This window comes from Leptosomus discolor, chromosome 6 (genome assembly GCF_034619465.1).
Source record: "Leptosomus discolor isolate bLepDis1 chromosome 6, bLepDis1.hap2, whole genome shotgun sequence".
NCBI classification, from domain to species: domain Eukaryota; kingdom Metazoa; phylum Chordata; class Aves; order Leptosomiformes; family Leptosomidae; genus Leptosomus; species Leptosomus discolor.
This window is the reverse complement of record NC_141396.1, coordinates 67024370-67301806: the sequence shown is the minus strand read 5'-3', so window position 1 is coordinate 67301806 and position 277437 is coordinate 67024370. Positions and strand designations below refer to the sequence as shown.

Below are 277437 nucleotides of genomic sequence, written 5' to 3'. Positions count from 1 at the left end.
TGGAGCGGGTACAGGGCAGCTGCCCGGCTCCTGCCCCCCTCTACCGCTGCGAGGGGGTGCTGGGGTGCCTGGGTGGTGCCGCACATGGGGTGCTGGGGGGACACGTTGCCCCTCCAGGAGCTTCCCCCCAGGCCCTTCCCAGATGGAGCGTGGCGCAGGGGCTGGTTCCCTTCTCCCAGCCCTGCCCAGGGTGCAGCCTGGCCTCCCTGGGGGGGCAGCCAGTGGAACCCCCCGCCCCGGACCTCTGACAGGGGGTTGTTCTGGCTTGGGACCAAACATGGGACGTGGACAGGGCAGCCCGTAGGTCAGAGCCGGCACAAGGATGTGGCGCTTGTGGCCTACCGGTCCCCGGCTTCGCTGCCGGGCTGACAGCGGAGGGTGCCGGGGCTCCTCAGCCAGCCCGAACCGTGCCGGGTGCCCGCAGAGCCGGAGCGAGTGACCCCGGCCGAGTCCCCGACGCTCCCTGGAGCAGCCAGGCGGGATGGGGCTCCCCACGCAGGGACGGGGGTGCTGGGGGTGGCGGGGAGGAGGGAAGAGGGGCGAGCGCGGGGGGCGGCTCGTGTCGGGCTGGATCCGGCAGCCGGAGCGCGGGGCGGCTGCTGCAGCGCACGGGGACCTCATCACCACACACGGACGTACTCCCGTGGTGTACGTGTGCACGTGTACGTGTGTACATGTGTGTGTACGCTTGTGTGTGGATACGTGCGGGGCCGGCAGCCCAGAGCGCAGGCACACAGCACGCACAGCACCAGGGCCGCATCCTGATCCCGCTCCGGCTGGTCACAGTGAAAATCCACTCGTGCGACACACGCGACACCCCGACATCCAGCTCTCCGCATGTCTGCGTGGGTCCCTCCAGCAGCCGGGCTCAGGCACTCCCTCTGCCCAGTAGGCGCCCCTGGATCCCAGTCTCCCCAGTTGCACCAGGACATACAAGCCCTGGGTGGTGACCCCCGCCCTGTCCCGGAGCTGCTCCCGGTGTCCCCTCCCAGAGGGGGTCACCCCTGGCTGGGGGCAGCAGCTCCCCGGGACAGCCCAGGAGGGGCCTGGACAAGGGGGTCCCTCCTTCGGGTCCCTGTGTGCCATCACACCCCTGTGCCCCCCTGGGTGGGTGGCAATGGGTGCTGTACCCCCCCCCAAGCGTGGGTGCCGGCGGGCAGCCCACACTCCTCGCCCTGGCATCGCGGCGGTGGCAGGGTGCGGCCCCGTCCCCCTCGTTCCCTTCCTTTTTCCGCAAACCAAAGGGTTTCCTGCCCTTCCCCGTGTTCAGTGTCACCGACTTCCCCCCATTGTCACCCCGTGCCGGGGGTCCCCGAGGTCAGGACGGGGAGCGAGGCCGCGTGCTGGGGGGCTGCTGCCGCGCACAGGGCCCTGCCGGGGCTGAGTGTGGGCAGGCGGCTGCACCGGGGCGGGAGGGGACAGGGTGGGATGGGAATGGGGTTGGAATGGGAATGGGATGGGACAGGGTAGATGGGAGTGGGATGGGGTGGGACAGGATGGGATGGGATGGGACAAGGTAAGATGTGGTGGGATGGAGAAGGTGGGACATGACAAGACTGGACGGGACACAACAGGATGGAAGGGAATGGGGTGGGATGCGAGGGGACGTGTTGGGACAGGGTGGGATGGGGATGGCACAGGACAGACTAGGATGGGATGGGATGGGATGGGATAAGCCAGCCAGGGTGGGGTGGGACACAGCAGTGACACGGCAGGATGGGTGGGATTGGGGTGGGGATGGGGTTGGAGTGGGGATGGGATGGGACAGGGGGCAATGGGACGGGGTGGATGGGATGGGACAGGATGCGGTGGGATGGACAGGGTGGGACAGGGCGGGACATGACGGGACCGGACAGGACACAACAGGATGGAAGGGGACACGACAGGGTGGGATGAGGTGGGACAGGGTGGGGACGGGACGGGGATGGGACGGAACAGACTGGGACGGGACGGGGCAGCGACGGGGCAGGACGGGAGGGGACAGGCGGGGTCAGGGCCGCCCCCGTGGAGCCCCGACAGCCCCCGGGAGCCGCGGGGGGGGGGGGCGGGGAAGAGGGGGGGGGGGGTTGGTGGGGGGGGGCGGTCTGTTTCCATGGCGACGCCGACCTCGGCCGCCATTTCGCAGGCCCGCGGGGCGCGAGGCCGCAGGGCGGGCGGGGGCGCAGGGGCCGCCAGGGGGCGCTGCCGCCAGCCCCGCCCCCGGCCATGGCGGCGCCCGACGGTGCGGGCCGCGGCGGGGGGAGCGGCCCCCGGTGCCCCCCCTGGAGCCCCCCCCCGGTCCCTGTCAGGGCCCCTCTGCTCCGCCGGGTCGCTCCCAGCACCGCCCCAGCTCCCTCCAGTCCCTCCCATTTCCCCCTCGCTCCCCTGCAGTCGGCCCAGTCCCCTGCGACCGCCCAGCGCCCCGCGTTACCCCCGGTCACCGACCCCCAGTTCCCCCAGGGCCTTCCCAGTTCCCCCTCAACCCAGTTTCCTCAGCCCCTCGTCAGTCCTCCCCAGTTCCCCCCCCAGTCCGTCCCCAGCCACCCCCAGTCCTCCCCGTCAGCCCAGTTAACCCGGGAACAGCCCCAGCCCACCCCCAGTTACCCGCAGCCCCTGCCCCGTTACTCCCAGCCCTCCCCGTCAGCCCAGTTACCCCTGGAGCTGCTCTAGTTATTCCCAGGCCCTCACCAGTTACCCCAGTTCCTTCCCAGTTGCTGCCAGCACCTCCTCAGTTATCCCCAGTCCTTCCTGTTCCCCCAGCCTCTCCAGTCCCTCCCCAGCTCCCCCAGCCCCTCCAGTTCCCCCCAGTCTCTCCCCAGTGGCCCCCAGCCCATCCCTAGTGGCCCGAAGCCCCTCCCCAGTTTCCTCCAGTCCTTTCCCAGTTCCTCCAGCCCCTCCAGTTCCCCCCAGCGCCTTCAGTTCCCCCAGCCCCTCCCTAGTCGCCCCCAGTCCTTCCCCAGTTCCCCCCCAGTGCTCCCCAATTCCCCCCCAGCCCCTTCCCGCTCCCCAACCCTTCCTCCGCGCCACCCCCCCCCTCGCCCAGTTTCTCCCTGTCCCGTCCCCGCCCCCCCATCCCACGGGCCCGATCCCGGGGCACCCCCCGCCCCCCCCCCCCAGGGCCGCCCCGGTCGGTTCCCCGCGCGGCGGGGGCGGGGGCGGGGCCGGGCCGGGCCGGGCGGTGCCGGCGGGGGGGCCCCGACGGTGCGCGGCGGCGGCGGCGGCGGCGGTGATGCCGTCGGTGCGGCAGGGGGCGCTGCGGGGACCGCGGGCTCCCCGCTCCGCCCCGCCCGGCGCGGCCCCCGGCGCGGCCCGCGCGCGGCGGCGACGGCCCGCCCGCCCCCTGCCGGCTCGGCGGGGCAGCGGCGGGGCCGGAGCGCCCAGCGCGGAGCGGCGGAGCCGGGACCCGGAGCCGCGCTCGGTCTCACGCCGCCGCCCCTCCCCCCCCTCCCCCTCCCCCCCCTACCGCCTTCCCCCGGTCGGGTCGGGCCGGGCCGCGCCCCGCCCCGCCGCGCCGCCCCGCCGCGCCCCCGCCCCGCCGCGCCGCCCCGCCGCGCCGTCCCGGGCCCAGCCCGATGCCCGGCGGCGGGCGGAGGTGAAGGAGCGAGCGGGCGCTGGATCCTCCCGGCCGCGGCCCCCGGGGCCCCGGGCAGGGAACAAAGGGCCATGGCCGAGGGGGCTCCCGCTCAGGTAAGGGCGCCCGCCGCTCCCCGCCCGCCCGCCCGCCCGCCCGCTCGCCCGCCGCGGGTCGCGGCCCGGCCCAACGCCGCTCGCCCGGCGCCCGCGGGCCGCACGTCGGGGCGGGCCGCGCCGTCGGGGCCGCGGAGGGAGGCGGGCGGCGCGGCGGGAGGGAGGCAGACCGGCGGGGGCTGTCAGAGCGCGGGGCCGCGGCCGCCCCCCCGGGGGGACGGGCAGGGCCGGGCAGGGCCGCCAGCGGCGCGGGCAGCCCCGGGGGGACGGCGCGGCCGGGCCGCGCCGGGCCTGGCCTCCGCGGACGGCGGCGCCCGAGCTGCCGTCGGGGCTCGGGCCTGCCCGTTCCGCCGCTTCCCCCCCCCCCCCCCCCCGCCGCCCCGGCGGCCGGGCCCTGCGGGTCGGGGAGCGCCCCCCCACCGTGACAGACCCGCCGCCACCTGGTGACAGGCCGCCCCCCCCCCCCTCCTCTCCGGGTGTCACCGGCCCGTCCCCATGGCGACGGGGCGCCCTGACAGCGCCCGTCAGCCCCCCGGGGTGTCCCCTCGCCGTGCCCATGGCAACTGGGCTCGGTAGTCCTGTGTCACCTCCCCCCCCCCCCCCCCATCACTGTCACCTCCTGTCCCCTAGGTGTCGGGGCTCCCCCCGGCCCCGACCTCCCCGGCGGCGGGTCCTGCCCGTCCTGTGGGACCCACACGGGGCCGTCGCCATAAGCAGCTTAGCGAGGTCAGCGCCCTGCGGGGACACGGGGACGTCCCCGCCATCCTGGGGAGCGGCTGGGCTCTGCGGCAGCCCTCCCGCCACCCCACCCCCGGGGGTCCCCAGCACCGTGGGGGTGTCCCTATCTCCCGCCCCCCGCCATGACCCCCCGCACCCGTCTGCCCGCAGGAGCCGCTGCTGCAGCCGCGCTGCCCCTCGCCCCTCCGGCCGCCGGCCGGCCCCGAGCGCACCTCGGAGCGGGAGACGCAGACGGCCGAGCTGTCGCTGACGGTGGTGGCGGCCGTGCAGGCGGTGGAGAGGAAGGTGGACTCCCATTCCACCCGCCTGCTCGACCTCGAGGGTCGGACGGGGATGGCGGAGAAGAAGCTGATCGACTGTGAGAAGACGGCGGCGGAGCTGGGGAACCAGCTGGAGAGCAAGTGCGCGGCGCTGGGCACCCTCATCCAGGAGTACGGGCTGCTCCAACGGCGCCTGGAGAACATGGAGAACCTGCTGAAGAACAGGAACTTCTGGATCCTGCGGCTGCCCCCTGGCAGGAAGGGGGAAGTCCCCAAGGTAACGGTGTCCTGGGGTGCGGGAGCCCGGCTCTGCGCCCGAAACGCTCCCAAAACGCTCATGGAGGGCAGGACGGGGGGGGAGGCAAGGTGGGTGAGTGGGAACAGCCCCGGTGCAGGTGAGTCACCGTCAGGACGTGGAGGCAGCGGACCTGCCCCTCACAGGTTCCCGGTGGCTCCCGGGATGCTGGGACCCGCCTGCGGTGGGAGATGGACCCGGGAGGGATCGTCCCCCCACGCTCAGGCCGGAGGTTTCAGTTCCGCTTCACCGCGCTGTGCAGCCCGGGAGCAATTTACTCTTTTGTTTTGGTTTGGTTTTTGATCTTTTTTTTTAACCACCATTTCTTTTACCACCTTGGTGCTGCGGTGGGGGTCTTCCGGGCCGGGGAAGGAGCAAGCGGGAGCTGCTGCTGCTGCTGCTGCTGCTGCTGCTGCTGCTGCTGTGGGGAAGGGGGAACCTCTGGGATTCGGGGGAAGGTGCTCGCGGTTGGGCTTCACCGAGTTCAGAAGGAGCTCACCGTCAATATTCAGTTCCTACTTCGATTTCACGACCCTCTCACTGAAAGTTTGCAGATGGGATCGTGTGGGACATGGCAAAGTGAACGTCGCCGCTTCGCCAGAGAGAGCGGAGGGGGTCTGGAAGAGGGGGGGTTCACACCCTGGTACCCCGTTAGCACGGTCAGGGAGCAGAAGCCAAACACAGCCTGGCTCACGCATCCCGAGTTTATCCTTAGAAATTATTACTCGGCTTGAAAGCCGCGGTCTGCTCCCGGCCCATAACTGGCGATAACCGGGAGCCCTTCAGGCCCGGGCAGTTTTCCCTCGAGTTCTGGGGTAATTGAATCTGGGGTTTTACGTCAGCTCATCAATAGAGATGAAGTCCAGCCCTAGCACACGATTTTTATCTCCTTTATGCTCCGTCCAGGCGGGCACAAGCCCGGTCACCTCTGGAGAGTCGTCCCTGCCGGTGCGGGGACCGAGAGGAGGAGGTTGGTGTCGTTCGGGGAAATCACAGTCTGGGGTCATCGCCGGGAGCCGGGTGTTTGCCCGAGAGCTTTAATCTCATAGAAATACGTGTCCAGGAGTCGTTTTAAATATAAAAATCCGACTTGGTGGTGGCCATGAAGTAGCTGGAGCCTGGCTGTGTCCAAGCGGGAGTGAGCAGCCACCGGCGCCGGCTGAGGTAACGCGCCGGGCTGCTGGGGAGCGAGGCGGCCGCTTGAACCCGTGCTGCTCGTGATTGCAGGTGCCGGTGACGTTTGACGACGTGTCCGTCTATTTCAACAACAAGGAATGGGAGAAGCTGGAGGAGTGGCAGAAGGAGCTGTACAAGAACGTGATGAAGGGCAACTATGAGTCGCTGATCTCCCTGGGTAAATACGGGGTGTCCTCGCCCTGGCCAAGGCAGGTTCTCCGGGGCGCCTTGTTGCCCACGGGCCTGGGCATCTTCTGCCTCCTCAAAGGTCCCCTCGGATCCTCTTGAGACCCAAATGTCTCATTTTAAAAGGAGGCTTAAAAACACGGGAGGGTGTTTCTAGTCTGGGCAAGGGCATCCCTCCGGCAATGGCCAGGTTCGTTCCCAGCTCGGGGCGCGCTGCTGTCCCGGCTGGGTTAGGGCAGGTGGGCTGGAGACCTCCCGAGGCCCCTTCCAGCCAGAGTCACTCGGTGAAAAAGCAGCACCTTCCCCGTGGCTGTTAAAAGGGTTTCCTTCATCTTCTGGGTACCAGCCCACGCACCCCTTTAGAGGAGGCTTTTGCAGAGGGAAAAAATTGGCTGATGCGGTCTTGGCTGTGCTGCTTTGGGGCATTTCCTGCTGCAGCTGCGGGAGAAATCCCGGCTCTGCTGGGGCCAGAGGTGAAATGCTCTTGGCTTCAGGAGAGCCAGGACTTTGCCTGGGAAGTTCTAAAACCCCTCCAGAAAAACGTACAGCTTGGGTTTCTCCTCGAAGGTAGTTCCTGGGTGTGTGGCAGCTCAGCTCCTGCCTCTGTGACTCCCTCCTGCCCATCTGGGGAGCCCGGCCTGCCTGCAGCACTGGGCTTTTCTGCCTGCAGAGCCTTTCTGGATGTTCCTGAGCGTCTTCACGTGTCCCCCTGGGCGCTGGGGAGAGGTGGAAGCCACTATTTGGATTCCCTGTGCAGTAATCCCTCTCTCCATCCCTCTGTCTCTCAACAGACTATGCAATTTCCAAACCTGGTATTTTGTCTCAGATCGAGCAAGGAGAGGAACCGGTCAGGAACGAGCAGGACTTGGAGGAGAGCGAGATCATTACCGATGCCACCGCAGGTGAGACGGCAGCTGAGCACAAGGGGGGCCATAGGTTGCGTTCAGGGGAGCTGCTCACCCCGAGGCTAAAGCAGGTGCTGCTGAGGGCTGTGCCCCGGGAGCTTATCGGGAGGAACCTCCTGAGTTTGGGTGACGGGAGGTTGGATGTCCAGGTACAGCTCAACGTACAAACCAGGGCAAGCGGAGCCTGGAGAGTTGGGCACTAGGAGCCGTCAGCAAGGGAAGCATCTGCAACCAGACCGGGTCCTCAGGGAGGCGGTGTGCCCGGCGAGAAAGCAGAGTTGGGTCCCACTGGGAAAACCCATGCCCCCCCAAAATCCTCTCTGGTTGTGTGGAGGGTGCCTGGGTTTATCCTTGGAGCATCCCTCTGGGGCAGGGCAGCCTGCTCCCACCCTGCGTGCCGAGACCCGGGGTGCTGAGGGGATTCTCCAAGGGCAGGGCTGGGCTGGGAGCGGGGCACCCAGGACCCCAAGTCCCGGAGCGACTCCTGCTCTGAGATAAGGGGGGCTGATGAGGACGTTAGGAGGTGTCCTAGAAGAGATGGTGTCAGCTCCGCTGCTGGTCCCTGGCTCTGAGCTGAGGTCGTGGGGTCGCTCCGACCCCCTGCCCGTGCTCTTGGTCACAAGGAAGTTAAATTGAGGCCAAGGGGAAGAGGAAAAAAAATCCTCTTCAGCCCATGGGGAGCTGCTGGCCCAGTGCTGCGGCCGGGGGCTGCGGGGTGGCGGAGGGGCGCTGAGCTGCAAGCGCCGAGTCCCCGGGCTGGGCAGAACAAGTCCCCTGTGCCTGCGGAGGATCCCCGGCGAGAGGCAGGAGCGTGGCAGGGCTGGCTGAGGGGCAGGAGAGCAGAAGCGGCCGAGCAAACGAAACCCCGCTGCGGGATCAGGGCCGGCGGGGGTTGTTGCGAGCGGTTTCTTCGTCCTGGCTCCCGGGAATGATGGCGGGCGGGAATCTCTCTTGGCTGCAGCTGGCATAAGGGTTGTGATCAAAACGGAGGAGCTCCTTCCTGAAGACAGCCCCGAAAACCCCGAGCTGCACGGGATGTCGGGGCAGTCGGAGGGGAGCTTCCAGAGTCCGGACGAGGAGGCAGCCTGCGAGAGCCCCTACGGCTCCGTCTCCCCTCCGAGGGACCTCCCGGGAACCAGCCTGGGTGACTCGTCCGAGTACGTAGCTGACTTCAACGAGATCCAGAGAGTCATCGTTCACCACGGGAGCTGCACAGGTGAGACGCTCGGTGTGTCGGGGGGACAGGAGGCCCAGGAGGGGTTGTGGTGGGTCAGGCAAAGGTGGGGAACGGGTTGGATGAAAGAGAAGGGTAAAATCCCACCAGCACCGGCACCAGAAGGAGAGTTTCTGGCTGCAGCAGCCTCAAGAGCAGCTGCGGTCAGACCTCAGGCCGGGAGGAGGAGGAGGAGGCAGCACATGCATGGTGGCCATCAGAGCGTGGTCTCTGAGGGCACCTGACTTGCTCCGGAGTGGAGCGAGCAGTGGCTCCATCCTCTGCAGGTGGGAAAAGCCCTTGTTACACACAGAGACAGAGGGAAGACGTTTCTCAGGCAGCGTTTTATGGGAGCCCCAGTGAGCTCCGCTGCCAAGATCCCACCGATGCAGAGGTGAGGACGTCAGTTGAGGACTGCAGAGGAACGGTGGAAGCTGCTCAGATGCTTACCACCAGAGACTGCTGGAGGAACGTGGGGGGTGCTGCACATCGACCAGCGTGGGGGGCGCTTGGGGCAGGTCAGGAGGGTGGCTGGAGGTCCATGGCACGCGAGCTGCCGGGAGGGAAGGGGAAAGGTGAGGTTACAGAGTGGAGAGATGAGGAGGTGGCAGCGGGCGCTTCGTGTGTGGAAGTCTGCCAGTTGGGTGGCAGATACGGGCCAGGTCCTACAGACGTGCTTTGAGGGTGGAGGTGGGAAAGCGGGGAGATGGGCTGTTGGGAAGGGCGGGTTCCTGCCTCCCGACGGCTTTGCGAGGGCGTAAGGCAAACCAAGAGAGCTGGAGTTGGGCCCTGGAGGTCCTCCTCAGCTCCGTCTCGTGGATCTTGTGGTCTCCTCACCGTTTTCTAAAGGAAACCAGCCAAGCCACCAGTGGGGCTGGAGCCGATCCTCATCCGAGAGCCAGCGCCTCTGCCAGCATGCGGGGCCCTGGCTGGTGGGGCTGAGCTGCGGCAACGCTCTGACTGGGCTGCGGGCGCTGGCAGCCGGCGCTGAGCGGCGATAGCCCCTGGGGCCGCACGGGGGAAGCTCCTTGCCGCGAGGAGGCGGGGAGGAGGACCTGGGAGCGGGGGTTTTCCCCTCTGACCCCTCCATGGGAGGGGAGAGGGCTCTGATACAGCCCGCTGCTGTCGGCTGCCTCTTCTCGGGAAAGCGTGGCGGCTCTTCCTAGAAAAGTACGTCGGCCTGGCTCCAAGTCCAGCGCAGGGATCCACCATGGGCCTTTCCTCGGGGCTGCGAGTCCCGCTGCACGTGTCCCCAGTAGGACAAACCAAAACACCGGGTCACCTCTGGCATCGGCGACAGGAGGGGGGAGCCTGGTGTGCGGCCATCCATCCCACCGCCGTGTGCCTCTGGGGAGGAGGGGGTCTCTCCCGTGCCCTGTCGCAGCGAGGCTAAAGGAAGGGGACAGTCCCAGGCTGGGTGGGTTGTCTCGGGAGCGGAGCTGGAGGCCGGCAGCCCTGTGCTGTGTTTCCGTCGAGCGGTGCCGCGCCGGGTGTGGGCAGCATTGTTGTTGTAGCCCAGCGAAACGGCAGCAGATGGAGCTGCTCCGAAATCGCTCAGCTGCCCGAGTCCTCGCGGATCGATGGCACTTCCATCCCCCAGCTCGTAGCATCGTGAAATTGGAAAACCTTCTGACAGGCAGGGTCTCAAAGGAGCCTGTGCGGGCGGCGGTTTGTCCGTCCTCCCTGTCGGGAGGCTCGCCTTGCCGCCACGAGAGGACGTGCCCCGTGCCAGGGCTCCGGGCCGCAGCCGGCTTGCGTCCGGGTGGTCGGGCAGAGCAGGCGGGCAGGCGCAGACGGCCGCAGGAGCCCGTGCAGATGTTTCTGTAGCAACCCCCGGGTGTGTGCAAGGCCACCCCGTCCCACCCGATGACCCTAACGCTGTTGCCGTTTCCCCTCTCAGAGGACGGGATCGTGATCAAGACGGAGGAGGAGGAGGAGGACGACCCCGACACCCTGGAGCCGTGCACCATGTTCTCGGGCAGGACCGAGCCGCCCGCGTTCCCCAGCCACGAGGCCGGGCTGGGCTGCGAGGCGCAGTGCAGCTCCAAAACGCAGCCCAGGAGCCTGGCGGCCGCCCGCGTCAGAAAGCCCCCCGCCTGCGAGAGGGACTCCGGGGAGATGAAGCCGGCCACGGCCCAGCAGCGGAACCGGACGAGGGAGAGACCCTACATCTGCCCCGAGTGCGGGAAGAGCTTCATGCTCAAGATCAACTTCATGATCCACCAGCGCAACCACCTCAAGGAAGGGCCCTACGAGTGCCACGACTGCGACCTCAGCTTCCGCAACAAGCAGCAGTTCCTGCTGCACCAGCGCAGCCACACGCGCCGGGGCGTGGGGGTCCCCCGGCGCCCCGAGCACGGCCTCAAGCCCCAGGCCCGTCCCCCGCCTCCGGGGAAGCCCTACAAGTGCTCCGAGTGCGAGAGCAGCTTCAGCCACAAGTCGAGCCTCAGCAAACACCAGATCACCCACGTCGGGGAGCGGCCCTTCACCTGCGGCGAGTGCCGGAGGAGCTTCCGCTTGCAGATCAGCCTCATCATGCACCAGAGGATCCACGCCGGCAAGAACGAGATGGCCTTCCTCTGCCCCCAGTGCGGGAAGAACTTCACCCGGCCCTCCCACCTCCTGCGGCACCAGCGGACTCACACCGGCGAGCGGCCCTACCAGTGCAGCCAGTGCGAGAAGACCTTCAGCGAGAAGTCCAAGCTCACCAACCATTACCGCATCCACACCCGGGAGCGCCCGCACGCCTGCACCGTCTGCGGGAAGGGTTTCATCCGCAAGCACCACCTCCTGGAGCACCAACGCATCCACACGGGCGAGCGGCCCTACCACTGCACCGAGTGCGGCAAGAACTTCACCCAGAAGCACCACCTCCTGGAGCACCAGCGGGCGCACACCGGCGAGCGGCCCTACCCCTGCACCGAGTGCACCAAGTGCTTCCGCTACAAGCAGTCCCTCAAGTACCACCTGAGGACGCACATGGGAGAGTGAGGGGCTGCCCGACGGCTTCCTCTCCCTCCCTCCCCTCCCTCCATCCATCCCTCCAGCCCTCCTCCTCCTCCTCCTCCTCCGCTCATCTCTCCCACCCTCCCTCCATCCCCACCCCACCACCCCCGGCTCAGGGCACGGACATCAAGGAAGCTTTGTGTGGTAGCGCCGCTGGTCTGGTGGAGACGGCTAGGCTGATTGGAAATAAATTAATTAATTAAAGCAAGCAACGCGCGGCAAAATTAAAAGATTATCTATATATAAAATTAACAGAAGCAGCTGATTTAGGGGGAATCCTCACCGTCAGAAAAAAAAAGCAAACAAACCACCAACAAAAGAAACCTGTACAGGGTGTTTGGCCAGAGTAGGACTCTTAACTGCTTTTTAAATCTACTGTTTGGTTTTTTAATAAATGTGGAGGAACTTTTTATTTGATAAGCAAACTTAGGGATCGCCAAGATTTTTTTTTTTTTTTTTTTTTTTTTTTTTTTTTTTTTAAAAAAAAAAAACCGCTCTGTAGCTGATTCTGGCACAGTCGCTTTTGTCCAGGAGCTCTGCAGGGGCACTGCCTCGCCCCAGCTTCCCAGGCTGGACGCGACAGCCGCTCGGCGGGCTGCGGTGACCAGGAGCTCCCGGCCAGGGGGAGGTGAGTAATAACTAGATCCAGATGACGAGGAAGTTCTCCGTGTGTCTAGATGTGAAGCGCTGGTAGGTGCCTGCCCGGCTCGCGGGGCTGTGATGCACTCATGAATTATACCATAGAATAAAATACTAGTTGCAGTAAAAGAACCTTTTCCTGGTAGGACCCCATCAGCAAGGCTCCTCCAAACGCTCCTTTCTAGCGCTTAATCCTTCCGCAGCGGCAGACGCCTCTCCGACGAGCGGCGGCGCCCGGCCCTCCCGCCGCCCCCGGAGCTGCACCGAAGACATCGCCGGACGCGGGAAGCGGTTTGTAGACGCGGGTCTGGCCGCGGGGTCGTGATGTACCTGTGCGCAGGGCCTCGAGTGTTTAACTGCTCTTCCGCTCGCTCCGAAGCGCCCTGCGGCCAGCGGTGGCATCGGCCGCGCGCTCCCCAGCGGCAGGAGCAGCCGGACTCCTGTCCCAGACGGAGGAGCGGGTCCCGGGCTGGCTCCCAGAAAAGCCTCGGCCAGCTCGGGGCTGCCTGCGGGAGACCTCCCGGCTCACGGGCCCCCGCTGCCGGGGTCCCTCGCCACACGGCGGTGGCTGTTGTTGCGGTGGGTGGGACACGGGCCGGTCTCCCTCGCTGTCGGTTTGAGCTCCCATTTCCAGCGGTTCGGTTCTCCACGGCTCGTTCTCGTCGCGGCTCCCATCGTTGGGCTGCGGCTGGGGGAGATGCACCCGAAGGGCCGGGCCGTGGCCAGAGCGGCGACGCCGGCTCCCCGGTGCACGCCGGGCTCCTGGCCGACGGCTGCCGTGGGGAAGGCGGTGTCAGATCTCGTGTTGGACAGTGGCATCAATAAACAGAGCGATGATGGGATGAGTTGTCAGGACCCGTTAATGCTTTTGCAGAACCAAAGTCCTCGCTCCGGGACTTGCCGTGTGTACGAAACCCCTCCCGAATTTGTCGTTTCCAGCTTTTTCCGTGCTAGAAAGGGGGGTCACCGCCGTGGAGAGGAGCATTTCGGGGCTGCCAGGGCAGGCGCCAGCCGCCGTTCCTGTGTTTCAGGCAGTGCCTGGAACTTCCCCGGGAGCAGTTTGGGGTTTCGGGTCGCGGCGTGCAGCCCGCCGTGGGTTGACCGTGCGGGGCCGATGTCCCGGGAGGGAGGTGCCGGTGCGGGACAGAAGGGCCTGGCTGCAGCCCCCAGCCCGGCCGGCTGCCCCCTGCCCCTGGGCAGCCTCCCCGCGCCCCCCTCGGCAGGACTGAAGGCAATGGGGGGAATGAAGAAATCGAAAGCGGAGCTGGCTCCGGTTCTCGGCAGCGGGCGTTGGTCACGCCGGCAGTGCCACGGACGGGCAACGTCCTCTCCTCCTCCCTGTTACGGACGGGGTCAGCTCTGCGGGGCAAAGCGGGTGCCGGACCAGCCAAGGGAGCCGGGGCCCCGCCGCGGTGCCGGGAACGGGCAGCCCCCTCCCCGCCCTCGCTCTGCGCGGTGCCGCGGGGCCCCGTGCAGCCGCTGCTGCCCCTCGCCCTCTTGCACGCACGTGTGCACACGCCAACGCAAAGGCACGCGCGTGCACAGCAGCACACAAGCCCGCTTGCACACCCACACCCCCGTGAAGGCCCACTTGCACACACACGCACACACACGCATGCACACGGCTGCACACACACACACGCCCACACTGTCCCACTCGCACACGTGTGTGCGCGTGCCAGCACACTTGCACACGCCCGCACATACATGTGCATGGCCGTGCCTGCACACACACAGAGGCACACACACGCACTCACACAGTCACACACATACTCTCACACACACTCACATACTCTCATACACTCACACACTCACATACTCTCACTCACACACTCTCACACACACTCATGCACTCACACTCACTCACACTCTCACACACACTCTCACATGTACACTCACACACACACTCTCACACACACACATACTCACACACACTCACACTCTCACACACACTCATGCACTCACACTCTCACACACACTCTCACATGTACACTCACACACACACTCTCACACAGTCACACACATACTCTCACACACACTCACACACTCTCATTCACACACACAGACTCACACACACTCACACTCTCACACACACACTCTCACACAGTCACACACATACTCTCACACACACACACTCACACACTCTCATTCACGCACACAGACTCACACACACTCACACTCTCACACTCATGCACTCACTCTCTCACACACACTCTCACATGTACACTCACACATACACTCTCACACTCACACACACACACACTCACTCTCATACACACTCACACACCCCCCACGCTCACTCTCACTCACTCACACTCTCACACTCACACACACCACACACACTCACTCACTCTCATACTCACACCCCACACTCACACCCACACTCTCACACTCACAAACTCACACCCACACCCACTCCCACCCCCACCCCCCCCCCATACACACCCTCCCCCTCCCTCTCCCCCTCCCTCGCCCCGCCCGTTCCGGGCCCTCCCCGCGGGTCCGGCCCGGCAGCGGGATGGCGCGGGCCGTGCTGGACCTGGGCGACCGCCTGGAGGCCGAGGCCACCTGCCCCGTCTGCCTGGAGCTCTTCCGCCAGCCCGTCCTCACCGAGTGCGGCCACAGCTTCTGCGCCGCCTGCCTGGCGGCCCTGCTGGGCGCCCCGCCGCGCCCCGCCGCCTGCCCGCAGTGCCGCGCCACCGTGGCCCCGGGCTCGCTGCGGCCCAACCGCCCGCTGGGCGCCGTGGCGGAGCTGGCGGGCGCCCTGGGCGACGAGGCGCGGCGGCCCCGCTGCCAGGCCCACGGCGAGGCCCTGGCGCTCTTCTGCGAGAGCTGCCGCCTCCCGCTCTGCCCGCTCTGCCGAGAGGAGCCCCCGCACCGCCAGCACCGCGCCCGCCCCGCCGAGGAGGCCGCCCGGCAGCTCCGGGTACGGGGGAGACGGCGCGGGGGGGGGGGGGGGGACACGACGCTGTGGGCAGGGGCTGGGGGGAACCTTCCAGGAGCAGGTTGGGGTCCCCTCCATGCGTAGGCTGGGGTCCCCTGGGGCACGGGTCGGGGTTCCCTCCAGGAAGAGGGCAGCGTTCCTTCCGGGCAGGGCCTGGGGTCCCTTCGGGGGTGCGAGGGGGCCCTTCCCTGATAGGGGCTGGGGTCCCCTCTGGGCAGGGGCTGGGGACCCTTGGAGGGGTGCGAGGGGGCCATTCCCTGGTATGGGCTGGGGTCCCCCTGGGGCACAGGTTGGGGTCCCCTCTGGGCACAGATTGGTGTTCCCTCCGGGTATGGGTTGGGGTCCACTTTGGGCACAGCTCTGGGGGTCCCCTTGACACAGGCTGGGGTTTCCTCTGGGCATGGGCTGGGGTCCCTTCCAGGCACTGCTTGGGGTCCCCTCTGCACGTGGGCTGGGGTCCCCTCCCGGCACAGGTCAGGGTCCCTGTCCACCCACGGATTTGGGTCCTCATCCAGCTGCTGGCTGGGGTCCCCATCCGGGTATGGGTTTGAAGTCCCTGCCTGGGTGCAGGTTAGGGTCCCCATCTGGCCGTGGCTTGGGGTCCCCGTCTGGCTACGGGCTGGGGTCCCGAATCCCCGCCACCCTGCTGGGGCTGCTGGTTCTCTCGTGGCTCTCGCTGCCCATTGCCTCCCCCCAGCCCTTCTAGGAGCGCGGGTCCCTCTCGCTGCTCACCCCGCTGTGGCCACTGCAAGGTCCCTGGTGCCCCCTGCACCCCCAGTCTCTCCCCCACCCGTATGGGGGCTGGGGTCCCCCGCGCCAGCAGCTCGCTGTGCCACAGGGCATGGCTTGGAGGAGCGCGAGGGTTTTTTTAATATTCCAGCGAATTTATGGAGTGTGCCTGAGACACAGTGCTGCTGTCACTGCCAGCCTCTTCCCACAAATCCCACTTCCAACACCAAAAGTTGTTTTTCCTAATTAAAAAAAAAAAAACAAACCAAAAACAAAACCCCAACAAACCCAAACCACAAACTTCAAGGTTTCCACATGAAGCTATTCCAGAAATGTTTCCGGCCAAACCAGCTGGGCGGCTGTAGGGCCTGCCTGGGGAGAGGTGGGTGCTGCCTCCCAGCTCTTCCCTTCCCCGCAGAGCTGAGCTCAAAACCCACCCCCGGTGACCCTGCAGAGCCGTGCTGTCCCCACAGTGTGACATCATCTCACTCCTGCAAATGTAACACCAAAATCACCAAATACGCTGCTTTTTTTCACCCCCCCCGCCTCCTCTCCAGGAGACGCTCCAGAGCAACCTGGTTTTTCTGCAGAAAGAGAAAGAAGAATTCAAGCCCAAAGGAGAAAAGAAAAGCGATGGCCTGCTGGTACGCGTTTCTCTCTCCATGGGCACGCCGAGCCCCTCTGCCTGCTTGCCCACCCATCTTCACCGGCACGTCCCACCTTTCCCCCTCCCCACTCTCTCCCCCTCTGTCCCGCCCGTCTATCCTTCTTCCCTGCCGCTGTCATTCAGACTCCGCTGTCATCTTGGGTCCATCAACACCCAAGACTTTCTGCCCCTCTCCCCCCTCCACTCCTCCAGCTCTTCCTCCCCCAAAACTCTTCTCCTTTTCCCCCCAACCCTCGCCCCCCTCTTGGCAGCCCCAGGTCCTTGTGCGGGAGCAGCCGGAGGACGGGATGGCTCAGGGGCCTCCGTGCCGGTGCCTTGCAGGGGCAGGTGGCCTCGGAGCGGCAGAGGCTGCGGGACACCTTCGAGCAGCTGCAGCAGTTCCTGCGGGAGCAGGAGGGCGTCCTGCTGGCCCAGCTCGACCGGGCGCACGGGGAGCTCACCGAGGAGCGCCGCCGATACGTCTCCGATGTTTCGGAGAGGAAATCGCTGCTGGACACGCTGATAGTGGAGATAGAGAAGAAGCGTGACCAGCCGGAGGTCGAATTCCTCATGGTGAGGCCGCGTCACCCACCCGGGCGCTGTGACCCCCCGCCGTGAGGCTGCGTCACCCACCCGGCACCCTCTGTGGCCCCGGTGCCCGTCCGGCCCAGAGCCTGGCAGCGAAGGGCGGCCCGGTGCCAGCCGGTGTGCCAGTGACCGGGCTGTGAGAGCGCGGCGCGTGGCGTGGCTGGTGTGAGGCTGGGCCTGCAGCGTGAGCTGAGGGAAGGCGAGGAGGTGGGCGAGCGAGTCACTGGAGAGTCTCCAGGAGAGACCCCCCCCTCCCCAGTCCCCATCGCCCTGCTTCAGGCAGACGGGAGCGACCGTAACTCACTGCCCCGGGGACCGTGGCCCTTCTCGGCGGTGCCAGAGCTGACCTGGTGTTTTCTCTCTTCCAGGATGTCGGCAAAACCCTGAGCAGGTACGACAGGGGCTCAGCGTCGCTCTCCCCCCGCCGGCTCTTTGGGGCAGAGGTCTGGGAGCGCTGCAGGCGCCGAGCAGCGGCAGCTGGGAGGGAGGTGGCTTTGCCCTGCTGAGCATTTGGGATTGAATTGGGTGTTCTCTGGAACCAGAGGTCCTTGCACCCCTGTTAAAGGCGGGGTTCCCGTGCCAACAGCTGGGACACAGCTCCCCTGAGTTCTGTCTCTCTAGGGGATTTTCTCCCCCGCCCCGTTTCCGTCCTGGCCCTGGGTGCAAGCTGGCTGCTGGGGTCACAGCTCCTCTCCGTCTTGTTTCCCCCTGCAGCTGCGAGGCGGTGAAGGCCCCAATCCCAGAGCCGGTTTCCCTGGAGCTGCAGAGGACCGTGGAGAGCCTCTCTGAGACGAGCCAGCTGGTCGTGGGTGCGGTGGCCGAATTCAAAGGTAAAGCGGAGAAGCGGTGAGCGATGCCTCGCTGTGCAGCCAGGCCCCAGGCGGGCGTGCTGCTGCCCCGGAGCACCAGGCACTGCTGTCTCCGTGCTCTGCTCCCCCTGGGCTCAGCTGCAGCGGGAGACCCTCACTGCCTGGTGCCTCTGCCCGGGGGTTTGAGAGCAAAACACGCCCGCTCCCGACGGGACCCGTCTCCGAGGTGGGATTTGCTGGAGCCTGGGGCTGTGGGAGCTGGGGAGCGAGCTCCACGCCTGGCTTGCTGTCCTGGTGCAGGGCGGGAAAGATGCCACAAGAGGCGAGAGACTCATGCGCCTTCCTTTCCTTTCCTTCCTCTAGCGAACCTGCTGAGCAAGATGGACAGAGAAAGGGGTAAGTTTCTGGAGCTGTTGGGCACAAACGAGGGAGAAATGCCTTCCAGAGTGACTTTCTTTACGTCCTTGGGGCAGAGATGGGCTCACACCGCAGCATCTAAATCCAGGGTCCGTCTAAACCCCGGTCCCTTCCTTCTGACTAGGCCCGCTGTAAAAATCCAGGGCTGTCCCCATGCCAGGCAGTGCCCGGCCACGCTGTCCTCTAACGCCAAACGAGGGCCAGGGCACCCCAAGGCCCCCGGCTTCCCTGTCTCTGCGGACTTTTTTCTCACGCCACGACGCGTGAGGCTGTGACTGGCTGAGCAGAGCGGCCGTAAGCGTTTTGGGCTGGCTTTTGGGCACAGGTCAGAAATGCTTTTGCTGGTGCTCGGGGTCCTGGCAGCGTCGCAGGGCTTGGGTCTGCCTAGTGCCGTTGTCCCTCTCAGTTTTCGGGGTGAGGGACCCGCACAGGACAGGCGTGCCTCAGTTTCCTCCACGCTGCGGTCCCCGCCGTGCGCCGGGGCTGCAAAGGAGTGGGTTTAGCAGCGGGCCTGGGGTGGGTGGCACTGCGGGGTGACACGCCTGTGGCCTTGTGGGACGGCCACGGGATGGCAGCAGAACATCCCACATGAACGGGTGGCTCTGGCTCTGCAGAGAGATGGCCTGGGCAGTCGGCAGAGCGGGGTTAGGAGCTGGTTTACCCTCTGGGAAGCATTTGTCCCCCTTGTCACGGGAGCAGGGACTGGCGTGGCACCACTGCTGCCTTGCAGGTGATGTTCCCTCACCCCCACGGGGATATATGGCTCCCCCACACCCAGCCTGGCTGCAGCCCCGTCACGCTGAGACCCAGCAATACCCCAGGATGAGCAGAGCAGGTTTAGCCAAGTCCATCGCTGCCTGGCTCAGTGCTCCTTCAGGGAGCATCCCTTCACCCGTGGGTCCTGGCGGGGAGGGCAGCGAGCTCCCCGTGCCCCATGCTGCCCGAGGGGGCTGCGGGTGTGCGCTCGCGGGGCACGAGTGCCCGCTGTGCTCACAGGACGTGTCCCAGCCCCGCGGAAGAGGAGGGAGAGGTGCTGGGTCACTCCTCGGTGGGCAGCGGAGTGACGTTTCTCTCTGTCTCGTGCCTTAGTGAAGGTGACGCTGGACCCAGAGACAGCAAGCCCCTACCTGATCCTCTCGAAGGACTGCAAAACCGTGCGGCTGGGAGACGGACACCAAAACCTCCCCAACACCCCGAAGAGATTCACAGGCAGCCCCAGCGTCCTGGGCTCCCAGGGGTTCACAGCTGGGAGGCATTACTGGGAGCTGGAGGTAGGGGATGGGGACAGCTGGGCCGTGGGGGTGGCTGTGGAGTCCGTGCAGAGGAAGGACCCACTCACCATGGCCATGAGGAAGATCTGGGCGCTGCGGCTGGACTGGGACGGCCAGTACACGGCGCTCCACGTGGCCCCTGCCTCGCTGGCGCTGAAGGAAGGGCCTCGGAGAATCAGGGTCCACGTGGACTACGAAGCGGGCCAGGTGACCTTCTACAACGCAGAGACCATGGTGCAGATCTTGCAGTTCAAGGCCTCCTTCACCGAGAAGGTCTTCCCGTACTTTTGGCTCTGGTCACAAGAAACCTCCATCCAGCTGTGTGCCTGATGGGGTCAGATGCGTCCCGGCCCGCTGCCCGTGCCCTTGGCTAGCTGAGCAGGCAAGAGGCGCGGGAATGACACGGCGTCGCTTTGCAAACTGCCTGCAGCTCTTCCCGGTCTGGGTCCCCTCTGCACGTTGCTGCATGTCCTCCTGCTGAGGCCTTTGGAGCATTAAAGATGTGTTGTCCTGCCTGGGGGGTGTCTGCATGCTGGTATCCTGGCCGCATCTCCCAGTGACGATGTCCCAGCTGTCCCTGCGGGCACTGAGGACCTGCATAACTGGGCAGGAGAGAGGCAGGGAAGATGCTGTGATCGCCCGTGCCGGCGTTTGGCAGCGCTGCATGGCTCGCTTTGGCTCGGTGTGGTGTGCTGCGTTGTGGGCAGTGTGGGGATGCAGCCACGCCGCACCCAGGAACTCGGGGTGGGGGCACGGAGCTGGTAATAGTGGTGGTAACTGCTCGTGTCAAACTGTAAAAACTTGCTTGAAAGGAAAATGTTCAGGGAGGGGACAGGGCCGACCAGAGAGCTGGAGTGAGGGCACAGCCCGAGCCTCGCCAGGCTGGAGGAGCGGCAGCAGTGGGGGTGTGATGGGGATCCGTGAGATCGTGAGTGGTCAGAGAGGGAGCAGATGCCATGTTGTCCAATCCAGGAACCAGGAGAATGGTGCGGGTGGCGGGGGCCAGGCGGAAGGACACGGGTCGTGTCCTGGAGGTGTGGGATCCCCTGTCAAGGCCTTTACATCTCTGCGTCAGGCTGAGCGTGGGACCCGACGTGATCAGCCCTGCAGCTGGAGACGGCGGCTTCCAAAACCACCACGGGGGGATCCGGCAGAGCGCATCTGCCAGGGACGCGGCTCGACAGCAGAGATCTGCAAACCCTTCCGTGAGGAGACGACACGCGCGACCTGCTGGAGCCACGGTGCATGTCCAGAGCGCTTCGCTGTATCGCCCTGTTTCTCCGCCTGTAAAATGGGACCGTGGGTTTCGGAGCTGGGACTGCTCCCCCCACACCTGCAGGGTCCACAGCCGCACAGGCCTGAGGGACGACCCACGCAAGGAGACCCCTCCATTCCACAGCACAACCATCGCTGCCTCCATCTTGCTCTGTGGGCAGGGAAAAGGCGAGGCAGGGCAGCGGGTCTTCTGAAAAGCTGACTGTGTGTCCATTTTTGAGGCAAATAGCAGTGCCTGGGTAAATACCACAGTCTCTTGAAGGCAGAGGGTGCCCACAGCGAGGTTATTTGGAGCGGCCCAGTTGTGCCTGCTTTCTGCACCTCGTGCATTCAAGTCTCATCTCCCATTTCCCAAGGGCCATCGCCCCCGCGAGCCCCATCGCAGGGCTGCGCGCTGGCTGCTGCTTTCCACGCCTCGCAAAAGCTGCTTCCCTGGGGATGCTGTGTGTTTATTGTTCTCACAAAGATCTCGTTTGAGGAGAAAGGATGCGGGGAGGCTTCCTGGGCTCACCGAGGCCCGGTTACCTGCTGAGTTTATGCCGCTTTTTTCCCTCGTCTTCCCCAGTTTTACGCGTTTCCCCTCAGGCCCAAGGCGGGTAAGGGAGAGAGGCGGAAAGATGGCGGCGAAGTTGAGGCGGGGACTACATTTCCCAGCGTGCAGCGCGGAGGAGGGAAACGCGTGTTACGCGTTGACCTCCGCCGTGCTGCACGCTGGGAAATGTAGTCCCCGGCACGTATCCGTGCTACTTCAGGCTCCCCATTGGCTGGCTTCTCCATTGGGCAGGAGCGACGTCAAGCACGAGCTGGAGGCGGGGAGTGAGGCGCCCGCCGCCGTTTTTACTGGTCGGGGCGCGCGCTGTGGGCGGGAGGATTTAAGCAAAAACACCCGCCCCCCTCCCAACGTCGGTTGTGATTGGTGGAGGGGGAGTTTGGCGCCAGCTTCGGAGCGGCCGACGGGTAGCGGCGGGGGTCAAAGCGGTGCGGGCCGTGCTGACAGGAGGACGGCTCGGCTCGGCTCCGCTCGGCTCCATGGATCCCGCAACGGGCGGTTCTTACCGCCGCCGCCTCCTGCTTCTCTCCCCGGCTTCTCCCGCCGTGGTCAAGTCTCTCTTTCCCGCCGATCTCTCGCCGGTCTCCGACCTCCGCCTCACCATGGAGCAGCTGGGACGCGGGTCAGTCAAAGTGGGCATTCCCCCCCCCCCCCCCTCCCCCGCCTTCCCCAACTGAGGGCCTCTGCTATCCTCCCTGCCCCCCAAAAGCCAGGCCTCGAGGGGCTTGCCCCCCCCCCCCCCCCCCCCCGCTTCTTCCCTCCCGGACCCGAAGCGAGGCCTAAGGGAGGCCCCCCGCCGCCATGCGGGGCATCGAGAGCCTCTTCTCCCCCACCCCGCGCCCGAAGCGAGGCCTGGGGGAGCTCTTCTCCCCCCATTTAAAAAAAAAAACCAACCCAAAAACCAAAACACCAACAATATATAAAGCAAGGCCTCGAGGAGTTGTTCTTCTCCTTCCTTTCTACCGCCCGCCCCCCCCCCTTCCTGCTTGTGGCCTTGTGGAACTTTTCTCCTAACACCCCCCCCCCCCAAAAAAAAAAAAAAAAACAACCAAAAAAACCCCCAACAGCAAAACACAAGGCCCCAGGGAGCTCGTCTGCTACACCACCCCCTCCCCAACTGCAAGGCCTCCAGAACTCTTCTCCTTCTTTGCCCCCCTCTTTCAGAAGCAAGGCCTCGGGGACCTCATCTACCCCCCCCCCCCAAAAAAAAAAAAGTGAGCCCTTGAGGATCTCTTAATCTCCTTCTCCCCCCCCCCCCCAGAAGTGAGGCCTTGAGGACCTCATCCCGCGTTCTCCGCTTCCGAACACCCCCCGCCCTTAAAACTGAGGCCTCTTCTCCTAACCCTCCGCCAAAAAGCGAGGCCTTGAGGGGCTCTTTCTCCCCGCCCCAAATGAGGCCTCGAGGAGTTCTTCCTATCCCCCCCCCGCCCTTGCAAACCCGAGGCCTCCACCCCTGCAGAGCTCCCCCCCCGCCCCGCTGCTCGCCGCCATCCCCCTTTCTCCGCTGCCCCTTCCTCCCTAGGGAGCCCCGAGGTTGCCCCCCGCTCCCCCCAGCCCACCGGCGGCCCTGGCTCCAGCGCTGCGGGCCATCTTCCCCCACGTGCCACCATCTTCCCCCCGGTTCTGCTCTGGGCATCCTCCTCCCTCCTGGGCCCGGCCCCAGGACTGGGCGCTTTCCCCTCTCCCACGAATGAATGCTGGTACCTTTGTGTCCCCTGCTGCGCCCCCTCAGCTGCGTTATCCCGGCTCTGTTCCTCATTCCCCGCTGCCACCCTTTGCCTGCCTCCCGTGACCCAGCTCCTCGCGCCCTGCTCCTGCACACCCCTCCTCTCTTTACTGTTTCACAGATGAAAAATGCTGCAGTCCTGGGCTCTGCCGCTCCTCTCCCCCCATAACTCCAGCCATGCTCACTCCAACCTTGCTGTGACTCATCTCCAACTCCTTTAACCTCAATATTCCTGCAGTAACCTCTGCCGTTTGCCTCTTGCGTTTTTGCCCTGGCCCACTCTGCTCCTGGTGGCCCTCCTGGTATTTGTCCTTTGTTTGCTGGTTTTATATCATTCTCACTTCTGTAATCACCTCCTTGCTTTATCATCTTTCTCGCCTGCAGATTTCAGGAATTCCTGTAAACTATTCGCACCAGTCCCCTCCCTGTTCATTCTTCTGTCCTTTGGGTTTGCAGCCCTAGCTTGTGCCCTGGTGCTTTTTTTTTTTTAATTAACCCATGTGATGGAGGAGCCACACTCGAGTGGCTTTTCATTTAAGTTCGTGTAGAGTAAGGCCACATACGAGATGTATATCTCTCTGTATTGAAGCTGCTGTGACCCCTGCCCACGCTTGAAACATGCGTGTGGCTGAGCAGTCGGGCAGGAGAGCTTGCCTTGAGGTCCCTGCCTGGGGCTGGTGTCGCTCAGGCTCTGGGTACCTCGAGCCCTTCCACCTATGGAATGGTTTAGACTGGTCTGGTGGTTATGTGAGCAGAGAACAACTTGCTTAGTTGATAAGATAAAATTTGAGAGCTCCCTACTTGTAAAAATGAGTTTGAGTGAGAAGTTTGGTAATTTTTCTCTGCAAAACAATAATTGGGTGGCTGCCAACGAGAGGGTTGTGGTCCCGAGAAGGACAGTAGGGAGGTGCTAATGTGATTCCAGGCACCAGTAACCTATTGCACACTTAATTTGGTTTTGCTCCTGAAGTTTTATGGCAAGGTCTGTCGCTTTGTTGTGTTAGAACCTTTGTTTGTGAGGGCATAAGCTCAGGACAGGCTCTAAAACACAGGTTTCAAAAAAACCCCTGGCAGTTACTGTGCCAAAAGCTTGGTAGCTTGGTGCGAGGTGACCAGAAAGGGAACAAGGATAGTTATTGTCTTCAATGACACCCTCCCTGCCTCTGTTTTGGGAGCCCAACTTCTGATGTTACCAGCACTGCGTGCGCAGGTTTAACAGCCCAAACCCCAAACTCAAGCCCCTGTAGGTGTTGGACCTGGGTGTATTTCTCAGCGTGGTGATCTGGCGGGGGCATTGCCCGGGGGCTCAGCAGCTCACGGAGCTCAGGAGGCTGCAGGACGGCCCAGCAGGGACCCTTTCGCTCGGCTGACGATGAAGGTTTCGGGTTGTGATTGCCTGTGCTGTAGGTCCACGTCCAGGCACTCCTGGGTTGTCTCTCTCTCCTCAGTGAGCGTTTCAAACAAATACCTGTCTGCCTTTACAGCCAGCGTGAGGACGCTGAGCAAGACCTGGGAAACAAGAGCGCTAACGGTTTGCAAAGAACAGTGTCGTCGGAATCCACGGACTCAGGTACGGCGCTTGCAATTAATAAATAACGCGTAAGGAATGAAAAGCACCGTCTCTACGTGGCTTCCAGGGTCTGGGGAGAGAACTCGTGCTGCCTGCCTGCGATCCCTGCAGCCGCTTCTCATCCTTGCCCTCCTGAAAGGAGGGAGGCAGGCAAACATCAAGCTTCTGCAGCTCGGGGTTTGGGTGGTGGGTGGGGTTTTTCTTGCTTTGGTTGTCCTGCAGTGTGTTAGCAGCAGAGTTAGGGGGGAGGAAAAACTGGTTCTGCCCCCCCAGGGGGACTCTGGTAGGGATGGCTTTTTCCTGAGGAAGGCTGTTGGGACGTGGCTGCTGTCCTGTCGCGCTCTGTGCTCCAGCACGCTGTTTATCACTGCTGCTTTCTGATTGCCTTGACGCTCTGCTCTGTACGTGGCAGTGGGTCAACACCTTACCGTCAGCCTGTCGGCCTGCCTTGCAGCAGGGACGGCTGGAGATGAAGGCTCCTACAGATAGCCCGAGATAGGCTTCACCGGTGAATTGGGCTCCCGCCGTTCTCTAGTCTGGGGTGTCTTGCAGATACTGGTTTGTGAGGGTTTAGAGTGGCGTGTTGGGGCTGTGGGCTGGAAAGCGGGGAGATAGCGTGTCACCCCTCACTGTCAGCATGCGGGGCCCGTTCGAGCTTCTGCCCCTCGGAGGGTGATGACTCCTGGTGGCAGCGAGTCGTCGCCGTGTGGTTTCTCTCTCTGAACCCCAGCTGTGCTAACCTGCTCCGCACGCTCGAGGCGAGGCCATGCAGCAGGGCTGGGCTCGTGGTTTGGGGTTTTTTTTTGTGGCTTTCTGTTAACACGAGGTGATTGTTTATCTGAAACCTGGGGAGCGGCATCTCGGTAGCAGTGCTTGCCTAGAAGTGCTTTATCAGTGAGGATGAAATAAGCTGTTACCTCGTAACTTGGGAGACTCAGGGAAGCTTCTGATACTTCATTGGTCCAGCCCAGCGATGGAAATCAGTGTCTCCACCTGAATTTACACACCAGTCTGACTGTGCGTGGTATTTTCAGCCTTCAAAGGAACTCTATGGACTGCTAAAACACGAGTGTAGCTCACAGAGCGGGCTGGAATAACCAAGCCTGCTAAATCTTCACTTTCTTCTTGGCTTTTTTCCCGATTTCTTGCCGCCAAAGCAGCTCTTAAGTGCTTACACAACACCCCTGGCAGAGGTTTCTGCTGGGCCAGGGCCACTACCTGTCGTGTTGGTTCAAGTCAGTTCTTTGTAGTTGTTTTGGGCCGCAGCCGCCGAGGCAGCCGGGATGGTACAGAGCGCGTGGCGGCGAGCTGCGGGCCGGCTGCGGGTGCTGCTGTGGTGCCGCAGCTCCCGGGGGACCCGTGCTTAGGCAGGCTGCGTGTCACGCTTGAACGTGGCTTAAAACCCCTGCAGGGCTGAGCTGCTTGTTTGTAAGGTGTGAGGGAAGCAGCGCGGAGCCTGCCGTGCTGGGTGGCAGCACCGTTGTGTGACGTTCTAGGGGCGCTCTTTGGGATTACTCCTGGTTTTCCCCGAGCGCTAACAACGGCCTGGAGTGTCTGTAGCTGCCGTTCGCTTCCACGCAGAGGTGGGGACTTTCTGCGTTGGCTTCCTGAGCTCAGGCTCTTCCGGAGGAGATCTGGCAGCGTCCAGTACTCCGCGTTTCCCAGATACCGCTCAGGAGCAAACCCGTCTCTCCTCTGCAGGTTGTGCTCTGGATTCGCCCGGTCCCGCGACCTCGGACGATATCATGGAGGAAACGTACGTAACCGCGGGCGAAGCCGGACTCCCGGCGTTCCCCCTTGCGCCGTTAACGGGCGTGGGCTGACGAGAGGCTGGACGTGGCTTTTCCTTCCCTGGCCTGTGCGCAGCGGCTCTTCTCTCGGCCTTGCAGAGCCGCGTGCTGCGGTGCCCTGTGTCTGTCCCGGCCCTGTGTCTGTCCCGTTGTGTCCCGAGTCCTCAACCAGCCTCGGGGCCGAGTTAAGGGCTGACGCCCGCCGGGGGCCTGAGGCTGCAGCGCGGCGTGTGCAAGCTGCGGTTTTCACTCAACGCTTACACTGGGATTTCTGCTTGTGTGTGCCTTAACTGGGACCGGGCAGTTGCCCTGAGCTTTGAAGGTGCCTTTTGATTATTTTTTTCCCCCTAATCTTCCATCCCCGGGGATGGGGGATGGATGCCCTTGGTCCCTGATGCACTGAGCTTTTCTTCCTTCCACCTAGCTGCCTGCCTAAACAATGCTGGGAAGAATTTGGGGGCAGGAGGGGGAGAAGGAGTCTGGCCTAGTGTTTCAGAAACCAGTGGCAGGGGGGATAAGCTGACTATAAATAGCTTTTAAGAAAGACAAAGTGTCGCCAAGAAGCGTGTTGGCTTCTGCTTGGTGTAACGCTCCGTGACTTAAATACAGGATCGAGGTTTGGTGTCTTGTCCTTCGGTGCTCACTGGGGGGGGTCTCGCTTGCTTTTAGGTTTGAGAAGGCAATTCTCGAATCCAGCCGGCTGAGGTGAGTGTGTTTCTGTTTGAACTGCTTTGTCAGTCACTGTTGTGGGTTCTGGAGTTTCGTTGGGGGCGGGAAGTGAGTTCTGCTCATGTTACTGTCTTTTAAAACAACCTGTTGAAATAAATCTCCGTTCTCTTTCGTTGTAGCTTTCGGATGCCTTTCAGAAGAATACATTCCCTGCCAGTAAGTGAGGGTGGTATTGATATCGTGTAAATGTTAAAGGATTTAGCCTGTGACGTGTTTTTAGTTGGATCCATTCCATAACTTGTTAGTTTTCTGGCTTCGAGCACAGCTGCTGCAGTACTTAATGAAAACTGTTGAAATTCAGCTTGTAAACTTGAAATCTCCTCAAGTTGGCCTGAAACTTCGGCGGTGTGCCACTTTGGTACCTGTGCCGAGATGTCGGCATAAGAGACTCCTGTACCTCTGTTGCACCACTTGGTAGTCAGAGACCTCACAGTCCTTGTTAACCCGTTTTGCTTAAAGTAGAGTTGTGCGAAGGCTGTCTCGCGCAGTCTTGCACCATTCTGAACCGGCGCTTCGGTGTCACCGTTGTAGCAAAGCCTCCTGGGGTCCAGTCCTGCTCTGAAGAGAAACAATTCCGATTCTCTGGAGGGTGATGCTTTCCAGCCCTTGGAACAAGATGAAAACAAGGAGAACGTAAGTGTTGCTTTCCGTTGCCGGCGCTGGTGCGGCGTGAGGGGCGGCCCCGAGGGAGCTGCCCGAGCGCAGCCCGTAGCGGTGGACGCGGTGGAAGGGGCTGCTGCTGCGCCCAGGCAGGCTGTCGCTCGGACAGAACAACGTTGTGTGTAGCTTATCCCGGGGGGGAACTCGCAGGGAAGGGCGACGGCACCGGTGGCAGTGACTGCGAGCTGATTGCGGGTTAATAAATCCTTGGGAGGCTGCTCAGTCCGGCCTCCGCGCTGCCGAGCTGGGCTCCATCCCGGCCGTGGCGGGGGACAACGTGTTCGTGCTGCTGGTGGTGGGTAGCTGCGGGGGGGCCCCCGGGAAGCTGTTCAGGTAGATCAGCTCAGCGCTTTCCACTGCTGGCGTGGGGAGCCCTGGTTCCTCACAGCCCAAACGGCCCTTTGGCTGCGTGGTCTGAAAGGCCTCGCGGCTGGAATCCCGCCGGTGGGACTCAGCCGGCTCTCTACCGAAGAGCACGTGTCGGGAGGCGGCCTTGGCCGCCTCTGGAAATGATTTGTTTTGCAGAGGAGTTGGCTGACAAAAGAAATAGAAAAGCCCTAAGCCCGTAGGTGATATCAAGAGGATAAGAGCTTGATGATGTTAAATGAATCACTCTTGTAACGACTCTAATTCGAAAACATTCGCCTTCAGACTATTCCTGTGGGCAGCAGGGAACCCGAATCCAAAGCATCAGGTCGTTTTTTAAAAAAGCCTGAAAGGTTGCAGCGATCCTCGCAGCTCGCGCAGCCTGTGGCGCTGGTGAAGCGATCGCTTTGCTCCTTTTTAATCCAGGAATCCTTTGAGTTTAAGAAGCCCACGAAGCCAGCCTCTCGTTTCTCTGTGCCCGGCCGCTCCCGTGATGGAAAAGGGGTTCCTGGACCGAAGCAGAATTCATCCCCAGCTCAGGCAGTGAGTACTACCCTGTTCTTCACAAGTCAGTCTCTTCACAAATACTTCTCACCTAAGCCTCTGCTGGCTGGGAGGAAGAAAAATTGCATCAAGGTTCAAAGACAATGCTGTTAATGACCCCTATTCACACAGCAAATAGGAGATCTTATCTGGCTGCCAGATAAGAAAACTCTTCTCACATTTGGCTCCTGAGGTGGTCAGAAGTTTGAGGCCTGGATTGTTCCGTGGTCTGTGAAAGCCGAGTCACTCCAGAGCCGAGGTTATGCTGCAGCAAGCTGAGGGAGTGTGGGCATCGGTGTGGAGGAGAGGAGTTTGGGTTGTGAGGGTTTCCACTGTCACTAGAGCAGATGCTGGTATGGAGGCAGGCATGGGCGGGACGATGGGGCGCCCAGAAGGGCTGGGGCTCGGTTTGGGGTTTGCCCAAGGCAGGGAACAGCCGCCCTGGTCTCTGCGGCGCAGCGGCAGGCGTGGCGTCGCCTCTGCTCGCGGCACCCTGCAGTGACGGGGGGGCTGTCCTTAGGACTGACTGTCTCGTCTCAGATTCCCACGGGCGAACAGGAAAACTCCAGGCCAGCTTTCCTGCAGCAGCCTTCTCTGGCTTCCTCCGAAAGCGAAGATGACGATGGATTCCTGGAGCTGCTGGATGAGCAAGAGTGGAAGGTACGTGCGAAGGCAGCAGGACAGACGCTGCGCGGCCGGCTCTGGCGTTAGCGGGCTGGCAACACGCGTGTCTGTGGCGCACGTATGATGGAGCCTTGAGCAGCCTGCCCTGGTGGGAGGTGTCCCTGCCATGGGGCCATTGGAACTGGATGGTCTTTGAGGTCCCAACCCGATTCTGTGGCTCTGTGACTCCGTGAGGGCGAGGTATCTTTTCCAGCCCTTGCATCGCAGCGTCTCTGTCTTCTGCGTGCTCTTTCCTAGCACAGGCAGGGCTTTCCCTGGTGCATGAACAGCGGTAGCTCGAGAATTGCTGCTGTTCCTACGGCAGATGAGCTGCAGCACTAGCGAGAACGATCTGAACAGTTGGCATTTTTCTTTAGAAACTCGCTGAAAGAGCGAGAGGTGATATTTGCTTTCCAGCCGCTTAAATAGAAGGCTGTTTGTAACTGAATTGGAAACGCTTAGAGCTTCGGAGGAACGTCGTTGCTAATCAATCAGTGACTTGGTGTGACTTACCTTCTCCTTGGATCCATTATTTCACTGAGCATTGGATGAGTAATTGAGTTAAATTCCTAAAACCGCGCTGACAGCTGAATTCAACTGGAACGTCTGCCCGAGCTGTGCGGAGCCCGTATTCACCGTCTCTGCCCACCGTGAAGGGGATGAGAATGAACTCCCTTTTTTTTTTTTTTTTCTCTTTTTTTTCTCTTTTTTCCCTCCTCAGAACGATGAGGAGATGCCACCCGATGTGGCGAGCCTCTGGACCGCCCCGCTGGTCATGAGGAAAACGGACAGTCGGGTGAGTGTGCTGCGAGGGCGCGACAGAACAGAGACGGGGACTTTGGTCTGGCGGCCGTTAAGTGATCCCACCCGGGCCAAGTGATCCCACCCGGGCCAAGTGATCCCACCCTCTCTGAGCCTCTGTCCCCAACGGGAGCAGCGGAACAAGACAGGGCACACGCCCCCTTGGGGTTCTGTTGTCTCTGAAGCCTGTTTCCCTGGAAGACTTCGTCAGTGGATCCAGGCATTCGCTTCCTTCTCACAAACCCACTTCACAAATGCCAGATGCTCTGGACTTCCCTTATCAGATGCTTGTTGGCCCTCCCGAGCCCGTTCTGCCCAGACCTGCCTGGAACACCTCTAGCCTGATCTGATAAGGGACTGCAGAGGGGGTTTAGGCTCTTTAGTCTGCTGGTTGGCTGCTAATTGGTACAGAGCACTCTGCTGGCTCATCCTGTTGCTTGTGGTGCCCCAAGCTCACCCAGTCCCCGCAGCAAGCAACAAGTGTTGCTGGAAACGTAGGCTCCGGGTTCAGCCGGCTCCGTTCACGTCCCGCTGTGCAGCGGGGAGGCCTCGTGTGAGGCAAAGCTCGTGGTAGTCCGAGGCTGGCTTAAATTCTGATCTAGATCTTTGCTAGACAGCTCCTAACTCCTCTCCTTCCTCGTAGGCCAAACGATGCCGGTTGTTTGGCTCCTCATCTCTGCCCAGTCGTGTAGGAAGAACCACCCAGAAAAGGACGGAGAGATCCCAGGAAGAGAATTCTCCCGAGAAAAGCAAGAAGAGGAAAAGCCTGCCTGGAACACCTTCCGAGGACTCAACGGTGGGTGGCTTGGCGTCCAGCTTTGTAACAAGAGTTGCTGAGGAGAGGATCTGATATGGGTGTCTGGTTTCTGAAGGTTAACGAGAGCGTTTCCGGGTGAATTGCTGACCGAGCAGGACTGCGTGCTCTGCGGAGGGCGGGGGTTTGGGGGAGCTGGCGTGGCAGTTGCCCGCTGGGAGAGCCTTGCCTGAATCCAAAGGGGAGGCTGAGGAGTTGTTCAGGGCTTCGAAGTGAACGCTGAGTTTTCTGTCACGTTGTGGGAAAAGGATCTCGCTGCTGCCGGTGCTCGGCGTTGATCCCCAACCCGTGTTCCCCCAGAGTCTGAAAATGGTAAAGACGCAGTCCTCCGCGGCCGAGATCGAAAGCATTTTGGACAACGACCAGAGGGACCTTATTGGGGACTTCTCAAAGGTAATTCGAGTGTTACTTCCAGTGTTTTAACAGCCTCCCTTGGTAGAGATGCCTCGAACCAGCCCAAGTAAAGCACTTCCCCCCCTTTAGCAGTACGTACGTCACTGGGAACGGCTGTCAGGGATAAGAGTCTTCATCGGTGAAACACAGCGATTCCTTTGTGCCTGTACAAAAAGAGCTGCACAATCCCTTCAGTAGGAGCCAGAAATAAAACTCTATCCCTGAATTTGAGAGTTCTTAGTTTTAGCTCTTGAGCTTCACTGAAGAGATTCTTGTCAACAAAATATCTGTGTTACAGAAGGAACTGCTGGGCACTGGCCTGCGTTTTCTCAGTGCAGTGCTCTCTGTCTTGTAGGGTTATTTGTTCCACACTGTCGATGGGAAACATCAAGATTTAAAATACATCGACTCGGAAATGGTATGTGCTGCAGGGCCAAAAAGAAAAAAATCTTTGGGGGGGGTGTGGGGGTGCGGAAACAACATAAAACCACCTTGAAACAACTGAACTCTGGGGGTTTGGGGTGGGTGGTTGTTTGGTTTTTTTTTTCCAGATTGTGTCTGTGCTGACTGGGAAGTTTGCGAGCTTCATCAAGGAGTGCGTGATAATTGATTGTAGATACCCATACGAGTACGAAGGAGGACACATCAAGGTACGTTGACCCTCTAAAAGCACCTCAGGGGTGTCTGGAGTTGCAGACTGGGGGCCCTTGGTGGCGTGTGGGGCCGCTCTTTGCTAGCAGGATCCGAGGCCGTGCGGGTACGTTAGAGCCCAGGGCCCCACGGGGTCTGCCATCCCCTTACACCTACGTGCTGCGCGGGTCTCGGGGCGCTGAGCTCACACTTGGCTCATAAAGTGGCTTTTCCCTCCGAGGAGGGACGTTCCGCTCTCCTTAAGCAGAGGAGGCCGGCGGGGAGGCGGTTCTGGAGGAGGATGTAAGGCACTTGGTGTGCAGCATCCTGACACCTGGGGAAGCTGAAATGGGAATATTAAACTCCACTGAAGCCCCAGACCTCAGAGAACAAGTGGCTGTGCAGAACAAAGTCGATCTGGAGGTTTGCTGCTTGAGCAGGCTGGCCGGCCCGCTCGGGTGCCGTGAGGTGGGAAGGGAAATCCCCCGAGCCACAGCCCACGGCTGTTGAAAGGCCCGTGTGAAACAGGACCAGGTCACCCGGCGTCAGCCTTAGGCTCTCTGTGCCGTTCTGTTCGGGGTTGAAGCTGTTCCCAGTGGCTGGGGAGGGTTTGCCAGGGCTCCCCCAGGAAACCGGGACGAGGAACCAGCTTGCAAGGACGTGGGCTTGGTTCGTCACTGCCCTCCTCCGCTCGCTGCCTGGGCTCAGGCGTGACTCTGCCTTTACAGGGTGCCGTAAACCTCCACATGGAAGAGGATGTGGAGGACTACTTGCTGAAGAAGCCCATCCAGCCCTCGGAGAACAAGCGAGTGATTGTGGTGTTCCACTGCGAGTTTTCTTCAGAGCGGGGCCCTCGAATGTGAGTTACCCCACGCTCCCCTAGACCAGAGCTCGCTGTGGTCGAGAGCAAAGCTTCCAGGGTGGCACCGTTACCGTGCCGGCCGCCTCCTCGTGCGCCGTGTGTCACGGGTGGATGTTGGGTGTCGCCACTGGCAGGGATGTGACACAGCCCGTGACGTGAACGGCCCCGCCGGAGTGGGGCTGGGGTGCTTGGAGACGGGAAGGGAAAACCAGTTGGCCGCGGCTTTGCGGCCAGCGTGGCTGGTCGGCCGCTTCCCACGCCCTGTTTTCCTGTGTTATTTGGTGAACGCGGGGTTTTTGTCCTGCTGCAGGTGTCGGTTTGTGAGAGAGCGGGACAGGCTGGGCAACGAGTACCCCAACCTCCACTACCCCGAGCTTTATGTCCTCAAGGGGGGCTACAAGGACTTCTTCTCCAGGTGCCGGGTAAGTGCTGGTCTCTTAAATTCATTTTCCCCCCTCAGAAACGATAGCTGAATAGTGCTGATGCAGTCACACTCCATCAGGCTTCTCTCCGGGGCAGCCTGTCGTTCGCTGGGTGGCTGTGGTGGCTGGCAGCGGCGGCGAGGCGCTCCGAGCCTGTTCCCTGCTTCAGCCCTGTCGCGCTGCCGCGGCTGAAAGGTTCTCCAGAGTAAAAGAAAAGGGCAGAAAGCAGTTTTGTATAACAACTAGGAGTCCAAAATGCCCTTTAGGACTGCTCAGCCTGCCAGGGCTAGGAGGGGAGGGAGGCTTGACAGTAATGGCCATCTGACAAACGGAAACCTGAAGTCTCCTGTTACACTGAAACAGCAAAACTGAAAAACTTGAGCTTTGCGTTCTCAGCCTCTAATTCAGAAAAGGAAGCTAAAAAACGCCCAGCAGCTCTTCCCAGCGTTATGGGGAGGGTGTTTCTGGTATCACTTGGCTTCTGCCGCTTCAGCGGCTCAGGGGCTGTGCCCTCCTCCTCCAGCTAGTTCTTCCTGCCCTGCAGACACGAACTAGGCTCTGCCCTGCCACTGCAGCCCCTCTCAGGCCCCCGCACTTCGGGGTCTCTCGTGGGTCACCTTCCCGTTGTGCAACGGGCTGTGTTTTCAGAGGGGTCCGAGAGATGCAGCCGATCCGTGGCCGGGGGCTGTTTCCCAGCGGGGTGTTGGGTCTCCCAGCGTTCGGGCCGCCGTGGGGGACGCTGGTGTCGATGGCAGTGAGAGCCGTCCTGGTTTGTTTTGGCTCTCCTTGCCTTCCTCTGGCTCCCCTGTGGCCGTGGGTGCCCGGGTCTTGTTTCGGCCCTGTGGGTCCCCTCTGCCGAGGTGGGAGGACCGAGGGCCTCAAGGTGGCAGCACGGACCAGCCGACGGCCGCCTGCGGTGCTGGGGCCTGGGAGCCCCCAGCCTTCCCCGGAGCTGTGCTATGGCAAGGGGAGCGCTGGGCAGGTTCCGTGTTGGTGTCTGCCAGGGAATTTGGGGCGAGGGCTGTGAGCCACGGGGCTGGAGGCGCTTTGTGCCGCGGTGGCTGTCGTCTGAACAGCGCTTGGCTTCGTGATGGGCGCCTGGTAGGGAGCTCCTGCGCAGGGCGGGGGGGCTGTTCCTGCTCCGTCTGGCGGCGGTGTTGGAAAGTTGCTGCCAGGCTCTGTCGGTGAGTCTCGGATCACTGCTGAGGTGAAACCCGCTCCTCTGTCCCCAGAGTTTCTGCGAGCCCCAGAGCTATCGCCCCATGCACCATGAGGATTTCAAAGAAGACTTGAAAAGGTTCCGCACCAAGAGCCGAACCTGGGCGGGGGAGAAGAGCAAAAGGGAACTGTACAGCCGCCTGAAGAAGCTCTGAGCGCTGCACGGAACGAGCAGAGGCGGCCCGTCGTGGGGGGGGAGGCTGCAGCGGGAGGGGGACGTGCCTGATCCTTGCTTGTGGTGATCCGGTACCGGCTCCCTCCCCGCCGGTTGTCTCGCTGGGAACACTGTGGAGCTCGTGGCTGCGGGCCTGAACCGAGTAACTGGGATGCTGGCTGGGAGCTGACCCTTGTGAATATTCTTGTTACGCTGCTTCGTGGAAATGGCTTCAAACGGCCCAACAGTCTGCCCAGGGAGGGGTGGGGAGAGGCTGTGCGTGCCGTGCTCGTGGGGCTCGGCTGGGACGTGGGTATTTTAGTGCCTGTTACTTTTAAAATGCTTTATTTTATTTAAATACACTCAAACGAAGCTAATGCCGCTGCAGTTGAATCCTCTGGATTGTGCTCAAACCTTGGTTCTGCTAAAGGGCAGCCTGTTGCTGGGGGGTTTCGTTGGGTTTTTTTTCCCTCAGCTGCAGCTTTCGATTCTGTGGTTTTGTAGCCTGATGCGTCGTGGTGACGCGAAACGGGAGCTTGTTCCTTCCAGCTCGAGGTTCCCACCTCGCTGAACACCGGTGTTGCGCTGTGGGAGCCTCTCGTAGATGGTCTAAGGGGAGATTGTTTCTTGTACATAGATGTTGTGTTCCCCCCGGGGTAACCTAGCTGGCCTCGTGTCGTGGTTACGAGAACTTGGCTGCTGCTGTAGTTCTAGAGGAGCTGGTGTTCAAAGTAGGGCAAACTTTGGGAGAACGGGGGTAATGCGGCACGAGGCTGTCTCGGGTGATCCCAGAAGTACCAGGAGGCTTCTCAGCAGCAGCGGTGTCCTGCCGCTGCCCCCTCCGAGGCTGCGTGTCGCTGCCGTGACGCGTGTCCAGGAGAGAGCCTGGCTGTGAGGAGCCGCGCTGGTGACGTGGGAGGCTGTTCCGAAGCTGCTCCTGCTGCCACGGGTTTGGCTTTGGCCACTTCTCCGGTAGCAGAAGCACCTTCTGCCAGGGAAGGCCGGGAATAGAATTAACTTTGGAAGGAAGAGAAACTCCCTCAGGCAGGGTTGTGCCGTGTGGCCGAGCCCTACAAATTCCCCACCTAGAGCAGAACTCGTGGCTCCGCAGCGCAGCGGTGCCAGCCCTAAAGCTGCTCTGCTGCTCGGCTTTGGGGCCGTGCAAGACCCAATTCACGAGCCTTACGGGAGCCCGGGGCTTTCGGGGTGAGGCCGGCCGCTTGCCGCAGCAGCGCTGTAGCTCCTCTTCCTCACACGCGACCCTGTTGGTGAAACCAGGGCTCCCGAGGCCGGGCCTGCAGCCTGGGACCAGCCGCCTCTCCTGGAGGCTCCCGGCTCTTGAGCAGAAATCCCCGCTTCCCACGGCTTGGCTCGCTCCGTGGGAGCCGGTGCTGCTGTGTCTGTGTCAAAAAAATACGAGATGGAGGTGCCTTGTCTGGGATTTTAACTTTATTTCTTTTAAAAAACTGTTTCTTAAAACCTGCTGTTAATCCAAGGATAAACTTGGAACTTGAACTTTCTCATTTAAAAAAAAATAAATCAGCTTTTGCTGGCTTCCCTCGATCCCTTGAGCGGGAGGATGGTGAAATGGTGGTTACCAAATGTCCCACGTCTCGCCCGGAGGGGCTGAAGGCCGGGTGGAAGCCGGTGAGGTGCCGGGGCGGGGGGGAGGAGAGCATGTGCCGGTGAGCCAGCGGGGAAGGGCGGCCGCCTGCGGTGCCATCGACCCAACCCGCTTTGTGGCGCAAGACCCGCCGCGCCGTACGGGGGGACGCGAGCCGCGGCGTGCGCTGCCGCGAGGGGTCGGAGCTGCCGGAACCCTGCGAGGGGTCGGAGCTGCCGGAACCCCGCAGCGGCCCCTTGCCCTGCACCCCGCCCCGGCCTGCGCGGGCCGGCCTCGGCAGGAGTCCTGGGGGTGGGAGGGCGGCGGCAGCGGGGTGGGGGTCTCTAAGCGGGGTCTGTCCCCTCTCGGCCGGCAACTGCAGCAGCCTCCTGCGGGCTGAGAGACGGGAGCGAAGGGGAGCAGAGGAAGACCTGCCCCGTGAGGAAAGGATGAGCAAACCGGGTTTGTTCAGCCTTGGGAAGAGAAGGCTTAGGGGAGACCTCGCCATGGACCAGTACGTGGAGGGAGGCTCCCCGGAAGACGGAGACTCCCTTTTTACGAGGAGTCACAGGGAAAAGACAAGGGGCGATGGGTACAAGGTAATCCTGGGGAGGTTCTGATTGGACTCCAGAAGAAACTTCCTCACCGTGAGGATGATTGGGCATGGGACTCATCTCCCGAGGGGAGTGGTGGATTCCCCCATGGTGGGCACTTTCAAGACTCAGCTTGACGGGGTGCTGGGCCGTGTCATTTAAACAGTGTTCTTTACCTCAAAAGGTTGGACTAGATGATCCTTGAAGTCCCTTCCAAGCTGGTATTCTATGATAAAATAGTTAAAATCTCAGCGATTTCTCTAACTCCGCTTGTCCTGCAGCAGAAGGTGCGCTGGGCAGCTGCTCGCCAACACCGCGGCTTGAAAAGACACCCCCGTGGGCAATCGCTGGTTTTCCTGCCTTGTTCTCTGCTCCTTGCTTCCGAGGTAACTTTAAATGATGGGAAGGAGCGCCCTGCTTTCCTGTAAGGTGCCGGAATCGGGGCCCGGGGAGGAAGGACACCTTGCTGGCCCAGCTGGCCCAGCTGCGTGACGTTCGTGTGCCCGCAGCCGGCGCAGGCGGCCGGGTGAGAACCCCTCGGGACCCTGGCAGGGGTGGGCAGAGCTGGGAGAGCCCAGTTGGGCCCGAGTCCAGGCTCTTTCCAGGCTGTTTCCAGGCTGATGGGGACTTGGGTCTTTAATCACCTCCGCGGCTTTGGGAATTGCGGGGCTGCAGCCATCTGGATCTCAAAGCCGGGCGTTTCCATCGTACCGGAGAGTTGCGGCTCACTTTTGGACGAAGGTCCTTGTTTGTGCTGGCTGCTTTCCCGGCGGAGCACCTGAGAGGGCTGTTTCGTTAAGGGTGTTAAAGAGCTTCAGCAGAAAGCGTGGGGACGAAGAGCAGGTGGCCGACAATGGGGTCAGCATTAAAAGCTTCACTTAAAACACAGCAGTGTGACTTCAAATCCACTGGAGGCTAAAGGAGAGAGCTGGGTGGGTTGGGTTTTTTTCCCTTGCCTCCATCTGTCATCCTTAAAACTGATGTTAAAAGCAGCTTACGGCTTCATCAGCTTCTGCCCCGAGCTCCTGAATGCCGCAAAGCTTAGCGTTTTCCTTCGTATTCCTTTACCTTTTCTGGCCTAAAAGGACGCTTGTGCTGTCTTTTTATCTTGTGAATAGAAAGGCGAGCTGCACAGGGCCCCCTGCCCTGGGTGCGCCAGCAGCTCCTTCCGTGGGGGCCCCTGGGCACGCGGAAGCGGGTGTTGGACGTCCCTCCAGTGCTGCCTCCCTGCGGCATTTCAGCCGCTGCCTCGGGAAGAGGGAAAAGGTGGTTTTAGCTACAACTGTGGTACCGGGCAGTTCCCTGCTCTGAAATCCTTTTGCAACTTTTCAAGCAAACCTTCTGTCTTTGCCTTTCTCCACCAGTATTTTCTTTGCCCGGAGGGGCTGTGTGGCAGCTCTTCCCTGCCCTCTCGGAGCCTGTTCCTGCGTCTCTGCTCCTGCCACCGAGGGCAGCTTTCCAGCAGGCAGCTGCGCTCCCTTCCCCGCTGCTGTGGAACCCAACCTTGCGATTTTCTGCCGTTCTTTGCCGAGTGGGACTGCCCCCACCTGAGGCTCTGCCAGGCCAGGAGCTGGTGGCCCGAGCACAGAGCGTGTGATGACTCTGCCTGGTACCCGGCGCGGTGAAAGGGCAAAGCGGGATGCTCTGCGAGGGCCTGAGCGCTGCTGCCTTGGGTTGAGGCAGAGGGGTTGGAATGAGCAGCTAAAATCTCCTCGTAAGCCACGCCTGGTCCTGCTGGTTTGGCAGTGGTGAAGCTGGGGGGGTTTCAGGGCAGTAGCTGGGGGAACGCTGCCCCCCCCCCAGAGCTGGAGCTGGGTAGAAGCGCCAGAAGGAGTCGCCTCTGACGAAACTCTTGGCTGTACCTCGATGCGGGTGATGCTTTTTGAAGGGGATTCATGTGCCTTTGCTGGGCAGAAGCTGCTTTGTTAAGAAAACCGTTGCCTTCTCCTCTTGGCAACGGCTTTTAGTGACCCGTGTGACTCAGAAGTCCCCTGGAGAGCTGGTGCGGGGGCGGCAGTGCCGCAGGATTCCTGGAAACGTTGGTACCGGGGTTTGGCCAGGCTGCCCTTGGGCTTTCCTTTGGATGGGAGCTGGGCAGCAGCTGCTCCCACGGGGCCGTTCCTGGGGCTGCAGCACAGCCCCGTGCCCCGTCGGCCCCCTCCTGCCTGGGGCAACCCTGCTGGGTCGTGTCACACCTGCCTTCCCTGGGGTGCACCGTGGGGACACCCTGCCCCTGCCCCGTCCCTTATCAAAATCCCTGCTCTGCTTTGGGCACGGTTACACCCCATCGCTGGGGAGGGTGAGGGGACAGTCCCAGCCCCTGGCTCTCCACCAGTGCCTCCATTTCCCCAGTAAGGGTGAGACACAGGGTGGTCCTGCCCCTGGGAGCGGAGCTCATCGCCCTCCCTTCGCCGGGAGCAAGGAGTGGAGGCTGCCAGCCAGGGCGGGGGGTGGAAGGTGCTTGTTAGAGGTCACCAAATCCAGGCAGAGCTGGAAACGAAGCTAATCTCCTGCGGTCGAGCCAAGCTCCAGGCGTGCTGGAGAAAACTCCCAGTGCGGGTGCCAGCCCTCGGCCTGGCAGCGGCTGCGGCGCGGCCACGTCCCCGTGCCCCTGGGGAAGGCGGGCGGGCGGCCGGGCTGGCACAGCCCCACGGCCCCAAGGGACGGGGCACCGGACACGGCCGCCACGATGCACCCGCACCGGGGCTCTTGCCGGGTGCACCCCTGCCCCTCCCCGCTGGCCGTTGGTGCCGGGAGACACTGGGTCCCCTCGTGCTCTCCTGGTGCTGCCGGCTCTTGGTCGATGCCACCCGCGTCCCTCAGTGCCACGGCTGGGTTGGGATGCCACCAGCACCCGCCCCAGCCCTCCCCACGTGCCCAGGGGCTGCAGACCCCGGGGTTGGGGAGCGGATGGGTGCTGGGCTCAGCCCTGCGGTGCTCGCCTGGCATTTCACTTTGTTCTCTCGCGGCATGTGGAGGTGAGACATGGCCGGTGTCACCCAGACCCTGGGGATGGCTGGAAACCCTCTGCTGTCACCCACGCAGGCAAGGGGGGGACCCAGGGAGCCCAGCGGCCAGGCGGGTGCGATGCCCTGGCTGATGGAGGTCCTGGCTGTGGCTCACTCATGCCTGTGGTTCACGGCCACCCCCAGCTCTGTGGGACTGCGGTGGCCCCGTCCTCCTTCCTGCCGTGGGAACAGGACCTGCAAGTCGCGCAGGAACAGATTAAACTGGCTTAAACAAGAGTGCGCGTCAGGGCCAGACGAGGTATGTGCACCGAGGCTCAATCCCTCTATCGCGAGGGCAGGTTTAGGCACTGGCCTGGGCCGCCCAGCGTGGCCCCAGGGGTGGCAGCTGCCCGGCGTCGCGTGGCCCTTGGGGCAGGGGCATCACCCGTGGGGCACGGCTGCCCTTCGCTGCCTGCACAAGGGGACCCTCCAGGCCTGAAAGGGCCTTGTCCACCCTCACCACGCACAGGAGCATCCCTGTCCCCCGCAGCCTCCTGGCATGACTGTCCCCGCCGGGACGTCACAGAGCCGAGAAACGCACCACCGGGTTGGTTTTGCCAAAGCGCTTGTGCTCCCGTTGGGTCGGGAGCTACAGACCCTCCTCCCGCTGCGGCTGCCGAGGCAGCCGCGTCGGTCAGGGAGTAATTGCGCCTGAGAAGCCGTGGAGCTGCGAGGGTGGGAGGCAAATGACACTGCTGCCACTGGAGAGGGCGGGGCGGGGGGACAGTGTCTGCCCCCCAGGTGCTGCCATCCGCCTCCTCCCCACCCCTTGCAGCGGCACCTGGGAAATTTATTTTTACTGCATTGCAGGCGATGCCCCAACCGCTCCTGGAAGCCACCGGTGCCATCAGACCTGTCACTCGCATCAACCCCGCGCTGCTGGCGCCGGTCCCCAGGTACGGGCTGCCCTTGGCTCCTGCCCTCAGAGTGCAGGTAGGGCTCTGCGCTGTTGGGGGCTTCTCCCCAAAATGCTTCCCCCGCCGCGGGCGGGCAGGAGGGGAGGAAGGACAGGTGTGCACAGGGGCGGGGGGCAGCCCTGGAGGCACCTCCGTGTCCCATCCAGGCTTCGCCCCCCTGCGCTGGGGCCGTGCTCGCAAGCGTTTCAAGGTGCCACAGAGCCTTGGGCACCCTCGGGGAAGGGATGTCACCAAGACGCCCGCAGCTCAGCCACTTGGGCCAGCGTGTGTCTGCCTTTGGGGGGTTTGTCTGCCTTTGGGGGGTTTATCTGCTTTTGGGGGGCTCACCCCCAGCGGCCGCAGACGGAGTGTGCCGGCCCCGGGGAGGGGGTTGGCTGCTCTCCGCCCGCAGGAGACGTGTCCCTGTTTGTTTCTGTTGGACGAACTCTCCAGCAACGTTTGCTGGGGCTTCGGGCTCGAGCAAGAAGCCATAAAAAGGGAGAATAACATCAAAAGAGGAAAGTGGAAGGAGGCCAAGAGGAACGTGGCCAAGTGCCCTTTCCTTCTTTCTCTTTCACTCTGTGCGGGAAATCCCCGAGGCTGTCGGCTGCGCCGCAGCCCTGTGCCAGGCGGGACATGGCCCCGACCCCACGTGGCTCTGCCACCATGGGGCCATGCGACAGGAGGGTCCCCAACAGCAGCTTGGGGGTCCTGGGGAGGGCAGGGACCTGGGGGGGAGGCTCAGCTGAACGAGAGGGGCCCGGAGAAGCAGCCAGGGTGGAACGGCACCGCAGCTTTCACTCCACTTCGGTGGACAGCCACGTGAGGTGACTTCTGCCATCGGTGGCACAGGAAGGTTGGTCCATACCGGCACGTGCGTGGTGGTGGAGGAGCCTTGTGGCAGCATCCTGGGTGTCTCCACCGAAGGAATTAAGCAGGGCGGGGAAGGGAACAGCGGCTACTCTGCGGTGACGAGGTCAGAGCCTGTGAACAGCACCGCGGCGGTTGCACCAGCCTCGTCAAACCACTGCCCGGTGCCACGTGAAGCTGCAGCCACGGCTCTGCGGGGCTCATCGCCGCTGCCCCGACCTGGGTTTCCCGTGCTGGGCAGTGGCATGCCCACGTGCCATGGCCCGGCAGACCCCAGTGCCGGTGGTGGGTCGGGAGGCGCGGGGGGATGCTGGCAGGGCGACCCACGGCGCGTCAGGCCTCCGTGCCACCCAGCACGGACCAGCTGCCGGGGCTTGGTGCTGCCTGGAGGCTCCCCAAGGAGCTGCAGCCCCTCTCTCTGTGTGGCCCGTCCTGAGGGTCTCACGCCTGGGGAGAGGGCGACAGCGCGGGGTTCAGGGGTGCGCCCTGGGAAGAGCCCCGGGGCTGCGCGGTGGCGGGGCACGATCCGGCAGCACCGCGGCGATCCCGGCCGTGCGTGACACCGGGCGCCGCCGTAATTAGCGAGTGGCAGCGCTGCCGCGGTTCGTCCCCGGTTCAGCCCTGCTTCGGCTCCTCTCCCTCCTGCCCGGGGCAGGGGCAGGCCCGGCGCAGGGCCCACGCAGGGCTCCGGCTCCAGCCGCCGCCCACGGCCGCCCTTCTCCCGCGGGTGAGCGCAGAGCCGTGCCTCGGGAAGCAGCGCGACCGGGAAGGATTCGAACCGATCTCCTGCCACCAAGTTAACCCCTCCGGTGAGGTCCGGGGGGGACCCCTGTGTGCACGGGAACTCTCTGTGGTCCCAGGAGATGCGGGGTCTGCCCTGGCAGAGCAACCACGAGAGCATCTGGGGCTGCGCTGGGGGCTTTCCTGGGCGCAGAGTCGGTGCTTTGCATGCAGAGGGGCTGAGTTTGGTCCTGGCCATTGCCCTCTCGCCGCAGGAGGAGGAGCGGTGCCCCGAGCTCCACACTGGGCACAACCGGTCCCATCCCCACCAGTCCCACAGAGCTGCGTCCCCCTCGGCTGCTCCTCTCCCCTCCGTCGGATGCGGTTGGAATCGGGTCAGGAGTCTGAACGTTGTGCAAGGCAGATCCACGCACACGGCCCTGCTCAGCCTTGTTTCCCTGGGACGCCCGGCCAAAAAATGAAGGCAGGGCTTGGATGGAAGCGCCACGGACCGCCTCGATTCAAGCGGGAGCTGCAACGCAGGGAGCCCTTCGGCAGCACATGCGCCACCGACCGTTGCCCACCGTGGCGCTTCCTAATGAGCTTCTGCACCGACCTGCAGGCGCTGCCCTGGGGCAGGGGGTGCCCCGCAAAACCAGCGGCGGTGCGGAGATGTCTCGCCACCGAGATGCTCTTCCTCCAAAAGGTGGTCCTGGCTCCGTCCATTGTTGTGGCTGGAAATGGCTGTGCTGAACCAGGCTGGTGCCTTGAAACCCCCCCCTCTCCTGCAGCCTGGAGGGTCCCCTGAGCTCCCAAATTGCCGAGGAAGATAACGATCTCTCAGTGGGAAGCAGCGCAGCCTCCTCAGCTTGTGCAAGCAAGCCTGGCCAGCTGGAGGAACCGGAGCTCGGCAGAGCTTCTCACTGTCCTTTTCTCCCCTGGGGTGAAACCCGTCCCTAAAGCACTGCACCGCGCCGGTTAAATCCCAGAGGTGCTCAAGGGGGTGAGAGACCGAGGCCCCGTGCCGAGTCTCCGTGGATGCACTGCGCGTCGTGCAGGACCTGGAGCCCAGAGCTCCACGGACGGGTGGAGCATCTCCCCTCCTCCCCACCCTCGCCAGCTCTGGCACATTCAGAAGTCCCAAGCTCACTCCCAGCCTCCCTGCAGACCCCCTCAGCTCCCCGGTGAGCTTTCAGCCCGTCTTTGCAGACGAGGGTCAGACCAAGCTGTTCCTGATGAAAAGCTGCCCGTCCCTTCCGAAGGAGGACTCTCGCTGCGCTGTCCCTGTGCCTCCAGTTACACAAACATCCACAGCCAGCGGAGGGACAGCGGCCCACGGTGGCTCACCCCGCGCTGCAGGATTATTTTGGTGACAGCAGGGAGCTCCCATCTTCCTGGCCTCTCCCCTCGCTGCACCGCTCCGGGGGTAAGAGCAAGAACACGCCACGACAGCCTCGCGCCGGGGCTGGGGAGGCATTTGGTGAAATGCCAAGGGCACGGCCAGTGCCCCTGTCCTTGGGGCTCGCCAGGCTCAGCCCGAGCCGACTGGGATATGGCTGAAGAGAGGGGGTGCGGGGAGCCCTTCTTCAGCCTCGCCTCCTGCCCTTGGAGGCGCTCTCCTCACCTCCAGCTTCTCCCATCAGAAACCAGCCAGACCCGCTCCTCCCTCGGCCCGGGAAGGAGAGATTACCGGGGCAGAGCCACCATTTACAGCAGCACCTGCTTAAGGGACGGCCCGAAGTCACTCCGATTAGCAGCAGAAGCGTTGCTTGGGAGCGCAGCTTTGCCGTGCTACGTGCGCACGCTCACACACGTGCGCACGCTCACACACGTGCACACGCACTGCGGCTGTGCACAGATGTCTGTTGGACCCCGCTGAGGCTGTTTAATGTGTTACTGTTCCCAGCTGCTCGCAGCTGACCCTGTAGCTGGCTGCTGCGCTGGTGGGACCATCGGAGTCGTTCACAATCTGGGTTTTGTCAAAAGCCACGGTAACAGCAAACCTCTGCGCCAGAGGCTGCGGGGTAGGGGGTCCCGGGGGCAGCGAGCGGGGACTGGGGCTCTCTCCACTCACCAACGCCCTGCTCCTTGCCTGGTCTGCCCTCCCTCTGCGGTCTGTTCCTAGGGGATTTCACCCCAAACTCACAACAGGCAAGAGCTGATCCGTCATTTCCACCCACCCGTTGTGCTGGGTCAACGAGCACCCCACGGGGTTCGGAGAAGGGACCTCTCTCAGCTGCAGGTCCACCAGCTCCGCCAGGCACCAGAAAGTGCCACGACAGCTCGGAAAGGGGTCGGCAGGAGCGGGGTGCTCTCTTCAATGGCAGCAGCTGTTTGCAAAAGGAACGTGTGTCCGTGGCCTAGGAGACAGTCTCTTGCCTGGGTAGCTGACGGTTGAAATAAAGACGTTCAGACCGAGGAGACAAAAGCACAATTGTTATTGCCACGGCGTGGACAGGGTTCAAAGAGGCAAGTGGCTGTCAGGCACGGAGGCCGCGGCGGAGCCACCGAGTCCTGGAGGGGTCCCGTGCTGTTGTTGCACGCTGCTAAACAGCAGCTGGAGCTCGTGGAAAACAGCTCCCCAGTGCCCCCCTCAACGCTGGGAAAGTCCTGGCAGCTGGGACCTGGTCCTGAGCGGGGAGGCCGGCCGGCTGGCAGTGCCCGCGCCGGCGGGGAGGACTGGGAAGGGGGAGAGCAAGCCCGCAGCTGCTGGGAGAGGCAGGTTTCAGGGGGACTGTGGCCGAGGAAGAAGCACAGGGTTTGGCTCGGGGGTGCTGGGGTTGGAAGAGGAACAACCAGCAGTGCCTCAGAGAGAAACGCGCCGGGAATTTCCGCGTGGGCTTTGCTGGACGCCGGCAGACCTGCTGACCCCTGCCGCTCAGGCCCCACGAGATGGGGAGCAGCCGTACGTCAGCTGAAGGCCGCGTCTACCATGTCCCCGGGCTTGGTCGCTGGCTGCCTGCCGAGCAAGCTCAAAGCCTCCGCGCTGTGCCTGGGGTCCTGGCTGGGCCCCGCGGGGCGCTGGGGTCTGCCCTTGGTTTGCTCTGTCCGGGGGGTGGGCTGCACGGAGCCCCCCGGGCTGTGCCGACCCTCGCCCCGCAGAGTGCTCCAGGGCTCGGGCTGAGGTGGGCTGAGACCCCACACGCTGCCGAGCAGCTCTGGCACCACCACCACGGCCCCGGGTGTCGCCGAACCGCAGTCTGGGTGCACCGGGGTGCTTAGGTGAGTCATGGAGCCTCGGGGTCTTATTCACCTTCTCATCTGCCTTTCGTTCGCCTTCGCACACCCACACCGCTTCGTTGAGATGGTGTCGCTTCTGCCTGACAGAGCAGCTTTCCACCAGCCCTGCCTCTGCTCCAGAGGGCCGCTGCAGCGGAGCCGAGCGGAGCAGCACGGACCCGGAGCTGCGCTCAGCACGGGTGAACACAGCGGGGAACTCGCAGCAACCTGGACGTTCCATAGCCCCGAAGCAGGAGCTGGACTTGGAGCCAGACGCTCTTGTGCCGCCTCTCTCCCACCCACACCCCCCCCCCCAGACGGATGCACGAGTCCTTTTTTTTGTCAGGAGCGTGTTTGTGCGGAGTCGAGAGCAGCGAGTCTGGATTTGAGCCTGGGCTCTGACCCAGGGCTGCTCGGCTGCAGCGGGAGCATTCACAGACGCAGGCGGCTGGCGGGTGGCAGCAAACGCTGGCTGCTACACGCATTCACACCCTCCCGCCTGTGAGTGGGGATGCAGGGAGAAAGCCTGAGAAAAACACAAAGCTTTAGGTTAACAGGCCTGAAAGCAGCTTCCTCTCCCATTTCTGCAGCTAAGCCCTCGCGCTCTGCTGCTGGCCGAAACGGGGTAGGAGCTTCCACGCGTTGCTGAACACTTCGATGGCAAAATCGGGGTTCAGATGCTTTTTGTTGCTCCTGGAAGCGATGAGATCCCTGCACAGTAAGCTAGGCTCTCTCCTCCCTCGCCACAGGACAGCTAGAACAGCCTTTTCTTTCTCTGGAATGATCTCGCTATTGACAAAAGTATGTAGACACCCACCCACTCATAAATAACTCCGTTATTTCCAAACAGAGCTGGTCTTTGCCACAATTTCTTGCAGTCCCCTGTGCAACCAGGCTGCCCCTGTGCTGCAGCGAGCCTTGTTCCGCTCTCGGGCAGACCAGGCCTCTCAGGAGCTGCCTCTGCAGCAGATCCGCGGCAGCCAGCTCATCCAGGGCTGGATTTCAGTTGAGTCACGGTATCAGGTTGCTCGAAGCATCCATTACAAGACAGCGTAATCAGCCTAGGAGGAGAAGCTGTTCCAGCTGAAAAGAAGAAAACACTTCAGCTCTTCGTGGCTCGGCTCGGTACGTAGCAGTCGGAGGAGTCCAGGAGTCAGGGATTGTCCCCGCCATAGCCAGCGCCCTGCGGCGCTTTCCTCGTTCACCAAACTTTCACTGAGAAGAATTTTAACAGTCAAATCACGTCGGCCAACGTTTGTACAAAAGGTACTGCCACAACGTTTGTACAACCGGTAGCACTCATCATCCTGAACGGTTTTGATGCGCCTGGCTGGACAAACGGGGCAGAGGTACATCCCAGCACCCCCTGAGCCTCGCTTCCGCGGACGTGGGATGTTCAAGGAGGGGACAATAGATGCAGGCGTGAAAGCCCTGGCCTTTTTTGAAAGGTGGGGCTTGGCAGCATGCCGGACCCCCTCCCGCTCACCCCCTCGTTGCTCCTTCAGCTGCCCCCCTCCCCATGGCACGCAGAGCCGTGCCGGCGGCGAGCAGCGACCTGGCGCTGGCACCCGCAGGTCTTCGTGGATGACAGGGAGCCACACCACCTACTCAGCTCCCAGAACGCCTTATGAGGGAACAATGGTAGCAATCCTGTACTGCACCTCGTTAAGACGTATGTATATGCATTAAAATAGCTATTTTATGCTGTCTCTTTATTTAGCAACTTTAAATGCTTTAAAATTAATGGCCTGTAAATATTAGAACCAGACATAATCCCTGCAAGACTCAGCTGAAAGAGCTCTCTCCTGGAGGCTGCGGAGCTAGCCTCTGCACAACATCAGGACGTCATTTCTGGTATTTTATTCAGCTCCCCTCAGCTGTCCTGGCAAGAAAGATGATTTTTTTTTTTTTTTTTAACAAACATTAGTGTTTAAAAAAATGCCGATTGTTTTCAGCTAAGTGCATCTTCAGTAATAAATAAACGGCCACGCACCAGCTAAGCACCCCGTTCGTGCACGTTTTGGTTTTGGGCAGGAGGTCGCTGGTACGCCAGCCTTCCCTTAACAATAGACTTCCTTTTTTTTGAACTGTTCTTTCAGTTCTGGCCTGCTTTTCCTCCCTGAACAAGAGGCTGTCTGTCGTCAGCTGCTAGAAGAGAGATTATCTCTCCGTTCTTCGTGCCTGAGCATTCTGGCTGGGAAGCCCCAAGGGATTACCACAGGATCATTTGGTAATAAATAGCCATATTTGTAATATTTGGTTACAAATCGCATCCTAATGCTCTTTAATAACTGGCCGTGTTTACCGTACAAACAGAATGTTTCTCTTTCATCACAATCCCTCCAAGATTTCTTCCCAGCTATCTTCTAATCTAACCCTAGGAGGAACCCTAGAAACAATACTTACATCGATGTGCTTTCATCACGCTGCCAAATGAAGTTGTTGGTTCTCTTCTCCCAGACTGAAGCCTGACTCTGCGGCAGCGCGGGGGGAGTTTGGTGCACAGCCCTGTCAGCAAAGCCGACAGCAAAGGGAAAAATCAGGTATTTTGCTGGCGAGTCTCCTCGCTGGGCAGGCACCGTCGGTGCGACGAAACGACGGGATTTTGAAGCTGCGGGGACTCAGGTGGTCCCGATTCCTCTGGTCTCCCCAGCTCCAACCTCTGGTGGCCCACAGCCCGGCGGTAACGCGCAGCACGGGGGGCCGGGGTGGTGTTTACTGCCTGGGCATGGCCCTACAGGCTTAACCAGAACGCTCGCTGCGTTTGTTTCCGTTTCGAAGAAAGTCTGGGAAGTTTCTTTAGCGCCCAGCTGGCCAACTTTAAGTATTCCTTTGCTTTCCCCACTGCTTCAATCTCTTGTTTTGTGATTAAGGTTTAAAACTGGTGAAAAAGAGCAATGCCCATCTGGTTCTGTCCAGACAAAAAGAAATAATAAATATAGTAACCTCTGCTAAAATGTCTGACTGCATTTTTGGAGGCAGTGATTACACTCCCGGCTTTTTGCCCCGTCAGGGAGGGAAATCAGGTGCACTGCAGCCCCTTGGAGGCTCTGGCCCTGCTGCCACCCCACAGCACCTGGAAGAGCCAGTCCTGCAGCTCTCCCACCAAGCCCTTTTCTGCTCTTCGGCCGGGCCCTATCCCACGCCACGCACGCACTTTTATTTCCTCTCCCATCTCTGCTCAGTGTTCGGGAGGAGTCCGGGCTGTCCCTAAGGGTTTCCGCTCCAGCGTGCCTGCTGCAGCTCGCGGCTCTGCTGGAGGCAGCGGCGCTGGTCCAGTGCCACCGCAGGGATCAGCCGGCTGGCTGGGAGCCCCGGGGGTCCCCCCGTGCGCACTGGTACCCGCAGAGGCCAGGCAGGGCCGAGCCCGCGCCTGGGGCAAGGGCCGCAGCTCTCCTCGGAGGGCTGCCGGACGCACGGAGTGGCGGGGAAGAGCACCCTGGTGCTGCCACGCGCTCGGTGGGCGCATCGGGACGGGCGAGGGCGGCGGCGGCAGCGGCGTGGGGCCGCGGGGCTGCGCTTTGCGCCGGCTCAGCATCCGGGCTGCTTTCCCCATCCCCGCTTTTGCAAGAGGTGTGACCCCGTTTTACAACCTCTGCGCCAGTTCCCCCCATTTGACAGCCCTGTTACAAACCTGCAGGCATTCATTAACGCTCAGGCAGTTCTTCTCCCGTCCCCTTTCTAATAACACTGCATTCTCACCAACGCTTATTTGGGATGACTGTGGGAAGATTTTGAAACCAGATACAGGCTTGGCAAAACATTCATTATGGCTGTGGCTCATCTTCCCAACCAAGAAATTGCATATTCCCCCAGTGCTCCAAATCTGCTTCCATTTGCTGAAGCAGCAATTTGACATTTAAGTCGTTTGGCTCTTCTCAGTGGTTTCACATTTTACTTCTCAGGTTTCCTGAGGAATAAGCTGCAGACTGACATTTAATCATGCTCTGGTAGGGTGACAGCTCAAGTTTAGCAAAAATATTGCTAATATTCAGATCTGGAATAATTTAATCCAAAAGCAGATGCTTTCCCAAAGCAGTGGATTTATTTAGATACTAATTTTAGAGAGATGTTTGGGCTGGTTACAACCAGCACTGCTCTGCCAGCATGTAAAGCTCGGTGCAGTGCGTTCCTGACGGTCGTGACAGACCGATTATCCCTTATTCTCTCTTCCAAAGACTCCATGGCCAAGTAGAGGAGACAATAGGCTTTGGAGCCTGTCCTCTGACAGAGGAGAATTAATCCATTGACTTTTAGAACTGCTTTGGGGCTGACACTGACAGAAGTTGCCCATTAAGAAGCTGCGGGAGGGATGACCACGTGGGACACGACTTCAATCGGAGAGCTCCCTTTCCAAAACTCTCTGAGATTCGTAGAGCCAGAGTCGAAGGGCTCTCTGCTGGCTCCAAGCAAGCACTGTGAGGGTTTCCAAGTGCTCTGTTAGCAGGATCTGAGCATTGTCCTTGCTTCATCCTGTTCCACTTGGGGTTTATACAAACCACAAGCACAGTCTGCAGTTCCATGGCTACCAGTTTTGCTAAAATCTTTAAGCAGCGATTTAGTAATGATGTGGGCTTCTAAGAACCGCACACAGCGAAGGCTGCTCTCGCCAGCAGAACAACTACGGTATTTTCTTTCATAGACTGTGGACGTTCCATCTGAAAGGAATGGCCTGAAGGTCACCCCTCGGGGCTGCACTGACAACGCCTTAAATCCCTTGTGACGGTTGTCTGGGTACTGACCCCACAGCTTTTCAAAACCCCTGTTGCCTCTACAGTTTCTCCTGTCACCCAAAACTTCAGGTTTAATCAATCCCATGTATCTTCAGCCAGTCTGCTACTGGCAGATCTACTCGAGTAACTCCAGAACTTGGGCTGTTTGAGGACCAGAGGATTTTATATTAAGCAGCAACAGTAGCATGTATTTCATTATGATGTGTGATGACCTTTGGGGATTGTTTTTAACCTAGGAAAGAATTCTTGAGTCATTTCAGGCTTTCAAGCCAATATCTTCTTCACTTTCATAATATGTCTTTATGTTCCTGAAGGTTTGCTTGCCGGCGCCTGTCGCCAGCATATCCAACTGGACTCTTAAATGAGTTAATGGCGACATGGCTTTCTGATCTTCTGTCTTCACGATTCTCTTGTAATCTTTTTCGCTCCTTCTCTAGGATTCATTTTTCCTGAGCTCACTGTCTCTGTTTATTGACTGATGCTGGCACTTCTATTTAACAGAACTCTTTATCACTTATTTATCACTTATTTTATGGCATTTCATGCCCATAGTTTCCCCAGCTGCCGCAAACCTTCTTCAAATCAAATAACTTGGGAGTAGTTTAGATGAGAGGGGCTTTGATTCCTTCAGAGTTTGTTTTCTTCCCCTTAAAAGGCAGTCTTTAACACAGATACTACTTCACAGTTAAGTGCTGCTAATAGTGAGTCATTCAGCTTATCAAAAGTAGTTGAGTTGGGCTATTTGGTTGCCTGGATCCTTGCCTGGTGAATGCTTCCAATTACGTTCGATTCACAGAGGTGTGCCTAAATGTTCCTTAATTTCTGCCTGTCTGCTGCCATGATATTTTTTTCTGTGATAATTCCTCTTGACCACAAAAATTAAACACCAAAATAGGACTTAAAATCAGTCCCTAACAGCCGCCCTTTTGCTGGGCCCTAAATACCTGCTTGCCCCCTCCCTGCCCAAAGCATGTTCTACCCAATGACCCTCGTGAAACGCCGTTGCGGGGGCTGCCTCTCACCCTTCATGCCGAGTTTAACTTCTGCAATTGCTCAGACTTTCTACAGCCTTCTGCCTTTTCTCTCCCCTCCTTCTTTTTCTGAATTTCATAGTCTGCCAAGATTTTTTTCATCAGATTATCATTATTTTCCATGCTTCGTATGAACGAGTTGTATTTCTATTCCAAGCAACCGGAGTACGTTCCCTTCCCCCCCCTCCACCCCCTTTCTTAAAGTCTCTCATTTTTGGAAGATGAATAAGAATTTAAATGGGAATTCTCACCCATAATAATGAGAGCTGCTGTCATTTCCCTCAGCTCTCATTTCTTTTTAAAGCGAGAGCAGAAAGATATGTAGCAAAAACATTGCAGTTTGTGGCCTCTGAGCACAAGCTTTGGGTATTGTCTGCATTTTTTTTTTTTTTCTACTGGTGATGATGTAATTTCGCAATCAGGTCTCCAGGTCTCTTATGGAGTCCCAGGGGAAGAAATACTCTTCTAGAAACTGTGTTTACTTTGTCCCTTCCAGAAAGCTCGGGTTTAACAACATGGTGATTAAATTTTTATATGACAGATTGAGTTTCATCCTTCAACATTTTCAGGCAACTTTTAATGCTAATGTCATCCACCCTCTGTTTTAAGTATAATTCAAGTAGCTCTCCGCCGCGGCCGTGTCACGCAGCACGGTGAGGCACTTTCACTTCTCTCCTCTGGGCCAGTCTCTAGCAGTTACGCCCTCATCCCAGCCCTTTTTTTCCCCCCTACAGTTTTGGATGTGAGATAATTCCTCGGAGATCACCTCCCCAGCCCCGGTCTCAGGGGCGAGCTGACGTTCTCTGGTTTGTGCACTCCGCTCGGCTCTGGCAGCCGGCGCTTGGGAGCCGAGTCAGAAACCCTCTCCAGTCGCACGCCTGAAGAGCTCATCGCAGCGAGGCACCGCATTTAAACGTCTTGGAAGGTGCCCCCTCCAGAGCCCGGTGCTCCACGTCTGCTAAGCTGGGCAGGCTGAGAGCCGGTAAAGGCAACCGACTGTGCTGCCCGCTCCGGCGCTGGGCTGCCGGTTCAGCCCAGCACGACTGGCCGGTGCCGAGGGGCTTGCAGGGGCCGTGGGCCATCTCTGGGTGATCAAAACACTCCTGGTGAGGCTCCCAGGTGACGCCGCAGCGAGCGGGGTGTTACGCACGCGAGGATCTCTGCCTTCGGCTGTACTGCACCTGAATAATTCGTGTGGGGCACAGGGACTACACTGCTGCCTCCGTTGGGAGCTGCAGGGGAAAGAAGCTTTTGATCAAGAAGGGCTGAGCTCTGTCCTTGCTGCTAATGTGACGCTGCCTTTAATCCGCACGGAGGGCTTGCTTCTAGCCTGAAAAGATGTTTTTCATGCAATTCTCATGTGCAGCTCATGTTTAAAGCTGAAGCATCTAAATGAAAGCTACACACCCTTTCTTTGCATGTCTGGACCGATGAGTGTGCAAAATGGGTGCAGCAGTGGCCACCCAGCTGTGCAAGTGCATCCCGCGTATGGTCTTTCCGTCCCACCTGCCCTTCACAGGGCTCACGCAAACGGACTCGCTGCCCAGACTGAAAAGCAACAACCGAAAATGCCCTGGGAATTCTTCAGACAGCCAAAGCGCTCTCAGCCGTTTGGGTGAACCACGGGGAGATTCACAGGAATCAGGTTTCTAAAGCGACTGTGTGAGTTCAGAAAGGGAACTGGGGCACCACTGTACATAGCACTGCCCTGACTTCTGCCTAGGCAGAAGGAACCACAAGATGTTAGAGATTTAAGAGAAATAAGGTGAAGTATAATGAAAGTATTGGAGCACAGATGAGTGACACAGGAACTTTACGTAAACAGTATAGTCTTTCCAAAGACAGCACCCATAGTACTGTCTCATCCCACGACAGCAAGGAAGTTGGAGAATTCAAGAGACTTCACCAAAAGCAGGGAGGGCAGCCGTGGAAGAGAGAAGGGCACACGACAAGACATTGAGAGATCAGCCGCCCTGGAAAGAAAGGAGAGTCAGAAATTATGTGATGGAACCAGAGAAAATACTGAATGGCCAAGAGAAGTTACAGCAAGAACGTGCCATTTCTTTTTTTGTGTAACACAAACCCAAAGGAATTAGAAAGCAGCACATTCCAAACCATTAATTCGCACATGTACCATTACCCTGTGTAAGCTGTTGCCTCAAGAAAGTGTTGCCGCTGGCTTGTTAGGGCTCAGAAAGGGAGGGGACCGTTGGGTCCCAGGAATGCCACGAACAGGCACAGCGAGTGGTCTGGAGAGGGTATTAAACCTCCTGTCCCACAGCTTCCACCAGGCCAGCCGTCAGAGCGCGGGATGAGACTCAACGTGAGGAGATCACCCATTTTGGCCTGGCAAATTGCCTGTGCCTGTCACGGCGCGCCTGGCACCACCGACCATCAGAGACGAGGTACGACGCTAAAAACACATGTGGTTCGGTTGTGATTCCCTCATTCTGTCCAAGCAATGACAGCACGTCTCATAACAGAGGCATGGCAATCCTCCAGACACCCACGTCCTTTATCTCATCACCCCCAGGTCTGCCTCTTCCAGCCTCTGGATGAGTGATCAAAACTTTCCCCTCCGCTGCTCCCTGCGCTGTATCTTCTACCTGATCACCTGAGGAAGGAAGAGAACAGTAAAATGAGAACAAACTGGGCCCTAACCCTCTGAGACACTCTCCTTGTCGGTGCAGGGTATGACTTGCACGAAACTCCTTGCAGACCTGCAGGGCCTAATGGGGCTCTTTGCAGATTGCTTTTCCCCAGAACAGTCGTCTTCCGTCTCATCACGCAGCTTTTGTCAGTCCTGGTTACATGCTCCGTCTAGTTCGGGCTAGAAGCTCCTTGGGGCCCAAAGACCTCTCACCCGCTCTTGTCCCCCGAGTGTCCTGTGCACCAGAAGCAGGACAGAAATAGCAAACCACAATCAAAGTGATCAGGAGTAATTTGTGAGCTGCATGTTTCAAACAGCAAGAGAGAAAATGGCTGTGCCTTCACCAGGGGTAGCTGCGCAGCGTGGAGGACACGATCAAAATCCCCTCTCTCCCCTACTTGGTAGTCCGAGGAGAATAATTTGATTGAAAGGCAAATCCTTTAATCTCCAGATATAAATCAACAGTATGGCAGAATTGCTTAGGACAGAGCATATCATATAGGGCATGTACTGTATGGCTTTTCCCTTTAAACAAACACGGGCCCTCCAGCTGTTAACCTATTTATAAGAGGTAACTCAAGGCTACACGCCAGCTCTTGAGGACATGTCATGCTGTCATTACAGCACAGACTCAATTTTTCTGCCTCAGAATAATTGGGCTTGGTTTACGAAGGCCCAGGCTAGAGAAGAGATCAGCTTTGCCAACCTGATGCCGCAGAGGAGCAGGATTAAGCCCTCCAGGAGGCCAGGCTGTCCCGGACCTCCCAGGACAAGGCTCTGCTTAGATAAAGAACCATGCAACTATCAGCTACTGCATCACGACCAGCCTCTGCAGGTTCTCCTCGAAAGCCCATGCTCTGGGTTATGTGCCGTGTGTGGGAAGCGTCCCGCACCCCGGGTCACTCACGGTAGGAGCTATGACGCAGGACAGCAGGCAGAGCCGTGCTTTCTGCCGGGGCTCCCGGGACTCGGAGCCCTCAGCAGTGGCACTCACTCCCCCAGCCTCAGCGCAGCTCTGCAGCCACCCTCCTCCTCCTCCTCTGTGGCCCCACAGACCAGGTCACAGCTGACGGACAGATCCCAGATCAGGAGATCACGGGGTGTGCCAGCTGCAAGGCAAATCCCATGACCGGTCAGAGAGACTTGACAGGTCTCTGGGATGGCAGGGATCCCTGGCCAAAATTCCATGCCTTCCATTGTGCTGGAGTCAGCTTTGATGAGGAGAACAGCCCTGTCTGGCTGGCGAAGATCTGCCAGTGACCCACAATTCTTCTGTTGTTGCTGGAGCAGCGTCCTGCCCCACTCTGACTAGTTAGCTTCTACTTGCATGCCGAATTCATGATGGGGAAGTGGATGTGAAATGAAGGCTGTGGCATGGGAGTGAAAGTTGCAGGCTAGCTTGGTAAGAGTATTCAAATTCTCCAAGATGCTTAGGGGCATTCACTTTCAAAAGCACTCAGACACCTAAATTTCCTGAAAATGAGTCTGTTGGGTGCTGCCCTAAATGTTGGGGCAATTCTCTGCTCCACTCAAGCGCTTTAGAGAGCTGGTTCTTTTTTTTTTTTTTTTTTTAATAGAGGGTTCAGGTTCATTACTTACTAACTGCCACTGCCGAGCACTCATTTTTGGAAATAACCCCTCCACAGGCATGTCTGAGCGGAGTGAGAGACGAGAGAAATGACAGCGAACCCCTCAGCAACAAGCAGCTCTTAGAGCAGCATCCCCTGCGGAGCCAGGACAAACCCCAGCAGCTGCCTCCCTTGCGCTTCTCCTGTCGAGCATTCGCCTTCGGCTATCACGCCATGTGCTTTGGGGAGAGAATGACAAACTCTCGATAAACGGGCAAGAAAGCCGCGCAGTTCATTACCGTTTCTCTCCAAGACTTTTGCTGTCAGCGCCCTGGAGTCAGCAGAGCCAAACCCTGCCACGTTACCGAGTGTCCTTCACGGGCGCTGGCTCCCATCACAGTGGCGACGAACGAGCGCTCGCCAGAAACGAGCTCTCCCTTTCCAGCTCACAAGTGACTCACACGGTACGGGTCAGGCCGACGCTTCGAGCAGCCTGACCGCTGGCCTGCTTTACCTGCCCCGCTGGGCTCGTGGCCTGGCCAGGAGCGGCTCGTTAGGGAGATGAGCTGGTCCCCTTCCCTTTCCCCCGTCCACTTTCACTGTCTGGTTTGATGGAAGGGCAGAGTCGTTGCCTACACACCTTCTGCCTCTCCACCTCCCCCAAAAGAATAACCCCCCCCTTGCTATCACAAGGACAGACACACCTGTAGTGTCTCACAGATTTTGTCTACCATACGGCCCAGGAGAGTGGTTCGTGCTGCCCTCTCTTTCAGGTCAAGTGTAGCTGAGAGAGGACACAGGGAGTCTGGAAAGGCAGCTGGAAAAGCAAGTGGAGAAGTAGGTTATATTCTTTTGAGGGATAAATGAAGATAAATGAGATGCTCTGAATTTTTGCATAGGGGAAGTATGTGGGGAGGCAACAAATGGAGTCTGTCCTAAAGTTCCTCCCATACAGCAAAGAGCAGACTTCAGATTTTAAACTAAAACAAGGAAGTCTTGTATTAAACAATGCCCCACAAAAGCCGTGTTAAGCTTGGGTAGAATAATAAAGTAGCCATCATTTTTTCTGGGCAAACTAGGCTTGTTAGCAGAGTAACAGCTAAGAGAACACATCAGTCAGTTGTTCACTTAGGAACAAGCCCAGCTGGGATTTCATCCTGCCTTTACATTGCTGATTTTTGAAGAGCCTTGTGTGAATTCTGAAGAATTTCAGAATTCACCTGTGTGGAGGACAGAGGTGCAGCTCGTGTGGTATATTGCCTTTCCTTCCATCCTTCTAGTCAGGAACAAGTTATCCTGTTCTTCAGACGTAAGCCGAGCTATGAAACACTCTCTTCCATCCCTCCTTCCGATGCCAACGATAAAAATTCAACTGGCTTCAGCTGAAGCAAGACAGGATCTAAGAAAATCAAGAAGCCCAGCGCTCGGTGTCCTGTGAGCTATGCATAACAGGGTAAAACGCCGTAACGGCTTAAGATGTGCGCGGAGCATGCCACATATTGCAAAGAAGCTGTTGATGGGGAAGAGACAACCAGAAGAATCTGTTCTCAGCTAGCAGCGTGTGTGGAAGAGCAGTGGTGGCAGACAGCTGCCAGACTGTGATGCCACATGCTGTAGAAATGGATTTATTGTGTTTCAGTGGAAGGGAAAACCACAGCTTTTGGGCTGGTGGTAGCCCAGCTCCTGGGGTTTGCACATTCAGGCTTTGTAGAGTAGGAAATACAGATGTTCGGGTGATGGTGGACAGTTGCCTGCTGCAACATACAGTTTATAAAGGACACAGGTATCGCATTAAAGGGCTGCTGCCCGCTCTGATTTGAGGTAGTTGGGTGTGCCTGGCTGGGACTGGGGCGAGTTATCAAAGCTGTCGCTTGACAGAGTGGAGCCTGGACGCTTCTGTCTCCTTAAAACCCCAACAGTTTGCTTCTCTTGACCACTGTGCGTTGCAGGCTAGGCTTTGGGCTCCGAGGTTTTCTTTCGGGGAATAAATTCAGGGTGAATGACCAGAAGTTCTTTTTGAATCCAAAAGCAGGTCAACCCGGTGCTCAGGCATACTCCCTAACATGGTCCCGATGTGATCCACTGCTTTTTGGTGTGTTACTACGCTGCTCCACAGACACAGGAATTACTGTCCTGCACTAGAAGCGAGGTCTACCCCATCTCAGAGAGCACTTAGCAGAAAGGCTCCAGAGGAGATGAGAGGTGGATTTACTAAGGAGAGAGAGGGATCTTTACGCCTCTGACGATCTGAAGCCCAGGGTAGGCTGGGACAGCCCTGAAATTCAAACTGCCGCCCGATCCTCCCACAGAAAGCCATTAGGATGCTATTTTATCTCGGAGCTTAAAAATAGCACACGGTACAAGCAGTTGTTATATATATGCCTTTCATCAGGACATGGGATTTCCCCCCCATCTTCCCCTCAGAAGCTGTGGCCCTGGAAGTGTACCCACACTCTCAGGTTTGGGAGGAGGGGGGCAGGCAGAAGCTGCAGCCTAAAGTCTTCATGGCTGGGGTGTGCCCCTTCCACAGCCTGATGCAAAGGGTGTTTCCTCCCTCAAGTGACCAGCCATAAGACACACCTATTTTTGTTTTAATCTAGTCACCGCACTGGGATTTTCTTATCTAGCAGGCCATCGTGTCACCAACTTTCATGAGATTTAGTAGCTCTACAGCTCCCTCCGGTCAAACGAGCGACACATGCAGCCCTTGGGCACACGCAGGAACCTCGGTGTCAGCAGACAGGGGATGGTCTCCCTCCCTCAAGGATTAACTCGCTTAATAGGTTGTAATGGTTTAAACCATGAAGAATGAGGCTGACTGCTCCTCCTGCATGGCTGTTGTCAGTCACCAACGCTGCACGGTCTCGTCTTTCTCTTGTCTGAGGGAGTTTCAGCCACGTGCACGACATGGCTTCACTAAGGGCAAATCCTGCCTGACAAATTTGGTGGCCTCCTACGATGGAGTTACAGTGATGGTGGATAAGGGAAAAGTGACTGACATCACCTACCTGGGCTTGTGCAAAGCATTTGACGCTGTCCCACACAACATCCTTGTCTCTAAAATGGACGATGGGTGGGCCACTCAGCGGATCAGGAATTGGCTGGATGATCACAGTCAGAGAGTCATGGTCAACAGCTCGATGTCCGAGTGGAGACCAGTGACAAGGGGCATTCCTCAGGGGTGGGTATTGGGACCAGTATTATTCAACAACTCTGTCGGGGACATGGACAGTGGGATTGAGTGCACCCTCAGCAAGTTTGCTGATGACACCAAGCTGTGCGGTGCGGTTGACACGCTGGAGGGAAGGGACGCCGTCAGAGGGACCTGGACAGGCTGGAGAGGTGGGACTGTGTGAACCTCATGGAGTTCAACAAGGGCAAGTGCAAGGTCCTGCCCTGGGTCGGGGCAATCCCAAGCACAGATAAAGGCTGGCGATGAGCGGATGGGGAGCAGCCCTGGGGAGAAGGGCTTGGGGGTGCTGGTGGATGACAGGATGAACATGAGCCAACAGCGTGCGCTCGCAGCCCAGAAAGCCAATGGCCTCCTGGGCTGCATCCAAAGCAGTGTGGGCAGCAGGTCGAGGGAGGGGATTCTGCCCCTCTGCTCCGCTCTGGTGAGACCCCCCCATGCAGTGCTGCGTCCAGCTCTGGGGCCCCCAGCACAAGATAGTCACGGCCCTGCTCAAGCGGGTCCAGAGGAGGCCATGAAGACGCTCAGGGGGCTGGAGCACCTCCGCTGTGAGGACAGGCTGAGAGAGCTGGGGGTGTTCAGCCTGGAGAGGAGAAGGCTCCGGGGAGACCCTATAGGGGCCTTTCAGTACTTAAAGGGGGCCTTCAGGAAAGGTGGGGAGGGACTCGATCAGTGAGTGCAGTGACAGGACAAGGGGAGATGCTTTCAAACTGAAAGAGGGGTGATTGAGATTAGACATAGGGGAAGAAATCCTTCCCCGTGAGGGCGGTGAGGCGCTGGCACAGGCTGCCCAGAGAAGCTGTGGGTGCCCCCTCCCTGGCAGTGCTCAGGGCCAGGCTGGACGGGCCCTTCCCCATCACCTCCAAGTGCCCTCGCTGCCATCTCCCCTCGCAGCTTCCCCCCAGCTGCCTCCCCCCCACCAACCCCCTCTCTGCCTCCCCTCAGCCATGTCCCCTCAGCTCCCTCTCTCCTCAGCACCTTGCCTCAGGCCCCTCTCCCCCTCAGCCCAAACTCCCCCACCCCACCTTCCCACACCCTTTCCCCTCAGCCCCTCTTTGCTCCCCTCCAGGCCCTTCTCCCCTCACCCCCACGGCCCCACAGCCCTCCTCTCCTCCCGCCGGCCATACCCGTCCCCCTCCCGCCCTCCCCTCAGCCCAGCCCCGCCCCGCCCCACCCAGCGCCATGGCCCCTCCGCGCCTCACCCTACCCCGCTGCCCTGTCACTGCAGCACCGCCTCAGCCCCGCCCGCCTCCCGCCCGGCCCTGCGCCGCCCGCGCTCGCGGGGATTGGCGGGCGGCGGGCGCGGCGCGGCGCCATTGGCGGAGCGGCCGAGAGCCCGCCCGCGGCGCTAGCAGGGTAGTGCGCTCGGCGTGAGGCCAGCGGCGGCTCCGTTCCCTCCTTCTCCCCCGGCCGGGCCCGCAGGGGAGAGTGACACTCACCAGGCGGCTCCGTCCCGGCGGCAGCCCCCCGCGTCCCCCTCCGCCTCCGGTAAGGGCCGCCGGGGGAGCCGCCGCTGCGGGTGGGGAGGGGCGAGGGGACACCCCCGCCGCGAGCCGGGAGCGGGCGCGGCGCCCTCTGAGGCGATGGAGGGGCGGCCCGGCCCGGGCGCGGGGGCTCCGGCCTCGCCCTTGTAGGGGGGCGCGGGCGGCCTGAGGCCCCGCGGGGCGGGCAGGGGCGCCCGGGGGGCGAGCGGGGCGGGGGACGGCGGCGGCGGCGCTCGGCGGTCTTTTGTGAGGGGCGAGGGGCGGGGGTGGGGGGTGCCGGGCCGCGGGGAGCCGGGCTGCGGCGGTTGGCAGCGGGCGGCGCGGGAGCGAGGGCGGGCAGGGCTGCGGCGCGGTGGGTGACAGAGGAGCTGCGGGGTGGGGTGTGGGGGAGGAAGGTCCCTGAGCATCAGGAGAGCATCTGCCTGGCGAAGTTTGCGGCTGGGTCATCCCGGAGGAAGCGGGAGCGGCTTTGTTGCGTGGGGCGGGGGGGGGTGGGGTGGGGGTGGGGGCGGGGGGAGAGACTGAGGCGCTCCCGGGAAGCGCTGCTCCTCCTGGGGCTTGGCTTGGAGCAGAGCTCGTTTGGCGGTGAGTCCCCCCAAACACATGGGAAACGCGGTTTTTTGGTCGAGGGCAACGCTGTGGAGCCGCACTTCTCGTTGGGACCTCTAGAAACTTTCTGTACCGTATTCTTTCCCCTCACCCCCGCCCCGTCCTTCCCCGCTATCCCTCTGTTTGGCCAGGCTCCTTCCCTGCTTTATAAGGATGGCTGCGGCGTTGCATCAGGGGGTATTTGTGCTGCAGTTCGGTAACGCAGAAGGGATAAGTATTCGCAGAGTTGCTGCTCGCTCGCAGCTTGGTGCGATGGGTGTGGCGAGCGGCGGGGATGCGGCAGACTCGAGGCCTATATGGTGGCGTTGCCCAGTCATCAGCGGATTCAAGCAGCGATCTATTTATGTAGGTCGGGCCCGGTTTCAAGATGAGCAAACTTCTTTTAGAGAGAGCAGTTGTAGTTTTAAGTATTAAACAAGCGTTTCCTCCGGCAAGATTGCTGCTAGTAAGTTTAAACTCGAGACAGTGAATTTTTTGGTTCTGAAGATGCTGTTCTACTGCCAAAAGCTATTTCTAAGCGTGTCTTGATGTAGGGAGTACGTTCTGTTGTAAACTCCACTTTTCTTAGAGGGGTGTGTTAAATACCTCATCTGTGAACATATTAAACCTGAATTTAGGTGTTGGGCATGAGGTTTTTTACTCTTCTTGATAACTCTTGCTTGGTTGCTCCCTCTCTTCTTTCCCCTGATTCCTGAATGGATTTAACAAATAAACTCATTTATTTTAGCTTTTTTTCCAAAGGTGTGGTGATTTTTTTATTGTGTGTGGTTGGTTTTTTTTTTTTTTAGAGCTGGAATCCTGTATTGAACAAACAGTGTTCTTCCCAGCTTACAATTTCAGCAGAGTACTTGAAAGGCTTCTTGAATAATATAATAGACATCTAAGTACTTCTTCGGTATTTCATCTGGCAGAATAGCCAGCCTTGCTTGGTGCCCCCTTACGCCCTCTTTACGCAGGGCTCTGCGTGTGGCCCTGCTGTAGCTTCATTGTGTAAACCAAAAGGACAGGGCTGTGCTGGAGTTTTACAACTGTAAAGCTGCTTTCCTCTTTGCTAGGACTTGATCGTTCCATCTGGTAGTGTATGTTTTACTGGTGTGTTGTACATAAGATGCTGTTGCAGCTTGATTAACTTTTCCTTTATTTGAGAAAGACAAATAAATCGTAACTCAAAAATATTCAACATAGCAATATAGCTATGATAAAAGTGATATTGGCTGGACAGACCTGTCTGTTAAAATTGCTTTAAGGTTTGGTTTTTTGTTTGTTTCTTTGGTTTTCCATAGAACTGGTGAAATTTCTGATTATCCTTTCGCATGCGCTTTGGAGGACTCATGGACTCTCTTTATTTTTGACTTTTATCTTTTTTGCCCTTCTCGCATCAGAAGAGATCAGCTTTTTCAGTTTTGAAAAGAGCTTAACTGACTTGCTGTTGCAACAGCAGCAATATCCTGTGTCTTTGTTTTCTTTGGTAATAATTACATGTTAGTGACAAGTAATGAGCTTGAAGGCAGAACAGTTGATGTGTTTGTGACTGTGATTGTTGACTCTCAAACTGAGGGCCGTGGATATTATTAAATCTGTATTATGTGTCTCTGCAGAAATGACATCAGGGAAATACCAAATCGTACAAAGAAGTGTCAGTGGTTTGAAGATCACGGCCTGCGAGTTCAGCTAGAGCACAGTGTTGCCATGGGTACGGTTTTGTGGGTCGCCCCTCGTTCCCCCCCGAGTCCTCAGATGATATTAGGAGAGGATTATGTCACTCTTGTCCTTAAAGAACAAATGGGAAGCCCGTTGGTAGTACGCTTATGCCAGCAGATACTCGTTGAAGCTTTAGTATCTGACTATCAGATGGTTTCTTAAAAGCTACTGGCTCTGTCAGTCAGTTTACGTGTTGCTGGCCGGTGATCCTCGGGCAGGCTCCGAGGAGGGCTGAATACCCCGGCGCAGCTCTGGGAACTGCAGAACCTCACCCTCGCAGGGTATCTGGAGATCTGTTTTAACAAGTTGCCTAATTTGTCTGTGGGAAACTTTGAAGGTTATGAGTAGTGTGGTGCTGTGGGTGAATGCGTCGCGTTGGCCCTTGCCTGCTGCTTTGTACGAGTTGGCTGTGGGCATCGTAGAGTGGAGCGAAGAGACCAGGAGGTGAATAATCACATGACAGGCTCCTGTAAACTGTTGAAACCAGCTTGGACTCACTCTGGTATCTGTGTAAGCTGTGCCTTGCGGTACCGGTAAGTGTCCTCTAAAGATGGCAAAAGTAGTTCTGAAGTACTCGGGTTCAGAGCACTCATTCGTTTCCCTTCCAGGGACACTCGACAGTTAAGTCTAGGTTTTAAATACCAAAGTATTGTTTAGGCTGTTCGTTCTGTCATCATATTAAACACCCCCCCACACCTTCAGCACCATAAGCACAAGACAACCTGAATAACAGAAATAGGATGTGAAAATAGAAGCAGCTTGGTTTTCTGAGGGGGCAGTAGGTAAGGCTGTGCACGGGGTGGGACAGGACTTCATTTCCAGTCTTAAGCTCGTTTTATGAAGTCTGGTGAATGCTCAGTTTGAACAAATGAAGGACGTATTCTTTCTGGTGGTTGTAAAAGGGCTGACGCAGCCTTCATTTTAGCGAATGGAGCTGTAATTATATTTGAGGTCCCAGCCCCTGTAGTATTTTAGTGGTTACCTCTCTTCCCTAGAAATAAGTGAATCCGAGCCATTAAATCAGATCTGAATTCTTGCAGAGTTCAGGTCTAGTTTAGACCCATTGCTGTTAGCACTGTTCTTGCGTGCTGTTCTTAAGCTTACCTCCTGTTTACTGAACCAGTGATATCTTCAGCTAATAACTCCGTATTTAAACTACATTTGTTCCTGTGCACACAGCACTGATGTCCAGACTTCCCAAATTTGACATAGGCCAAGCTTATGACTAAGGGAAACCACTGGTCAGACAGGGTGTAAGTCTGTCAAGATGAATTCAAGCTCCTTGCAATTCAAATGAAAGTGATGGTTACTTAAAAGCCAAATAATGTATACCTATACCTTGTTTTGGTCCAGAAAAATGGCAAATAATTTATATTGCTAGTCCAGACATAGATTGGAAGATAAAATTCCAGTCTCCTCCTCAGAGAATGAAGAGTTCAAGGCATGTTGCTCATCATGTTGTTGCCAGTTTGATTGTAGATGGCAAAATTATATTTTGTGTAGGTGCTTCTGGAGTTTCGAAGGCAAACTTGCAGAAGCTAATACTGCTCTGAAAGGCAGGTGGGTATTTCCTGTAGCTGCGTGTTTACGCTTCCTGTCCCAGCTCAAATAGATCAATCTCTTGCTTAGTCAAATGTCTGTGTACATGGCTTCCTCCTGTATTAACAGCGCAATCAAACTGCCTTTTTTTTTTTTTTCCTTGAAGGCAAATGAAATTATACTGAGCTGTAGATCAGAGAGATGCAGGGGTCTGTGATTACAGCAGACAGTATGGTGGCAGAACAGCTTGAGTCTTGAGCCTGAGCCATCATCACTGCCATCATCTGCTACGCTTCGTCTCCCAGAAGAAAGGGCAGATGTTCTTTGGATCAGGTTCATGAGGAGGTGCCATAAAAGCTGGGTTGAACAAAGTACAGCCCACGTGCATCATGCCCACAGGTAGGCTCGCACAGCAGGCAACCCCCTGTGTCCCTGGTGGCGTGTTTCTCCAGCCTTCTACAACTCAGAAGCCCATTTCATGATTTAGTATTGTGCACATGGAAAAGAATTTCTTGTGGGAAGAAGAGGTCAGTGAAGTCGGTTGCTGTAGATGTTGTACAGATTTTAACTTGGTGACAATAAGAATCAAATACTTCTGGCTTGCACTAGTGCCCTGTGTTGCTCTTGGGGAGGCTTCTCACTGAAGTTTTGTGTTAGAAATTAAAGTTATTTAAAATTATTGGGAATTCTAACCCCCAAAGGATTATGAATTGGCATTAGTGTGATGCTTAAGTAGTGTTTAAGCTCTAGCACTTTCAAAAAATGTATCGGGATAGTGGTAGGGCTTGGAGGGGATCTGTTCCCAAACAAGATCGATCTTAGACTCTTCTGAGTAAGTTGTTAAATGATGTGTGTTGTCATACAAGCCCATGTTTTGGGAACGCTGGTGTGCGTTAGCAGAATGTTTGCAGTTGTTGCTCTGGAAAACAGGGGAGACACCATGTTAATGGGAAGTGGCTGTCTACTACCTAGATGAGAGATGGCTGTGTATGTAAATGACAGGGTGTTCAAGCTCTTTACTACACATCCCTCCCTTGAAATGTCTCCTGGAAGGTGGGAGGATGTGGGTTACTCGTTCTGTGGCTGTGCATGCATCCTCCCCTAGAACTAGTGAGGGAAGGGTCTGATTTCTTCCCTGCAAACCCAGCCTCCTCGCTGTTAGAAAAGCCTGTTTCTTGTTGCTCTCTTGGTCCTGGCTTGGCCTCTTAATTTTCCTGCGAGAGGGAGTCAACTGCTGAATTAGTAGCTCCCCCAAGGAGTAGCAAGATACTGACTGTGAGATAAAGCTAGCCATGTCCCCGTGATTTAGGCAAAACTAGCAAAAAAAAAAAAAAAGTGCAGTTGCATTATTCAGCAGGTTTGTAACGCCATAGGGCTGGTATTAGCTTTCCTTTGCGAAGGTTAGATTTCCAGTCTCTTGGAGCAGTAACTTTTTTTGTAAAGAGACTTTAGTGTAGCCAAACACAGGTCTGGAGTCTTTGTACCCTGCTCAAAATGATGGTGTTGCCCTGGTGGAAGATTTGATGTGTGGGTGGAAATAAGGTTAAGTATTAGGTATATCCTTGCACACTGGATGACGTGACACACGTGGTGTAGCTGGAGATTAAAATGGGATGAGCAGTTCACTCATGCTGCATTCTGGCTATCAAGCTACTCATGTGTAGCTGCAGGAAGCTTCTCGGAGAAGTATGCAGTTAATCACATCCATTAGCATGATTAAAATCCTGATTAGCCTGTGTCACTCACTCCCATTTTCCACCTACACTTCGCCCCTTTTATCCAGAGTATTTGCAAGTATGAGCATAAGGCAGACTGAGAACAATGAAGGCTCCAACCCAAGGGATGGTCACTGGGCTTTTAAATGTATCAGATAATTCTGGGCTTCATCTTGAAGAACTTGCCTGTTATAACAATAAACTGTACAGCTGCTGTCTGAACAGAAAATCTAAAAAATCAGCTCTTCCCGGGTAGAGGATCCTCAGCGAGATCTTCAGGAATCCAGTTGAGCGTGAAGTAGGCTTGTCTTGCTAGTCGGTCAAGTGCTCAGAGCTTGCTAATGTTTCATATCTAGTGAGGTTTTAATTTCCATGCCTCATCCACATCTGATGATGATCTCTCCGTGTTGGTTGGCATGTTGGGTTGGTGCTGTCCTTGCCCCTGATGGCCAGGGTCAAAATAGGCTGGAGAGCGAGTTGTGCATGGACGTAATTCTGTGGAAAGAGGACTGGTTTTAGGCTGAAATTAAGGCTCAGGGAACTGCTTGCGGATAGGCTGGTTGGATTTTGACAAGAAGTGAAAAAAGCTGAATAGGTGGTAATTTTATAAATTCCATTGTGCAGAAACTCCCCCTGTTTTAAAACTTTGCTCGTTGGGGAGATACTGTACGTACTAAAGCTAGATCTTTTTGAAAAAGCCAGCTTCTCTCTGAGTATTAGGTCATACACTTCCAACACATTCCCGCCTGGGAGTGAGTCATTGTTCCTTTTGTAAAATTGCATTAGAGCTACATCATCCCGAAAAGCTGTTTTTCAGCTGAATTTAGGGTGTTGACACTTGCTTTAAACAAAGTAAAACTATGGGAGCATTTATCAGATGAATTTCAAAGTATGTTTACATACCCTGGAGTTATGACTCCTGAAGTACTAGAATACGAGACCGATTGGTACTTGTTGGTGAAACCCTCTGGTGCTGGGGATGCTGCTTCCTGAGCGTGCTGGGTTTCGCTCCCCCCCGCCCACGGGAGTTTCAGACCCTCAGCTCTCAAACTGAGGACTGTAGCAGACATGTAAGTTAACTGACGCTTGTGAAATGCTTAAAATCCTCTGACAGGGGCAGAAAAACATGCATGTGCTTTTACTCGGTCTGATTTTCCTTTCTCCTCCCAGCTTGCCACTTGTTTCTCACACTAGCTGTGGTATGTCTAACTCTAGGTCTTTGCTAGAGATACTGGGGCAGTGTGTCCTTCTGGGAGTCTGATACTGATAATTCGTTTCCCTATTATGGCTGTTTTTTTTTTTTTTTTTTCCTGTGACAAAACTGGCTTAGGTTCCAGCCTTCCTCCACATTACACTTTACCGCGCTGTTACGCCACCGTAGCCATCCATGCTGTAAAATAGGTCGGTGATCAGGCGGGGTTTCTAGAACTACTTTTAGGAGCCACATTGATTCTGTTAAAGGGGAAGCAGAAACAACTGGTTGGAGAGGGGGATGCCCAGCATACGTCGAACTGTCTTCCTGTTGGGCAAAAAGCACTGGAGAAACTCTGTCAGTGGCATGGCTGAGTAAGAGCAGTGCAGAGCATTGAGGCCCGGGGGTGGAAAATGCAACCCCAGCCCGTATGCACCTGCGACTGGAAAGGCTCGAGCTACCTGGCGTGCCAGGACGTTAATGGAAACCTGAAAGTTGTGCTTTAGTGACAGGTTTCCTTTAATCCCCTCAGGAAAGTACCGTGCGTTTGCAAAGTGTCTGGCTGTTGGTAGTTAAAACTTTCTGGGTTTCGGGCGCGCTAAGAAGAAGAGGGCTGCCGTTTGGTAGGAGGCTGTTTGTCATGGGTTAGGCTAAAGGTCCACCTGGCCTAGTGGGTGCTCTTGAGAGTGACTTCCCGTCTGCTTGGGAAGTTTGCTCATGCTCTGCTCAGTGTGGGTGAGTAAGGCTTGATCTACACTTGAGTGGTCCTGTGGCAGCGTTAGACTTGAGATGCTGTTAGAAATAGGGAGGGGAAGCCCTATTGCAGCCGGCAGCTTAGAGAAAGCACTTCTAAGCGTAGTTGCTAGCGCTGCCCGTAGCAGTTTGAAGCGCTTAATTCCTGCCTGTAACCTGATTACCGTCCCCACTAAGGTTCCCTTTCTGCTGGACTGAAATGGTGTTAACGCCAAACACATGAATCTTGAGAGTGGAATTTTTGTTGTTGTTCCTGATTGGGGTTTTTTCCTCTTATCCCTCTCCTGGCCTCCTCTTGTTTTTTTTTTTTGTGTTTAACCTTGAGTATTCTCCTTCTCTCAGTCTTCTGGTTCTGTAATGGCTGTTTCTCTCTTGCCATCTAGTGCTCTCGTTAAAGATGCTCCTGTGCTTCTCTACACTGGTCTTAAGGAATCTCAGAACAGTTTTTCTGCTGTTTGTAGTTAATTAATGGTAGTGAAAGTAACTGGGAACTTCAAAACTGTGGAAGAGCAAAGACAAAAATCCATAAGTCAGCTCCAGCAGAGGCTTCGAACTGGGCTCTGCAGGCTTGGAGGCAAAGCGTGAGACAAAAGCCTGAGTCACTGGCTCTTCCTTCCTTTGGGCTTTTGTGGTTGGGGTGAAACGCTGTTCTTCTCAGTCATGAATCAAAGCAATAGGAAAAAGGGTTCTAGATGTGAAGAGCTAGGTGATTCAGACTTCTTACTTGGCAGGAGCTTTTAAAAATGATTTTACAAGGATTTAGATATGCACTAGTAGCTTAAATGTATTTTATGTTGTGACCTGTTACTGGATTCCTTGGTTATTGATGCATAGCTTCACAAGTGTTACTTTAATTATGGCTTCATATATGCTAATGTTTTCTTTTACCTCTGAAAAGGTGAGAGCAACCTCTGGAACGAAAGGTGGGATGTAAAAGGAAACCTTTAAAATGATCTCGAGATTCTGGAGGAAGTGTTTGGTCAGCACAGCAATTGATGCTTGTGATCAGAGTGCCTGCACTCCCGCTGGGGCTTGCGGAGTGCGGCTCCTGACGTGGGGGTTGGCTCCACCTGTGCCAGCACCGCTGGACAGAATATGGGGTGTCACCACCAGGGTGTCTCTGAAACCAGGAGTCGTTGTCAGGGCTTAGATCTCGCACTAAATGCTTTTGGGGTGACGTCCCGTTGTCACCTGGTGCGTGCATGTGACACCACCATGGCGGGGACTCAGGGCAGAGGGTGCTGTGGGTGGCTCGAGCTGTATTTTATATAACAAACTTGCATTTACAGACTGTTGTGGCCAAAACCAGCGCGTATATGAAGCAACAATGGACGTGAGCTGCAGCGTTACTTTTTTCCAGGATGTCTTTGTGCTTAAAGCACATACATTATTTTTTCCTACTGTATTTTAACCTATTTAAGTATTTACAAGACAAGAATTAAAGGATATATCTATCTTGTGTTCTGAGGCCGGGATTTTTTTAACTGTTTGGAGGGGTTTTTTTTAGGTAAAATGTGCTACTTTTTTTTTTTTTTTTTTTCCCCCCCTCCCTTGGGATTTGGACAGAGCATGTAGGGCGATAGGATCAAGTGTGACACTGGGGATTACATATTTGTCCTAGAGTGACCCTCTTAGTAGCTTGCATTGGTGTAATTGGTGAATGACTGGATGGATTTATAGGGATGTATATCTGCATTAGCACTGCTTTGATGTAACCCTAGCTTATTTACTTGGGGTCTAACCTATTTTCAGCTTGGGAATTCACTTTTAAGGGCAGATCCTTTAATTTGCCTCATACTAGCATTTTCAGGCTTATATTTCCCCTTAAAAATATTGGTGATATTACCAGGAACAGTAGTTCTCCATCTGAATGTAGAAGAGTATTGTCCAGCATTGTCTGGCTGCTGAAAACCATGGTTGTCCAATAAGCTGTGTATTTATTTGAGACCTGTGGAGGTCAATGGTGTTTAAAAAAAATTGGTCAACTGTTCCTTTGTTGCATCAGTGGTTGTTGTCTTGTTCTTAAAACTGTAACAACTCTAACTCATGGCATTCTGTGTTATTTTGAGGTGGTGTGTTCCTTTGCTGGCACCTTCGGTGAGATTTCCCTCTCCTAGAATGAATAAATATGAATTTGAAAGCGTTGGGGAACGTAGAGAAACTCCCTGCAATTCCAAGCTTAGTTTTCTCCAGCTAAGATTTTTAACTTGCCAAATTACCTGTAATTGCTGGTGTTGCTAAAAGACTTGCCCCATGGGCATGTCCTTCTATACTTGTCTCTAAAGAGAGCTCTTGCAGGCTCCTCTGCGTCCCATACTGGTTGTCACTGGAGACGGTAACTTCAGTGGGACTTTCCCAGTTTAATCCAGTCTGCAGTTAATGCACACTCCTCCCTGCTGGCAGAGTCTCCTGGAGTCGCGGCCAGGTAACGATGAATTAGTAAATGGTTGTGATTCGTCACACAAGAAGAGCTGAATTCTTCAACCCACAGCAGATAGGCGCGTTGTGCGTTGAATCTCCTTGCGCCTCTGACAAAGGCCTTTAGTTCTAAAGCATCCATTTGTTTTTTCTTAATTACCAGGAGCTGTGTTGGTGCTGCGGGTTCTCCTCTGCTCCCCTGCTGCTGCTGCGCTGCTCTCCCCGTTCCTCTGGTCTTTGCATCCCCATCGGCTAAGCTCACATCTGACCTATGCTGCCGTTTTCCTCCCTTATGCGTGTTTCTTGCCTACCAGATCCTGTTTACAGGCCATCTGAATGTATTGAATGTAGGGTGGGTTTTTTTTTCCTTCAAAAACCTTTTAAAAAGGCTGTTTGAGGGTCGATTGGAGCTCATAATTTAATGCAGTGCTTTTGAAAACCCGCACTCTGGCTGGCATCAGCTAATGCTGTGTCTTATTTAAATATACTGCAGACTTCTTGATGTTCTTCCCCTGGGGATCAACTTCCTGTGATAAAACGAGATTCCCTTTTAAAGCGGAGGTCCGTGGTTATATAATGAGAGTAGGAAGTGGTCCAGAAGTGACACTGGGAGCACAGAAAAGTTATTTTGGTAACTGGCTGTTAGACAGGAGAACAGAAAAGATGCTCAGGAGTGTACTAGTAACTGGGATTCTCTCTGGAAAGCGAGAGGAATATGTGTAAGGACTTAAGTAAGGGAGTGACCAGGTCAGAGCAGCGGAAGGGAGGTTACATTAAGGGCAAAGTTCTATGGTGCACATCTAGGATTCTCCTTAAAAGATGTAACTCTTTCCAAACTACTTTCAGTCTCAATAAGCTGCTGTGTTGTTCTTGAGCATGAAGTGTCTTTGAGTTTGAACCTCGAAGAGCCATGCCGGCTTTTGCTTTTTTGATTGGAAGGCATGAATATGGGTTATTCTTTAATTCGTGTGTGTGGTCTTGTGTTCCCCCCAGTCCAGGGAATTCCTTTCTTCCACCTGCATTTCCTGTTCCCCCTCACCCGTGTGGCATCTTGTGAAGAATTATGCAGTTGTCAGCTGTCAAAACTGGCTTTTGGTGGTACCGGTAGGGCAATACCGAACTCCTGAAGCAGCTCCCCTTTACTCAGCAGGGGCTGTTAAGAGGTAGCGCACAAACTCCCAGGGGGGCCAGCTGGATCCTGGCGGGGGGTCACTGCACTTGCCGAGCCTTTGTAGCCAGTGCTTAGATGGAGGAGTTCAAATTCGGGGCTGCACACAGGCTAGAGATCCCATGCTGCGACTGGCCGTTCGTGCAAGTCTGATGCTCGTGTGGATTTAAACTGGAATATTGTTTGGGGTGTTCTGGTGTAAGGAATTAAGATTGACTAGCTCCAGATATTCACATTCTATTGAGTAATGTGATAATTTTCTGTCTTGTTCCTCATTGTATTTTTGATTTGTTTTCTCTTATGCTGTTCTCATGTATTGTACCAGTTTGTGTCTGTCCTTGCCTCACAGGAGGAATATGGGCAGAGGAGGAGGGAATGAGACTGCTGGTAACTTAGTTCCCGTTCTGTTTTTCTTCCCTGCTTCCTCAGTAACCTGTGCAAAAGCGTTGAGCTTTCAAATAATGCTGACACTTTAAAATGTAATCTTCAGTAAAATAAAAGGGGGAATTTTCTTCTCTTGGACCACTACTTCGGTCTGGTTGCATGTATGAAAAAGCAGTGTTGCACTGTAGATAATGCACTTGCAGCTCTTGGAGGTACGGTCTGAGGTCGGCAGGTTTTTGGCAGAGCTCAGGTATGTTGGTAAGCTGCAGGACACAGGGTATAATTTGGCACCATTTAATTTTTTTCCTGTATAGAAGTGAAAAGGGAGATGCTGATTTCTATAGGTGTAATAAACCCATGTGCAGAATCAAGTTTGAGAATTACAATTTTTAAACATGCCTCTGCCTCTCCTCTTAAATCCTTTTCTTTGTCAGCTTTCTATTAAAGAAATCGCATGTGGGGAGCGGGAGGAACAGAGGTTGGCTGACAGCAGTGTTCCTGGTGAGCTGATCAGCTACCTTAACGAAGCAACGCCCTCCGTCCCGCACTGATAGGACCTAAATGCCCACTGGTCCTCCCCGAACTGCGCTTGGGATGGGGCAGCTTGCGAAGAGCAAACTCCCCGTCTTTGCCCGGGATCCCGCAGCCCCGGTGCTCTCCTGTGGCACAGGGCAGTGTGTGGTCATGGCCGTCTTTCTGCAGGTTTGTTTCCGAAAGGACCCTCAGCTGCTTTTCGCCTGTGATGTGCCTGTAGAAACCCTGAAAATGCCCAGGATTCACCAAAATTAAACTGTTTTTCTTCCTTCAAGTCTGGAGTATGTTTATTTTCTCTAGTATGTAATTCATCTGTAGCCTTATTTTTCAACAGCCAAATATGCTGACTGTGCCTGTTACATTTCCCAAATGAAATTCTCTGGCAAGCTTCACATCTTCTAATACAGTTTTGAGGTGCTGATGTAATCAAATGGTTGAATGTGAACTGAACAGGAAATTATACAGTGCAAAACGTGCTCTTAAAATCTGTACGGAGTTAAAATGCGTTTGTTCTTTTTGCAGTGGGCAGTTGTGGTATTGGGTAACTTTACTTTTGCTCATTTTCTTAATTGAAGAGATGTCAATTTATTGAATGCCTAAGGAGGGCGGGGAGAATCAAGACCGATGGTTACATATCCGTAACATCTCATCAAAATTTCAGTGGGAGTTACTTCTTTCAATGCTATTCTAATAATTAAACATTGTGCTGAACTAAAACTGCAAATGTGAAGGGGGTAACACAGTGAGTGCATGAAAATAGTTAATCTAAGTTGAAATACGTTGGAGCATCCTGATCGTACAACTAAACCCAGGGATCTTTCTAAACAGTTGTGGTATTACTTGAAAGAAACTTCACAATTTACAAGTTGAGGAATAAAATATAAACACAGATTCGTAAACAGTCCTCTGAAAGAGAAAAGTGAACCAGAGTTAGTCTCTGATGTCGAGTATCTCGTCTGTCAGTCCAGATCACCTTGAGTAGTGCTGTTCTCCATACTGAATTTTTAAGCCATACCTTTAAAGAGAGGTGACTACTTAAGTGACTTGGAGGACCTAAATTTTGCCCTGAAATTATTTTAATTTTCGAGTTAAAGACTGTTGGCTCTAATTATTTATGAAACATGAGCTTGATCTGAGGAATAAAGAGTTGGATTAAGCTAAAAGATGTTAACTGGGTTATGAAGAGAAGTCAGACTGCAAGGGGAGGCTGTGTATCCACCAGCTACACTTCTGCTTTACTGAGACTGGATTGCCTCAAGGTAGTTTTCTTTCAGCAGTCCTGTTAATGCTTTAGTGTCAGGCTGCAACGGGTTTGTGGGGCTGGGGGTAGAAAAAAGGAATAAATGGAGTGTAGTGGGGGGGAGCAAATAATTTAGCATGAACAGCAGTGGAGTAGGGCAAAATAAGTGACTACTGGTTATCTTGGTGTTTTTTTTGAAAGTCAGCAAGACAGTATTACTGGCTCCACTTTCATAGCATGTAAAAAAAAAAAAAAAAAAAGGAAAGAAAAAAGACAACCTAAGAACTACTCCAACAGGCCAGGTGGAAGGTTCACCTGCGTGGATCTGTGCAGTAGCCTGTTCTGGGTTTTGTCCTTTATTCATCTTTTCTGTGTCAGGTGAGGGTGACGTGTGGGCTGTCTCCTCCTGACTAGTTGTGCTGGAGCCTCAGGCGTTGATCAGCAGCTTTTGTGCCGCAGCCCGTGCGCGTCAGGTGAGCCGTGCGGGACCGCCTGGTGTGCGATGCACAGGGGCGCTTCTTCAGCGTCCCTTCGTCTGCGCTGCCAGCTGCCCTACTGCACCAAAAAGCACCTTTTGCTCCTAGGAGGCAAATAATCGGTAAACAGGTGAGTGCTGGTGTTGGTGAGGAAATAACCCAGCTCAAAAGTCTCAGTATCTTCAAATAAGAAAGACTGGCTTTGGTTGCTGCCGTTACCTTTGTCCTCTCGGCACAATTTGTCACACTTGTAGCTTGCGGGTCACACTGATTGCTCTCGTGTCCCTGCTAATCTCTTGGGAGAGTTTTTAATCTTTCAAAGTACAGGAGCCGTAAGTTGTAGATGAAATGCTTTGTATTACACTTGTTCAGAAGAATAATAACAAAAAAGGGGGTTGTATACAGAGGGGACCATCTTCATCTCCTAAACAGGGACATAGGCTGTATTTTATGGAATTGACTCAAATGTGACGTCTTTTAGTCTGGAGATTGCTGTGAATTGTTGTCTCTCTTAGCTGGTTTTTACTAAATTACCTCTGTTAGTCCACTATTTTTTTAAAACATGTATTGAAAAAAGTTCGGTGTGTCCATGATGCTCATTGGATTGATCTGATTAAAGGCAATCTCTCGCTTTCACGTTGCCTTTGTGTAAACTCTAGGTTAAGTGACTCATTCATTCCAGCTAGCTAAAGCTGAAAGGCTGCAGAGGCCAATGAATTGCAGGCAGCAGATGCTTGGATGAAAGAAGAAACAAACCAACCACAGGGTGAAACTTTCTGAAGCATCTGTATTTCCTTCTGAAAAGCGAGTTGAGAATAGGCAGCCTGTGCCGCACTAGAGATCTGCAGGACTGATCATTCATAGAGCGTAATCAACGTTTCTCTTCATTGCTAAATACTGCACGACTTCTATTTTTTGTCTTTCCTCTTGATTTCTGTGATCTAGCCATTAGTAAATGCCACTGTATTTTTTGATTTGTTTCAGTTATGTGCTATACAATGGCAAATCTTAGTTCTGCGTCCAGTTTTCTTTTGCTTCTTGCAGCCAAGATGAGAATTTTTGCACGACTGGAATAAAATAACAGGGAAGGTGTGGAAGGAGGTTCAAAAAATGGCGTGTGCAGTTGCAGTGGAGTGAATAGGCTGCTCGGGTGTCAGGAGCCGTGGGTTCTGGCTTCTATCCTTAGGATTACTGCTGTTTTTACCCAGCCAGCCTCTTGCATGGGACACGGAAGCAGTCCCTGAAGCAGAAGTCAAAGCCTAGGCACTTGGTTAGGAGGGGACAGACGGACACAGTCTTGCTGATCTCTCAGGCTCTGACTCGTGCGTTTGGGCTTGCCTTGCGTGTAGAGGTTGGCTCCCTGTGCACGACGTGCCTGTGGCAAGCGTTTGGCTGGTAACACGCCTTCCAGAAGCGGGGCAGGTGGCCTGGAGGCTTTTGGGCTGAGGCTTGAGTGTGTGCGGGGAGTCAGCTCCTCGGGAGGCCCGTGTGAAGATGCCAAACTTGTGGAGCTGGAAATACGCGGAGTATTTGGCTTAATCAGCTGCGGTGCCCTCGGACAGGTACAGCGTCAGAACTTCCTACGCCCCATCAGGTTTGAGGGGGGGGGACACTTGGCTGTCTGGAGCCTGTCGGCACCGCAGCGGGCTACCAGTCTTTGCGGAACTAATGGTCTGAAAGTTGGTGGCTCGACTCCTCCAAGTTGCGCTTCAGGAGCCCAGGAACAGCGTGTGGATTTTATTGGGGGGGGGAAAAAAGAATGGTCCTATGGCCACTACTTTTCCTCTTTTTTTTTTTTTTTTTTTTTTTCTTGCTCGTACTTCAGCAAGGGTGGCTGCTGCAGTGCAAGGCTTCTCCTTCCCTGCTTGTATATTCTTTTTCTTCAGCCTGAGGCCAGGTCTGGGCAGTTGAGAATATTTTCTTGTTGCTTTTGGAATAAATGCAAATCGTAACTGAAGTGATGTTGTAGGATCTAAAAGTATTTCTTCTTTCAAACCCCAGTGGGGAAAAAACCAAACAAGAAGCCCCTCCCAAACCCCCCTGGTGCTTGTCCGAAGACATCCCGTTATGACTGTAACAGTGTGGCTACAAAATTTAAAAATGTCTTACAAGCATTCTAGATGTAAAGTGGTAGAAATGTAGGAGGGGGGGGGGCTGATGAATATTTTCTGGATAAAAAGCGAGCCTTTCTGTAAAACACCTTCTTTACTAATTGATCATAACATGAAGCTGACTTTGTGAAGTACAACAGCGTGTAACAAAAAGCTTTTTGACAAAAGTTTGCCGTTGGGAATGATCTCATGCTAGTGACCAACCGGCCACTGTGCAATGCTCCAACTATTTGCTGAAACAAAAGTATGCTGCATCGGCTGACCACGGAGTAATCTGTTTGCTCGTGCTGGAGGGAGCCGCGTGGCGGTTCCGACGCAGTCATGGCGCGGCAGCAGGTAGGAGATGCATCTGTAGAGCTTTTGATTTCAGTTTAGAGACACGAGCTAATCTTCAGGGTGGGTTAAGCAAGAACCACTTCCTGGGAATGGGATGTGCTGATTTTTGTGGGAATCACATTGATTTTAAGACTCTAGTTGAAAGATTTAAATTTTAAAAATGAGATGAGTGATCCCTAGCTTCGTGAGTTTAAGTTACTTATTTTAAAGCTCAGTACGGTGAATCAGGAAGACTGCTGTACTAAATTCACCCGTGTGTGTTTTGCTCTGAACTTCTGTCTTGCCAGAGTGCGAAAGGAAGGCGCCTCTGCAGCGGGTTAGAGCATTTATCTGGCACTCCCTTTAGATTAGCTTTGTCACAGGCTTGCACAAGAAAAACATCCAGTGGCTCCCGCAGCTACTGCGTAGTGATTCTCAGAGCCAGCCCCGGTATGTTCAGCACCGCATACTGGCTGTTGGTGGGTTTGTCGTGCTGTGAGGGCAGTCCTCTGGCCTTTCGCAATGATACTGGGGAGAGGAGGACCCTTCTCCCCTCTCCCCAAGGTACTTTACTGTGTGCATGATCAGAGTTTGGGTAGGAGATTATTGACTTTCAGTAAAAATTCTGGAAACAATGGGGTTTTATTTAGTAGTGCAAGCTACTAGAAGCGGTGCATGGGGAAATGCTGTGTGCTTTTGACCTGTTTCAATTTTTAAAATTGTAAAATTGTTGCTTTAAAATACGCAGTCGATTGGAAAATCTTCCTGTAGCAAGAGCAAACCCCAGCTATTCAACTTCTGTGATTCTTGTGAGAGTTGACAGTTGTATCTGCCTGGCTTGTTAGATTGGAATTCAGTAATGTGCCAGAAACAAAGCGAGTTTGACTCATTCCAAGTCAACTTTAAAAACTAGAAGTTGTAGTATTTATTGTTTTTGTTCTTTCAGTTTCTCACCCTGATATGATTATTTGTTGTCCTTGGATGCATCGTGAGCTACACGCTGGTTCCAGTTTAAAATGCAGTATCCGTGTCGGGGGGGAGCCAGAAAGTTTGGAGTCTGCTGAAACTCAAATACAAATATTTTATTTCTGTCAATTAATGAGATGCTGAGAACCGTAAAAAAATAACGGAATTGCGTATGAGCCAGTGTATTATACTTGTCTTCCTTTTAGTTGGCATTTGTCTTAAAAGTTATGGAAGAATTAATTAGTGATTATAGCATAACGGCTTCTAAATCTCAATGCAGCAGGAGTGACTACATTTCAGCTTGTGTTGTTGACTTAGAAATGCCCCAACCCTGGGTGGCTTGGGAACAGAGCTGTTGATAGGACTTCTTGTTGTGCTAGTAGCTGTCAGGTACGTTGCACAGGCCAGTTTCACTGTGTTCCCTGTCCCAGTTGCCTTTCATTAGTGGTGAACACGGTAATTGGGAGCAGAGCCTGTAGGTGCAGGGTTGCTGTTCACACACTAGCCCATCAAAGCAGCAGGCGGTGAAACGTCTCTGCTGGACTCGCCAGGGAGCTTAAAATAAACACTAAAACCCCAACCCAAAACCCCACGTGCAAACAGGTCCAGTCCGCCCATAGCTCCTACACGAGCCAGCCTCGCGTGGTCAAGCAGAGGGTGGCGCCTGCCGCGGTGCCAGCGCTTCGTGCGGGCACAGCGAGCGGGCGCGTCTGCCCCTGACCGCAGCGGCGTGCTCCTGGCTTCAGTGCGAGTGGGTTTAAGGGCCGGGAGCAGAGCCGTACCTTGGGGCTCAGCCAGGGCGCAAGCGAAGCTGCGGAGGGGCACAGGAACAGCTTTTAGTTTTCTTAATGAGTCTGCGCCAAACAGTTTCACGTTCAGATTAGAAGCAGGATGGTATAATTATTTTTTTTTAATTGGCCTTTGCAGTAGGAACCTGCACATTAAACCGACAAGCTTTTCCCATTCGTTTCACGAGCAGCAGTTGCTCAGCTGTCTCTGGGCGGGAGAGCAATGGGGATGTGCAGCTGGGGTCACCGCTCCTTCTGGGTGCGGTGCAAACCTCTGCTGTCCCAGACTGTCACCCCAGGACCTACCGGCGTGTTTGAGCAGGACCGGGTACCAGATTCGAGGCCCTGTATGGAGGAGGGAGGGGATCTTGTTAGGAAGTTGCTTCTACTTTGGCACTGGAGCAGCTCTTAGGGTTGTTTCGCTGGTCAGTTGAGGCCTTGCTACGCTGAATAAATGACATGTAGGGGGTGTGTGCGTGTTCTCCCTCCAGCGTGTGGGCGTCTTGTGGCTCTGCAGAACTTGCTGGGTTCCAATAGCTGTGAGAAATAGAAATCTGATGGATCAAGTGTAGTTCTGGGAACTAGTTTTCTTAGTAGGTCTGAAGCTTTTCACAAGGGAACTTTTTTCGTTCAGCCATAGTACAATGTCTTATTCATGTGGTTTTCGATTTCTGAAAACATTATTTGAGATTTTTAAGGCAGTGAATCTGTGCATTAATTTACTTGATTGGGATATAAGGTAATGCATGTTGTACTGCTTCCCATCTTGATGGGGAGAGACTGCTGCTGATCTTGCTGCATCTTTAGAGCAGGTGTCGCTTTCCTTGATAAGCACAGAACAAGTATCTGAGAAAACCCTTCTACTAAGCTCCCGTTGTTTAGGGTATCATCGTGACAACACAGACAAACTCCTCCTGCCCCTCTGCCTTCACCAAAAAAGGGTTTGTGGGGAAGGAATCTTCTAAGACGCCGAGTCTCTTGCTTATTTTTTTCCTGCAGTTCTTTTCCATCTCGCTCTTTATTTACTGCGATTGAATAGCAATTTGCAAGAACGCAGCAAAATAAAAGTGCACGAGTCTCATGTCCTCCAGACCTCCAGCTGGTTTTGCCATGGCCATAACTACTGATGAATTTTAATTTATTTTTTTTAAACCCCATGTTTAACAATGCACCACAGTGTCTTGGGGCAGGGTAGAACGATGGATGACTGGTCTTACACCGCGGTGCTCTGCAGCCGTCCTCCGCAGGGTGTTATTTCAGAGCCTGTCCATATCAAATGCACTGCTACGTATATCATGTCTCGGATCTTGAAACGATTTGTTCATCTGTTCTGGTCTAACACAGCTGTCTGCACCTTGTTGTAACCTGTCGTCATCTGATGTTGGGTACTACGACTCCATCCCACCCTTTCACACTGAATTGAACAAACCTGCTTTTGGAGGCAGTTGCATAATGGGAAATTAGTGTTGTTCTGTTCCAGTTAATTTCTTGTAAGCTTTAGAAGCTTTTTTTTCCTTAGAAACCTTAATTACTCTTCTACAGTTGTAAATAAACATCTGAAGGATTTATCAGGTAATTTCAAGGCCAGTCACTTTTGTCTTGAATTTGCTGCGGAGTGGCACTGTGTTTTAAAAGCCAGAGCTTTGATGCAGAATATGTGAACGTGTTCCAGCGCAAACCAAATGTTTAACCTGTTCACAAACTGGCACCGAATCTTACTCTGACTGCTTGGTTTTTTCAACCCACTTGTAAAAAAGGGAAACTTACCTCTTGCTGACTGTTGGTTGTTTTATTTCCAACCTGAGTCCCAAGGACTGCTCCTCTGGGGGAGAGACAAAAATTTCCTTTGTGTCAGGACTTCTACCCCCCAAAGTGTTAAGACTTAAGGAAAATCCTCAAAAGCTTGGGTACTTCTTTATGCCTTGGAAGTGAGATATGCAAGCTAAAAGGCAAATAACTAAATGTTAATGATCTTAACCCTATCTGGCTGCACTGTTCTGACCTTTATCTCCCCTTCTCCCCTTTCACCAGGTATGGGTATCACTTTCTGCTTACACCTTACGGAACAAATCCACTCTCAGTTGCTCTGATTTTAGCTGGAAGTCTTAAACAGTTGGTTCTATATTATAAATAACGGGAGAATGTTTGTTTTCCTTTGTTCCCCTGCACCCTCTCAATGCCTGAGTGGTTGCTTCTGTGTTGGTAGGGAGGCTGGTGTGTGTGTTGGAGATCTCGGAGCTGCCCTAACTTCTTAGCACTGCCTAACCCGAGGTGCCAGCTCTAGCTGGCCAGGTCAGTGGGTGTTGGGCACTGTCCCCACAGAGCGGAGGTGAAGTGATGCTTTGAGGCTTCTGCTGAATTGGGAGGATATGGGATGTTCCATAGGTGACTTCTGCCCGGCTGGAATCTCGAGGAGGTCCTGACGAAGGCTGTGTGTGATCACGAGTTCCCCATTGCAGCAGCTTCGGTGTCTCAGGGCACAGATACTGCTTGACTGTTGTGAATCTTGTCTTTTCCATGTAAAGCTTTTGGACAAGTCCTGTGACAACTCCTGGAATATGGTCAGTCGCATTCTGCAAGGTCTTGCTTTTAATTGATTATAACACTTTATATTGTGTCTCTAGCGATTTTGAGTGTCACTATCTTTTCTGTTAGAGGATGCCTTCTGGTCTAGAAGCAAATATTTTGATGCTAGGTAAAGTCTGTAGTCGCTGTGCTACTGAAGAGCTGTGACTCCTGGAAAGGCTTTTTAGCTTAAAGAAGGAGGGGGGGAAAAAAACCCCCAACCCAACAAGAAAACCCCCTGCCAGGGTTGTCTTTACAGTGCTCATCACAGCTGAGTGGAGTATGTTCTCAGATACCATGGAGCTACAGCGAGGATCTGTAATTCTTCCCTGTGCAATCCAGACTGTAAAATAACAAGATTTGAAATATTCAGCTGTCAAATGTAGCGGCTCACTTAGCCCTGAGCAGTTTAAACTTTGTGCTCGAAAGGTAATCTGTCTCTGCAGGGTGCGCCTTGGTTCCTGTCGGCTGGGCCTCTCCACTGGCAGCAGATGGGTGGAGGTTCTCTCGCAGATGTGCAAGGCAGCAGCTGGTTTGGTGGTAGCAGATTCTAGAAGAGCGAGTAGGGAAGCGCAGTGATTTCTAATCCTTCAGTAGCAATGATCCTGTGCCTGTGCACCGGGGTTAAATGCTTTTTTTGCCTTCCTCCTTCTGACCCATTCTGGCTCTTGAGGATGCAGAGAGAACTCTAGGGACGATGCAGAGACTCGCAATCTGCTGTCTTTGTGCAATGGAAAAATCAAGATTACTCTTTTTTTTTTTTTAACGTATTCCTTGGTGTACTAGTTGCATTGGTGTCTGACATCATTAAAAAGAAAAAGTTGTGTTCCTTCTGTCTAATAAGAGCTGGTGGTGCATCTTCTGTGTCATCATTGACTAAGTAACAGTCCTGAAATGGATATGTTTCCAAATGTAAAAGCAGAATCGGGTTCTGTTGTGTTTGTAATCTCTAACTGTTTGATTTTGGCATGGACTAAATGCAGCCTTGGAGAGAAGGGGAATTACTATTTCCATCTACCACTTCTGATCCAGGAGCTCTTGCACGCAGAGGAAATGCTGTTTTCCTTCTTTCAGCTGTTCTAAGAAACAGTGGGCCTGTGCCTGGCCCCGGGACACTGCTGCTCACCTGGAGTGAAGAGGAGCGTTGGGTGTTCCTGGTAGGGCCTTATCTGGCTTTACCTGCTGTTCAAACCCCTGGAGCCCTTCTGCCCAACTTCGGCTCCAGTTTCTGTAACAGAACACGGGGCACTGGAAGCCAACCCGTGAGGCTCGGGTGTGCAGAGGGAATAGATACCAGGTGGAGGACAGCAGAATCTCCGGTAAAGCAGCGTCTGTGTTCAGGAGCAGATTCCAAGCAGGAGAGCACGTGGAGTTCTGGCACTGAAGTGGCAGTGTTAGATGTGTGTTTGTTCCCCTGCCTTGCTCCTTCTGCTCCTTGCTGCCATTCTGCCCCTTGAGAAAGCAGAGAAAGCCTTCTGGTGCCCCGTTGTATGCGAGGGATGAGCATCTCTGTCCTGAAAATGTTGCTGCCTGTTCTGGCTGAAAGTGTCATGCGGACAGTAAAGAGAACGTAGAGCCGTGACAGAAGGAGGCTCTGTCCTGATGTTTGTAATGGAAGTGTGTGGCCTTAACTTGGAACCACTCACAGAATTGTGTCTGTAAAAAAGCAAATAGTTCATAAAATATATTGCTGTAAACAAAGGAGATACTGAATTTGCTATCGAGTTGATATCTTAGTCTTGCTCACCTTCCAAAGTGATGGTGTCACTGATTTTTAAGGGCATGGTTCATGCCTAGTTCAGTTCCTCTGAACCGTTCCAAAACATCTTAAATATTTCACTTAAAATACACAGCTTATTAAACATGTGAACTGGTTTGTTCAGATACTGGTGTTTATTTGGAACGCAGCTGGGCATGAGACTTTGGTCTGTATAAATGACGCTGCTGCATGGAGATATCTTACACTTTTTTAACTAAATAACATGTACTTTCAGGGCTTTTAACACAGGGTGCTGGTCAGGCTGCCAGCGTGTATTCTGCTCGGTTTTGGTACTTGATGGGTTTTGTGTGTGTGTGTGTTTGGGTTTGTTTTTTTTTCTTTCTCCAAAACATTCCATGTAAAATCTACTGTCATAAATAAGTTTCCAAACGGAAAAGACAAGGATTAGATAAACCCTAAGCCTGTGTCTTAAAGGTACTTCTAGGTCAAGGTTGGGGCAGATGCACGTCAGGGTGAAGCAGCACAGGTCAATGGTACTGCCGCATGGAGTGCTTGGGCCCTGGTAAACCCACCCATTCACAAGTGCCAGGTAAACCTCAGCTTAAAGAGCACCCGCTGATCTCTGTGTGGATCCCTTAACACAGAAATGGTAGTGGGTTGGTAGGTGGCTTTTTCCACATCCCCGAGAAGTGACCCGCAGCTGCGCAGCCCTCTCCCCTGCCCTCATCCTGCCGGCCACACGTACCGGAGAATCCTCTCGGTATTGTGCTTCCTCCTGGAGGAGCAGCGATACCAGAGGAGGATTATGACCTCTGCAGGAGACTTGTGCATAAGTGAGGAGGTGCTAATGGGCAGCTCTGGCACTTAAATTATGAAAGTTGGCAGGTGTTGACCTTGAAAACGTAAGTAGATTTAAGTCTCATGAATTTTCATGATTTCTTATAGCAGTAAAATGTCAGAGACGGTTCAGAATTCTCCTCCAATAGTTGTTTTGCTTTAAAGCTGTTGCCATGGTAATGTGTCATTGCTGAGGCAGCCTTCAAGGTCCCAAAGAAATGGGAAATCCAAACTTCTCTCTTGTTTGCCCGCACCCGTGCCTCAGCTGATGCCACAGACAGCATTCATTAATCTGGTCTGGTTTTGTAAAACTGCTGTTGGCGCCTGCAGCTTCCTCCTTGGTTTTCCTGTTCTGAAGGTGAGGAAGGGCAGTATTTCGTGGTCCAGATGAGGTTATGGTGTCCTCCATTGGGGGTACACCAGCAGCTGGGTGTATTCGATACACATGCACGTTGTACATTTAAATGTGTGTAGCATCACTGAGTGCTTCATGGACTCTTTGGTCTGCATAGTGAGGGTTTGTTGTCTGTGAAAGCGGAAGGGGAACGAACAGCCCTGTTCTTCAGCCAGCTCAAGACTTGCCGGATTAGGGTGTGGGAAGCAGCAGTGTTCCCTATGTGACCGCTACCCTAGCAGGGTGTAAGGGGAGGTGAGTGAGAGAAGGATGCTTTTTGGTTTACGTGTTGAACAGCCTGTTACAACTTGGCTACTGATGAACCTATTCCAGGCTTGTTTGCTGGGCACGGGACCTCTGTGCCTTTGGTGACCTGCAGCTTGGAGCCTTGTGCTGCTGCTTTATCCTCCTTCACCTGTGTCTGGAAATGGCGGCTGGCTGCCTCCACGGAGCAGGAATGAAGCATTAACTATGGCGTGAATAGGACTGAGCTAAGAAGCTTCTTTGCAAATTGAAAGCAAAGAGTTTCCACAGCTGAGACATACAGCTAGTGGAGCAGCGGGTGTCCCTGCATAGAGGATGAGAGCACAAGGATCTAGGCAGCCCCTCAGCTCAGCGGTATTCCAGGTTAAAGAGGCGGCAGCCGCAGGTTAGACACTGGTGAAAACTTACGATCACCTCGTGCTTCCCACTGTTCATGAACCAACCTCTGAAAGGGTGTAAGAAGTGAATAGGTGTGAGTGAAGAGGGAGTTGGGTTGGGAATAGCCCTCAGGTTTTTATGGATGGGTGGCTTATGCAGTGAAGAGGTAGAGGAACACTAGGGAGGAGAGCGTGTGGGGAGTTGCTGGTTGTCCGTGCTGACCTCCTAGTGAACAACCTGTGAAAAACAGATGTGCCAGGCATTCAGTTGAGATGAAAAGAACCATCTAGAGCAGAGGCACTTTAGAAAAGACATTTTAAAGACTAGCAGAAATGATAATGCCTCTTTTGTTGTTTATTTTTTTTCAAAAGGCATTGAGAGAGAAGACCTTGCAAACAGCCCTGTTTCTTACTGTACTGGGCTGGGGAGACTTTCGTGGCGGTATGCTCTTTTGTAGCGGCAGATGAGGATGAGCTGGATCACTGGAGTTTCCAGGAGGCTGGGGTGATGTGCATATCAAACCAGCTTAGTAAGTAAAAGCTTCTCAGTCTGGCGTCTCCGGCTCTACCTGTGCTAGTGAATTACATGACGCTTGGTGACTTCTGGTGGCACTGGAGCACAGCGTCTATGCTGTTGCTCTTAGAACACTTCCTGTTGCAACCTCTGGCCTAGGGCAAAAGTCCTCTCCCAGACACTGGTGGATGCTGTTCGAGAGCTAGCGTGGACCAGGACCATTCTCCGGAGCCGTTTGCGTGTCGCCACCCTTGAGGAGTAAGACTGTACAAGCGCGAATGCCGCCTTTCCCTGGTCACCGTGGTCCTGGGCACGTGTAAGTCAGCTCTGCCATTGAACTCCCTCATGGGGAGGTGGCCTTTGGGCTCCCTCGTGATGGCAGGGAGTGCAGTCAGTTTAGCCACCTTTCATTAGAGGCCAAGTGAGATTTGAAGGATGAAAGTTGCTTTTTCTCTTTGTCCTCATCGAGCAATCACTAGTGTCCAGCCCCAGCCAAGGCAAAATGGCCCTTGGGGGAGTGTCAGTTGCCTGTGGTTTAACTGAAGTGTGTTCCTGTTCGTAGTTCAAGGTTTGACTTGGGTTCTTACTGCTCCTTTTTCTAACATGCATGCAACTGCATCTTTACGTTCTGAATCTCAGTAACATCTCCAGTCATTAACAATGCCTATCCCTGCTCTATACCATCCCAAAAGATGGCAGTTGTTGGATAACGCTGTCCAAGTGTGGGCGCGGGTGTGTGCTTTGGCAGATAAGGCATGACAGGAGTCACAGTGGCTCTGTATTGATTAGATGTAGCAGTAGGAAGAATTCCTGAATTCTTAATACCATTATTTTTAGATGTAATTTGGCTAGGCTGGGGGCTTGCTGTTCAATGAATTGCTCCAAAAATAAATGTTTCAGGAGAGGATTAAACTTGAATGTGAAAGACAGTTTTTCTTATGCATCAGTGTTCATGGAAGGAACTGGTCAGAAATCACTGTTCTCCTTAAATTTGCATGCTCTGAATCCAAATTAGAGCTGCTTTCACCAAAACTGCTCATCCACACAGGAAGCTAGAGGTGCTGTTAGGAATGCAACCGTGATAGCTAATTTTAGCTGATTTAGTCCTGTTAGCAGCAGAGTTCTTCAACTGTGAAAAGAGATACTTGCTTAAATCACTTTTTTATTTTTAAAATTCAGCTTCTACTGAAAAGGAATGTGCTTGTTGTTTCTCACCAAAGGCATTTTCTGCCTTGGGTTTTGGTGTGGGTTTGTTTGGTTTTTTTTTTTCCTCCTTTTTGTGATCTGGATGCTTGCGTGTTAAGGTGGTGTGTGTGTGTGTGTGTCCCCGTTAACATGCATCTGAAGGATCTATAGAAAGACTCAGAGATTGCTTCTGTCAGACTATTTCATCTCAGCCTTCTCTGGGTGTTTTCAGCCTCTTGTCGTGTGTACTCTGTCTTGGAACGCAGTGGAGTGCTCTCCCCCGCCCTCCCCACGCTCTCTGGGTGAGTGCTAGCTCACCTCTTAGCCTGAGCTGTTCAGCCTTTCGGGAGCGTTCTGGAAGGTGCTCGGTCGGTCTTTGGCACTGGTGATTTGGCAATCTGTGAGTCACTCTTCCAACTTTCTGGAATAATTGCATGTTGTTTCTTTATTCAAATTGCTCTTGACATATGAAAATCCACCGTGCTATAGCAACAGCTATACTTGTGCAGCTGCTCATTTACTGTCTGATTATATGAACCTTGCTGGTTTTTAACTTTGTCAACCTGAATTGCTACAGAAGACTATTTTTTAAAGCCTGTCCCATTTAATAAGGATTAAATGTGGGTATTGCCAAAGAGTACCTGCTTGCTTTACAGCTGGAGACCTTTATTCTTCTGTGTGCCACCTGCCACTGGGAAGTGTGATCCCTTTCTACAGGTCGTAAGAGTTGCGTGACTACTGTGAAAGTCTGGCTTGCTGTTCATGAATGTTTCCATAGAGGATTATTCACTTCTAGAGTTCAGTGGAACTACATGTTGTGTTTTGAAAGCTCTTTAAATTATTAGTCTAACTTCAGCACTTTCCTTCTCTCTCGGGAGAAGCTCTACTCAAAAGCCTGGAATGGAGTCTAAAAGGAATCAAATCTAAAAGCAGTCTCTTTCAAATGCTGTCAGCTTTATCGGAGGTGCCTCATGCAAGTGTAGGAACAGGAATTTGGTGCTTAACAAACATTCATTGAATATTTGGCAATGGTACCCATGAAGAAATAAAGTCCATCATATATTCTTGAGTAAACTCTTGGTTTAGGATCTTGCTGAGTTCAGGTACAGGCAAGGAGACAACATGGGAGTTTGTGGCGACAAAGGCAGTTTTCCTTGTGTCAAGTTGCTGTAGCTAACTTGCTGCTAGCATTATTCCTCTAGGAGAGGCCTGGGATGAAAATCTGAGATGCCTTAATCTCCGGGTTTCACGGCCACCAAGTATATATAGCTCGGGGTTTACAAGACTTTGTGTCCAAACCCGTGGTATTTGACAACGTGATACCGCTTTGCATGGGGAATGCTGTAGCTGCAATGTCTGCTGCCCCTCGGCTTTTCATACCGAGTGATCTCGGTGTACTGCGCATATTTAAGACGGGGAGCTATTTAAAGGCGGCTGTTTATCCAGAGATTTGGAAACCAAGTATGAAGGGTGAGAGACAACAGGAAACTGAAAGACCAAGTGGCTTTCTCTCCTGGGATATGGGAAACACCGCCTTATGAATTTGGGGATGAGAAAACAGAAAGTGTTGCTTGTTTAGAGTGAGGGAGCCTGCGAGGGCACCTGATACGGTGACTGGCACATTCTTTCTGTTATAAACTTGGTTGCACTGCAGCGCATTCCATTCAGCTGGGGTAAGAGCGATAACCCTGAACGGAGCTGGAGGCTTGCGCTGCTATCTCTGTTTGGCAGTAGAGCGACATAAACGCAGATTGAGGCAAACACTGTTCATGCAGAAAGTACTAAATTGCTGGCACTAGAGACTGTCTAATCACAGTAGTTTTGTGAGGTGGGTGTAGGGGAATCGCTTCCTCAATTCTGTCTTGCATCTTTTTTGGGTGGCTCACACAGGGAAGCTGTATGCTGGTCTCATGGACCAAGGAGAGGTGGCAGGTTGCGCCATCCTCAAAAGGGCTGCCTGTGGAAGCTGCTAGGGACAAGTAGTTGCTACTTCAAGCAGTAGCAAAACTATAAAAAGCAGAAATGAATTGTTAATGTTTGCCCTGAAATGTGCAGATGCTTTTGGGACTCCTCAGAATAACTCTTGTATGATCGATGACGTGGATTTGGTGAACTCTCAGGTGAGAAAGAAGCAGAAGGTAAGAGACTGGGTGGTAAGCAGAGAGTAGTCTGGTGTATTAATGGGATGCTGGCAGTTGGGGGCGGGGGGACGGCGCCTATGTAGAAAACTGGGTGAAGTTAGAGAAGCCATTGAAATGTTTAGTAATAAAAGCGCAAGGAGCTTGGGAACCAGAAGAGCTGAGGAACAAGAACTACTGGTGCAGGATGTGAAACTGGATGTTATAGGGATGGCAAACGTGATGGGACGTATGTGTACCAGGCAGTACCTGTTCTCTGATCGTGTAGGCAAGATAAAAATGAAGAGTGGGTGTGGCATGGGATGCCAATGAAATAATCGACTGCTTTCCAGTGTCACTTGCATAAGAACTGTGTTGGGGAGAAATAAAGTTGCAGACTTGGAGTCAGGGTTGCACTGTATAGACAGACACCTCTTAACGTTGAACCCGTTCTCAGAAATATTTCTCCAAAGTTGAAGACAGTTGTGGCTAATAATGGAACGCCTGGGTCGGTGTTTGCAGGCCAGGTGACAGATGGCTTTTTTCCTGCTGCTCACCAACACTCCTGTGTGTGGTTGGAGTCTTCCTCAATTCCTTTTGTGAAGGGACAAGGCAAAGTCTACCTTAGGCTACTGTAAGACCCAGCACGTAAAACATCTTTGCAGCCACACCTGCAATTTTGGCCAATCTATCAATTTTGGGTTAAGACAGATTATTTATCATTTCTGCCTGTCAGTCAAGAACACCCTGTGCTTGGGGAGGAAAAAAGCAATCCTGAACAACTGGGGGTAGTTAAGACTACCTTGGTGGTATAGGAATTCCTTCCTTCAGGGTTTGTTTAAAGAGCAACTAGAGATGCAGGTATACCAAAGGAAGAAGTGTTTTTGCCCGGACCAAGGCACTGTGGTAGATTTTACTTCACTGTTAACCGTGGTTGGTACAGCGTTGCCCAATTTGAGATGGAGTGGCAATGCCCAGCACTAAACTAGGAGCTAATACTTCTCATTTTCTTTAATGTTCTGCCACAAAAGATAGGGCTGTGGGGCTTGTCTTCTCTTTTTTTTTCTGAACAAAGAAGGTAAAGTTTGTCTTCGATGCAGAGATTGGAATATCATGTGTGAGAGTGTAATAGCCTGGTGGATCACAGCAATGGATGCGGGATGAGCGCTCACGGAGCAGACCGTCAGGCTGTGCGTTTAGCGCTTGGTCCCTTGGGTGTGATCTGTGTGTTCTTCAGTTGAAAGCAGCTGGGGAGAAGGACCCCGAGGCCCCAGTTTATCACAGGGTGGCGAACCTGCAAGTAAGGACATGGAAAAAGGAAAATGTGGGTTTACGATGTGTATTAGCAGAGTTTCCTTCTGTTGGAAAGGGGAGCACTTGAGCTACCACACGAGCAAGAGCTCATCCTTAATACTTGTGTACCTGACTCATGAATGAGACATTTCTCCATTCTGTAATTAACTTGGTAACTCTCCTTGCCACCCCTGCTGAAGAGAACAGGGCTCTTTCAAAAGGCTTTTCTCACTCCTGAGTGCTTTACGACTTGTTAAAGCTGAAATGATGCTCTTCTCACTGGGCTGTTCCTCATTTCACCAAAAGCTCTGGCATTTTGCTTCATGTAACATGAAATGTGCGTCTGTAGGCAGAGGAGCTGCGTTGGTGTTTCTGTAGGATTTTGCACTAATAAGCAGGTACTTAGGTGGTGTTTTGTGGTGAGACTGGCTTGATTACTTGCTGTGGTGAAGAACAAGTTGGACGTTTCTCCATCTGGATTGAAATACTTAACTGACTATGCGGCTTGGTTTAGATTCTTTTCTGTGGAGCGATGCATGGAGAGTGTAAGGAGTGGTATTTTGATAGATTTGTGCGTGTATAGCTATGATTGTTTTGCAATAAAGAAATATTAATGAACAAAGTGTAAAATATTGCATAGAAGAATTTGGGACAGGGCACCCAGTAGATGAGGAGATGGTTCACTGGTAAAGCTGGTGGGTATAGCTTCACCACAGTCACGGAAAACCTACAGAAAATAGCTTGCTGCGTGCAACTGAAATACAGCTCCTGATCTCTTTCTTTTTACATCTGGATCCCCTTAAAATATTAATCCAGGTATCGTTAATGTAATCCGTAAAGGGATACAGCGTGGGCTGTTCTAGCTGGGTGACGCGTCTAGTGACACCTGTAGGTTTTGCCTTGTGAGTGTATCGCTGCCACTGCCAGAGTGCGCTCCAAAGCTTGGCCGTACGGACAATGGCGTGGAGTGGTACCGGCTTCACGGAATGAGAAAAGCTTTGCCTTTGCTCGCTGGTCTCGGGCTAAGGTGGGGCGTTGTGCCGTAGGAAAGCCTTTCGAGTGCCTGGCACAGTGGATCTGCGTGGTAACCCAAGAACCGGGCCCCGGGTGCTTTGGTGCCTCTCTAGCTTTGTTCACCTCAGCCAGGTAAAAATCGAGTTGGGACTCAAGATCGCAGGAGGCCCTGCAGGTGTGTGCCTAGCAGTGCCTGCGAGAGCGCTTAAGCCATTATGTGAGCACCTGAAATACTGCTTGGTGGAGGGATGTCCTAATCCTCCTGGATTACTTCAGCTTTAATGGTGTGCTTGTAAAAACCTATTAAGACCTACAACAAGGGAGAAGTTGCTCACAGGTTTCGTGGTATATCCTTAATCGCTTGAGCAAGCAGTGAGGTGAAACAGCGATAGCTGGGCAGTGTTCCTGTTGAGGTGCAGATGTTAAAGCAGGCTGCCTGGGTAGCTGTAGTGGGACTGCAGCAAAATTCCTCAAGTTTTTGTTAATGTTGAGTAACACGAATCATCTCCTGGCCATCCCTAATCAGCTTACATCCAGGCACTCTGTAATTGTGTGGCTTCCTCTGAATTGTGCGTGCATTGTGTTTTGCAGATAAGCAGTTTCTGAGGACTGAAGGACCGGCTGAAGGGAACACCTGCTTTTGAGGTATGAGCTATTTTTCTAATGACACAACACTAAACCTTTAATTAAAGCAAAGGTTTGATACAGCTGTGTGTGCACATCTGTTCTGGAAAATACAGCTGCCAGCTAGAGTTCTGAAATGTCGTAGTCTCCGAGGGAAGTTCAGTAGCAAAGCCTGGCGGAGCGGGCACGCCTGGCTGCCACGGCCGGCGTGTTAAATGGGCTCTGGGAGAGCCTGCATGTCTTTAAAAGGCGTTATACAGAGTTCTGCGACTGGAGCTTCTGCGGAGTGAACGTATCTGAAATGCACTTGCCTTTCCATTCTTTTCTGTTAAACCCTCTGTCTACTACTCTCTTTGCATCCTTCCTTTTGGGTATTTATTAAAAGTTTCTAGCATTCCCCTGCTTCTGTCCAAGACAGCAGGGCTGGTGTGTGACTCAAGGGATGTCCTTTCTGGCCAGCTGGACCTTCTTTTCCTCCTTTTTTTATTTCTGCAAAGGGCAGACATCTTGTTTAACTTGGTCACTCAAATCTTTTTATCGGAATAAGAGGACGACAAAAGATTAAAATGGGCAAACTAAGCTAAGAAAAACCAATTCTGCTCTGATTTGTTAGGAATTTGGAGCAGTGGGATCATCCAAGTTTCTTGTCGTAGCCTTCCTTTGTGGAAGGCGCCGTAAGGGTACACTTTCACTGGAGTCTATCATCAGATCTACAGTCGGAGGGTATTTGAGGTACAGGTGCTCACATAACGTGTTTTAGTGAAGGAATTACAATTTCTTCATGATAACTGTATGGACGGAGGGGCCCAGCTGTCTTCTACATTGCAGGTCAATTAGTGTGACATGCTGCCTGTTTCTTCAGGTCCTGGGAGCAGTATCGGCCTTTTTACTCCACTAATTAATATTCCTCCCGCCTTAACCTGAAGGTAGTCTGGAGCGTAAACCCACGAAACCAAAAAATGTCAGTCTGCAGGTACCATCCAGGGATACCTGGCTGTGAAGAATGCAGGGGAATCAAATGGCTGCAGTTCAGTCACAGCTTGTTTTAACATCGCTGCCTGTATCTACTAGGATTTACTGAAACTGTCTTGAAGTGACAGTAGCCTCACGTGTCTCCTAAAACTTTGTTACAGGATAAAATTGTTCCTAAAAATGCCGCCTTTAGTCTTTTTAAACGGCGGGCGCTTACGTCCTAGGTGCAGAGTCCTGTCTTTGCAGTCTGGCTGATGCTGGCGTGCAGCCCTTCCCAATGCGACTGGAACCAGGCTCGGTGACTGGAACCAGGCTCAGGGACGGCCACACCACCAGTTGTTTATACTCTGTGCTGTGGCTGCCTGCCAAACCATCTTAAGTCGTTCTCAAAAAGCCATTTGCATAAAAGCCAAATAAGATGGCTTATCTCCCTCGGGGTGGGATGGAGGGAGGGGGTGGGAGGGGAGGTGCATGCTTTTCCCCGTGGCCTCGCTGAAGAGGTCGCGGGAGGCGGACTGTCACCTTCTGCAGGGAGCGAGCGCTGTGCGCAGCTGAGCAGAGGAGGTGACACAGGAGGGCAAGTGCCCTCCTGCACGTTCTGCTCTTGAACTTCTTTTTTCCTCCCTTCCCTCTTCACTTAGCTTTGACCAATGTGGTCTTAATGTCTGCCAGACTCCTTGGGTGTCTGGAATTGATTTCAGACTTCAATTTACTTGGTCATGTTGTGAACTCCCAAGCTGTCTAAGGGGGTGAGTCTGCTGTGTTATAACTTTCCTCCTTTCTTTTCTCCATTGTACAAGAATGAGAGTTACAATGCAAGCTGCCTCCTACGGTCCCAGGAATTCATGTGGTTGTACCCCTCAACATTTGTTGTTCTGTGGTTTCAGGACATGGAAACCAAACAGGTGTTTCCCACAGACTGTATTCAGCAGCTAAAAATGCTTCCTGAAGTAATTTATCCGGGAACATTTAATCCATGCTCATTGACTGCCTGGATGAATAAAGGCAGCTTCCTCCCCAGCATCCTTTGGAGGAGCCCGGGAGAGCCGGCAGGAAGGAGGAAGTGTTTGTGTGGGTCTGGTTCTTGTTGGGTGACCTGATTAAGGACTATCTTGGGTTCTTTACAAAACAGCAACCTGTTCATCTCGGACTGTCACTCAGAAATAAATGGGTTCCTCCTGCTTACTCTGTGATGAGCACTTTCAGGCAAGTACAGTTGCATGTTTGGTCATCTCACTCGCTTTCTTAAACTACAGATTCTGACTATGACAGGACCTAGAACTTCACTTGCTTCTTGTATTGGTTGTGTGTGTATAAGTGGGAGAAAGTACTTCTAAAAACATTATCTGCTGGATTAATTTATATTTTTTGTATAACTGCTCTAATTGGGGAGAAACATGCACAAACCCACATCTTTAGGATCAATTTTATTGATGAAAAGTGAACTAGATTTGGCCTGCTGCTGACATCACTGTGGTAGGAGCCAGTAGCTGCTACTTGCTGTGTGACTCCCTGCTCCCCTCCTGCAGCTGAGCTCTGCCTACAGAGAATTCTGCTCAGATAAGAAAGAACTTCCTCTGCCTCTGTGCTTCAGCAAGCCAAGTGTGATCGCCTGTCCTCTGAGAGGATTTTGCCGTTTGCTGGAGGAGGGGCTGCTGCATTATCACCCGCCTTTTTAAAAGGGGGTTGAAGAACGTGCTGCCCTTCTAGGCTGGGAATGCCAAGGGCAGAACCGAGAAGATTTAGCCCTTGAAGGCAGACAGAACCCTTGGGAAGAAGGCAATGCTGCCATGTCGCTTTACTTCCTGAAAGTGATGTGGGCAGAACCCTTTATTTTAATTAAAAATATATATAAAAGTTTTTTTTCAGTACTACACTGAATAATTATTTATTTGGTCCCTTTCCCTTTTTGGAAGGGAAACTGCATGTGTCAAAGGGCACAGTACTGTGGTGCTGGGTATTGCAGCCGTACCTGCAATAGGGAAGTGAACCATTCTCTGAAGAAACTACTAGACCGTACCTGATAACATTGCGGGGAGACCTGCAGTTCCTTTTATTGCTCTTTCTTTCATGAAAGCTCAGCGTTTGTTTTCTAACCAATGCCTTGGTTTTTCAGCCGTTGTTGAATGTATTTGTTATCAGGAGTACGGAAATGTAAATACAATAGTGGTTGGACTGCAGCAGCTACTCCCTTCCTCCTCTGCTGGCTTCCTGCATACATTTTGGAAGGTGGAAACTATTCTTCTGCATTAATTCATTTCAGAAATGAGTGTTCTTCCCCCTGTTGCCACCCCATCAGATTTCAAGAACCAAAGGGTGTGAGCAGAGAGGAACGGTTGCTCTCACATACGTTCCTTGAGACTGAGAAGTAACGTAAGGTCTCTCGCTGTAGCTCTTGGCGTCTTCCTGGTCTCCGCTCTGATGCGAGCACTGGCTAACAGGACATCTTGGTTTTTTCCACTTTACCTAAACCTTTAACCAGCTCAGCCACACAGGCACCATTCTAGTTGAACTAAGTCTGCATTCATCTGCTTGCAACATTTGGGCGTGTTTCTTAGAAGAAAACCGAAAGAATTAGAGCAGTGCCTTCACCGACTGGAGTGTATTTCTCCTGGACTTAAGCTTGCGGTTGTTTTTGAGAGTTGTTTCCCAAATGTGGTTCTGCTTATTCTAGTTCGGTCACTAGTAGCTAATGTTGGTCGCTTTCTTAGGCAGGAATTTTGTCATTGGAACCAGCTCAAGATAGTGGAAAGGCTCAACTGGTAGAATTTGTTCTTTTGACTAGCTCAGAAGGAACTAGGTTCAGCTGTTTGACGGGTGTAAGCACTTAAATTGATCTCAGCCTATGGCTGTCATGTGCTTTTTTACAAAGTCTGTCATGAACTTCGTGTGGCAGTAACAACTTTCTGGGGAGATTTATTTATCTTCAAGCACCCAGGTCTTTCTTGCATAACCTGCCACTTTTAATCTATTAATATGTCTATGCTGCACTAATGCTGCTCCCTTTTCAGAACTGAGGAGTTCTGTGATGCTCTTATGGCACTTGGCCAGCTGCGTGACTGAACTTAGCTAAATAAAAATCCCTGGGATCCTCTCTAAGAATAAACATCACGTGAGAACAGGAGTGTTTCCCTGCTTTGAGCGAATTAAAATGGCGTGCTGGTAGGGAATAACCGCCGCAGCTTAAGGGCTAGGCTGGCATCCCCCTGGCTAAAAGGGATAAGCTACAAGTGCAGAGGAAGCAGAAGCGTCTGGCGTGTAACCTTTAGCTTTCCTTGCTGGTGAGTTTGTCAGTCCGGGCTGACATAGCGCTGTCAGCGCATGCTGTTTTTATAAGTCAAGAACCTGATAAATACCCTTTGAAGGAGATGGGAACATCCTTGCTTAGCTTCTAGTCTAGCAGTGTTTCATGTTGGGCCTTGGCCTGCAGCTTCAATACCTATTACTGCGCTATTGAGCACATTTCTGAGCACTTCTCTGTACCTGTGTTTGTTCTTTTATCCACCTTGGTAGCACGGGAGGTACTGGGACTGGCGTAGGCGGCTGGTAATGTTGCCTCAAGTGGGCCTGCATGTGGCCTGTGTTCTGGCACAAGCAGTAATGGATGCTGAGATAATGTTATCTTGCAAGTAATTCCCTTGCTGAGGGAGAAAGTCTCTGCTCTGCCGGCCTGCGGTGCATTAACACTGGTAATGGAGCACGTGAATGTGCCTTGTATTCCGTGGTCCCTCAGAACAGTGCCTGTTCTCCCCTCTGGGAGTCCTGTGCTGACTCACCAGCCCTTTCCCCACTTCACATATGCTTCTGAAGCTAAATTGTTGTTCTGCATTTCTTTGTTTTGAAGCTGTTACATTACCAGATAGGAGCGCCTCCTTCTCCTGGATCACAGGCAGGCCATGTTTACTTCCCAGGCTTCTAGCACATCCTTTCATGAGCTATTGTAGCCAAAGGCTTCAGTTCTGCTTGCGGAGGGGCCCACGTGTGTTCAGCGTTTTTAAAGCTATATGCTTCTATCTTGCTTTAAAAGGACTTCTGATTTTTGTCTTTCTCCCTGTGTGTAGGCTCCCTACTCAGAAGTAATTCCTAGAACCGTGGAATATGTTTAATCTCCATTATATCTATTGTGGAGTTGCCCCAGCATGAACAAAATCCATGTATTGAGTTGCAAATGGTGGTGCAAAGAGCCAGGCCCTTCCCGAGCGTGTGCTGGTGACACACCACTGTGTAAAGCCAGACTTGGATATCCCAAAGCTGCTCTGAACAGAGGAGGAAGGAGCAGGCTCCACAGCTCTGAATCCTCTAGGTGTGCTCTGCTCCCACCCCACACATGTCTAGGGACTTCATTTCTCCATGAGCTTCTGAGCATCTGAATGGCCTCCATGGAAATCCAGGGACTGAATTTTGTTCCTGGCCTGAAAATCTGACACGTGTGAAGCAAACGGGAAGCACTAATGCTTGGTGAGCGGGCACGTTCGCTCTGAACTAGTTTGCCTACGTGGTCGCAGAGTGCTGCTCTGGCTGGTGCTCCAAAACCTTGACTGGGCACCTACAGAGAACTTGCTTCGCTCTCTCTTTTAAAAATGTCTGCTTCCATAACGCTTTGTTGTGGCTTTCAAATGGCAAACCCCTGCCTCTCTGCTAGTTCACATGTGTGTGTTCTATTTCCAGGTTCCTTTTGGGGCGTATCTGTCAGTTCTCAAAGGCCCGAGGGGAGGGCATGATTCTTCAAGGCAACTGATGAGTCCATAAACTAACGTACTTGCTGTAGCTCTGATCTTGCGGGATTTGCAAGTAGCTAAAACTCATTTCTTAGTATAGAAGTGTGGTTTGTTTCATTCTTCCAAAGTTTTTTGACCTCCCAGTAGTGGGAAGCTTTTAAAGTATTGTTTGCTCTTTGCAAATCTACTTGAAAAGGCATTGACAGGTTTGTGGTTCCACTCATCTGGCTCTGAAACATCAAGCTGGCGATGAGTTGTCATTGATGGAAATAGTTTACTAGTCAACTTTCTCTTTTTGAAGCTACCAGTTCTGTGTCCTGACTGACAGGTTCTCATGCTATGTAATTATGTTGTCAAGAAAGGTGGTTATTTTTAATTAAAAGTAAAGTAGCTACTCTAATATAGTCACTAACATAACTAGAATTATGCTATGTAGGTAAAAGAGCAAAGCTGGTATGTAAACTGAGTTCCTGGAAGCAGTGGCTGTGCATGCCCCGTTGCCAAACGAGCTGCTTCTGTTTTCGTGGTTGTATTTGCTGTAGCTGCTCTGTAACCCGTGGTGGTTTATGCTCCTTGCTCAAATTCTGTCTCGCTTTGAGTAACGGTGGCGAACGTGTCGCTCTTCGGGCGCTTCTCTGGAGAGCCTGTTTGCTTGCAGTGGATGGCGTCCAGCCTTTCCTGGGGGCATCAGATTGGGTGCCTGAGCAGGAGGAGCCCCAAAGCTGGCCTCCAGGAGCTCTGCTTGAGAAGGGCTTTCCAGGGCCGTGATGTGGTGTATCCTTCTGGATCACCCTTGTGAAATAAGGGAGCGGGGTTGCTGAGTGCGAGTCTTGCCTCTTTCTGCCAGCCCTTTTCCACAAGCTTGAATTGTTTCTGCCGTTCTACAGAAAGTAGAAACTCGGAATTTCCAAGTCTTAACTGCAGCAAACTTCTTGATGGATGCATGAGATACGATACAGCTGTAACACATTAAATGCTATTTCACGGCTGCTTATTTTCCTCTTCAATTGGAGCTTTTTTTGATTGACTTTAATTTCAGAATCCGTCCTCTATGGTCTTACTTTCCCTCCTGCCCTCTCAGATGTGTATATACACACATGGCAAAGCGTGGCAAGTTCCTGAGGGTACGGAGGGCCTGCACGGCGGTGTTGCAGCCATCGTTCGCTGGACTGCTGCTCTGAAAAACTTTTCTCACAGCGTGACTGGAGCTCTTTCTCATCTCCTGGTTTGTAGTTCCAGCATTCATACTGTACACTTTTCTTCCCAAGCAGTAACAGAAGAAATAATCTTAGAAATGAAAGCTGAAATTCTCACGTAAGCACGAGATCCATTATTCTGGGAGCCGCCTATATCAGACCGGTGTGGAGCAGGATGAGCTTAGAGGAGCTGACGGGAGGACTAAGTGACTGAAGTGAACTTCTGTAGCAAAACTTTTCCCTTTTTGTGCACTCATTAGTTGTCTTTTCCAGGCCATGGCAGTGAGATGATTTTGTGGGAAGAAGAGTGAGGAGCTACAAAACATGTTAATAAAAATGAGATTTATTGACTGATGTACTGCATTAGAAATGTGCCATCCTTCTCTTCCTCCCAGGAGAAGGGCCTCCTTGGCAGAAGGCAGAAAGCCATTATTTTCTGGGTTTTGCTCTTGGGGAGGTAGAAGCTGCTTTCCTTTCTGATGCGTGTGCTATTAAAGGAAAGCAGCTGACAGGAACAGCTGCCTGCCTTGCCTCTTGGGCCTGTGGCTTAGCAGTCAATATGCAACACAAAGTCAGCGCTCTGCCAGCAGCCAGGGTTTTCATACCCTGCCCCCACTTTGTCTTTCCCTCTGTCCTCTGCCAAGAGAAAACAGGAGACTCTTCCCCCCATGATTAATGAAACGCTCCTTATTTGGTGCTGCCTCTCCTGGTGTGCAGCACAGAAAAATCCTGTCTTCTGCGAGACAGCTTGAAAACCAGCAAACAAATATGACTGTGGGGAGTTTCTTTTTTTCCGAGTAGTTAAGGACTAGGTCATTTTAGAGCTGAAGCTTGCAAGTCTGTGCAGAAGGTGGGCAGACTCCATTATTTTCCTTAGATAAGCATTTATGGGGTTTGGAGATGACATACCAGGCTTTTTTAGGTCTCTTATTTCAACGCTTGTAGGCCTCTGCAGAGCTAGACACTTGAAAGTCCCTCGCAGTTATTATCTATGAACTCATCTTCCATGTGGCTCTTTTGAAGGCCAGCCAAGACCATTAATCCCCACCTTCTAGAGTCCCTAATCCCTGCTGGGGCTTACAGGAAAGTTATTCTTGTACTCCCAGTGAAGCTGCTCTGGCAGAGTATCCATCCTGCTGTAACTTAAGGCAAGTTTATTAATGTGACTTTTTATCAGCTTGGAAACAGTACAACTCATAACGTAGCAGTCGAACTTGGACGGTCTTACCCCATCGTGCTGAGTGGTTCACAGCAGTGACACTGCCCAAAGGGAGGGGAATCATTTGGGAAGCTGGTGTTTTCTTATCTCAGGGTGCTAAGTATAATTAACAATAATAAAACGCTCTTTGCAGGCACAAGTACGTGCCACGTTTTCTTTTTTTTTTTTTTGGGAGGGAATGAGCACAAGTGAAGTGAAGTCAGGGTTGGAAGTGGTTTGCTGGGGTGATTCTTTGCAGTTGTATCACTCTTCCTCTTAGCCTGACACTCCTAAAGCCTTCTGGCTCTGGTTTTTGTCCAGTTGTGTCTAGACTGATGTAAGGCCTCTTCCTGTGAGAGCCACCCCCTTCCCACCACCCTTACTTGCCCAAAGGCTTTTTGGTGCCAAGTCGGCTTCTGCAAGCACTCCGGGCTGGTTCAAATGGGCTTCCTTCCACTTGCTGGCCTTCTAGGGTTCACTCGTGGTTTGGACAGGAGGGAGGTCTGAACAATTCTACCTTCATGACTGTTCACTCTTGTCAGTTTTGGTAGCATTGGTCAGCTCTGTCTGCGTTAAATCTGTGTGGGTGGAATTGTGGCTTAGGGCTCTTGCTGGCAGAGGGAGCTGTGCTGCCTCTCCGGTGGTACGTACCATGGGGAAACTGCAAAATTCACTTCAGGCTTTTAGACAGATTCAAAGCCATTTAAGTCTAGTTCTCAGGGATGTGATAGAGTGTCTTGGGTGTCTGAGTTTTCTGTCTCTACAAGTTCTGTGACCAGAATTAAGCACTTCAAAGCCAGATAGCAAAACAATTTGATGTCTTGGCTTAGCTGCTGACTGTACTGATGAAGAGTATTGTAGCTTTCACACCATGGTTCCCATGCCGTCTCCTTCTGGAGCCATTGTGTGTTGTTACTTCCCTGCATAGAAAAGACACCAAGTCCTGCCAAAAGTATCTCCTCAGCCTGAGCAGAGAAGAACCTGAATTAAGGCCAGAAGGGAGTGTAATGGATGGGAAACTGCAACCGAGACTCTGAAATGTGAGTTAGGAACCAGTCTCACTGCACAGTACAACTGTCCATGTGCACTGGATTCATGCTGAGATCTTTAGAAGAAGCAAAGGCCAATCTGTGCCAGGTAAATGCTGCGTTCCAGAGAAGCAATGCTTCTGAACGTGGTCATCCTCGAGTCCCGTGATGTTATCCTAGGGAGCCAGAAGAGGACAGGTAAGTCCAGCCTTCTTGGGTTCATCGGCAGCTCTGAAGACTTCAGAGCAATAACTGGGCCTATTTCATGACCTCTCATGTCTTCCCCGGAGCAATACTTGTGGAACAAACTCCCCAAAGGGGAATACATGAATGTATAAATAAAATGGGATGCAGCCATCTTTCATTAATGTCATAAAAATCAATGTAACAAGTTAGTGCAAAAGATCTTATGACACCCAAAAGGGAGGGTGTTTTGTCCTTAAGGGAAGAAGTGCAGTAGTCCAAACTAGAGCTGGATAATAAATTAACATATTTACCCAAAGTGCTCTGAGAGTTCTGAATTGCTGTGTGCCTGTAGCTGCTGTTGATGTGCTGTCTGCCTGTTGTGCTGATGGTGGGAAGGTGCAGCAGGGCAGTATTCTTACCATGTGTGAACAACAAGAGGTCAGCCGCCCCCGGCTGATGGTGAGGCACTGTGCATTTCCATTGATTGCCCCCAACATCCTGATCCTTACTAGGCAATAACTCTAAGGAGAAAAATACCAGCCCAGACATGTAAGAAACAAAGAAAATCGACCCAAGAAAAAGCCCCTTGACTTCACACGGCGCTCTGCCTCCTGTGGTGTGAGGCAGAAGTTTACTGGCTGCACCCCGGCCTCTGGCGGGATTGGAAGTGTCGTGCTCTCAGCTGGGAGCTCTTGGCTCGGATCAGCAGCTCCTGGCCACGTAGCCGCTGGTGTTCAGCCCCATCAGTGGCCGTGACCATGCTGGAGGCACTATGGGAACAAAAGCCCGAATAACCTTACCAGTAGTGACAACATGTGGAAACTTTTTTTAGATAATATTTGCTTTTAAAACTGTATTTTCATGTACCTTTCCATGCGGGAAGAAGAAAGTGAGGAGTAGTGAGAAACATCTTTCTTGTGTATGTAGATGAAATTCTTGCTTTTGGAGCTGACCTTCCACATCAATTCTGGTTGTCTTCATCGTTTTGCAAGTCAAGCTTTTTCCTACTGTACTGACTTCTGGCCTCGCGCTGTAGGCGAACTGAAGCAGTTGCAGACAAGTAATAACTTGTGGGTCTTTTGAAGCAGCAGGAGGAAGACCTTTGTATGTTAGTCAGCAGGATCGGTGCCTGCCTTTCTGTGGCAGGACTAGTTAGGACTACTAGAGCTAGCTTGATACAGTGCACAAAGTAAATTTAGCTCTTAAATTAAGAGCAAGAGAGTCACCTGAAAATTTGAATGGACAAGCTTGGCCATTGCGTATCAGAGATGCAGATTCTGGAATTATTCCTCAATTTTTTTACATAGCCTTGTCTCGTTACCATTTGTGGCAAAAGCCGCTGCATGAAATTCTGCATCTACCGCAGGACTGCCCTGCTGTGTGCTTTCCACACTACTTTATCCTCTCGGAGTCTGGGAGAGGAATGGCTCCTTTCCAAACCTGTCTGTGGCCGGGGTTGCGTCGGGTTGGTTTGGTTTTAAGACTCGCCTTTAAACTGCAACATGGAAGTGCTTTAGGACATGTCTTGTTCTGTCCATAGGCTTTTGATCATTGATTGCAAAGAATATCAGAATCTCGGAATAGCTGAGGTTGGCAGGGACCTCTGGAGATAATCTAGTCCAACACCCCTCTGCTTAAAGCAGGGTCACCTGCAGCAGGTTGCCCAGGATTGAGTACTGTTGGGTTTTGAACATCTCCAAGGATGGAGAATCCACAACCTCTCTGAGCAGCTCTTGACCTCTTAGTCCAGAGTAATTGTACCAGTAGTGTTGGTTATCTGGAAGGTGATTGATTGATCTCTTTGACTTTCTCTTATTCTCACACCACCATCATAAGAGATGACCCAGGAGATTCCTGACAGTCAGATATTTGCCAAGTGAGAAATGATCTCCTCTTTATTAAAATCAAAGGTGAAGACAGCTGAAATCAGTCATGGCATGTTCTTATTGACGCCTCCGAAGTCTCCCTGTTCTGGCATCAGTGTCATACAAACAGGCACCTGCACACGCGTGTGTGTGTATAGACACGTGCGAACAAGAATTCTTACTGGTGTTCTTTCATTTGGGTGTTCCTTCTGCCTTGATCTTTAATGGAGATCTACCTCCAGCTAATTATTTTTATTTTGCATAAGTGCTGAATGTAGACTTTATTTTTAAATGCTTTTACTTAATTGAAAATAATGATAATAAGGGGCATATAATATGCATGTTGCCTGCCACATGAATTCAGAGATTCCTCGAAGTCTTGAAGTACTAGTATTTATTTATTTTCCTCCACTAGTAACAGAACTGGCTACAGTTCTACATATCAAGCTATGTAGAGGGCTTCTGTAACAACTGGGAGTAATGCAGTCAGTCCCCTCCAGGCCACTTTGCTGGGGCAGAATTCCCTTTCTTCCATGGAAGAGGTGGACGTTAAGTTGAACACGATGGCATCTGCAGGAGAGCTCCTACCCTTGCAGGTGATCTGCCCGGAGCCCGGCCGCATGGGTGTCTAGTCTCTGGGTTTGGAAGCGGATGCTTAGCGGGGTGCATTAAACACCGAGACAGGCAGCAGCAAATGACACTGTGGAACAGCAGAGGCTTTGACTGCTGAGAGATCTTGGCCTGTGTTGTCGTGGACTGGATCACCAGAGACCTCCCTGTTGTTGAAAGCTGACTAAATCCGTTCCTGTACTAAACTACAGCCAAGTTAAATGCTGGCGTGACCCACCTTCCTCATGGACCGAGCTCACTGTGAGAGTGTGTTCTTTCGGCCGGTGCAAAGCTTGCGTTCTACGCAGGCGGTGCAGAGCACCGAGTTCCTCTTCAAAGAGTATTGCAGATGCAAGTGCAAAGGTGGAAAGGTTGAGTGAAGCGTTGCTCTGGCCTTGCTGGTGTAGGGCCGAAGCTTCTTGAAAAACATTATCTTGGGTCACAAGGCTTCTGCCCTGGAGAAGGTGGACCAGCTGTGGCATCTCGCCTGGTTTGTTGTGGCTGTAAGTGTATATAGTCCTTTCACAAGGCCTTTCAGCCTTTAGTAGCCGCTACGGTAGTCATCCTTCTAGCCTGCTCCAATGGAATTCTGATTTGCGTTCGGGAGCTCTTCGTGACCTGGTGTTGTGCAGGTTGTGTAACTCGTCTCAGATGCGCTCTGCAGATCTGCCTGACGTTGGAGATGTCACTGCCATAATGGAGATGCAAAGCTGATGTCTGAGTGTTGTATCCGTTAGGCTGGGCACCGTTCTCTTCAGAAAGACAAATCAAGCTGGTTTTCCTCAAGTTATAATTTTTCTGACTGTATTTGAGAAGGCAAGTAGACTTGAATTGTCTGTGTTGTCATTACCTGCCCTGTATGGCCTTCTCCTGGTCCCTGCAGCTTCTTTTGACGTCCCCTTCCTTGAAAGAAGAATGGTTTCTTTTTTGTTAAATCGAGTACAGATAATTTTAAGTGAATGGCTACATCTAAAAAGAGTGGCTATAAAATTAAATGTAGCTTTAGTCAACCTGAAAAGTTTTGGACTGTCAGCTTGCAGGCTTTTATGTTGACAGTGAGTAAGGGATCCACATGTGGAGAGTGGAGGTTATTTTACAGCTTTCCTCTGGCTAGTTCAGGGCTTCTGCCCAGTTATCTTTGTAGACTTTATCATTTCATGAAGGGGAGGCTCTCCAAGCTATGAATGTCTGGAAGGCAGGAAGAAAACAGAAGTTGTCTCAAATCTCCAGAAAATGGAGAGAATCTTCTTAATGTTACTGAGGAGGGACAAATGCTGGAAGAGACTGTCTGCTGCCTTTCTTTGCTAATTCACACGCCGTCTGAATAATTGACTATGGTGGAAGCATGCCTCATTGCCTTTATTATTGCTTTCTGAAGGGAAGTCTAGTTGATGAAAATGTTTCAAGCTTATGGAGCAGAAATGTTCATTAAAGATTCGTATTTAATCTAGTTGTAGAAGCTGGGTGTATTTGCAGTACCAATTAACAGCAAAAATAATGCTTTGCTTTAAACAGTGGAGAAATGGCTCATATCCAAAGTAATGAAACCCTACGCATTGATGGATACTCTTTGGAGATAGTGAATAAACTCCAGAATTATGTAGGCTCTTACAAGTCATCATGAAATAACTGCACTTTAAGCCATTGACTTTGAAATTCTGAAGCTGCAGCTTGTAAAAGTTGAAGGTATGGCCTGAAAAGAATGGCCTTTGTCGGGTAGAGCTCGTTCTGTTCAGATGACTTTCCCTGTCATAGTCTATTGGCCTTGCTGTGGCGGTTTCCGTTCTGCTCTGACAGTTGTTCTTTGTTTATTCAAAATATTAACATGCCCGTGAAAGTGAGTGACTAATGGCATTAGCGAAGCACAGTGGGCACGCGGGCCGCGCTCCCCACCTGCGGTGCTCGCAGCCCCCTGCCTGCGGCCAGCCCGAGCCTCTTCTGCAGAGTCACTTCAGTTGCTTTTTCCTGACTCCCTAGTACGGGTCCCAGCCGAGACCGCAGCTGCTTCCCAGCTTGGCTCTGTGGCAGCTGCCTGGAAAAGTTGGTGAACCCGCCGGGAAGATAACTGCGCCGACTTCCCTCATGCCCGCGCGTGGGTCAGCGCACTGCACTCGCACCTAGAGCTGTGTTGCCCAGCGGGAAGTTGCCTACCGAGTGTACCGCGGTCAAGCTTCTGCTTGGTCGCCTTGGGGGTCTTGTGTTTGTTTTCCTCTGTTGCCAGTTCCCTTTCACTTCCCTGAGCTTGGCTCCTTTTTTGACTTGGGCTTTTTTCCTTATCCAAAGTACGTACGTATGTACGTGTGTTCCACCCAAGGCCTTACCTGAACCCAGGGCGTTTGCTCATGTTCGTGCCTGCTCGCAGGTTTACTCCAGCTGCCCTCTCCCGAGTGAAAGACCAGCAGTGCTCGGAGCACTGGTTTCATTTTCCGCTTGGATCCATCCTGGCTCCTTCCATGCCTAATGTGCGAGTTCAGTTACCCACAGCTGAACAGGCTACAGACAGCTTGAGAATCTTCGGGGTTGTTCCGGTGCGTGTGTGGTGTCGCTCGGAGCTCGTTTAACCGGTTCCGTTGTGTAGGCTTTTGCCTGTGGGAAGAGAGGCTTAAGTGGGAGTAGCAGCCTGAATCAAAAGCTGAAGGAAAGGTTATTAGTGACCTGAGAAGTGGAAGTAGCGAGATTTTGCACATGGAAGAGGAAATGACTCTGAGCAAACTGCATTTACGAGGAAGCAAGAGCGGCTGAAGCTCTGCCTTGGCTTTGAAATTCTGTTGACAAGTTGAATCACAACTTCGTTAAACCCGTCTGAAGTGAGAAGTTAAAACACCACGGTTTTTATCTCTTGTGTGGCCGTAAACTGATTGTGGAAGTGAACTGAGGTTTGTGCCCAGCTTTTGGTTAGCAGTGTGCAGTTCAGTGACTTCTGTACAAAGCCCAGAGTTCTTGGGGACACCTTGCCGCGTCCCCAGTCCTCGGCAGTACCCTCACCTCCATCGCCGGTTCTCTGCCTGCGCGATGGGTAACGTGTAGTGCGGCTTGGGAGGCCTGAGTGGAAATGCCTATGTTGTCCCTGTGTTTCTCTGGGGGCAATTACAGGAACTGGTTTCCCTTTAGTTGTGCACTTTTGGACTTGTTATCTGTAGCAGCTTGGAGGTTCTGGGACTTAGTCTGTGTTCTTAAAATTAGGCAGAAAGCTGTTGGAGAATCTGTGCTGAGGTGAGAAGCAACTCTACAGGTGCTTTGTGTGTTGTAGCGATCCAGGTGTAAAACCAACAAATGCCCCAAATCTGCTCTCTCTGCACTCGATGCTTCTTTTGTCCTTCATAAAGGAGGCGGCAATTCCTAAACTGTGTGAGTAATAGCTGGGAGCTCTCCTCTGTATTCATGTATGGTCTGGAGGAGAACGTGGTTTTGTATGACATGACTCTTAGTGAAATCCTGATGTTGTTGAAAGTCCAAACATGCATTTGAAATTAGTAATAAGATAGTTTATGCGATGCCTTACATAAGCGAACCTTGGTGTGACACGGAGGTCGGCAGCGTGTGCCCGTGTAAATGGCCTGGTTTTAAACTGGGGTTTGGTTTTTACTGTGCGAATTTCTCTAGTCTTCCGCTTCGCTGGCGGTGTGATGCGGTGCGTGGTAGCGGGTGCTTAGGTCTGGAGTACCTGGAGCGGCCGGCCTTGCCCCTGCAGTGAGGTGGTAACTGTAGGTCACTGCGGTTTGGGGAGGGGGTTCCTGAAGGTCAGCCTGTAGTTCGGGACACCCGTTTTGAGGCTGTTGCATTGGTTTTTCTAGCAAGTGAGTCGAGCATGAATTTGTAAGTGCTGTTGGAAAGACTTCGTGAAGGATCCCTTGGCCTGCATCTCACTAACTCCAAGAAGCTTCTAGTAATTTGAGTGATTTCCTGCGACTCAGAACGTGCACAAAAATAAAGCAGGGATCTTACTGGGTTTAGCTTAATTTTTATTTTTTTTATCCTGCTTCGTCAGACTGTGCTAAAAAAAAACTATAAAAAATTAAATTGGGTCATAGATTTGTGCCCAGCTGTGGAAGGTAAGAAATGTCAGCAGCTTGATTCGCTGATGTGTCCTCTCCCTTTGAATGATGGATGCAGACGGACGACTCCTTTCGGAATACTGCGAAGGAAGATGACTTAGCATAATATCTGCTCCCTGCTATCCTGTTTTCGTATGCCTCAGTGGCCACTGCTAAGTGCTCATGAGAGCCTCGTCTAAGAAAAGCAAGCTGACTTACAGCAAGAGAAATGGGAATTATGACTGAGCTGTCCGTGTTTCTTCCAGCCGGGGATCTTGTCTGTGTAGTTAGGGGCTAATTTTAAAGGAGGCAGTGGATCTGATGAAATAATATAGATGCTTCTCGTAACTCTGTGTATCAGTGTGTGTTCCTTAAACAAACAAACCAAAGGGAGGAAATGTAGCTTCATGTCTTAGTCCTCTTAGATGTGCTGCTTTTGTGAACAGATGTCTCTTACCTCTGGTGTAAAGGCTGCCCAAACTTTATTGTGCTAGAGGAGAACATATAGCTAATGCTGTAGGGGTACAGCCACTAACGATCCAAATCGGCGTTGAGTGGAAGAGCAGAGGCTGAGCCTGGCTCCCTTGGTGCAGGACAGACGGGGCTGTGCTTCAGGAGAGCAGCAGCCTGGCGGGACGCCGGGCGGGTGGCAGTGCTGTGTCACTGCGGGGCTGGCAGGCAGCGAGCCCTCTGCCTTGCGCTTCGCTGGGGAAAAGCATCTGTTCCCTCTGCCAAAAATCCAAGGGAGGTAAGTCAGCATCTTGTGCCAAGTATGATTCTGTTAAAACAGTTTACAGGTTTTCAAGTATATATATATATATATATATATTTTTTTTTTTTTTTTGGTGGGCAGCATCCCCTGCCCCCACTTGTCTGCTCTCTCCCTTCTCCCTCTTCAGACGAGATGCGCAGAATCTGGGTCAGACTGATCATAACTTGAAATTCAAAGACTGTGCGTGCCCAGAGGCATGTACACAACTGCAGTTAAGGAAGCTACAAAATGGAAATAAGAGAATTCAGGAAGTAGATTCCACTCTTCCCTAGATGGGAAGCTAGAGGCAGTGGCTTATGCAAGTAAGTGTATTGCTGCTGCTTCCAGAGGGTGGCTGGATGAGATGATGTCTCTTGGAAGCTGTTCCAGTGGGTCACTTAAAGTAAAACTCCAGCAGGGAAGTGCCAGTCTGGGATCCTGAGGATGTTGTGGGCCTGTGACTCTCTAAACTGGTTTGCAGAGCACAAGTTCTGCGTACGCTGGCAAGCTGTAACCCTGTGGATGCGGTCAAACGGCAGATGGGATGGCGGGAACTCCAGAAAGGAGCTCGTTTTGAAAGGGAGAGACTAATTGAAGTGGGTAAATAGCAGGAGCTCTTTGGATCAAGATGCCACGATAGGGGGTCTGTGATATTAAAATAGCTCTTCTATAGCTTTCAGATTAGCTAACAAGAAGATGGATTTTATTTATCAAAGCCAACAGGTTACTCACTGGGTACACAAAGATTCTGAGCATAAAAAAGAACAGATGGAGCAAATACTGGGTATAACAGATCAGCTGTTGCTGGAACATGAAGAGGTCTAAACAATTTTTATTTTTCTTTTTTTTAAAGAAAAAAAGTGTGAATTAAAGGGATATGATTTACTTGCTGTGGAATAATTTCAAGATTTCCTGGAATGGATTGAGGAATGTCTAGCTACAGGAAAACTCTCTTCCTTGTCTGTAGTGCAGGTGTTGCTGTGGGACTGCTAACACTACGGTGTGTTCCTTTCCACACCTTTCCTCTGAGCAAAACACTCCCTCAGCCTGGTGTTCTGCAGGGAGGACTCGGCTGTCCTCTGAGGCTCTTCCAGAGACAGGAACCTTGAGTCACACGGGTTGGTGTTGCACCATCGCTGCTGTTATTCTCTCTGCTGCTTAACAAACAAGAGGACGTTGTCTCACAGCTGAAGAATTGTTTAATACACTTTTAAACTGCTGCCTCCTGAAACCTCAGTCATTCCTCAGTTTTGCCCTTTCATCTTAAAAGTCATTGTCAGAATTCGTATTCCTCATGCTCTGTTACCACCTGATTGCACAGCTACGTAGTGCATCGGGTATAAGGTACCTCTTGGTGAAGGTTCTTGAACGCTTCCTGAGCTGGTCAATGTGTGAATATGCTTCAGGATTTGCTTTCTACCCCTGGGCAGAATCTGCGCAGCGTACTCACTTTCCTTTTGGCTGACTTAACTGTAAGCCCCAGTTCAAACTGGGAGTCTGGGAATTCATGTAGTTCGGCCGCTCTAACAGCGGGGATGGGAAGTGGGGAAATGGCTTCTGGTCCCGTTTCGGTGGTGGCCCGGCTGTCCTTGGGGCTGGTGGAGGCAGCCCGTAGCCGGGGTGGTGCTTTGGGGTAGGGCAGCCCGTTATTTGCCAGGCACTTTCACGTGCCTGAGATACCAGTTCTGTGTCTGCTACAAACACGCAAAGTGGCTGTTATTAGTTACACTGATTTATTTTTTTATGCATAGTTTCTGCATTCCCTGTTAAGTTAAATATAAGCAAGGAAACGTCCTGCTGATCAGCCTGCATAACCACATCACTGTTTTCCCCCAGAAATGAGCTCGGTTTAGTGTCCTAGTTCCTGCGTAGGTCAGAAATCGAGACACTGTCGATGCTATTTCATGGTGACTGTGCCATAAAGTGGTACCACACTGATGTGGACCAAAAAAAGCATGATGTGACTCCATCAGTTGCTTGTGGTGGACTGTTCATGGGCTGGAGGATGACCTGGGTGGGTTTAGCCTTGACTGGGTTTAAGAGTCCCTAACCCTTCCCTAACCCCAGTCACCCGGCAGCTCCTGCTGCCGCTGGGGCTCCGGAGGCGTTTGCTCTTTGGCGCTGTTAATGGAAGTGCGGTTGTTCAGGCCTAGAGGAAGGGTGACTGGGGATCTCGGTGGACCAGGACTACGCGATTTCTGGGCCGTCTAAGTGCTGCTCACAAGCTTGCTCTGACTGCAGACGGGTGATCATGGCTGTACGTGCTTTCTGTGCGGCCTGGCGTTGGCTGAGGATGGTTCCTGGGTTTGGGCCATGCAGAGGAGGGGATGCTAATGCTACAGGGCCTCTCCTAACCTAACCGGGTAGTACCTTCCGTTGGAGCGGGAGGGTGGTGATGACCTGCTGCTTGGACAGACCCTAAATTAAGCTGTCAGGAGGAAAAGCTCCAAAAAGGCCACTCGTGCTTCTGAAACTAAAGTAGCAGGAATGTTTAATCTGAAGTGAACGTGTGAAAACGGGGAGCTGATAATTCGGTTTACAGACTGTCATCTACTGCTAACGGGCATTGGGAGTGGGGTTGAAGAGAGGTTTTCCTAAATGCCGTTTCCGTAAAGCTTCAGGTTCTTGGTGGGTAAACCTTGCTGTGCTGGCGTTGGGGCAGAACCAGATACGATACTACACACGTGACGGGCTTGTGATATCTGCAAAGTCTGATCCAGCCCGGCCTGGCGTGCCTGCTGCGGAGAACAGGAGTCAGATTTCTCTTTTGGCATTCGCTGTGTTCACTCCAGCCTCTACTTGCTCATTCCCAAAGTTATTGGGTGTTCTGTAGCTATTTTCTGACCGTAGTCTTGAGGTGGCATCATGAAGCAGCTTGTTGAGAATTTCCAATGTTGTTTCTTCCTTATGCTAAATGAAACATTCAGAAGAAAAGGATGTTTGAGCCCCATTTCCTCCTTCGAAGGGACTGGCCAATGCAAAGATAAAACTCCTAGAAGCAACTCACTTCCCTGGTTGAAACTCGGTAAAGGGTAATGGGGGCGGTTGTGTGCAGATCTGTACGATGGTCTGTCTTGAACATGGTCAAGAACTCTCTCTGAAAGCAGCTTCTTTTAAACAAGACTCTTTCACTCACGTGTAAAGATGGCTTTTTAAATAACCCTGATTCATTCGGCTGTGGCCCTGCACAAAGGGTTCAGAGCTCCAAACCTGTCACCTCTAGGTTCCCAGGAAGTGGCAGTTCTGCAGGGCCTTTATCTAACCCAAGAAGAACTGCAGTTGCTGCTTGAAGTTGCTGCTGATCTGGCTCAAAGTCTGACCTTTTGTTGTTAAAGAAAAAAAGAATAGGTTTAACTGAATTAGTTTCCATAATATACTCGCATGCAATTACATAAACAGCAGTGTCAGTGGGGAACCATTGTTTATAAAGAATGTGAAATATTGCCTTACGCAGGCTCCAGCCTGTAGGTATGTGTCGGTGGCCGTACACTGCTGACGACGAATTTCCTGTAGTTCAAGGAGTAGGAGCCTTTGTTTTTTTGGAACAAGAGGAGCTGTGTTCTGCCATCACCATGTAAGTCAGCGACCCTGGGCTGCTGCGCCGTGGCCGCTTGGGTCAGCCCTTCGTTACCCGACGCAGACAAGTGCCCGTTGTGTTTTCGCCTGAGCGTCTGTGCCGCTTCATGGATGTGGTTCTGTATCTTCAGCTCTATTTCTGATTTTCTCCTAGTGTAGCTTGGTGGCTCTTGTCTAGTGTGGGGAGGATTGGTCATAAGATGGTGTCTCACTTGACCCAAGCTGCTCCATGCCCCTTGTTTGGATGGGTGTGCTGTTGGAACTCCGAGCTTGTTGCTTCCATGTCCTTGTTCCCTGCTGATTCTCACCCAGGCACCGCTGCCTTGGCTGGCCGGACTCCTAAGGTGGTGTAAATCTTTACTAACAGGGAGGGTCTCCACACAGGTTGTGCGTGTGAGAGCGAGTGTAACACAGATCAGCATCAAATGGCTTTGTGCTTCCAGACAGAGATCAAAATTAAACAAAGCTGAGCTACTAAAGTAGGAGTTGCGAGTATGTGACTTCAGATGCTAATGGCCCTTGAAGGGTTTGGTCTGCACAGTTTGTACCAGACAATTTCTGCAAAGGGCTAAAACGTGTGACTGGAGCTCGTGATACCTTTGCTGCCAGGACAGCGTCGGGCACACGGGGAGCACTGACTAGCGCTGCTCCAAGAGACGCTGTCAGAACTGGGCCTTTTGTCAGCCCGAAGTGGTGGGTCCTGCTCCCTGGCACAGCTTTCTGTAAACTCCCATCAGCAGTTGTGGGCTTCCTAATAACGGCTTCAAAAGGATGAAATGTGGAAAAAATAAATAATTGTTTACGGGTGTATTCGTTGTGCCAACCTGAAAGCTTTAGCTGCAAACCAGATGAATCAGTTCAGGTGCACTTTCTGTTTAGTGCCAGGAGGTTCAGCTGAATGCTGAGCTGCAAAGCAGGGAAGCAAAGAGCAGTGGTGATTTTTCTCCTTCATTTCCAATGTATAGCTTGTGTGTCATGTGTATGTGGGTACTTCATTTTTTTTTTCATGTAAGCATTATTAAAACTTCACCTTCCAGCACAAATCCCAGGGCTAGAGGGGGTTTGTTGGTATTAGCGAGGTTCGCTGAGGACATAAACACGCTAGAGGACCCTATCAAAGGGATCAAAAGCATCGCCAAAGTATACATCAGAGATTATGTAAAATCCTAATCTCCATAGGGGAGCCTGGGTGGAGTCCAACCCAAGAACTAAATTTGCTTGCGTCACTTGTCTCTCTGCTCCTGGGGATATGTAATTAACTCGCCGATCTGGGGCAAAGCAGAAATCGGTGCAAGAGGGTGTTTGTGCGGGCCAGGTGCTGGGTGTTTTCTTTTTCCCTGTTTTTGTAAGGTTCTGATAAAATGTCATGTGAAATGTAACCTTCACGCAGTAAAACCCGATTTAGATGATCTAGCTGTTTGTTTCTGTGCTGATGTGGGGTTTTGTAAACATCTGGGAATTACCGAGTGCTAAAGCGAATGTTTCTTATTGTGTTAGGGCACAGGAGGCACACAGTTGTCAACATCAAACTCCAGATAAACTCAGGAGGTCTCTTATTAAAGTGTTATTTTCTTTTTCTTCCCCACTTCACTTTTCAGGTTGCAAAGGTGCTAAAGCATGGCTGACTTGGATCACAACCTCAGTCTTGCGGATGCTCTGACAGAGCCACCTCCCGAGATTGAGGAAGAAGTGAAAAGGGACTTCATTGCCACTCTGGAAGCAGAGAAATTTGACGATGTGGTTGGAGAAACAGTAGATAAAACAGACTATGTTCCTCTGCTGGATGATGACGATGCAAAACCTGGGAGCCAGGAACCAAAAAGCAAGCCCCACGCAGATGGTATTCAGGTGGAACGTAAGTGTCTAAAGCACAAGACCAAAAGGCGGTGTCACTTAAGCAGCAGAGAACACTTTTTCACTTACTGGATGTTGCTAGGCCTGCTGACACAGGGCTCTTGGACCTTGCTAGTTTTAGTCTGAGCGATTTATTTTAAAAGCAAAGATTGAGATCAAATCCTGTTTCTTGCTTTTCTGCTCTACCTTCTGTTCAGTTCTTCAGCCTGTAAAATAAGGTACTGAAGGGATCGACTCATTGAACTGCCCTGTGAGAAAACTGCCAGTTCTGTGTGCAGACCTGAGGCAGAGATTTTGGAGTATTAGGCCAGGTTACCTTCGGGCCAGACTCTTTTCTTCATCTGCATCTCTTGGCTTTTCCAACCCCTTTCCCCTCCCCGGTGCCTTCCCTGGCTGTTCAACCAGTTGTTTGTCTCCTTGGGCAGAACTAGTTTCCCTCTGACGTGGCAAGGGGAGATGCAGTTTCTTGTTCTTGGTTTGGACACTTGTTTTTCCCTTTTTTGGGATAGCTGGAGAACAGTTACGAGCATTATCTAAATCTTTGGCAGGAGGAAAACGAGACCCTAACTGATGAAATCGGAGAGCTTGCTTGCCTCGAGTGGGTAAGATGGTGTTTTTCAGCTTTCCCACCTTGTACGAGGAGGGGAAGGACTGTCAAGCTCCCCAGCTCTAAAGTGTCAGTTTACTGCAGGCCAGTCTTAGGATTTGATGCTGTTATGTCTTAGTTTGTCTCATCTGTTTTTCCCTGAAGTGATAAGGATACTTCTTCAGGATATTTCTTTCCTACTTCAGGATATTTCTTCCATGAGATCTAGTCAATGTTTCTAACCATTTAAAAAAATACAGTAAAGCTTAATGTACTTGCTTTTATTGCAGCTGTAGAATAAACAAGGCTGGGTGAGACATTACAAGGCCCCAGTGGGGGTGTGAAGCGGTTCTAGCGCAGTGCTTTGAGTGTGACGTGAAGTTTTTGGGAAGGGGGACTGCTGCGTGAAAGGCAGCAAGAGTTCTGTGTCCCTGGCTCCAGATAGGACTGCAAATAGGTTGGGGTTTTTTTTGTTTCTTTTTCCTGAGGGAGAAGACTAGCATTCATGGATCAGGCTGTTCAGCCCCTGCTTGTTAATTTATTTATGTTAAAAGGCACAAATGTGTTCAGACAGCACGGTCTCTGCTACTGAGATTGCCTTTCTCCAGTCAGAAGAGGTTTAATCATATGTCCTGTCAGGCTCTAGCTATTCCATCTCTGCTCAAGGTTTTTCTTTCACTTTTTTCCTAAACCCAGGAGCCAGATTAGACAAGTTTAACCATCAGATGGGCCCTATCAAGGACCTGGGCGAGCCAAGTGAGTGCAGAGAGCTGGAGAAGAAGAGGGAGAGAGACAATGAGCAGTTGTATGGTCACCTACAAATTTGTCCTACAATAAAGCTCCAATAACAGTTAACTTTAAAATATCATTGGAAAGGCATAGCTTAAGAAGAAAGGGTTTTACTCTTTCCAGCACCTGGCTGGACATCATAATTTGGCAAATTCTGGAGTAATCTTCTTACGACACTGTTGCCTTTACATAATGCCGAAGGGTCGCTTTGGGTGTGTGCTGCGCTGTTTGCAGCTCGCTTTCCTGCTCGGCTCCGAGGAGTTCAGAGGGTACTGAGGAGCTTCCAGTTCAAGTCGTGGAGCCTGCAGCGGCAGTTCTCGTTGGGGTGCTCGTGTGAAGCAGGGGGGATCTGTCCCAAGGTGCGAAGGAAGAGGTGTTTGGGTGGGAGCACGTTCCAGGCCGTGCCTTAGTACCTTGCAGCAGGCGGCAGCGCTCCTGTGACACGTTTTAGCTCAAGTGAGGATCAGTATTGTGTCTGAAACGTCCGATTGCGTGGTGTACAAAGCCAGGTCTGCGGCGGCATAACCATTTGTGGCCTTGTACGCAGTGACGTGCCTGTTTTGGGTTCCTGCACTCACGCTGGGCACTCGCCTGGTGATGACTCTTCACTTCAGCTGCCGTGTTTTAATAGGGGAGCATAGGCTGAGCATGGTGGAGGTGACAAAGTTCCTTTAGTTTGCTGTGGGCTGTGGCTTTGGGGCTTTTTTCGCCACGAGATGGCTCTGCCGGCGCTGTGGGATGCTGCTGGACAGACTGTGGAGCAGAGCGGGTCATCCTGCCTGGCGTGGGAACAGCACACGGCTCCAGGGCCTGAAACCCCAGGCCAAACCACAGCGTTTCCTTTCCTTTCACCTCCCTTTCTGCGCTAGGAGTAAGAGCCTTTCTTGCAGAGAGCAGCAGGCTTTGCTTTTGCAAAGGAACGTTTAAACACTTTGTCACACACAAAACTGAAGATGGAGAGTGTTCCATATACCCCAAAGTTTTAGAAGAAGTCAGCAAATGATGATAAGGTGATTGCAGTTTTATCTCGTATGATGTGTTAAACACCTTCTGCCTCTCGAAGTCTGCCCATCCCCATTCCTGCCCCAAGTTGTAACGGCTTCTGGTCAGTATAAATCACTGCATTGTCTTTTTTTGTACAAAACCAAGTATCGAGCATGATCCGAGTGCGCTCTCAGGTCTGTCAGACACTTGGGAAATAAACATTGAAAACAGTTTGGAGAGACGCAGGTGATACCAAAGGCGCGCACCTCAGCTGGGTGTGTGGTGTGTGCTCTGCCCCAGATTGCAGCTGCCTCCGCAGCACCTCGTGGCCCGGCTGCAGAAGCTGCACAGTCACTCGGTGCAGGGCCTTGAACCCATAGTGTGTCGGGAGCGTGTTTCAGCGTGAGGGGTTTTTAGTGCTTTTTGTTTGAAGTGCAGGTCGTGTTGTAAAGCTGCCTGGGTCTTGGGTTGAGTTGCTTAACTACATGATATCCTGCTGTTTTCTTAAGGAGGAAGGAGTGCCTGAAGTATTGTCTTGATAAGCCAAAGTGTTCTTGAAACTTTCCATGTTTTATGAACTAAAGTGGTGAAATTAATCTAGTTGCTACAGTTCACAAAGCAGAATGAATCTTTTTCTCGCTCAGTGGCTTTACGCTGATTTAGGATCATAGTATTTGTGGTCAGTTAGTGAACTTTGCTGGGGGTTCTCTCACACGTGGCGTCCAGTCCCCTCACAGGCAGGCAGCGATCAGACAAGGTGATTAAACCTTCAAGCTTCAGCTTCCGATTTCAGAAGGAGAGGTGTGAAAGCGGGGCTGGGGAGAGGGAATCTAGTGGAAATGGGTACGGCAGGTCTCCCTTTCCCGCTCCTGGGCGCCAGCCCTGCCTGTGCGGCGCTGCTTCTGTTGGTGCCATCGGACAGCGTGTGTGTGCTCCGGAAAGCCCTGGCAGCCCCGGAACACAAGACCAAGCAAGCCTTGGCTTGGCGTCTGTTTACATTCAGAATCTCTAATTCACATGGTTAGAGAGAGAAGCGCGAGAATCCAGACCGAGTGCTTGTGTCATGTTGGAATGCCAAAGGGCAAGCAAACCTCTAAGTGGTTTTTTTTTTGGTGACTCTGGGAGGTGAGGAGCTCGCCTGCTGTTCAGAAGCCATTCTGAGACAGAATTTTTAAATTCATAGGGACTGAAGTAGCTGAAGCTACTTGTTTAAGAGTCACCAGCTAGTTTTGACTGTATGGCACTCGGTTTATCAGGGGTTTGGTTCCCACTCCTGCTCTTGTCTAAGCTCTCTGACAAAGCTGCGTTCAGCCGAGTCTGTGCACACACCTGTGTGACGGGATTAACACGGGCAAAATGACTCTCCTCCGCAGCCCCTCCGCCCCACCCTGGGGTTTTCCCCCCCCGGTGTCCCATGCCTACTGCCGAGCGGGCTGCAGGTCTGATGGGTGGTGGAAGCGTGCTCGGTTGTGGTTGTGCTCCCGTGTGCGCTGCGCCAAGTCACCGCTGGAGATTAGGGCTTTTTATATTGGCACTGCCCATTTGCTTGAGATTATCGGTTTAGCAAATGCTGCCTTAAATTTGTTTATGTAAAAACAATCCTTTGATCCACTAGCCAGATGAAAATACTATCTTGTGATTCTGATGAGGATTATGTAGTTACAACATCTTGACATGTTTTTGTTTTTATGCAATTTAGAATATGAGGGGAGGAGACCTGGCCCTGAGAAGATTGCTGGGTACTTTCATGCTGCGCCCCAGCTGACTAAAACAAGTCTGATTTGCTCCAAAGGAGCTGACCTTCAGAGACACAAATAAAAACTGCTAATGCTGGGTGGAGTTGTTTGATTTGACCTGATTTTTCTGGAAGCCTGTCCTCTGAAAAAGCTAAAGCTGTAAAGGAAACAATTTCACCTGCTTTTCATCCTTCCCAAGAAGTGCAGGAGGAAAGATGGCATTTCTGATTCTCCTGCTCATTGGGGAACCCACTATTGAGCCTAAAACCTTCTTTAGGTTTCACCTGGTTCAGTGTTTGATTTGGAGAGACCTTGGCTTGACCGAGCACACGATGTGTTGTATAAACCATCCCAAGACCCCGATTTCCCCTTGCCTGAACTGATCCGTAAATGCAGCGACTGGCAGCAGTTCTCCCAGTTACTAGTGGAGAGTTCTGCTGTCGATACCAGACCTTGTAAAGACTGACAGCAGGAGGAGCTGGTGTGTTTAACTGCTAAGAAACAGGTCCAGGGATTCTTGTGGTATTTTCAGCTACTTGAAGAGGATGTAGGTGTATGTTTTCCTATAAGCTGTCTGGCAAGTTCATGTTGAATTTTCATAAAACACCAGGATGAGCCACTGAAGTAACTGGAGAGACTTTCCTTTTGCTTTACTGAGGGCTGGATTAAGCCCTGAAGTGCTGTGTCTGAAGTACACTGGTTAGCGTGGCTTTGTTTTAAAAGTGCTTGAGCTCGGGGAAGGGACAGCAGCAGCAGCTCCGGGTAACTGAGCGTGTCTCTCTTTGGGAGTGATTTTATTTTATTTACTTGCAGGACTTTTTTAAGTCGTTGCCCCAAGTGTTGCTTCACACTAAGCAGAACTAATGGCCCGAGGAGCTGAACTGCTGTTAGAGCTCGTGCTGCTTGTTACGCTTAACTAGTACTACTCACTATCGTTCGTGCAGTGACCTCACTATTTCACAACTGGAGGATGAGATAAATTCTTAGAAATTAAGCAGAGTTTATTTGAGAAGATAGTAGAAAATATTTTAAGACTTGGTGCAAGGGTGGTATCTTCAGTATCGGTAAATGGCCTTGTAACAGTCACCTCTCGGGGGGCTGGTCACCTGCAGAAATATTGTGCTGCTGGCAACCTGCTCCAGTATTAATACCAGCACAATCCAGTGACTTTTGTAAGGATCATAGTTGATCTCAAAGGCAGTGATTTAAAATAAATAAAATTCCTCAGGCAGTTTGCCAAAGCGATTACAGTTACTGACCCTCCGTAGCCCCGTGTAGAGATTATGGGTGAATATAGAACGTCACTGGCATATTTGGATGATTAGGAAGAACTGTTCGAGTACTTGAACAAGAAGTGTGCTTTAAAAAAAAAAAAAAAAATTAATTAATTAAATTCCTTAATTATTCCCAAAGATGGTTTCCAAGCAGCATTTTCAAAACCATTACGCACTCGGAGGCAGTTACCCGTTAGCAGAGTGGCCTTCCTGAGGCGCAGCCCACGGAGCAGACGGCAAAGCCAGGCGTAGAGCTCAGTTCTGTGGTTCCAGGTTGCCTCGGCTGGCTCCAGGGCTTGTGTCGCTGCCCTGTTTTCCAGGTTCAGTGTGTAAATCCTGACCATGTCAGAACAAGATACACTAAATCTCATGGTGGTGGTAAGTACGCTGTCTTTTGGAATCGGTGGTCTTCTGCCCTGAACTACCCTTCTCTAAATCTTTCCCTGATACTTGCTTTAGCAGTGTGCTGTCAGGACTGAAATGGAGGTCTTCTGGTCCTTTTTTCTGGTAGTATTAGGGTAGCTTTGCGAGAAACTAGTCATGGCTGAAGTGGACCAGTGCTTAAAAATTCTGGGGAATTAGTTTGCGCCTGGTGGCTCTTGTTCTGCCACTGGACTCCACCGCAGAGTGTGCCCCAGGCTTCTTTACAGCCCCCCTTTGGGGGCTTGTACACATCCCCCCAAGCCTTTTCCTCGCCAGGCCGAACAGTCCCGGCTCTCTTGGCCTGTGCTCGTGTGAGACACTCCAGTTCCTTCATCATCGTGGTGGCCCTTTGCTGACCGCTCTCCTGTAGTCCTGTCTCTTGTACTGGGGAGCCCAGCCCTGGGCCCAGCGCTCCAGATGTGTCTCAGCAGTGCCGAAGAGAGGGAAAGAGCCAGCCCTCAGCCTGCTGGCAGTGCTCTGCCTGCTACAGCCGTTGACCTCCTTTCCCTTAGGAAGGCTTAGTTTGAAGCGATGGTAGGACTAGATGAAGAAGCTTCTAGTTGTTATGCCTTGAGTCTCCTTCATGCCACTAGGTTTTCTGTGGTTGAAAAGCTCTTCCTTTTGGGCTTTAAGCTGCAGTGACTCAGTGCTGTGTGGGTACCTTAACTTACTTCAAAAATAATTCTGGGGGAAAAAAACCCCTTATCTGTGTTTGATAACATTGGTATTGTCCTTACAATGGATTAGGATGAACTTCATCCAGTGCTAACATTTCCTCTGATTTCTTGCAGATAATTCAGCTTCTGGGCCAACAGTTGTAGAAAACGGTGACCACGGAATAGAAGATCACCGCCCAGGTACGTGCTTAGTGTCTGGAGGGAACACAGCTACTTCTTAGTTCGTATTGGACCAGTAAACCCTCACTGTGACAAAATGCATCTTCTTTTTGAGTCGTATTTCTCCATGGGGGGTTGGCTTTGTGTTTTCAATGATCTTTTCAAAGAATTAGAAACCAAGTAGAACTTCATTCTCTTTGAAATGGCTTATTTGCATAAAGCCTCGTTCTGAAGACACTTATACTTGATCCATGGTCAGGGTTGGGAAGGCAACATCTAGGGCACCAATACCTGAGCGGCTTTCCAGGCACTCCATAATATTCGTAGCTGAACTCTAACCTGTGAGAACGACTTCTTCTGTTCCCCATGAGACTGACAGTGATGTTCCTCCTCTGAGTACACCATCCTTTGCAGTTTTTTCACTCACTACTTCTTAGCTGCTGCTGAAAGGACACTGCTTTGTTTATCCTGCAGCTTCTCCTTCCACCCCAAACTACCCTTCTGTAAATATCTCCTGATATTTGCCTTAACAGTGTCAGGGCTGAAATTGAGGTCTTCCGAACCTTTTTTTCAGAGCATTAGGACAGCTTTGTCTGCAAGAGACTTGTCGTGACCGAACTGGAGCAGTATTTCAAAGTTGTGAGGAATCTGGGAAGTAACCGATCTTCCCCGTCAGCCTAACAGATGTTGAATTTAGTCTTGTTTTAGCAGTTACATGGAATGATAAACACCAGTTCCCTTTTATGACACTTTCTTACTATGAGTGGGGTTTCCTACCAAATCGCAACGGCGCTGTTCAGGATGAGCAGTGCCAACTCTGCAACTGTGTGCGTGAGTAGCGCGTTGTGTTCCCTTTTGCGGTGAGGAGGGTGCGCCTTTGGACAGGAGCACCTCTGTGTTCTTGAGGATAACCTGCTCAGAAGTTGATAGCCATCCTGGCGTTGGTAAGAGCTATTTATCTCATCTCCCGTGTCGTGATCTCCAGCTCAGCTTTAGCAGTGCAGCTCGCTGCGAAGGTTGTTGGGGTGATCCCAGCATTAGCATCCCCGCTAGTCCATAGGTGCGGCCCCAAGAAAAAAAAATAATCTGGGAGATAGTGATGAATGTACGGGGGTGGGAGACAGGGATGAATTAAAACACTTCTTTTGCCATCGCTCTGTTCAGAGTGTGAGCAAGTTTCACGTTCTTACTGAGGATGGGAATATAAAAACTGATTTTGTGCTTAATTTGCTGTTGTAAATCTGGTCGAAAGAAGCTGCGCTGCTTTTATAATTTAGTATAAAACTGAAATTAAGAAAACTCCTGAACCTTCCCAGGGATGCTTCCCCTCTTTCTTTTTAATATGTATAACTAAAAGGAGGTAGAAATAAAATCAGATTTCTGATACTCTAGGTATGACTGACTAAATGCATTGGGATTTTTTATATTGAACTTTTGAATTGTGTTTAAAAAATTCCTTGTTACTTAATTCTAGCTTTCTGGAGGTTTAACTCTTCACACACTAATTGCTAGCAACTTTGATCAAAGATACTTTTATGTGTCTGAACCTTTTTAATTTATTAATATGTTCCATCTTTGTGGGGTAGAGTTGGATTTTTTTTTTCTTGATAAAGGCTGTCTAAAAGTGACATCAAAGTGGCAGAAACAGCATGTCAAAGGATGAAGTCATAGGCATCAAGTTAATTAGGTTTACCAGAATAACAGAAGATTTACACAACACGACTACCTCCCAGGCTCCTTCCCCCTACCCCCTTCTCTGTGGAATACTTGAAGGATCCATGCTTACACATTGGAGAGGAAGGGAGAAATGCTAATTTTCGATCAGATAGTGGAGGCTTTTCAGAGTTGAAGAGCAGTTGATGCTCTGCAGAAATACAGACAAGTTGTTCCAGACCAGGTGAGGGCCTTCAGTAGTGCCTGGGTCTGGGTTTAATAGGTGGGGCTGCTGAAAGCCTTTCGTCCCTGACCCTGAGCCACCCTCGGTTTTTGTCTGGCTTATTTGTTTTCAGCTGGGTCTGTTCCCTAATCTGTCTTTTTAAAGCCGACATGATTCTTCTGGCTGTGCCAGGTGGGCCCAGTGCAGAGGTGGGAAACGGAGTAGCTGAGGGGGGACTAAGGAAGGTGCTGCTCAAGGCAGGCAGCTTTTTGCTACAAGAAGCAGTGTTAAGAGCTACAGAGTGAGCTTTTAAAAGCAGAGCTGTGTTTGAGTTGGATTCTGAAAGAGACTGCAGGGAAAGTCTTGGGGAAAGATGTAGTTAAGGTGTTTGGAAGGACAAATGTCTGCTTGGCTCTCTGGCCTCCCTCAGAGGAAGCCTTGCTGTGTGGTTTTTTTCACCTATCAGATAAAACAGGGTGATGACTTGCCAGTGTTTTACTGCAACGTTATCTACAGACATCTCGGGGGTGTATGCAGGGGTTGGAATTAGTCAGGTCTGAAATCTCAGTGCTGGCTTGGCAGCCCGTGCTGGCTCCTGACCGGATGCCCCACTCCGAAATGCCGGTAATGTAGTAGGTGGCATCAACCCCAAACTAACGCAGCTCAGGGGCAAACCCCTCTGTTAACTGTTGAATTATTTTTGTTGTAACAGTGAGGCATTTAAACCCTTGATGCAGGGGTGCAGCTGTTTGGTATTTCAGAAGGTAAAGGAACAGCATGAACAGTTGACTTTATGTTGGCTGTTTACCTGCGGGTCCAACCTGCGGCCGCGAGGCTGAGCCCTCTGCGCCCCTTCGCCTTCCCCAAAAGGGAGAGCCTGGCAGTTTCTCAAAGGGCTCGGTTCTTGGCAGTGCTGAGCCCTGTGTGGCCGTGGCTGCTTTGGTTTGTGGGGTTTTGGTTTTTTGAGAATTTGAGAGCTACAGACGGGGAGCTCTGGCGTGGGTACTGAGCACACAGACTGAAACTCCCCGTTAAATCTGTTCTTCCTTATAAGGATGAACAGACGAGCGGGTGGTGCAGCGTTCGGAGGGAGGCTGTGCACATCTGGTGCAACTCAAGTGAAGCAGGGAGGGTGTGGGGAAATCAATAGCTTATGATCACTGATGGCGTGCAGGTACCGAGCTGGGGAACGAACTGCCAGCTTTCACCATGCACAGGTTAGGGGGTGCTTGGTAAACCCAACAGCAGGTTTAAAACTGAAAATATACGTGTAATTTTCAAACTGTGCAACATTTGCAACTTCTTACTGCAGGATATTTGCCTAGAGTTCAAAGGAATTCTGTTATTTTAAAAAAGACAAATTTCTGGAACAAAATCCATCAAGGATGATCATACGGTGATGTGATACGGTTTGATCTGGATAGCTCTTGTTCCGAGAGCCTGTCCGTTATCTTGCTGGAAGATGAGAAGTCACCTCGGGAAGCATCGCTATTCGGTGTCCGTACCTTCCCTAGCGGGACTTGCTCTCCAGCCAGCCTGCTTGTCGCTCTGCCAGCTGAGCCTGGGTCACAGAAATACCTTGTCGCGGTTTTCTGTGCAAACTGCGCTTGCAGGCAGCATCCTGAGCCGCTGCTCTCTTGGCAGCGCTTTGTCGCTGGTCTGGATTTATCCCCGCTACCTGGTGCGCGTGGCACGGTGTCGTGCCGTAGCACGACTAGCGATGGGTTCTCAAACACTTCTAAAACCAAAATTCCACGTGTCTCTAATCTGGCTTTTGGCAAATGTCCTGGCTGCACGAAATGAAATATTGCTTGTTGTGCAGTGTGCTACCTGAATGTTCATGTTTACTAATGACTTGCGCTTTTTTGCCCCTTTCCCCATCCCGTTTCCCTCTCCTACTTCTTTTCCTCTCTTCTATTTTCTCCTCCTAGAAGCCTAGACTGTCTCCTAACACTGGGGCTGCCACTGATACAAGACCAGTGTACTTTTCTACCCGCCATTACACTTCTAAAATCTTCAGCATTTTACAGAGCTCTTGCTTTACATCCTTGGACTTTACGTGTAGAAGAAACCAAAGGGTAGCTGTGCTGTCGGCCGATCAGCCCTCCTCCTCCTCCCTCTCTGCTCTGCAGTGCTTGTTGAAACCTTCCTTTCTTTGTGTAAGCACAAACGTGCATGATGGTTTTTAACTGCACTAATTCAGCACTCCCACTGTTGTTAAATCACAACTACAGCTCCATTTTTAGTTCAACCACTTTTAAATTTAATTTATATCCTTTTTCATGAGCACTTAATAACAGAAGGTTTGCTATTAAAGTTGTGCTTTCATAGCGGATGGGTCCACCATGACTGCAGCTCCTTTCCCTTCTCCCCGTACTCACCACAGCCTTTTAGAATAACGCTGCGTTTTACCTGCCTTTGTCCTCGCTGCTTTGAAACCTTCTCATGGGAGGTTTTTACCTTTAATATTGTTGTCTTCTTCAAAACAGGTGTTTTCACATCATAGCACTTACTATACAGACTTGAGAAGCAGATTAGGAAAACCCGTGTTTAGTGAGGTACAAGCAGGTTGTCTCTGGTTTGTGAGGGGCGGATTATGGGGTCCGAGCTCTTGCCATCAACTGGGAATATAAAGGAAAACTCCCAACCCCCAATTCCAGCCTCAGTACGCTGCTTTGCTGTCATACTGCTTCCTGCAGGCCATGGAAGTAAGAGAAAATTGCCTTTAACGTCATACCTCTACCTTCACATTGATAGCAACGGCCTTGGATGAAATTTTACCTGCCATGAAAAACAATCTGTCCCTTCCAAAACTGAGAGAAACAAAAGATCTAGAACGAAGTTGTTGCATCTCTACCAAAATAACTATGGCAGTTTCCAGCAAGACCGAAAGGAACAGGCCTGGTTTAGCCTTAAACAGAGCTCCAAGAGGTCAGCAAGTCCGTTGCGTTTCCTGCTGTCTCCGTAACACTGCAGAGCTTTCCAAACACAAAAGTATGAGTTACTGCTATTGAACAGATAAAATGCAAAAGAAGGAAATAATTTGGAGGGACTACTTAGTATTGTACACGAGGCGAGGCTAGCCTGGGGTTTTGTAGCCTAGTGAGTGTTTTGTTTGAGGGTAGGTGTGTTGTGTGGCTAAAGGTACTTTGCCTGCACCACCTGCCAAGAGGACAGGATTTATTTGAACCCAAACCCAGTCTAAGGTATGACGTGATTCTCCAAATTGCCAAAAGCTAGCATGCTTTCAGTTGCCAAAAAATGGTATTTCCTTGTTGTGAGGAGAGTAGCTTGCACCTAAATATTCCTGGTACCCTGCCTAGTCCCCAGGAGTACGTTACAGTACTGGTCTACTAATGATGTGCTGGAGGAGTGTTGCACCTTGAATGAACACTGCTGCTAATGCCACCAGAAGGTTTTCTTTGAAGATCTCCCTCAAGTAGTGGCCCATCCCGCCTTGATTTACTTTGTTTTTTTAACCTGAGACCTCACATGCCTCCCACCCAGGGTGACAGTGCCCAGAGCTGCTGCAATGAACTGTGTGTAATCAGCCTGTTTAGTGATGTGCATCGAGACTTGAGGCTTTTGTTCTCTAATTTGGTGGCAATTTACTGCTTTACCCACATTCAAAGCCTCATTAGCGGCTGACATCCTTGTGGTGCCAATTTCTGAACAAGTAACACCGTTGGCTTCTCCTCCGAGGTAGATAGCTGTCACTTCGGAGAACCCCGTTGCCTGCAGGCACTCAGCTGCCAAAGCCGGGCTCTTCCCTTGCCGGTCCCGTGTGCCGGCCTGGCAGAGCCGCCACGCGGTTGCTCGAGACCAGCAGCCTTGGAGACCAGATGCTGACCAGAAGGACAAAAAGAAGCTTTTCCCTGTGACTAGAGCAATGATGGTAGTTGGGGTGCAGGACACACGGCGAGCGTGGCCGTGACAGGTTGCCCTCTGTCCTTCTGGTTTTAATGGAAATAATGCCCTGTGGTAGCAGGTAGGCAACAGCCTCCACCTTGGGCAAGTCTCCAAAGCCTCACTGGTGCCCTTTTGGGGGTGGAGGAAGGCCTCGCTCACACAGGTCCGTGGGCCATCCGGGACCGTTTCTACCTCTTCACGCATCGGGTCTGCTGCGCAGTCACACCGACAGGTGAGCTGGGAGCAGTGGCATGTGATGCAAGGAAAGGGGTTTGGTCCTTCTTGTTGTCATCAAGTGCTTTCCCCTTGGGGGATTTTTGGCGTCTGTTGCCAAAAAGGAGATAGTTGTGTCCTTGGCTTTATTTTTAAATACCTCTTTGTAGCTTTTTTTTTTAATGTGGCTGATTTTGGAGCAAGGCAGCATCACGGCTAGTTTGGAGGCACTTTAACTTGGTTCCACAAGTCATTCTTTCTCACCTTTTGCCTTAATGGGCTTAACTATTTGTGCCCCAGGAACAAAGACTAAATAATAAATTAGAGAGACATTTTCAGATTGAATAGCAGAAGGTTTCAGCACAACTGAATATCAGACTTTCTCCCCCTCCCACAGATGCTTTTTTGGGTTGAAACGCAATAACGGGCTAGAGGGGAGTTTCTAGCACTCGTAGCGGTTGGCGAGGTGGGCAGCGGCGCTGCGGAGCAGTCGGCCTGGCGCAGGAGCCCCCGTTCAGGGAGCCGGGGCCGGACGCCCACCGGCCAACCGGGCAGAGCAGTGCCCTGAGCAGACACTGCGGAGCCTGGGGACGCGGGTGGGGGCACCCCGGGGCTCAGGCTTTCCCTCAGCTGCTAACACCAATAATTCATTCCATTCCATTCCACTCCATTCCCACTCCCCCCCATATTTTTGTTCCTGTTTATTTGAAATGTCGTTAGGGTTACAAATGTGAACATGAACTGTAGCCAGGGGCAGAGAGCTGCTCTTTCTGTTTGTGGTGGTGGTTCTTTCCAGGACTCTTACCAAAAGCTCGGCGTTGTCACACGGTCGCTTTTTCTGGGGCAGAAGTGTGACGTGCCTGTCCTGGGCGCTGAGTGCGTTGGCAAGGGGGAGGTGGGGGACGTTGGAGCATCGATGCAGAACGTTCTATGTTTGTCACTCCCAGAAGCTGTATCTGCATCTCACTGAGAATTCGGTGCAGTAAATGAATATGCAGGAGTGTGTGTTCTTCAGTTTTTCTTTTCAGAAAGCCAGGTAGCTACCAAAGGTGTTCCTCTGTTTTGATTTCATGTTACCTGTGCTCTTCTCCGCTCTTTGGAGATGATACGAGCCCTTCGCAGAGCGTACGATAACTCTCTTGTGCTTGCAAGCTTGTCTGTTACCACTTCTGACTTTTCTTACTGACTCCGATGCTTTGTATGATGTGAAGCTGTGTATCACTGTTGAATAAATCGCCCTAATAAACATCTCAAACTAAACCTCTCAATAGTTGTACTGTGGTGAGAATCTTCTTGGATTGTCTTGCTTGTTCACAGTTGATATCTACGGGTGGCTGCATGTGCTTGGTTAACCGCTCTGGTGGTGTTTCTGAAAGGTAAATGGCTTGAACTGGAATAGTTTGCTGTCCAGACAGGTGTTTGACAGCATGTCCATCCAAAAATTGGTTTGGCTAATGTAGTGAATATATTAAAAGGGAAATTCTTTCAGTGAGCCACACCATGTTGTTGTTGTTGTTGGGGGGTGGGTGGGCAGAAACAGAAGGACAATTTTTTCCCACTGTGCTCAAGGAATCAAAAGTGTACGGGGGGGAGGAGATGGATGCTTGTTTCCGTGGTGGACTTACAAGGTAGTTAAAATCTGCACGTATGACCTAGGTGGTGAATAAGGCCGAGCAGCAGCAGCACACCTCTTGTGGCTTAAGATGCCTGATCTGGTGAGGAGTCGTAGAGAAAGGACACATCTGTGGGAACGGTAACCTGCACAACGGTATCTGGGTAAATGGTGTCCGCAGTGGGAGCGTGTAAGTGCCGCCCAGCTGAGGTGCAGTCTTGGCTGTTTGTTTGTTATCTCACCCTCTTTTGCTGTTGAGTACGGTGCTAGTGCACAAAGTGGAAAAAACCAACCAACCAACCAAAAAAAAAAGACAAAGAAAACCAAAACCAGCACACCCCCCCAAACCCCCAACTCCCCCCAACTGCTAAAAAGGGGATTCCTTACGTTTGGCACTCTGTAAATAGGACACTTGAAGGTGTGCTTTGCCAATTAAAGCTATTTTTCCTCTTTTACCTGCTTGCATCTTTCCTGTTTGGTGCAAGTGGGTATTTATCAAGGCTTTTATCCGTTCTGGACTTAGGGGAGAGCTTTGTAAGCTTTTCAGAATGGGACTACATCCAACCATATTCCCTAAAGGAGAGTTCATGTTTTCTGTTGCCTCAGTCTAAAAAAAGCAGCAAACTGAATAATTCAGAAGGCTTGTTCATTCTTCAGACGGGCATGACTAAGAGGTTTTGTGTGTGTGTCTGTTTGATCTTTTGGGGGTGGTTATCTTCAGGCCCAAGAAGGATGGGGGAAGGGGAAGGCGGCAGCTCGATGAAGCCGGGGGGCAGAGGTTGGGGGTGTGACGCCCCTTGAGCTCCATGACGCTGGTGAGGACGTGGGGTGGGTGAGCAGCTTCCCCCTTGCTCCTGGCGGGCGAGGGCGAGGATGGAGGTTTGCGCTCTGTGAGGCGCCCCTGGGCAGGCTCGGGAGGAGCTGGTGCTCTTCCAACCAGAGAACCCCTGGGGCTTCCTACGGCTGGCGAAGGAGTCGAGGAGCAGTTCGCGTGGTCGCAGCTCATGTTCAGAAAGCTCCAAGAAACTTTCCAGATGTTGCAGTGCTTATAAACACTGGGAACGCTGGAGACACCGGGGTGGATTTTTGTTCAGCACAGGCCTTTGCTTAAAAATCCTGACTGCTTTGAAGAGCCCTTTCCACGCCCTGGGTTAGATCAAGGTCTGTACCGCTCACGGGGCTGAGTGCTCAGTGGGGTGTTATGCAGGGGAGAGAGTCACTGGGCACTTGAATCACAGGGAAAGGTGACTCAGGAGGTCACCAGGGCACAGATCTGTCACTTCAATGTGCGTTTTACTAATGCAGCTGCTCTGTATCGTCTGCCTGCGCACTGGGTTGATGTACCTGATGGTACCTGCGTGCTTTGAACTGAAAAGGTGTATTGTGAGCTGCTGAACAAGGGTTCTTGAAGCCTACGGAATGTCTTGCCGCAGCTTGGCCTTAAAATATTACAGGGCTGTGCTAACAGTTGTGCGTGTAAGAGCTTTCAGTCGTTGAATCTCTCTTGCTTTTCCACAACTCTGTGAGTTGAAGAGTCGCGTTTTGTGTGGAAGTGATGCAGGCATTGACCACAGCGAAGGCGCGTGTCCTGAGCGAGTCATCTGTGCGATCAGTTTTCTAAGCCCTTCTTTCTGTTAAGGCGTTGGGTGTTTCCGTGAGTGTTCAGTTCAGAACGCTGGCTTCATCTGCGCCGTGTGAGCCTTTGGCACCACAAGAGTAACTTCTGAGGACGTATCATCAGCCTCTTCAGAAGGTTCTGGGTGTGCAACGTGCTTGTCAGCCTCTCACCTGCCTGGTACACTAATGTTTTCGCTGACCATCCAAGCGAAGGAGACTCTCACCTGTGTTACACCAAAGGCACACGTACAACCTGTGTGAAAGCCGCTGGAATGACAGCTTTGCTCTCCCCTTTCCGTAGGGAATCCTGGGAAGGCGGAGCGGTGCAAGTCCCCTTCTGAGGAGTTGCTGCCTGTTCCGTGTCCTGCCTAATCTGGCAGTACCGAGTCCCCCTCCGAAGGGACGCAAGCCCCACGCCTTGTCTCTTGGAGGTTTTTGTTCACAGGGGCAAAAAGAAATTTGGGCGAAAGGTGCCTTTTGTGAAAGCGCTTCCTTTGCGCTGTTCAGGCTTAGTTAAGGACCGGCCCTGCGCCAGCAACCGGAGCGAGGAACGAGGGGCTGTCGGCGTCTTCGGCGGGCGCTTCGCCTCCTGGAGACAAATTCTAAAAGCTCTTTTGGCTTTATGCGAAATTTATGCAGATGAACGCCTGCGCCTTTGCTTCACGCGGTGATCCGGTGGTGCCTCGGACGGTCTGTGTCCGTTCACACAGAGCACGGCCGCTTCTCCCCGTTCCCGGTGCCTCGCTTGGCCAGCTCCACGTTTCTCACCTTCAACTTGCCTCTTACGTGTCTATGTACGTACTAAATAGAAACAACTTCTCAAGGTCAAACTACTTAAAATTTGTAACTATGAGTCCGAACACGCTCTGAAATTTCAGCTCTAACCCCAAAGCTAGTCTTACGTAGTGTCTTAAATCCAGTGAGCAGGGCTGGCTGCCGGCAAACCCCAGCTCCTCCTGCCCTCGCCGCCTGCTCCCCGGAGGGCGCGTGCCCTGCGCAGGGGGTCGCCAGAGCAGTCGGGCGCTTCCCTGGGGACCATCAGCGCAACGAGGGGGCGCGTGACCCCTGGAGACAACCTCGCGGAGGTCGCTGTGAGTAGCGCGCTTCCTCGGAAGCTTCCTGGGTCCAACTTCAGCGTGACCGTTAGCCTTGGCACGGGGAGAGGAGGTGTCTTTTTGGTAACTTTTAATGAACTCTATTAGGAAAAGAAATAAAATAAGAAAATAGCAAGTTGTGCTTTGCTACAGATTTCGTATCTTGACGTCACTCCTACCCTGACCATGGCGCAGAAGCACAGGTTTTCTTTTTTTTTTTTAATATTCTTGCCACTGTGCTTTTTTTTTAATCTCTTCATCAGTATCTTTACTTCTTCGCACAAGAGTCCTCAAATTAGCGTTCCTCTAAACGGAACTTTGCGACTTTCCCAAGTACGATAGTAAGGCAATAAATGGGTACTGCTGGCAGTGGCTGTTTTGGGCCGGGAAGCTGTATCTGACCAGTGATGACATCAGCTTTTGAGCAAGAAGCAGCTGGGCGGTGGTAGCTTCCTCGCAGATGAAGTGTCCCCGTTACGTGACACTTCTGCTGTGTCGGGTGGCTGTTGGGTTACAGGAGGGCTGCGTTCAGGGGGTTTCTCTGGGTGGAGGCTCTCCTGCCCACCTCAGGGTGTGACTTTGCTGTCACGAACCTGCTTTGTGTGACTCCCAGTGGGTTTCCCGTTATCCCACTCCTTGCGTGGGGAGGGGATCCCTCTGGCAGCGTGTGAAGCCATTCCAAAAACCAGTGTCAGGACGGGGTTTTTTTCCCCACGTGATAGTACTGCGTCCCCTGTGGGCTCCTGGGTTCGGCACATTGCTGTGTTATTACCAGGGAATGATTTTACTAGATGCTGAAAGTACACTCAGCATTGTACTCCCAGTTTTTTCATACTGTAGTGCCCATCTGGGGCGCTAAATATAGATTAACAAGTTGTTAATCTAGCCAAGCACGTTGCAGGGGGCAATAGTCAAGAGGTGCATTTGCAGTGTTACTTGGCTATTACTTTTTTAAATATGCCAGTTGCCTGGTTTTATGACCTCTGTTTAGGCCTAAATTCTTCAGTCTCCTCAAGTAAGACAGAAAGACTCAGCCAGTTCGTGGTGCTGATGTCTTGCAGAGAGCAGACCCAGACCCGGGGGAGCGACAGGCTGTCTCGGGAGGCCTCTGGGGTTGGCCAGAAGGGCGTCGCTTTGACAGGCACAGCTTTTTCTGCAGGTTCAGAAAACAATTTATTTTTGTTTTCCAGTAATTCTAGGGACTATCTAGTCCAGGGGAATAAGTAGTTAATTTGTACCTGAACAGCCAGGTGAAGGTTGAAAGTAGCAAAACCCCCCTTGTTTTTCCTCTTTTGGATGATAGTACTGGTAACATGAGGGATGAAAAGACAGTCTTTTGGCTCTGATGTCTTGCAGGACATCATGATTAGAAAAAAATTGGTTAATATAGAAAATTTTTCCTCTTTAATCATTTTGACGTTAAAAAACCCCACCTGTTTTCATAGCTTTGATATTTTTTCCCCTCTTGTGCTTCATCAGCCATACTTTAAACAAGTAATTTTCTGTAATAACTATTGAAAATGTCCTCCTTGTGTGCAGTTTTGCACCAAAATGTAGCTTGATGGGAAGAAAACCCACAACAAAACACCCCCCCCCAATGTGCTATGAGCAGTGGAACCCCTAAGTGTAAATGGTTGTGTGGCACAATGTGACACCCCAGTGCGTGCGGCCTTGGTGGCGCTTTCCTGCAAGGGGTGGTCCTGGTGCGGGTGCTGCGTCTGGTAGCAAGGTCGGAGTTGGCTCCTGGTGGGAACCCGCTGGTAGTTCAGGGAAAGGGGGTGTAAGTAGGAGAGCCCTTAGGCTGGCTGGCAGCGCTGATTAGATCCCGAGGGTCATCAATCGGTCCGTGTTTTTCCGTACGTTAACCGACGTGCTCAAGAAGCTTTTCTTCCTGGGCCGTAGTCTTGTTTGCTGCTCGTATCAAATCAGCTTAAGTAGTTGTGTAACGAGCCCCGTTCTTTGCAGGAAAGTAGAGCACGGCAGGCCCGCCGGAGCCGCTTGGTGGAACGCGCCGCTGCCCCCGGCCAGAGGGGACCTGCCCCCGGGCAGCCCTGCGGGGCTGGAGGCACGAGGCTCACGGGAAGCGCTGGTGTTTCTGGGCCGCGGTGGTGTTGCGGCGTGGGGAAACGAAGCTCCGAGACGAGGAAGGGAAGAGTTGGGAACCAGCACGGGTGCAGGTTTCTCAGAAAGCCGGTGTCTTTCGTACGAGTTCCTGAAGGTCTGCTTGCTGATGCGTGAAGGACAGTAATGGTTGGAACTGGTGCAGCTCCTGGGAACGTAGTGAAAGCTCCAGTGATGACTATGAGGAAAAGGAGGGACCTTTTTTGTTTGAAAAACGCTGTTGCCATGGCCCTGTCTCTTGCATGCTATTTTCCTAGCAACCTGCTACTCTTGCTTTTCACTTTTTGCTTCTAAACTTTGATTCAAAGGTGGAACGTATCCTGACTTGACTTGTTGAATAGAAAATAAAAAAGCCTATAATGAGGTAGTACATATGTCGAGAAGTCTATTAAAAGCTTTATGGTGAGGCTTAGTGGGATTTAAAAAATGGTAATACAAAACCTTTAGGTTTTGTAGTGTGTTTGAGAGTCATTCTAGGAAGCATCTGACAGCTGGGTGAATTAACGTGGTTTTTACAAAGCTTGAATTTCTGAGCAAGTAGCTGTTACTGAAAATATTCAAGCCATGAGCTTTCAAGCTTGCATCTTGAATTTGATATCTTATTACTGCGTTTAAACCAGCTGATTTGTGGCGGTGTGCTTTGGAAGTATTGAAGTAGTATGGAGGCTAGTATCTCATGGAAAGTGTCAGCCCTTTTCCTCTCTGGCTGTACTTTGAGTTCATCAGCCTTTACACAAAATCAGCCTGACTGCCATTTCTCATAACTTTGGTTCTGTGTACCCAGAATGTTTTTGTACACGTAATCCTGTAAATGGTTGGACATCGAGGCAGCCTTCTTAAAATGGAGTGGTATTGTCAAGAGTTTTTGAGGCAGGCAGAAGAGAGACTGAGGCTTATTGCTGCCAACAAGTAGGACCACTGAGTGCTTTATCATCCAAAGTCCTGCTTTTAGCCTACACTTACGTTACCCAATTGTTCTTTAATTAGCCTGTCTTTCTGGAACTTAACTGCAGGTTAAAAAGATGCTTTTTTTTTTTTTTCCCCCCTCATTATTACCTCGGACGACATCCTGCTTCTTTCCTGGCTTACTCTGATAGCTTATACTGCCGTCTGCGCAGTGACCTTTTAGATTGCTGGAATTTAGATGTGTGCTTGAGAGGCTTGTCAAAGGACAGTAAAACAAACGATAGTACTGTAAAACACGCATCAAAATAAAGCTTAGTCTAAACACTTTATCACCTTTTGGCTGCATGGGGTTAATTATTTAGCTTAACAAGAATTTATCTTTCGTAGTAGATCAGCTAGCTAAATATTTGCCTTTGAGTTAGTAACGTGGCCAAGCCCCGGGGATAAGCTCCTGAGCTACCGGCAGAAGGCAACAGGAAGGCAACGCTGCAGCGGTGCAGCCATCGCACGTCTGCGGGCGCGAGCAGGAGGGCGGCCGGCGGCTGCAGCTCCGGTACCCGCTGGGAGCTGCGGCGAAACCCCTGTGCAGCGGAGGCTGACGGGAAGGTGGGTTTGGGCGAAACACGCTGCGCTGCTCCGAGGCGCTGTCTCCTTCTCACAGCGCACAGGCTCTCTGCTTTAAACCTCCTCCCTTTCACCTCTTCCTCCTCTTCTAAACCTGGGGGTTCTGTTTGCAAAAACCCAACTGGTTTAATAGGGGTTTATCCTGCTTACAAAAATTGAAGAGAATCGTGCGCTGGGATGTCAGAGTGGCTTTGAGAGGTCGTATGACATGGGCTAAATATGAACCTGGGGGTTAGGAAACTTCCCTAATCCTGGCTCTAGTTGTAGCTCACTCGGAGGCCTTAGCTCTTTAATCTTCTTCCATTTCGGTCCCATCACTGAAAATAGGGTAAGGCTGATTATATTGTGCATTTTATCTTTTATAGCTATGCTGCATCTGTTATTACCACAGCATTCTCATTTCAGTGGTGTTGACTGGTACCAGGGGTAATCTTGGATTAATCTGACCTTTTCTGGAAAAAGAAAATCTTGTCGTTACGAAACGTATCTGGATGCGGTGAGGCTGGGCGAGAGGAGGTCTTAGGGCGTTGGCAGTGAGAGCAAAGCTACACCTCGGAGCAAGCGCAACTTTTAAACGGCCGAGCAAATGGAAATTGAGCTTAGATGCTGAGGAAGCTGTCTGGTAGTGTTTCCTCATTTAACCCGTAAAACTACTCTCTCTGCAAATGTTTTTGAACAAATTCAGCTCAGTCTTGTGAGTAATTCACTGAAAAATTAAAGACACTTATGAATATGCTCATCAGTAATCTCTCTCCTTGCAGCTATTTTGGTACAATTCGTGCAGCTAACGGCAAGCTCCAACCCATAAAATACCAAGTACACCTTCAGTAGGGTTTGTGTTTCTAAAATTCTCAGGTTTTAGCCAGTATAGTGTAAAAGTTACCTGAATTATTGCTGAATGAGTATCGGAAAACAAAAGCTTTGCAACCTTCCAGAGTTAGGAAACTCTGAGACAAGGTGTGAGAGATGCCCAGGATCCTGCTGTCCTTTCCTGACCAGGGAGCTCTGCCTGCTCCTCTCTGAACGGGTCCCTTCTCCCTGTGGTGGTGCTGCACGTGAGGCTCGCCCTGCTCTTGGAAGCCGTGCAGAATGCAATGATTGATTGGTTTTTAAGCATGTGCTCTTCCTTTTTCCATTTCTGTTGATGACTACTGTGCAGGATCTCCGTTCCTTCATCCGATGTGATAAAAGCTCCCCTCGATATGTCAGAGTTGTCCCTCCTCACTTGAAGCTGCTGGTTTCTGCCGTGGGGAACAGGGTAGGATCAGGGTTTCTGTAACACAGCGGTGCTGTGGTGTTTGAAGAGGAGGATGTTCCCCTGAATCTGGCAGTTCATTTTCGCAGCCGTGAATGGCAAAATAAGCTGCTTCCTGGAGATGACTGGGTAGAAATTGAAATTTCTTAACAGGCGTCTGGCTGTTCGCATTTAATCAATGCCTGTTAAACTATGCAAGATTAACAGCTCCCTTAGGAGAGATCCTATAGCTCTGGGGCTGCAGAGATTTCTGTAGACAATTGATGCTGCAGGCAGCTATGAAATTAGAAATGACTTAGCAAGGCACAGGGTGACATGAGACTCTAGGAAGTGAACAAAACATGATTCATCCAAAAAAAGAAATTTTCTGGAAGGGATGCCCGATTTTGTTTTGTCATGTCACTTATTATGTTATTTAACCTTCCTCCTTTTAACTAGAGCACACTGCATTTGACCTGTCTATCCTGAAAAATAATTTTCTGCAGTTCTCTGTGCCAAGTTTTTCCATGCCCTTGGGTTAGTCTGACTCCCTGAAAAACCAGAGAGTCTGGCTAAATTCACTGTCTTTCTCTGCTCTTTCTGAACTGCTGGGGATTTAGCAGTTACTTGCATTTCAAGGGGTTGGTAGGTTCCTCAGAGATGACTGTAGGACTAAACGATGGCATTTTATTCTTCCGGAGTCCTTTCTTCTGTGCAGATTAAAACTTACAATGTTAGATGGCTATTTCCCAGATTCGAGGGGAAAACGCACTGGTAGATAATGGTGATGCCACATGGTGAGTTAGTGGGAAAGCAGGGAGGAGAACTCTGGTTTCCTGAGCCAACCATTAAAATTGTTGCTTCCCAACCCGAAACTGGCAGGCAGAGCGTCCGGACCCGAGATGTGACCGTGTGTGTCAGCAGAAAGCTGTCGTGGGTCTCATCATCAGTCTGTAATGGCTGTATGAGCTGTTCTGTGTTAATGGGACTTGGCAGAGGAGAAGGGTTAGAGGTATCTGGGTTCTTGATAGGATGCCACATATTCTGCCTTAATTGGTACACAGCTTTTGTGCTTTAAAATCTCTTTTCTTGGTGCCAGTTTAAGACGTGCTGCTGTAGAATGAAGTTTGTCAACAGGGCAGGAAGTCCGAGGGTGTTTCTGACGGCAGAGAACAAGCTTCTAATCTCTGCCTCCAGTGCTCGCAGAGAACACAGATCCGGCTGCTCAGTTCCGTCCAGTGTGTCCGAGATGGGCAGGGAGAACGTTTTCTCTGCGTCTGAGAAAAGATACTTCTGCTTCTTTGATGCTAAAGTGTGGCTATAAAATAGAATTCTTGTCGTATCGCAAGGTTGTGATGTCACGTCGTCCCCGTTCCCAGTTGCAAGGGACCGCTGCCACAGCAGCACCTGCAGCTAGGGCTTACCCTGGAGACAGCCAAACCCAAACCTGGCTCATCTGGAGTCCCGCTTTTGGGCAAATGTTGTTGAAGGGCAGAGTGCCAGACACGGGAGACCGGAGTGGCTTGTTAAAAAGATGGACTGTGGAACGTTGTTGATGGGATCAACCCTTCTTAGATTAACCGAGGCAGGAGAGTGTGTGGAGCCCAGCCCCGTGTGGTAGATGCAGGCACTGGTTACCAGCTGTAGGACTGGCTTCGTGGCGTCGTCCCCTTTCAGGTTGTTCCTTCAGACTAGCCTGGGTCAGTAGATTGGAGTTAATCGCTTGTGGATGATGTTCTGAGCATGGAGGTATTCTGCAACCCATGGACTTTGTTTAAATCTAAACCTATATAATATTGTGGGGGTTTTGCAAACCAATTGAGTACACAAATCTGGTGAAGAACTGACAGACTTATTTCCTCTACTGTTTGAGCCCACAGGAAAACACAGCCCTTCCAGGTACACGTTTTAGAGAGCTAGTGTCACGTGGAGGCCGTCAACGCACAGGCCAGTACCTAACTTATTTTCATAGGGTACTTTTATTTGCAGTGTCTGCAGTGTAAAATACAGTGGTTAAGAGAAGCCAGATTTTCAAATACAACCTTGTCTCCTTTGTAAAACTTGGAGTTGCTCCGTGTGCTGGTTATAGCCCAAAACTGTGGCTAATTCTGATAATCCAGCCTGCCCCTTCTGATCGGCGTTTATGGAAGCCATCAGTCCTCCTGAGAAACTAAGGCACAAACGGTATTTTGGAAGGGCTGGCTGGCGTTTTCCCCGTTTTGCAGGGGTGACCCCTGAAGCCTAACTGCGGGCTCAGGCTTTGGGGTTACGCGGTGGTGAGCCCAGTGCAGTGCCTTTACTCGCAGGGTGTTACACCAGCTGCAGCCCAGGGAACCTGAGCTGTTCCCTGCCGCCTTTCCTGTTGGCAACTGGGGCACTCAAGGTGTTTATTAATAACTTGAAATGTGTCTGATTTAATAACACTACAAAGTGAGCATGAAGCTGGAAAGATGTTCTTGGGTGATCAAAGCTGGACTCTAACTACTGTAGGGAGAGAAGGGATTTCTTTACTGAACACCTTGAAAAAATGCGTTTTCCTGTCGCAGCCCGTGGGCCGTGTCACTGCTTCCACTCCCTGGAGAAAGTTTCTCCTAATGTCCGCACTAAAGGTACCATGGAAAGGATATGGGCAGTTGTTCTGTGCAAATATTGGCCTTAAGTTTGAGGAAACGCTTCCACCTCCCGAACAGTTGCCCCAGTAAACTTACAGAGAAGAGCCTGTTCCCGTTCCTCCTTTTTCACTGAGCTAAACCACTTGGGCTCGTAGTCTTTTTGTCATGATACTCAAGAAAGTGTTAATATTGTGGTCCATCTTCCAGTCCCAAGTCGTTGTTCTTTGTTGTTTGTCCCGGGACGCTGATGAGAGCTGCGGGATGTGTCTTGCTGAAGAAATCTTGCTGTGGCCTTCCAGGCGTTAGTGCCTCCCGTTCTGTAACACACCCCTCGCCTGCCGGGCTCCTGCCTTCTCTCATCGATTCCTCACGCGATTCGGCCTTCCTGTCTTTGATCAGTAAGCTCAGCCTGCCTTTCTCTTTGAACTCCCTGTTTCTGGCATAAATCCTGTTAGTTCGTTGTTCGTCCCTTGCATGACTTTGAATTTCATAATGCCGACCTCTGTCTCTTGTCTCCCGTTCTGATACTCAGAATCTCAGAATTTTTCCTGGATGGCATCCTAACACTGTTTGACTTGATCGTTTAATGTCGTTTCATCAGGACCCTTTCTAATTGCTAAGATTTAAAAAAAATAAAATGTTAAGCCTGAGTTATTCTGCATTCTTGGTCTTCGGACTAATAACTAGTTATGTTCCTCCAGCAAGATAGTTCCCCTTTTGACATTGCTTTGCCACTTGTCACTTAGCCAATTCTTTATTTACCTTTATGTCATTTCCTTGTCTCTCCAGTTTCCCTAACATTTCCCCTGGCTACAGATAAAAATACTTTGCTTTCAGCTAAGTCAAGTCTCCCATGCTTTGTCTAGAAAATCTGTTGTTACATCTATTATGTTAACACTATTCTGTTTTTCAGGGATGCAAACAGCTTGTCTTTGAAAATGTCACTCACACAAAAACAGTTTTGCAAGGTTTTAGGGACTCATCAGTGTCTCAGTCTTACAACCAAAATAACTAACGCTGCTTTAAAAAAAAGGAAAGAGAAAAATGTGTATTTGTATGGACGTTACTTGAAGTTTCAGATAGTTTAGTGCAATACTGTATTTTACTAAAGCCATGGTCTCAGATTCAACACGAACGAGAGCCAAACAATGACTAAAAGATCCAAATTAGAGTTGCCCAGTTCAGTAGCTGAGAGTTGAAGAAGATGAGCTTTACCTGGCCAGACCTTCAGTTCACAAGAAACACACGTATAAGCTGATTATTGGTTTCAGCCACCAGTTGTGGGCTTTGTGTGATTATAGATGAGCTGGTCTTAGGGGTCGCACCGGTTTTTGTACCTCTCATTCTTGAGGCTGCTCACTAAAGCGGTTTGCTCGGGAGAAAGCCTTGAAAGGCAGCCCTGGTTGTTGAAGGAGGAATCGCAGGAACAGTTAAGTTGCTGTTTGCATTTCAGGGTGATGGTTAGTTAAGGTGAGCAGAGTTCCACGGGTGCCACTGTTGCTGCGACTTCTGCTGCTTTTCTGTCTCAGTACTATCTGTAGTCCTGCTAAGGCTGCTTCCTAAAAAACTCAGCCCTGAATCTCAGTGAGCAGCTGGAACCCGAGCAAGGTGTCTCGGTGCGTGTCTCCGAACTCGGGGCTTATTCAAAGTCTGCGTTTCAGGCCGTACCTCCAAAAAGACTGGGCGGGGTGCGGTGTGGATTTGAAAGGTTTCCCCCATCGTTGATGTACTTGAGAGAAACCTGCTGCCGAACTCCGTACAACGCTTTTTTGCAGCCTTCGAATGCGCTTCCCGGCTGGGGCCGCCGTCCTGCCGGCTGCGGCGCGCAGCAGACCCACGTTGCGCCGGTGCAGCCCTCGGCAGAGCGCGGGGCAGCTCCCGCAGACGGGGCGCTGTGCGGTTGAAGGTCAGGCTTACTGTGCCCTGGTGTGGTTCTCAGCTGAAAACCGAACAGAAGACTCGTCTGCCCTGGCTGCAGAAATGCCCTGCAGTGTGTTCGCTGCGGTTCTCGCTGTGGCTGGAGCTTCACGGGCCGTGAAAGTCTCCCGCTAACCCTGGAAATGTCGGCTCAACTTACCGTCAAACGGCAGGAGCAGCAGCGGCTCCGCTCGAGCTGTGTGCCTGCGACGCGCCTCTGTCAGACGCATCTGGGCGAGACAATTCAACATTGGACCAGAAATCTGAGCCAGAATTTATTTTTTTGTCTTTACATCTGGGCTCTGCGGTGTGTAGGTGGGAGCTCCCATGCAGGTACCAGCTGCAGCAGCCTTTCCTTTGAGGTGAGCTGCTTCCCTCACATGGCCGTGTTCAATCTCGGGTGGCTTGTCCCCATGAATAAAGGTACTTCATTCGTTGGTTTTACAGAGAGAAAATAGCATTGAGAGGGTTTATTTAGCACCGCAGAACACCAGAACCTCCTCAGTGAGGAATTAAAAAATTCCTAGAAAACTGGCTGACTCTTCACAAGACTGTAAATTATAACGATTTCAAAAGAGCAGAGACAGCATGTCATCTTTCTCATTCTCTAAGCAGAAGCTTCCTGAATAAATAGTAATAGAATTGTAGATTCTTCTAGTATTATGTAAATGGCTTCATGCTTTGATGTCCCTCGTGTCATTACTTTGACACTAGCTGGAATTAATGGCCATAAAACTATATTACAAATGTGGCAGATAGATTTCTCTTGACTGCTTCTGATTCCTCATGTGAGCTTGCCGCTTTTGCCATGGGATTTTAAAAGCGGAAAGTAGGTCACCGCGATGTGTGTGAACATAGGCTGAGAAACGGGCTCTAATCTCAGCATTAAACAAACATGACTGTAATGCTGAAGGGAAATTTTCTATTTTAAGCACTTATTTCCATTATCACTATCTCGTTCTGCAGAACAAGCATATGGGGACTTCTGTGTACACGCACCCACAGATGGATTTGGGAAGCAGTAGAGAAGATATATGTGTGTGTGTGTGCATATATATATTTATATATATGTATTTATGTGTTTCAAGAGTGACAATATATATTGTCACTTCTGAATGGTTCCTCTGCATCTCATGTCAAGCAGGCGGGGAAAGAGTAAAAGTGCCAAAATATGTAGGTCAAAAGAAATGAGGCGTTTTGAATCTAAGCAGCAATCAAACCCTGACGGGTCTGGGGATGGAGTTACTGAGACCGTGCGGCTGATCACGGAGCAGTGTTACATTGAAATTTTGCAGAGTTCCCAGGCTCCCTGCATATTTATAATACATTCTTAGTCCTCCGAGTGGCTTCCTCGCCAACAGCTCTGCGCGTCTGGTTTTGGGGATAAGTGTTGGCTTACGATCTAGAAATATCTGAAGTGAAATCGTTTGGATTTTTTTAACTAGGAGAAGGGTTAGTAAGTGACCTGGTGCTGTCTCTCTTGCGTGTTTTTGCTTGTGAGAGCTGAAGGAAGATAAGGATAGAAGATAAGGTGGAAAGCAATCAAATATGATAGAATTGGCTATTTTTAGGCAAATAAAGGTGTGAGCCCAGGGAGGAAAGGATAGTGAATATGAATTCATCGTGGCTGTCAGGGATCTCATGAGTTAAATCTACTGGGAAGATGAAGTGCTAAAAAAACTAATGAAGGGAAATGATTCGTATGTATAGGCAAGGCATTTGTAGACTGTTACTAACCTGGCTGTGTCAGGAGTTCTTTAAAGGGTCTGGGAAAAGGAGGAAACATGAAAATGGAAGCGAGGACTTGTAGCTCGAGAGACTTAAACTACTCAGATTATGGTACATAGTGATTTACAACCTCTGAAGTGTTTGAGTCAAAAAGAAGGGGCTTTCTAATTAGACATAAGAGAAGGTTGAAAGAAAACTGTTAAACAGAAATGGAGGGGCAAATGATGCCAAAAGGCTGCAATATTCAGACCCTTGTTTCCTTTAGTTGTTGGGTTTTTTTTTCATTATTACTTGATTCGGTAAGTAATGCTGCCTCGATAGCAAGTCTGTGCACACGACAGAGTACAAGCAGGATCAGCCTCCAAACCATGGGCAGCTGTCTGGGACTCATGGGGATGGGGCAGAGGGTCCCAGGTAATGGAAGAGGGCGAGCACCGTACCTGGGTTAGAGATGTGAAGCATTACTAATTTGCAACCTTAATTAAAATTAATGAAAAGATATTAGAACAAGTGATGAAACAACCAGCTAGAGAATAGCAGGGTAATAAACAGGATGTGCTGTGCTCTGGAAACAGTCACTCAAGCTGCTTTTGTTGGTGAGCTGGAGGTGAGATGGGGGCAGTAAGGATGTTTCTTTAACCTGACCCCAGTTTCCTAATTCGCTTTTTAAAAGTTTGGCGATGAGACAGCCCGTTTGGTGCCCTCCCCAGCTGGAGGAAGGCTCTTGAAAAGCACTTATCAGCAGGTCGCTTTCGAGCAGCTGGCTGGCCGCTTCACAGATGGTGGTGTGTGGACCTCATTCCTGGACGTGTTTCTGTCTGCAACTGCTGGCTTCTGAAAGAATGCACTTGGACATCCTGCTCCTTCCGAAGGGGTTGTATGGGCTTCTGTTTATTTTTGTGTTCTTCTCTGGCCCTGACTACATTTGAAGAAAGAATTGAGCAGAAGAGCACCCTGAGATTGTCAGGAAACAACTTGGGGATTGTAGCAGGTCAGACCTGAGCTGGGGCTCAGCACAGGAGAGCAGCGGCCGCGTCCTCGCAGGAGTGTTGTGTGCGAGGAGGTGGAGGCAGTTATTCTGCTCCAGTTGCTTTCGATGACGGCGTGGCTGGGTAGCTCTGCCCGGTGTCTGTCGAGCAGGCAAATGGAAGACAGTCTGGGGACATGGGGAATGTGTGATGTTTAACTGACCCATGAAAAGCCATCTCAAATATAAACCACTTCTCATGAAGCGAACGGTAATTGGTTAGTCTGTCTGGTATGGGACAAGAAGAAATCTTGTGCTAGCTTGTGATCTTAAAGATAAAGCAGCACTTTGTGTTGAGCTGAAGAGAAATGTGCAGGCTTATTTTTCATGATAGTTTGGGTAAATGTGGTGTGGTCTCAGTGCAGCAGGCTGAAGGCTGGAGTTCCTCAGCACAAGTTACCAAACCACCATCAGATAGTACGTAGGGGATATTTTCTTTAGGAATTTTACTGGCTTGTTTTTTTTACTGAGGCTCCCAGTCCTGCTTGCAGAACGGCAGAAGCTCGTGCCTTAGCTGCTTTTCTGTGCTTATGATGTCCCGAACCCTCTTGAGCTGTTGGCCTCCGTCCAGGCTGTGGCTCAGGGCTCCCTGTAACGCTCCCCAGGGACCGGCCCATCCCCTCGGCTGGACCGCAGGTTGTTCTGGGGCTCTTGCTGCTGAGCAGTGCTGCGGCCCTCAGTTCTGGGGGGTCACCGTGTGCCCGGGGGGCACCGTGCAGCACGTGGCTGAGTCAGGGCTCGCACGTTACCGGCTGTTCGTGCACCGCATCTGTAGACCCTGCTCGTTTTCCACACTTTCGGGCTGCATGTCTGGGGTGTCTCTCTGCTAATGTTTTCTCATCCTTCCCCACCCTCGTCTCCAGAGGTTTAGGGGAGACCCGTGTCCCCGTTCAAGATATTACTTCACTTACCCTGGAGGAAAAGGGCTCCCAAACCTGCCTTGAAAACCAAGGCCCTCACCCCTCCAGGGTGGCAATTCACACCTCCGTATGGCCACGGTGGAAAGGCTGGAGTGTTAAGCTCAGCACTGATCTTTGCTGAACGAATCCTTATGCTGGTCCCTTGCTGCTGCTTCTGCTCTTCTCAACAGCTTCTGCTCTGGAGTGCGGTTCTTTTGGCCCTGATTAATCTGCAGCGTGGTCAGTCTTCTCAAAATGTGCCACTGCCATGTCTGAGATGCTGCTCCAGCCTCTCCCCCTGCCCCGCTGGAAGGAGTTATAATTGTGTGTTTGAACTGGAGCATTGCCGGAATCAGTATAAAGCTGTTTAAATTTGGTAACAGCCCTTTCAGGGGAAATAGCTTTTTCCTGCTCGGAATGAGGGATGACAGCGTTCTGGGTCGCAGCTCACTGCTGTAAACTGCAGTGTCACTGGCTTGTGGTGACAGCGTAAAGGACACGCTCTCCCTGCTCGGGGTGGTACCAAGCGCAGAGGGGCTGTAAAAACTCTTTGGAACTTCTTTCCTCACGCAGTGCCGCAGCACTGCGCTGCGCCGGCGGCTTCCAGAGCGCTCTGGAAGTGTGGAGGCTTTTGTAGGACATCAGAGCAACGCCACTCGGTGTGAGACTTTACGGAAGGGCAGGTGATGCTTTTTTAAACAAAACTTTTTTCACTTGTGGTCATTCTCTCCTCACTCGCCCATCTGTGTGTTCACGAGTGTGAGACCTCTGTGCTCAGGAGCCCGGGCCAGGCTGGCAGCACGGAGGGTGAGGCTCCACCACCTGGTCCTCACATCTCTTGGGCTCTCCTCCGGTGCCAGCAGACGGGGTTTTGGACAGGCCCTGTATGCCCACCGTAAGGAGCCGGCGGTTCCCAGGCTGGGAGTCTTTTGCCTCAGAATTTTACTTATTTAAACTTTATAAATTTTAGGCAAGGCTGCCTGGTGAAGGTGTTCAGATACCTTCTTGTACGTTCTTCTCCTCAATTACGAGGCTGGGTCCAAGGCCAGGTCGTGGCGGGGGGGAGTGTTTTAGCTGACTCAATCTTGGCTCTATTGCTTTGGGGTTTCTATATGTAGAGATGTTCTTTTATATTGTCTGCAGCTTGTGTTGGGCCTGTTGAACAGGTTTGTGGGGGTTTTGCATGGCTTTGGATTGAAATACTCACTGCCAAGGATATGCAGAAGGCCCTTGGCTTTAGGAAGGAACGCCAAGTAAAGCTGTCTTAGTTGTATCGCTTGGCTCTCCAAAATCTCCGTTAAGAAAAACCAAACAAAAAGCCCAAGAATAGCAAAAGTGACAATATTTGACCAGGCTTCAAGTGTCTGAAGTTTTAAACCGCCTGGTAACACCGGCAGCATTCCTGTAGTTCTCATCTTCCTGCAGAAAACACAGGTGTCGTTCTCTTAATTCCCCGAACAGATACCTGCTCGGAGGAGCACGACGGGTAAGAGAAGTCTCTAGGTAGAGCTGGTTTGTTTGTATGTGCCTGTGACAACGCTGTGGAAATGAGTCTTTAGAGAGCTTTTTGGTTAAAAATAGCCCTTCAAGTGCCTGCATTGCTGGAAAGTGTGGAGTCTATCAAGTGCCACTCTGGATGGAGGAGTCTAAAGAGAGTGTCCGGGGGAAGTGTCCTGCACTGCGGTCCGGAGCGCTGTCAGCGATCGGTGAGACTCCCCTAATAACATCTGAGCTGTGGTAACGAGTTACTCACCTCCTGAGCATCTGACGTTGCCGGGGGGAGGCAGGAGCGTGAGGACAAACAGGGCTTGTAGGGCAAGGAGAGCTGTGGGTGGGTGGGTGGGAGGCGTGCTTTCTGCCCATCTCCGCTTCTTGCTTCCAATTCATCATGAAGCAATCCCTGCTGAAGAAATGTCTCTTTAGAAAGGAGAAGTAAGGAAAAAAAGCTCTACAACAAACTGTAACGGTTGCATCTTTTTTTTTTTTTTTCCTTGCAGACTTTTTTTTTTAAGGCAAAATGTGAACCTTGTGTTGAACTTTGAAGTTACTGACTTTGCGTCTTCTCAGCTAGGAGATACTGGTTCTGACAGTTGTCCGCACTGAGCTCTTTTAGCATTCCGGATTATGTAACAGCGTGGAATTTCAGAAGGAAAGCAATAAAATGCTTCTTGACTTGTCAGCACCCTCTGAAATGCCCTGTGGTTTCCTGAGGACCTGTAATATATTCCTGATCTTCTTTTTCCCATCAAACTCAATGGTGGATTTTAATTTGCTTCTCATTGCAGCAAATTAAAGTATCTGGAGTAATCTCAGCCAGATTTGGTTTCAGCACTAGCTCCTGGTAGAGTTAAGCTTTTATCTTCTGCAGGGATAGAAGTGTTTTTCTCCGAAAGCAGCTTCTGAAGTGCCTGCGGAGGCTTAGGAGGGTGGAAGGGACCTCTGACGTCTTGCTCAGAGCAGGGAAACCAGAGGAGGCTGCTCGGGCTCTGTCCAGCTGGGCTTTGAGTTATCTCCAAGGTTGGAGACTCCACGACCTCTGTGGGTAACCTGTCCAGTGTTCAATTTCCCTCAGATTTTTATTGGGGGGAAAAAAAAAAGTTTAAATGGAGTTGCCTGTATTTCAGGGGAGGAAGACCAGAGGAAAGTCACTGGGCGGGAAGTATCCAGTTTGATGGTTCTGGAAAGTTCTGGTCTGGAAAAATTCTTCTTCACCAAGGCTGACAGCTTTGTGCTTTATATATTTATTAAATGCAAAAACTTCTTTTTGAGCTCTTATCCTCTTGGATGAAAATATGTGAACTTCCTTCGGTAGGCTGCTCCACATCCTTCTCCATGTACTTGTTTGTGTTTATCCCTTAGAGTTTGGGTATTAGCAAAGCTTGTCTGTCATGCTCGTTTACAGTGAGTTTAACACCCTTTGCTCTGAACTGAACTAAGTAATGCTCTATTTTACAAAATAAGCTGACAGTAAAACACTGAGAAGAAAGTCCCGCGAGGTGTGTTCTGTGCAGAGCAGAGCCTCGCGCAGGAGCCTCGTGCTACCGAAACAGCTTGAAATCTCACGTGGAATATCAGAATCGGCGTGTTGCCGAGCCCCTGCCGTCTAACCACGCTCCTTGAAGTCCCTTGGAAAGGCAGTCGTGTGCCATGCCCTGGGTGGACTTGCGTTTCCTCTGAGATTGCCGAGAATTTATGGCGGAGCACGGCTTGTTCTGCCGACTGGCGAAACCCTTGCTCTTCGGTGGTGATTTCGGCAGGGGAACCTTGGCGTCCATTTAAGGTCCTGAACCCCTGCAGCGATCTGGGCAAATGAGCTTTAAGATCAGCTGTAGGGACGGAGCTCTTAAGCCTCTCTTTTTCTGTTGGCTTGGCTTGGTGCTGGCAGGGACATCTCATGGCTCCAGACTCATTACTTTTGAAGATGCTTGACCTCTAGCTAGAGGTCTGGTCGGTGACCCATCAAGATTAGCATCTCCCGCAGCGAAAAGGCTTTGTCACGGTAATCCTCTACGAAGAGGGCTCCTTGCTGGAAGTTCCCGCTGTGGTGTCCTCCACGTTGGTGGGTGCAGGTTTATTTTTGTGATTCTGGAGGTCTGAGCACAGCAGGCTGCCCGTGTGGGGAGCGGCCGTGTCGCAGGTTGCCAGAAGTGCTGTTTTGTATGGATCAGCTTCTGAGTTGGCTTATGTGCCCGTGCTGATCTTTGCAGAGCAGATGATAAAACAAACAAATCAACCCTGTCAGCAGCCCTGCTAAATGTGTGCGCTCTTTCTCCTGCCGTGGGATCAGTTCAGGGAAGGTGCTACTTGCATGGGATCCATATTTTTACTTTCAGAGGCAAGTTTGCTTTGTAAGTATGTTGTTAATGGTACTTTTTCCTTTAAGTAAGACTCTGTAAGCTGTAATCCTATGTTGGTTTGCATTATCAACGGTCGTAACCGGATTTTCTACTATCAGCAAGCTTTAATACTTGCTAAAATTACTTTACAGGTTTGTGGGATCTGTCAAATTTACATTTTGTGTTGAGTACATTTGCTGCTGCTGCATATTAACAGGCACTTTGAGGGCTGATCGTCAGAAGAGCTTGGCTAGTCATTTTTGTTTGCTTTTACATCTTTTATTTGTAGGTCACATGCAGAGTGTGTGTTTTAGGAGGGTCTGCAGGATTGGGTTTGGAACTGAAAAACCTTCTTTTCTACAGTCCTTGGCACTCTGTGCCTGAGATCACGTTTCTCGGGTGGCTTGGATAAGGAAGAACTGAATATTGGGGCGGGGTGGGCACGACAAATGAGCTGGAATTGTCCACTTTGTAGCTGTATGGCAAGTAGTGTTAAAAGCCACTTTGACTGGGAAGAGCAAGGGGGTTTGTGCTAGTGCTTACTGGGATGCAGCAATCTTTCCTCTCCGCTGGCGTTGCCGCATAGCGAAGATCGGGCTCGGCAGAGGCACGCTGCTGGCAGGGGGAGCGGGGGCTGCGCTGGGCTCAGAAGCCCTGTGCCTGCCCCTGACCTGGCCGCTGGCCTCTGGGCTGCCTCCAGCAGCCAACTGGGCTCCTTCTTACGGCTGTTCTTCTGCTGGAAAGCAACACTGCTGTGGGTTTGTCTTTTTAATTAGCATCTGTTATGAAAATATTGTATGAAAAATCCACGAGTCTTTGGTTTACATTTCTAATCATCTGGCAGAGGCAATTCACAACTGCTTTTGGATCATCTTTCATCTGGCTTTTGGGCTTTTGGGCTTTTGCTAGCACTGGGGGTTTGCAAATACCAGTACAGTTTTGCACAGCTGCTACAGGAGTTTGATTTCACCTGATGTCGCGTGTAAATGTTTCCCCTTACCGTCTTACTTCCCTGCCTTGCTGTCCTGCTCGTTCCTTTCCCAGCAAGGTGTGTGGCTCAGGGAGGTTCCCCTCCTCTTTATTTAAAGGCGTGAATGCAACCTGTCTACTAAAAAGAAACCCAACCCCAAACTGGAGGCTTTACTTCTGGTTTGCCTGTTGTGACCCTGAGTTTGCGTCCTTCCCCTGTGAGATTATCAGCAGCAGCAATATGCCAATACATATTTGTAGCCTGGTCCTAACAGATTTAGTTAAAGTACCTCGAGTTCAATCGAGGTGTGCTCTGCAGCCGCTCGGATTTAGCATGAGTCCAATCCAAAAATCAGTTAAAGTCATCTGTGACAAAGTTCATGTCAAATTTTCTTAACTGCTCCCGCGCCTCTTCCTCACACTGACAAGGACGTTCACAGTCTCCTGGTCGTCTTGGCTTTAAATGGAGTTTATAGACAAATGAATGACAGGCTCCTGTCCAGAGGAATTTGCAATAAAATATAATCCAAGCCCTTGCTATTCTGCACCACAAATAATCATAAATAATAATGTCTCTTGACACATGTAGCGGCACTTTATCTTCAAGTACTTTGCAAATCTAAACAATCATTGTCTGGCTTAATAAAATATTTCCTGCTTAAAATGTCAGCCTTTAAGCTACCCCCAGACTCCGTGGTCAGCCAGCATTGCCGAGGCTGAACACGAGGGGGTTATTGCCTTCACGTGTCACCGTTCCTGCTTGCTGCTTGCACACAGTTGTACCTTGTCCTTTGCAGGGAGGAAGCAGAGCTGTCGTAAAGCTTGGCCTGGGAAGCTTCTGTATCCTCTCTGCTGAAGTCAACCATGTCAAATGTAGTCATTTAGCAGAATAATAGCTAAAAGGCACTGGCAGAAAAGCAGCATCCACTTGCCAAATCAACACTGCTTTAGGATGCTTGTAGCATCTGCAGGGTTGTAGCACGAGAGGTAGGAATAACTCTGCTGATGGTCAGAAATGGAATTTATTCGAAAGCCATTCTTCAGCTCTCTCTCTTGGTGGTGTTTATGCAGAAGCAAAGTAGTAGAAGATCTTGTATTTACCAGAACTACTTTGAATTCCCATTCTCTGGCCGTCAGTGGATATAAGGGTAAAAAAAGCATGTATTTTAGTTTTATTTAGTTGACTCAGAATGTGAATAGGAGCTCTTCTACAATCCTCAGCTTCTGTGGGAGCACAATACGGCTTCCCACAGCTAGTGCCTGTCCTGTCGCGGCCTGTCAGTACCCAACCTGCGGCTGGTGGGCAGCAGTCTCTGGAGTTTGAATTTCAGTGGGGAAAAAAGCTTATTTCTGGTGTGTTACTTGTCTGGTTGTTTCTTGGGGGACACCCAAGTTCAAACCCTGGTGCCGTGAGCAGCCTCGTGAATAGTCTCTCTCATTTCCCTTTGGAGATCCAGTCCCTTCTGGCTCGCTGCATCCGCAGCACCGAACGCCTGGTGTGGCATCTCTCAGCCCCTTGGGAGCAGCGCGCACCTGGGGCGTCCCCAGCCCGGTCAGCCGGGGAGCTGGAAGCCCCTCTGGTTGCTCAGGGCTGGGGACGGAGCTGGAGGACGAGCAGGTGGCCGCGGGGCTGTTGGGGAGGGCCAGCGTCCTGCCGAGGGAACCGAGCTGCTCTTGGCTGAAACCTCCTGACTCCATCCCTGCCTCCCTGGTGACTCCATCCCTGCCTCCCTGGTGACTCCGTCCCTGCCTCCCTGGTGACTCCGTCCCTGCCTCCCTGGTGACTCCGTCCCTGCCTCCCTGGTGACTCCGTCCCTGCCTCCCTGGTGACTCCATCCCTGCCTCCCTCTGAATTCAGGGAGAGGAACACTCGCCTAGTCCCGTCCCGTCTGCTGCGCCGCACTTCACGTCACGCCTCACAGGGAGTTAAAGCTCGTTAATTGTTCTGCCTTCCCTGGGGATTATCCGTGCAGTCCCCGCTCCAGTGTGTTGCTGTTAATGACTCAGGTAGGAGCGCGCAGACCGCCAGGCGCCTCTGACCTTGCAAAGTTTCAGAGCCCGGGGCCGCCGTGTGGCACTGAGCTCCAGTTTAATTACGAGAAGCAGTATTTATGAACTAACTGGGGATTTTGGTATGTTTCGAACTTCATTGAGTCCCCTCCTGTGCTTGTGAGAGCCTTTGATGAAATTGCTGTTGGCACTGATTGATTTGTGCTGGTACCGTTTCAGTATTTGTGATGTAAACCTAACCAAAACCCCCACAAAAGCCCCCTTTCATCTTACTCTTGCTCAGTCACTTTATTATTAGAATTTTACAGTCTCTCTATGAGTCTCTGATCCACCTCGCTATGAATTCTCGGTAGCTGGTACCTCACCCTCCTAGAAGAGGTGGTGCTTGTTGCTTTTATACACCACTGTCATGTTTTCAATTATTTCCTCCGTACTGTTCCTTCTCGGTGTTAACATTGGTTTTGCTTTTAACTGCGGGTTGCACAGAATTAAGGGTCATGTTCAGGGATACCCTTGGAGGCACGCTGTCGGTGCCTTTCCCGAGCTCCAGTCTTGCAAGTAGTATTGTGAGCCAAAGTGAAATTAAAAATGTTTTTTATAAGCATAAAGAGATGTAAGAGAGTGTAGCGTATTGCACTAGGGGATGAGAGAAGGAGTTTGTGTAAATTTTTTTGGTGTTTCTTTCCAGAAGGAACTGGAAATGAGTTTGAAAGTCTAATGTTGTTGGTGGAAGAGTTGACAAATTCAGGTCTCTTTAAAATGAAAATTAATCTGAAAAATCATTAGTCTGGGTATTTGGCTTGAGCCTTTCCACTGTGTTTGTCTTGTTTGAAAACTTCAGGACTCATGTTTGTGTTTCTTGTACAACTGCAGCATCTGGAAATGTCTTTGAAGGCTGAAACACCCGGGCTTTGTACAGTAACAGCGGAGACAGTAAGGAGGGAGTGACAGTAGAGTAGCCAGTGTTGACACAGCTGAAGTTCCGGGGGTTTTGTGCGTTAATTTTAAGTGTAAATCAAACCTCACAAGTGTTAGCTCGCTTACAGCGAGCTTTCCTGTGCTGTAGGCACTGATACATCCCTTATTTATGGGGAGAGCTTAACTTAGGCCTTGCTGCTTTTTCCATCCTGGCCATTAGCACTAGCTGCTGCTTTTGTTTCTGTGTTGAAGTGATTTAAAGCCAAAGTGATAAAACCAGCGGGCAGTGGGGGTGTGTGTGCAGCTCCCCTCATATCCAAAGCTTCCCCCAATATCCAGGGCTGGACCACCCTCCCCAAGAGGCCTGCAGCACTCCGGGGGGGCCTCTGAATCCCAGCCGCCCAGGGCAGAGGTGAAATCCTCTCGTGCGTGGCGATGCCGGTGCAGCTGGGGCTGTTGGCAGCGTTGCGTACATCTGTGTATCGTGGCGGGGCTGCTACAGGCTCCTGCTTATCCACTGGGTCATCCCAGGGTGCTGACTGGGAAAAGTGGAGAACTAAATAAAAAAACCCCAAGCAAGTACAGAAGGTGAGGAAGAGGAGAGCCCACAGCATGGCTTAGCGCTGCTGCTGGAGGGCGGCTCGGCTCACAGCCCAGCGTTCTCGCTTTGGTTTTCTAAACGTCTTCCAACAGCTTGTGAGGACGTCGGGAAAAGGCTGATGGGCCTATTTTCGGTATTCCTTGTGACAAACCTTAATGAAACAGCTTCGTGTTGGCTAACAGCTTCTTGATGTCCACGCGTTTTTCTGCGGGGCATTTTGTTGGTTGTGAAAGGCACCTACCGAGGTTTTGGTAATAAAATACTCAACTCTAACATCTCATATTGCTGAAGGCGGTTAGTTTCAGTGCGGTTAAGGGCTTAACAAGGGCTAGCAAAGAAAGATGAACGTTTTCCTTGGTCAGATATGAACCATCAGGCTTCAGTGTGTTGGTGTGTTCAGAGAACTGTCTTTGTTGCGAACTGGGGGAAGATTAGGCTGAAGTGTGACATAGAAAGGTACACAAATAAAGGCCGTTGAGGTATTTAGGGAAAAGTTATTTACTTAAGTGATTTGGAGGTTGTCTTCCTAGTAAAGCAGAGAGCAAAACCATCCTATGGGCACCGCGTGCCTGTGGTGCTGCTAGCATTTTTGTAAATATGATTGGATTCGGCGCCTACAAGTCGATGCCTGGGCAGGAGCGGAAGGGGCTTTGACTTTCCCTCCTCCCCACGGTGACCTGATGGGCAAGTTGTGTTCAGCAGTTTGTATTGACAGACTTGAAAGCTTTGCTCAGCCTCGCACGTTCAGGGTCTCAGGGTTGTTCCAGCCCGTGCGTTCATGGAAAATCTCCTGAAAGATGCGTGCAAGGAGCTAGTGTGGATTGTCCAACATCTGAACACAGGACAGCGCTCTCACGTGTGAGTCCATCCTTGATCTGTCTTGTGTATCAAGTGCAGAAATTCCCATTATTTTGTTTCTTATATTTGAAGAGTTGGATCAAAGCAGTAACAAATTAATATTCCTGGTCTCTGATTTGGCTAACAGTTCGTGTCATCTGTTGTCATATCACGGAATAATCTCTTTTAAATGTTTTAGTTTGATGTTTCACTTTTGACTGTGTCGTTTTCTTCTCTAATTTCAGTATTCCCAGGAGAAATCATGGATGAAAAGCTGTCTTACAAAGAATTTCTGGATCGCAATGACTCCTGGACAATGGATGACAGAGACCTGTGCTTTGAGTCCCAGCCCGTGTTCAAGCCCATGGAGATGGCTGGTAAGACCGTAATGCTCTTCGAACCGTAGCATCGGGTCTGTTCGCGGCTGTGTGACGTGGAGTCCCAGCCTCTCTCCCTACGGGGGGATTTGTTCTCTTGCCTTGTACTCGCGCCTGCATTCCTTAGGATGAGTTGCTCTGTTTTCCTGCGATGTGTAACATCTTGACACCAGAGGTAACTCAGCCCGTCGAGCCCCTCACTTGCCCCAGAGCACAGTCTGGCTGGTGACAAAGGGAGCTGCGAGCCCGCTGGGTGAGAGCACCCGGCGCGTGGGGGGGCAGATTCCCCCCGCGCTGGCTCACGTGGCAGTAGCAGTTTGGGGTTGACTCCCACAGTTTGACGGCTCCCCGGTACGGGGGCTTTCAGTGCAAACCTCGCCAAAACTGTTGCCAGCTGCGAGCCGGTCTTGCCTGGCTCTCGGAAATGCCGTTCCAGCTGTCACGTCGCTGTGTCTGCAATGCAGGTCAGTCTGTTCCGGAGGCAGCCTGCGTAGCTGCTGACTCTCTTGAAAATTAGATGAACCTTGTGTAACTTGCCCCTGCAAAAAGATACCCTTTCACCTAACAGCTTTCACCCAATTTTCTCTCCTTTTTGAGAAAGCTTATGGGAAATGACTTGCTAGCTCTTGGAGGGTGTGAGAAACGTATGTGCTGCCCAGATTGTAAAAGACAATAAACCTGGGAAAGATACTGGGTGAAACAGGATGACCCTTTTTTATATATATATATTTTTGAGCACGGTAGACCTGCTTACTGAATTATTTTCTTGCAATCTCAATCTCCTATTTACTAAGAGATCCTGTGAAGAAATCATCTATTGTTACCAGGGTAAGGACTGATTCATGGAACAACGGGAACAAAAGAGCCACTGGTTTCTAAACCACAGTTGTTGGGTTTTTTTCCCTCCCGTTGCTTTGTTAGCTGAAAGAATGGCCTGTCAGTGCGGTGATGCTCGATAGCCAGATGACACACTTGATGAGGAGCAATCTGCACACCTAGCCCATCACCCAGTGTTCTTTTGGCCTGAATGGTGTGACTCTGGGTTATCTATTGCACGTTTCCTTAGGTGTCACGTCTGTAGAGTATCTTGCACCCGTGTGCCTGCACAAGGTACCATGTGTACTTCAGGGCGAAAGCATTCCTCCCTACTGCTCTTCTGGTACTGAGCAAACAAGAGGTTCTGCTTAGAGGTTGGTAGATTCCCATAACTGAGCAGAAGGATCAGAGAGGACAGGCAAGCTTTAAGGACTTGTCAGCAGAAGGAGAAAAATGTGAACAGCAGGCTCACAGGAGTCTGCAGGTTTACTAAGTAGTTTTAGGCACGCTCTTTGGTAAACAGTAGGATGGTTTCCCTCCCGGAGAGAATCCTCTGGTCGGCGGTGTAACGGGTCTCCTCGCCAGCACTGCCATAATTCCTTCTTCCTTGGTGAGGAACACGGCAAGTGCCAGCTCTGCCGCTTCTGTGACCAGCTGAAAGCGCGTCTGAGTCTGCTCTGGCCTCTGCTGTCCTGTGTTACCAGCGCTGCGGTGGGGTCTGGCAGTGGGACCCAGCCCTCGGAAAGTACCAGCCGTGAGCAAAAACGTTCCTATAGATTTCACATACTACCTGTAATAAAAAGACTGGTTTTAAAAATGTTATTGCAGTGTAGAATGAATAAAAGTCAAACATTATCTCATGGCCTGCAGGCCTTGAAAGTGCTGCAAGGCATTTAATCGCGAGTGTGTCACGATTTCTTACTGTAACCACAGGTGAGTGTCGGAACATGAAGCGTTCCTGTTTAAATGACCCGCGGTTATTACTTTTATTAGTCCACAGCCATAGACAAACTGGAACTACGGCTCTGAACAGCGAAGGGTGCGGGTGTCTGTGGAAGTGAGCTGAAAAGAAACTTCCGTAAATGCTTTGTCGAGCTTGCCTCCGGCTGTCCGTAGCGATACTCTTGGCTTCTTCACCTTGGTCTGGCTTCATAAAGCTCGAAACAAGCTGCAGGTTTTGAGCGAGGACAGAATTGTTTTCAGGGCTCATTTAATGCAAGAGCTGATACCTCCTGAGCTGGCCGTGTCCCAGCCGTATCCTTGCCCGCCTGCCTTCCCTTGCCAGCTGCGGTGGGTTTTGCTGGAAGCGTCGCCTCGTCTTCGGCAGAGCGGCAGCACTTACCAGGTGCCAGAACGCTAGAAACTGGGTAGGGCACAGGCCCCCTCTGAGCCTCTGGAGCATCCGTGGAGAGGGGAAGCAGAAGTTCAGCCACGACTCCTTCCACGTCTCCCCTTTCTGCCCCCAGAGCAGAGACAGGGTTTAATCCGGGTTGCCTGTTTTTGCCACATCATCTAACTGCTGGACAAGGAGGGGACAGCAGCGGCAGCTCTTCTAGGTTTTAAGTTGGTTTCAGTTTCAATGCTCTTCTGTGGGTTTGGGGATTTTGTTTGTTTGTTTGGTTTGGTTTTTTTATTTGGAAAAAAGGCAGTTATTTAGTCTTGGTAATACTGTTTTAAACAGCTTGAAATTAAAATTTTCTGCAGTTACTCTAAAGCAAGACGTTGTCTTGGCATCTCAAATGGTCCGATAGATTTATAAAAGAATTCATGCAGCATACCTGATCTTGACATCTTGGAGCACTGTGGGCTTGTGCACGTTTGAAGTTGGCTGTCATCCCCGCCGACAGCATGCCTGACGTGAAAATGAGTAACAGCCTTTAGCTGAATCCCTTTTAATTGTGCTTAACCGGGAGAAATCTGTGGAGTGTCTGAAAATCCGTGTGTGACAGCCATTTCGGGAACAGAGAGTTCTTCAGCTCCTGGGTAGTGCAGCGTGTGAGAGTCCTAAGAAATGTCCCTTGTCTGCAAGAGGCCACCTGAGTCGAAACCTCTCGTTGCTCGGCTGTGCCTGTCTGGAGAGAAAAGCAACGTGCACCTGGCACAGGCCAGCAAGATGTGTTGGCTTCATCACTGATCGTAAAACACATCCAGGGGTTTGTAAACTACAGAATAATTTGAGGAATGCCACATTTCCTTCCCCTTGCAGTGTGTTGGCCTTGACTGTATTACGGTACAGCGACTGACTCATGGAAGGGTCATCTTGTCTTCATTTTATTCTGTCAGTGAGGTCATCTCCTGCTCTGACTCAGGGCATTTCAGTTAAGTAATCCATCTTCTAAAACCCAGCATGGTGGTGGTTCTCTCTGTCCCGTCTGGTTTGAATGCCCACACTGGTTACTTGAGCAGAAAGGAGATCTGGGCACATGAAAAACAGAACTTGCAGAGATGGAATTCTCTCTTGCTGAATCCTCAGCGCCTGGAGCACCATCCTTTGCAGATGACGTCGACGCGGGCACTTAAGGCACGGACCAAAAGCAGAACGAAGCTGGTGCTCGTTAGCCCGACCAAAGCTGACACCAGGCAACCTGCAAATGCGGACCAAAGATCCCGACAGCCTCACCAGTGCGTCTGGTCTGGAACTGAGGGCGAAGGCTGCTCACCTGCCTGCGACGCTGGGAAATGCGCTGTCTTCCTCTCTGGCTTGTAACTTGGTTAAAATTCTGGCCCGTGAGCCGGGTTGTACTGGTGTACTGTTGTTGGGGAGGAGAGCATGTAGCTTGCGCAGCCTTTCCTTGGCCTGCTCTCAGGTGAACTGATCCAGAGCTCGGCCTGGCTCAGGTTAGCTGTTTGTGTCCATCGGTCAAACAGCTGCTTCCTCCTTGAGAGGAGGAGACGGGTTCTCCAGGCAGCAGCCGTAACCTCAGCTTTGGTCGGTGTTCCCGAGGAAGCACTCTGAGCAGCCGCGTTTTACTGCTGGGCATAAGTTTGAATTATGAAGGTGTCTGCCCCTGGTAAATAATCTGGAAAGCAGCTTTCCCTTGGAAGTCCGGTGGTGGTGTCAGGTGCCCCTTCATCTTGTTTTTTTAAATAATCTTATTCTGCGTCGTCTCTTCCCCCTGTGTGGTGACACTGGCCTCGTTCTTGTCTCCTGCCAGACCCCTTCAGCATGCACAGAGCAGAGAACCTGCCTGATTTGTCGTTTCCTACTGACATGAAGAATGTGCCGCTGTTCATGGCCCATGCTGATGCTTCCAGAGACATCCATGGTAAGTTCCTCCTCAGCGTTTGTTCCTGATGGTCACGTTTGGGGGGTTTTCCTCTGTTGACTTTCATGTACCGAAAACTGTTAAGCTGCAAAGGGCACAGACTACATAAGCTCTTCACATGATTCTTTAAAATGTTTTGTGTGGGTGCCTAAAGCTGTTCCAGTAGCTGCTTCCAGGAGGTGTATTTAGGCAGAAAGAGACAGGACAACTAGGCGAGTTGAGCTGGAGCGGGAGTTACCAATGGCTCTTGTCTTCATGGCTAGAAACCAAGAACACATGAACTTTTTCCACAGAGTGGTCTGCAGTGTTTGGACTATTGGAGTTTAAGTGATTATTGACAAGAATTCATGGAAGCAGGAGCAGACAGCGAAAGGGAAGTAATTTGCCTGTGCTTACTGTCTTACACCCCGTTAAAAAACGGTGTATGCCTACATGATTTCCCATGCAGTCTGTAAAGGTGAGCTGAGAGAGCGACTTACAGACTTGATCTACGCTGCTTGTCAGCAGGACAGAACAGTTTGTTTTCCAGACATTGCATAGACTTTAAATTTTGGAGGGCAGTCACTAGGCCTAGGGTGGTGATGAACAAATGGCCTTTTCTTTCCTTAGCACCACATGGACCTATGATGGTACCTGAACAACCTTTCCTGGGGCCCCTGTATTCTCCTGCAGAGGCTCTCGACCCATCAGCCTTCATTGGCCTGGATTCAACTGCAGAATTTCTGCAAGACAAAGCAGGTAAGAAACAGGTGGTTTGCTATTACTGTCTTGCTTGCTGGGTTTGAAGTGTATGCAGCTGGAAAATCTTTGGTTACTCGTCCTAGGGAGCCTTGGTGGGGGAGCTGATCCATAAAATGAGTCAAGATTAGGAAGTATCCTGTTAGCAGTGACAGTTCTTGGTTCAGTGTGAACGTTGTGAAGATGTTAGGAGGTCACAGAATGGTTGAGGTTGGAAGGAGACCTCCGGAGGTATCTTGTCCAGCCTCCCTGCTCAGTCAAGCAGAGCTGGTTGCCCAGAATAATTGAGGGAAGAGCCTGCTCTCTTGGATCCTGGGGTCGGGGCTGGTTACAACTCTGATAGAGGCTTTCACTACCAGTAATCACAGCAGAACATGGTGTTCTGGTACCGTTCTTAAAGGGAACGGAAAAGCTACCTGAGAATGAACTCCAAAAGCAGCAGAGTCAATACCTTCAGCTGCAAAAAATGAAGCAGGGTTCGTGGCAGGACTGACTGCGTTTGTTTTCTGTAGTGCCTGAAGAACACTGGGTGGGAGCGCAGCATGACGTGAAGGGACCGGATGCCTCTTTCTTTGTTGAGCCACCAGGTACAAATAGTTTTGCCTTGATCTGTAGGAACTGGCTGTAAAGCGTTTCTGAGCAGCAGAAGCAGAGCTGCTCTCCTTGCTGCCTTTTCGAGAGACAAAAGGCACTAATGAAGTGAAGGGGGACCTGACCAAGAAAAACGCTGTTGCTGGTTCTCAAATCAGTTCAGAGTGGAAAAGCGTGCTTTAGAGGGCTTGCTTAACACGCCTTTTCTGGTCTAGTGCTGTAAGGCGGGGAGAGCCCTGCGTTTTATTGACTGTTCACAGCTGATGTGGGGTAACAAATTTAATACAGGCGGCTCCAAGCACAGCCATCAGTAGGTATTAGTGGCGTGCCCTTTTGGGGGCGTATCGTGTAGCAGGGCTTAACCCACCGAAAGCGTGCCCTTTTCCTGGGTTTTGGGGCATTATCTGAGCAGGTGTAGATGTGTGCAAAAAGGAAAAAAAGAAGGAAAAAAAAAAAAGACGTTCAGCAGCAAGCTGTGTGGGCTCCAGACTGTGTCTCCCTTCTGTGCATCCCCGTTACAGGGCAGGTACCTTAATTCCCAGTTGGGATAGGTGTTCAAGCAGTACTTGACACTAAAATAACAAATAGAATGAATAAAATTTGCTCTTGAAAAGAAACTCTAAAGCTTTACTGCTGTCAAGGATTCTAGTCTTGGTACACACCGAGAGTCAAATCTGCTGACGTGATGGCAAGTCAGAGCCCTCGTGTTTACTGCTGCTGAGGGCACCAGCAAACGTAACTTTGGCTCGTTCACAGTCAACAGCATTTTAAACTAAATTCTAGTTGCAAACCCTGTGTGTTCTGTCCACTTATCTTTAGACTCTGGGTACAATTAAATCTTTGAAGCTCCACTAAGACATAGTTGCGTTGTGGTTGCGTGTGTATTATGATACTTAATCCACAGGGGGGTCCTTAGTGCCGACTTGGGTGAACAAGCGAAGAAGAGAGGAGCAGTTTAACACTGGTCCTGGGCGGAAAGTGTTTCTGGAGCTGGTGGCTCTACCTTGGGCTCAGGGTGGAACGGGGATGCTTTGTAACGGAACATTCCTAAACCTTGCCGCAGCAGGTGCTTCTCTCAAAACACAAGTGTTTTCCTGAGCATTGCACAATTAATTTTCTGAAAATTGACAATAAAAAGCGGTTCTGTTGTTGCGCGACCCGGCTGGGACGCTGAAGCGGGGCAGTTACTCATCAGGGTTGCCGCGGCAGGCGGCCCAGAGCAGGCAGCACCTCGAGAGGGTGATTCACATCCTGCCAGCTCCAGAGGAGAAGGCTGTTTGCCGAGATCTCCGAGTGCCTAATCACGCTTGGTTTTGTGTGCCCAGTGCCCCCCGCCGTGACTGAAGCAATAAAGCCGAATCTACCGGAAAGCCCTGCAGCGCTGGCTCCTGGTTTTGTTCCTGCTGCAGTGACGGCGTCCCCAGGAGAGCCTGAAGCTACTGACGGACCAAAATCAGGTAAAGGTGCCCCCGTCCAAAGGTTGGCGCTGGGTTTAGGCCCTTCCTGAGCAAGCTGTCGTGGTGGAAAGACATGGGACTGCCTCTTCTGAAGGAAACACAGCAAGGTGTTAGCAAATTCTGTTGTGACGGAAGGTTTGTGATGCCTGAATTGTGTTGGTGAGGAATAGCCAGCCTGCCTGACCTTCCAGCCCTTGTGTCAGTCCAGTGACTGGTTTAATGATTCTTTACTTTCTCAAAATTTTAGCTCCAGCAAAATGTTAAGGTGTGTCAAGAATGTGGTTGTACCATGAGTCTGATGCTCTATATAAATACCTTAGAAACTGTCTGTTTTGAAGACTCTCTTTTAAAACAGAATTTCTGAGGTATTTGTGTACAGTGTCACTCGTGGTACATTTTGCACCAGTCTTTGTCCAGGCTTTTCATGCTTTATTCCCGTACTTTCCATGATTCACCAGGGAGCATCCATCCTACTTTAAATATTTGTTTATTTACTGTCTCATTCTTCTGTAAAATCACAATCTTTAAATTTTATTTTGGAGAGGATCGTTGTATCCCTTTAAGAAAAAAAAAAAGGGCAAAACCCAAATGAGGGCTAGTGCATAATGGATCTTTTTGGTTTGTTCACTGGAATATTGGTTTTATCTCAATGGATCTTGAAGTGCTATTTTAAAGGGACCTTTTTGTTTTCCTAGTTCCTTTCCTTTTTCAGTTTAAGTATCTAATTCATGATTTAATACCTTTTCCATTGTTTGGGGAGGGTGTTTTTAGATGTGACTCAAACAATCACTAGAAATATATTTTTATTTTTTTTAACATCTCCTCAGCAATATATCTGAGCTGTTCAGGTCACCATGCTGCATTACAGAGCGTGGGTAGTGCTTGGGGCTGTTGAAATTTATAGCTGCAGAAGAGGAATGTAGTGCTTCTGGGTCTTGATAATTTGTAAAAACTTGCCTCTGGGCAGCCAAAATGTTAAACTGAAACTGACTGAAAAACCTCCTTTAAGGGGATTTTATGAAAATGCAGAGGTTTGATTGTGCTGTGAACTGACAAAACGTTATTTTGCAACGAACGGCTCGGTGTTCAGGAGATAGGATGTGAGAAACAAACGAGGCCGAGCTGGGCATGAAGGACTAAAAGGGCTGTTGTGATTCCCTGACAGCAGCGCCTGTTGTGTCAGGAGTGCCAGTGCCGCTGCCGGAGCTCCGCTCCCGTGAACAGCGTAAACGGCCGCTAAACGGAGTGCCTGCGCCCCTGGAGCGTTTCTGGGCTTCCTGCAGTTGGAATACAGAGCTGGGCTCGGGAAGGTGCCCCCAAAAGTTTGTGTGTGCTGCGACACGGGAGAGCCCCTCGTTGTGGTTCCTGGGTGTGTTCTGTTGGGGTGCGTTACAGCCCGCGGAGGGTCCAGCAGCTCGGGCCTCTTGCCAGCTGCGCGGCACCGGGTGGGTTGTAAACACAAACAGCGAGTCTCTTGGCTGTGTGCGTTAGGAGCAGAGGGATGTCTGACGCTGGAGGCAAGGGTACAAAACGAGGCACGTGAGGCTGTAGGGGGAAAAGCTCTTGGGTGCGTTGAGCGTCATAAAGGCTAAAGGCTAGTACAGCTTGAGTGCACTGGTGTACGGGGGGAGCAAGTGCTGGTGCAAGACGAGGAGGAGGACAGGGAGCGACAGCCCTGTCTTCTCTACTCGTAACCCACACTGCCAGGTATTTACAGTCTGTATTTCTCGGTCGATGTCTGTGCTTTTGTCGCAGATGCAGCCGGTGTTCCTGCCTCGGATGTCCTGTCCGTTTCTGCAGAAAAAGCTGGGTCTGTTCTTGCAGGAGACACCAAGCCTCCGCAAGCTCTGGACGCTGGATTTGCATCTGCAGCAGGAGCCAGCCCTCTCCAGGCTGTGGATGTTGGGTTTGCTCCTGCACCAGAAACCAAACCTCCTAATGCTGTCCATGCTGCGTCTGCCCCAGTGGTGGGTACTGCCTTCAGCCCAGCAGCAGACGCTACATCCCATTATGCTATGGATTTGGAGTTTGCCCCAGCAGAAGATGTGGAATCTCACTATGCTATGGATCTGGCATTTGCCCCAGCGGCAGATGTGGAATCTCACCGTGCTGGGGATCTGGCATTTGCCCCAGCGGCAGATGTGGAATCTCACCGTGCTGGGGATCTGGCATTTGCCCCAGCGGCAGATGTGGAATCTCACCGTGCTGGGGATCTGGCATTTGCCCCAGCGGCAGATGTGGAATCTCACCGTGCTGGGGATCTGGCATTTGCCCCAGCGGCAGATACGAAATCTCACCGAGCTGTGGATTCTGAGTTTGCGGCCGCAGCAGCTGCAGAGTTTGCCCCTGCAGCAGAAGTCAACCATCATCATGCTATGGATTCTGGGTTTGCTCCTGTAGCAGAAGCCAAGCCTCTTCCTGCCATGGATTCTGGGTTTGCCTCTGCAGAAGCTAAGCCTGTCTCTGCCGCTGACACCAAGGTTGCTGCACCTGAAGAGCTGATGGCATCCAAGTCTTCTCGCGAGCAAGACAAGTCGCCCTTCGAGAAGCCTCTGGCGGGTGAGCGGGCCTGAAAGCCTCCTTCAGGCTTGAGGTAGCCTGGCGAGCGGTGTGGGAAGGCCGCCGTAGGCTGGCGTGGCACTAGCGGCGGCACTCGGGGTAGCACCCAGCGATGGCTGCACAGATGCGCCGTTGCTGTGAGGCTGTCGATAGGAAGCACGTTCCTTTTAGGAGTTCAGGCTGTGGTACACACAAACATCTTAAGTAGGGCTCAGTTCTGCTGTCAAGATACAGACAGAGGAAATGCTTCGTGAGGATTTTCACTTATAAAATATAGGACTAGAGTATCTGAATGATTTATTTTTATTTTTACTTGGCATTCTTAGCAGTCATGTATGGTTTTTGGGGCAGCCGTAGAGACGTTGTGGTTTATCCCTGTTAGTAATCATTTTTGTGTCGCTACCATCCTCAGCTTACGCTGGAATCTCCACAGGCCCTGCAGGACACAGTGTTTTCAAATGAAGGTTCTTACCGTGCAGAAACGGTTTCTGAGTAGACTGATAGGCTTTGTTGATAGTTTTGTGACATTTCCTTGGAATAACTACAGGTGTCGAAGTGGCGAGGCAGGCGTTTTAGTTTTTCCCGTGCGCTGGGCGATAGATTTTCTGTGCTGCATAGATTTCTCAAAGGCCACTATCCTTTTGGGGAGAAAATTGCAGTCCAAATATAGCCAACGGTACTGGGCAGAGGCTGTGTATGTGGATTGACTGCAGAAGGAGTTGGAGTGAGATATTTCCTTTTTTACCTTTTAGTACTCTTTAGTTTAATGATAGGAATGAATTTCAAAAGAGAAGTTTTAACAAAAAAAAACCCTACTAGAATGTGGTGAGGGGCACAGGTGGGTGAATGAAAGAGTAAACACCAGACAGTACAGGAGCGTCTGCTTTAGCGAAACACTTGGGCTTTCAGGAGAGGGGAGCTGGCAGAAAGTGATCATAAAAACCAGATTACCACTGTTCTGAAAGTGAGGAAAAACTTTAGTTTCTTGTGGGAGATAATTAGGTGAGGGAGCGATTTTTATCTTGCTTAAACTGACCTAAATTTCAAACAATACGAATTTTTGTTCTTTACATTCCGTTTGCAGAAGCAACAGCAACTGTGGAACAAGAATCGAAAGCCGCAGAAGCTTGTGTGGGTCTGTTAGCGAACGCTCAAGAGGGCGCAGCCCCTCCCAGCCGCCACGAAGAGCATCGTCCAGAAGAGACGAACCACCTTTCAGAACCCCAAGGTGAGAGATGCAAACCACGGTATAAAGCTGGAGCCAGCGCTTTGCTGTCAGCTAGTTCTGCCCCCAGCACGTAAGTTCTTTCTCACCGATGCTCTTCTCCTGTCCTTACCGAGGAAAAAGCAGCAAAGGTTTAATTTCAAGAAGGTTGTTAGTGTGTGCTAACATGGGGACTGCCAGAAACAGGGGGTAGTCTTAACATTTGAAACTAGCACCGTATAACTTGTCTTTTTCTTCCTCATCCGTATTTGTTGTACCACTGTCTGTCATAATTTTTATTTCTATTTAAAATTTAGATAAAATTGATTACATATAGAACTGCTCTCCAATGTAATTATGTCTTACAAATTAAAACTTGTTATAATTATGTGTAGCTAGGAATTTTGTAGTGCCTGCATGAATCTGTTCCAAGGTGTGTATGAACACTGGGTGATGAGCATTAGCTAGGGACTCCAGGCTGGTGATGGGTTACGTTCTGGATTTGAATTCCAGTGGGAAGCTGGTGTAGTCCAAGGTTGGTTGATTACAAAGAGGGGAAAACCCCAAACCAAACCCTTACCCTGTGCGTAAGCCCCAGGACAGTCTTTCCTTCGCGTTTCACCTCCCCCTTGGCATGGCTGTCAAAAGATAAAATTGCTGCTTGAAATGGGATTGTGAGGAGATAATACGTAGTAGGCTACCGTGTCTTAGAAACTTCATTCCTATTAAAAATAGAATAAAGCCGATGCGCTTTCCAGGGGCTTGCTTTTAATCTGCAGGTTGCCTGTGCTCATAGGAACTGAAGCATTTCTGTTCGTGTCTTTCATGTTTCAATTCCAGTAGAAGCAAAAGAAGCCGTTGCACTAGAAAAGAAAGACCTCCTTCCAGAAAAACCTGTCACTGCTGTGGATGTTCCTGTTACAGAGAAACAAAAGGAGGAGGCTGAACACAACCATGTCCAACATGCAGAACCTCAGCAAGAGCAAACCCTGCAAGAGCCCCCAGGTAGAACATAACTAATAATTCCATTTTAGAGCGGAAATACCTCTGTGAACTCTTCACCTCTTCCTGCTGACTGCATTGCCACTCGAGCAAGCAGAAATCTCTTTTGCACCAAGCAGCTGTGTGGTTCTTTGCCTTCATCAGCGATTCTTCTAGCGCTGTGCCTGTAATCCCTGCCCTCTTAAATACTCTTTTCCCCTCCATGTTCACTGCACTAAAAGCCCAAATATGGGTGCTGCTAGCACTTTATCACTGGGCCTGGCTTGCTTGCATACTTAAGGAAGGCTTACAGACCTGCTTTCTGCCGTAGAGTTGAAAAGCTCGCCCTCTTTTTGCCATTACTGTTAGCTTTTTATTTTGGTATTAAAAAGGACCATTAATTCTTATTACAATATTCCTAGTGAAGACCTCCTTCCAAACTGAGTTTTGTAATTACCAAAGGAAAATGTAATTTTTTTCCTGCTCCACTAACCCAACCTCTCTGATGAGCTGTTACTGCTTACGCTTGTGCCTGGGGGCTGATTTGTGGGCCGGGGCTGACTGACAAACGGCTGATGCTCTCTTTGAAATCAGTGGCTTGTAGCTAAGGAAACCCAGCGCTGCCTGTAACGGAGTACAGCAAGTGACTGCTCTTACGGAGTTCTGCCTTCCGCTGCTTCCACCGTGGGTGCTGGGGGAAGCTGAGCTCTTCTGCTCCCCATTATGCCCCTTCTCTCTTCCCTAGTCCCGTCTTTCCACTAAACTTCTATTTTCACATTTTGGAAGGATGCCAGCTAGAGATATAAAAAGCCTATCTGCTGTCTTGTCTTGCTGAGGCAAAATGGGTCCTTAATGCATTTTTAAAAAGCGATAGCATGTCCTTACAAGAACTGTTGCTTTTTGGTGGGGTAAGAGCATGTATCAGGAATTACGTGTTTTCAAATAGCATTGACGTGTTTATCGGTAGTGGTTTAAATAGGTTTTGCGTGTAACTGTCTATCCCAGCCCTACTGAGATGGCTTTAGAATTAGTGTGGTATCAGTGCTGGAAAATTCTGCATGTGTGACTGTATGGACTGTTATAGATGGCTAAAATCACATAAATAGTATATTTATTTTTTTGTAAAACCAATAGTCGCTTTGATGTTTGAGCAGGCTTCCTGTATTCCAGGTCTACCTACTGCACAAATAAGGCAAGCTAACAAATCAAGTGAACGCAGGTTTGGCAGAGCAAAACCTGCACCAGTGCCTATTACAGATGTACCAGAGGAACGTCTAGTAGGTCTCCCACAACAGAAGAGTGCTGCCCCAAAAGTAGACCCCTATTCTGTAGGGGAACTCGGATGCGTTGCTGGAACATCCCCTCGCACTAGGGTTTCGCATAAAAAGGCGACTGAGCAGCCACCCAGTGCACTGTCAGAGTTTGTGGAGAGCTCCAGAGGTCTGCCAAGGGAGAGCTGGGATTTGGAAGGTTCTCTGGCCATTGTGAAGAAAAAGAAAAAGAAACCAAAACAAAAGAGAAACCAGCTGCCAAGAACAATGGAGTTCTGGGATGACAATGTAGCAGTCGCAAAAGCTCCTAGAAATTCTCCATTTGCTGTTGAATTGCAACAACCAGATGCCTGTCCCGTAATGCCTGCTGAAGCCCGCAAAGAGCAGTCGGTTGCCTCAGGAAGCAGAGCTTCAGATACCCCAAAGGATGCTAAAATAGTCACTGGAAGTCATATCCTGGATGAGCAAAATGCCTTCTCGTTGCCAGCCCCAGGACAGCCGGTCCAAAACCCCAGTGTGCTCTTAGAGTCTGTGTTGGATGAGAAAAATGGAGATGTCATGGAAACAGAAGAAATGAGAGGTGACAGCTTGATGTTGCAATCTAAAGGGAAAAGAGAAGAGGTTCCCTTGGAGCAGGTAGGCAAGACTAAGGTGGGGGAATCTGTTACGGCAAAGGGGCCAAGCAAGCCTGTGGAACGAGATTTGCTTGATAAAAATGAGAAGAGGGAGTACGAGGAGTCAAAACGTGCTGACCTGCCGGCGTCTCTTTCAGAAGCAATCAGTGTAAGCAAAGCAGAAACTCCTTTACAGACCAAACCTTCAGAATTGCTCCTTCCTGATGAAGATAAGGAGGCTAAATGCCCACCTCCCAGGCATGAAGCAGTCGGTGACACTGTCCATCGTGAGCTTCAGACTTCCAGTGGGTCACTGGAAGCAGCAGCAAAGAAAAGAGGTAGTTGTGAAAAAAGCAAAGGGGTTGCAAACGAATCCTGCCAACAGCCTGCCCTTCTGGAGGCTGCGGCCCTGTCGGACAAGCTTCCGAGCGAGCCAGAGGCGCCCGATGAAACTCAGCCAGCGCCCTCTGATAAGCGCAAGGCCGTTGACTTTAGTGCTTCAGAGGGAGTGTTGAACACCCCAGCAGATGCTGCTGCAACGCCCGTTACGCCGTTAGTTTTGCCAAAACCCGAGGAAGTCACTGCTTCGCCAACCAGAAAGGCTGACGGTTTCTCAGAGCAGCCCCGTCTTCTGTCGGCCAAGTCTGATGCAACCAAACAGCCCACCTCTGCTGAAGCCCTGGACAGAGCGATGGCAGCAGAGTCCCCTGACAAAAACAAAGGGAAAGGATTTGTGGTGTTAGAGCAGCAGACTGGAAAAGATCCCAATATTGCGCAGGGGATGGACAGACCTAAAAAAAAGCGTGGTGAAGGGAGAGTGAAAAAAATCAAAAGCTGCTCTGAGCAGATGATGCTTTTGGAGGATGTCAGCAAACTCGCTGATGGAGAGAGGACAGATGAGACCATAAAAGAAACAACTTACCCCGATAGAGGCAGAGGCGTCACTGCTCGAGGGCATCCGGCAGTAAGCATCACACACGCTTACCCTGCAGACAAGCCAAAAAAAAGGGGTAGTGATGGAAGAAGTAAAAAAGGTGAAAGAAGTTTTTTCCAGCAGCCTTTCCTTGAGAATAAGATGGACCCAAGTAGTTTTCCTGACATAACTGACAACACTAAGGAAGTTAGTGATAAAGGCAGGGAGAGGGGCTCTGTTACTGCTGAGTGTTTTCAGGAGAATACATCAGAGGTAGCTGAAACACAAAGGCCAGTTGAACTGGAAACAGAGGAGCCTACAGACAGTGTTGGAACACATGAAATGGCTGATTCGGGTGCTTTAGAGCGACCATTCCTGCGGGAGAGTAGGAGAGAGGAAGCAAAGCATCTTGCTGTGGCCGACATGATCGGCAAACCAAGAGGGGTAAATTTGATTAATAAAGGCAAGGAGGCCGGAATGACTTCTGCAGGTGAACCAGTTGTGATAAATTCTGATGCAACACCGGTGTCAGAAAAACCTAGAAAGAGGTGTAGTGATGGGAAAAGAAAAAAAACTGAGAGAAGTCCTTTGGGGCAGGCAGCTGTCCTGGAGGCTGGGGCGGAAATAAGCAGTTTTCCAAGCAAAGAGAAGGTGGCTGGAAGCCCAAAAGAAATGACTTTTGATAAAGATAAGATGTCTGGTTTTGAAAGAGCGCTTTCGCCAGAGAATCTGACAGGTGTAAGCAAAGAGGTGCTGGGAAAGCCTGAACTACAGGGTGGCACTAGGAGAACTTTCTCTAATCAGCCAGTTCTTTCGGGTCATAAAATAGAGACGTCAGAGCCAGAAATAGTCACCGTTAAAGAAACGTGGCCCCTGACTACAGGTGAGGCAGCGGATGCACCCAAGCCTCTCCTGGGGCGCAGGACAGACGCGGCTGGGGCACACAGTCCAACCAGGGCACTGGTGACGGACAAGCCTAAGAAAAAAAGTAGAGATGTGAAAGGCAGAAAGGCTGAAGGTGGCCTTGAGCACTCTGTTGGGCTGGCTCCAGGTATCATCCCTGCGGGAGGTGGAGCGGTGGGAAGTGGTGAACAAACCCGGCCTTTTGGTAAAGGCAGAGAGACTCACGGCGGTGCTTTAGCGAGCCTGCCGGATGGCCGAACTGACACCACTGAAGTGCAAGCTCCTGCTATACCTCTGGAGCCAGAAAAATCACTCACAAGTAGTACAGAGAAATGCAAAAAGGTGGAGGCTAACTTGCAGCAGCCACTTCTGGAGCATAAAGCAGGCACAGAGATGTTTCCTCCTCGTGATGTGGAGATGACTGAGAAATCCGAAGCAGAAAGTCCCGCTCCTTGCAGCAGCGGGGGTGGCCTTCCTCTCCTCGAGCATCCAGCAGTGGCAGGTCACGCTTCGGCCACAGTTACTGATAGATCTAAAAAGAGGGGTTACGATGGAGGTAGTAAAAGGGCTAAAAATGCCTCTGAGCAGCCTGGTTTTCTAGAGACAAAACCGAACAGGAGCAAAGGGCAGCCTCCCCTGGGATCTGAGGTGGAATATGGCATGGAAGACATGGATTTGGTAGATGAAAACAGAAATATTAAAAACTTTCCCATTGGCCCTCAAATGCTCTGGAATAATAAAGGAATTGACTTCAAATCCTTTGCTCAGACTGCGGTACCTGGCCCAGATAACACTGGCAGCGGTTCTGCCGGCTTCCCAAAGCAGACGGCTGAGGGTGCAAGAAGTCAGGGGCTTCCTCCTCCAGAAGCAGGAGCAGGGAAAAGCAGCGAGGAGCCTGGATCTGGTGCTGGGGAGCAGGTACAGGCGCAGAAATCTTGCGAGCAACCGATCAGTCCGGGGCACAAAGAGCCCGGAAGAGAAGTTTCAGAGAAAGACGATAAAACCCAAGAGGCTGGTTCCCGGGATGGCAGCGAGGCAGGTAAACAACTTCCTTCGGATCACTCAGCTAAACAGGGCGTTCAGTCAAAGAAGGACAAAGTTCACCTTTCTCCTGTGGCAAAGGTGGATGATAAAGAAATAAGAACCACTGATAAACAGCGAAACGCTGACAGCGCTTCCTCAGACCTTCCTCAGAAGGTGGCAGATTCAAAAACCAGGCCAGCTCCTGTAGGAGCCAAGGGGACAGAGAAACGAGAAGCAACTGTCTCTCCTGGAGAGAAGGACACCGGGTGCGTCTCCCCAGAACTTGCAGCGATACCAGCGAGCAAAGCAGAAGCAGCCGTGCCGCAGGCTGGGGCAGAGGCACCGATGGAGAGTAAAGCTGAAGAGGCCGAGCTGGATGGGGGCGAGAAGCGTGAGCAGAGGTCGCTGAAGTGCCCGGGCAGTCTGGGCAGTAAAGAGGGTGCTGGTTTAAATCTGACAGCTACCCAACCGGCCAAAACGAGTCCTCGAGACGACAGCGAAGGTCATTCTCAGCCGGCCGAGGAGGATGCTGCTCACGCTGGGGAAGCTCACCTGAAGGATGCCCCGGCGTTGAAGTCTGAACCAGATAAACCTCAAGATACAAGTAAAGAAGAAGAAAGTGAACAAAAAGCTGTGAAGGAGGCAAAGAAAGAGCGAGTTAAAGCAGCAGAACAGCTAAAAGGCTACATGAGACCCACAAAGTCAAGAGGGGTGCCAACTCTGCCAGCCAGGTCTGCTGCTCCAGACAGAGAGAAACAAAGGCAGCTGAAGCCCACTGGTATGAGCCGGCAGAGGCAAGACAAAGGTGTGTGTTTGTGATTTCAGCTCGCAGCCGTAATCCAGACAGCTTGCGTGCAAGACCTTGCTATTGTCAGTGCGTTGGCATGAGTACGTGACCGTTAATCCTACGGGGCACAAGCGAGCGCGGCATGACTGGTTTTTTGGCTGATCCTAAAAGGCTGTTAGTTCTGCTTGCCTGTCTCACAGTGCTAATTCCCCAGGTCTGAGGGACTGAGAGTTCCACAACTCTTGGTTGTTTCACGTGTATCTTGTAGAACATTGACGTGAACTTGCACTTGTTGGTGTTACGTCACGTTTAGCTTCTTGTTGTCTGAGACTGAAGTGACCTTCGCCTGCGGTGCCACGGTGAGTCGTCGTGACCGCCAGCAGCACTGGGTGCCACCGGCGGGCAGGGAACCGGGCGTTTCTCTGGCGGGAAATGTTCTCGGTCGCTGGCGTGTGGCAGGGGCTGGTTTTAGTCCTGGCTCAGGCTCATCTCTTCCTCCCGCAATTGGTTGGTGACTTTATCTTCAGCTACCTTGAACCGCTGCAGCCACAAAATGTGCTTCCTTGTGGAGTAATAACCTTTGCTGAGGCAGAGTCGTAACAAAACAATAGCGGGACTGACGGAGATTTTCAGCCTTTATCTCTCTGCTGAGACTGTGGATGGACTGGTAAGTGTTTGGGGCTGTTTACCCTGGCTGTTGTCCAGGGAGCAAGAGCCCTGTACCCACAGGAAATGAGATGGGATTAATTTCATAAATTTAATGAGGTTTGTAGGAATTTTGAAGTGGAGAATATAGTATGGATAGAGATGAAATAAAAAAATATTCTCGTCCTTCTGCTCATTCTGAACCTTCCTCAGAAAGAACTGGCGTCTTCTCTGTGAATTCCAGTCTGCTGAGATGGGCTGGGGAAGTTTATCCCTCCCCTTTCGTGCTCTTAGTTTTTGCCTTGTCATCGGGCATGAAAGTTTGTTCCTGTTCCTATTTCTGTGGAGTTCCTCGCTGCCAGTTTGCATGATGCAGCCACTAACTTTACAAACGTAGAGCTCCAGTGCGCCTTAACATGCTGGTCAGGTTTTTGAGAGGTTTTGTAATTTTAATGAGTGTTGCATAACCTGAAGTAGTTCTATTTTAGTGAAAGTGGTGTTCTCTGCATGAACTTGTGCCTGCAGAAGTGATGTTCTTTGGTGCATGATGCTACAAAATAAAGGGAAAGCTAAAGGCAGCATCTTTTTTAAAAAAACCATTCCTTTAAAGCGTCTCCATTGTCTGCTAAAGTCTTTGCTTTCCTTTGCTAACTGCCGTATTCAAGGGAGCAGAACTTTAGTAGCAGATCCATGCAAAGAAAGAAAAGCTCTTCCTGAACATTTTGCACAGGTAAAGTGTGTAGGGGGTGGAAGGATTCCTGGTTCAGAGTAGCACTTCAGCGTGTGAGTCAGTCGGTACCTACGCGAGCTGGCCTGACCTGAGGTCGCTCAGGACTTGAATAATACTCAGCCACTTTCCACCCTTTCAGCACTTCATAGACTCGGCGGTTGTTGTTTTATTTTAAGAGAACTCTGAACGACCGAGCTTGTTTGGGAAGCGTTGGTTGACGTGCTCCGGCGGCCGTTGAAACCCGGCCGCTGTCGGTGCCGGAGGAGCGCTGGCAGCAGAGCTGGCCCCTGGCGTAGCTTCAGGCAGCCTCGGGGTGACCACACAACATCTGGGCTGAGTGACAAAGCGTAAGCTGCAGTCGAGCTCTTCGCGGAGGAGCAGGGAAGCAGATTTGCTTTGCCATCCAGATATGCAGCCGAGGCTTGTCTCTCTTCCCATCCACTGCCCAACTCGGAACGAAGCAGCAGTTCAGTGAGTTGCAAAACGCCGACAAAACCCGGGCTGAATCCCTGAGTTGGCACAACTGGCGTGGAAGTGCCTTAGGCTGGATCCGAGGATGAAACGGTGAATTCGTGCGTCGGTTGAACACAAAACCAGAAGTCAGTGAAGGGCAAGGTGTTGAGATTCCAGACCATGAACGTGAGTGGGCCTGTTCACTGGACAGAGCAGGAGCTACGCGGGTCCAGGAGATCATTATTACTGCCCAGATTGTCACTGAGCCGATGGGGCCACGGGCTGTACGTACCCTCCATGTGCCTGTTCACCCTCCTGGTGAGATAACAATGGACTGCTCAAAGGTTTTGTATTTCTGCCTGTCACCAGAACTTGGCCAACGCTTCCCCTGTGTTTGTCAGGCGGGACTGGGCAGCTCGTACTTTGCAACCCCGGATATCTGCCCGTAGAAGCTACTCTGCTTTCCCCTGGTGGGCAGTCAGTGATCTGCTGTCGGAATAGCGCATGTCAGTGTTTTGGAGGATCCTCTGCTGAAGTCTAGTAGCTAAAATGTCTTTAGCCAGGCTCCCAGGTCTTGCACCGTGGGTTCTAGAATAACAGGACGGCTTTCCTAAGTGCATCAGCCCCTGTGTGTAGTGCTAAAATAGGTACGAGCGTTGTGATCCAGCTCCCTCGGGAGCCATGGCAACTGTGATGCTGCAGATTCTCTCCCTGACAGAAGTTTGAATGTGGCTTTCAAACACCAGGCCTGCAAACTTCTGTGCTTTTTTTTTAATTATTTTTTTATTTTGACTTTGTAGCTTAAAGTTAAGAAAGATTGGATGTAAGGCTGCTCATGCGATTGGAATTTAATCCCTTATCCATTTTTTGGGATTTATTTCAGCTTCTCCTTTTTGTTGTTGCCATTGTGAGAACTGCCCCAGATTCTTCTGGAAAATTATTTTACACCTTTTAATGTCAGGAGGCAGCTGAGATGATAACCAAAACGTTATCAGCCTGTACAATGGCACTGAGCCTTTCTTCTACCTCTTGTGTGGAACTGAAAATAAAATTGGGAATTAGGTGTGGAAACCAGGGTCCTAAAGCCTGTACTTCCACGCAGGTGCCCTGGCTGATGCAGCACTGGGGTTCTGATGCTGAGGAGTGGTTAACGGAGGAAGCGATGGCAGGTTTGCATTCATCCAGTGGGGAGCCGTTTGGTTCCGGTTTACTGCTAGCTCTTCCCTTCCCTCCTCAGTTTCAACACTGACACTTTCGAAAGATTTGGTTTTTTTCCTCCAATCTGTCCTTAAAGACTAGTCTGTTTTAAAAAAAGAAATTCATTTCTTTCAGTGTGTTGGGGTTTGTATCTTCCTATGGTTTTTGATTGGCACAAGCCCTTCAGGAAAGGGCCGTCTCCATGTGTGTCTGTTCCAGTGCTGCTCCAGTACTCAGTGCTGGGGGCTTCGGCGCCGGCAGAGAAAAAGCTTCTTGCGTAACCACGCTGCGGTCTAGACAGTTATGCTTCTGAATTGTTCTCCCAAACGCGGACTGGGGGGGGCCTGTGGTCATTTGATGCTTAGTTTCTCTCTTTCCTCAAAAGCTTCCGTCGCAGCCTCTGCCGCTGCCTTCTGCGGGCATCCTTCCAGCGCCCGGCCGTTCGGCTGGGCTGGTGACAAGCTGTCTTTGGAGCCCATTGGCGCAGTCGCCGCCTGTGATACAGGACTTAGTTCTCAATGTGACAGCTCTAAATCCCTTGTGTGTAAATAAGATACATTTAAAAGCAAGAAATGCCCTCCCTGCTTAATGACAGTATTTGCTTTTCTTTTACAGCCACAAGGAAGCCCCTTCTCTAAATATTTTCTTTCCTTGACTGGTTTCCATTATGCTGGTGCCATTACAACCAGTACAGCATTTCCACAGTAACCTTTCATTCATATAGTGTCTGTAATTCTCCTGTGGGACCCAAGCTGTAATTTGGTTTCTCTGGCAGGAGCTGATCAGCTCCGGGAACGCGCTGGGGCAGTGGCCTCTGTGGATGTGTGATAACTGCATCCCTCGTGCCTGAAATCATCGTCACGAAGGCAGTCGTGGACAAGCACCTCCTGATAACAGTGCTACTTTAGTGATGCTTTTGAAATGGTCAGAATAACACCATATTGCAGCCTGTTAATGAAGACCTGCTAATTATCCCAGTTAGGTGTGTGAGAGCAGTGAAAACCCAACAGTGTCACCAGCCGCTTCTCACGTCAGGGTTAAGCGCAGCTGTGAAGCGAGAAGAGAACTTTGCCGTTCCCTGCTTTCCCCCCGGATGTTTGCGCTTGTGCGTTCGTGCTTAATCCTGCTTGAGCAGGAGGTCGGCTGAGGTGTCAGCTCCCTCCGCGGTGAAAAGGCGAGTTGAGCTTCGGGGACGTTTTTGCCTGCGGCCGACGGGTGTGCAGGGGCCTGTTTGCTGCTGCACCAGCGCCCGGCTCCGAGGGTGTCCTCAGGGGCTGCTCCCAGCAGAGCTGACGGCGTGTGCCCATCGGGTTGTTTTCCTACTGGGTGTGGCGCTGTGTCACCCTGGTACTGGCTTCTCTAGCTGCCCGGCTCTCGCTTTAGGCTGGCACCCCGCAGTTTGGCTAGGACTTCTGAAGTTTTGGGTTCTTCCTGTGTTTTGTATTCCTGCTCACCCGCAGCGCGCTGATTTTCGAGCTGAGGGCGAAACAAATACACTTTTGTTTGTAAATGCTGCCAGATTAAGAACGTTGAACAGGTTTCCTTAGTGGTGACGTTTAACTTTTAGGGGAATTTCAAGCCTCACCTTCCCTTGCTGGCGTTGCTGACGTATCAGTCCGTTGACTTTGCTTTGCCCCTTTTCAGTTTCCACTCTCAAATACTTCTCCTGAAGTACAGCCAGTGTGGGACAACACTACAGGAGCCTAAAGACTGGTAATATTTGGAGTTGGAAGCACTCTTGAGTGTGTCTTGGCTGATCACTAGGATTTTTAATGTGTCATATGTAAATCCTGAAGCGGGATCTGATCTGTAAATGTCCTGTGAAACGCGGGACTGTGTGTGTTGTGCGGCGCCGCGCCTTTTAACGGCGACACTTGTAGCGCAGAGCTGCGATGGCCGGAATCCGAAATACTCCGGTTCCCCTTTTTGTCCTTTGGCCTGGCTCCTTCAGCCTGCGAGGAGCGATGGAGCGTGCGAGCGCAGCGGGCGGCGGCGGCCCTCGGGCTTCGTGCGCCGCTGCTTGTCCTGCTCGCGGCGAGCGTGGGGCTGCGCGGCGCAACACGCGCCTGGGAACGCCCAGACCGGCGAGCTGCGAGCCGCAGGTTGATGGTCTTGGCTTTTGTGGACCCAGCGTGTCCTTGGTGGTTCTGGACAGCCTGGTCACTGACTGCTGCTGGTAATAACACTTAATTAGAGATGCCATTAGTTGGCGATGCTGGCAAGGAGTAGCTCATCATCCTGGAAAGTGATGTTGCCTTAGAAACCAGTGCAAAGGACGGCACAGGAATGGCTGTGTTGGATTAAAAAAAAAAAAAGCAAGCAGAGGCATTAGAAGGGATAAGTAATAGCTTCGGGAGCGAGGCAGAAATAGAAACACTAGGCTGATTCATCTGCTGAGGCTGGAAGCTTGCAGATTGGGTATTAGGTCGTGACGTGGTGATGTAGTGATCTTGGGCTGCTCTGGCTATTGGCACTGGCTCGGCCTGGGCAGCCCAGTTTTACCTGGCAAAGCCCAGTGAAGTGGACAGGGATTCTTTGCAGTTTCTGCAGCACACGGGCACGGCTTCCCTTGGAAAATGCTCGTGTTCAGAGACGCCATAGAAGCATCAAAATAGATCCAAGCAGCTCAGATCACTGACTACAGACGTGTTTAGTGTTGGCACTGAAGTGTTGTGCTGTATGCGCTCAGCTTCCCTGACAGGCTCGTTTGTGTCAGCTGCACCTGGAAGAAAAGACAGGCTTTAATGATGGTAAGAGGATGCAAACAGGCAAAATATAACCTTCCTCCTGGTGAAACAGGCTGCTACCTTGTCCCTGGCAGGCTGCGAGGAGCTCCAGGCAGTGGGTGAATCTCCATGTCCAGAAGCTGGACCAGGGTTTGACTCACAAGAGCTCATAACTGTTTCACTGCCGTTCTCAAAGAGATGGTGGAGAGCCACAAAGGGTTGTGAAACCCCAGATTTCATGTCTGAAGAGTATGAAATCTTCCTGAAAGCTGACCTAAGGGTAAAAGCAGCGGGTGGGCTTCCTTTTGGAAGTCTAACTTGCCCTTCTAACCCAACTCCTCTTTAGCATGGGCCCTTCCTCCCTTCAGTTGTTTTTCACCATCTGTCCAGCTCCAGTTTTCTGCACATCCCTCCACCCTTTTCTACTTACCTTCATTGGCTCATTCCTTTTGTAATTCTGGAGAGAATTTACAGTTTGTAGGACTCTAAAGGAACAACTGGGACCAAAGCTCCGGTGTGAGGGCTGCTGGTCACGTCTTGAGTGGCGATTTCTGTTCTTGCTGAAAGCTTAGCCCGACCACCATAGCATAGCTTCAGGAGCAGAACACTAACACATCTAAAGGAAAAAAATGCCTTTGGTAGAAGGTGGAGGCTAGAGCTCTGGAACTGAGGATGAGTATCTGGAAACAACATGCTATCACAGAGCCCTAGAGTGGTTTGGGCTGGAAGGGACCTTAAAGACCATCCAGTTCCAACCCCTGCCATGGGCAGGGACACCTTCCACTAGAGCAGGTTGCCCCAAGCCCCACCCAGTCCTGCGACGTGCAGGGTGAAGCTGTTGAAAAGCTCTCCGTGTATGAACTCTGCGTTACCTCCATTACTGTCCTGAGAGATTAAGTATCAGATGACTTCAGAGATTTTTCATAGCTAAGCATTCTCCTGCTTCGGAGCGTCCCAGGTGTTGAATATGGGTCATTTCCTCCACTAAAAGAGATTATTAAAAAACCCCACCAAACCAAATCAAAACCTACTGGGTGGTTTCAGGTAGCTTTACAGACTTGCCCTCCCTCCTGGTGAAGTGCATGACATGATCTCTAGTGGACTGAGATTTGCCTCAGAGTTTCGGAATAGATGGGATTAGATGCCTCCAAGGTCTGCCATTTTGGGGAGCAGACTCAGTACTTTGAGTGAGCGACTGCTTGCAGACATTAGTCCTACATCAGTTACGAGGGAGAGCGCAAGCCTTGAGCTAAGGTCCCATTTTCCACTAGCAAGACACCTATGAATATTTTAAAGTACAGAGAAATGGTTGAGGCCTTTCGAGAAGTGAAGCTTGTGGGTGGAACTATTCTGGTTAATTAGAGGGTGTCATGAAAGATTCATATAACTTACAGTTCCTTAGTCATTGTTTTTAAATATAGCAGTGTCTTAAATCCAAAGCTTAAATACAAGTAGATAAATGTGTGGATTGTAGCATTTCTCAGCAGCAGGTTAAATTCAGGGGGCGTAGTGTAGCTTGCAGTCTCTGGGTGTAAAAATACATTTATGCTCAGTTAAACTATAGCAGGGAGTCCTTTTACTGCTTCAGCTGTAAGGACAAAATTTTTTCCCGGCCTGGAGTATCTCAGTGTCTGTAAAGTACTGTGACCCTGGTTTAAAGAAGAAAATTTGCCTTAATCAAGGATTAATCTGTACCAGCACTTGAGGAAAAAAAGACGAGACTGCAGTTTGGTGCCAATGCAGCAGTAGCAACCCAGATCCTGGTGGCCGAGTGGCTAGAGACGGCCTTCAGCCAGCTCAGGTGGGTCCCAGTTTAACCAGGGAAGGAGTGTCCAAATCCAGAGGAGCAGGTGGAAAAGCCTTGTCAAGGATGCTGGGTACAGAGGCTTCGTAGGATGGCAGAGCAGTGTGCTCGGTGTGTGTTGACACTGGTTTTGAGTGGATCAACACAACATGTGAAACGCTAGGTGCAAATTAAGTGCAAGAGAAAAAACGCAGTTCAAAAGTATTGTAAGATATGTTCATATTAAAAAAAAAAAAATCAAGTTTACAGTATTTAGGACTGCAAAATCTCTCCTAACTTGGCCCATTTCATCCTTTTCAGCTTTGTCCACTTGCTTGTATGAGCGGTATGGCTTGTGGATCGTGAAATCCTCGTTACAGCATCACTTGTGATCACTGTTGACTGGAAAAGAATATATTAGAATTCACTGAAAACAAAGCCCTTGTGCTGAAAGAGGCCATTCTGCTCTGTAGTGTTTGGGGCTGGGCTTTGTTTTGGTTTTGTTTGAGGGGGAGGAAAATCGCTGACCTTAGTTCCTGAGGATTCTTGAGAGTGGTTCATCAGCAGGAGTTAATACTTCCAAATGCATTGATCATAATCTGGTTTGACAGAGAAAAAGGAGATGGCAATATTTCCCCGACCGTGTAACTGCCCGAGAAACGCTGCTCACAGAAAAATCCTTTCACTGAGGTGATTAAGCCCCCGCTAGTGACCAGCCAGAGATGGGTATTTCTGTTACAGAAGTGTATTCCTCTTGATTTTTTACAAAAGGATGAAACCTGCCGTTTTCGTTTGAACTAGTGGCTGAATCCAGTAAATGAAGGCGTGCGGCAGGCAGGGGGTGGGGAGGAAGGAGTTTTGTCATGAATACAGGGGGCATGGTGTGTCGTCACCGGCGCCAGCAGCCTGCGAGCTCGGCTCGCTCGGAGCCGGCGTTACAGCCGCGGGAGGAAGCGAAGCGGTCGGAGATGTCTCTCTCGAACAAGCAGCCCGCATCGCTCTCCGAATACAGCCAGCTGTGCAAAGGCAAGACCGCGGAGAGCTTCTCGGAAGCCTTCCACTGCATGGAGTCCCCGAAAGACTTCGGCAAAACTGAATTCGAATGGCAGAGGACTGAGGGGAAGCTTAATGAGATTGGCTTGAATGTAAACTCAGGGGGACCGATTAAGGACGGGCTCGTTAAGAATGCTGGTTTCACGGATGAGGACAAGCTCTGCTTCTTTGAAGGAAAATTAGACAAAGAGCTAAAAATAGCTCAGAAAGACAAAAGAGAAATTGAGGTGCAAGGCAAAAAATACCAGGCAGCTGCAGGTCACCTTGAGAGCTGGTCTTTGCTTTCCGAAACGTTTCCTTCTGCTGAAGGGAACTTTGCAAACCCTAAGACTACAGATTTTCATGTGGGACAGGCAGGAGCTGAAAAACCTGGTCCGGGGCTGGGTAAAAATGAAGCCATCACTGATCAGGAGAAAGCAGCCGGTAAGGCTGGAATGGAGACCAAATGCCAGCCAGACCCAAACCTGCCCAATCTGTCTGTGTCGGAGAGCGATCCCAGCAAATACATGAAGGAACAGGAAATCAGTGTCTGGAATCCAAATTTCCACCCTGTCCTGCCTAACGATTCGGGGTCTAAAGAAGCAACCGTGAAAAAAGATGGAGCCCCCAGCTATTGTGTAATTGGGGTGGTTAATGACAACTATGTGCAGAGTGGATTTTCTTCTTCCTCAGCAGCATCTAAGCCAGAACCTCCAACTACCACCGTAGAGCTCGCACAAGATGACTCCAAAAGTAGTTACTTTAATAATACCAGTGAAATGGAGGAAGAGATGGAAGACAAGCTGGGCTGTGCAGACGACAGCAATTTTCTGAACAGGGCTGCCCACCAAAGGAAGGCAATGAGGCGTGCAATGTCAGAGTGCTCTCACTTGTCGGTGCCCCTAACCCTTAACCTGGCTGATAAATACCCTGAGCCGGTGCTTAGAGAAGACGTCGCTACTGGTCTGCTCTCTCCTAATAGCAGCCTGACCCAGTGCTCGAGCCCCACAGCCAGAAAGCCGGGCGCCCCGATGAAAAGGTCAATGACCGTGTCAGAAGAGCAAACATCTGTCTGCAGCTCGGGTCCCGAGCAGAGCCGTGCGGGGCTGCCCAGCCTGGTGGTGAAGGAGCATCAGTCCCTCCTGGCAGAGGAGCCGGCTGCCAAGAAGAGAGAGGAGTGGAACAGCGGCAGCAACTCGATCAAGAAAGAGCTGGGCAGCCCGAGCTTGTATCACAGCAAGCTGGAGCAAATCCCTGAAATCAGCAGCCAGGACAAAGAGAGGGAGGAGGCGGCGGTGAAGAGGGAGAAGAGAAATGCCACCGATGGAGCTGCTGGGTCCGATTCTCCGAAAAGCAAATGCACCGAGATGGAATCCAGCAAAACCGCTCCACTGGAAAGAAAAGAAATCGAGGTCAGCAATGTGCAGAGCTCTCCGTCTCCCAAGCAAGGAGATTTACCACGTGATGGTATGTTGCTAATTTTTACCTTCCTGGGGAGCGAGCTGGCAGGAGCTGGGGAGCAGCTCACTGACTTGACAGCCCGCAGGCAGGGGGTGGGCGGCTCAGTGCACCTGAAGAGACCGACGCGGCTCCGGTTCCGGTAGTTAGAACAAAGGGTGTGTTTTTTGGAGAGACGTGAACGTAAAGAAATCATTGCCTGGCTGGTTCCGCAGCATCTGTGGCAGCACCAGCTGTTAATTACTTGCTGGGACCCTAAACGTGACGACCAGGTTGTGGAATCTGTAGCACCCACAGCGGTCCGCGTAGGTCTCTCCAGTACCCTCTCGCCACTCCCTGTTGGGAGCAGGGGTGCCCTTCTGGTTTGCAAGCTGCGTTGCTAGAGTGAAGGCATTATTGAAGTTAAAACCTTTCCATCTATGCTGAAAAGACCTGCCGAGTGCGCTTTTCCGTTAAGCTTTTTAGCACCTTTTGGTACTTCTGTTTAAAGGGGCCAGCAAGAGTGAATGGGCAGAACAATTCGTGTAGCGAAGCTCTTCCCAGGCGTCCCGGAATTTCCCCATTACTTTCTGTAACCTCTTTCCCGAAACCCCAGTTACAATGGAGCCTTTCCCATTGCGAAGTGTCAATAGCAGCTTGTTTTATTTTGTAGTGGTTTGTTGTTTCGGTACTGCTGTGATGTATGAGGTCAGTCTTCCCGGCTTTAAAATCTGTGAGAAGAGTTGTTAATCTTTGTTCTCCAGCCTGGAACAACATCTCTGTCCCTCCTGCCAGCTTCAGCCAGCAATAAACCTGCCTTTTTTTCCCAGATTTTTGGTGCAAGAATAGTCCGTGTGTTTTGTCTGTCGCCCATATTAACGAGAGCTTTGCATGGGAAGAGGGGAAAAAATGTGTCGGGGAATAAAGACAAAAGACTCATGAGAATTTTTGCATGCAGTGGCTTCTTTTTGTAGCCCGCTGGTTTGCTAAACCTTGGGAGGATAATACGGAACTTGAAATTGTGTTGCCCTGCCGTGAGAGGGGAGAGTAACATGCAGGTGGGTAGAGCTGCGCTGTCCTGGTAGGGCTCCAAAACGCTTGATTTGGGTCGATAAGCTGAGCTCTCCGCAGCGATGAGGGTGGAAGGGCAGCCTCTGAGCAGGGCGGTGTGCTCTGGTAACCACCACATCGGAGTTACCTTCTCCGGTTTTGCGGCGTGTTAGTGACACCCAATGGCCGGTCAGTCGGCTCCTGGCTGCCCGTGTGAGGCTCCCATCCTCCGTCCTGCCCGCTGTCAGTAACCATATTCTGTCTTCAGTTAGAGTTTTACTTTTCTCTAATAATTTCTCAAAGATGCCTTCATTTCCAAGACTCACGGTCAGAGATCTGTAGAACGAGGTTTTGGCAATACAGACCTCCCCTCCCCGGAGTGCCAACACATCTTATCCGCTTCCCTTTCCCTTATCTCAGTGTTACCTTGTCCCTTACGGTCTGCTGGGTGCCCAGATTTTAAGTAACTCTGGCAGTCGTGAGATGAAGGAGTGTCAGTTTGGGTGGCAGCGTGTCACGGATTGCAGGCATCGCTCCTGCAGAGCCTGAACAGAGATGTCAGGTCCTTTCAGGCAGCGGGAGTCACCAGCTCTCCTGTTGATAGTCGCCGGAGCGATGCAGCGAGCCGCGGTTGGAGGGGTCGTGTTTGCCTGGGCACCAGTAGGACCCGTGCGGCTGCGTGTCTGCCTGTGCTCCCTTCGGTACTTAAACACGAAAGGGCCATCGGGCTTCTCGCAGGTGGAACGGGGGAAAGAACTAGCAGAGTGCTGTGTTTGTGCCCGCCTTTCATGTCGCGGAATTTCTGGGGCGGTGGGGTTTGCCGGCATCCGCTCTGCGACTGAAGTTCGTTCGCAAGGTTAGGAAGGAGGCTCGTGTTCTGGACAGCGAGGAGGCCGGGTCTGGCTAGGCTGGCCAATTCTGTCGAGCTCGAGAGGCAACTGTTTCAAAACACAGACATGTGGGCTCTTTAGATTATGTTTTAAATGTTTTTCTGATTTAAAGTGGATTGACATGTTCTCCCCCGAGGGGCTGAGCATCAGTGATGTAAAGGTCACTGAAAGATGTGAGCGCTCAGTGGCTTCTGGTTGGGTTGCTTTTTGCAGATGGCTAATTCGGACTGCCACGCTCTTTTTTTAAGCATCTAGGTTTAGTTTTGCTCTCTGAGAGTCTTTATTTTAAAAGCTAGTTGATCGTCCTTACAGCCAGAGGTCTGAGCGTGAACAGCTGCGTGAGCCGGCGGCTCGTGGGCTTTCCTGGGCAAGAATACGAGAGAGTTGTAACTTCTTTTTTCACTCTCCAGAATCAACAGCCGGTTAGGTTCGGTTTGTTTTGTCCTCTTGTGTACAATGCACTGGTAAGAATAAACTCAGGATTTATTCTTTCCTGGAAGAAAAAATGGTTTTGTTGCTTTATAGATGTGTAGTTTAGAAAGAATTTTTGAAATGCGAGAGAAAACAGGGAGAAGTTCCTCGATGTTTCCGAAAGGCTCTCAAACTTCCCGCGATGAGCTCTTGCGTCCTCTCCCCCGTCACTGAGCAGAGGGGCGGCTGTCAGAAAAGTAACTTGACCAGGCAAGCAGCCCCGGCTGTAAGTGTGGAACTGGTTCTGAATCTCTCCGTTGCACTTTATTCACGGCTGACTTACCCCTTCGTATCCTTATCAGCTTCCCCCGCTTCAGTCTTGGCGTTCACCTTGCCGGTCTCCTGCCGCTCACAGGGCGATGTGTCCAGCATGGCCGACGTGCCTCGTTTCTCCGATGGAAACGTGGTTTTCCTTCTCTTGGTTCGTTCCTCTATCTTTCTGCCCGTTCTAGCTGTTCATTCAGAACTTGGTATTTTGGGTAACACCTTTTGTCCCTTGCACCTTTCTTCATCCTAAAAATTCTTGAAAGAATTGTCCAAGCTGGGTCTAACCATTCCAATGGCATCCCTCAGAATTTCTGCCAAAAGTCGGCTTCCTTGTCATGTCCAGCCGGAGTTGTGGGGTTTTTGCTAAACATTGCTACTCCTGTTTTTCTGAAGATGACCTAGAATTGTACATAAACATTTCTTTCTTGCGGATAGCGGGTGTTGGTGTGATGGCACATTTAGTTTAATTTCATTCTAAAAATTGTCAGAAAGGCGTACCCGTTCCAGTCCCTCGTGTGCCCACGGCAGGCGTTTTAGGCAAGGAGATTTGGCTGCAGATTCGTCCTGATCAGAGCGGAGCTGCAGAACTTGCTCTGGTCCCTGATTTCAGCAGCAATCGCTGCGGATTCTCACCAAAACAAGCGGGCGCATTGTTCCCTGCGCTGAACAACGGATTTGATTCATGTTGGCGTTGTGTATAAGCCGTTGTGTGATTTATCGCACGTACCTAATGTGCCACCTCCAGTGGTCTCACTTAGATAAGCAACGTCGTTCCCCACTGCCTTCACCTCTGCCTTTTCGCATTTTCTTTGAATTTCCTTTAGCTGGAAGTATTTTCTGCTCTGAAGTACCAGGAATTCCAGGCTCCGCTGGACCGTGCTCGTTCGGGACTGTCACCTCCCTGTACTCAGCAGTTCAGTGTGCGCATCAGGAAAATTGTCTTGATTTTCTGACTTTTTTTAAATTTTTTTTTAATATCCATCTGTAAGCAAGGGGCGCGACGAATCTCCTGCAGGGTTTTTTTTTGCAGTAGAGCACTTTGTGGTTTAGGTAAATATAGAATCTGAGACTTCCAACCCGGCAGAGTCAGGCTGTGAGAGCCTATCGCCTCAGGTTTACACAGATTAAAGGTAATTACGGGATTAGGAAATACCAGCCCAGCTACCTCCTAATGAACTAATGATACTTGTCCAAGTAATGTTAGTGGTGTGGATGGTGGCTTGCTAACAAGGCTCCTTGCCAGATCAAATCATGCTTCTAATGAGAAAGAAAAGAAAGAAGGGATTGTAGGCTGTGGGAAGGAGGAGAAAATGAAGGCACCGGTGATCAACAGTGCCTGATATGGGCTGTGGGTAGTTCAGTGGAAGTTTAAGGCATGTTCAGCCTCAAATATAAAACAAACGTTGGCATCTCATGGACAGAGTTTAAAATTGATGCTGAAGGTATTGTAACCGTGACATGAACGAGGAGGGTTCCCTGCTCCGGAGCACCCGCTGTGCCTTCCCAGCAATCACAGCTTCTGGCCGTGCAAGGGCGACGACCTTCAAAACGCTGGTTTCCAGCAGATGTGTCGGGGGGAGGGCTGGGAAGAGCGAGAGCTGTTCAGTAGCGGAAGACGGGTTGAGGGCAGCACGTGCCGGTCTTGTGCGGGGATGTTGTTTGTGGCCGTGCGCTGCTCGTCCCTGGAAATTCCTGTTGCGAGCTCCAGGTGCCAAGTGTGCCAGGGCTTAAAGAACGGGCCTTTCTACGGGTGGGTCTTCCAGGTATGCTGGGTAGGGTAGAGGTACATCAAACGTGGTGCTTTGAGTCCCAAGGCCGATGATCCATCAGCTGATACAAGGGTTAGACAGACCCCTCAGCCCAGCTTCTCTGTGGCCTGTTGTTGCTGTCATGACATGCAAGAAGTTGACGTCGGACTGGTCGGGTCGTTGGTGATATCTTTGTGCTTGAGTGTTCAGATCGTGCTGGTGCTTGGTTTGCACTTTGAACGCGGTGGAATTGCAGTTTCATGCCTTCAGGTACTGAACCTACCCCGGGTGTCCCCTGGCCCAAGCACTGCCCAAGCTCGAGCGGCGCCTGGAGATGCGCTGAGGTTCCACCAGCGTTCAGACCCGCTGGATGGATGGACTCGATATGAATTCAGGCGGCTTTTCTTCCCCGCTCCCCACTTGATATCCTTTCTGAGACAGCTTCAGCTAATGTTGTGGGTTTGCTGGTATTTTTAGTTTGACTGGGAGGAGTGCTTGTCTCTCTCGCTTTGGTTTGTCAGGGACATTGACAGAAAATAGAGCTTTTTTGTTGGTTTTATGAATGTGCTTCCACTTTCATCAATGAAAAGGGAAAAGCTCATGGGTTTGTTAACTTTTTTTAATATCCAGCGTCAAATTTTTAGCACAGTATTGCAGTCAAACAGAGCATGTTAATGACTCTAAATAGCTGTTGGATTTCAGTTCATGCCATGTTAGCTGAGCATGGCAAGTAGTTTAGGCTGTTCTAGAAGAGCAAGTTCTGATTTAGGATTTCCCTCCCTGGGTTAAAAATAGAGTCTTAAACAACCTGGATTTACAAGATACAGGCAAAGAGGACATCTGGTTTATTCCTCAATTCTTGATAACAACTGCAAATGTACACATGGATTGAGTTGCATTCAGTGCTAGATAAAATGCTTAGCTAGTCTGTATTTGGGTCAAGCAGGAGACATTTTATTTAGCCTTTTCTGGAGAGGAGAAAGCAGATAAGGGTTGTATTTCTGCTTAAACTGAGATTTGTTATATTTGGAGATACTTTTGCTTTAAGAGCCTTAAGCAAAAAGGCTTTATTTGATGGTGATTTTCGTGATCAAGCAGCTCCTTCTGGATGGGGCCAGCGGGACAAGAGCGAGCTCGTGCCTCTCTGCAGCATTTCTGGCAAAAGCAGTATTTAACGCGGTCCGGTTTTGTTCCTAGGGTTGTTTACGTTTAAGAGGGAGAGTAAAGATGGTCATTGCCTTATTGCTTAATCTATTTCTCTTAATGGATTTTCAGTTGATGACTCTAATCCCTATGAGAATTATGGAGCTGTTTCATTGAATGATGTTTTCGTTCGGCTTAGCCTGCTGAATATCCCTTGCTGGGGCTGTGGGAGATGAGTGCCCGGCCTCCTTCGCCAGCACGTTCGAGTGCAGCCGCGAGTCCCCTTCCATTTTGCAGCACGTAGGTGAGCCAGCCTGAACCGGTGACCAGGGGCAGGGCAGGGGAAATACAGGCCCCGTACAGTGGGAGCGAGTCCCTTACCAAGTGGGACAGGGAGGAGAGGAGAGGATTTAAATGTTACAGTCTCAGGTACCCGCTGAAATGCTCATTGAACTAGTCAATAAAGCAGAGAAAGGGAAACAAGATGGAACATTCTTAGAGGTCTTCCAGATGCGCAGTAACTGCTGCCCTTTTGTCTTCACTTCAGCTCGTGCTCACCACCGTACCAGAAAACAGACATACTTGCTTTTGGCCTTTTGAGATGAGCCTGAGGCATGTTATACTGGGGGCTCCACCTGTTCCTTTTGAGGTGGAGAATGACCTTCTGGGAATGCTTATTTTTTATTAAAGTACTGCATGGTATTTGAGAAATACATGCCCATAGGCTTTTATTCCGAGTTCCATGGTTTGTAAAACAATGCAGTAACATGGTTTAACTTTTAAGAGGGTATGTTTCTATAAATACTTTTTCCGAATTTTACTTCTTCAGGGAAGGAAGCAAGAACCGTAAAGCTTTTCAGATTTAGTGCCTGGTTTATTCACACACAGTAACAGCTTTCACGAGAGAGCTGTTGCAGCCAAACTGGTGGTGAAGGGATCTGAAAGACTGAAGGTCTGTGCGTGCTCTCCTCTTGGGTTCCAGCGCAATGACACCTCGCACGAGCTGTAACCCTCATGGTTTTGTTTCTGTACTTGTAGAGGAGGAGCAATAATGCTACTGGTGTAGGGATTTTACAGACGTCATAAGGAGGCTTTTGTGGAGTTCGGCAATTCGGAAAGGAAGGGAGAACAGACTAGAAAAAATTACATCAATTTATAAATGTATTATGCACTTGCATTCTGAATGTGGTGTGTAAATCTGCACGTTGTCCTCTGCCTCAAAAAGGTTGTGATAGGATCAGAGGTGTGGTAAGTAAAGGCATCGTATTAGAGAAGTTCATACGGGGAATGGCCAAAGAAACTAAGATTCTTTAGCCTGGAAGAGAGAGAACTGGAGAGGGAGCTGGCTGTGATTGCTGTCTCTAGAGTCATCAATGACAGGAAAGTTGTGAACAAGAGAAGACCGTTCAGTTTTTCCAGTATAAGAATATGGGTCATCAGACGGAAATAGCAGCAGCAGATGAAAGTGAATGGTGCTGCTGGGTGACTTGTGAGCAACTTACAGTAGAGCTGTAAAACATCTTGTGCCAGGAATTTGTGCATTGTGATTTTTTTTTTTTTTTTTTTTTTAACCGTGAGGCTAATGAAATATTGCAGGAGAAGCCCCAAGGTGTGGAATCTCCATCCTTGGAGATGCTCAGGATATGATTGAAAAAACCCCAAGCAATCTGGTATGACTGGAGTGGGGGATTGGGCTAAGTGACCTCCAGACATCCCTTCCAACCTATATTGTTCTGCTGTCCTAACATTAAATGGTCACATGGGCTAAAAAGCTGTTGGACAAGCGGGTAGTCTCCAGGCTGCAAGTCACAGGATGGTGAGAGGTGGGTTTTTCTTGGAGGAGAGTGGGGTGGGTATTTTTTCTCCTATATATAGTTATTCATAATCGGGACTTGGCTTCAAGAAGACGTATGATTAATTGTGTACAATGTGGGCATCCTCCGCTACGTGGCTGTAACACAGAGTCACTTAAACTGGAACAGAGCTCTGGAGGCCTCTGGCTTAACCCCTGGCTCAAAAAAAGTAGATCAGGTTCCTCCAGGGCCACCTGTGTTCCTTCTAGGCCTGAATATCTCCAGGGACTGGAGACCTCGCAGTCTCTTTGGGCCTCTTCCAGTGTTTGACCTCCCTCACGCTGAAGAAGTTTTTCCTTATATTTGGAAATCGTGCTGGTCCATGACTGTAAGCCCCCTGGTCTGCTGGGACCTGCTTTCAGTGATGGGTTGGGCTGGTGGCCCCCGAGGTCCCTTCCAGCCCTTCGTGGCTCTGATCCTGTGTCGCTTGGCCACGCCGGAGCAGCCGTGCAGGCAGACCGCTGATTTCTCACAGGCGCCCTGTGCAATAGGTGTAGCTGCATTTTGAGTAACGAGTTCAAGGTTAAAGCCACGGAGCGTTGTCTTGGCTTTCAGTGGGGGGGTCTGCAGCCCTCCTTTTTGTGTTGGGCTAGTACAGCGGGGAGGGAGCGGCGGGGCCGTTGGTGTCACCCTGCCCTTCCCTCCTGCGCCGCTCTGCTGCCTCATTCAGCAGCGTGAAGGTGACTGTCACCTCCGCTGCTGTTGCCTATCGCCCAGCAGGGCTGTTTTCAAACAGACTTGAGCTTTTGCCCCCGCTTTGTGGCTGCTTTTGAGGAAGAGCCCCCCCTTAGCGTCTGCAAAACTCCATCAAAACACTGAGTTTGGTTTGTCTCGTGTCGTGGTCTTTTGCAAAAGATGCCTGTGGTTTTCAGACAGCAGAGCTTAAAATCAACTAAGTTCTCCATCATCATCATCTTTTTGTTCTTTTTCTTTAAATTCAGTTGGAGGGAGGCTGTGACCATCCTCATGATACAAAGGGGCACGCTCCATGCCTTAACCTCCTGCTAATGAGAGAGGGTCCCCCTAAAGGAAAGATAACCAGAGGAGAAGCTTTGGCATATTTATCTTGGGGTTGCGTGGATGACGGTTTTCTGTGGAAGTGATGGAACACGTTGGGTCTGACTGACTGGTGGTGGGATGTGCTTGAAGGCTCCTCTTCTCTTGAGCTGTGTTAGGGCTGTACAGGAGGCTTTGCGGAGAGACTCGCTGTTGGAACAGGGGAGGCTTTTTAAAGCAATAACCATCTATTTAAATATGGACGTTGAGCCTTGGAGCACAGCTTTGGTCTTTCACACGGTTGGTAAGGTAGTTGTTCTATGGGTGGTTCTTTTTGGGAAAAAAAGAAGATCTCATGCTCAAAAACCACTGCATCGTCTGCTTTGATTGCTTTCGCTTCACTGCTGCTGGCAGCTCACCTGCTGCGAGTAACCACCGAGCGAGTGGCAGCGTGTACAGAAGTACGAGGTTAAGGATAAAATAGGTGCAGAGTCTCCTCAGACAGCAAGGTTCTTGTGTCAGTAACTTGCCATGAGAGGCTGCTGGTACCGAACAATCTGGATGCATTGCCTTTCAGGAGACCGTGCCCACTCCACGGCTGCGTGGATGGCCCCACATGCTTTATTTGCGTCACGGTATTTAAACTTGGCTGTTGGAGGCAGAATTATAAATTTCCTCATTAGTAGGGTTTTTTTATGGCTCACTCTGCTCATAGGAGACAAACATGAGTTATATTTTCCATAACTTTTAAGATCCATAGGAAGAGTATGATCCTGTTTTTGACGAGGAGCTGAAGCTTTTTTTTGGAGCGTCAGATCATCTCAGTTTTACTATTTATTCTGAAAAATCGCCGCTGCTGGTTTGTTAGGAGTCTTGTACCCTTTGACCGCAGTTTTATCTGAACACCGTGCGGTCCTGTTTGCTAGGTCCTTCATCCAGCAATGGCAAACTTCTGGTTTCTGGTGACAAATTTGTTCTAAAATTATGCTTTTTAACTTGTTGCTGGCTCTAGCGTGCCTTTGCCAAACGTAGCTTCAGTGCTGTGCTGAAGAGGTGGCTTGTATGGAGCTGGCGCTGGGAACGGTGTGGATGCAGGTGGAAGCACTAGGAGATGGGCCACCGAGCGTGGCCAGCACGGCCACGAGTCACCCGAGGCTTCAGTGGGCAGCAGGGTTCAGACTGTGAGGTGGGGTTTTCTCAGTGGATTAGAATGTTGCTGAATTTGAGCAGATTTTTGTATGAGAAGGCACTCGTCTGACAGCAGGGCTGCCTCCGCCGGTGCCAAACCCCTCCTGCAGCAGGTGAGAGGGAAACCTTGTCAAGGAGAACGTTGCCGTGATCCTTGATGTGCCGGGTGGTCTCTTCAGCGTTCTTCTCAGAACGGGCCTTTCTGTCTAAAGCCGTCTGGAGGCAGCCAGGTGTTATAAATAGGAAGTACCTGAAGCACCGTGTCCGTGTGAGGGGTGCCGGGCCACCCCGGGGGTCGCTCCTCCGCGCAGCATGTCGGGAATCCCGACCGTCCTGCCTTCGGCCGGCTGGAGCGTGTCTGAAGGACACTTGGTATCGCTGTTAGGGGGATGTAAGCACCACTTAATGAGCCTGCTCTGTCATAATCGGTGTCAGTAAAACCTCAGACAGAATTCTGGAGTTTGGGGGTTGGGGGTTTGGTTGTCATCGCGGAGGCTTTTGTTTTCTCTGCGCACTTAAGACGCAAATGATTGCTTCCAGCGTTGCTCTTACGAATTGTGAAGCAGTGCTGCGGTATTGTGAACAGACGTGTACAAAAAGTTTGATTTCCACCGTTAAAAACACGCTCGGTGAGTACCGAGTGGAAAGCCGGGGTCGAGGATGGACGTACCGAACGGCACGGCGCAGCCTGCCGTTGCAGTGAGCAGCAGCAGGCAGAAAGTCACCCTGATCGCAGGGTCATGCCTCCGAGTTTATTGGTGGAAGATGCCAGACTGGAACGTCCTTCCCGCTCTCCTTCAAGCCCCTGTCCCCCTTTCCCCCGGGAGAAATTCAATTCTGGGTGCTGACTCAGCTGAGCTGAATTTTCTCCATCAGCGAACACCACGAGGTGCAGGAGCTGCGGCGGCCGGAGGAGGAGCCCCGCGCGGGGCAGAGCAGCCACCCCCGCGAGGGCTCCCAACAAAATGTCTTTGAAATCTCTGTCAGAGGTTCATTGCCATGCTTGGAGGAGCAGGCCAACTGAAAAGTCTCTTAAATAACTCTTGCAGACTAATGAACAAATTTGATTAAGATTTGGCAGCTTTTGCTAATATTCCCTGCAACTAGGAAATCTTCCCAGGCAGCGCTCTGCGCTGTAGAGGAGAGAGCACCCTCATAATTAAACGATGAATGAAAGCAAATGTACTGATGAGCAGGTTGGGTCGTTACTCAAATTGAGGCAGCACAACACAGAGCTCTCCTTCTGTCATCCCCTGGGCTGTGTGCGGGGTTGTGTGCCCCGCTGCGGCAGAGGCTGGGAGAGGTGGAACCCGCGTGATGTCCTGCAGCCCCCGAAGCGGGGAAGCTCCCTGCCCTGCTCTCCTGGGTCGGTCGTTGCTGTTATTTACAGCTAGAAGTTCACTTCACTTCACCCCTGCGTGTGCCGTCCTGCAGCGCCGCTCCATCCGCTTGGGGCTGCTGCGCTTCTGGTTTATGTTTAAAAAAGAAAAAATCCGATTTGTTTTGTAGAGCCTTGCTGTACTCTGGTAATTTTGTGTGTTGGAGTTACTCCCTGCAAATTTCTGGTGTAGCAGCCCGTATTTGATTAAATAACGTGAAATTTGCTTTATCAGTAGTTCAGACACATGGAAGCTGCTGGAGCTTCAGTCCTGAAACTTGGGAAGTTGAGGCCTTTTGAGGAGCCGCGTTGGGCTCCCTGAGCAGACGAATTCACGTTGCTGCGTGGATGCTGGGGTCCTGCCGGCCAGCGAGGGGGGTAACGCTGCCGCTGAATCAGCTGAAGTAACAGCGACCGGCAGTAGGTGACAGGTAACTCCCGGCGGATGGGGAGTCACCTCGATGTCGGAGGTATCTGAGACTGGTAGGATTCAAAACAAAGCCGGCCCCAGGCGTGGGGTCGTGGGAGCAGGGCACAGTGAGTGGACAGGAGGCTGTTACACAGACCCGGGAACTGTCGGCAGCAATTGCTCTCTCTGGTGTTGCTGTAGATAAAACTGACAGGTTAAATGAGGGGGAGTAGGAAGGTTTGTTGAAATGCAGTGGAGGAAACTAGTATAGAGGAGCCAATACAGATTAGCTACAAAAAAAAGGGCTTTCTAGGTGAATGTGACTGATTCTTAAGAATTTTGCATTAAAACCAGGGTCCAACCTGTACATTTTGGTGCTTCCCTTTCTTCACAAGTCTTTTTTTGTATGCCTAGCGTGCTAAACCTGGTGCTGCAAAACGTTCAGCATGACTTGGAAGCTAAATGACTAGGAAGAGGCTAATGCAAGGCAAGGGGAAAAAAAGGCTTCTAAACTTGTCCTGCAGTCAGAAAAACAAACAACAACAAAGCCATCCTGCTGCTGAGCATCGCCGGGGCAGGCGGGGGGCACGATTTTACTTTATTTTGCTTGTTTCAACAGTGGCGTTTGTACCAGAATTGAACTGTCTGCTGGGATGCTCCCTTCAGGACTGACAAACAAGAAAATGTGAAATACAAACAGTAATTTTCAAAAGAGGGGGAAAACGACCTTTTTGCTGTTGGAATTGTTAGGCTATTGTCTGGTGGGCCCTTAGCGTGCGCCGCAGCGTCACAATCTGTTGCGTTGTTATAAAAAGAAACATCCAACACAGAGAACGCTTTATTTTAATCCCCGGATGACAAGGGAAGATGCATAAATTTGTGACGGTCGTTTGCACCGTATCCTTCATAAAATGCCGGTGCCCCAGGAACCGCAGCAGAAGACGGCTCATGGCAGTGCGGTTGTGCAGCGCCGCTGCTGAGAATCGGCCTCCGGAAAGCTGCTCGCGGGGAAGCGTCCCGTGGTGCAAGGCAGGATGGCAGTTCTGCTGCGGGGTCTGTGAGGGTGAGGGAGAAAGCTTGGTTGGGCTGCTCCTGAATTCCTGTTCCGTTGGACAGCTCGCTTTGGAGGGCAGCCGTTCCCCTGCCGGGGGCTGGGCAATGCTGTAGAGAGTGGTTTTCACACGGAGACGAGGAAGCGGTGGTGGCTGCTGTGCCGCTGGTAGGAGCAGAGCGCGTGTCCGCGCTGTCCCCGCTCAGCGCGACGGCCTTTGGGGGCGAGGGCAGCGCTGAGCGATCGCCGTGAAAACCGGGCAGCCCTGGTGACCGAACCCAAGCTTCGCACCGTGAGACACCGCGTGCAGCAGCATGGCACGAGGGGTTCCACGCTAACGAGGGTCGGTGGGATCCACGCATGTCAGAACAAGATCTCCGTGTCCCTGCTTTCCCCTGCGACCTCCCCCGTTAGCAGCCTGGCTCCCTTCGGCTGCCGGGACCCCTCCCCGCTCGCTGAGAGCGGCGACGCGTGGACACAGGTAGCAGGAAGGTCCAGAAGCAGCAGCCCTAGCGATAGGGATGGCGTGGCAACAGCGCCCTGCTTCAGGATAAGTCCTAGCGTAAAACCCGGAAGGGGTCAGAACTTCACCATTAACACTCCAACAATTTATTTTAATAACTTGAAAGATGGGAAGGTTTGCTTATTTTAATTAAACCGGAGGTTTCCTTCATCTGCTGCCTGTCTTTTCCCACTGGAATAATATGTGAGATCGGATACTAACGGCATCTGGATGAACCTGTCCTGTTACAAGGAAAATCTTTCTTCCCATAGGTGTTCTGGTTTGGGGGAGATTTTCCAGAAATAGCCAACCTGTAACTGGCTCAGGTCTGTCTCTGGCTTCTGTGATGAATACTAGTAAACTAAAAAAAACCCCATCACGTTAAAAAAACCCAAAACACCTCAAACTTACAAAGTCTCCCTTCCTTTTTTTTTTTTCTTCCCAGCAAAACCAGAAGAGACCAAACCAGCTGAAGCTGTGACAGGGAACGATATCACGGCACCTCCCAACAAAGAGCTGCCTCCCAGCCCTGAGAAGAAGACAAAGGTAGGTGTCGTTTCACCTTCGGCCCCTTCGCTTCCGTGGTTTTTCTTTGCCGGCTTTTCTGCTTCTTAAGCTGTGGCAACACACGTTCTGTTTTCTGAGCTGCCGTGTGTGAAGCGCTGTACTGGCACAAAGACATCCAGTCACGAAGCTGCCAACGACTCGGCCTGTAGCAAATGTGACCACAAGTGGATTTAATAAATGTGCAGTAAGCTTTGTTTAAATTAATGCTCTGGTTGGTATCGGTGGTGTAGAAGCAGTAAACGTGTATGATAACGCTGCTGCTACGCTGGTACCCTCCTTGTTGCTTACAGCACATTTATTTGCATCATAATTAGCATTCAGAGATCCTGCTCAGGATCTGATACTCTCTTCTTTTAGGGCTGTTTACAAAACACGAGACACCTGCTTTCAGAAGCTCGCAGCATTCGGCAAAATCTAACCCCAAATTCCTAGAGCAGTGGTAGGGGCAGGGATTCTTCACCCCCTCCAGGGCAGTGGACGTATGACCACTGGAGCTGATCGGATGAGGATTTAGAGCTTGCAATCCGTTGTGTGCATGTAATTGGAAAGCAATGTCCTGTGTATTGCACGTAGGACGAGATGCCAGGAACACCCAATTACTAATCCCAGCTTTACCAGCGATTCCTTCTGTTGCTTTAGATGTTGCTGGAAAAAATCCTCTTGGATTTGAATTGGATGGCAAAGCTCCGCTGGGCTTCGAAGGCAGCCCGCTTCTGCTGCCTCAGTTCGGTCTTGTTCCGCTCAGAAAACAGAAAGCTGACTTTTTTTTTGTGTTTCATTTAAAATACCACTTTTATGTTCTTGCAGCTCAATGTTTTGGTTTACAATGCGCTACTTTTTGTTGTATTTTTTTTTTGTTTTTATACTGGATTTTGCTTTTTGAAAAAACATAAAGCCTGCCGCATCCACATCCTCTGCAAAGCCTGCAGCAACGAAAGCCAGGCCCCTGTCCGCTACCAGCCCCAAGCGGCCAGCCTCTGCCACGCCTGGCCCAAACAAAAAACCCACGAGCCCTACTGCAGGTCCTACTCCAGCCACTACTACTAAACGCCCAGCCACCAGTACTACACGTCCCTCCACCTTAACTCCAAAAGAGACTAAACCAAAGGTAAGAAACGGTTGCTTTTGTGCGGGAGCTCCAAGAACTTATTTACACGTTAACTTACCGGCTGCCAAAACGTAATTCTAGTGCTAATCACGGGAGGATGAGATCAGGAATGTGATTCTCTGCGTTACCAGCGCTGCACAGTTACCAGTATCGGCTTCCATTAACCCACCTATGGCAGCAGGTCGCAAGCTTTTGGTTGTGTCGCTGCAGAGGAGAAAACTAAACTTGACTGTAGTCTGCGATTTTCCTAAAGAACTGTTGTGAAGTACCCAAGATAATTCTTTATTTCTTTCCGTGACTAAAGGAGGAGGGTTTTTAAATATAGATACGCTACGAACATAGGGTAACTCTTAATCCAGACAAGAGCATGGGAAAACTGAGTGGGGAGCTTCCGTATTAGGTCTGAGAGGGGAAAAGAATCAGTTTGAAGATTTCAGTATTTCCCGCTGATTGTGTCTGGCCAGTATAAAAGCTGTACACAGCTAGCTCATCATGCCCTTGGGTGCTTAGGCAATACTGGGGGTTTGTAATTCTCCAGTAAGAGGAGGTTTGTGGACCGTTCTTCGTGTTGCACCGTAAAGCTGAAGTAGGGTGTCCGCATGTAACGTTAAGAACGGGAAACGTCCCTTGAATCTTCCTGACGCTGACTTGCGGTGCTCTACAGTAGAAAAATTCAAATTTGAAAGGGAATGTTAAAATCTATTTCAGAAGCTTTCAGCTGATGCTTAAACACTAGCATTTCTACTGGGCATTTCAGTTTAAATAACTGCATTTGAGTGTCTTTTAAAACGAACTAAATAAGAACAACAAGAGTGTGAAAGCACAGGTGTAAACCTGTACTTCTTCTGTGAACCAGTCTTCAGGGGTTTTGTTAAGTTTTTGCATGGTTCTGAGTCCCTTTCTGCTGAAATCAAAACCTCATCTCCCGTGTTTCAATGCACTAACTCAGTACGTTAATACTGAAGAGATGGGGCAGTTTACAAACAAGCGGCTTTCCGGGGGCAGCCACGCAGTAGTTTCCCAGGCGAGGAACGAAGCACAGACACCTCAGTGTTTAAGTAAATGCCTTCGTAGCTTAGGAAGCATTTCTGCCCATGGAGGGAAGAAATCTCTCCCAGCTGTATTGCTATGGACTGATGTATTCCATTTCGTTCAGAAGTCAAAACCTCCTTCACGTCTGGAAATGGCCTCCCCACACTAACGCTGAGCCAGGCCTGGATGAATCCTGATCCTCAGCAGGGGCTGTGCTCTGGATATAGCCGGTCACTCCTGCACGCCTTAGTTGTACCTTTCATCTTCTGCATTACCCTGGTTCAGCGGTGCCCAGCTTACGTGTTTTAAGAATTTAAACCATTTCAGTTGACTTCAGGCTTTTTGTTGGCCAACACTTGGAAGAGGCTGTCGGTGAAACGCTGGCTTTAACGTGGCCTGTTCGTTTTCAGGTCGCAGATGGGAAGACCACAGATAAGCGGACCTCACTTTCAAAGCCTCCATCATCATCTGCCACTCCCAAATCCACTGCCAGGAGCACCCCTGCTACTCCTAAGACAACGGCGGCATCGCCAGTCACTGCAGCTGCTGCTGCGAAAAATACTGCTACTTCTCCCCCGAAGAGGCCAACATGTAAGTGTTCCCTTGGTTTGCTTCAGGAGGGCTCTCTTTCTCACCAGCTGCAAGTTTCTCTTCGGGTAGCACGGCTGGGTCACGCTGTGGTGTGTGTCTCGCCTGTTCCAGGATGCTGACTGCTTTTTCCTGTGTTTAAGTCATCCTGTCAGTTTATTAAAGTGACTCTCCTGGTAAACAGGCTTGTGATCTCCAGGTTCAAACGGAGGAAAAAAACCCAGAACCTTCCAATGCAGCTGCTTGTGAGAAGGCCCAGCTGCCGTTAACCAGCACTTCTGAGAGGTGTGAGCTGCCCTACCTGTCGGGCAGGAGCCAGCTTGAAGCTTAGTGGTAGCTGAAACCCTTTTACTGCAGCACGAGATCCCGTGCCAAGGCACACAGACCGTAGGCCAGGCTGCTTTCTCTCCAGGGCTTCCTGTTCCAAACCAAACCTGAATGAGCTTCAGGGCCAGCTTGGATCCGCTCTGTGTGGTTCAGGGTTAACCCAATTACTGGACATGCTTGCTTTCAGAAACAGGATGCTGTTACCTCTGTCTTTTGCCATAGTAACAGTTAGAATAAACACTAAAACCAATTTGAAACTTGGGAAAAGCAAATCTTCAGAGGAGGACTTAAACTAGTGCATCTGAAAAGCAAAAAGAGGTTGAAGAGAAGTGCAGGTTTTTTACTAGGGCAGGAAGAATTTGGAGCTGAAATCACATCAGCTTCATCAGAAAACTATTGCATCCTACTGTGGCCAAAGAGGAGACTTCCCCTGAGCTTAACCCAGTCAGCATGAACCACGAGCAGCATATGAGCATCTCGAAGACACTGCTTTCACTCATTTTAATGGCGCTTGAGAGATTTAACGTCAGATGAAAATACAGTTAAATGTTCTCAAGTCTTTTCAAATGACTAGACCTCATGGGGAAAATCTGCCCATAAACACGTAAAACTAATAATACGTGTTGGCTGCGTTGTTCTATGAGTCCCGAAGTGTGAATTGATAACTCGTCTTTCCCAAAAGAACAGTCATGTTTTAACTATGGTGAAATAGAGCAGGCTAGAGGTGCATGCCACGCTCCGTGCCCTAGGGGAACATATAATGAAGCGAGTGTAGGGGAGGTGTTGCACTTTCCGAGAGCCGTGTGTCTTAACTGATCCTGCGGACATCCTTGTAGAATTCGATTTGTGTGGTCTTTTATGCAAACCGTAGCCCAGAATGCTTAATATGTTTTAATGAGTTCAGTTAATTTCTCCTTCCAAAACTGAGAGACAAACAAAGAAGTGTTTTCTGATGACATTTGAAAAGAGATGGAGTCAGCGATGCAGAGATGCAGGAAGGTTGTTCCAAGTGGCAAGATGTACAGAGGAAGAGGCTTCTGCACCAGCGAGGGTGGTGGGACATTGCCAAAGTACAGTGAGAACTGGGTGGGCGAGGGAGAGATGAGGTCAGCTGGAGAAACTCCATCAGGAGTTGGAGCTGTTTTGTCTGGATCTGGAAGTGCCCAGAGGAGTCGTGCATGGTAAAGGAGGGAGTCCTGCTTGGGAAGAGGAGCAAGCAAGGGTGTGACAGAGCGCGAACAGCGTTGTGGGGCCTGGAGGGCGGTTGCAGCGAGCGAACGCCGGCAGTTCGGTTTCGGTTGGGCACGTGCAACTTCAGCGAGATCCGCGGGTGCAGGTGGTGGAGACCCGGATCTCTTCTGGTCGCGGTTTAGTTACAGAGCGCTGAGGCAGATAAGAAGTTTCTGGCTAAAGAGGAGCTTTCGGGAGGACATCTGCTCTTGCTTTTCAGGTTCAAAAGACAGAGACTGTCACTTGGAACCCTACAGTGGTTTGGGCTGGAAGGGATCTTAAAGATCATCTGGTTCCACCCCCCTGCCCTGGGCAGGGACACCTCCCACCAGAGCAGGTCGCTCCCAGCCCCATCCAGCCTGGCCTTGAGCGCTGCCAGGGAGGGGGCAGCCACGGCTGCTCTGGGCAACCTGGGCCAGCACCTCACCGCCCTCACGGGGAAGAAACCTTGTGGTTTGCTCAAGTGTGTAGTCATCCTCACTGTTTAAAAATGTGGGTATAGCAGCTTGTTTGGAAATTATGTGGTTTCACTTTTTCGGGCATTAAATGTCAGTCACTTCCTCTATGAAATGAGAGCCACGGGTTATGTGGTGCTTCACTATTATCTTCTTTAGTTTGTTTTTTTAAATTTTTTTTCCCCTCCCTATGAAAATGGCTTTTGTGTTTGTACAAGAGCACACCTCTGTCTTTCTGATCAGAAAAAGATCAAAGTCCTTGGCTGTCATTATAGACCATTTTCCCAGCTTTATCATTCTCTGGCTTTTCAATATCACATGCTAATAACACAGACAGAAGTGTTCCAGCGTTTGGCTGCCCACTGACACGAGTAGAAATAACATCTCTTTATAGATTAAAGTAACATATTGGTCCTCTTGCCTTTATATAAAACCAAGTCTGGTCTGTCCATACAGTTTCCCCATTAAAGTTGTGGTCTCAAGGCATGAGATGAGGTTGCTTTGGTGGGACCATTTTTGAAGGGTTTGGTGTTAATTATATATCTGTCCCTTAGGCCTTATTAAATTACCCGAATGTGTTTCATCTCATTAGCTCGTATCTTCTCTGTGGTGTTTAATTGAATGCTTTTAGCAAAGTCAGGATGGAATGATCCAGACTAACTTGGCCTGTGGTTATCTGCCTCTTTCACGTGCTCTTTTCTGTATTGGTATTCCATAAAATGCCCTGCCAGCTGCTTGAGTTCATCTCAAAATCTAAGTCTGTGAGTGGAAATTAAATATTAGAAGATGGAGGTTTTCATCGTTCCTAACTTAGGCTGGGTTTTTTTTTTTCCGTATAGTGTTTGGTTTTAATGCGTGGTGTTCTTCTGCTTTGAGAAATACCGATGCATTCCTGGTTTAGGCCGTCCTCTGTCTGTGTGGAATGTAATCAGGTCATGAGCACTGGTGGTTGCCCAAAGGCGCAGTTCAGTTTAGTGATTGATTTTTGGTTTTGTACAATTACAGTAGGGACCAAAATACGTGCAATAGTGTCTGTGCAAGAAAATTGGCATGGGTTGAACTGATCTAGCCATACAACCAAGGTTATAGATGGACAAATGTGGGTTTGCTTTTGCTATTTGGTTTTCTTAAGAATTGAAATTGGGTCAGGATTAAAATAATCTTTGTGAGCGCGGGCAGATTCAGCAAGTTATTTTAAGAACAAACAAAATGCGAACTGTACCCCAGGTGTGCTGCATCGTTGAACCATGGTCCTTTAGATTAATCGATCCTTGTGCTGGAAAACCTGTGGGGGTTTAGCTGGGAGGAGGAGGAGGAGGAGGAGGAGGATGTCAGCCAGGTGTCCAGAGCTGCTCGTTCTTGAGATGCTGTCTTTCAAGCAGCCTGTTAGAAATGGACACTGTGGGTGAAGAGGCCCGTCGGTATGTGAGGAGCTGCGGAGAGCCCCTGGCCTCCAGGGGAAGCTGGGCCGGGATCCCGGGCTTCTTGCCCGTGCAAACTGGCTCCCGCTCCGAGATACTAACGGTGTGCTTTGTGTTGGGCAGCTATCAAGACTGATGCAAAGCCTGCAGATGCCAAGAAGACCTCTGCGAAGTCACCCTCAGGTAACTTTGTTCAGTTCCCATCTGAATCGAATCCTTGTTCAGGGCTGTGTTCGTTAAGCAGGCCGCTGTGCATCTTCAGGACTCTGAGGAGTTCTGTGTAGATGGCCTCTGACCCGCCTTTTTCCCGCTTCCCTCCACCTCTTGCCGTGATAATTGCAGCAGACTTGAGCCGCCCGAAGAGCGCTACTGGAAATGCAGTAAAAAGTAGTGCCACCACTCCTTCTACCACCGCCTCCAGCGCACCTACCTTACCTGGAGTAGCCACCAGTCGTCCCAAAACCAAGCCTGCCGCAACCAAACCCACCACAACCTCAGCCCCGACAGCAGATGCTAAAAAACCAACTGCGAAGGCTCCGACTAAAGCCAGCACTGTTTCCAAGCCACCTCGCCCGACCAGCAGCGTTTCTGCTCCAGATCTGAAAAATGTACGTTCCAAAATCGGATCAACAGATAACATTAAGCATCAGCCTGGTGGAGGAAAGGTGAGTCTCCTCAAACTTGGTAACAATATGCGCTTTGGAACAGTAGCTCTTAAGCGTTAGGGGTGCTCTTTGCTAATTTTGGTGGCTGTGTCCTCACTGCTCTTCTCATTTATGCTCTGCAGAGCTCCTCTTTGGGTTCTTGGTTTATGCACAAGGCATTAACGAGGCAGTGGTAGCAGCGTACAGAAGGAATCCACCCTAAGAGCCCTCGTGGTGTTTACTGGCGTACGTACAGGGAGGCAAAACTCCGGGTCTGTTTTTCTGTCGTACGCCCTGACAGAGAAACGAGTTGGCATTGAAAGCTCAAAGCCTTGTCTATATTCCAAAACTTTGCCTTTGCATAGAGGAATTGAGTCTGCTGAATGGTGCAGAAGGTGGAATAACGCACTACGATGCAGGAAATCTGGATTCAGGAGCAAGGTCCACAGCACCTTTCCCAGGTCTAGGAACGGGGACTTTGTTGAGCTTGTCAGGCCGAAAGCCGGGATGAAACGGGGCAACACATGCTGTGCTTTGGCTGCCCCTGGTGCCACAAGAAGAGGAGAGGGTAGTGCTGAATGCGCTGTAGGGAAAAGCGGGTGCGTGGCTATAACTTGAGGTCGCAGTCAGTAATGGCCTTAAATTACACCTTCATTTTGAGTATCTACCGTGTAAACGGTAAAGCTTTGGGGATGTACCTGTAGCCCTCTCCTGAGGGTTTAAATAATTCTGTGGATCTGCATAAACATAAACCCTTCACTGGGTATTGTATAACAGATACCCCCATCTTTGCCTGGCCAAGTGCGCTAGCAGCTTGCCTGTAGTCGGAGGGCTTCGATTTCCACCAAGTGGAACAAATCTGCCCACTTATCTGTGCTGCAGGTCTGCGGTAACGAATAGCTCGGCACAGAACTTTAATCTGATGCCAAGAGAACATGTTTCATGCTGGAAGCCTTGATCTCCTCTCAGGCACATTAAAGTCAAGGGCACGCTCGGGCTGTGGTGTGGTGTGTCACAGACAGCGTCGATACGGCATGGATTTGTTCTTCAGAGTTAAGAGCATCTTCGTTGTACAACATCATAGGACAGTCCTCAGGGCTTCGAGGGCTAGAGGACAAACTTCCCCTCCCCAAAACAGTTTGTGGGAATGACAAACCAAGCCTGCTGAAGAATTTTGAGGCGAGCCAGGAGGGTGACCCTGTAATGCACTGGATATTGTAGCTCGAAACCAAACAGAAGTTCAGAAAGCTTTCTGCCTTCTGCTCGTAAAGGACACGTGAGATTGTTCTGCTGTTTTAAACTGTGCTGGGGTCCTGAGGATTGCAGAGCTGCTTAGCTTACAGGGTTGTTGTGTCGGTTTAAGGGAATTTATTTTTACATTTAATTGTACTGTCCTTTATTTTCTAAGTATTTTCATAGAATTGTTAAATCCTAACAATTGTACTTTTAAGAAAATTGCCCTTTTTGTAGTCTTATTTATGCTGAAATGTTTCTAGACTCTGAGAGCGCCGTAGGAGCGCTGGGCTTGGTTTTGTTTCCTGTTCTGTTGCTGGTAGGTCAGTGAAATACAGGATTTACACTAAGCCCCCTCCCAAAATGCAGGTTCTGCTGCACTGATCTGGACCTAGATTAGCAGGAGAATGGATATTCTCGGGTAGTTGCTGGATTTTGCTAAAACCTGTGAATTTTCATTCCGTTTTCTGTCTGGCCGGATTAGCTAGGCTCACCTGCACCTGCTTAGTTAAAAACTAAATCAGCTGTTGCTCTCAAAGCCTGAGTCAAACCAGCGTGGGGGTGAGAAATCCGCAACGGGAGCGCGGTGTCTCTGTATCCAGCAGAGCTCTTAGAGCGCGAAGACAAAGCAAATCAGCAGTGGATGCGTTTGCCTCTAAGATCTGTGTGAAGTCCTCTGTGTGAAGGAGCTGGTCCTGCGCTGCTGTCGGGCGACTAAAAGACTGGGCGTCATGTTTTGGCACAGTGTAATGTACTGGGGTCACTTGGGGACCTGCCATCGTGACCGCTGGGGAAGTGGTGAGACACCGATGAAGGGCACCTACGAGCTGTTTGAGAAATGGAGAACTTTAAATTATTGCTTTATGACCCCAGGGTGCCTGTTTCACTCCGTGTCTGAGGGAGGTTGCTTCCCCTCCACCCCCTTAGTTTTATTGTTCCTGGGCGTGGGATTATACTTTGCCTGACAATTACAGCACGTAAGAAGTTCTCCTGGGTCATCTGCTCCGCTGCGTTTATCTGGTAGTTTGTGTTCCCATACTCTCCTGCCCACACTTTTGCTTTTGCTGGTTGAAATCGTCCATTTGTCTCCATCTAGGGGAAAGTAGAGAAAAAGCCAGAATCAGCCGCTGCTGCACGAAAGTCTGAGCCCAATGCAGTCTCTAAAATGGCTACTACTAAAACAACCGTATCAAAAGAGGGTGCCCCAAAACAGCCCAATGGGAAAGTGAGTTTATTTCAGACTTTTCTCTGTGGGAGATGAAGGAAAACATTTCCATTTTGAGTCACTTTCCCTTCTCTTCAACTCTTCTGCTTTCTCCTGTCAGTGTCACTGTTCCTTGCACAGTCACTCTTCCAATTCTTTCTTGTAAACCCTGAGTTGTTCTCAGTTAAAAACACTCAGAGATCACTGTCGTAGGTATCTCTCCCGTGCCTGCTGTAAATGTGAATGTTTCAGAGCCGAGTCCTCCCATTTCCCCTTCTGGGTGGACAGGCTTACCTTTGAGTCGGAGGTTTCCCTTAAGACCAGTCCTTCGTACCCGGCACTGCTTGTGCCGCGGGAGAGCGCGCTTCAGTTCGGCGCTGCGGCGGGGGGCGGACCGTGAAGGACTCCACACCCTTCCTGCCGCATGGCCGAGCCACTTGTAGCAGAACTCGCTGCGTTGGGCGGTCACCGTTTGAGGGGTCACTCCGAAGCTGTGTGACGTGGCAGTTCAGCCCGAGGGCGGGGGGGGCGAGGCGGGAGAGCCTGCAGAGCTGTTGTCAGGCCGAGCCCGTTAATGAACGGACGCGGGGTTTGTACCTCTGGAGAAGTCAGTTGACCGCTCCACACTTCCATGGCACGGTGCGTTTTCCGAGCTGCTGTTGCCCTGAATCCAGTCTTTCTGAACTGGCTGAGGAGCTTTTGGAAGCCTGCTAAAATGAGAATGGTCTGGTGGTTCCTTTTGTGCTTCGAATTTATCACCTCTCTCTAGAAAGTAGGATACAGCTTCTGCCACGTTTTGTGCTGTGTTAAATAACTCCCAGACTAAACACGTGTCGTAACTAACCTTTGTAAACACGGGCCTGTTACTCTAGCCGGGTTACCACCTTTGTGAGTAGAAGCTCACTTAGCGCGCTCCTTTTGTGCTTTGAAAAAGTCTGAGTCAGCTTAGTTTGAAGGAGAAACAATTCAATTAACGTAAGGCTTGTCTGGTAAAGTTTAACTGAAGGTTTGACAACCTTCACCAGCAGAATTGTTTCTCCGACGGGGCTTTACTGCCCAGAGGTTCTGAAAGACGTTGCTCAGGGCTGGAGCCAGTCCAGGCAAATGGGAGGAAAGGGCAGACGCTGAGCAGTTCGCGGCGTGGTTGGAAGTGGTGGCCCCGCGGCCCCGAGCCGTGGAGGGAGGAGGCAGCTGAGCTGGTTCCCCCTGCTCTGGGGCAGCTCTCCCCAGAGAGCTCCCAGGAGGCTTCAGGGGGGCCGTAGATGAACCCGGCCTTTCTGGCAGGCAGGCGCTGCCCGGCGCCGCCAGCCCGTAGAGCCGGGGCGGAGCGCTCTTCCCGGCAGCGCCTGCGCTCTCGCACTAACACTGTCTGTGCAGCCTCTTGTTTCCTTCACTTTTTTTTTTCCTCACTCTCCTCCTCAGTTGCTTTCACACCTAATACTAAAGTTGGATTGAGTTTAACACGACTCCTTGTTTATCCACCGTGTTAGAGCAGCTGCTCCAGCCTGCCGTATGACAACTCTAACCAGTCCTCTTCCCTTGTGTTGTTTTCCATTCTGTAACATTCCAGGTCCAGATAGTCTCCAAAAAAGCGAACTACAGCCATGTTCAGTCCAAGTGTGGTTCCAAGGACAATATTAAGCATGTCCCTGGAGGTGGGAATGTAAGTATGGGCTCTGGGCAAGCTGTCTTTCTACTAACTCCTCTTGTACTATGTTTTTTATATGTCAGTCTCAAGAATGCTGTGTTTCAGGCAGAAAGGTGTGGCAAAGTTTCAGGGCTTCTGGAAGTAACGTAGGCTGGAGAATTACACACCCCCCCCACCCCACCCATGGGATGCTAGGTTGAACATGTGTGTTTTGTTTCACAGCCCTACAAAGGCACCTGCCCTGTTTCTCGCATGGTTTACGGGGTGTTCACGACCAAATGTCGGATGTGCACATCACTGACCCCAGGAGTTAGCTCACCGTGGATTCCCTCATCGGTCCTCTGACCGGGTTTAGACGCCTGATTTTTCAGAGGAAATGAATTGTGGCCTCTAAGTGCCTGTTACCCCTCACTGGGTACTAGAGCGAGCCTGAGCCTGACTAATTCCACTTCTCACAAGGAGGGAGACTTTGAAAAAGGAGGAGGAAAAGACTCTGGGACTTAATCTTTGAGCAGCGATTAATTTCTAAATTTAAAGGCTACTGGTATCTCTGGCAGCAGAGTTGAGCTTATTAAAGCAGAAGGCTAATCTTGTAATGTTTGTGTACTTGGTTTGGACTATTATATCCTGAAAGTGTCTGGCAAAAAACCCAGGTTAACTATCTGGATACTAAAGCTTTTTGAAAACGTGACTGTGGTTTGGGAGGCTTGTTTCCTTGTGGGCAACCCTGTACTGCCCTAACGAACCTGCGCTGGGCTGTGTGTGCTGGGGATGGTTTGCCGAACTGCACAGGTTGGGTGGTTTCAGAGAGACACTTGAAGTGCTTCAGCCCAAGGAAGCTTGTTCCGTTGGTGTTGAAATACGCCGGGTTCCTGAGGAGCGGTGTCCAGCTGGCCCATCTCCTGCTGCTCTCTCCGTGCCCAGTGCCTGAGAGCCAGCGTCAGGGAAACTCCCTGCAGACGCTCAGCTTCTGGGGCCAGGCTTACGGTGGCTTCTGTCGGTGTGTTCTGTGTGACGTCTGGTTCAGCGGGTACAGATGTTTGTGCTGACTGCGGTGCCAGCCGCCACCGCCGCTCTTCCTGGGACACACCTGGGTGGCTGTCCAGCTGGCTGAACCTTTACTGGCCAATTCTTCCTTAAATCTTTGCAAGCTGCAGCCAAATCCGGGTTCTTGCAAACCCCTTCCCTGCAGGTTGGTTGCCAGGATGGTAAGAGACAGACGTTGAAGTCGCTCCTGCAGTGTCCACCTCACTAAGCTGAGCTTCCCCTTGGGAGGCTCTGGACACACGTCCCTGCTGCCCTCCGTGCCTCCCAGTTTGGGGGTGCCCAGCAGCGGTGGGGTTTGCCGTTCCTACCCAGCGGCTGCAGGAGCGCGTACGGCTGTGCGTGGAGCCTCCCGCGGAAACGCTCGTGCAGGAGGATTCTCTGCGCCGTAGAAAGCAAAACTGAGGTTGAGACCATCACGTCAGTTAGGTGCCCTCCTGAGACTTTTTCAGCTGTGCACGTTTCTGTTCCTGCCACGTATTGCATCCGGTTTTGCCGCCCCAGCTCGGGGCAGACTGTCGAGGCGTAGCCGGTGCTCCGTGGCAGAAGGCCCCGCGGCGGTGCTGTTGAAGGGCAGCTGTTGTAACTCCGCTGTTGGTGCCCTCGGAGGAGCCGTGTTTCAGAAGGCACTTGAATTTTGCCACTCGTGCCTTGTATAGCCTGTTAGTGGACAACGGGTCTCACTCATACTTTTCCTTTTTTTGAGGCCAACAGAAATGAGAATTAAATTGGGGTGGGGTGTATTTTTCTTGCTTGACTAACTACATTAGTGAACTATTCTTTCTTCTAATGAGTCCCCAGACCTGTCCTTTCCTCTCTACTGTCCTGTCCCGAGGACGTTCCCAGCTCTCGGGACAAGCGCGTGCCTGCTTTCTTTTTCTCTTCTTCCACACTCTCCTTTTACCACTGCAGTTCTCCTCCTTGCTCAACTACTGAAGCTTTTTGCTTTGAGAACAGAGAATGAAGTGCTGCTGATTTCCAGGTTCCAAATGGCCCCAAACCAGCCTCGGGCAGTCGCTCCCAGCCACCCAACGCCCCCAAACCCAGCATGGCCAGTACCGGTGTGAGCAGATGAGCCGCAGTGGCCGTCTGGCTAACTGTAAAAGCATTTCCTGTTATTCGCTTGGCATCTGCTCGCTGCCGTCGGGGCACTGTACTGTTAGCGTCCTCTCCCAAGATGTTTTCTTGTTCAGATGGTTACGATGGTCACTCCTGGTGGATGACTTCCCGGTGTTCCGTTCACGCTGCTGATGGGGACGGCTGGACAGGCCGTTGTTCTAGTCTGTGGCTCCAGTTCAAGCTTTTAGGAATCCTGTGCACAAGAGCTGTGGTTAGTAGCGAGCTGTGATTCAGCTTCAGGGTTGCTCTGGTAGAAGCAGTGGACATCCCACCTAAGCAAAGTGGCTCCTAGCTGGTGCGCTCCGCTTGGGTACCCGTTTTGCCTTCTGCGCACGGAGATAACTTCTCCTCCCCTCCAAGATACCCAAGGAGGCGTGATCAAAAGCAGCAGATGTTGTTCCTACTCACGTTGTATTTGCCAGAAATATCTCGACACAAAGGCAGTTGGGTTTCCTGGGTAAAAGCTTTTGTTGTGCTTTAGTGTTTTCCCCCTCTCCTTTTGAAGAAAGGCACGGTAAAGAGCGAGATTTTACAGCGTGCGGGTAGTGTCCCTGTTGCTGGAGATTTCACAGGGTGATTTGGGATGTACACGTGTTTCTCTGCCCTTTGGCTTGATCTGTTCAGATGGCTTGGGAAATGGTCAGAGACAGAAAATCTAACAAGAGATGAGGATCACACTTCCCGTCTCAGCCTTTGTCTCAGGCTTTCGGATCTAAAGTTTATTTCCGGCACCAGAGTCTTTGGCTCGAAGAAGGCAAGCCCAGCCCCTCAAACATGGCTCCCATTGCAAACTGGAATCAACTACTGTCAGAAATCCTACAAGAAATACACTTCCGTGTGGGGGTAACTGTTTGGATCTCCAGGTGGAATCACGAGGAGGCGTGACTGGGTATGTCTACCCCGGCTGGTAACAAACATTAGTATTTTAAAACACATTTTGTGAAATAAATTTAGCTTTATTCCCGTGCCAAAATTCGGTAGCCATGATCCCAGTTTTTTGGAGTGCCTGGTGTCACTGAGTCAGGGTGCATGAACATGGAACAGCGCAGCAGGAGGCTGAACTGTGCTGCTCTTCTCATCCTGGGCAAACAAGACGTCAGGGCTTTGACTCATCCCTCTTCACAAGTACCGGGAGGATTCATGCTTCCTGAGAAAGATGTATTGCAAATGGTCGTGATAATTCTCAGTAAGCTTTGAGGGGAGCTGGTAAGTGAATGAACTCTTACCATGTGCAAAAAGAAAGATTTTTTTACATTTTCTCAGCGAGACAGTGTATAGCAGAACTTTCTGTGCACGTTGGGGTCGGCTGGTGGTCGCTGACACGACTGGAGAGGTGATCCTCTGAACGTCACTGCCAACAGCCCCCAGATTTTTCCCGTGGAAGGTTATCAGGTCAGAGGAGTAGGGGGTTAGACAGATGACCAGATGTTCCTTCCAGTACAGGTTATCCTATGTTTGCCTGAAATGAAAGATCTCCAGGTGGTTAGACAAAAAGTTCATTCTGGAGTAGGGGAATTTTTCATCCACCTGGAGCCGCAGGAGGAATGTTCAGGATGTCAGAAATGGGGCTCTGTACGATGCACTGCATCCAGGTGTCGGAGATGAAATATTTTTTGAGCAAAACCACCTAAAACTGTGACCTTTTGGCTCCACCTTTGTCCTACCCCAGAGAAGATGCTTCTGCCCAAATTCAAACTGATGCCCACGAACACTGTGCTAGAATATTTGGCTGATTGACTTGGAAGGTCGTTCCTGAGTCATGAATATCTCATGATTTCGTGACTGCATCGCCGTACGGTTTTTCATTGAAGGTTTTGTTGCCAGTATCGGGTCACTGGTAGAATGAAAGGAGATAATAGTGGGATGTATGTCCCTGCTCCCAGTGTGCTGGCTGTGAGAAGGATAGCTTCTTCCAGCAGTTTGTTCCACCCGGGCACGACAATCCTTCCCGGTGCCCTGCCCTCGGCAGGGAGCACAGACCGCTGTGAGGGGGCTGCAGACCCAGCCTGACGGTTGGACATGGGCCACGTTGAAGGTGGTAGAGAGGAAGAGTTGGAGCTGGTGGCTCGTCTCTGGCCCTACAGCAAGGTGACCTCTGTCCTGGTGGCTGCCCGGAGCTGCCCAGGCGATGGCCCGCGTCTTTGGAGGCAGAGCCGGCGCGGGGCGGAAGCAGTCTGGGGATCATGGCAATGGGATCGGCTTTTCGTGGTCCCTCTCCCAAGCGCTTCTGTGTTCCATGGATGTGCCAGGAACCCAAGACTCCCGTTCCTGGCTGCCGTCCACCTTAGTTTCATCTGGTCTCGGTTTCTCTCTGCTCCCATTAACCCCTTCTGGCTGGTGCCGGCCTTCAAGTAGCGCTAGAGCCGGCTGTGGCGTTGGGCACACAGTGGCTGGGGAGTCACCGTGCAAATACGGTTCCCGAGGCGTGACCTGACGGTTGAGGTGGCGCATCGGCCTCCAGACTCACAGGAAACGTTTCTCTGTGTTGAGTTGTTTCTTTTTGCCTCCTTAGGTGCAGATCCAGAACAAGAAGGTTGACCTTTCCAAAGTGTCCTCGAAGTGTGGCTCTAAAGCAAATATCAAGCATAAGCCAGGTAGAAATTTTACCATTTCCTCATGATTTGTCTGTAGATATTGCAAGTCGTTTAAATACAGCCCTGGATTGCGGCTGACATAGTTCAAGAGCTTTGTTGCTTTCTAGCAGTGCTGTCTAGCTGCTGTAGCAATTCGTGGTGGCTTTGTGAGCGGAGAAGGGATTAGGAGAGGTGGGATTTCACCTTGCCTGTGAAGACAATCCACTGCTTTGACTCAGTTCTCTTTTTTTTCCCCTCCCTATTTGGAGGAAAAAAAAAAGTGGATACTTGCCATGACCATTCCAGGAGTCTGGAAGCTTCATCCGTGCGTACAGCGGGCTTTGGGGCTCTCTGAACTTGTGTGTGCCGTGGAAGGATGAAGTAACTTCCCTCCAGTTCTTCAAAGCAGATACAAGGGCTTTTTTAGCCTTCAGTGCAGTAGCGGCTCCTGTCTTCTATAAAGCACTTTTGGCTCTTTAATGACCATCTCAGGAATTATTTGCTCTGCACTGAGAACACGGCAATTACTCTGCGTGAATCCCTGCAAATCTTGGGTTTGTCACCCAAGCGGTGACCAGCCCACCGCTCCGCTGGAGCACGGGCCGGTCTCGAGTTCCAGGTGCCGTGGCTGCTGGCAGATTGTTTGAGCTGTCCCTGTGTCACACCCTGAAGTGCGGTCAGTTCACTGCCTGGTTTGTCTGTGTCCGAGGCCGGTTATCTGCACAGGACAGCTCCCGGCCCTCGAACGTCCGCGCACAGGGGACAAAGTTCGCTGAGGAAAGCTGAACACAGACACGACAAGCTTGTCTTTGTCTGCTCCTGGGAGTTTCCTGCACCCGTTCTGGTTGAAAGCAGTTCAACCTTACACACCGAGCACCACGCTTCAGTGCCTCAAAACGTGCTCCCGCTTTGAGAACGTGGTGCCACAACCACGACCTCTGTTTATTCAATGCTCTGTCATAACAAGCTGTGCGTGACAATAACGGCTCTTGTCCAGGGCTGATGAAAGCAGAGTAATCCATCCAGAATTGTCTGTGGTCAGATGTTTTAACCGATTCCGTTAGACCGAATCGGTTGGCTTCCATCATTGGCCATGCCAGGCTCCCGAAGTGCTGAGGACTGAGTCTTCAGTGATGCCGCTGGGAAGCAAAGCTGTGCTTAGCCATACTTCGGGCTTTTGAGAAACCGCCGGGACCACGGACTGCACATGTAGTCTTAGGTGTTGATGGCCTCTGCAGTATTCTAACCCCAGGAAACTCTTGCTGGAAACGTGCAGTTGTTTTTCTGACCCTCGGGTTCTCCTGAACCTGGTGCCCATCCGGTTCCCACACTTGGCTTCTCCTGCCTGCACGGCTGCCTCCGGAGGAGCTCAGGCGGCGGCACGTGGGGCTGCGCCCGGGCAGCTCTCGGTCCCGGCAGTCAGACGGGGCAGGAGTGGGAGCCGGTAACGAGCAAGGGCAGGCAGGGAGCGCAAAGGAGCGGGACGTGTCCCGGCACGTGAGCTGGCAGAGACCTTGGCCGGGGCCGCGGAGAGGAGCGGGCAGCTGGCGTTGGCCGTCCCGGCCACGCCGGTGTGGCAGCGGGTGGAAGAGGCGTCGCACCCCTCTGCTGGGGGAGGCAGGTTCACGAGCAGCTCGGGCGAGGCAGCGTCGAGGGTATCGTCAGCCCGTCTGTCCGGGCGCATGGCGTTGCCCACCCGAGGGCACCGCCGGGGCTGTGCCGTGCAGCCCGGCTTGCTCGCGGTGGTGCTTGGCCTGTGCGGGTGGAAATCACTGACTTTGATCTCACCAGTTTTGAGACTGAACCTGAACTGGAGAGGGACTCGAACACAAATGTGTTACGTGGTCCTGTCCCTCCTCCGAAGCACACTGGGTCCCCGGTGGTTCCTCGGTGGGGCTGGGAAGGGCTCACGTCTCGTGTGGGGCTGTTCCGCAGGCGCTCATGCACTCTCCCCTGCACCGTCCTGTTCTAGGGGGCGGAGATGTCAAAATTGAGAACCAGAAGCTGAACTTCAAGGAGAAGGCCCAAGCCAAAGTGGGTTCCCTGGACAACGTGGGACACTTGCCAGCAGGAGGAACTGTGAAGGTGGGTGCAGCAAGCTCTGGCCCGTCAGGGTAGGGTTTAAATTTGGTCCTTCTCCTTGTCGTGCTTGTAGTAGTGCAGCTTCTCCACCTTCAGCCTTTCGTAGCCATGTACCTATTTCTGTGGCCTCTGTCGGGAAGCCCAGGAGTACGTACGGGTCGAAAAGGAGAGAGCTGTGAACCGCCTCAGTGGCCGGCCTGAAGGGCTCCCTGCTAGCTCGTGCTGCCCGAACGTCCTTCCTCTAAGAATCCGAGAGCAGGGATCGCTCCGTAAGCTCTGAGCCCACCGGAGAAGCTGCCTGTGGCCCTTTCCCCCCCCTCTTTTTTTTTTTTTTTACCCCCGGTAAAGCTGGTGAGGCCAAAGGGCTCTGTGCTGGGAGACGGCACCTTGCGGCTCCGGGGAGCACTTTGGCCCCCACCGTGCGCTGCAGCCCAGCCCAAAGGCCCTCTGTGCGAGGAGGAGAAAAGATGGTCAGGCCCTCGTTGCCGTGACTCAGCGCTTCTCCCCGTGAGAACCCGAACTGCCCCCAGCCTCGGCTCGGCAGACGGCAGGTCTCGCTGCAGCCATGCGGCAGCTGTGCTCGCGGGAGGGACGTTACCCCCGCTTGAATGGCCGAGTGATGGATGCGTGGGCTTGACCTATCATGCCACGTAACGATTAGAGCGGGGCTGGGGATTATGTTGAGGTAGTCACCAGCTTTTATGTGAAACCCCGCTGCTTCTGAATTGGCTGGTAGCTCTGGAAGCGGAGAAAACAATCCGGTGCTCCGGCATCAGGGCTGCTAAAATACGACTTGGTCTTTGCCCCCAGCAGGACAGAGAGCTGGAGGAGAAGAGACCCCTTCTAAGCCCTGAGTTCCCTCGGTTGTCCCAGCCTTGTTTTGTCTGAGCACTTTTGTGTTGTGGAAGGGTTTAGAGTTCAGCCGGGTTGAGCCATTGTGTGGAACGCCGAGTGAATTCGAAAGAAATAATCCCTGTCCTAAAGAGCAGATCATGCAGCAGAATTCACAAGTATATTCAGTATGTGCTTAATCATCCCCATTAAAACCAGGCAGGAGGGGCCTGCCAGAATATTTGCTGGGGACACATCAGGGCTCTCCTATCTCCAGTCCTTTATGTAAACTTCAGCCGGGCAAATCGGGCAAATCAGGGCGCGGTGAAAAGCTGAGAGGAGCTAGAGAAGCTGCTGGTGTGTTGGTGGGGATAGAGAGCTTTCTGTGCCAGCGCCGGGCTGTTCCAGTTTACTGGAGCGCCCAGTCCCTATACTGGTGCTCTTTGCTGGTAACTAGGCTTTTCATTGAAGTTCTAAAATCTTACCTGTTCAGAATTAGTCTGATTTTATTTTAATTTTTTTTTTTAGTATTTTTCCGCCATCTTCATGGGTGCGAAGAGTCCCTGTCGATGACACTCTCATCCAGTATTTTTGGGGCTCTAGCCTTTAGCCTGGCAATGCAGAGACCAAATCCTTTCCCTCTTGCATCCCACAGGCCTCGGCCGGCTCTGTCGTCAAGAGCAGAGGCAATTCAGGGGCTGGCTGCTCTCGCTCAGCTCCCCTCCGTGCCTCTTGGGGGGTGTGGGGGTCCTCCAGGCCCCCGTAGCCCCTGCAGAAGCACCTAGATCTGTGTTGCTGTCAGCTCTTGGGTGGGAACTCGCACCCCAGAAGGAAGGCCGGGGGGTTTTGCCGCTGGCCGAGCGAGCAGGTCGGGAGCCGGCGCCTCGCCTCGCCGCCCGGGCTGCAGGGCGAGGGCCTGCCGTGGGCTGGAGGAGAGCGAGGAGCCTTATTGCCGTGGGTCAGCCCTTGTGGGGCGAGGACGCGGGGTCGGAGCCCAGCTGCTCTGGCCTGGAGGCTGCCGCCCCCTGCCCGTACTCCTCCCTACGGAACGAGGCAGCCGGGAGATGGTCCTGGCTGGACGGGGTTGCTCCTTCCCGGAGCTGGGCTGGCCCAGCATGCCGTGTTCTCTGCTTGCCGTGCCCGGCAGTGCCGGTGGCGTCTCTTTCCAAGCAGCTCTGCGTGGCTCTCGGCAGGCTCCCACCAGCGTTAGTCCCTGCTCTAGCGGCAGCAGGACGTAGCTCGTCTCCCAAAGCTGGTGACGCCGGCGGGGGTGACCAGCTGCGGGGGGAGAGCAGACCAGGACGGGGTCTTCTCTAAAGGCTCCGCTCCCAGTTGATCGTCCGGCGTCAAGTGACGCTGAGGCCCTTTGTGCAAGCTTGGCCTTCCCAGTTTGGGATCCACTGGGCATTGTTTGGGCCTGGTATAGAAACGTGTCCCCAGATAACGGAGCTTTGCTCCTCTCAGCGTCCCTTGGCCTGCCTTTGCCTCGGTTGTCCTCCGTCACCGGGGCGTTGCAGTGTGTGTGGGGGGAGAGGGTGCTGAGCTCCGGGCTCACGGCGCTCCGGCGAGCCGGCGGGGAGCAGCGCGGGGCCGACGGGTCTGCGGAGACCACAACGCTGCGAGAAGCTGGGAAGCTGGTCAGGCCGGCGGCTTCCCGGGGAGCGGAGGGGCTGCTTCCCGCTTCCCAACCCCCCCTCCTCGTCCCTGCGTGCGTCTCGGCAGCCGGGGAGGGCGGAGGGGGCTCCGGGAACCCGCGCTTCACCCCCCCCACCACCCCCCCGCTCCCCACACCCCCATCTTCTATTGACTCGTCCCTGTCGTCCTCCCCACCCCGTTGTCTCATTGTAGGCTGAGGGGAGTGCGGAGCCAGGGCAGCTCCCGCCAGCCCCTCAGAACGGAGAGGTGACAGCGGCCCAGGCAGGCAGTGAGATGCGGGAGAATGGCGTAGGGCCGGCAGTGCCCACTGCCCTGAGCGGTGGTGACCAAAGGGAAATTCAGAGCTTCGAGACTCAGATACAAGAAACAAGTAAGTGCCTGCGCCTTCTCTCTACGCACTGCGCCGGGGCGGGGGGGAGAGCACTGCAGCAGGGCAGAGCAGCCGCCCCCGGGCACTGGTCACACCGCTGTAAGTCGGAACGTTGAACTGTTTTGTAGCGATGTCTGTAGGGGTTTTTCTGCCTTTTTTTTAATTCAGAAAATTGCCTTTTATTTTCCAGGCATCTAATGATGACATTATGGTATCGTCTTCCATTCCCCTCCTGTCCCCTCTCTCCTCCTCTTTCCTCCTCCTGCCCTTCCCCTTCTCACCTGCCCTTGTGTCGCTGCAGATTGAATCTCACAAGCTGACGTTCCGTGAGAAGGCCAAGGCTCGAACAGACCACGGAGCGGAAATCGTCGTCTCCAAACCCCCCAACCTTTCCAGCAGCACTTCCCCCTGGCGTAGCACATCCGTCAGCGAGAGCCTGGGCTCAGTCGCCTCCTTGTCACCGCTGCAACAGCCAGCTCCCCTTGCAGCGCTTTCTCAGCAAGGCTTGTGACCCCTCCCGGCCCCGTCTCCCGCGCGCCCCCCCGAGTAACGCAGCTTGGCTCTCTTAACCCGGCCCCTGGCTTTAGGTGGGAAGGGGACAGCGTTTAGCAGGGCTACCGTCCCTTTCGGCCGCGCGGACGCCTCGAAGCACCCTGGAGGCTCGCCCCTGCCCGAGCGTGCCGGGCGCCAGTGCTCCCGTCCTGGCTGGAAAGGGCTCCCTCCCCTCCCCTCCCCTCCCCGCGCCACACCGCGCCGCGCCGCGTCCCTTTGGCTTTTTTTCGAGTGAGCATTGGCGTCGCGTGTCGGGGACGGGCGTCCGGTGACTTCCAGGCGGTGCCCCGCGGCGGGGAGAGGCAAGGCCGAGCCTGGGCGGGAGCGGCCGGCGCTGCTGGTGGCTGAAGCCAGGCCGGAGTTAACAGGGATAAGCTGTGATCTTTCTGTCTGTCTGATTTTTTAAAACAAAACCCACCTTTTCCTCCTCGCCGCTTCGGTTTCTGCTGATCCTGTTTGATGATGATATATATGATACACACACGTTAGGCTGTTTTAACTGTTGACTTTAACCTTTTATTCTTTGTGACGATGTGTTGATGATTTATTGTGCTACGAACCCACGCTAAGTTTCCTTTTCTCTTTCCTTCTTTTCCTAACCGTAGGAGAGTAGAGACATTAACCGCTGCTGCAGTGCTGGCTTCTTACTGACATATCCAGCAATTGTAACTTTTTTCGTTGTTGTTTTGTTTTGGGTTTTTTTTTCTTTTTTTTAAATATTTTAAAACGATGGAGCAAATTCATGGGATTAAGCCATGTCTGAAACGAAAGGCACAAGAATGTGTTAAGGGAAAACTCGCTGTAGCAGATCAGATGAAGCCTGCGCTGGCTGCAACGAGCCGCGGTGAATCGATGCTCGTGAAACCTCCCGCAGGGCCCAGCCGCCGGCCCCGGAGGGTGCCAGGCCCTCCTGCGCCTTCGCGAGGCGAAGGCCGTTTATTTATTCCCTGGCGCGGCCGAGCGCTGGGCTTCACCGGGCGCTTTGGGCCGGGGCCGGAGCCCGGGAGGGACGGCGGAGGCTGCCGCCGCGCGGGCGTTGCGGGTTGAGGCGAGGCCGCGAGTGGCGAGGCAAAAGCAGGTCTGTGGCGTGCGTGCGTGCGTGGTGTGTTGGCAGAGGCTGAGGGCTGGGTCGAGCGCGGCGTCGGGCTGAGTGAGGCCGGGGTGGGGGCGAAGGGACAGGCCACCTCTCGGCAGGGGCAGCGGGCGGGCGGCAGAGCCCTTGGCTGGCGGGGAGGCAGGTGGCTGGTGCCGGGGAGCTGCAGCTCGGACAGGGAAGGAGATTTACCCGCTCCTTGAGGCGGGAGCTCCTCGTTTCATGTTGCAAATGACACTAAAGAAATGTAAATAAATAACAAAACAAAAACAAACAAAAAAAAAGAGTTCTTGGGTCGTCAAACTAATTTACAGCAAAAAAAAAAAAGAAAAAAGGCGGAATAATGAAACCCTGGGATCAAAGTGAACTGAACCAGGCCGTGCTAAGGGGGGCTGTTCAAGGAGGGGACAGAGGGAAGCCTGCAGCTTCTCATGCTTGTGGGAATATTTCTTTGGGAAGCCGACAATGACACGATAACCCGGAATCTGTATTTACACACAAAGATTCTTATTGCACTTGTATTTTTTATATTAAAGTTTGCATGGTTTCTAATAAAATGGCATTAAAATGTACTAGTTTGCATCAAAGTCGTCTGCTAGTTTCATAAGTGCTTTTTCCTCTGGATACAAATTTCAATAAGCAATGCAGATTTGCACCTGAAAGGGGCCGTTATATATACCCCAGAAACCCCCACTGCTTCCCTCCCTCCTCCTCCTCCTCCTCCTCCTCCTCCTCCTCGTCCCCCCCACCTCTCCCCTCCTTCCCCATCCCTCCAACCCCAGACCAGGGAGCGCGGCCGAGCTGGTGGCTCCCTTCCCTCGTGTTGTCCGTGCCGTGTGGCCCCGGCCAGCCCTCGCCTGGCCCCCGCTCCCCCCGGCCCCTCGCTCTCCGGCCGTGGGGCCGGCCCTGCCCCGAGCAAAGCCGGAGCTGGAGCAGGGGCCCGAGTCCTACCCAGCTCCGGGCTGGGGCCGGGCACCTCCTGCCGCGGGAGAGCAGAGCCGTGTTGTGATGCTTGAGCCCCTCCAGCCGCTCCCGCGGCCCGTGACAGTGCTGCCTCCGACCACCCGTTCCCCGCATGCCGCCCCCGGTGTATATATCACTGCCCCTTGGCTGACGCTTCTTTCTCTTACTGCTAAATTCTAAACACCAGCTCGAGCTTGTCAGGCTTGGGGTTGTTTGGGGTTTTTTTCCAGCGCTTGAGCCGAGGGGAAGGTTGGAGGAGAGGCCCTGAGGAGAGCAGGCGATGGTCCACCTGCTCCGGGCTGGCGCTGCCGGCGGGCCCCGTGCCCGTGGGCTGTGCCTGGAGCCCGGCTGCCTCCCTGCCCGGGGCTGGCGGGGGCCGAGCCGACCTCCGGGCTCTGGGCAGAGGCGCTGGGGAGCTGGTGCTGGTGGGCAGCAGCCGCGGGCGCGAGGTGAGGACAGCAGAGGCCGGTGGTGAGTGAGGGTAACCAAAGAGGAGGTGGGGGCTGAACTGTCGCGTTCCTCTTGCTGCTCCGCCCGGGCGGAGGGAGGCAGCCGGGCCCTGGGCTTAGTTCGGGGGCCGCAGGAGGAAGGCGAGCGGCAACATTGCACTTTATCTTCTGAGACTGCGAAAACAAAAAGGCAAGCGAACCCCTACCACCCTGCGGCGGGACAGTGCGGCCACCTTCCCCCCCCGCGTTGCTTTCCTCGGGTCTCTGGACTGCTCGGCGGTCTTGGCTGAGGCTTTCACGTCTGCGTCCGGCTGCGGCGGCCTCCAGGCCTGTCTCTGAACATGCACAAACCTTCCCAGACTCTCACACGGTTCAGCTGAACACTAACCAACCGACCTGTGCTTCTGTGCCACTTTCTCTAACACTTGTTGTGCCTGTGTTTAGCTGACGAACTAAATCAGATACACTAGTTTGGTGTGGTTTTTCTAGGACAGCTTCAGTTTTAATATGGATTTTTTTTTTTTTTTAATTTTATTTTAAGGAAACGGCTGTACATATTGCTAGCCTGGGAAGAGATCCATGTGTGGTGAACATGACTTTAGTTTCCTATCTGGAGAGGTGGGAGTGAGCTGGTTAGGCTGAGACCTTATGCGAAGGCTGCAGAGAAGCTGCTGGTGGCCAAGTGCCTGCCCAGCCGGGCAGAGCAGGGGAAGGAGCTGTGTTTGCCCGTGGCTTCATCTAGGGCTGGAGGTAGCAACTTCTCTTGGGGGAAAAAAAAAAAGAGTTGTGGTCTGAATTAGCTGCAACTTGAATGTACGTGTTCCCGGCCCGAGATGCCTCCTGCGGGGCCCGGCGTTCTCTGTGGTGGCGCTTGGTGTGACTCTGCTTTCGGGGACGGCAACATGGGGGAGAGGGAGGGCTGGGGTGGTGGGGGCAGCCTGGTGGCTTTGGTGATCTGGGCAAAGCCGGGCGCTGGTGGGCTCGGTCCCCGCTGGATGGGGCGCAGGGGCAGCGTGCGCAGGGCTGCGTGGGCAGCACTCGAGCTCCGGGCGTGCCCGAGCCTCAGCAAAGACCTTTCCGAAGCTCGTGGTCAGGGTGAGCGTTGGCTTGGAGGTGTCTGAGCTGCTGAAGCGCTGAGAAAGCTGTGCCGGCTGCGGTGGGGCTGCGGCGCGGCGGGAAGGGCTGGGTGGGAGCTCCCTCCCCGGCGGCCACGACCTGTGCTCTGGCGGGCAGGAGGCTTCCCCACGGCCCGGGCTGCTCAGCCGCTGTCTTGTCTGCTGGAGCCTGGTGTCTCCCTGCATATCAGTGGCATATACAGTTACTTTGGGGCTTTTTATACTGTTAAACAAAGTACATTCAAGTAACCAAGTTTGTGGGCTTGAGGCCACAGGAGCAGGAGGCCGGGAGCCGCAGCGGCTTTACTGCTGCCCCCAGCACATGCCTCCCCTGGGGTCGGAGTCCTGACCGCAAACTGAATGTAGTTTTCTATGCTGACCCTCGCTGTTGTCCCCCGCGTAGTGTCAGTGTGTGAGTGGGGCCTCTAGAAGCCTCGTGTGTTTGTGTCGTTTAGGCAGAATTTCTAGTTTTCTTGGAATGCAGCAGGAGCTTGATGTGGGTGACACCTTTGGGGTGACAGGGGCTCCTGTGTCCTTCCCGCACATGGAAAAGGGTGGGAACAGCTGAGCCCCTCCAGGGCTGGTCAGGGTTGTTCAGTGCTGTCCCTGCAAAAGGCCAGCAGCCCCCAGGCTTGGGAGAAATGTCACCTGAAAGCCCTCCTGGCCCAGGGCAGCCTGTGGGTGGGGTGGAAAACTGCTAAGGGAGGCAGCAGCGGAAAGCGTGCTCCGTCTCTCCTTCCTCCTCACCACCTGAAACCCAGCTAGCGTAAGCGTTTGCCTTTCAAATCTCCCTATTGCACGAGTCTCGCTGGCCACCAGCTGGTGTCTAGAGTAAGAGATCAGACACGAGACTCCTGTCGTGCACCCGTTGTGATCGTCCCACCCCAGCATTCAGCATTGCCTGCAGCTTCGATTACCCCGTAACATAGGTACAACGAGTAACAACATAGTGGGGGAAATGACCGCGTGGAGGGGTTGGACCGAGAGGACAGTGTGGCTGGAGATGAGGGCTTGGGGCGCAGGACGGGCTGATCCCGGCTCTTGGCTCCCGCTGTGGTCTCGGGAAGTCATTTAACCTCTCTGCCTCAGTTTCCCCATCTGCAAGGTGGGGATGATACTACTTACCTCACCAGGCTGTTGTGAGGCGTGAGCAGTGTGTAAAGTGTTCTTTAAATGTGACGTATTATTATTATTATTTTGTGTCATAGGATTATTCTGCCGTGGCGGTGGGTGCACTGTGCTGCCCAAGGAGGGGGTGCAGCCGCCGCCAGTGCTGGGGCGAGCGACACCGCTGTACCTGTACGGTAGTGGGGTGGTGCTGAGGGGGGAGGGAGGCAAGGGGGGGAGGTTAGTGCATGGGTGAAAGGCCTGAGACAACAGCTCTGTGGGCTGGGGGGGGGGGAGGGGGGCCGGGGCAGAGCCCCTCCTGCCTTGGGGTGAATTTATCCGGTTTGCTTCTGCCTTTCTGTCTCGCCCTCCTGCGAGGGGCTGCAAGACTGTCGTCTCCTTAGCAACATTTCCTGACTTGATGTTGTGATTCTTACTATTGTAAAGGGTTGAAATAAAGCTTCTAGATGTTCCTCCTCAGCTTGAGTGTGACTTTGTGGGAAGGGGGGGGGGGGGGCACAGGTCCGGGAAGGGGGGGGCACATAATGTCCTACTGGTGTCAGAGGAAGCCAGAACAAAGAGGGTGAAGGAATTGTGTTGTCTCTGATACCACCAACCACACATTCCCCCTTCACTGGCTTTGCTCCTCCAGCCTGGGCTCAGAGGGGAGGAGGCTGCTGCGCTCACACCTCCCAGGGCCAAGTTCAGCCCTCGGTGCCCGTGGGGGGGGCAGCAGGGCCAGTGGGGGCAGGGGGCAGAGCTCTGGGCACCCGCTGTTTGCTGGGGCACTGGCCTGGGGGTTTTGCCCTTCTGCCCGGCTCTGCTTCCAGCAGCAGCCAAGCCCAGCGCCAGGGGAGGGGTGAGGTCCTGTACACGGCCAGGACTAAAGGGGGGGTCCCCGAGGGGCCTCCACCACTTTGCAACAGGTGCCCCTGGCCCGCTTTTAAAAACAAGGAAGGTTTTCTACTTTGGGGAGGGGTGCAGAGGTGTGTCTCTGTGCACAGGCTCAGCACACAGGAGCGCTGCACCCCCAGTTCCCCACCAGCCAGGCCCTGGCTGGGGTTTGGGCCCAGGGAGGCTTTGCCCGGGTCCCCGCACCCAGAGCAGCAGCAGCAGCTCCTGTCCCGCATTGCTGGGCTCCGGGCCCCGCAGCCCCAGGAGGGCTCAAATGCTCCCGGGTGCCTCTGTGCCCCCATGGCTGCGGTGAGCCCATGGCTGCCTGGGGGCCACCTGTGACCCCCCTCAAGGCTCCTCCTGCTCTCCTCTGGCTCCTGAAGGCTGGAACTGCTGGGTTCTTCCACAGACTCCCCAGCCCTGCCCAGCCCCTGCCGCCGCAGCCCTTCGGTGCCAGGCCCTGGGCAAGGGGCTGTTCCCCCCACACCAGGGGCTGTTCCCCCCACGCAGGGCCCAGCCATGGCCCCCACCCTCCCAGTGAGGGCCCTCTGCCCTCCCCTCCCCACCACCCCTGCTCCTGGAAATGAAATAAATAGAAAAAAAAGAAGGAAGAGGAGAGAGGCAGTTACTACTCTATCCCTTTTTATTGTCTTTAATCTATGTTGTAAAAAGATCCAGTATCACATAACAGCCACTGAAGTATCCCAATATCACACTAGTTCTGAACCATTTAGACAATAGCTTAGTCTTTTTTTTTTTTTTGTCCTTTTTTTTTTTTTTTTAAACCTGCTGGAAGGGAAAACCATACTGCCCATTATACAGGCCAAAAGAAACAAACACTGGTCAAATAATAGTGACAACCTCAAGCAAGTGAAATGAAGATGAAAAGTTTTGCGCGCCCACAGGCTGCGGGGCTCGGCCGGCCCCGCGCTGGCTCGGCCCCCACAGCCCGGAGCAAAGACCCCTCTGGAGGGGCCACGACCCCCCCCAGCCCCCGCCCTGGTGCCTTCCCCCACGGCCGCTGCAGCCGTGGGGCTCCCGCCCAGCCTCGCTCCAGTACATCAGCTTGGAGGCCGCAGCTCCGTTAATTAAAACCAGTGACAAGTAAATTAATCATAGCAGGGAACAACTGGGAGAACCCAAGGGCGGCCCCCGAGGGAGGCAGCCCCCTCCCCAGCGCGGGACCCTCCCTCCCCTGTGCCGAAACAGCCGCGCAGACCGGGGGGTTCCTGCCCCGTCCACCGCCGGGAGCACGGCGGAGCCACGGGGCCGGGGCGGTCAAACCTCGCCTTGATTTCAGATACAAAGAGCGTAAGAAACGGTGAATAAAAACAACCGACCCCCTTTTGCCGAGCTGCTGGGGGAAGCAGCAGCCGCCCCCTCCCTCCGGCGCTCGCGGCCCCCGGCGCGGCGCAACCCACCGCCCCAAGTACCTGTCCCGCGGCGCGCGGGCCCGCGTGACAAACGCCATCGCAGCCTCACAACAGCCCTGTGAGGTAGGTCACTGTCTGCATTTGACAGGGAATCCAAGGCAAAGCTGGGATTAAACTGCAGGTTTCTCGCTTAACGCCGTGCCTGTCACAATCCTCCTTCCACAGAAATATGGTCCCTGTTCGTAGAAAACAAAGAGTTTTGTGCCTCTGCTCCTGGCTGCCCACAGGAGAACGCTCACAGGCAGACTGGCATCTACAATCACGTCCTGTGTTGCACAAGTTACAGGGATCCGGCCTCCTCGACGTAGGGAGAACAAGAAATTAAAAAAAAAATAGTAAAAAAAAAAATTAATAACAACAACGCAAGAGGACGAGAAGTACAGGCAGAGTAGGAACGACAAGTCACATCTCACACTCGACGCCACGGCTGCGCTCGCGCTGAGGGGCGGCAGGGCCCCGCGGCGGGGCTCGGCCATCCCGCGTGGAACAGAACAGCCCCTCCGTCCGTCCGGCGCCTTCGGGGCTTCCTCCCCGCCGAGGTCCTCGGGGAGAGCGAAGAGGACGGGGTCACCCCCTGCCCCGGAGCTGCTGGATCCACGCTCGGCCCGGCCGCAAGCCAAGGCGCGCGTCCTCCTGGTGCGCCGGGAGCAGCTCTCGCAGCGGAGCCGCCCCAGCCCGGCCCCGTGGGGATGGGGCAGAGGGCGGCGGCGGCGGCAGCGGAGTCCTTGCTTTCCAGTTCAGGGAGCGGCGCGGGGGCGAGCGGAGGAGGTGGGTGTCCACGAAGCTCCCGCCAGGGTCCGTCGGCGCTCCCAGTCCGTTCCAGGCGGTACTGCGCTGGGTCTTCCTACGCGGTGACCATGCACGGAGCCGACAGCAGGAGATTCAGACAACATTAATCTTCTAGGATGGAGAGAGATGACTTCACAAGGGATAAATAGAACTTTATTTAAATAAACATTTGTGAACATCTTTATACAAATTACAAGTCCCCACACAATCCTCCAGCTCCGCCTAAGCGCCGAAGCTGCCAGGAGGGCCTTTGAGCAGATCCACCAGGATGTCGAGCAGCTGGCTGTGCTGGTGGTGCAGGTCCCCGGGGATGGCTGCCATCTCGTAGCACAGGCACGTCTCCACCATCTTGGAGAGCGACACGCGGAAGTCGCGCAGGAGGCGGATGGTGTAGGAGTCTCCCTCCAGCACCAGGAGATCGCTGTCTGTCAGGGAGACGGTCGCTCGCCAGCCATCATCTTGGTGGGAAGAAGAGAGGAGGTGAGAAGCGGGAACGGGGCTGGCCCGCTCCAGCCTGCGCCGGCCGCTCGGCCCTCTCCACCGCCGTGACCAGCCCAGGGCCTCCCCCGGCACGCTTTAGCCCCGTCAGGACTCAACTGGGCCCAGAAGCCGGGCAGCGCCCTGCCCCATCACACCGCTGCCCACAGGAGGCGAGCGACCGCGCAGCCCCTCCAAGCTCGAGGGCTGGAGACCAGCTGCCAAAAACCCCGGGTGGGGAGAAGGCCTCGCTCCTCCCCACGCACCAGCCCCCGCTGGAGACCGGCTCAACCCCTCGTTCCCCCACGCTGGAGCCTCCGGGGGCTCGGCCTGCCTGTGCCTCTGGGTCCTCGCCTCCCCGGGAGCTGCAGCCGGGACCAGCGCCGCTGCGGCCCCGTTACCGCAGTGCCCAGCCCAGAGCAAGAGGCTCGGGAAGCAGGGGGAGGCGGTGGAGCAAGGGACGCCGCGGCGGTCGGGGCAGGCACCCTGCGGCCCCTCGGGCCGTGGCACGGCCCCAGGAGCCTGCGGCAGCACGGGGGACGTGGGGGCGGGCGTGTGGGCCCCGCAGCACTCACCTCGCACGTGGATGTCTGTGTCGGTCATGAGCAGCACGGCCAGCGGGTGGACCTGGGAGGAGTCCCGCACGAACACCCCGCCGTTGGACTTGACGGCCATGAAGTACGTCAGCCAGCGGCTGTACAGCTTGGACGCCTCCCTGCGCGGGGGAAGGGCCTCGTCAGCCGCGGGCGGAGGGGCGGCGCTCGCCGGGGCTGGCACAACGGGTCGGGGGCAGCGCCGGGGTCCCCACCCGCCACGGTCCCAGACCCACGGGGCTCACCCACCTGTTGATCGTGGACTTGTGGAGCAGCACGGTGCCGGCCTTCGTCCGGTACGCGTAGCTGTTGGGTTTGAACTTCCCCTGGCGGGTCACTTTGCCTTGTCTCACCTGAAAGGAGAGGGGCACCTCAAACACCCGCAGGACCCCCCAGCGGCCAGCCGGGCTCCCCCACACGCGTGCAGGGGCAAGGCTGTTCCTCCACCTGCGATAGCCAAGTACGGGGGGTGACCAGCCCTGGCGGTCACCGCGCACGGGGCCGCACACAGCGGGAAGGTGCCACCTGGATGGGTCGCAGACCGAGCTACAAGAACCCACGCAGGGCCCTGCGCAGGCTGGGGTGGGGGCACTGCTCACGAGCAGGGCCGCAGGGACAGCGCTGGAGCAGCAGCAGCAGCCGCGCAGCAGGCAGCCTGCCCGGGACACACGCTCCCGAGAGAGCACGAGCATCTCTGGCAGCTCGACGCTTCCCTGTGCTACCCACAGCGAGCCCCGGCGCGGCGGCAGAGCAGGGAGACGGTACCTGGATGAGGTTGGGGTAGAGCCCGGCCATGAGGACCCCCTTGACGAGCTCCTCCTCTTCGCTGTACTGGTTGCAGACGGACGAGGGCATGGTACAGTCGGACGGGGACGACACCAGGAAGGCTTCGTAGAGGTTCTCGGAGAACTGCTTGACGAGGCCTGTGGGGAGGAGACAGCCCCAGGGCATGAGTCACCCCACGGAATGAAACAGCCTCAAGCAGGGCAGCGCCAGCTCTGGAGGCTGAGCCTCGGCACTAGGACAGGAGACCTGTCCTGCCTGTGCCCACCCCCCCGGCACCCAGGGCCGCGCCTGCGCCCACCCCAGCAGTCGCCCACCCCATTTCTGCACCAGGCGCTTCAGCCTTCGCGGGGGGGACGGGGGGGAGAAGGCGCCTCTGGGCCTCACCGTTGATGAAGCGCAGGCTGGGGCCGTACAGGTAGTAGTCCTGCAGGTAGTTATCCCTGGCACGGCTGTCTCGGCGCCTCAGCACCTCCTCCCAGCCCGCCACAGCTCTGACGAACGCGAGGTGATCGCTCCCGCTCTCCCGGCTCAGGACGGCCTTGGCCTGGGAGAGACAGACAGACAGACAGACAGGCACACGCGTCAGCCGAGCGGCGGCCCCTTCCCCGCCGGCCTCATGCCTGCCTCTCGGAGGGGCTCCTCACCTTGTCCACCTCGGCACGGTTTTGCAGGCTGCTGCTGAAGGGGTCGCGGGTGAGGCAGGAAACGATGACGAGCAGAGGGTGGAGGCAACGGTAGATGGATGCCAGGACGATGGCCTTGGCGAGCCGAGGGTCTGTGGAGATCTGGGCGAGGCGTTTGCCCAAAGTGGTGAGGGCTTCTCGCTGGTCCAGCACTCCTGCAACGGGGCCGCCCGCGAGGGCGCATCCATCAGCTCCCAGTGGGGCCACAGCAGGGCCGGTGGCTTCGGGGAGAACCCGCCGACCGGGCTTGGAAGATTCGGTGTAACCTCCCAAAGAGGCACGCGGCTGCAGCAAACCCCCAGAACCTCCCAGGTCTAAGCGACCCCAGGCCGAAGAAAAGCCTGGAACTGCCGGATCCCAGACCTGCCCCCTGCCAACCAACATCCAGATCACAACTTTCCATCTTTCTCTGTCATGCACCCGCCCTTTTTTTAAACCTTGGGAAGTTCTCCCCACTTCTTGAGCAAAGCAGCGTGGGAAACAGAACAGCACCACGACGTGTGCGGTTCGGGAAGTCCCTGTCAGCTGCCCATCCCCACCCAGGGACAGCCCTGCCCAGTCTGTCCCGCAGGAGCCAGTGCCAACTCCCACTTCCCACGTTTAGAGAGCAAACCTGTTTCCCTCACACCCCCACCAGCACACGGCATCAGCTCACCGATCTCCTGCAGCAAGATCACGGCTTCATCCACAGCTTTGATGTCAGGGCTGTCCAGAGCCTTGGAGAGAAATTCCACTGCCTGCACCACAGCGGGGGGGAAGGGAAAGGGAAAAAAAAAAAAAAAGGGCATGTTTCCCACGCAGGAGCCCACTGCCCTGCCCCACGGGTCCCTCCCGGTTTGCCTGCGGGGATACGAGCTCGGCCCTCCCCAGGCTCGCAGTCCTTCAGATGCACTCTGCCATCCAAGTCACGTGTCCACTGCCTGGCCTCCCCTTCCCTAGGCAGCACTGCCTTTGGAAAGCAAGAACTGAAGCCATCGGCATCGTGGGCTTGTCCCACTCGTGGCTGCGGTCAAATCAGGCCTCCAGACGCGGCAGCAGCCGGCTGCAGCCCCGCAGGCAGGGCCTGTGCTTACCGTCTTCTCCGGCATGTGGATCTTGGCCTGAACCACCAGGTTCTCCAGCGGGGTGCGCAGGATCTCTGGCACCTGGTACGTCGGCATCTTGTCCAGGCGGCTGCGAGGGAAGAGGTGATAGGCAAACCCCGACTGGCAGCGGCCAGCACGCCCTCGCCTCTGCACCACGTTCGACTTGGACACCCACACCGTTTCCAGGCAGGACACCTAGGAGAAGAAGGATCAGGCGTGAACGCTCTCACGGGCCCTCTGTCCTCTCCCAACGCACCTTCCCATCCAGCCCGCAGCTCTCCAACGCTCCTCACCACCGACCAACCACCCCGCTAGGGGCACGGGAAGCCTCTCCCACTCCGGCATCTGGCAACGCCGGGCTCCAGCCGGCAGCAGCGTGAAGGCCTGAGCCGCTCAGCGCACGGATGAGACCCTGATGCCATCTGCTGGACACCTGCCTGGGCTCCGCACCGCGGCGCATCCCGGGGGCTCTGCTCCCCGCCCGCCCCCGCAGGGAGCTGCCAGCGCAGCGTGGTCCCTGCGTCCCCCGCGCCAGCCCCGCTGCGGGCCGGCGCAGGGGCTGCGAGACGAACCAGGCTAAAACTGGGCAAACAGAAAAGGGTTGTTCTTAACCCAGAGGGCGAGCTGTCACCCGGCCCCGTGAGAGCTGCCAGCCCAGGGAGGGGAAGGGGCAGCACTGTACGGCCAGAACGCCGCCTTCTGAGAGCACAGCTGCCCCCACGCCGGGCCCAGCACCGCCAGGAACACGGCCAGGGAGCAGGTCCAGCCCCACTTCAAGCTGGCAAACAAGCCACGGCTTTGGGGTCAAGAAGGCTTCGAACTGGAGCGGTACCGAGCACGCCAGAGCTGCCCTGCTTCGGTTGAAATCGCAGAAAAAGGCAGAGAGCGAACGGAAAAGCTACAGATGTCAGAGGTGTAACAGGGAGATGGGGAGGGAGCAGGATTTGCCTTCGATTTCTTTGAAGACACCAATTTTTGCCTGTTGGGCAGGAGTTCAGGGGAAGCCTGGCGGGGAGCTTGGTAAAAGCCAACGCTCTGAATGATGAGTCCAACACTGTCCCCACACAGGGACACAGCACCTGCGCCCCAAGGGCCAAATGGAAGCAGCTCTATCACCCCCTTAACGGCATCTCACACGTTGCTTTGAAAACACCCCTGAGCTCCAGCGTGTCCCAAACGCACGGGAGGTGAGAAAGCGTCAGTACCTTGGTCTTGAGATCGTAGCGTTCCTCCTTGTGCGTGCCACTGTCCACCACGTGGACAATATCGTTGATGGTGATGGAGGTCTCGGCGATGTTGGTGGCCAGGACGATCTTCCTGACGCCAGGTGGAGGCCTCTGGAAGATGTTTTGCTGGTCCATCATGGGGATGTTGGAGTGCACTGGGAAGGAAAACCAGAGTCAGTCCTGCCCTGCTGAGCTGCCTGGCAGCAGGAGGCCAAGGTGGGCAGAGATTCTCAGCCTTCTTGTACTCAGCTTCCAGAAACAGGGGACAGAAATGGGGGCACCACTTGTAAATGCTCATTGTCAGCAGCTCCCTGCCAGCCAGACCCCAGGAAAAGTTTCCCACACATCCCTAGGGACGGCCTCATTTCAGTCACTTCAACCTATGGCTCAACATCAGCAGGAGGCTCTGACCACCTCCCGTCCCAGAGAGGCCGGTGGCACCACCGGGATATCCCAGCTCCCCGTTTTCAAAAGGCCTATGGGGCAGGGGAAGGGGGGGTGTCCTCATCGTCGTGTGGTTTCACTGGGTCAGACACGGTTATCAGCACGGGCCTGTAACTCTTCTACATCACGTATTTGCCCTGTTACGGATCAGCGATGCGGAGAAATTCCCAGCAACAGCACGGAGCAGCAGGGGAGCACAAGAACACGCAGTTTTGACAAAAGAACACCTGCATTTATTAGCAACCGAGCTGCTCAAAGTCCTGCTCCTGGGCTGGCCTGACTTGGCACTGAAGAGGGAGAACCATTCAAAACCAAACCAAATAAAAAACCCCAAACCAACCAACCCCTCCAAAAAAATCTTATAGCCTTGCAGAGTAACACCGGCTTTTGTTATAAATTCCCTCCTGGGACAGAGAACGTTAAATTCACTACTCAAGGCTGAGCTGCAGGGTACATCCCCCTCCCACAAAACAGATCTTGAAGATCTTTTCCGTGCAGGCTCAGCAGGCAGCTGCAGCAGTGCAGAATTTAGCAGTTTCCTCCTTGCCTCATCCTGAGCCGCTGGAGGCAAACAGGAGGCCAGTTCCTCTGATCACACCCAGGTGTGGATGGCCTCTCTAAGAGGAGTTATTCGTGCTCGTCACACACACTTACACAACAGGTAGTACATAAGAGCTACAAACTTGCTCTGTACCAGAGCGCAGGAGCTGAAGGGGCTCGTCGAGTCACCTGGCCTGTCCGTTCTCCTGAATCCTGGGGAGGAAAGGTCTGGCCCTGCCCTCTCACCTGGTAAGACGAGGTACCGGCTGTTCTGAGACCCCAGCATCTCCAGCAGGCGCTGCTGCACTCCTTTGATTTCCTGCCAGCCAGGGAGGAAGCACAGGATCCCACCTGAAACAGAGCCAGAGTTAAGACTGAGCGACCTGGAAACCCAAGCCCTCTTCCTCAGCTGGAGACACAGAAACCGCTTCTGCTGCCCAGAAGGGACGCCCGTAACTTCCCGAAGTCCCCGGCAACCTTTAGCCCGAGAAACCCAACGACAAGCAGGGCGCTGGTCTGCGATGGCCCCTGCCAGCTGATCTGAAGGGAACCTGCATGGCGCTGATCGTGAACAAGCGACAGGCGCAGCCAGCGTGGGAAGTCAGACCCCGGGGAGCACTCGCCTAGACTGCACTCCTCGATCTGCTTCGGTGAGCTCGTTAGGGCAAGGTTTGAATGCCAGAAAGAAACCAGGCTACCTGTAGTTTGAGAGTGAATACCTTCTACTAGCTTGGAAACACCTGAAGTCATCCGAGAGTCCCGCCTGCTTCACAAAAACACCATCCCCAGGCAAAGGTATTTACCAGGGATGGGTCTCCACACAAATAACTACATTGTGCAGCACAAGGTTGCAGCGGGGTTGGAACTAGAAGGTCTTTAAGGTCCCTTCCAACCTGAACCAGTCTAAGATCATCCAACTGGGCAAATTCTGGAGCACAGACAAGCCTTGCCCTTCACTGCAGGAACAGCTGTATCTCGGGACACCAAGCCTGAGGCACTGAGGACTCGGGTGGTGTCTTAGCCAAGGACTCAGAATTAGCCCATGTCACACTGCTCAAGACCACTCAGTTCAACAGGAATTGAAGTGGCCTTGCCAAGTCAGCTCAGCACCGTGTTTTCTCTGCAAAGGGTCTGAGCTCTGCAGGGGTCACTTTTTTTCCCCCCCTCAAGCAAAAGGGAAGAGCAAGGGGGCAATGCAGAACCTACCTGGTTCTCCGTGGGCATCAATCTGGAGCACGAGGTCAGTGATCAGATCAAGATCAAGGACACATTCGTCATCCGATTGCTGGGTAAGAGAAGAGGACACACGCAGATAAACGAGGGGCAACCTAGCAGACGGCAGAAAGGCACACCGCCTCCCAGAGCACCTTCTGGAGGGAGCACGTGCCTGTACTTGGATGGCCTGCCCAGGAGCAGGAGCCAGGAACCCCAGGAGCCTGGTTTTGGCTCCGTTTGGCACCTGCTCTGGTCACAACGGCTGCCAGTTTCCTCTGCTGTGCAGTGAGAATACACAGTCCCTTTCCCATTCTCCAGGCTTGTCCCTGAGATTTGTCTGCCTCTACTGAACAGCACCTAACAAGTTACCAAAAACACAGAATTTTTGGGGACAAAACTGTGCCAGGCACATCTGGGGCTTCAAATCCACCAGGCACAGAGCAGCAGCTTTTGTATCTCTCAGGAAATCTGGCACACACCTATCAGGCCAGCTTAAAAAGGGCAGGTAAAAATCCCAGCCACAAGAGAAACAGGAAGATTGCCCTGAAGGCAACGGGACACCCTCAGCGAGTCTGATGATACAGAACTGGGAGAAGCGGCTGATACACCAGGGGGGTGCTCAGCCATAGGGAGGGACCTCTGCAGGCCGGAGACATGGGCTGACAACTCCTAGTCCGGCAGGCTAGAAAGTGCCTAGAGCTCCCAGCCAGCCTCAACGACTCTGAGTCCACGACCCCCAGTGAAGTGGGCTTACCCACAGCAAAGAGCACACGTCTGGAGGGCACCTTCACAGGGACAGGGAGACTAGTTGCAAAAAGCAGCAATTTGGGAATTCAGCCGTGCAGGACGGCGGGCACGTCGGTAACAGACCGCCGCAAGCCATCGCCATCCCAGTCCAGGACCCGGCTGGCGCAGAGGATGCAAACATCCCAGTCTGCAGCTACGTACGTGCATCACAAGCACAACGAGCTGTCAGCTCACCCAAACACCAACAACCTCCACGTTAAAGAGGGACACAAGTAACGCGGACCCAAATCTGAAGTCATCTTTACCCATCATTTAGTCAAAGCACTCCGGGATTCTGCTAAGCTGACTTTGCCTCACGAGGGCTCACGAGCAATTACAGCCAAGCAAACACTGCCCAACAGCCACGGGGAAGAGGGACCCGTTCCAGGCCCAAGCTCTCCCCTGCTGATATGCCAGAAGCCAGCGCCTCACCCCAGGGAAACAGCTTCGCCGCCGCGCTGCACACCCACCTTGATCTCGTAGTGCCGGTGTCGGTGCCGGCCCAGCTTGGCCAAGATCTCCTCCAGGTAGTACTCCTTCACCGGGTACATGAAGCCCGGCACCTTCACCACGGGGCAATCCCCGAAGTAATGCGAGAAGCGCTGGTTGTCTCCCGTGGCGCTCATTAAGACCAGGCGCAGGTCAGGGTTGAGCTTCTGGATGCCCTTCAGCAGGATGAGCAGGAAATCGGTGTTGACGTCTCGCTCGTGGACCTCATCGACCACGACGTGGCTGACGCCCTCCAGGCTGGGGTTCCCCTGCAGCTTCCGCAGCAGGATGCCCACGGTGCAGAAGAGCAGGGCTCCTCCCCTGGCGGGTGGCTTGCTCTCCAGTCGCACCTGGTAGCCCACGTTCTTCCTCATGTTGGGCCCCAACTCTTGCGCCACGCGCTGGGCGACCGAGATGGCGCTGATCCTCCTCGGCTGGGTGATCACTACGTTGCAGCGGGCACCACGTCCCTCCAGGATGTAGTGTTCCAGCAGCAGCTGAGGGATCCTCGTGGTTTTCCCACAGCCCGTGTCTCCTGCTATTACCACCACAGGGTTCTGCTCAATGGCTGATAGGATGGTGTCCTTGTGAGGATCTACAGGCAGCGGGTGGCTCTCCTGCCACGAAGATCCTCTCCTTTTCCAGAGGGCCAGGAGGTTCTGGCTAAGGCGCACTTCCTCTGCTTCCAGCATGGGGATATAGGTCTTCCCTGTGATCGCATCACTTATCGCACCAGATTCCTTGCTCAGGTTCATCATGTCATCAGCGATCCGGGGCCTGGATTCCCTGATGTCCACTGGATACTGGGAGAGACGGAGAAAGTTGGCAGTGACAAGGAGATTAGGATCCATCCCGAGAAGGACAGACAGAAACAAGTGCCTGGAACAGACTCAGCCAGGCTGGCTTTGCAGTGACCACAAAGCTTTGCCAAAGCGTCTGCAGATTTTAGGTAGCTCAGCCACTTACATTCTGAACTGAGGCTCTTTGAAGTGAGAATTAACTGGGGCAGCAACCTGTATTTCCCCCCCCCATGCATCCCCGACCTCAGGAGAGGTGTCAGCACTGATGCCGGGACAGACAGGCACGCCACAGTAACTTAAGCCCGCCGGGCCAGTGGCTACACTGCACGTGAGCGACGCAACGGCCCCTCAACGGAGACTTTTGGAAACTTAATCAAGTTACACCACCACCCTTCCCTCCCTCAGGAAGCCCGGACACGTAACTTGCACAAAGCACGAGCGTTCAGCTAAGCCAGAAACATTCCCTCTTGGCAAAAGAAAAAACAGAAGTCCCACATCCCGCAGGAAGAACTAAAAGCGGCAACAATAGGTCAGGAATTGTCTAGAACACAAACCAAAGCATCGGCCCAGATGTCGCAGGATGAGAAGTTCAGCTACAGATCAGTGCTTCTGGATTCAGCCCGGCTCCGGGACGCAAAGCCGTCCCTTCCACGCACGGTGCGACAGCTCACGGCCGCGCAAGCGCGGCGGGCACGCCAAGTCCCGTCAAGATGCTGCTGTTTTCTAACCTCTCTAGCCCTTAGTTCAGGCACTTGGAGCAGGTCACTCAGCAGCAGCTGCTGTCTGAGGCACAGTCCTGGCTTTCTAGGACTTCCACTACTGCTTCACTTACAGTATCTGCAAGATCCCATAAAGCTCACCCGAGATCTTTGCTGTTCAGGCCCAAGAGGGCCGCATCAGTGACTGGCCAACTTTCAAACACGGGCGCTATTTTCAACGACTTCAACAATCCACACACGTTTGTACGCGAGCTACGCTCAGCCTCACCTTTCCTGAGCACTAACTCCTGCTTTGGCAGGGAATGCTCCTCAGGAGCCCTGTCTCGGCACTGCTCCACCTCCCACGGGTGTCTGTTCACCACCCGGATCCACCAGGAAGAGGGATCTCCTGGGTGAAAGCACCGCCACTGGGTGCCTGGGGACCTGCACGCACAGAGCAGGCCCACTGCCCAGAAAGGGTCTGTCTGCCCCAAACGTCAGCCCAGACCAATCAGTTTTTGTGGCCAACTCTCAAGCCACGAATTCCCTCAGCCTCTTGACATGAAGCTTCCAACCCACGTGCAGCGCCTGAAGTGAGACGGGATCAGCCAGAGGTGACTCCCAGGCAGCCGAGCGAGCCTTACGTGATTCAGGTAGTTCTCAATCTTGCGCAGGGTCGCTTCGGGGACTTTGATGTGGCAGGGTTTCCTCTGGTTCTCACCAAGCTCCCGCAGCGAAGTCATGTTGTACATAGCATGGCTGAGGGGGTTGTTGTTCTTGTCGACCAAGCCAAGGCTCTGCAAGGGAAGGGGCAAACAACACTGTCAGACCCCGACTGCTGCGTACGAAGAGCACACGGCTCCTACGCGTTCGGACGGGCGACCTCCTCACCCCGCATCCCGATCCATCACGTCCTGCTGCTGCCACAGCAAGAAACAAGACACGATCCCATCTCAGCGGTGGCGAGACGGACACACTGGAGCCAGCCGCTGCCTGCCCCCAGCACAACGCTCGCAGGAAGGGCTCAAGCAGCCCCACCAAACTGCCACAACTGTATCGGACAAAACCCTCTGGCAAGGGCCGTTAGCTCTCTCGCTATGGTTCTGGCATGTTGTGCCAATTTAGCAAGTCCTACGCTGCTTTCTCGGCCTTCCCCTCTGCTGACTCTGGAGCCTGCAGCAAGACTAGTGCAGCAAGGTGGCCGGGTTAGTCCTCCTGCGAGGCTGAGGAGACAGCCTGCCTTAGCAGAGAGCAGCAAGGCGGCCAAGAGAACACGCTGCCGCTTCCAGGGTGACCTCTGCACGTCGCTTTGTGCTGAGGGCTCAGAACAAGCACCACAGCCTTCACAGGTCAGACACTGGCTGGGTACGACCGCAGCTCGGGCTGAATCCCAGGGTTGGGAAACACGTGTTTATTACCCACGAAGATCAGAAAGTTCAGGCATCGCCCCGTGAGGCTCAAATATGGCAAGTCAGGTGCAAGGAGCCCCTGTGCACAGGCACAGACAGGGGATGCAGGAGCCACGTGCACTTACCTTAAGCTTCTGACAGGCCAGCGCTGCTGCTTTGTTTTCTGCCTCCACCTTGCGACGGCCCTTGGCAGCAAAAGTCATCGGACAGGGCCAGCGGAGCGTGAGCTTGCAGATCTTGGTCTTGGTGCCTACTGTACGGAACTGCATGTATTCCTGCAAGACACAAGCAGCATCAGGTTGGAGGAGCTGTTAGGAGCCTCCATAACCAGGCAGGTACTTTCACATACCCTCCAGTATTTCCAAGCAGAGCTTCTATTGTTTTTTTGTTCTTTTAAGAGGGCGCTAGAACAGGTTTACTGCGCTGAATTCCACCCCCCGGCTCACAAGGCACTGGCTAAGCAGAAGTGAGAGCAGACAACCGTGTGAAGAACGTCATCAAGAGCCTACAGGGTGGAGCACAGCTACTGTTTGCTGAGCACATGAGGTCTGGAAAGGAGGTGGGTGACACATAGCGAGGAGGAGGATCACCGGACACCGGCAAGAATTGAGTTGTGGAAAGAATCCGTCAGCACAGAAATTACACATTGCTCCGAGTACCACAAACTCGTGTTTGTTGCAGATATATGGGGAGACGCAAACCCAGCACCTCAGAAAGCTTTCCCCTTCATTCAGACAGCAGCTCCTCTGTTGCCCTGGCCTCAAGCAACAACAATCCCCACGCTTCTCTGAAGACGCTTCCTCAATTCTCACAACAAAGGCCTCTCGTTGCTCTTCAGGCTGATTTTTCCAGGCCTAGTTTCAACCTCCCTTCTGTCCCCAGTTTTCAGCTGCCCAGAAAAAGCAGCCAAAGTGGTTCCAGTTGGAGTCTTTGAGCTTCGTCCCTGGCAGGGGTCAAACAGCACCTTACCTTGACTGTGGAGGAAGAGGTTGCAATCTGAATCACTTGGGCCAGGAGATTTTTGGGAAGTGGGAACTGCGTCAGGGCACGGATGGCGGTGTTGTCGTCTGTCATTTCAATGGAACTCCCTCCTCGGCTAGATGCAAATGGGAACAGTTTGATACACACACACCCACTCCCTGCTCACACCCCCACCACCCTCCAGGTCCGCTGCTGAGGTCTGAAAGCCAGTAAAGGCAGAGATCATTTTGGCCATCTGAAAAGTCAAGCTGTATCTTGCTACTAAAACCTGCCCGTCACGGAGCAATCACCCAGCCCAGGAAAGCCACCAGGACAAGGCAGTCAGAGCGTCACACACAAAGCAGACCTACCTTGCATCTCTGCCCGGGGTCCGAGCATCCTGATGTGCCATAGGTAGATAATCAGAGACATCGATTGCTTCTTCTTCCAGCTCTCCTTCCTCCAGTTCCCCCTCCTCTAGCTCCCCTTCCTCCAGCTCTTCTCTCCTCATTGCTTTAGGCATCCTGCCCTGCTCCATGGGCTGGATGGAATCGTCCGGCTCCATCCGTCGCCAACAGGTTGACAAGTCGGCGAGAGAAGGTCCGGACTTGGAGCGCCACTTGCCCTCCGAGCACCACCTCTCGTCGGGACAGCCCAGCTGGTCAGCGAGAAGCCGGTACTTGGCAGCATCAAAGAGCTCATTTCGGGGCCCCAGCAAACCCCAGCCCTGCAAGAGAGCAGTGCCCTGTTAGCTGCGGCAGAGGCAGACACGGGTAACTGCAGGAGACCAAAACACGCCCGGTAACGGAGAGAAACGCAGGAGCAACCCTTCCTGTCCCACAGAAAAAAAAACAAAAGAGACTTTCAGCAACATAAAGCTTTCCTCCCGCCATTCTTTCTTAAGAAAGGGAACCTGCTCACCAGCCTCACTTCCCAGAGCACCACTGCTTAGCGTCATACAGCTTGTTAGAAAGGGTGGGCCAAGATTTACCGGTATTTTCCAAACTATTAACTATATTTAGCAGTCTGAGGTGGTGAAACCCACCTCAGAGCATGAGATGCATCTTTGGTGGAAAGGTTAGCCTGAACAAGTACAATCTGGGATAACACAAGAGGAGACTTCAGGGAATGGTTCACCTCCTTCCTTGTCACAGGGACAGTTATTTGTATCTGCAGCAGTACGACCTCCCTAACCCAGCAGGTTTTGAAACAGAAGAGTCGCGAATTCCTGCCGGCCCACCGCCTGCCTTGAGGACTGGACCTTCCACGAAGCTCCACACATGCCTAGAGCGCAACACACGCCGTGTCTTACCAGAGAGCTGAAACGAATCAGAGGTTACATCTTTGGGCCTCCCAAGGGCCCCGTACCAGACACGACCGCGTTACTCTGTGCTGCAGGAGTGCCTGTGACAGCAAGAGTTCCCTCTGCTCGCCGCGGCCCTCACCGTCGGTACGGTCAGCACCCAGCAGGCGCCGCTGCTCTGCTGAACTGGGGGCTAACGCAGCACTTGCAGCTACTTCTACAGCTATGACTGCACAAGGCCGCCCATCACGAGGGACTTCTGCTGGGTTACACGTTTAGCGGGCGAAGCACCAGAGTTAAAGCTCTGCATGCTGGATCCATGGTGTCAGGGGGGTTGGTTTGCGTTGGGTTTTTTTTTTTTAAGTTCTAAACTAAACTACGGTTTAGCCATTTCCAAAATTTGAGGAAAAATAGAAGTGTAGGTAGAAATTGTTTTTCCTCTGAAAACTTCCAGGCTGTCACAGAAAGCAGGAAACAATCAACGCTTTTGTTGCGGACTGACTAGTGAGGATAAAACAAGAACGTATTTCCAGTCCACATTAATGAACGAGCACCAGACATGCAGCAGGAGGAATGAAGGCAGTCAGTGAAACAAGCTTTGCTAACGGCAGGATTAGAGGAACTAGCCCAGGCACAGGGGCCAGCTGAAGAAACTGCTACGTTTCCACGCTGCGATCCTTAACTTCCAAAGGCTTAATTTAAAAACTAGTTATTTCTTAATGTAGCTTTCTTGAGCCACAAGCAAATCAAAAAGCTCTCTTATTGTCAGAGCACCCGCAGCATCTTTTCCAGGCTCCTCACAGGAAGGTAGTGCCGTTCCTACTCCTCAGACGGAAGGGAAAAGCACACTCGCTTCCCAAGGCTGCAGACAGCAGGCAGCGGCAGAGCTGCAGACAGAACTGCACCTGATTGTCACGCAGCGGCTCCGTAACACCAGCTCTTAAACAGAGACCTCTGTCACGTGACTGCGCGTGGCACTGGACTGTCACTGGACTGGCTGGGCACACACAGCGACCACTTCCAGCCGTCAGCAAGCGGCCGGCCAGCGTCACGAAGAGAGCACGTGTAAAACGGCACGTGTCCGTGCCGGGCTGCGGCTCACACGGAGAGGAACCACGAGGCTCTGCAGGTACCACGCTGGCAAAGACACACAGGTGGACTGACAGAGGCGTGAGCTAGGCAGCGGTAACAGCAGCTATAGCCCAGGGAAGCCCTGCTCACCATAGATGCTAGACTAAGACAGAGCTGATTAAGGTCTAGGACATCAAGAACAAAGACCAGACCTCAAGGAATCTAGTGAGTTCATGCCTGGCTGAAGCAATTGGGCTTTTAAGCTCAAACAGATTCGGACAGCTCAACACTTCACCCTCTGCCCTTGATTAACAGACAGATCAGCCGAGAAAGCGAACAGGCAAAGAGAGAGATACAAGTCAGGAATGGTATCACCAAACGGACGGGGCCTGCACGCTCAAAGGCTTGTTTCTGCCAGCTAAGGAGGAGCGTAAGCTCACCTTGAAGAGCTGACACGCTGCGGCTGCCGCCTGCCTCTCAGCATCGATCTTCTTGGTCCCATAGCCTTCCACTTCCACATTCTTAGGCCACTTTATATGCAGAGTGACTTTCTGAAAAGCAAAGATAACCAGTAAAGTGCGAGAGCACAGAACAACCTCTCTCCCTCTCCAGGAGCACAGCTACTTCAAACATCCCTGAACTCCTGGCAAAGAGCAGAAGCACAAACAAAAATCCCAAACTGCTTGTTGGTTCCCTTTCTGGGAAGCTCCATTCCAGGACCACAGAAAGAAAAGCCTGAAAAAGGGCCCCGAGGTGCCCACGGTCCCCCAGAAGCTGCACGGCTGCGCCAGGCCCAGAAGCCAGGCCCTTCCAGCGCCGTGCCACGCACCGGGCCGGAGCTTCACAGGCCGCGGCGTGCCAGCTCAGGGGAATCGAACGCCAAGAGCTCGTTACAAGAACAACTCCGGTTCAGAGCAGCTGTTCCCCCGCACGCTGCAGCGCACCAGAGCACGCCGGAGAGGCAACGCGCACTCTCCAACGCAATTCCAGCTGCAACGGCAAGAAAAGCTTCCCAACTGCTTCCTCACTGTCATTTGAGGTCGCAGCACATCGCGTGGGTTACGCAGCTACCGTACCATGGGGCACAGGAGAGCCCAGCCTGCAGTTTGCGCTGCCCAACACGAGCTATCGAGAGAACCAACAGCACCACCAGAGCTCCCCTTACACCAGCACAGCTGGATGAGGGCGGCTAAAATCCCACAGAGGCAAAGAACACCGAAAGCTGAAGCCTGCCCTTTTTGAAAAACAGCTCCAAATCAAGAACTCCTTCTGCTCCTGGCCCTGCAGATGCCGTAGCTGAGGTTCTGCAAGGCTCAGCGGAGGGAAATGCCTAAGGAATTCTCTCCTGTTTCTGCGGCAGAGATGAAAGGTGGCGTTTAGGTCCGCTGGGAAAACCCCACCTCTAAGGCTAGAGGAACGGCTCCCGACTTTTCAACAGTCTCCATCTGGCTGCCCGCCCGCCTGCCATCTGAATCTCATCTTACTGTAGGAAATTGCTATGTATTTTGCCCAGGGGCTCTGCATGAAACGGCACAGACCTGCTGAGAAAAAAAGTTGTCTCATGAAGACCAAGTTACTTGGCGCTCACCAAAAAAACCCTGCTCACTTCCAGCCAAGACTTCTCCAGGTTGCCTCACCTGCCCTTCTGTCGCCCAGCCACTTCTGGGTGGTTGTTTTGGGGGTTATTTTCACGACCCAACTCTCATCTTCTCTAAGAGATCTTTTCTTGGGGTTTTTTTGGTTTTGGGGTTGGTTTTTTGTTTGTTTATTTTTTTCTGTTTTTTGTTTTGTTTTACTCTGTTTTGGTTTTTGTTTCAATCTGAAGTTATCCTCAACGTGAATCTACTTCCTAGCAAGAAGGTGACTGATGACACAAAACGATGAGGCCCCCCCTGAAGGAGGCTACAGGAACTGGATGAGCTTTAAGGTCCTGTCCGACCCAAACCATCCTGTGATTCTACAATTATGGTATTCCAAAATTTAAGCTAGGAAACTGCGCTACGGCTTGAGGAAAAGCAGGAAAAACAAAACCACAAATAATAAAGGAACCCCAAAGTAAGCGCTACTAGTGTATTGCCTATAATGCAGGGATGCTTAAAAAGGATGTGGTAATAAAAACTGTCTGGGAAATTTTAAACAGAATGTTATTGGAAAATGTTAATCCATCAGAACTGAATCTTTTCCTGGAATGTACGTTACAGTTAAACTTCAGCTGGAAAGTGCTTCCAGCTCGAGGCTGAGAGCTGGTATGATAAAAGGAGGCAAACCCTTGAACACGGAGCGCCCGTCAGTTAAGAACTTCTGCTCAGTTTACAGCACAGATTTGGATCTAGGCCTCTCGCATCCCCGTGAGAGCTCAAACTACTTGGCAAACTGTTTGCTTGGAATTCCTCTGCCTCATTTAACAAAAAAAAGGGTCTGCATTTCATTTTGCCCTTAAGTAGTATTAGAATTCTCCCTCCATCGCAAACAAATTCTTCTCTTCTGGTTGCAATTGAACATTTTAGGCTTAGGCATTTGTTCTATTAGAACCTACAATACCATCTAGGCCTACTAAGGTCTAAACCATAGCATTTAAATTTTCATTTTCCAGGGCAGTGGGGTACACAGCCCAACACGTTTGAGCACAGACCATGTGCCTTTCTGCTGAGAAAAGCAAGTTACGGCAAGCGACTTGAAAAAAACCCATCCTTCCACACACAGGAGGAGAGGGACAGGACCTACATTTATAAACCCGTTAAAGTACGTGGAAATAAAGAGAAACAAAGAAAAGTGAGAACATTTCTTGTCTGAAAGATTATCACTCAGCTTTTATGTGGAATTAAGACACTTGTGGGATTTTCTCCACTGAAGAGTTACTTCCAGGATTAGCAGCGTTCTTGGCTGACTCCCCAGTCTACGTGCGACACACCCACCCGCCCCCCAGCCCCACGGGATTACCTTTTTCCTTGGCCCATTAGTATGGATGTACACCAGCTTGTCCCTTGCATGAGAAATGCCCAGGGCTCGTCCAATCACGCTGTTGAGCAAGTTTTTAGGCTGTGGAAATTCCTTTAATAAGTCTCTGGAATCTGAAAAAACAACAGAGGAACTAAATGCCTTCCAATTCTTGTGCAGTCCTGTTCAAAGACATGTTGGAACACCTGCTTCACCGCAGCTCTGCGAGCACGGATGTCTCTAAGGTTACCAACAGAAAAGTACGCAGAGGTATTAAGTGGTTCACCTACGACGTCTCCAGGCATCAGCAACACGGTACGCTGGAGTGCAAAGCCTCCCGAGCTCCGAAGGCGACACTGCAAATCCAAACCGGGCCACAAAACTGTACGTCCCACACTTCTCCCGAAATGCACAGCCTGTTTGCTCCCCCTCTTCTAAAACACAAACCTCCTGTAGTTAGAGCTGCAGCACCGACAGTCCAACTCCGGGATCCAGGGACACCAACGGTCACGTAACCGTTTGGGAAGACTTGTTTCCCCACAAGAACACAGTGCCAACAGAAAAACGACAGCCTACATGTCCCTGTGGAATCTGAACACAACCAGCCCAGCAGAGAATTCAAAGTCCAGGCGAACGCGCGGAGCTGGTGCTGCTTCCTCACCACGCAGGCAAAAGCAGCTCTGCTTGTCATCCTCTGCTACCAAAAACAATCTCAGCAATAATTACTTGGAACAAACTTTGGTATTTGCATCCCCCTCCTGAACCGCATGTATCACCTCGGGCTTAAATCAAGGGTCTCGACAACACACAAGTCACACACTAGATCCAGACACTGGTAGTAACGCAAAACAACGCCTGGGGACTTCTCCTTGAATTTAACGAGCCAGCTTGGTTAGCGGCTGGAAATACGGTTTTGTACTAAATTGCTCAGAGAAGCCCCTGGAAAGAAGTTCACCAGCAGCCTTTGGAGATAAACCAGCCCCAGCAGAAGCCGAGAAGCAGCGCCCGAGGCGGCAGGCACCGATGGCAGGCAGGACTGGCCAGCTGAGCCCAGGTCCCTGCCCCGGCGGGGGAGAGATGCTGCTCAGGCCACGGCGCTTGCAGGAAGGGGATAGTAACGATCCGTCCAAATCACTCATTTAAAGAAATAACAGTAACAAGAATCCCACTGCCCCCAGACAGAGCAATGTCACGCCCACCTCATGTTCCAGCCACCTCCCGGATGCCCACGCCAGCGGCTTTAACTGGTGAAGAAGCCGCTCCAGCTCACCTCTCGCATGCCCCACCCCTGTGCCCAGAGCCTCTATCTGAGCAGCGGCCCAAGCAAGACGAGATGAAGTCGAAGGCAGAACCAATTCCGGACGTAGCTGGGCTACACGAACGGGCAGCTCTCGCAGCTCGCGGTTGCGGCGAGGGGCAGGCGCCACGTCTGCCAGGCTCTGCCACCGCCGCTGCTCCAGCTCCGGCACAAACCCAAGCGTACGGAGAGATGATCTGCAGCCCTAATCCAACAGAAAGCTAAACCAGAAAAAAAAGGAGTGCACCGGGTTTCGGTGGGCTCAGAAACACATCAGCCACCGGCAGGTCCTGCAGGTACCCACGAGCAGTGCCAGGGAACAGGGGAGAGGAACGGGATCTCCCACTCCGGCAGCGGCAAGCCCGGCTGAGCCACTCCGATCCTGCGTTCAGACAACGTCACGAACTCGCGCTCCCCGGGCAGCCAGAACTTCATCTTCTTGCAGACCGCCAACGGGTCCGAGCGCCACTTTTTAGAAGGCTTCGAAACTCTCTACAGGGGCTCAGGGGAAGCTTCAGCAATGAATCAGAAGTCAGCAACGCACGATCATTGGTACCACCACAACCTGGAACTTCACACTGAGCTACCAAACCCAAGGAGAAATGACCCAACAGCCACGCTCATTAGAGCGTCGCCGAGACCTGCCACCCCCTTTTGCCAAAAACTCCAGCTGCGGAGTTGTTACAAGGAAGATACCACCCAGTAACCGGCTCCAGAGCAGGGAGCAAGCATTTAAGAGCAAGGCTCTGTAACCAGCACGCGGAAGAAATACTCCCCAAGAAGCTGCTCGGCAAGGGGAACTGAAGTTACGAGGATGTATTACGAGGGCTCGGCTGACCAACGGGGAAATCTCGGGAGTTTAGGGAAGGCAAAAGAGTTATGTGGTACCACGGCAGGCCCAATGCTTGTCAGACTGCGGATACGTGGGTAAGGGAGAGCAAAAACATGTTGGTCATCGTATCACCCTCTCTAGCAAATAAACCCAGCATGCTGATCCAGAGTTTACGAAAAAAATAATTACTGGTGATGCTCAGTTTTGAAACTTCTTCCTCCAAACCCCAGAAGAACCACCTGAATCTCACAGAAACCTCCTTCGGAAGCCAAACGGACCAGATACAGAAGGAATTTGGGTTCCTTAACACATACAGGGAGATACTGAAATCCAACCTCCCTGGCCTGCGATAAGGATGGGGAGAGCTGGGTATCACTTGAAGCCAGGTCGCATTGTAATTTGGCAATGGTCTCCTCCTGACTCGCGGCTGGAAGTGGCTGAGACCTTAGTAGGCTGGTGTTGCTTTTCACCCCGGGATGTAGAGGACAAGCTGGTGCTTAGAGGGCAGCGTCAAAACGAACGGATCGGAACCGCTGCCTGTTCAACCTCCTTCGACTACACCAATGTGGAAAAGACCACGCAACCCCCAGCGGGCTTTCTGCCACTCTCCTACACGTGATGGACAGCCACGGTATCTTCCGTGGTAAAGAATAACAATAAAAGCCCACGGGCTGCAGTTTCTCACACATACTTGGGCAAAACTCTTGGACAATCCTGGGGAACATGCAGGAACTACTCTGATTTACGATCACTACTGGTCCATTAATTACCTTCCAGGTATCGGCCAGGAGAGCATGAAAATGGTCTCAGCCTAACAAAGAACTAAAGACAATTCTCTGTAATTTTACAGCAAACGTGACGTTTCTGCCTACTTCGACAGCAAGCACCGCTATATTCAGACTGCGACCTGTTCAAGAGAACTGGAAAGGTGACCAAGATTTTGGCACTCTGCACTTCTCTCCCACTCCACATCGCCGGGACACACGGAGGGAGGAGTAGTAACACAGTTCCCAAATGCACTGAATTCACTTAATAAATAAGAAATTTAAAAACCCCCAAACCTCTAGCACCAGCCTTTATTATCAGGCCTCTAGTTGCTTCCTCTTTCACAAACAATAACCTGAGAAATTTTGTGGCAAGTAACAGGCGGAGGTAGAAAAGCACATTCTTTTTAAAAGCCCGGAAAAAATAAATGCAATCACCTAATGACAGAGCCAATTTCTCACATTCTGAGGTGACTCCTCAGTGAAGACTAAATATTTAATCCATTCTAGAGCAAAGAATAGGATCTCTAAGTAACAAAGCCTAGTCCTGGCTCGCAGATCGGACGCTGAATTACCAGCCGAGACACAATGTATTCTTCACCGCTGACAATGCCATATTCAGCAGTACCATCTGACGTACCAACAGCGACTCCAAGGCTTGATGGATTACCCTCAGCCCATTCTTATCCCCAATTCGAAAGCTGAAAGGATCTTATCTTGCATGAAGCCATGCCTCGCGCGCAGTTTTTAAAGAAACAATCCAAAAATCGCAGAACTGCATTTGCAGAACGTTTCCCTCTCTGCCAGACTGGCTTTCTTGGCGCCTTCGTTCTCTCACTGCTGAGAGGGGATATTTGGGTAAGAATCCTATCAGCGGTAGCCACAGCCCTGCGGAGGCAAGGGGTATAACCTGATGCTCCCCAAACAAAACAGAGTGGATTTTCATACCCAATTCCCACCAAGCCAGAGCCACATACGATGTCCAAACCGCAGCTTTGGGATCACGAAGGAGTATTAAAAGCCTGCCTTGGACAGCAGACAATTCAGGGTGGGGTTATCAAAGAAGCCAATTAACTAATTTAAGTTCCTCAAAGCCAGTGAGTGCTCTAGCTTAACTTGATTGTGAAAGTCCCTGATAATTCCAAGCAACGCTGAAAGAAAAAAAAACCCAAAAAACAACGAACCAACCAACTCCCAGCCCTAGTGGCTAAGCCTTCTACCAACCCCAACGAGTCTGACAAGTGAAGACACTGTCAGGCACAACAAGAGCGCAAACAAAACGGCCCACAGCCTCGTTCAAGGAAGACAGAGCAGCATTACATTTCAACAGTTTCTATCTTCCCTCAAATTCTCTCCCCTGGAGAAGCACCAAACGAGCATCCCCGGAGAAGCACCAAACAGGCAGCAAGGACGAACTATTAAATACAACACTCATCAAGATATAAGCCCCCGCAGTAATAAATTCAAGTCAGTGAAGAATGCTCCTAACACATCAAAAATTCACAGGGAAGAAGAAAGCCCTGTGGCTCCATAATATCCACTTCTTAAGGAATTAGCCTAGACATGTTTTACTGGGAGAGCTGGAGGGAGACAGAGAAGGTTCCACCTGGCAGTTTAGTCTGGAGTACACCAAAACAGCACTACTTTTGGGGACTTTGGGATTTTTTTTTTTTTTTAAACCATCATCTAGCAACCCTGACCAAGGCTCCCTTCAAGCACACACAGCACTAAAACACACCTGCAGTTCCTGCCTAAACAAGAACAAACTTAAAAATTGGTAAAACTGACAGGGCTTCTTCAAAAGCAAGTGAGATCACCAGAGAGAGAGACCGACCGATGGCCAGCCTCCATCCTGGAGACACGGGGAACTCAGCTGGACCCAGCCCTGATCAACCCGCTCCAGTCTGGCCCTGCTCCGAGAAGGGGATGAGGCCACACGGCAGCCAGAGCTTCGGTCAATTCTGCTGCGAGACTATGAGATGGCAAATTTAATTAGTCTCAGAGAAAGATTCTTTCCTAGAGCAGAACAGAGGTCACGTAAGTCTCAGTAACGAGTGAGAAGTGCCACAGACCTGGCTGAGCCTGCAGAGAAGCACTTGCCCTCGTAGGTTTTTTTAAAATAACTTTCACCATCTCTACGTGTTCGAGCAGCAGCTCTACAGGCAGGACAGACTTCCGACGAGACCCTGAGGACTTTTTACTTGTTCCTGTGAAATCTTCCACTACCACCAAAGAGCCTTCCACGGTCAATCCACCACACAAATTGGGAGGATGAGGGAGCCGAAGCCCCAAGATAAAAGCACTCAAGCACTCCCTGAAAACACACATCAGTAAAAGTGCTGTGGAATGAAGCACAAAAGAGGGAAGGAGAGGAAAAAAAAAAAAAAAAAAAAGGGTTTACTGCTTTTCTCAGGCAACACCTGGACCAGCTCATTAAACAATAATTTGGGGTGGTTTAGCATTTACTTCAGAAGTTAATTTGCTCTGTTGAACAGCTTGAATGCAACAATTAAAGACTATCTGACTCTGAACTACAAGATAAAGCTCAGCAGAGCTTCTGAAAGGAAAATGGAGCCAAGGCCCAAAGAATTCAGAAAGTACAGAGAGAAAATAATAATAATGGGGAAAAAAAAAAAAGTACTGGAGGAGGGAAGGAAGCACAGAACACAGAAGAATGAGGGAAAGAAAAAAAAAAAGTTTTTATGTAACAACAAACCAAATTTCCAAAGTAGAAGATTACAGCCTAAGAAATAAAACTGAAACCAAACCAGTGATTTTAAAAGGGAAAATGCAGCAGTTCCAAGTCACAGCCTGGAAGCAGTAACCTCCGGCACAAAATCACTCGCGCCTTTCTAAACTAGAAGCATTCCCCACACTTCACAATCTTAACAAAAAGCAATTGTCAAAACGCGGCATGAAAGCGCACTTTCAAATATTCTTTCAAAAACCTAACGATCCCTTCAGAACAGCAGGAAAGCGTTTACCCTCCAGACGCCTGAACCCCGCGCCCTCTCACACACGACTCTGCTGCAGGCTGAAAGACCGACATCCAAAAGAGAGATGAAATCTTCCAAGCTTCAGGCAGACCTCACCCCCGACCAGCCTCACGGGCACCGCCAACATCAGCGCTCACCTTACCAAGAGCCGCCCGCACCTCGCCCGGCGTGTGGCGGGGCTCGGGCAGCAAGACCCCCGGTGGAAGGCCAGGGTGAAGCCCTTTGTACCGGGGCGCGGGCGGAGCGGGGCTCGACGGGCCCGCAGCCTGCTCCTGCTCCCGCTCCCGCCTAACGGGACTCGCTGCCCGGCGACGGCCGAGCCGTTCTCCTGGCGGCTGCTCGATGGGCGTGCTCCATCCATCGGGGTTTCCAGCCAAAGATCCATTTACGATTTTTCTCTCGGCGGGCCACCAGGAGCGGTGAGGACTTTTGGCCAGGGCCGGCTCGGCCCGGCTTCAAACCGGCGACCTTGAGCCGAAGGGCTCCGCACCCCTTTTCTGCTCTCCGGAGGACCCCCAACTCTCCCCCGCCAACAAAGACCGCCGCAAGCGCGGCGGGAGCTGCCACAAAGGCTTCGGCCCTCGCTGCCCGCCGGCGGCTACCGGAGCTCTCCGCGCTGCCCCCGCACCGGCCGCCCCGAGGGAGCGCCCCCCCCCCACCCCCACCCCCGCCGCACACCGGCCCGTTACCTGCGGCGGCGGCGGCGCAGCCGTGCGTGCAGACGCCGCCGCAGCTCGCCGGCTCCTCTCCCTTGCCGCGCATCCCGGCGAGGAGCCCCTTTTCCCCGGGGCAGCGTCCCGCAAGGCCGCGCCGCTCTCCCGCGATGGCCGCCCGCCCGCGGCGCGCCGCCGCTCGCCCCTCCCCGCCGCCGGCGGGAGGGTGGGGGGGCTGCGGGCGGCCCGATGCGGCCTAGCCCAGCCGCCCGGAGCGAGAAGAGGCCGGCGGGCGGCGCGGCCCGGCTGCAGGCGCGGGGGGAGGGACGTGCGGCGCGCTCACGCTCCCTCCTCCTCCTCCTCCTCCTCCTCCCAGCACCGGGCAGCGGGGCTCGCTCCTCCCTTCCGCTGCGTGCGGGGCCGCCGAGGCTGCGGCGCCGCTTTCCCCGCCGCCGAGCCGCGCACACCGGGGGCGCCGCCGGTTCCTCCCCCCGCCCCGCCTCGCCCTCGGCTCACCCTTCACCATGGCGGCGTCCTTCCCCTCGGCGCCCGGCTGCTGTTGCCGCCGCAGCCGCTCCTCCTCTTCCTCCTCCTCGGGGCTCTGGGGCGCCGGCAGCCGGGTGCAGAGCCCGCGCGGCCCCGGCGCGGCCCGGTAACAGCGGCAGAGGCGCAGCGGCCCCGCCGAGCCGCAGGCCGCCGCCGCCTGCAGCAGCAGCCCCAGCGCCGCCATCTTGAGGTTGCCCGGCGCCGGCTTCAGGCAGGGCGCCGACAGAGGCGCGGCCGGGCGGCCCGGCGGGAAGGCACCCCGCGGGCCGCAGCGCCCCCCGGCGGCCCGGAGGACCCGGCGCAGGCGGGCTCTCCCGCAGCCCCTGCCTGGTACCCGGGGGGATGCTGAGCCCACGGGTGGGGGGTCCCCGGGGGGGCGCGGGGGCGGGGACACACACACACGCTGCCTCGACACGGCCAAAGGAGGGAAAAGGGGCAGGAGAAGGATCCGCTTTCGCGTCCCTGCCAGGACACGGGGAGGCAGAGAGCGGCAGAAGTCTCCCGGGCTCCTCCGTGGGAAGGCAGAGGGCTGGCACCGCCCGCCGAAGCTTCGCACCAGCAGAAAGACCTTTTCTTCCTCTTTTAAAGAATCAACGGCACATGTATCACCGAGCCCTGCCCGCCCTGCCTGGAGCTGTCTGTCCTCCCGACACACACGCATCCAACAGAAACACCACAGCGAGGCCCAGCGCGTGCTCGCACGGACGTGGATCGGGGTCGTCTGAAAGGGGGCTGGGAATATTTTGTAGGTGCCACAAAACCCTCCTGAAAATAGCATGCCTTCAAACAGAGAAACGTTACCACAAAGAGATGTCATTTGCTCCAAGATCGGAGCAACCCCGACACCATCCGCAGGCCAGTCCTCCCCATTGGGAATTTAGAACGGTTACTGTCCTTCTCCAACTAGAGGAAAAAACCCACAACCATCTTTACTGCTCTTTCAACAGCGCTTGGCTGCCCTCAGTTTCACTCCCGCACGCGTTTCTTGCAGCCCTCGCCCGTTTACAGGCAAAGCAACCTTTCCGATTGTTTCCATACAGGTGGCTGCGAGAACGATGCAGAAGGGGAAATTCAGAGAAAACGGCCCTGGAACCTGAGAGTCATTTCGGGTTTCTTGTCCTCAGCTGCACACACCCCCACCTGCACACTGACACACCTGCAGACGGGTCATTCACGGCCAAGCGTACGTTCCTGGCGCCCGCTCGCAGCCCACTGTTCGCTCACGTTGGAGATAAACACCGAAAGGCGTTAAATCAACCGGGGAGCAAGACAGCACCTTCCCTCCGCACGCACTTCTCCCTACTTGAAGTCGACTCCCCTCTTATTTGGTTCTCTGTGGGTGACTTTGTACCTGAGGCATAAAAATCTCCCCGCTGTACTGCTGGCTGAAATTCAAACGCTACAGGATTATTTTTTTTAAGTCTGAATTATTTTTATCAGCAATTAATATATAAAAATTTTGTTATCTCTGGCTGCAACATACACCTGGGACCACCACTAAGTTGTGTGCTTCTTTAAACCAGGGTATCATTTTTATGTCAAATACCCCATTAGTGAATATTTCGTGTGTAAAACAAGAATTTACATGAGCTGTTTAAACATCAGGGCGGGTTTGTTGTGTTTTTGGGGGGTTGTTTGTTTGGTTTTGAATCAGAAAGAGAAATCTTTGATAAGCCACAAAAGGATTAACTAGCATAATTGCATACTTAAGTCTGACAAAGCCTGTATTCCACAAGAAGAGGAAAGTTATAAAACAAAACCCTGTATTAAAAAAAAAACAAACAACACCAACTTTGGAAGGGCATACCTGAGCACCCAAAAAAATCTGGCTACACCAAATTTGCCTTTTCCAACCACACCCTTTTTCGAACCTCTGTGAATTAGCTAGCCATTTGTCTGTGCCGTCATTTTTTACTGAAAAAAACAAACCAACAGCAAACGAAAAACCAAGGTCTTGAAGCAGCACCAGAAGACACAAAAAGGATTGCTTTTTTTTTTGTTTTTTTGAAAGACATGGAAGTTAGCCTGGCACTCTGATTATAAAGGCTTGGATTACAAATTTTAAGAGCATTGGTCCGCTAAAAAGGAAAACAATCTCGCCAGACGAGTCACTCACTCAAGGAAATGAATCGTATGTAAATCTTTTGATAGCACGTTGCACAAACTCACACTTTGAGAAATAAACTTCAGCTGGTTTGGAAACAAAAGCTTCAAGCAGGACTAGAAAGAAAGAGTGCCTGGAAACAGCGTATACTGCATTTATGCCTGGAAACAGCATGTAAACATGAATGCACTCTTCTGGGAAGATGACTCTACCGTGGAACTACTTAACTTGATATAGTTGCTGGTTTCTTTAGCATTTTCCCAGGATCTAGATGAGACCATAAGCTGCCCAGCAGTGAAGAAAATAATAATAATAATAATAATCATCACAGCTCCTAAGCCGTTTCAAATTGTGAACATCAGAGAAGAAACACAAAAGGCAACAAGAGCCCTAAGCAGATGAAAACCATGGCTGGAGACCACGACGATTAAAAGGAAAGCGAACAAAAGAAAACAGATAAATACAGCACACGTCGGGAAAATCTTGGAAGCAGACAGTCAGCGGGAAGGAGAAATCTGGGAGAGGTGCTGAAAGACAGTCTGCTGGCGCACGGGAAGGTAGGCACGAGCAGGGCTGGTGGTTTGTCACCGTAACTGATACAACATCACGTGCACGGAAAAAGCAGGTAGGGCTCGCTTTAGGAACAACACTCCAGAAGTCACAGATGCCTCGTACTCAATCCCAGGGTCTTTATTTCGCAGGCGAGCGTTAACCGGCGGAGCAGCAACCGCTCACAGCCACCCTCCCGGGCTTTGCCGGCCCAGGCTGCCTGCGGTGAGCGGTGGTTACTTCACCTTCCCCAGCCAAGCCCCTGCAGAGGCAGCAGCGCAGGGAGAAGCTCGTTCACAGCCACCTCGAGCTGGAGACTTCCTTCTCCCCCAGAGCGCAGCACCCAGAGTCCCAAACCCAGCCTGGCCACGACAAACCACTAGCCCTGACGGGAAAAGCTCCTTCTCTCTCTCTCTCTCAGACTCCCAACGCAGGTCACGCTATTTGACAGACGAGCGGGTTTTTATTTCCAGCTAAAATTACTTGGTACATCATTCAGGCCCTGGACACAGAAAGCATTCTGGGAATTTTTGCCTGAAATACGGAACCCACGACGCGGGTGACTCACTAGCACGGCAGCGGTACAAGACTGGCTGGTACACTCCCGTGTTCCCCAAGTGCTACAGCAGAGCAGGACTGCCCCGAGGCAGGAGGCACTGAGCCGTCACTGCTTCAGCCATATTTTATTCCATCCCATGCACCTTATTTTAAGGCCAAGTAATGGAGCTCAGAAAAGAACAACAAAAGAAAATGAAAAACAGCCAGTGACTAGGGGGATTTCTTAAGAAAAAATGCGATCTAAAGAAAGAGGTTGGCAAAGCAATGACAGGGAAAAGAGGACATGTAACATTTGACAGATGAAATAAGCACGCAAACACCGCGGAGAAAGCCCTTACTGAGCTGGTACAAAAGGGTGCAGGAGTGTTTAGGAGGGTAAAAGTAAAAGAGGAAAACAAAAAGCCTTTGCGCCAAGCAGCAAACAAGTCCACCTTGCCATCTCTCGGTACACAACAGGCCTTCTCCCCTTCCAAACGCCGCTGTTTCCCCGGAGCACCCTCTGGTCTCACTGTAACCGGGCCCGGCTGCACCACCCAACCGTGTGCCCCACTCACCCCGAGAGCAGGGAGCGCCTCGCCGGCGGCCACCACCCTCCCTTCACGCCCACAGCGCGGGGCTCCCCTCACAAACAAAGTGCCTCCAGCAGAAAAGACGTACCCACCGTCCGTCACACGGCTGTCGCCAGCCCAGCTGCAGCCACCTCAACCTCCTTTTTCGTCCCTAATGCACCGAGAAGGAAGCCTGACAAAGCCGTTTGTAGGACAAACCTCTCATTTCTCCAGCACAGAGGAGGACAGTTCTGTTTCTTACAACGTAATTTTCTTCATCAATCTGCTACAGTATTAAATCTCTGAACAAAGAAAAAAAATGAGTTGAAGATTGTCTCGGGTCCTTACCTTTAAGGGAATTCAGCGAGAACATCTCCATCACAGTGAAAAGGGTTGATTCCTAGGAAAGCAAGAGGAAGTTAGAATTAGTATTTTCTTTGAGGTGTTTCAAGGGCTCAGCGCTGCTGAAACTTGCTGCCAACCAATTTCACCTCGGTGCTCACGCTCTGCCCCTTTCGGGCAACGTGTTCGCGCACGATTTGCCATCCCTCGGAACCGGCTGCTCTACGCCCGAAGGGAGGAAGCGTCTTCTCGACCAGCGGTGTGTAGGTTTCAGAAGGGCTTTGTCTCTGCAGGGATACTGATAGGGGATAGTTTTTAACCCCCTTCTAAGTTAGAACACCAGAAGCTGGTAGACTATGGCCATTATCCCCCCTTTATAAAGAAAAAGAAGAGATGGGAGGGCGATGCGCTTTAGATAACGTTCTTCGCTGAAATGCTGTTATTTGGAGTTCTTATTAAAATAGCTTTCACTCAAATAAGAAAAAAAAACCCAACTTGGTTTTGGGGTGCTCTGTCACGCCAAATGCTAAATTTTGGGTTGGGGTGCTCTATCTGTCCTGCCAAACGCTAAATACATTGCAGGCGTTCCCGCTAACAGAGCAGGAAGGATTTTCTGACAAACTGGGATCAGGTCGGCGAGGGTCCTCGCTCACACAAGGCCAACGTTACCCACCCAAGCGATGGCTGTTCCTGCGCGCCCAGTTACCACCCTACAGCTACCCTGCTTGCCAACCAGCCACTTCTGCTGCCAGTGAAACTAATGACAAAATTACTGTTTACTTCAGCAGCAGCAAACGAGGCCTAGAATAACAGCACCTTCCCAACAGGGCTCTGGACGCAGCACCTTCTTCAGCCAGCCACCCCCTGCGGGCACACGAAAGCAGCCCTGCCCTCACTGACAGTCTACGCTTTGTCTTTTCCAATGACAAAACAAATAAAAACACAGTTAATTTGACCTGTTGGAAAATTAAAAACCATACGCGCTGCGGTAGTTACCGGGATCGGCAGAGGAACACATCCTCGGCGTAACCACCTCACCGCACCGGACAAAGTCAGGGAACTCTTTTGTGGTGGTCGAGCAAGATTCTTAAGGCTGAAGCATTCAACCGTGGAGCGCAGCCACGGCAGGAAGGGAAATTGAGAGCACAAAGAGCAGAGCACATGGCAGCCGTGTGCCCCCTTCACGCAGGGACCATCTCAGTCGAGGTACAAACCACCTCAAAGCCCGCGGTATTGCTGGTAAATTATCTGAGCTCAGTATTACTGACACAAAAGAGTAAGTCCTCGAACATGAAGTCATCAGAGAGAGACACCCGGGAGTATGACAGGGAACGCTGCAATACGTTCTTAACTCTATGTCACGGGGCTATCGGCCGCACCTGCCTCCCGAATTTTGAAGGAGGACAGAAATGGGGAAGCTGTTGGGTGGCAGACGGACAAAGCGCGCTCCGGAGACCGCAGGGAAGCTGGTCTGCCACGGCCTCGTGGGGCAGACGAGCCACAGGGCTCACCGACAGACAGAGCACAGGTTAGGGGAGAAGAGAACAAAGAGCATCTCACCTATGCTGGGGCAGGCAGAAGGGCACTTCCAAAAATAAGATAAAGTTGAAGAAAATGGGTTTTTTCTGCTCAAGACCAAGGGAAAAAAAATAAAATGAAAACCCACATGGAGGAGCTTACAAGACTGACAACCGGGAGCCCTGCTGACCAGCAAGGCTCTGACAAAGCTGGTAGTTACAATCGCGCCTGCAGATCCCCAGTGGAGATGGGGACCCTTACTGGGCAACCAGTGACAGCCCCAAGGCTGAAAGAGCCAGAGGCAGACTGGGCGGGAGCGGGGACAGGCCAGGGCAGAGAACAAGGCACAGAGAGACGAAACGATCCAGGTGAGGTCCATGAACAGAATCCCACCGAGGAGGGATCCCTTTTAAAGGACATGGAAGAATTTGAGTGCTTCCAGCTTGAGCATCCAGTGGGGACATGGGCCAAGCAGAGAGAGAAGAGCTTGGGCAGACAAGCTTGGGTTTAAGATACAGGTCATGGTGAGATCGGCCTCTGCAGCATCATCACTGGATTACTCGGGACCAGATCTGGTAGATCTGAACCTGTACAGAGGATCCTGAACTGGGAATCAATCCACAGCCTGGTGGAAATCCCAGGGTTTTGTTGCTGAGGATGCTGATATCAAAAATAAAAGGGCGTCCAACTGCGGCTGCTGCTTCACCGCTCAAGGAAACGAAGGGGACGCATGGACACCGCTGAAAGAGGGACACTTGGGAAGAGTCAGAATATACTTTGTCAGGCTCTGACGACAGGAGAGAGATGTGGGGCCTCATCGGACACTGGATTTACAAAGAAGCGGAACACGATGACACAGGACTCCCACAGACAAGGTAACGGCACATTCGGAATGAGAATCAGCCGTGCGCCACGACACCATCAGGCTGCAGAGCACCTCATGCCTCACACTTGGCAAAGTACTAGTACCCCAGACACTACAAGTTTGTTACCAACAGGCTTAACGCCCTTCCTGCAAAGGCAAAGAGTGAACCCAGTGCAGGTGGCACTGGAAACTCTCAGATACAACCTCAAAGGCCTGGGAATCAGGTCTTTGTTGGGTTTCCTTGATCCATTTGAAAACAGCTACACACACGTACGAGGAGAAACCACACCCCCAAGAAGGAAGTACATCAGGATGCCGTGAATATCACAGAATTTCTGATTATTGTCCACTGCGATATTCCAGCAGCACATGAAGAGCTGTAGCCCCAAGTGCTTTGTCATGAGAACAAAGGAGAAACTGTGTTGTCTCACCAATCATTCACCCTCAAGGATCACCTACACCGGGGTGCACACACGGTGAAACAGTTCGATTTTCAGCCGTTTGGGCCAAAGGAGCAGTGGATCTTGTGCAAGAAACCTTTCTTTACCGACCCTATTTCTGCAGGATTCTCATTGCAGAACTCTGACAAGCTGAAAGGGGGGACAATGACGTCCCAGAGGTAGGACTGGGCGCTGGATGCTCTTGGGCACCCGCTGCCCATGAGACCAAGCGTTGTGGACTAAACGGGCAACCCAGAATGACAGTTCCAATGACCACGGCAGAAAAAATGGTGCCACCAGGGACAAGAGTCGGTTGCAGGAAGGTAAGGGAGCAACAAAACTAAGGAAAGGATGCGAACCACGCCGGAGAGCAGCTCCGTAACAGGAGTGAAGGCTTCCCCACGGCACAGAACGGAGAACCAGGGGAGAGCCCTGCTCCTCAGGCCGTCTCCGGTCGCCCCGTGCTGGGGGCTCAGCGCCCCCTCCAACCGGGGCTCTCCCCGCCGGGCCACTCGCCCAAGATCCGAAGGGAGCGGCGCCCGGGAGCTCGGCCGGCCGGCTCCGCGCCCCCGCCGGCTGCGCTCCCCGGCTCCCCGCCGCGGTGCCGGCCAGGAGCCCGCGCCCCCGCCCCGCACACGGCCGGTGCCCCATCGGCGGAGCATCCCCGGCCGCCCCGCCCCGCCCCGCGCCGCCCGGCCGCACAGGCCCAGGCCCCCGCACGGCCCCTTCCCGCGGGCCGGGGCTCCCCTCAGGCCGCCGCTCCCGCCCCCCTGGGCGGGCACCGCGCCCGGGCTTGGCCGCCGCGCCCCCCTCGGCCCCGGGGCTCGCCCGCGCTCGGCCCCGCCGCCGCGCCCCCGCCCATCGCCTCAGCGCCGCCGGTCCCCTCGCCGCCGCCGCCACCCGCCCGGCTCCGGCTCGGAGCCATCCTCCCCCTCCTTCCCCTTCCTCCCGCCGCCCTTCCTCAGGCCGCAGCCCCCATCCCCCACGGGCCTCGACCGCGGGGTCGGGGCCACGCTCCCGCCACGCACCGCGCGGCCCGAGCCCCTCGGGGCGGAGCGGCGCCGGTCCCGCTCCCCGATCACCGACCTCCTCACAACCAACTCTCTGGCGCCGGTCCGCCGCCGTTCGGACTACAACTCCCAAGAGCCCCCGCGATCCGCTTCCGGAGCACCGCCGGCTCTTCCGCCTCCTCCCCCGGATATGAAACTTCCCGCTCGTGTTCTTACCGGCGAGAGAGTGCGAGGCCGCGCGCGGGGCGGGGCCTGTCCCCATAGCAACGGCTGGCGCCAATGGGCGGGGGCGCTGCGGCCGCCGTTCCCCGCGCTGCGGCCGCGGCCCCGGGCCTGGCCCCGGTTCGGCTTCCCGGAGCTTTGCGGGGGGACGCGGGGGTCCGTGGGGCGGCAGGGCCGGGCCGCCTTCTGTGAGCTCCACCCTCCCTAGCGAGAGACCCGGTTGCCGTGCCCGTGCGGGAAGCGGTGCTACCGTTCGAGGCCTCCGCGGCCCAACGCTCGGCCCTGCCGGGGCTGCTCCGGGCCGGGTTGACGGTGGACGGCCTGGGGGTGCCGTGTCTTCCCTGCGGGGCCCTGCAGCAGCGGGCAGAGCTGCCTGAGCAGGGGCTGCCAGCACGGAGGGGCTCGGAAGTGATTGGGCTGAAGCTGGGCTTTGGGCGAGGCCCAGAGGGCCCAGGCCCGGCGCGGGGAGCCCGGAGCATCACCGAATGCCGGGGGTCGGCAGGGACCTCGAACGATCGTCTAGTCCGACCCCCCTGCCAGGGCAGGACCACCCAGAGCAGGTCACGCAGGAACACGTCCAGGCGGGTTGTGAGCATCTCCAGGGAAGGAGACCCCAGAGCCTCCCTGGGCAGCCTGTGCCAGTGTTATAATCAGGTCTGGATTTGGAATAGATAATGACTTTTCATCGATAACTGATTGCTTTTAATGGGCAACTGAAGGGCTTTAATGAACAACTAACGGCTGGTATTTAATTATCCCCCGGTGGGATCCCTTGACAGGAGGGTCAGAACTGCCCAACCCCTCCCTGAGGCTCAGAGCCAGCAGCTGCTGCCGGACGGAGATGGGCAAAGCCAGAGCTGCTGCGGGGGGCAAGGGGGCAGAGCAGAGCAGGGGGGCAGGAGACAGGGACAGGGGGGACGGGGTACATTCTCAGCAAGTTCTCTGCTCTGGGGGGGTGGAACCACAGAAACCGGGAGGGATGGGGCTGGGAAGACCCTCCCCTCCTCCCCTCCTGATCTGCAGATCAGAGATCTCGATCAGTGAAACAACCAAGGATTCTATTCGGGTAGGAGCATTCGTGAAGTGAGTTAATAGGGTGGAGCAATCCGTGTGGAAGTCGGCATTAACAGCGGGCAGAACCCGCCGGCTGAGGTTAAAATAGGTTAAAGATCACGACTTGGCAGAAAAAGGGTAGAAAATGCTGAGGTTTTGCTGTCACCCTGCAGCCCGTCAGGAGGAGCCCCCCCCCGTGCTCCCAGCGCTGCCGTGCAGCAGTGCCGGCGTCTCTGCCGCGGGGTGGGGGAGTTTGGGGTGAGGACGACAGAGAGATAGCTTGATACGTCTCTTTCCCAAACCAAGTCCCTAACACCTCATGAAAATACTGTAATTAAAAAAAAAAAAAAAAAAAGAACAAAACCACACGAAAGAAGAAGATTCTGGTTTTTGAGACTGAAAACTGTTCCGTTTTCAATGAGCGCAAGCAAAGAACTCTTGTAAGCCTGGTAGAACATCCTTTTTAATTTGATTTTCATTTACTCTCTTCTATTACAACCCAGATGTCGTAACCCTCAGTCAACGAATGAAATGAGCAGCTGATCTCGGTTTTAGACCTTTGAAGCTCCAACCCCTTTACAAGCCAGCTATGTCAGACTACCGCGCAGCCTTGCTCGCACCGTTCTGCTCATACTTGGCTTTTTTTTTTCCCCTTGTTGCAGTTCCAAAGCCAAAGGCCCAACACCATGTCAATGCAATTGTGCAGAAGCTTAGTGCCAGAAGAGCCCGGATGACTGCTGCTCTTTCTGTCGCCAGAGCTAGAGGATACTGAAAAAGACAGTAGCACAGAGGAAAGTATTTCCATTGTAGTTCAAGCTTTCTTGGGCTTTTTCCTGTTAACAGGCAGGAAAAGCTGTGAGGATTTACTTGAAAAGTTGCTGTGAGTATTTGCTTAGAAGGTCAGTTGTCATTAATGCAAGTGTTGGGCTCATCATTATCACTAGAAAGTCAGGAATCTTTCTTTTTTTCCTCCATGGGAAGCCTCCAACAGCTGCCACAGCGCCGTGGAATCTCAAAGGCAAAAACTGCTGTAGCTTAGTAAAAGTCAAACACAAAATCGTTTCATTTTGCTTGGGGACGACTTACAGAAACGGAACTGTTGGGCAAGTCGGCATAACTACCCGAAGAAGAGGCAAGTAAATCAGTCCAGCTCAAGAGCGTGCCTCGAGAGCTCTTTTGAGTCAAACTGAATTGTTTCATAGTTTGAAAGGTGAGAGTCTACGGAAGGCAACGACCACAGGCCAACAAGGCATCTACAGGGAAAATGCAACTTCGGAGATGGAATTTGATGAAGAAATCACTAAAGTTATTAAAACAAACAAAAAAGTATTTAAAGAAAGCTAGAAGCAGGAAGCTGGGTTTTAAAAAAATAATCACAAACCCCCAAAAGGAAAATCTGACTGGCCCCTACACCAGTTCTAATCAACGGAACAACCAAGAAAGATCATTTCCCGATCCCCTCTGTTGTGAAGGAGGGTGCTGAAATTCCCTGCTGCACCTTTTAAAGCTGCTGGTCATCTGGTTAACCCAGCAACCCTCAGAAAAGTAGATACTGGAGCAAACTGATAAACTGCTTTTTAAACGATGTCCAAGAATTATGAAAGAAATTTGTCCAGTCAAGCTGCTAACAAAATAGAAAAAGTGCCTCTACTGACAGTTGTTAGACTGGATTGTCAGTGAATAGCGCATCGTGTCTTAAGTTCTTCATACACAACTCCACGCTTTCATCCCTAGTATCTCTTTGGGGCTCCCATGATGAGACAGGACAACGTGGGTAATTCCAGGACAGTGAAGGAGTTACCTGGGCCCAGCTCTGCACTGGTCAAGAAAAAGAATGCATGGCTTTCCCCCCAGCCCCCAATATGAAACGGCTGTAAAACACCCAGTGATATCTCACTGTATGAAGTAACTTTATAATCTGTTCCAAATAAATGTTAAAAATAGAAAAATCCTAATTCCTTGGAAGTGGACTGGCTCACTAAGGATATTGGAAAAAACACCTCCTCTTTACCTTCTTAAATGCTCTTCTTCTGTTCCCAATTTTTGCCTTGTCTCAGGCACCTTTTTGTGGTCTAATATTTGTTAAAATGGATACAATTTTTCTTCAGAATTACATTGGCCTGAAAATACGACCAGCAGTGATGCTACCTCTCCAGCTGCAGCTGTACCGTAAAGTAAACCCTTGGGAAAAAGGTTTTCCACGGGCAAATGAGACAATTGTGAACATTAAATTCTTAAATGTTGCTTTTGGCTTTTTGCTTTGGCAAAAACATTTAATCAGATATTAAATACCATTTTTAGAAACCATGCTGTCAATCTGCTCCATCCATACATCAAGCTGCCACAAATCCCTAATAAAACTCTATAGGGTACCACTGCTAATTCTGTGACCACTTTTCAATAAAATGTCAAATAAAAGTATTACTGTGCCTTCTTTAAATGACATAAACTATCCCACCTTCTGTTGAGCACGTGTGGGAGCACTGCTTTGTCAGTCTTAACATCCCTTCTGGTGCCGGGTGTGCTTTGGGACCCCTCTGCAACATCTTTCGGTGGTTTTCAGGCGTTATTTTCTACAGAACAGGTTCCTCTCCCAGCCCTGTCATGCTAACCCTGCTGAATGGCTACTCCACCTTGCAGTGTTGTTCTACAGGAGATACCAAAGGATAGTTCAGGAAGATGTTGGCTAGAAGAGACTGGACAGTAGAGCACGATGTGTTCCCGAGACATCAACTTTGGTTGCAGCTGCTGTCTTCATTTCCCAGGCAGCATCTGCCAACGGAGGCTTCCCCTCAGTCCAGGATCTCCTGACATAACGGATTGTAGCCTTGGCTTTTTTTGCTTAAGTGCGTGCACCCAGTTTTTCCAGTTTTTGCCCCTATCCTGAATTAGCAATACTGAATTCTCCTCTGGAGAGATCATGATTTGCGAGCTACCTGCTGCGGAGGCCTGATTCCGCCCTGGGAGAGCTGCCAGCGCGAAGTGCCTCCTTCCCTCCCGCCCAGGCAGGACAGAGAGTCCTCAGGGAGCTGGCTGAACCTCCGCTTGTAATTCCTGGGGCTGGATTAATCACGGGCTGAGATGGTTTTATAACTGGATTCATGTATAAAGCGGATCAAGGGTGGAGGACGGGCTTCAGGGTAGAAACAGGCCCTGTACTGGTCGTGGTCCCTATTTCGCTCGGCCCAAGGCCGCGCTACGGAGCGGGCTGCTAACCCCTCCAGGACAAGATGGCCGCAAGCCCTGACAACCTGCCCGCCCTTTCGACGCTTTATACACACCCGGGGGGGCGGGCTGACAGTTGTGATTGGCTCACCAGCCTTCCCTCCTCACCGCCCCTCCTCCCCCAGCACCATTTACCCTTTCTGATTGGCTCCGTAGCGAGCGCCTGCTTCAGCAACCAATAGGCGACTGGCACCGCGGCCGGCGGAGGAGATGCTGCGGCCGCTGTGCGCCTGTGCAGCGCTGAGGCGCGGGTTCCGTCCGGGCGGTGCGCGCCCTCGGGCCCTCATGGCGGCGGCCGCCCCGGCGTCCCCCGGGCTGTGCCCGCTGCCCACCGGGCGGGCGGCCGCCGCGCGGGGCCGCCAGGCCGCGCTGTGGAGCCGGGCGCGACGCCTCTGCCGCCGGCTGCGGGCGCTTCAGGCGCGGCAAGTGGAGCGGCACGTCCGGCACCAGCTGGCCGGGCTGGCGCGGCACCTGGGGCGGGTCGGTGCGCTCCCCCGCCGCGGCGGCCTGCCGCCCGCCCTGGGACCCGGCCTGCGGCTGCTGGCGGCCAGCGCTACCGCCCGCCTCCGCGCCACGCAGGGCGCCTGCGACTCCGACGCTACCGGCAGCAGCAGCGGCTCCGGCGAGGAGAGCGACGGAGCGGGCGGCGCGGGGCGGCGGAGACCCGCCGCGGCCTCCCCGAAGTGAGTACGGGGCAGACGGCGGCCCTTCCCCGGGGAGACGCGGCTTGGGTGTTTCCCGCCGCCTTTGTAGAGTTGCTTGAAGAGTCCGGTCGCTCAAGCGTGCGTTTTCGGGGTCGTTAAGTCTAAAGTGTCGGTTTAATAGTGTTCCTTCTGCGTGTCAGGGTTGTTTTTGTGGTAAAAGAGTGAGAAAAATCTCTTTCTGCCGCCCCCGTTTATCATCTGGCAGCTTCTCCTCAGCTTCGTTCCTTAAAGCTGTAAGCACTCCGCTGTGTCGCCAGGCAAGGACGGCTAGAATTATCAAAAACCTTGTTATGCAAGGTGGTTTTTCTGTTTCAGCAAAAGAAATTCAAACTGCTTGCTAGTCGCGGGACCTTACCTGCCTCCCTTCTTCTTCCCTGTAGGCGTAACACATGGGCCAAGTGTTAGAGCGGGTGCCGGCTGTCGTTCGTGCTGGGTGTGACAGCTTCTGGCAGTGCTGTAGTTTGGGTTGCCGTTGGTTGTCTGTCTGTGCCCTGAAGGTTCCCAGTGACCAAACAGGGATGCTGTTCAGAGACCAGTAAGGTCGCTGCAGGGTGCCTGAGGCTGCTGAGCCCGCTGGAACGTGTGGGGTGGTCCTTTAGGGTAACCTTTGCTCCAGCAGCGACTTCCAGTGAAGACAATACTCTGCATCTAAAGAGAGGAGGTATTGCCCGTGTGGGTGTATCTGGTGTTCTGCGTGGCGCTCAAGTGATGGTCTTCTGTTACGGCAGCAGAGATTCAAGCCATAGATTCAAGATCCTGCAGCTGAGATGGTGAAGCACTGGGATACCTTCCTGAAGGGCACGTGGGGGTTCTGACGGGAGGGGTTTTTAGGAACTTGTTAGCCAAACGGCGATGAGGAGTGTCACGCGCGTGCAGGTTCGTCCCGCTCTGCGGTCAGCAGCACAAGCTGGGATGCTGTCCTTCAGGCAGTTCTCGCAATTTCCACCCTCCAAATTCTGCTTATCCAGAAAGATCTGGGCTCCTGCGTTGGTTTGCGATAGTCAGGATAACGATACCCGCTCCTTTGTAGGGTGTTTTGTGGCACAGTTGAAGAATTGTATTGCCTGCTCTGTCCTGGGGGTAGGAGTTGATGTAGCACTTCAGGACATGGTTTAGTGGGCATGGTGGTGTTGGGTTGACGGTTGGACTTGATGATCTGGGAGGTCTCTTCCAACCAAATGATTCTATGATTCTAGAAATTAAAGCTGGATATTGGTACAATATGTGGGAGGAAACTCATTTGTCCTGTATCCGCCACGAGCTCGTAATGACTGCGTGATTGTGAGACTGCTTGTGAATTTGTCAGATTGGTTTTGCTGTTGAGAGTGGTGCAGCACAAGCAAATTCTTGCTTTTCAGACGTCGCCGTGCAGAGTGCCAGTGGGCGATGGAGAGAGCGGCCATTATTTGCCGATGGACGTGGTTGCAGGCTCAAATCTCTGATTTGGAATATCGAATAAGACAACAGACAGATATCTACCAGCGACTTCGTGCTGCCAAGGTAACTTCAGTCTTCTGTTGTATGACTTGGGAAGTTCTCTGGGCCGTTTCTTTAGCAGAATGGTGTATTCTCTGTAGAATTAAGGGTGAGGGAGAAAGCTTGGGAGGTAGTCCCACAGCTGTAGGAGGTGTTACCTTTATCTTTGAGGGCTGTGACTTCTGTCTGCCTCACAAAGATTATAGTAAGAGCTTGCTGAGAGAGGAGGGACTTAATTTCATCGTGTTGTCCGGGCAGAGCAGCTCACTAGTGGAATGGGGCTCAGCAGCGGCGGAAGTCCCAGGCTGGTCCCTGCGAGTCTTGGCTTCTGAACTGGCACCAGCCGAGGTGCTCCCAGGTACCACTTGCCTTCCAAGCCTTGGTGCCTGCTGGAAAGTGTTATCGCACAAAGCACATAGATCTTTAGAACTGGCAACGCTGTGTCCACCAGTTTTATGCTTCCTTCTAGACCGTGACCTTTTATTTTTTCCCTTCAATATCTGAGAAGCATTATGGTAGAAAATAGATAGGATAAATACTCATTTCTTGGCTAGAATGATATTTACTTTATGTGACTAGATTTCCTGGAGAAAATTAAACAAGGCTTTCCGTCTTCAAAACTTGAAATGAGTTTTGGGGTTTCCCCTTTTAAGAGCATGTCACAATCCACCGTGAGTGTCTCTGGAAAGACTCGAGCTAATCCTTTCAAGGTGCTTCTGAACTTTGGAAATCAATCTCATGTTCTGATTTTTTAATGATTTAAATCTGCTTGGTGTTCAGTGTAAACTGCAAAGCTTATTTCCTTGGGCTTTGGGGAAAAAAGCAGAATGTGAGGCTTTTTACTTGCCTTGAGTGTTTTCCTTCCTCCTGCCCTTTCTCTGGAAGGAAAACGGCTTTAATTGTTGTCCTTGTTGCATATGTGTCTGTTTTCTCTGGGTAAATAAATGCACTTTCCTTTTGCATCAGCTTTTATAAATCAAATATATTGGATGACTGAGTTTTTGATAAATTTAAAACTTATACTTCCACTGGGGTATAACGGCTCTGTGACAAAGAGCAGTGCCCGTACAGCTTTACTGCTCATGCGCTTCTGTAGGTGCTCCTGCAGGATCTCGGGTGAGGAGAGCCTTCATGGATTGGCATTCTTGGCTGGGATTGCCCATGAGAGGGTCGGTCAGACCTGCTGTGAGTGGAGGCTTGGGCTAGCTGACCCCAGGTTTACCTTGGATGTCAAGCGCTCTGTGATTCTACTCTAATGCTGTGGAAAATGGTGATTCCGAAGGGCCCTATGCTTTCCTGACATCAGTCTCTAATGCAGCCCAACAAGAGGAAGGAGAATACTAACTTTTTGGATGCTTTGAATCTTTAAGTAAATGGAATTTGTCTTAGCTGTATTTCAGTATTTTTTTTTAACCGAATTAGGTCATGCTTACCTGTAGTTCACGATAAAGCAGTTACTGTTCTCAAGCAGTTACCATGTTTATACAGACAATGCAAATGCATGAAACAAGTTAATTGCTCTGCATAATGTTTTCTTCCATTCACAAGTATGAGTGTAATTATACCACAGGTGCTGTGAAGTGTAGACTCCACAGTGAATTGCTGTTAGATTTCCTTGTAAGGAATGATAAACTTCCAGCTCCTTTCTACTAATCTCTTTTATTAAAGAGACATTTTGCTGGTGTGAGAAACTGTTAAGCTGCTGTTGAGCGCAGAGAAGATTGTCAAGAGAAAGCTGTTGGTGTGTAGAGCCTGGTGCGTGCGCTGCAGGGCCCGGCCTGGTGAGGGTGGAGCGGATATGTGTGGCTGGAGCAGCAGCCACTCAACTGCAGAGCAGCCAGCGCTGCCCGCCTGTTACAAAACCAGAAATGAAATGGTGTGAAGGGAGGATGGTGGTCTTCGTGGCGACCACCAGCTCCGGAGCCGTGCTCGTTAATTGCTGCCTGTTACTCTAAATCGGCTGCGTTCTCTGCATAGCCTAGTCTGCGACAGCAGGCACCGATGGGCTGGTCTGTGACCAGCGATGCAGAGCAAGCAGCGTCCTGTGGGCTCTGTCGTGCCTCGATTTCCTTGTTGCTGGTCTCAGTTATACCTCCCTGTAGCTGTGAGCAAAGCTGGAGGACCTTGAAACCAGCATGTTGATTATGAGCCGTGGTTATGGACAGCTCTGCTAGGAAAAACAAAGAGCACCGATGTTGGCCTAGTCCATCTCCTGCTTAAACTGCTTCCCCCAGGTCAGAGGGAGCACTTACACTTTACAGAACTCACAATTTAACTCCAAAGTTGTTTCTTTCCCTCTTAGAGTGTACTTAAGAAATACTTGTGCTGTGGCTTCTATGAGTGGAATTTGGGGTCGCTTTTTCTCCCCAGGGCCCAGTAGTCCTTGGGGGTGACCGGCAGCCTGGAGACCTGATGAAGAAGCAGGGCTGCTTTTCCTCTGGTTGCATTTTGCCTGCTGGCCCCTCCGGCAGCAGTTCTCTGACCGGCATGAGCATCGAAGAGGGATTTGGCAAACGAGCCCCGCTGAACCACCGTGTGGCTGTGTCGGCCGATACCTGCGTCGCTGCCAGAATCCGCCCGGTTTGCAGCTACGGGAAGCGCAAGCTCGTCCGAGCTGCCTCGGTGTCTCGCTTCAGCAGGAAGGTAAGTGGAAGCTTCGCTGCGGGGTCACTGAACGATGCTGTGTGTTTATTTAGAACGTGTGGGTTGGTTTGTTTTTAGCAAAAGCTATCCTAATATTGAACTCTGGTTTTAGTCCAGCGTTTTCTGAGCACTTTTCTAAAATGCATGTAGCATTTTAGGTGAAATTCCCAGCTGTGTCAAGAAAGTCCCAAGTCTCCTGTTCAACTGTGGTTTAGAAACTGATTCTCAATTTCCAATCTTAAAAATCGGGCAGCTGTTTTTTCTGAATGATGACCAGAGCATACCTCGAACTGCGGTGTGGGCAGCAGCCTTCTGCCAGGTGCCTTTTGGAGCTGATTTCCTTGAAATCATCGAGGGGAAAAATAAACCACCACCCCCAAAAAACCCCAACCCACGGCGCAAAACTCGGCACCCACCCAGAACTAAAACCCCAGGAGTACATAACCTGAGCGAAGACTTGGCAAAGCTGGTGCGTGAGCGAGTGTAACTGGGTGGTGGCTGTTTGAAGGCTGGTGAAATAAGCCCTCCCTGGACACCAAGCTGTGAGTTACCTGACGCTTAAAAGGTGTTTAATGTATTAATTCTGGCAAACAAAGAACACGCGAGGTAACACCCGTCAGCTGACAAGCGGTAGTTCCCTGCGCCGTTCGTGTCTTACTTGCGTGTTTGTAGCCTTTCCCTCAAATACCGATGTACAAGTAACAGGTATTGGACAAGCTGCGGATTTAAGGCAGAAAGGTTACAGGTTGTGTTCCTTCTCCCGGTCTGATCTTTTGTTTTGCCAGCGTGCAAAGCCGGTATGATGTAATTCAGTCTGCCTAGGCTACAGGTAAAAGCATTATTAATGCTCTTCTGGTTTGACTGACTCTACGGAACCCGATGTATTGATGGGAAGGGGCAGTGGGTGTGTCTTGGCGACCGTGTGGGGACAAATAGTGGGACAGACCTCGGGGCTGTTGTGGTTGCTCCAGACAGACGAGCGAGGAGAAGTGGAAAATAAGACCCTACTGGTCAGGCTGATGGATGCTGCTGGTGGTGGATTGCTCGCCTAACAGTTTTTATTGAGTTTTTTGAACGCATCACAGCTACAAAAATCCTTTAAGGAAGATGCAGAACAGGATGGGGAAAGGCACAGAGGTGTTTGGAGCTCTAAAGAAATTGAATTCAGTGTTGTTAATGTAATTTGTGCTGTCTGGGCATCTGGTACAATCCCCGCAGCACGAACCCTGGGTTTCCTGGAGCAGAATCTCAGGCATCAAATCTTCCTTAAAAAAAAAAAAAAGTTCAGATGGCACAGCTGGAAAAACCAGCTCGAGCTGGGTGCCAGCGGAGAGGGACCCCAACCCCAGACATCCCTGGGCAGTCAGACCCGCAGAACCTGCGCACCTGCCCCCCTCCCTTCACACCCCTTTTGGTCCAACGGTGACTTCTGCTCTGGGATCTTCTAACACCTTCCTGGACTCCTCCTCTGTCCCCAGGCAGGCCCTAACCTGGTTGAGCTGCAGCTTCTGCCGACGGTTGTGGCCTCCTTATCCTCTGGTTTGCGCTGGCTCTGGAGGCCTCTCGTGCTTCACCAGGTAGGAGCTCAGCACACCGGGGTGAACGTCCACAGCCGGTGGCCTGAGGCCTCGGCAAACCTGGCGACTTGTGCTAAGCGATGCGGAGCAAACACCGGACCGAGTCACGCAGCCCTGACTCTAAGCAATTCATTCCATTTAAAACGTACTGAAGCTAACCAACTAATATTTCTTAGCAGCGTTATGGCTTCACTGGGGTCACAGAGGAGCAGCTCTGTTGGCGTGGAAATACTAGTAAAGAATCACACTTTGTGTGTCCCTTAATCCACGGAATCAGTTTGATAAGGTGGCCGTGGTCAGAAGGAGGAACAGCCTGTGATAGAACTCTTGCACGCTCTTTTAGCATCGATCCTGGCGCTTGAATTTTCACCCTGCGAATCTGCTGTTTGGTTATGGTGTTGGTTTGGGGGGTTTTGGGGGGTGTTTGTTCCCCCCCCCCCAGTTGTGCTTTTCAGTTTTTCAAAACTTCCCTGGCTTTGCATTCTGGGTGAATGGAAGCTTGTGTACCTGTAGAAAGCTCACTGGAGATGCTGGATCTGAACTTCAGTTTTATTTAAACCTGAAGCACGTTTCCCTTTTAAAATGTTTGATCTCCTTTTTCTGCCAGGCGCTGAAACCTCTCACGGTGAAGTGCAGCTGTGAATGGCCCAACTCGTGCATCCTGTGCGGCTGCAAAGCCGCTGTCCAGACGATAGACCCTGCTACCATGACCCTAGAAGAGCGCGTAGCCCTCCTGGACTCTGGCTTCCACCCCGTTCTCTCTCTGTCTCACGGTGAGTAGATCCCACGTTACAATGTGAAAGAGGATCCCTTACTGGCCACTGTCCTCTTTGCTCTTCCTCCTGACGTGCAAGGAGGTTAAAACTACGCTGACAGAGCTGTAAGCGTGTTTCTAGGGGAGAATGAAACATGTCCGGTGACGTTCTGCACAGTAACCAGGCACGCCTCTTCAGCCCAAGGATGCGGCCCATGGAGTTTTCTGAGCCTAGGAAACCTCGTTGTGCCTCGGCTGCGTCTGAAGCCGTTGCCATCTTTAGTTCAGTGTAAGGTGGATCATTTCTTCAGGATCGGCTCTGGGCCTTGTGCAAGGGCCGCTCCAATTCTGGAGGCTGGCGGAGCAGCCGCTGGAGTTCCCGTTAAACCCCTGCCCTGGAGGGCTACTTGATCTGACACTGATTCTGAGAGGCTGTGGGGCAGCGGCTTGGGAGACCTCTAGCACCGCCGTGGCGTGTGATGTTTGAGTCTAAGCTCTTGTTATTTAAACCCTGTGGCCTTATAGGAGTGCTCTGGGGTTGCTTTATGAACTGTGCTCCGTGGAATCTTCACGTTTAGTTTCCGTTTCAGTAAGGGACGGATGATGGAGGCTGTAGTGCCTTAGCTGTGGAAGAGCGAGGATGCGCCCTGGGGAGTTTTTAAGTGGGCTAAGGGACCGTGAGGAAAATACTTTTCCTATTGTGCAACTATGGGAGCATCTCTCCAGAAATATTTTTATCATTAAAAAACAAAAGTAGAAGCTCAGCTCTGCTCACTAACTGATGATGCAGACAGCGCCAAGTGAAAAGAAGAAATTTTACGCTTACCAAAATAACTCGGTTTTCCTGCTTTCAGGCAACCCTCTCCACGTGCACTTTGAAACCTTATTAAGAGAGGACGGATGGCGTAGGCTGCTGCGCCACGAACTCGCGACGCTGAAGGTGTCCCGCTTTGGAAAGGAGCAGGATCCAGCGAACAGCGCGTTCCCAAAGCGGCACGCCTCGCTCCTGCTTGCCTCCTGTAAGTTAACTAAAATGGAGTTTGAGGTGAAGTTAAAAAAATCAACGTGGGCCTTTAACCAGTACCTGAGGGCAACCAGTCAAGGCCGAGTGGAGAAAGTAGCTCACTTTCCTCCAGCGGAAGATAATTTGAACGCTGTCCTCTCGGTGACCGAGTCCAGCCTCTTGTACGCTACAGAAATCCTGACCCCCTTGGCAGGACACAGAAATACTGGCCTCAGTGAAGTCATTCAAAATAAATAAACCTTCCTGTTCTCTGTGTTTCCTTCAAGGGAACAAGCAACCCAAAATGAGGCTTTTGTGAACCTTAATTTGAAATCAGGGTAGATCAGTATTTGCCTGGCAAAGTTCTGGCATCTTTTTTTTTCTGCCGTGGTAGCAATTGCTGTTCCGCTCACATGCTGCTCTTGCTGCTTTGGAAGGCCTCATTTTTTTTCATCAGATTTGATGATTTTTCTAGATGGTCTACAGCAGGTTCAAATGAGTGACAGAAGACTCAAGCCACTTGCAAGACAGGAAGAGGGAAACCTGGCTACAACACATCCTAGTTTTTAAATTAACTAGGGCTGGTGTTCATTTGGCTTTCTTTAAAAAGCGTGGGTTTATGCCAAATCGTGTTTTGAAAGTAACATAATGTGCAGGCTGCAGGCTGGGCTGTATCCTTGACGTTTTATGGGACACAGGTGCTGCACCTGGAATAGTTTTTGTGTTCTGTGGTTGATGATGCAAGCTATCATGCACGAACGAGGTGGTATTTGAAAAAACCCAAACCAACTTCCATGCTGGAAGTACATCAGTGGCCTCAGGTTGTGCGTTTGGCCCCAAGGATCTGAGCCACCATTTGATTTTTGTGATGTTTAATCAGTCTGAGCCGAGGTAACTTAGCTCTGAATGGGGACGCATGCTGGTTTTGAAGAGAAATGTTCTGGAGTTCTCATCCTTCCAATAACCAGCTCGGGATGTCATGAGGGTAGAATGAGCAGGTGGTTAGTGTGGACTAAACACGAGGAACCTACTAGAGGAGGGTTGAGTAACACACCAGTGTAGATTCTGTCAACCGGTCAGCAGCCGTTTGACAAGGATGATGCAGTAAGGCAGGGCGATTTTCATATATTTTTAACGGAGAGCCTCACAGCGCTAGATCTTCACTGCACTGTTCGAATCCTTCCTCATTTGGCACCACAGGTTTGGAAGATTGCTCCATTTGTGGTATTCGGCATGGAATAAGCCAGTTAGAAACAGGAGAGAGTAAAAAGTTAACTGATGGAGGAAAAAGCACATCAGGATGAGGTTATAGGACTTTAGGGGAGAAGAGTACATTTGTCTTAAAATCAGTGTGGTTTGTCATCGGGGTGATCATTAGAAACAGGACCAGCCTGGCCAGTTTGACAGTGAAGGAAGCTGGTTTGAGTGGCTGTATTTTGGACTGAGAAGTGCGGTTCTTGGTGGCTGTAACCTTGACTTCACCTTCCACTGCGTTTTGGAAACACCTGCCAGAAGTCACGCTTCTGGGCTGGCGCCTTCAGCGCTGCCGAGCAGCGACCCTGCCCTGGAGGCTTCTGCCTGACGTCTGTTCTCTAACGCCGGTGTTTGCTCCCAGGGCGGGTTGGTGACCTCACGGGGGTGGCAACGTCGCCAGCCGGTCCCAAGCCTGACGTCGCCTTCGTTCGCTCTTCACGGTGTCTCAGCAGGTTCGCTGTTGGAAGGGCGAAGGCAGCCTGAAGGCCCGTCCAGTCCCAGCTCGCCCGTTTCCAGTCCTCGGGCACGTAACTACGGTTCTCTGCACCACGCGCCGTCCTGGTGCCCAGAGACTCCTCCAGCCCCTCCTTCCAGCCGGATCGCTTCCACTGGCAGCTCGGCAGCGGTGAGTGGAAACAAAAGCTGTGGCAAATGGATCTGGCAAGGGGGAGCAGCCTTGGAGAGGAGCCGGGGAGACCTCTCTCGCCCAGCACTGCCCTGGGGCCACGGGCTCGCTGGGACTTCAGAGGGGCTGTTACTGCTACGGGGCTGCTGGGAAGTGCAGTTTGGGTGGGGGTGTTAAACCGTAACAGCTCCTTGCTTCGTTGGTCCTCAGGTGGCCCTTGGCTGGCGAGGTGCCTGCTGCGCTGCTTCCCCAGCCAGACTGGTTGGCTTCCAGTTTAGTTCTGACAGGACTCTCTACTCTATGGATTCCTTTTTTTTTTGTCTTTTTAAGCAAATAGCTAGAAACACATCATGTTCCAGCGCTATTTGGCTACAAATTAATAGCAGAGGTTTAACTGCTATTGACTTCCCCATAGGAAGCAGGAACATCAGCGAAGAGGTGATCTTTAATGTTTTCTTGTTCTTCTAGAAGTAGCAAAGGGTTCAAAAATACCTCCGGCAACAAACCCTTCTCTAGGAAGGCACTGAGCAACTCCTGGCTCTGCAAGTATGTTTAGCAAAGGAGACCTTGAAGGACGGGGGCTCAGACTCGCCACCCTTACCACTATTCCCTTCCTCTTTCTGCTTAAAGGTCATTGTTGGGTCCAGCTGACACACAGGCCTCTCCCAGAGCTGAGGCTCTCCAGTAGCTTTGCTTAGGTTTGACTGTTCTGGGCTTCAGGTCCGTCGCATGGAGGGTGACCCAGTACTTCACCTTCATGGACTCCTGTGGAAGGGGGGGTAGTCAGCCCCTCCAAGGAGCCTGCAGTCCCCCTTACACCCATTTCACTTGCTCAGCTACTCATTTTCTGGTTTTGCAGCTCCCATGTTGTTAGTGCTTTCTTTGCAAGTGCTCTTCCCTCTCTCTGATGCACAGCAGCTTTCACTGTCTGACTGTGAGTTGTCTGCTGCTTTCGTAAGCCGCTCTTTCAGGTACAGTCTCTGCTTCCTTGAAGGATATTTCTGAGTTTTGAAGGGTGTTTCTGAGTAGGCTTGTGTCTACTGAGGCTTTTAAAGCGTATTGCATCAGTAGTAAAGCATTGCTAACCTTGTGGCCTCCATGAACCTCAACTTGTGGTTGGCCTCTACCTGGAAACAAAAGGATGTTTGAGAAAGGAGCAAACGAGCCGTCACGTCTTGGAGCCTTACTGGCTTACGAGTGAAGGGCACGCTACTGTTCTGGCTGCAGGGCTCCTCGCCCGCTCTGCAGGGGACTGCAGGGTACGGATCTCTTTATAAAACGGTCAAAATGGATCTCAGAACGATTTAGGGGTCTCTTCATCCCTCTGTTCCTAGGACGTTTTTCCAGAGCCTCGCTGCTCAGTTTGGAAACACTCCTGACTTCCAGCCCAAACGCTGCGGTGTTTCGATTTGTTGTCTCGGCAGCGGTATCCTCAGCCGCAGGAGCGTGGTGTCGTCCCATGGCTTCGCTTTTTCCTTCTCAGCCCTTATTTTGCAAGGCGAAACAGCAACAGCTCCTCTAATGTAATGAAATGACAGGTTTTTACTTCTTGAGTCATCATCGTCATAGCTTTTTTTCTTCTGCCTGTTTAAATTATTTTTTTGCTACACAGATGGCCTAAACATAGACAAAGTTAGAAGTGAAATCCTGCCCACTGCGGTAGGTGAGTGCTGTCCTGCTTCGTACGGGAATAAACCGAACCGCAGAGGCGGTGCGACACGACCAAACTGTCATTGGACGCCAGCGACAGGGGAAAGAACCGGCTGCACTTGCTGTTACGGAGGAGTTGCCGTCTGTGGTACATTTTGTGCCCACCCTGGTTTTCTGCATGGGGCTTTCTCTTCATTCCATGTTTCAGCAGTCCTCGGAAAGAAGAAAAGCAGAATGTTCCTACGACATCGACAACATCCTGATCCCAATGTCGGTGGCAGCCGCCACGCGAGTAGAGAAGCCTCAGTACAAAGAGATTGTAGTGCCAAGGTACCTACAGACCAGGCCTTGCTGGTCCCCTCCCCTGCGGTGACGGGAGGGGCAGAACAAGAGCTGTTCCTCTTACGGAAATGACGTACGGAGATTATTCCTAATGGATGAAAAAAAAAAAAAAAGAAAGTATTTAATTAAAACCAAAAAGTGATTAGTCTTGTTTGGGTTTACATGTGAGTACCAAATGTGGTTTCCCTTGAAGTGATCTCTGGCTTGTGTTGCCCCTTGCAGCTGGAGGAGAGTAGAGCTCGAGGAACTGGAGCCTTTCGATCAAGCGGACTCTGAGGTGAGTTTTGTCCATTTGTCTCGCCCGTCTGTAGCCGTTGTGAGAAGGTGCAAACGGCACCTGAGCAGCTCTGGAGTCGGCCTTTGCCGTTGTTAAATTCTGCCAGCCTGGTGAGCAGAGTCGCTGGGTGAACCGCTGTTCCGCTCTGCCCGGCGCCGTTGCAGCGGAGGCCAGTGAAAGGCCGCCGAGACGAGGGCTGCGGCGGCGTGTCGGCTGTGGGTCCCCACTGCTGGCCGTGGGCACAGCGAGCCCGTTCATGGTGCGTGCCTGAATGCCCCGGCAGCTCTTTGTGGCGCGTACGGCAGCCTGCGGCCGTCTCCGGACAGTTTGGGCTGGCAAACAAGTTCCCAGTTCAGTACGTCGTGAAAAGTATGAAAATGAGGTAGTGATAGGAAGTGGCTGTGCTGGTTCCCAGTTTGAATGGGTTGGGTGTTGCTTACCTGGATTTCAGAACGATAGGCTTGGTCTGTGGGCGAGATTTCATGCTCCAAGTGTTCAGGCAAAACCTCTCTTCCTAGGTGGAGGACACTTCTGATGAGACGTACTCCAGTCATCACTCCAAGCATGAAGCTCTTGAGCGAGCCCGCTGGGATTCCTGGGCAGCAGCTACTCCCCATAAGCGAGGAAGCAGGTACTGCTCTTGCTTGCGGACACAGAAGACAGTGGCTTTATTTGTTCTTGATTTGAGGTTGTGCAGAGATCCTGGTTCAGGAAACTCCTTTTAAATGAAGAAACCATTTTGCTCGTACAGTCTATTACATAATAGAAGCACCTCTGATTAAAACGAGGCCTAATCAGCAGGGTGGTAGTGCAGCGTGTCACAGTCCGGTTAAAAGTTAGCTTCAAACAGCTCAGGCTCTTGTGTCGAGAGCTGTGTGTTAGCTGTAGCACTTCATACTTCTTCCAAACGTTTTTCCTCTGGCTTACTTGATAAATCTGACAGAAGGTATTGCTGTGGGGATTTTCAGCTCATTTGCTATATCTCCCTTATCGTTTTACCTGTTGCCTGGACAAAGAACAATCAGGTGTGTGTCCAGAGGTACACGTGTGCTGGTTGCGTGGCTGAAAGCTGAATTCCTCTCTGCCTTCCCTTCAGTGGGCAGCAGCGGGTCGGTCTCTGCTTTCGTTTTATGTTGAGAGTTTCGTGTTTTTCAAACCTCTGCCTCTATCAGAGCTGAAATTGTCTGATGTTTTCCCAAGCTGGTGAGCAGCAGAGTGGGGAGAGGGACTGAGAGGCCATGTCGTCAGTAACCCGCACGTCTGGAAAAAGGCCGGGACACATAGTCACACCGGGGAGGAACGCTGGCGTACCGCTGGGCAGCGGCAGCCATGGCTGTTTGGGCTCTAGTAGCTGCTGCGGGTTTTGGTCGTGTCTTACTGCTTTTCACAAGGTTTTACTCTCTTAATGCTTAATTGTTGTCTTCACGCTCAGGATGAGTGAAACGGACAGCGATTGCCCAAGAAGCGATGAGATGCTCTTGGAAGGGCTGATACAAGAGAAAGGGCTAATTAGTTAACGCACTAATTGGGCAATATGATCTCCTGTTACTGGGGGCGGTGGTGTGTGTAAAGCTTACACCTTTCACTGTGCAGGGATCTTATTTCTATTTGGGGTCCGTGTCATACATAACCGACTGTGCTGCAAATGCTGCTTTGCTTTAGGTCCTCCGGCAGAGCAGACGGTCGATGGGCTGGGCAGCCTCCACCAGCACCACCAGTGACTGCTTTTAATTGCCTTAACGATCCGTACGTGCGCTGCCCTCCTGGCTTGCACAGCCCTGAGACTTGCAACAGTTTGCCAGCCCTCTCTGCACACAGCAGGGCCGGGACGGTGCTGTCTTGCAGCGAAGGTGCCAGACGTCTCCTGGACGTGCCGGACGGAGCAGTGCAGGTGAGGCTCCGAATGCCAGCTGTGCTCTTTCCTAAAACAATTTCACTGGTATATAATGTAAATTTTCTGAAAGCTACGTGAGCTTCACACTGCTCAAAACCTAGTTCAGCTCGTGCGTCTGCTGCGGCTTGGGCTGGCCAACGGCTTCAGTGGGATAAATGATCCTTCTTGATGTCGTAGTTTAAACCATTCTAAACCAATATTGACCCAGGGTTTGAGGTTACTGCGAGTAGGTGGGACTGAGTCACCTTCATGACAGTGAATAGTTTCAGGCAGTCGCACACATCGTGGGATGCCTTTTGGCAGGAGGAGTTAACTTTGTTAAGGATTAAATTCTGAAACTACCAGAGGAACTGAGCTTCCCCCTGTCCTTACGGATGGTCTTACGAGGTCTTGCAAGAACAGTCTTGCGCTTCATCCCAGATCTGTCCACGGCTTGGGCTGAAGCGCGCAGCGTTTGCCCGGGAAGCTTTTTAGAGGATGAGACTGAAAACCAAGGAAAGTCAGTGGAGATGGCGGGGCAGTCGGCTTGGTACCAAGACAACTTGACCCTGAAAAAGTTGTGAATGGCGCACGCTGTTCTTTGCTCTTAAAATTCGGCTTTGCTTTGGCATCCTGACAAACCCGGAGCGACCTTTCTAAACGGAATTTGCTGGTTGTTCAGCAGATGGGGGGACAGGGATGGGTATCGTAGAGTCCTCTGCAGACTTGAGTCTTTCAGCAACTTCTCCCTTCCCCTCCTCGCTCCGCAGAACGTACAGCCTTGGGAGCCTCGCACGTTTCCGCTCTCAGATCCTGCATACCAAGGTCTTCCTCAGCACTCGGATGAAGATGGCTGTGACCGGGCTGACCTCCGAGCCGGGCTCTCTGGCAGTCAGCAGGGCATCAGCCCTGCCTCTGTGGACTCTCTCCCACCCAGCTTCACCAGGATGTGATTTTCCGGCACACGCCTGCAAACAGGAGGCAGGAGAAGCACAGAGGAGTTCGTGGTGCAGCACTGCAACCCAGGACAGCTTGTCCACAGCGCTAAACCCGACCCGTGGTGTGTGTGAAGCGGTAGCTACGCGTGCTGCGGCGTCAGGAGGCTGTCTGCCGGGCTGGTGCAGTGAGCAGATGGGTTTAGGCACCTGGTGCTGGACCTCCGAGGGATGGTGCTTTTCAAAATGACCAGTTTCTGGCCAGATCTGCCAAACAAGGCTCAGCAGCCGTGTCCCAGGAAGCTGGGACTGCTGCTGCTACAGACAGCAGAAAGGAGATTGGAGGAAAATTAATTCCAACAGTAGAAAGAAAAGAGCATAGTTCAGTCTCAGTCTTTACCAAAGTGCCTACTGGGTGGCTTTCGGGCCCTTCAGTGGGTAGGAGCAGGTTTCGGGGTGGTGCTCGCTCACTCCCAGATCAGTTTCCAAATGCCACAGAGGCCTGAGGAAGTCATGCTGTGAATTTGGTATCGACCAAAGACCTGGAGAGGAAGGGGGAAGGAGAAAGCTGCATGGCATGTACTCTGAAATGCAGCTTTGAAAAACTGATCTCCTAAGAACACGAGAATTGAGTTCCCCTTGCCTGGCGTACCTGAAGTTTTGTGTCGGCTTCTGCACAGAAACTGCAGGTCCATTTTGTAACACCCAGTTGTCTGCAGTGTCCCTGCTGTAACAAAATAGATGTGTAAACGATTCTCTGGCTTTTTGCATTTTTTTCTGAATTGCCTTCTCTCCTTGGTGCCAAGACATTATTATCTCGGGGATTTTGGCGACGAGCCACTGAAGTGCCACACAGCTCAGAAAAACCTGCTCTGTGTGAAAGGGACCTCCAGCTGCCGGCTGGTTTGGGTGGGCAGGGTGTGAGCTCTTTGCAGGGAGCGAGCCTCAAACCTGATCAATCTGAGAAACGCCCCCCCAGAGGGTATTGAAACTAATACTGCTGCTAAGAATAACCTGAATCTGTACAAAGGTGACCAGGAACCATGTTCCAGCTGGACTAAAACTTCACTTAACATTCACTTGAGCAAAGGATGTTTCTTTTTCACATTCTAGAGCAAAAAAAAAAAAAAAGTTCCTGTTACCAGTTCATTGTGGAAGATACTCACTTTGCTGACTTTCAGAATGGTCCCTGAAGTTCAGATTTCTGCATGTTTGGTTGTTTTTATCATTCTTCCTGCCTCAGAAGTGTCCTTCCTTGCAGGTATTTATTTCTGGCTTGGAGTGTTCAGGAGCAGGGGGAGCACTTGCAGCCTATGGCAAGGCCAGGGATGTTTTTATGTGGGGATTGTGATTTTGATGAAGAGCTTTTTGTCTCCATATTTGATAAAATATGGAGTAAAATGCTCAAGCGTTGCCTGGTGACTTTCTGTGAACTAGATTGCCTGGTTCAGTGACACCCCGCTGCGCTGAAGCTGTGGGTGGTGCAGGGGGAGGCCGGTTCACTGCTCTGTTGCACTGCCCGCAAGCTGGTAACCGCACCCGGGAGCGACTGGTCTAGTTCCTACCAGCATGTGTACGGATGGAGTTGCGGAGAGTTCCCAGAGAAAACACCAGTGTTCCGTGGAGCTCTGCCACACCTGGGCACAGGTTTCTGTGGCTGGTTGTGTGGACCAAGGGCTTGGGTCCTTCTTCAGGTTGGTTTGAAAAACATGAAAATGGGGAGAAGCCCCAACTTCATCGCTCTTACTTTTCTGTAGTTGAATGTAGGAGCGAATCCTGGAGATGTTCTCAATTTTCTTTACTAAAATTTGGTGTCTTTTGTGACTCTGTACAGATTTTTTTTTTGCCTGTCCATTTCTGAATTTTTGAATGGTTGGATTCACAAATAAAACATTAGTAGGGATGCAGAGCTAATTTAAAAGAGGAAGTTTGGGGAAAACTGCTTTATAATGACTCATTCCACTGGACTAGAGGTGATTATGAAAAGATAAAATAAAACTTTTGGTGTGTGCCCAGCAGCAAAGAGTTGGTGCAGATTTGTTCTCTGTGTTTTCAACCACTTGATTTCTGAAGCCATAACGCGCAGTGCCCAAGTCTGGCTGTGTTCGTGGGCGCTGGCTCTGCCCGTGCCCCTGCATCCTGCAGGAGGGTCTTCTCTAAATAGCCCTGGGATACAAATCCGCCAAGCTCAGGCACTGCCCCCTGCTTCATCTTTCTCTAAGGCTGCCTCGGGCTGAGCTGCCACCCCGCAGCCTTTCCTGCTCAGGTGCTTCATCGTGGCCTTCCTGCACTGCTGGCCGTGATCCAGCCACTCACCGCTGTGGAGCGGCGCAAGGGCTGAGGCTGCCCCTGGGGCAGGCCTGGGGTCAGCACCCGGTTACTCCCCAACTGCATCTCGGGGTCTTCACGCAAGCCTGGAGCTTCAGCGCGGATACCATCTGCTCGTGTTCTGAGCTCTCCCTCTGCCTCCCCTGGGGTCAGCACGCTCCGCCGTGTCCTCAAGCCAGCTTATCCAACCCTGGGCAGCCAGCAGCTCGTCTCGAAGTGCAGGTGGGCGCCCTCTTTCCCTGTGCGGCCAAACGTTCACAGCGTTCCTGGGATGCCTCCGGTGACTGACTGGGGAGGATGCGCTCCTCGAGCACCAGCGACTCCTCTGCTGTCCAGGGAATCGCGGCGTTTGTCGTGTGTGTCGAACCTGACTGTAAGTGGCTGGCAGGTCCCAAATTCACCCGGTCGATACAGAGGGAGTATGACTGAGTTGTTTCTTTAGGAAACGAGGCTAAAGCCAGATCTTCCTCCCCCTGAGAGCGCTAAATCCTCTGAATCAGGGGTGCAAGTTACCCCAGAAGACCCCCTCGGGTTAGGAAGAAAACTCGCGGGCAGACGGGGCGAGCTCTCGGGACGCCTGAGCATCCCCCCTCAGCCGGTGTTAACGGCCCTTTTCCGGGCCTGGAGCACACCGGGAGCCCTCCCCGGCCGGTTCCAAGGACACCGAGGCCGCGTTTTGGGGCCCGGAGCACCGGGGGCCGCCTCAGCCCGGCTCCCTGGGCGGGAGCGCCTGAGGCGATGCCGCGCTAACGGCCGCCGCGAGGCAGGAGGAGGCACCGCGCGTGCGCC

At 52.4% G+C, this 277437-nt stretch overlaps 6 protein-coding genes across 8 annotated transcripts; 5 read left to right on the top strand and 1 right to left on the bottom strand.

Moving 5' to 3' along the window:
* Window positions 1-3642: 3642 nt before the first annotated feature.
* On the top strand, window positions 3643-11444 carry LOC104349206 (zinc finger protein 783). Its single transcript, XM_086466610.1, has 6 exons — window positions 3643-3678; window positions 4555-4941; window positions 6187-6313; window positions 7113-7223; window positions 8188-8442; window positions 10340-11444. Exons 1-6 carry the CDS (start codon window positions 3643-3645, stop codon window positions 11428-11430), a joined length of 2007 nt encoding a protein of 668 aa, XP_086322736.1. The 3' UTR covers window positions 11431-11444.
* A 3158-nt stretch (window positions 11445-14602) lies between these two features.
* On the top strand, window positions 14603-20003 carry LOC104349785 (E3 ubiquitin-protein ligase TRIM7-like). Its single transcript, XM_086466617.1, has 7 exons — window positions 14603-15010; window positions 16315-16401; window positions 16746-16976; window positions 17360-17382; window positions 17706-17821; window positions 18164-18196; window positions 19307-20003. The coding sequence occupies exons 1-7, from the start codon at window positions 14603-14605 to the stop codon at window positions 19816-19818; spliced, it is 1410 nt and encodes a 469-aa protein (XP_086322743.1). The 3' UTR covers window positions 19819-20003.
* Window positions 20004-21792: 1789 nt separating this feature from the next.
* CDC25A (cell division cycle 25A) lies at window positions 21793-34669 on the top strand. Of its 2 annotated transcripts, none has more exons than XM_086466616.1 (16): window positions 21793-21935; window positions 24524-24609; window positions 26311-26365; window positions 27069-27104; window positions 27248-27284; window positions 27660-27761; window positions 28581-28697; window positions 29238-29357; window positions 30082-30156; window positions 30805-30957; window positions 31276-31368; window positions 31724-31786; window positions 31920-32018; window positions 32727-32857; window positions 33171-33282; window positions 34515-34669. In XM_086466616.1, the coding sequence occupies exons 1-16, from the start codon at window positions 21793-21795 to the stop codon at window positions 34653-34655; spliced, it is 1563 nt and encodes a 520-aa protein (XP_086322742.1). In that variant the 3' UTR covers window positions 34656-34669. The 2 variants fall into 2 exon arrangements, with proteins under 2 accessions (XP_086322742.1, XP_086322741.1); XM_086466615.1 differs by having other exon boundaries at window positions 28581-28701; window positions 29218-29357.
* Window positions 34670-112782: 78113 nt separating this feature from the next.
* Window positions 112783-218528, top strand: MAP4 (microtubule associated protein 4). The gene is made up of 27 exons (XM_086467368.1): window positions 112783-113020; window positions 119603-119668; window positions 152453-152584; window positions 156556-156666; window positions 157276-157404; window positions 157917-157991; window positions 159321-159452; window positions 161208-162011; window positions 163096-163239; window positions 164059-164220; window positions 165367-169725; window positions 193102-193202; window positions 194119-194331; window positions 195774-195954; window positions 199508-199567; window positions 199727-200049; window positions 202358-202486; window positions 204036-204128; window positions 208789-208870; window positions 210822-210934; window positions 213611-213788; window positions 213917-213924; window positions 214090-214233; window positions 215215-215382; window positions 216627-216845; window positions 217679-217940; window positions 218416-218528. The coding sequence occupies exons 1-27, from the start codon at window positions 112783-112785 to the stop codon at window positions 218526-218528; spliced, it is 8739 nt and encodes a 2912-aa protein (XP_086323494.1).
* Window positions 218529-222161: 3633 nt separating this feature from the next.
* DHX30 (DExH-box helicase 30) lies at window positions 222162-250915 on the bottom strand. 2 transcript variants are annotated; one of them, XM_086466380.1, is made up of 19 exons: window positions 250881-250915; window positions 239689-239819; window positions 237189-237299; window positions 234746-235101; window positions 234384-234510; window positions 233540-233689; window positions 232650-232802; window positions 230489-231310; window positions 229224-229302; window positions 228264-228368; window positions 227013-227188; window positions 225796-226002; window positions 225378-225459; window positions 224684-224877; window positions 224424-224583; window positions 224019-224176; window positions 223503-223606; window positions 223236-223375; window positions 222162-222641 (listed from the first exon to the last, which is right to left on the bottom strand). In XM_086466380.1, the coding sequence occupies exons 1-19, from the start codon at window positions 250909-250911 to the stop codon at window positions 222406-222408; spliced, it is 3522 nt and encodes a 1173-aa protein (XP_086322506.1). In that variant the 5' UTR covers window positions 250912-250915; the 3' UTR covers window positions 222162-222405. The 2 variants fall into 2 exon arrangements, with proteins under 2 accessions (XP_086322506.1, XP_086322505.1); XM_086466379.1 differs by lacking the exon at window positions 250881-250915 and adding an exon at window positions 246744-246957.
* A 12959-nt stretch (window positions 250916-263874) lies between these two features.
* LOC147415427 (KAT8 regulatory NSL complex subunit 1-like) lies at window positions 263875-273029 on the top strand. Its single transcript, XM_086467367.1, has 8 exons — window positions 263875-264030; window positions 266215-266380; window positions 267216-267354; window positions 269188-269243; window positions 270950-271223; window positions 271458-271512; window positions 272031-272143; window positions 272945-273029. Exons 1-8 carry the CDS (start codon window positions 263875-263877, stop codon window positions 273027-273029), a joined length of 1044 nt encoding a protein of 347 aa, XP_086323493.1.
* Window positions 273030-277437: the final 4408 nt, after the last annotated feature.

What these genes read in the sequence shown, in the direction of transcription:
- LOC104349206 (XM_086466610.1), top strand. Translation starts at nt 3,643, where the DNA reads ATGGCCGAGGGGGCTCCCGCTCAGGTAAGGGCGCCC. An exon ending in GGAAGGGGGAAGTCCCCAAG is followed by an intron (nt 4,942 to 6,186) that starts GTAACGGTGTCC and finishes TCGTGATTGCAG; the next exon opens with GTGCCGGTGACGTTTGACGA. An exon ending in TCACCACGGGAGCTGCACAG is followed by an intron (nt 8,443 to 10,339) that starts GTGAGACGCTCG and finishes TTCCCCTCTCAG; the next exon opens with AGGACGGGATCGTGATCAAG.
- LOC104349785 (XM_086466617.1), top strand. Translation starts at nt 14,603, where the DNA reads ATGGCGCGGGCCGTGCTGGACCTGGGCGACCGCCTGGAGGCCGAGGCC. An exon ending in AGAAAAGCGATGGCCTGCTG is followed by an intron (nt 16,402 to 16,745) that starts GTACGCGTTTCT and finishes GGTGCCTTGCAG; the next exon opens with GGGCAGGTGGCCTCGGAGCG. An exon ending in TGCGGTGGCCGAATTCAAAG is followed by an intron (nt 17,822 to 18,163) that starts GTAAAGCGGAGA and finishes TCCTTCCTCTAG; the next exon opens with CGAACCTGCTGAGCAAGATG.
- CDC25A (XM_086466615.1), top strand. Translation starts at nt 21,793, where the DNA reads ATGGATCCCGCAACGGGCGGTTCTTACCGCCGCCGCCTCCTGCTTCTC. An exon ending in GACGATATCATGGAGGAAAC is followed by an intron (nt 26,366 to 27,068) that starts GTACGTAACCGC and finishes GCTTGCTTTTAG; the next exon opens with GTTTGAGAAGGCAATTCTCG. An exon ending in TGGATGAGCAAGAGTGGAAG is followed by an intron (nt 29,358 to 30,081) that starts GTACGTGCGAAG and finishes TTCCCTCCTCAG; the next exon opens with AACGATGAGGAGATGCCACC.
- MAP4 (XM_086467368.1), top strand. Translation starts at nt 112,783, where the DNA reads ATGGCTGACTTGGATCACAACCTCAGTCTTGCGGATGCTCTGACAGAG. An exon ending in TACTGACGGACCAAAATCAG is followed by an intron (nt 159,453 to 161,207) that starts GTAAAGGTGCCC and finishes CTTTTGTCGCAG; the next exon opens with ATGCAGCCGGTGTTCCTGCC. An exon ending in CTCTGCGAAGTCACCCTCAG is followed by an intron (nt 199,568 to 199,726) that starts GTAACTTTGTTC and finishes TGATAATTGCAG; the next exon opens with CAGACTTGAGCCGCCCGAAG.
- DHX30 (XM_086466379.1), bottom strand. Translation starts at nt 246,957, where the DNA reads ATGGCGGCGCTGGGGCTGCTGCTGCAGGCGGCGGCGGCCTGCGGCTCG. An exon ending in GCTACGATCTCAAGACCAAG is followed by an intron (nt 226,003 to 227,012) that starts GTACTGACGCTT and finishes TTCTTCTCCTAG; the next exon opens with GTGTCCTGCCTGGAAACGGT. An exon ending in TCTACCCCAACCTCATCCAG is followed by an intron (nt 223,607 to 224,018) that starts GTACCGTCTCCC and finishes CTCTCCTTTCAG; the next exon opens with GTGAGACAAGGCAAAGTGAC.
- LOC147415427 (XM_086467367.1), top strand. Translation starts at nt 263,875, where the DNA reads ATGAGCATCGAAGAGGGATTTGGCAAACGAGCCCCGCTGAACCACCGT. An exon ending in TGTCTCGCTTCAGCAGGAAG is followed by an intron (nt 264,031 to 266,214) that starts GTAAGTGGAAGC and finishes TTTTTCTGCCAG; the next exon opens with GCGCTGAAACCTCTCACGGT. An exon ending in TCGATCAAGCGGACTCTGAG is followed by an intron (nt 271,513 to 272,030) that starts GTGAGTTTTGTC and finishes CTCTCTTCCTAG; the next exon opens with GTGGAGGACACTTCTGATGA.